Genomic DNA, 243,793 nt, shown 5'->3' on the forward strand with positions numbered 1-243,793 from the left:
TGGCAGGGAAAGCATACATTAAGAAAAATGTGTTAACACTGTATGTATTAGGACAAGTAATAGGACAGGATGTATGTGATATTCTTTAGAGAAAAAACAGAAGAGTCTTGCAACCCAGTACAGAACTCAGATGAAACAAAAATGCTGGTGGGATTCTGGGACCTTCAAGGAAAATAAAATCAAGGGTCTTACTTCTTACTCCGCATTTATGACTCAGCAAATGACTCTTTTGTTAGTCATTGGTGAATTTGGTATGAACCACAAATGAAAGTCCTTAATGTCTGAAGTCATTTCAAAAAGTGAGAGAGAATCATAGAATCATAGAATCATGGATTTGGAAGAGACCTCATGGGCCATCCAGTCCAACTCCTGCCAAAAAAGCCAGAAAATTGCATTGAAAGCACCCTGACAGATGGCCATCCAGCCTCTGTTTAAAAGCCCCCACAGAAGGAGCCTCCACCACACTCTGAGGCATAGAATTCCACTGCTGAACAGCTCTCACAGTGAGGAAGTTCTTCCTAATGTTCAGGTGGAATCTCCTTTCCTGTAGTTTGAAGCTGTTGTTCCGCATCCTAGTCTCCAGGGCAGTCTCCAGTGCTCCCTTCTCCCTATGATTTCCCCTCACATATTTATAAATGGCTATAATGGCTTCTCTCAGCCTTCTTTTCTGCAGGCTAAACATGCCGAGCTCTTTAAGCCTCTTCTCAAAGAGCTTGTTCTCCAGACCATTGATCATTTTACTTACCCTCCTCTGGACACTTTCCATCTTGTCAACATCTCCCTTCAATTGCGGTGCTCAGAATTGGACAAAGTATTCCAGGTGTAGTCTGACCAAGGCAGAATAAAGGGCTAGCATGACTTCCCTGGATCTAGACACTAGACTCCTATTTATGCAGGCCAAAATCCCATTGGCTTTTTTAGCCACGGCATCACATTGTTGGCTCATGTTTAACTTGTTCATGAGGACTTCAAGATCTTTTTCACACTGCTGTCGAGCCAGGCATCCCCATTGTGTATTTTTGTATTTCATTTTTTCTGCTTAAGTACAGTATCTTGCAATCTCCTGACTTAATTAATCCAACTATTTCATTGCAACATGATTAGTATTGGATCATCTGATGGAACTTCAAATAAAAAAAATATTCATTTCATCCTCCCATTCTGAAAGAGAGCTAGTGTGTATAGTTGTTTCAGCATTATACAATGACACTGGAGATCAGGATTCAGATCACCACTTAGCCAAGGAAACCCACTGGGTGACCTTGGGCAAAACACTCTCTAACCTTCAGGACAAGGGCAAAACATCTCTCAACAAAACTTCCTGATGTGTTTGCCTCATAATTCACCATAAGTCAGTAAACAAGTTGAAGACAAACAATTACAACTACAACTCTAAAATTTGCTGAGTTTTAAATGAGAACACAGCCACTGTATTTTTTAAAAGCTAGACTCGTATGTCTTCAATTCTGCACAGAACATTCGACGAGTGATGTTTACCCAGTTTGAGATGTTGTGATATGTTTACGAAGAGCAGAGGAATCTCCACAGCCATAGACGTTACCATTAGCATATGCAATATAGGTGATACAATCAGCTTGATTATTCCCAAGGTGTCAGATTTCATGAGAAGCTGTGCTGTGCGTGAGAGCGCATGTGAAACTGTAGGTGATCACTGCAGTGAGCATTACAGCAATTGCTTGGATAAACAAAGGTGAAGAGTTATTACATGTTTCATTTGGTAGGAAAGAGGAGTTCCTAATACACTCACTGGGGCCTTGCCTAAGTGAATAAATCTGGGACCTGGGAGGACTATCTTTAGGTGAGCATCTTGTTATTCTGTTCCTTGTGCCAACAATTCTACATCAAGAGAGAGCAACATCTGATTTCTTCCAGGTGTGGTTTACATTGCAAGTGTTGCACAGGTTTTCTGGAAAATACTAAGCCAAGAAAGAAGTTAGAATGGAATGCAACAAAAGAAGGCAGCAGAAAGGGAGAGAGCTGCAATTTATAACCTGTGTATGTTTTTATTTTATTTGTTTTTCTGTTCAGTTTGCATCCCTCCTGCTTAGTATATTTTTGGGATGGGGTTTCAGATTCGCTGCTCATATAAATGGAGATACATTTGGAAAGGTTTTTTAAATTAAAAAAACATGGTATTTTTAGTTGCTTTTTTATATATCACCTTCATAGCAGGAGGCCCTGTTGGCGCAATGGGTTAAACCCTTGTGCTGGCAGGACTGCTGACCGAAAGGTCGGCGCTTCGAATCCGGGGAGCAGGGTGAGTTCCTGTCTGTCAGCTCCAGCTTCCCATGCGGGGACATGAGAGAAGCCTCCTATAGGATGGTAAAACATCAAACATCTGGGCATCCCCAGGGCAATGTCCTTGCAGAAAGCCAATTCTCTCATACCAGAAGCGACTTGCAGTTTCTAAAGTCGCTCCTGACATAAAAAAGTAAGAAAAAAACCTTCTTATTTATTTATTTATTTACAGCATTTATATTCCGCCCTTCTCACCCCAAAGGGGACTCAGGGCGGATCACATTACACATATAGGCAAACATTCAATGCCTTTTAACATAGAACAAAGACAAGACAAACATAGGCTCCGAGCGGGCCTCGAACTCATGACCTCCTGGTCAGAGTGATTCATTGCAGCTGGTTGCAGCTGGCTTGCTCTCCCGCCTGCGCCACAGCCCGGGCCTTATTAGTTAGTGAGGCATCCAAGTCATATGGTGCATCTTAACAGAGCAGTTACCCTGATGCTCATCTGGATTGGACTACTCCAGATTGGTCTCAGGGAGTAACTATACTGTCAGTTCCTGAGCGTGCTTCGGAGCTGCATGGCAGCAACATCAGCAGCCCCCAAACCGGCCTAGTGGCTTCATGGGTGAGCAGTGGCAATTTGCTGCTGTTTGCTCACCACTTAAACTCTGCCGCTGTGTAACTTACCTTAGCAGTGCCCATGGGTCTGATGCTCCTTGGCACCTGGACTGATTATACTGAGTGCTTTGAGGAAATGGACAAGAGCTGGGCAGGGGAGAAGAGAGTGGTCGAAACAATGTTATAGAATCAACTAGCACTAAGATGTACAAACATTTAACTAATTCAGCTCAACAGTACAATTTAGAAAGTAGACTGAGGTCAGGTGTGGTACAATGCACTTTGGTACCAGGGATGAAGGAATATATTTCTACCCCCCGTTCCATGCACAAAAAATGTGTTTGGCTCTGAAGCTGTCATCAGCATTGGGAATGGAACAGTTCTCTTTATCAGTTCATCAGAAGGCAGCAGGCTTGCAAGATATTGTCTTTTCTCCAGTATCTTTCTGCTACCTCCCAGCAACTAATTTCCATTGGAGACAACAACTTCACTTAGTCCAATAGTAGGGTTGGTTTTAATTAAATTCATGATAAAGACATACTGGGAGAAGGCAGCAATTGAGGATGCATTGCAGATTCTAAGCCAGCCTCACTGGCTTGCCTCAAATTGCACTAAGAAAATTGGGAAAGCAGCTAGACTTACATCAAAGGCTGCCTTTTTGATGCACTATGAAAAGTCTCCCATTGGTCAATGAGAAGGACCAGGAGCTATGCTTTTTGGCTTAAGCTGACTGCCAGTGGCCAACTCAACACAAATGTTTACCTGAAAGGTGGTGAGAATTGGGCAAGGAAGAAACTAATCTTCTCCTTCTAGACTGCTCTCTTTGTTTATTTTGGATTTAATCATATGAGGCAATTAAAGCAGCATTGCAGTTGGACTGTCACCATCCCATTGCTGGTTTGCCTCTCCTCCTTGATTCCTCCATGCCTAATTATTGATGGACAAAGCCTGTCAATAACTCCCAATCCTGCAATGTTCCCACGACCTACCTTGAAGCAATGGGTCCCTTCTACCTCTGTGCTGGCATATTGGCAGTGAAATGACATCAGGAGAGATTCTCCTCCTTTACCCAAGCTGCCTGTTTTATTTATTTTATACGTATCTTTGCCCTTAATTTGTTTATATTTATTTTGTTTGTTTACTGAAGGTGCACAATTGCATTAAAATTAAAAAAATAATAATTTAAAAATAAGGAGCCACAGTAGTGAAGGAAGGTGAGGTTATGAGAGTCTGTGAAAATATGATCATGGGATCATGGAATGGTGAATTGTCGCAATTGTGCTACTGAAGAGAGGTGCAGTATCAAGGTACTCGACATGGTATGTATGAACTATCAATGGTAATGTGAGTGGAATAGCAGGTTAATGTGATAAGGTCCTAACACCATGGTCCTGCTTTAACTACCAGGAATGCCAAGGCTTGTAGTTATGCAGGGCACTAGAGCTTTCTGGCTGAAAATGGTAAATACACCTTCATAAATTACAATTACCAGGGTTGCATAGGAGATTGCAATGGTAATTAACTTGGAGCCATAGCGTTGTAACTGTGGAGCTGGAAAGTGGGGAAAGAAGAAAACATCTTTGATTAACAGTGGCTGGGTGTCTTTGTTATCTTCTGCAGTGCTGCTTTACAAATCCATTTCAATAAAACTGTTTCTCTGAACCAACTTGGCCTCATGATTTGTTCTCGAGGCGTGTGTTCTTGAACTAGTAATGTATAAAGACAGGGAGGGGAGAAGGGCCTCAGCAGACACAGGCAGAAATCTGAGAATTGGGAGGGTGTGGTAGGGCAGAAGAAAACATTATACAGAACTACGTATAATGTTCTGCAGTCAGTTACTGTGTTGAAACAAACTGGAAAGTTGGGTTGAAATGCTACAGATATTTACATGGAGGATTTACTTGCAAGTGGCCATTTTAATGGGACTGTGGCTGATTTGGTAATCAATCAACAGGACAAATGAAATGTGTTAAAGAATGTTATAGTTGTGGAAAGAAATAAAGACATCACCCAATCATAACAAACTCTGACATGCTGAGCTGCAATGCAAATATGAAGGACAGGCTGGCAGCTTTTTGAGTTTCAGAAAAGAGCTTTCATTTTAATTGCACAAATATTTGAAATATTTTCTTGTTCAAAGCCACAAATCTTTTTTTTAAAAGACAATGCTTATAAATGGGACACATGGTTTCAGTCAAAGACATGTTAATTCCAGAAGAATATTAGAGATCTATATTAGAGACTTGAGAGAAGAACCAGTGGTATTTTCAGTCACGTATGCGATTTGTGCTATTTAAGTTTCACAAGGCTTCTTGGCCAAGCAAAGGGAGGTATTTGTTTGAACACAATTATTGCTTGTAATGTAATATGTCCTTTGAACTTTAATACAAATATGAATTTTAAATCTGCGTGTACATGCAATCCATTTTGAGCAGTGAATACAATTTTCACAGCATTAAAGTAGAACTATAAACTTTGGACAGAGTTCCATGTTTCAGATTCAAAAATTGGTTTGATCACCTGTTGATATCTTAGGGTGACAGATTGTCTGAAACCGTGACCCAGTTGAAGGCATTCTGTTGCTTGAAAGAGAACAGTAAATCACACTCAGGTGAAGATGCACAGAAGCCAAGGTCAGAGAGGTTATTTCTTCATTTCAGACAGAAATCCCACAAAGGTCTTGCTTCATCTTTGGCAATAAATTATAAATAAATATTCTTCTGTCTTTCAGGATACTCCAAAATTGGTTGTCTGAAATGGTGGCATTACCCTGTTCGATGGTAGGGCTGGCCCTATGACATTTGAAAACAGACTGCTATAAAGTCTTTGATTGTCTCTTTGAATTCCTCAAAAAAGAATTTGGATTCAAATGCAGTGGCTTTGTGACCCAGTTTGTTCTGGCCATTTCAACACGACAAAAGCCCAGAACTTGGAAATATTTTGATATGGGGCTACAATTTCTAAAATCCTCCAGTCAGCATTACCATTCTGAGAGTCGTAGTTTGAAAAAGTCACATTTCTAAGTTTTTCAAAAATCAGAGTGCCTTAGGAAAGATTATCAAAGCAAAAACCACACGGGATACCCAGATAATGAATTAGGGATATATGTAGAGTGGATTTTGCTCCCTACCAAATCAAGATGATCTTTCATTTCCTGACTTTTTTTTTCATGTCAGGAGTGACTTGAGAAACTGCAAGTCGCTCCTGGTGTGAAAGAATTGGCCGTCTGCAAGGACGTTGTCCAGGAGACGCCCGAATGTTTGATGTTTTACTATCCTGTGGAAGGCCTCTCTCATGTTCCTGCATGGGAAGCTGGAGCTGACAGATGGGAGCTCACCCCACTGCCTGGATTCAACCTGCCAATCTTTCAGTCAGCAGTCCTGCCGGCACAAGGGTTTAACACATTTACTGACTGATCAATGGGTTGAAAGTGAAGAAAAAATTAAAAATCTACTGGGCTCCATGAAGCTTCACAGACAGTAGCTTCTAGTCATAACAAGGCAATGTTACTAAATCCTCCAAATGTCCCAATTTGGCAAAGACAAACCTAGTTAATCCTCTGCCAATCAAATGTTGAACTGCTTTTAAAATGCCTCAGTGTCTCTCTTCCTTTTCTTCCCTCTTATTTCTGTTACTGCAAAATGAATTCAAAGTTCAAAGGCATTCAGTTAATTCAACAAGGGGGTGAGGAAAAAAGTGACAGACTCTTGCCCTGCCAGTAGGCTCAGGCAAAAGCAAACTGTTGCAGCTTCTCTTTGTTTCTGCATTTCCCCTCATTACTAACTTCTGCCACTTTAACTGCACATTCACGTTGCTTGGCCACATGAATCCTGTTTTTCATGTGTGAAATGTATGTGTAACACAAAATCTACAAATTCTGCTTTTAGTTGAAAACAGCCATCTTTCTAAGGCAGCAGCACCCCGAGGCAGCTTTTAACTAAAAATATAAATTCAGGGAGAGAGTGTTTAACACAAAATACAAACCATGAAAAAAAATATACAACACAGATCTTTTTGCAGTTTTCTTTCAACCTACTCAGTGCTATGGTTATTACATGAAAGTGAAGGCAGGGCTCATGTGTCTTAAATATGAATAGAAAATATATAAATGATAAATTACAGATCTCAGCAAGAAGAATGGATGAGGAGCATAAAGGACTCTGGAAAGGCAAGGCAGAGGAAGTAGGCTGGAAATAAAAAGGGGTCAAATAGGGAGACTGCAAAGAAATTATTTCAGGGCTGAAAAGAAGAAGTGCTGTCAATGACAAAGAAGTAGAAATGGGGCAAGTATTCAGTGTGTTTGCACATATGTGTCTCTCTGCTCACAGCTCAACTAAAATGACATACAGCAGAATCAAGGCAGGCACAGCTTTCATTTTTTGTTCATATCCGCGCCACTGGTCTGCTTTCCCATTCCTACCTCCTTCCCCAATCCTTCTCCCAAGGAAGCGAAAAATATAAGCTCAGGAAAGGGGGTGGGAAGAGGACGGGGCTTTGAGGCTCCTCCAGCACCACAAAAAAGCAGGTGGGAGGAAGGAGGAATGCGTTGGACAAGCAGTCGCTGTACTCTTGCACACAAGAAGTCTGATCAACGACCTGCCTCCATTTTATTCTGAAGCAGGGCTTGGAATTTAAACGTCCAAGTAAATGAATCCTTTTATGAAATCCAATGTTTTAAACAAGTCCAAGGTTAGTCACCATCTACGTGGATTCACTTACTTGGACGTTTAAATTTGGACTCACAATTAGTGACTTATACAGTCCTCCATGTGGAACATGAACTCTGGTGGGCATTGGACTCACAAACTCTGAATATAGAGTTTTACTTTCTATGAATGTATGTGTGTTGGTAACACATGGATTATATTTTGGTTTAATTACTGTTTTATAGTTCATATTATTGGATTACATTTCTAGCTATAGTGGCCTCTTGCCTGTGCATTTCAGGGAATCCTTTCTTTGTATTGGTCACCATGAGGTGCCATGAGCGCCTCCCATTTCGCCCGTGACTGTTGGCAAAATGGAACAAAACAGAGGGGGATGGATATCAATATGATGCGGTCCCTAGATAGACCCGTAAACATTTCTGGGGAGGATGTTTCTTGAAGTGTAGGGGAAACTGGCTATCAAGTACATGAATAAGTGACGTCATACTAGATGTGGCCCTGACTTACTACAGGCACCTGTATCCCCATTTCTTTGCAGACATTAAAGGCTGCCCTGAGTATCACAGCTATAAAGTTGGGGAAATTGTGACCTAAAAATCATGAAACGTTTAAGAAGTGGTTTAGAAATTATTGTTATTATCATTAGCAGCGGTACTGGTGTGTTATTTAGACAATCAGGCTCTCGCTTCATACGCTGTATAAGTCCACTTGGGAACAATTAGAGCATGCTATTTCCTCTTAGGCAGTTGGTCAAATGCTTTGCCACTGGTGAATGATTTAAATTTCTATCTAGAGAACATGATTTCATCTCTTTCCTGATTCTAGCCAGCTCTTTTGTCATGTTTGGAAGCTTCAGAGTGTTTTAAAACATCAGCTTCACATCAGAAAATCATTTTTGTGACTTCCGTAATAGATTCTGTAACTCTTATTAGGGCGTGGGCTGACATGCTTTGCAGAAGATGGGTCTCCCAGGGCTTCTGTTTTTAGGTATAAAGAGAGGATTGGATCCTTGGAGACTATTTTTGGAAATTGCAGAGCTTTGAAAAGTTTGCTTCTCGGACTATAATTCCTAGAATCTCCCAGGCCATCCTGACTAATGGTGGGGGGATCCTGGGATCTGTAGCCCCCAGAGTAACATTTAAAGCTCTGTTTGAGAGCCATTTTGTACATAAAGCCCATGAATCCTGGTAACAGCCCTCAACGAGAGTGAAAATTTGTATCAATCACTGATTTCATGAGTCCAATACTCTGGTCTTGATTTGCAAACTCATGAAGTGCAACCAGTGATTTTAGCTGCAATCTGGATGAGATGCTCTCTGATGTCTCTTCGCCACACCATGCGATAATTGCCCACTTCAGATCAAGGGCTCTCTTTGCCTCTTGCCTTGAAATAATGTGTTCATTTGAAGAGACCTCATGTGCACAGCAGCAAAGCATCTCTCTCTCCCTTGTGTCTCTTTCTGGATCAGGCTTTGCCATATAACATAGCATTCCTGATGTAATCTTTTTTTCCATTTCCCTAAGCAATTTTTTCCAAAAGGAAATTCCTCCTTCCCATACTGTTTCAGTCCCAAGTCTGATCCAAATTCCCTTAGTTTTAAGAGTCTGTGGAAAAGTAAATGAAGAGTTCTAGGAATGTTTGTTTATTGCTATCATTTGCTCAGCAAGGAATTGTCATTAGACCCAACTGCTTTCTACTATATTCACTTCAGCACTGAGATTATGGACTCGCATATGGAGTAGTCATTCTCATACCTCGAAATATTTGCTTTGATTTTCCCCATGCAAACAGAATAGACACTAGAGAGCTAAATGTTCCCCACTTCTCATCTACCATAACACAGGACCCCTAGAAACAATGCAGTCATTGCTAATAGTCAACACGGATTTACCAAAAACAAGTCATGCCAGACTAATCTGATCTATTTTTTTGATAGAGTTACGAGTTGGGTCGATACAGCGAATGCCGTGGATGTAGCGTACCTGGATTTCAGTAAGGCCTTCGACAAAGTCCCTCACGACCTTCTGGCAAACAAACTAGTAAAATGTGGGCTAGACAAAACTACGGTTAGGTGGATCTGTAATTGGCTAAGCAAACGAACCCAAAGGGTGTTCACCAATGCGTCATCTTCATCTTGGAAAGAAGTCACGAGTGGAGTGCCGCAGGGTTCCGTCCTGGGCCCAGTTCTGTTCAACATCTTTATTAACGACTTAGACGAAGGGTTAGAAGGCACGATCATCAAGTTTGCAGATGACACCAAACTGGGAGGGATAGCTAACACTCCAGAAGACAGGAGCAGAATTCAAAACGATCTTGACAGACTAGAGAGATGGGCCGAAACTAACAAAATGAAGTTCAACAGGGATAAAGGCAAGATACTTCATTTCGGCAGAAAAAATGGAATGCAAAGATACAGAATGGGGGACGCCTGGCTAGACAGCAGTACATGGGAAAAAGATCTTGGAGTCCTCGTAGACAACAAGTTAAACATGAGCCAGCAATGTGATGCGGCTGCTAAGAAAGCCAATGGGATTCTGGCCTGCATCAATAGGGGTATAGCGTCTAGATCCAGGGAAGTCATGCTCCCCCTCTATTCTGCCTTGGTCAGACCACACCTGGAATACTGTGTCCAATTCTGGGCACCACAGTTGAAGGGAGATGTTGACAAGCTGGAAAGCGTCCAGAGGAGGGCAACTAAAACGATCAAAGGTCTGGAGAACAAGCCCTATGAGGAGCGGCTTAAAGAACTGGGCATGTTTAGCCTGCAGAAGAGAAGGCTAAGAGGAGACATGATACCCATGTACAAATATGTGAGGGGAAGTCATAGGGAGGAGGGAGCAAGCTTGTTTTCTGCTGCCCTGCAGACTAGGACACGGAACAATGGCTTCAAACTACAGGAAAGGAGATTCCACCTGAACATCAGGAAGAACTTCCTCACTGTGAGGGCTGTTTGGCAGTGGAACTCTCTCCCCCGGACTGTGGTGGAGGCTCCTTCTTTGGAGGCTTTTAAGCAGAGGTTGGATGGCCATCTGTCGGGGTGCTTTGAATGCGATTTCCTGCTTCTTGGCAGGGGGTTGGACTAGATGGCCCATGAGGTCTCTTCCAACTCTACTATTCTATGATTCTATGATTCTAGAGTAGAAACAGCCAGCATGGTGTATGGTGTGAGTGTTGAACTAGACTTTGGGAGAACTGGATTGGAATACCTTTCGGGTTTTATTTTTCCGTGTCAGGAGTGACTTGAGAAACTGCAAGTCGCTTCTGGTGTCAGAATTGGCCGTCTGCAAGGATGTTGCCCAGGGGACATCCAGATTTTTTTTTGATATTTTTGCCATTCTTGTGGGAGGCTTCTCTCATGTCCCTGCATGGAGCTGGAGCGGACAGAGGGAGCTCATCCATGCTCTCTCAGGGTTGGATTTGAACCGACAACCTTCAGGTCTGCCACCCAACCTTCAGGTCAGCAGTCCTGCTGGCACAAGGGTTTACCCCATTGCGCCACCAAGGGCTCCACCTTCTGGATGATTTTAGGTTACATTCTCTCAGCCTCAGAGGAATACAATGGCAAATGCTCTCTGAAGGAATATTGGCAATAAACCCCTAAGATAAGATTGCCTCAAGTTGAAGTCACGTAACAACAACCCAGAGTTGTATGCATGAAAAAATATGTGCCTGAGTTACTGTATATATACAACTGAAATTCAGCTTTATATCTGAACAGCAGAGGAGAACACAAATCAGAGCAAAGGCAATTACATTACAAATTAGGAGCACTGAGGCTGACAGAAAAGTGATTAAAAGAACGATGGCAAGGAATTATTTTTATTTTTGTTTGTTTTTGAATGTTATCATTCAGTTCTTGTGAGTTGGATGAATTCTTGCCAGTTTTGCTCCAACAAAGCCGGCAATCCTGCTGGAAGTGGTCCAGAAAAGTAAATCTTCACAGCTCTGCTTTCTCTAGACACCCTTCTTAGCATCTCTCTTTCTCCCTTTCTCCATCTTGCATTTTCTTCTTTGCACACAAAGCTTGGTGAAATTGTCCCTGGTTAAGGGATATGGAATGAGGGGAAAGAAAAACATTATTTTCTTTAGAAGTACCTCTTTCTGTGTGCACTTACCCAAGGATTGAGGTCTACTGGAAGCCCCCTTATTTACGAGGGGGAAAAATTGTACACATCTCATCGGGGCTGGGATCCTGACACACAACATTCTAGATGATTCGCTTGCAATGAGATTCTTTGAGCTTTAATCCAGTTAAAAATGCCTTGCCTTTTGCCCTTCAATTTTCAAGAAAATCCAGATTTTTGGGTGTGTAGTGCCATTGCAATGCTGTGGAGGTAATTGTGTGTTTGTGTGTGTGTGTGTGTGTGGGGGGGGGGATTTGGATGGTGGAATTTTGGTGGGTGGAACAGGTTGGTAGGATGTGGCTATTCGGGCCAGGAAATGGTTCTTCCCCAGATAGAATTTTAAATGTTATGTCAACAAGTTTTTTTAAAAAAAGATATGACTACATGGATACTTGCATACGGTATCAGTATAAGCACAACTCTGCTTAACAGAAATAATATATATATTGCATATGAAGTGGCCAGGACTGTATGGTAGAAAATAATGCAAAGGATTCAAAATGTGGCCTGCATGCAAATAGCAAGGTAAATTCACCAAGGGGCAATGTGTGGCTGCTTAGATCAATTATACTACAATGTGTGTGGAATTAACAAGGTCAATGCAGACTGAGAAAAGGTGGTGCCAAACATTTTTTTGATGGTGTAGATCAGTGGTTCTCAACCTGTGGCTCCTCAGATGTTTTGGCCTTCAACCCCCAGAAACCCTAAAAGCAGGTAAACTGGCTGGGATTTCTGGGAGTTGTAGGCCAAAACACCTGGGGACCCACAGATTGAGAACCACTTATGTAGATATTTGCTTCTTAAACTGTGGGTCCTGACCCCAAATTGCCCCCCCCCCCAGCTCAATGTTGCGATCACGAAAAAATTGGCAACAGTAAAAGGTTTCTGAATGTCACTCATTTAGATAAATCTGCCAGCAACAATATGGATGATTCAGAAGATGCTTCAGCTGTACTCCACAGAAAGGGAAACCAACCTGTTTAGCAAGCCTTGCAAATGCTGATTTATTACCAACATATCTATTTTATATACCTACTAGCTTTGCCCAGCCATGCATTGCTGTGGCTTATGGGAATCATTTGTTGGCCAGGTGGAATAGCAGTGAATAACCTTGTAGCCTCAAAGCCTAGCCGTTTTCTGGAGTAGCACCCTCAATCAAAGAGCCGCTTTGAAGCCTGGCTACTTCCTTTGTAAGGGAATCATTGTTTGGCCAGATTGAATTGCACTGAATAGTATTGCAGCTTAAAAGCCTGCTGCTTTCTATATAGGGCATCCTTGCTAGGCCAGGTTGAATGGGATGGAGTAGCCTTGTGGCTTCAAAGCCTGGGGGTTTTCTATCAAGGGGAAATCTTGGTTGGCTAGGTTGAAAAGTGCAGAATAGCCTTGCTGCTTGCAAGCCTGGCCGCTTTCTACCTTTTGGAATCCTTGGTTGGCCAGTTTGAATAGCAATTAATAGTCTCAGTGTGGCAGGAATGAATGCAGCAATTAGGCACCTTGATTAGCATTTAATGACCTTGCAGCTTCAAAGACTGGCTGCTTCCTGCCTGGGGAATCCTTTGTTGGGAAGTGTTAGCTGGCCCTGATTGTTTCCTTTCTGGAATGCCCAATTTCCCTGCTTTCAGAGTGTTGCTCTTTATTTACTGTCCTGGTTTTAGAGATTATATTGTTCTGTATTATTATACCACAGTAATTATTTTGAATGACTATGTCTTTTGTGGCCAAATTTGGTGTGATTTGGTTCAGTGGTTTTGTTGATTACTCCATAGTAAAATGAACATTACATTTATAGATAGATAGATATATGTATACCTGAACTCATGTAAAGATTTCTCGAGAGGAAAGAGGTTGCAAATGAAAAACAATTACAGTAGAGTCTCACTTATCCAACATAAACGGGCCGGCAGAACGTTGGATAAGCGAATATGTTGGATGATAAGGAGAGATTAAGGAAAAGCCTATTAAACATCAAATTAGGTTATGATTTTACCAATTAAGCACCAAAACATCATGTTATACAACAAATTTGACAGAAAAAGTAGTTCAATACGCAGTAATGTTATGTTGTGATTACTGTATTTACAAATTTAGCACCAAAATATCACAATATATTGAAAACATTGACTACAAAAATGCGTTGGATAATCCAGAAGGTTGGATAAGCGAGTGTTGGATAAGTGAGACTCTACTGTACCGATAAGAACCTTTAGTGCAGACAAGGTCTATGGCCCCAACTTCTAGTTAAATTAATAGAGGTGAAGGGAAGATGTGGGAGAGGGACTTCATTGTTGTTTCACCTCTTCAGTGTAACACCCTCACTTAGAAGCCTGATTAGAAACAATACTAGAGCCATTCTAGTGCTTAGTAAAAACATACTTTTGTATTAAAGTTTTTTTGGGCCAAGTTATTTCATCCAAATCTGTGCATGGACATAGTTATAAATTATGTTAAACTGCTGCAGTTTGCCAACTTATCTTAAATGTTACTGCTTAATTTTAGCATGCCATTTACAATATGTTTTTAATCTCTTGACATTATTAATGTTTTACTCCATTTTAAATTGGTTAAATTGTCTTTACTCCATGCCATCCTAAGATCTCATGATGTATTAAAAATATAATTATTTTTACATATGTACATAAGAGTGGCTCACTCTTTCTATATCTAGCGGTGGTGTCCAGACACACTACATATATTATAAAACTAGTTAACACCCCAGCTTCCTCAGGGCTTTCTTAGCCAGTTTATCGCATCTGTTTTCTGGCATAGCACTATAGTCCAATAACACCCTTCACCATTCATATATTATCTCCTCATCTTGGCTTTAGGCAATATCTTCCCTTCTGTTCTTTTCCTACTCACAACCTCCATCATTATTCCTATAGGCTTTGTATTTCTATAGCTATTCATGCATACAATCTACCTATAAAGATTTGTTCGTAGGCATTTCATTCCATGCAACTGAGAAGGATTTAGGTAACATTTACATCAAGCAGGTTAGTCGCATGTATGAGATCTGTGTTGGAGCAGTGAATATAGAGTTCTTTGTCCTCGGAAAACATCTGCTCACATCCCATTTCCTTTGTATCACTGCCACTGCCACCAAAAGGGTGATGGCACTACAGTCGAGTTTGGACAGCGAATCAGTTGAAATCAGTCCCAATCCTACTGTTCAGGATGCCCTGAAATCCTGGGATATTCCAATGTTTCCAGCAAACTCTGGAGTATTGTTAGGGATTCCTTTTCTTCTGAAGAGGAAGTGGAGCAGGAAAGTGCTCATGAATCTGAGGGTGAGTTGGAATCGGAGGAGGAAACTTTGCAAGTACCCTCATTCCAGGAGAGGCGAAAGGAAACAGAGCAGAGACATTGTTCAGCTAGATTAGCTGCCAGAAATGCAGCTGAGTAATTAGGAACTGGCCTAGCAGCTGTGTGTGTGTGTGAAGAGGGGGGGATCAGAACTATAAAGCAGAAGCAGGTGCAGCCTTCTCTTGCTGGTAACAAACTGACTCTAATGCCTTCACTCTCTGTGTGCCTGCTCCAAGTCTGCATCTGGATTTATGCCTGTTTCTTTGTCTGAAGTAAGACTTCCTGGCTTTCTTTTGCATTATTTCACTGAGTGTACTGTACTTTATGTTTTGCTGAAATAAAGCAGTTTTCATTTACTTACCACAGTGTCTTAAGGCTGTTCTTGAAAGACAAAACAGGACAAGTATCCTCCAATTTTTCTAAAATAAGGCAAAGTTGATTTAAACTGAAAAACGCCACAGCAATTGCTGTATGTTGTGAAAACAGCCAGCAGTCAATTCAGGGGGAGTCTGGGGTTTTGAGCACATGTAAACAAAACCTCAATCTGGTAAAGCTTATTCTCCCAACATCTCTCTCTCAATTATGACCTCATCAGATGGGGTATGGTACTTTTTGGCAGCATACGCCGGTTCACCTTATCTTTTGCAATGGAGTCCGCTGACTCTCATCCCACAGCCTACAGCTACTTCTGGTGGGGCTCCATCACAAAAGGGAAGGTGAACCTACATTTGCCACAGCGGTGGCAACACAGGAGGCTTCTCATGTTACATAGGGGTCAATGAGTGGAAGCCGGGCAGCGGATGCTTCCCCCCATGGGATGAGGTAGGGGGAAGCCTGGTGATGCGGGGCATGGGGTGACTGGTTCCCCATGCCCCCCACTCTGCACAGCCAGATGCACCATAATGTGTGACAATTCCGTCGGCCAGTATGATGAGTTCCTTAGTCTCTAATTCAATACAATATAACTTTGCTTAATTCTCCTGGGCCTATTGTAATCCCTAGAGTACTCACTATCACTAGTTTGCAATTTCCATAACAAAGGAACTTACTGATAGGACTAACTGCTGGTTTGGTCAGCTTAGTTGACCCTGGAGTTTATGATAATTGAATCCGAAATGCCCTTTAGGATAAGATTATGGGATCTTCAAATACTAACAATTGTTTTATCCTATAACAATATGTTTGACATTGAGATTTCCTGTTTATCCAAGGAGAAACGAGTTCCAGGACAGCGTGACAGCATTTCATTTTTTCAAGAACATGACAGCATTGGAGATTGAAGTTTTTTTCCTCCTGTCATATTTAAAACCATAAATACAAAGCACAGAAGAGCAAATAACAAAAACACAATGTTTCATTAGATATTTATCTGTCTTAAACAGATTTATTAAAAGCATAGGCTAGTTGACATCCTTTCATTTTGCTCCTCATGATTTGGATTCTGGCAGTTGTAATCCAAAAAGTAACTTTTCCAAAAGTACACAAGCAAACTTTTGCACATGCATATGCCTAGAGGGATATAGTAAAACAGACAATTTAAGACTCAGGCCTTAATTGTCTTAACCTCCTGCCTCCACTTTCCCAAACAGTCCCTCTTCCATATGATATCCTGCCTGGTCCAGCAATCAGGACTACTCAGCAGATGACTGAAGATACCACCTAGTAGTAGCAAAGCCTGTAGCAAAGACTGAACTGATACCACCTCTTCCTAAGCAGCTTAGCAACACAATATTTTGTTTATCAGTGAAGGCTACGTGGACATATCCTTGAACTCTTGAAAGGATGAAAGTGGAAGGCAATATTTTGTAATATCTCCTATATTTTCCAAAGGGAGACTTTTTAGAACTAAATTAAAAAGAATAATAAGAAGGCAAGGATGGGACTGGGTTGCTCTTTTTGTCTCAGGTCCATTGCCCCTTTTCAGCCTTCCATGTTGGTTTACAGTGTGATTCAGTGGAAGCACAACTGGAAAAAGATTTATCCATGAGGCTGTACCCTTTTTTCCAGGAGACTTCCACAATGCAATTGTGCAGCCCAAGTGGTAGTTGTGCACACAGCTACATGGGCAAAGGAGCAAGAAGATAAGCTAAAAGTGATATTACTCAAAGAAGTGGGCCACGAATACTCAGCTGTTGATCTGCAATGAGTTTCCAGGAAACTGAAAATGATAGTAATGTGGCAGAAATAGGGTACTAATCCTTGGTACATAGAAGGAAAAATGGTAGTGCATCATATCAAAAAGCTTGAGAAAGACTAAGCTACAACATCATATTCCAAATCATAATCAGAGCTGATTGTGTTGAAGGATCTTTGCTTGAGCACCATGTATGAACACATACAAGAGAATGAATGAATATGTACCAAAATGACACACCTACAAAGGTTGCTCACAAAACCTAAATGGAAGATTAAAAAGGTGCAAAGCCTGCCCAAGCTATTTTGCTCAAGAAGACTCAATAAGCACTTCTTATCATTGGCAATAAAAGCATCATGCTAATAAAATTAAATTGTTTGCTGTCCTTTCCTGACAGACAAGATCAGCTGTTTGAGGCAGCTTCCTCACCCTGGGGCTGCAAAAGTTTAAAAAGAATTTTGGTTTGAGAGGAAATTTTTGCACATGTGAAGTGAAATGTCAAAATGCCTCATTCCTTGCTTTAACATAGATTGTGATCTCTCTTTCGCATGTGTGTAGAATAACAGAAAAAATGTTGCAGTCCTTCTGGAATCTGTTACCTAAGATGGCAGATCCACACAAGCACATGCTGAGCCATCTCTCAATTTGTAGCCTAATATTCTGTTGGTTTTCTTCCGGTTCCAGTGCCCTTTTCCTTGAAATCCTGGCTGTACCTGCTCATTGAAGGATTTCTTTCCATTGGCAAGCACCAAGCTCAAACTGTGCCAGCGATGAGTCTTGGAAGTTCAAATCAAGCATGGAAAGCCTGGGGATTTATTGTACCAGGTCTTATCTGTGGGAGGACCTTTGACTGTTTGTTCTGTCAGTGTGATGATTACCTAGGCAGGGAGATCCGGAGAGGGTTACTGTTGCTGAAATACATTCTTCTGTTGTGCAAGCAGCCCAGGTATTTGCCTGCGCCACGCCCTCCCTTCTCTCTTCACCAGTCCCAGCAGAACACACCCTGGTGACCCCGGGAGCAAGTGCGGAATACCAGAGTGGATTAACAGCTACAGTGGCAAATGATGCATTTAATCCCCCAAGGAACACACAGCCTTTTCTTTACTATATACAATCTGAAAGTCTGCGAGAAAATAAATTTTGAAATGCCTCTTGCCTCCTTGCTCATTGGCTGTTTAAAAAGTTGTTGAAAACAGGAGTGGAGGAGGGACTTGGGATAAGTAGGGCTGAGCAGCATAAGAACAGAAATGTTTAAAAGACCAAAAGTTGCACATTTCCCAAGCACTGTTCATTGTGGTTCCTCTACAGCACCACAGGAATCAATATCTCTGCCATGTGTGCTGGGGTTGCAGGCTAGCAGAAATGTTTTTGGCGCATGAGACTGACAAGGTTGGAAAAGGAAGAAAGGACAGAGAGAAAAATGACAGCTTCATTTCTAACCTTATGAAACCTTACTGTCAATTAAACCTTACTGTCAATTAAAGGCCCTTTCATATTATAAATGATAATACTATGAATCCACTTTAGCTGCATCCTGCTGCTGGAATTTGCAACTAGTGAGACACATTTAGAATTCTCAGACCAATCCCAGAAATCGATGTCCTCACGGAAAAACAACATATGGATCCAGAATAGGTCTTTACAGTCACCTATGGACCCACCTCCTAAAACTCTTTACTTGGAAGGCAATCATACTCTGCCATGAGTGATAGCCTTGCTGGTTTTGGGGCACATGGACAAGGAAACAGGGCAAGAAATGTCACGTGCAGCCTTTTATCCTTTGAGTTCACAAACATTCAAGCAAATATTGGAAGAACATCATTCTTATTGCATATTAGACTTGGATTAAAATTTTCTTTTCTTTTAGCCAAACAAAATGAGACACCAGTCATGCAACTGGCATCTGTGTCAGGCACTTTAAAAAACAAATGGTAGGCTTTAGGCCTTGAACTGGAGCAAGATCCTGATATGGTTGCACTTATTGCTTGCATCAGATGGAATGTGCATTTTCAGTAGTTATTGATAGTAATTGGGTGGTTTATCTGCTCTGACTCTTAGTTTGAATGGAATGAAGCTATCCAAGGTGTTGAACCACCTTTAACTTTTGAAATTCAGAACAAAGCCAAGGGCAGATTCACCACTTGACTGACCGGGAAACTGCCAGCTACATGTTCCTTTCAAACAGCAGATGCTTGGTCCGAGTCCAGATGGAGACCATTGTAGGAGCAAAAAGCCTACCAACCCCTCACCAGGCTCCCTAAACTGGATTGGGGCCATATGTTCATTTTTCAAGGAAAAAATGTTCTAAGTTGTGTGCAATGTTGTCCACGAGGTATCATTCTCCTGAGTTTACTCATCTTTACAAAAATGTCCTTGCATATGAAAAATGAGTTGCAACCCTGGAAAACAGACTAATGTTACAACAGAAAAATGTTTCTCACTTTGTTTCATGAGAAAACAAAACATAAAACATGAGTAAGTGACCATAGATGGTTTCTTCCTTCCTTGTATTCCTTGTGTTGCCTTTTCTCTGATGAACTCAAGGTGGCATATATGGCTCTCAAAGTACCCTGAAATCATCTGATTAGGAGGTTAAACAGAGTGAGACCTGGTTAGTACTTGAATTAGGCATCACCAAGGAATACCAGGTGCTATGGGCTATATTGCAGAGGAAAGCATTAACAAATCACCTCTACATATTCCTTGCCAATGAAAAAGGATTGTCATAAGATGACAGGCAGCTTGAAAGTACAATCACCACCAAGTTCTCATGACACGGTCAGGCTAGAAGAGAGTCATGAGCCTAATGATTAAGACAGACTACACAACAGTAACAAGAAGGGAGATAAAAGTGCAGTTAAACCATTCTTTGCCTATAATGTTTTTTTAAAAAGAAAAGGTAGTGGGAATCAAAACGTCTTTGCCTAGTAACAAAAGATATCATCACAATCATTGTCAGGTGAATCTCTGATGGGGAATCTCTGATGCTCCTGATACTCTAAAAAAATGGTAGAGAATGAGAAAATAGAAGGCCCCATGAAGTCTTTTTGAAGGTTGAGATGTAGACTCAGACATCACCATGTACAATTCAGCCAGTATTGAGAACTTAATGGTAAAGTTAACAAAACATCAATGTAAGTCATCAAGATTTTGACTTTAGATACCTAAACATTTGTAATGACAAGCAAATAACTTATGCACAAAGAGGAATGATGTAGACCTTCACCTCAAGGCACCACCCAGCTGGGTAATAGCAAAAACAGGCATGTGATGGAGTAGGACAAATGAAAGAGGATGAAGGGCCCAGTGGCAGAACTGATAGCTGTTAGATATGATGGCTGTTACCCAGATGTTGTTGGATTGCAACTCCCAGCAGCCCTTGTCAGTACAGTCAAGATGAGGAGTGCTAGGAGTTAAAGTTCCATGGCACCTGAAGTGCCATACCTTGCCCCGTTCTGCTGCTCTGGCAATGTTTGTCTCTCCTTCAACATGTCTTGGAGATATTATCTTTGAACTACAATTGCTAGAATCCCTTAGCAAGTGTGAGTGGTGGAGGATTATGGGACTTATAGTCAAAGTAATAATTTTCCTGAGTATCACATGACCTTGGAGGTATCTACAGACAACGCTGGCTCTTCAACTTAGAAATGGAGATTACCACCTTCCAGAGTTGGACACAACTAAACCTAATGTCAAGGGGAAACCTTTACCTTTTATGGTACTGAATATACCTACTGCAAGTGTTCTTGGCACCCACATCATGATTGATCATAGAGTCATATAATTGGAAGTATCTCCTGGAACATCAAGTTGAAACTTTTCCTAATGCTGGATCTCCAGCTGAAGCATCCAGCAGGCAGCTGTCCAGCTTGTTTTTGAAGATGTCCAGAGAAGGAGAACTCACTACCTCTAAGTAGTTGGTTCCATTGTCAAAACAGTCTGTCAAGAAGCTCCTTCTAACTATTCAAAATCTACTCTTATATAACTTAAAACCATTAGACCTGGTCCAGCAGCAAATAGGCCTACCCCATCATCTTTGCAATTGCTTTTGGAGTTTTTAAAGAGTGCAGTCATGTCACTCTTCAGTCTTGTCTTCACTAACATGTCCAGTTGCTTCAGACTTTCCTCATATGTTTTGTTCTCCATACCTTTCGCCATCCTTGCTGCCCTACTTTAAATCTGCTCTAACTTGTCAATATCCCTCTTAAAAGGAGACACACAGAACTGAATGCAACACCCCAGATGAGGCCTGACTAGAGCAGATGTCCCATATCACGTTTAAAGCAAACACTGGCTCTCTGAAATTGAGTATCCACCCTGCTTGAAAACTACACCCACAGGCTATAGTTCATCTTGCTAACTTGGCTCTCATAGCAATGTAAAACAGTCCTTTACATTCTTGTCCTTAAGTTGCAATTGCAAATTGTTTGAGCTTTGTGTAGCAGGAAAAATACTTCTTAACTGATTACTTCCCTTGAAAGCAAGAAGGAAAGATTCCCCCACTCTTTGCCCTTGGTGGAGTGGAGTGTTGCTTCATGTTTTCAGAGCACTTTTAAGAAGAATGAATATAATTCTATATGTTGAAGCCATCCACAACCGAGCAGTGGTAGAGATCATGTTTGGTCTCTAACTTTCCAGGTTCATCTGTAGGCCAAACTATGCATCTCCAACATCCGAAGCATACCCTAGAGATCATGAATGGCTTCTTAAGGCCCATAGTACATATAATTATCCAAAGGAATGTCCTCAAGAGACACAACAATATTAAAAGGGGAAAGGACGAAGAAAAGGAGGAGGGAAATTCTAGCATTAGAGACTTAGAGATTTCAAGAAATGAATTGTGTGTGTATATACCTTCAAGTCACCTGCTGACTTATGGCAACACCATGGGCTTCATAGGGCTTTGTTAGGCAAGAATCCTCAGAATTGGCTCTGGCAATTCCTTCTTCTGAAATGTAACCTACAGCACCTCGTATCCATTAGTGATCTCCCATCCAAGTACTAGCCAGGGCTGACCTTGCTTAGCTTCCAAGATCAGACAGGATCTGGTGCCTTTAGGGAAATGGATTGATAGCTACAAAAACCTATGCTAAAATAAATGAGTTATTCTCAAAGACACTGCTAGATTCTCCTCTCTCTCGTTCTTCCTCTTCATGCTGAAACAAACATGTCTAGTCCTACATCTTTGAAAACAACATGAAGGAACACTGAGTACAGTGGAAATTTTGCTGTAGAAGACCACTCCTGAGACTGGAGAAGTTACATTTTCCAACCATGACTTTCAGAATCCTCCCAGCTAGCATATCCACTTCTTTAAAAATGTAACTTTTTCAAACTGTGCCCTGCCTTGCTGCTTGTGCAACATTTGGATTCAATTCTTCTTTTTCAGTTCTCTGACTGGCAATACTTAGCAACACCTCCTTCACAAAGCATTATCTTTGCACACACCCAGTGTTCAAAAGCCATATTCACATGGCTGTTCTATGGACTGGGTTTCAAAGCGAGGAATGTCAGAAGAGATCCTCCAATTGTAAATGACCTCCAGATGTGGACATTTTCTGCTCCCGATCTAGGCTTATTATGGGTAAGGAGCCAAGAACGCCTCGCCTACTTGTCTATAGTGAAAGGGGAGGGAAAGAGTCTCTACTACAATAGGATGGGGATGGGCAGAGAGGAAGAGACAAAAAACCAGCAACAAGCAGCCAAGGGAAAAACTGAACCACTGTTTGAAGCCATTCAGGGCGTGAGCTGTGTTTAAAATAATATTCCCCCTGTGTACATGGTAGTGTTTTAAATAACACATCAGCTTTCAGAATTTCAGCCTCGAGCAATTTAGCCCGGGATGGGTCCTATCAAGTAGTGAATAAAAAGAAAGGGATTTCACTTGCAGGAAGTTCAGCCTCCTCTTAATCAGGGCTTTTGATTCTGTCTTACATCCTGATATTCCTCCTGAGATGCCTGACGGAGAAACACAAAGGTTCATCACTCGATACAGCTGAAATGAAGTTTGGCACCAACAGCTGTGTTCTGCATGTACTTCCCTTTTAAATATAATTCCATGCATAACTTATGGCAAACTGATCTCTAGGACTGGCAGTATCTCAAGATGAGGGCACCATTGAAAAATAAATACGACGACAGATTGGTATTTCACTTATAGGACAATTTTCACTTATGGGCCATGAAAAGCCATTCCCCACCCACTTTTGAAAACATACTCTATGCAGTTAACCAATCACAGTACGGCTTTCTCTTTTCATTTTTTAAAGTCTTCCTCTCCTCTCAAAAATAATACCGTGTTTTCCCGAAAATAAGACAGTGTCTTATATTAATTTTTGCTCCCAAAGATGCTCTAGGTCTTATTTTCAGGGGATGTCTTATTTGTCCATGAAGAAGAATTCACATTTATTGTTGAACAAAAAAATGAACATTTATTATATACTCTACATCATCACAAACCAACATAATCATCAAATATCATAGATATTTTCATCACAAACCAACATAATCAAACCAGACAAACTGTGACTCCTGTCAAGAATTTCTTATTATTACCATTATTTCCATGTACAACTCGTATGTACATTTACCAATCCTGCATGCTCTGGTCTTTTGTTTGGCGGGCGCCGGGCATGCTTCCAAACACAAACTTTGCTAGGTCTTACTTTTGGGGGAGGCCTTATATTTAGCAATTCAGCAAAAACTCTGCTAGGTCTTATTTTCTGGGGATGTCTTATTTTCAGGGAAACAGGGTAAAACATTTTAGGGACTTATATAAAGATGCATCACTGATTTTCAGGACTGTGCCAAGACATTTTGCTGCCTGCAAGCCATAAATGGTGGTCATACCATTTAGGACTTTGCGGGTCCAACAGCAGGCTACATTATGGAGCAGGGATGGGAATTATGCTGCCCTGCAGGTATTATAGGCTGTATCTCCACTGTTTCTTACCCTTGACTATGTTCAATCAACCGGATGGGAGTTGCAGTCCAACACCATTTAGAGAGCTGAATGAGTCTCAGCTCTGGTGTAAGTGGTGGTTGTGAAGGTCCCCTAAAACTTCTTTTGCTGTGTAGGTATATATTTCATGGGTGAACCCCAGAACTTCCAAAAGAACCACTGCCTTTGTTGATTGGGAGATTTCAGGAGTTTTAAGACCTGAAATGCTTTTTTTGGTACAATTTTCATCTAAGTCCCCTTTTCTTCTGAGTAGTATTTTCATGGGATCGGGAGAGGATGATGGGAGGAAGAATGGGCAGTGAAATGTGCTTCTACCATCCCAGTTGCGAGTACCTATATTTAAGTAAAAACTGAGAAAACAGATATTGTTAAACTGCTATTCCTACTGTTTCTCACCATCTGTGATTCTGGCTAGGGTTGCTTGTACTTACAGCTTGTACTGGCAATATCTGGACTCCCACCTCAATCTAGATCAGTGGTTCTCAACCTGTGGGTCCCTGGGTTTTTTGGCCTACAACTCCCAGAAATCCCAGCCAGTTTTCCAGGTGTTAGGATTTCTGGGAGTTGAAGGCCAAAACATCTAGGGACCAAAAGGTTGAGAACTACTATTCTAGATCAAAACCATAATTTTGTACATAGGATTTTAATACTTAGATGTATAGCTGTATCAAACATGGTTTTGTTTTAATAGATTGTTTGTTTTTATGTCTGTTTGGACTTTCTGTCCCATATGTAAGCCATCCTGAGTCCCTTTGGGGAGATGGTGGCAGGGTAAAAGAATAAAGTTATTATTATTATTATTATTATTATTATTATTATTATTATTATTGTTATGGTTCAACTTGATTCTCAATGTATGTGAGTAGTATTGGGCTATGTGTGTGCTATACAATTCCTATCTCTTCGTTGTCAGCTGCCCCGAGTCCTTGTGGAGAGGGGGCAGGATATAAATAAAGCATAATAATAATAATAATAATAATAATAATAATAATAATAATAATAATAATTTTATTATGACATAGCAAACTAGATAGATATGCTGGATTTCATATCACAAAATCACAAGTCAAACACTTCCTGAGTGTCTAGGACTGTGTGTGTGATGATGCGTGCAGATCCCAGTAGGGTGGCCTTTTGCAGTTGGCAAATCGTAATTTTGTCAATGTCTATTGTTTCCAAATGCCGGCTGAGATCTTTTGGCACGGCACCCAATGTGCCCATCACCACCGAGACCACCTGCACTGGTTTCTGCCAGAGTCTTTGAAGTTCAATCTTGAGGTCCTGATAGCGGCTGAGTTTTTCCTGTTGTTTTTCGTCAATGCGACTGTCACCTGGGATGGCAACATCAATGATCCAAACCTTTTTCTTTTCCACAACTGTGATGTCTGGTGTGTTGTGTTCCACAGTATTATTATTATTATTATTATTATTATTATTATTATTATTATTATATTCCTGAATAAATGCTGTGATTGGCATTATTCCTCTTTAAGCTATTTTAATAAGAATTTTCTCAAGGCTGTTGTGGTATCTCCATGGTTGCATTTGGATACAAACCAATAGGCAAGTGTATATGATTCCTAAAGCAGCACAGATTTCTGTAACTTAAATAATTTCCATTTCTCAATGTTGCAGAGTTGCCATATTAGAATTGGTGTTGGGGAGGGTGAGTTGCAAGTCTATGCTTAGAAGAACTGTGCAGAGATTCTCAAGAGGAGGAATCCTTAGGAATATCCTTTTCCTCATAGCATAGCTGTGAATGATCAAGGCAAGGGAGTGGGTTAGTAGAGAAGTTGTGCTACCTGAAAAGTCAGGATGACTCCTCACAGGTGAGAGGAAAAACATCTCAGGTATGTAGCTACCTTAGGTGTTCCCAGTCTAGGCATCTCTCTCCCATACCCTGCCCTTCTCTCTTAGTCCTCCCAGGCTCCACAAGGCTTCAGTCAACAAAAAATTAGTCATCCAGCTGATGGACTACCTGTTATATTTAAAGCTGGAAGCCACAAGCAAAGGCAAACAGATTAAGCAACAAATGGACACCACCCACCACAGGCATATCACACTCCACCCCCTTGTTTCTAGGATTTCCTTCACCTTTTGAGGGTTTTGAAGTGTCACAATTCAGCACTGGCAATGGAAACCACAACTGACACTGTACCCTTTCTGTGCATTTTTTAAAGGAACAGCTGCACTATTATCAACATTATCTCAGGCCAGCATCAGTTACCCCCTTCTTTTTTTTTTTTTTTGGTGGGTAAACAGTTTATTAATGATACGTTACATAACAAAACAGCAAATTATCGCAAATATAGTCAGATAACAATCATTTTGAAATGTACATGCATATCTACATTAGTCAACCAGCCTGCCAATTCTAACACAGTACATATTATTATCTGTTACTCAAAACATATAGAACTGCTCTTTCCACATGTCATCCACCACTCTCAATCCAGGTTTCTACTCATTTTTTCTTAGAAATTAAATATAAAAGTTTACCCTAACATTCAAGCAAAACAAAAGAATACAACGTATTACACACAACAAACCCTGCACGCACCCAAAACCCCTATCCCACATAAAATAAAACCCCTTCCCCACACCCGTGCACCCTTCACCATGACTTCCAACCCTGAAGCACTATGAAGCCTTTAAGCCAATTTATCTATCCTTGTTAATAGTAACCCTAAATTCCTAATGGAACTCCTCTATGTTACTGACTCCTTATTCAGATATGCTATGGCCACTGGCCAGCTTCCATGTTTCTAAAAAGTCCTCATTACTTTTGTTCTTCCTATTGTTGGTAAGTTTGGCCATTAGCATATATTCCCGCATTCTGATCCCCCTTTTATCCACCAACCTTTTGCTGATAGTATGCTATCACTCTTCCTTGGTCTCCTGCCATCTATCTATCTATCTCTCTCTCTCTCTCTCTCTCTCTCTCTCTCTCTCTCTCTCTCTCTCTCTCTCTCTCTCTATATATATATATATATATATATATATATATATATATATATATATATATCCCTCCCTCCCTCCCTCCCTCCTTGTCTTGCTTTTTCTTTTCTTCTAAGTACATTTAAAAACATGAAATTCTGCAACTCCTGCCTCAAATTCAGTAGTTCAAATAAATCTAGGACATGGTTTCCCCGCCCAAAATATGTATTTAAATATTAATCCATCTCCCCCAAGTAGGTCCAAAACTTAGAATGCTTCCTATAATGTTCAGACTAAAACCCAAAGTGGATTCTCCATTCTGTTGATATTACAGATACCATCTCTAAGGATAAAGCCAACCCTGAGTCAAGACGATTAAAATCTGTAGCCGTTGAGATTACCCTGTGATCATTCATGCTGCTGCCTTGTTACTATCGCAACACATTTCTGGGGCATGCTTTCTGAGAATGAGAGTTTCCAGTTTGCCAAACTTTAGAAAAATTAGGAACTTGCAGGCTGTGTGTCATCTAAAAGCAGAGAAACTAATGGAGATCTGTCTTCAGTGGTAGCAGCCAATGGCGTCTCTTCCACTAGGGTGGTGAATTTGTTCTGAGTTTTGTCTGAACTTTAAAGCAGCTATCGAAGATATTAAGCCTGTTTGGGGTTAAGAGTGTTGTATGGCTCATTTCAAGGGAGCGATTCAACTCCTCAGTGACATGGAATTGGGAATTCAATAGCAGGTGAGGTCAAATAAGCGCCTCCATTTCTTTGTCACTGTTGTAAGAATCTAGTCTTCTCCATCTCATTCTCACAGCTGCCCTGTGTCCTTTTCTCCTAGATTCTGTTAAATGTGCAAAATTCTGACATTCGAATATACCTGGAATGTGGATGCTCCATAAATGTGCCATATTTGTTCTGATCAAAGAATGGTATGGGCAATGGAGCAAGCATGGAGATTTAAATATCAACACAGCAACATAGGAAACACACTGTTGAACATTTTTGAGTTAACAGCTGCTTTTACAATAGGTCTCTCCTTTTTACAGTTCCAAATTTTCCCTCCTACTGAAATATCTGTTTCCCATTATTTTCCCCAAGATAAATGGTATGCATAGTTCTAAGCTGAATCTCACACTATTATTTCCTGCCCATATGGTGTCTCGAAAACCAAGGAGTCATAAAATAGTCTGATGATGCATTGCATGAGAAGTAATGCTTTTATTTATTTTTAAAGAAAAAAGTAAATTGTTATATTGTGCTTTGTTTATGAATGGAGTAAAAGTGAAGGAGACGCCCTAATCCTAAACATGCTGGACTTGATTCTAAAGTGCCTATGAACAACTTCATATGCACTTTTAAACTATTGGAAGATCATAGGGAGATAGAAACGTGAAGCATATGTTCTCTGGCAGAAGATTTGAGTACACGTTTACAGATGGACCCAGCTAATGCTCCCTTTGACTCAAGTCTCACTTACCTAGTAGTATCTGCAGACATTATTTTCTACATTGTAGAATTACAATGCCATAGAAATCATATGAGTTGTAGGCAGAGGTGGTCCAACAATGAGGCGAATTAGGCAGTTGCCTGTGGTGCAAAACATACGGGGGCGCAGTCGAGACTGCTTTTTCTGTTGATTTGTTGTAAAACATGATGTTTTGGTGCTTAGTTTGTAAAATCTTAATGTAATTTGATGTTTAATAGGCTTTCCCTTAATCCCTCCTTATTATCCAACATTTTCACTTATCCAATGCTTTTAGTTTTCAGTGATTGGTTTTGGGGAGGGGGGCAAAATTCTGTTTGCCTACACTTGAAAAATACCTAGGGCCGGCTCTGGTTGTAGGTTTACAAGATCTTTAGCTTCTTTGTCAATCATTACTGCGACCTCATAACACTGGGGATTTTGGGGTTCTTGCTCCTCTTTGGCCACAGGTCCTGCCGATTGCCATCTCATGATGCAGTCTGTGGCCCCACCCCATGGCCAAAATGGCAAGGAAAATGGCAAGATGCTTCCTTGCCAACAATGAAAGGTAAGGTGTCTTTTGGGTAGCTACCTGCAGTTTTGGCCTTTTCCCTCTGTCTGATGGTGGAAAGGGCAATGCGGCAATGCATGTTGCCACCTCTTCCCCTGTCTGATGGGGGCAGGGACAGGATGCCAATGTGCTTTGCCTTGGTGCCCCCATGTGATGGGAGAAGCAGGGGGGATCAATATGATGAGGTCCCTGGTGTCTCACCAAACTACAAATCCCAGAATTCTAGAATATGAACTCATGGCAGTTAAAGCTGTGTCAAACTGTATTAATACTAGAGTGTATGTGAACTCTTAGTTGTGAAGAAGAAAGACACAACAGTATATCAACTGAACTCTGCAGCATTACTGCTATGGACCAGAATTCTACTTACCACATTGACTAATGGATTCCGGGAGTTGTTATCCATAAATGTATCTTTTCCAAGCTCTAGTTCAGAACATGAGCTAGTGCTAATTTTGCCAGTAGTCCTGAACTCTCTGTTGCCAGATACATATTTCAGAAACCTTGTCTGCTCACTCAGGTCTTTGACTGTTAACTGTCTGATGCAGAAGTTCATTTACTTGGGGTGTTGTATTTTAATGTTATAATTGTGTTTTATACATCCATTTTTAACATGTACATATCCATCATTTTAACTGTATTTTGTTTTAACTCATATTGGCTGATATTCTGTTAGTGACTTATGCACTACACACTATGGAGGGAACACGGAAACATTACTTCTTCTGGACTACAGTTTCTGTCATCCTCCAATCAACACGACCACAAATCATGCGGCAAGAGGAGTCTAAGTATTCTAATTAAAAGGTAATGTTACCAAGCTCTGTTTTTCAATTGCAAGTACACAGTGACAATTCCATTAATTTACAACTATCTGTAGCCACTCAGTGTCAGTTCCAGACTTTGCTCATGACTTCTTTATCTGGATCTTTGAAAGGGGACCCACAAGAAAAAGGATGCTGCCTTCTGCCAGAGGACATGATAAGCTGGCCATAGAGAGAAGCTCTGTGGTTTGTTTAGCCACTCCTTCTGCAAGTGGAGGGATCAAACGGATCGTGCTGTCATGCTGTTTGTTCACAAAATGCAAAAGTTCCAGTGGATTCCCAGTTTGTTGTGTTATCAGAACACACCCACTGAGTCATCTACCTTTAGTGAAGAGCCTTCATGAAGCTATGAAGGACTGTGTGGATCAGAGCAGAAACCTTTTTCATCCAGCATTCAATTTCCCACAAAGCAACATCCTACTCATGTACCCCAGCAAGTGGTGTTTATTCAGAAGCATATCTCATAACTTGAAATGAACTGTATCTTGTGGCCTATTGCTCTGAAGTCTTTTTGATGCAGATATGCTAATGAACAATGGCTCTACCAAGTTTCAAGTAAGCGTTTGATTCTGGAAGTGTCAGGGGATGAACCTGTGACTGTCTGGATATAGACCACATGATCTCTTTCTTTAAGGATAAATAAAAAACATGACCATTTTATTTCGCTGTGCTCACTTTATTCTGTCCTCAGCTGCCTGTGGAGAAAGTAGAAAGCCTTACACTTCAACTAGCATGGAAACACCAACAATTTCCATGGCATGTGTTTCGCTTAGTGAAACCTCATACAGACTTATGAACTATAGACAAATAAGCCAAAATTCTGAACTTAAACCATTAATATATCATCATTTTGTCTTCCATATTCCAAAAGTGGTTTTAATAATTGGAAAGGTTATGTGATGATTTACAGCCTGCTCTTTTTTCAAACATATAAGCTCATGAGAGGACAGAATCAGCGATGTCCTAGATTCATATTTTCTGACCATTTTCTACTCGTGTGACCTAGAACATTTTCTTCAGAAAAAATGGAAAACTGATCACAACCTTAAAACTGCCTCAGCTCAAAACATCAAGATTCTTGAATTATTGCATGAACTGCTTAATGTTTCAAGCTATAAACTCACTTGACATGATGATGCATCTGAAGTTGAGCAACTATGGGTTCCCTGGGTTAGTGAAAAAGGGAAGTCCATGGGACAGAACTGCATGTTAGTTACATTTAATTAGTGTTTGGACAGCTCTTTGCAAGGGATTACTATTGTTATGCTTTTAAGAAATAATGCTAGGAAAATACTGTGTTATGCTATATCTGTTTTGTTCCCTGCATGGGAGGGAGGGTACCCTTGAAAAACTGCCAAAAACATGGGAGAGTTTGAATACAACTGGAACTGTCCAATAGTGCACCTGCAGGAAGGGGTTTGGCAAGCACTTCTAAAAGAAAACATTGAGCACATCTCTAGTAGCAGCAGAACCAACAGAAGCAATGTGCCATTGGAAACAAGACTGGAAGGCTGGTTTCTAGGCAGGTCTTGTCTTGCAGAATCACCTTGCTCAAGAGGCATTCCAATCCCCTGAAAAACATAAGAAATCCAGGTGCCACCTGTCCAGATGTCTCCAAGAGTTTAAAGAGAGACTTAGTCCTGTTTTCTTTTGCCATTTATATCCCTACACCTTTCCAAGCTTCAAGGTGATGGCAGACTACAAAGCCAGTTATAATGCAAACAAAATTGTATTCAGGTCAGAATTTGGAAAAGTTATTTCTCTGGACTATAACAGCTAGCATTGGGAGATTCTGGGATGTGTAGGTAACTCCCACAAGCTTTGATTCAGGTCCAAGTTTCTGGAAACAGAAATCAAATCAAAATAAATTGACCATATGTAAGTATTGCTATCTTTGTTTTAATGTTTTGAAATTATTTTACACTTTTTTAAAATTAATTGTGTTTTAATACAGCAAAGTGTGCTGCGCTTTGTTTTGAGCTTTGGACCAACTCTGGAGAACAGAGTTTGAATTTTTGCTTGGCCATGTAATCCATTGAGTGACTTCAGGCAAATTACTCTCTTTCAACTTCAGAGGAAGGCAAAGGTAAACCCCTCTGAACAACCCTTGCCAGGAAAACCTGATAGGTTTGCCTCAGTGTCACCATAAGCTGAAACAACTTGAAGGCATAACAACAAATATGACAGATTGTCCATGTTACCTTTTATCATTGGATTTTTGAATCCATTTTTAAGTGGCTTTGTGTTACATTCAGAAGAAAGATAGGAGATAAACACCATACAACCCCACAAATAAGTAAAAAAAAAATCATTACTTCAATCCAAGCTGTCAATTATGGGCACCCAGTTTTCCTTTCCACAAAAATGCTGACTGTTCATTAGTGATCCCCATCCAAGTACAAAAATCAACAAAAACAAGAATGGAGATAAGTGCTGGAAATGTAAGAAAGAGAAGGGAGACTTCTTTCACATGTGGTGGGGATGTAAGAAGGTAAAAAGGTTTTGGAAAATAGTACAGAAGGAAATGGAGATTATACTACAAACAAAATTAGTCCTAAAACCGGAATACTTTCTACTAGGGCTAACAGACTTTTTCAAGGACACAAATAATGAAAAATTGTTTATATACATGACAAGTGCAGCCAGAATCTCGATTGCGAAACTCTGGAAAACAGCAGAAACGCCGTCATTAGAACAATGGCTTTTGAAGCTGATGGATATAAAAAATATGGACACATTAACACAGATAATTTCAGTAAAAACAAACATAAAAACAGATTGGGATAAATTAAATAAATATATCAAGGAAAAAGAAAAGAAAACTGGAAATGTAGAAACAGAAACTGTTATGACACTCTCGGGTTCTTAGAAAAGGGTTCGGGAAAGAATTTGGGAAAGTAAGAATAAAAATGTTGAGCAGGGGAGCTGGAAGGGAATCCAGAGAGAGGAGGGAGGGTCGAGGGAAATCAGGGTCCTATATACTCTCCTTATTCTTTTTTTTTGTTTTGTTTTTTTTGTTGTTTTTTTTGTTTTTGTTTTTTCTTTCCAATTATTGTTTATCCGTTAATATTTTGTAATCACATGCGACTCTCGTTTTTTATTGTATCACTATAACCATAAATAAAATCAGTAAAAAAAACAAAAAAAACAAGTACAACTTATTGTTCAAGATCAGATTGGATCAGGTGTCCTATTTGCTATCAAGTTAGCTTTGACCTACGTTGAGACTATGAATGAAAGACCCTCAAGAGCCTGGGTCCTCAACTGCCTGGTTCAGTTCAATAATAATAATAATAATAATAATAATAATAATAATAATAATAATAATAATAATAATTTTATTTTTATACCCTGCCCCATCTCCCCGAAGGGACTTGGGGCGGCTTACATGGGGCCAAGCCCAGGTCACAAACAATATAAAAACATAACAATAAAACAATCAACAATAAAACAAGTCATGGGTCAACATACAATAAATACACTATGATAAAATCCTATCTTAAGTACAGTACTACCTTCTACTTCTGCCAACATTATTGTCCTTTCAAGTGAGCCATGTTGGCAGCCACTCTGTTACTGAGTTACAATGGCCTAAGTAATAATAATGTCTTCAGGGACCTCTTGAAGCCCTTGGGGATGACTGTCACAGTGCATCAGGCTAATGGAAAATAGCTGGGTGATTCTCTGGTGCTTCCCTTTCTCTCCATTGATATGGCAGAGTGTGTGTGTGTGTGTGTGTGTGTGTGAGAGAGAGAGAGAGAGAGTAATGAAAATTTGGGTGGCGACTACATTTGGATATGATTTATCATACCTAAATGCCAGAGATTTGTCTTATGATGCAAGATCTCAGCTATCATTTGTCCAAAGTATGACATGTCCATAGTGCAAAAACATTTTCACTTATAGCCACACTGAGTCCCCATAGAGAGAGGGGGTGGGATACAAATAAAGTTTTGATTGATTGATATAGTGAGGCTTCAGACTTTCACTACCATGGCTGTGAGACTGTGTTGATCCCATGAGGCAAGAGTGGCTGTAGCATTGCTACCGGCAGTATCTCCCAAATCAGGACTGTTGATCAGCATCAAACACATTAACGTGCTGAGGGTAAGGTACTGGTCAGCAACAATAGTGAGAGATAAGACTGGCAAAGGATGTCTTAGAGACAAGGACAGTGGTGGCCCTCAAACTAATTGTTGTTGATACTGGAGATAATGGTCAATTCCTTTTACCTTGAAAACCCTATGATGAGAGAATCGAAAATGAAGTGAAGGGTAGTCCCAGAAGATACTCACAAGTAGGAAGGGATTTAATCAGCTACTGTGGAAGTGCAAAGGATTTTTTTGCCTTGAAAGCCCTATGCTGAGTAAATCCAAAAATGAAGCATCCCACATTACTAAATGAGAAGACTGTTGCCTTCTTTCATCCTGTGGCATCAATGGAAGTGCCTATCTCTAGCCCTGAAGGGTCATGCATGACAAATTCAATTCATCACAATGTTCCAAAGGATATCACATGTTTGTATAACATATCAGATCACATGGGTATCTTCAGACCTTGTGCACACTTTGTGCACAGTAATAAAACAGTTTCTTCACTGTTTCTGTAATGCACATTCTTTCAAGACTTCTGGTAAACTATAGAAAATTGTTTTCAACAGTTCAGCAGAATTACTCTGCTCACTCAGATAGAACAACATTTTCTGTCATTTTCTTTCCTCTTCAGTTGCTACTTCTCTTCAAGAAGTGGCCCCTGAAGTGGGGAGCAAGGAGGCAAGATATCCACCAGAGAAATATGGAAACGGGAAAGAAAATGTAACTTTTCTTTTGACTTTTGTTTTTCCCTAAATACCCCACCCCAAGCTTGTTTTTCCTCCAGTCCAAATTCACAAGCCTTTGTTTATGACTGAGTGGCTAGTCTGCGATTTCTCAATGGAGTAAAAAAGATGCTGAAGAAGCAGATGGTGGCATGATGGGGGTAGGGACAAATAAGGGAATAAATAAGGACCCCCTGATTCTCTGAAAACCTGCTTTAGAAAAAGAAATGGTACGAGTCTTTGAAGACACACTGGAGCAGAACTTGTAGTTTTGCCTTGAGAGTGAACTGGAGTTTTCCTCCCACCAACCACCCCTATTTGTCTAGCCAAGAGAAGAGGAGGTGTAATGCACCAAAGAGAGCATATTCAATCAAATAAATGTTAAAGTAACAAACAGTTGTCCATGTGGCTAGTTTAACTCTAGTCTTAACAGCAACAATTTGTACTTTCAACTAATTTACTGACCTTCCTGGGCTTTTCCGCTTAAAAAACATGCATTCCTCTATCCATGCTACTATTCATTGCATCTTGTGTCTCAGAGTCAAATAAGGGCAAACTTCATTAATCAGGCATTCACATGATCTAGTGAGTGTATTTACTCTGCCAATGAGAGAAGAGAGAGTTGTAAAGCTAACTTCATCAAACTCTGCTGTTGCAACATACGTAAATGCATTTTTGTAGGTTTATATGCAAATTTAAAGCTTAGTTCCGCAGAAAATGGTTGGCATTTACACAGATGGTTCTAGTATTATATGATGAAGTGGTTCTCAACCTGGGGTCCCCAGATGTTTTTGGCCTTCAACTTCCAGAAATCCTAACAGCTGGTAAACTGGCTGGGATTGCTGGGAGTTGTAGGCCAAAAACATCTGGGGACCCCCAGTTGAGAACCACTGGGTTACAGAAACATCTATGGCCCTTTCCCTACTGCTCCTATATCCCAGGATCTGATCCTCTTATCCCAGATTATCTGGCAGTGGAGACTCATATAATCCAGTTTAAATCAGATAATCCAGTTTAAAGCAGATCCCAGGATCTGGGATCAGATCCTGAGATATATAGCTGTGTAGAAGGGGCCTAGGAGTGAACATATTACACCTATATTAACATCACTCTACTGGTTTCTGGGCAAAGTACAAAGTGTTGGTTTTGACCTTTAAAGCATGGTTTGGGTCCAGGTTATCTATAGGATCACCTTCTCCCATACAATCCACCACAGACACTAATGTCTTCTGAAGGGTGATGTTGGGTTCTCTTCTCCCAGTTGTGCTGTGGGTAAGTCTTCCACCAGAGAAAGCACCAAGACACATGCTAGTAGATTCCAAAAGGGTTTATTGTACAGAATACTAGAACTTTCTATTTAGCCCCTCTATATAGGGGCTCTCACATACCAGAGAGTAATTGAGGTTTTATGGCTGGCCCGTTTTATGGCTGGCATCTGTTCTTTGTCAGCCGACCCGAGATGTCAAGGATTGGAGATCATGACAGGCGACTACTCTAGTGAGCCAGAACCGTCACCCAGAGGACCTTTTCATCAGCCATCCCAAGACTCTGGGGTGACCCTATGTCCCGGCAGGACTGCTGACTGGCAGGTCAGCGGTTCGAGTCCGGGGAGAGTGGGTGAGCTCCCTCTGTCAGCTTTAGCTCCCCATGCGGGGAGATGAGAGAAGCCGCCCACAAGGATGGTAAAACATCAAACATCCGGGCGTCTCCTGGATAACGTCCTTGCAGACAGACAATTCTCTCACATCAGGAGAGACTTGCAGTTTCTCAAGTTGCTCCTGACATTTTTAAAAAAGCATCACAAGGCAGCTGCAGTAATTCTCCATGATCACCATGGAAAACTCAGAAATAATTTTTTATTCACATGACAAAATGGATTTCTGGTGGTTTGAATAATGTACCTCATCCTCTTTTCAAACAAGTATTATTGAGCACTGGAAAGTGAACAAGACAGGCTGCATTTCCATGGATGTCTTTTTCATAGTTGGAGTCAAGGACTGGGCAACTTCTGGGTGATGGGTCACATGTGGCTCTCAGGTTTTGCAACCTTCCGAGATCCTCAACAGCAGCAGCAAAAAGATGACATAAAAACCCAACATAGCAATGCATCAGCAGAGACATGACTAGGGATAAGATTCATATTAGACAGTCTTTTGCTGAGGATACAGGATTTCAGGGAAGGTCTGACAAAAGAGTGGTCTTACTACTTTTCTAGAGTTTCTGTCTATGTTGCCTAGAATTGCATTGGCCTTTCTGCCCACATCATACTATTGATTCATGTTTAGCTTGTGATCTCTCAAGATTCAGAGATCCCTTTCACATGTACTTGTCAAACCAGGTGTCACTCATCCTATATCTATGCATTCATTTTTTTTCTACTTAAGTATAGTGCCCCTGCTAATCTCTACCTTCCTGACGGTTGCCTATATTCCTGATCGGTTTGAGAATACAAGCAGATACAATAGGGAGAAAATGAAGCACACTCCTCTCCAAGCAGTTCTATGGATTGGGTCCAGAGGAAGGTGGCAAACAAATTGACAGTTGGTAACAAGAAGAAACAGGGTTTTTAAGGGGCCAAGTGAGAAACTATGTTGGGGGTTGTGTTGGCATGACACACGAAGATATTCAACTCACTGCATAAATTATTTCTGTGCCTATGTATCTTCAGGAGGTGAACATGTGAACTGGTCTCCCAGTGTGTCATGCAGACTTTCCTGACAGACACACCCTGCCACTGGGAAACCTGACATTCCAGTGACCCAAAGTTCACTGTTTCCCCAAATTTGTTTCTTTGTGAAGGGCACACATTCTTTTCTCCACATTGTGGCCGAGAAGGGCGGTGTTGGATAAATGACTCATGTGAAGAAATTCATCACCAACTTCTGTACCCAAGCAGTTGTTCATCTGTTTGTGTGCACTGTATCCTTTTTGCATTGTTACCACATTTGTAACTGCATTTTTTTCTTTTTTTATGGTTGGCAACCAGAACTCTAGTTTGTCTAAACAGACCCAGCCTGGATCTCATCCCTCTCTCTCTTGTCTTCTTACTCACCACCTCTTCTTAAACAGGCTCCTGTGGCGGCTGCTCTCCTTGCACTGAGTCACGGAGAAAAGGAGACTGTGCAATTGCTGGTTCCCACCCAGCCACTTCTGGCTCGCAGCCAAGGAAGCTGGGCGTAGCGTATTATTTTTTTCCCCCTTTAAAGCCAGACTGATTCATAGAAACTTTTTTTTAAACACAGTCAAAAGACACCACCCCGTTGGACATCCCAATACACCAGCAGGGGAAAACTTATAACCCTGCCAGCCTGGGTGTTGCCTTCACTGAACCTCTGGGTTTCAAGGCAGCCGGAGTGAGTACAAGAAAGCTCCTTCCACAAAAGACCTCTTTCGCCAAGGTAAGGCTGCTTTTTTTAAACATATGTGCCTGCACATGTCTATGAACTTGTGATTTTTTTTTTTACTTTTAAGCTAGAAACAGATGCTTTCCCCATCAAACTTTCTTAAAAAATCTCCATTTTAACCTATTCAGGCAATGCAGCTCTCTCCATAATTACCTGGGAATACGTCCCACTGAACTCAATAGTTCTTAGTTGGCTTCCTTGAGCTTGTGTTGTGTGATTTGACTGAAGAGGTCCCTTCAGTCACATTTCTTGCAGGAGCCAGAGACAGAAGTGTCACTACTTAAGAGCTTCTTTGCTGAGTGGTGACAAATAAGGCATGAATGTTTACTCCGTAGGGCGAAAGGGATGGCAGAGCCCCACGTGTGTCTGCTAGAACAGGAGAGAGGAATTGCCACATTCCTTTATGGTGACATGCTAACATTTTCTGGTGGCTAAAACTTTTTTTAGACTAATGAAACTTCAGCCAAAGTTTCTGAAGCTGTTTCAAACTGCCAAAAGTAAGATCACAGTGCACATGTACACCATCTGGAGCAGCCTCGCTTCATTTCAGCACAGAAAATCTGGAAGAATCAGGTTGTGAGTTTGCACCACAAATTTGTACTGGACTGAGATATTGTCCTTGTACTGATCTATGTGCCCTATTTGCTAAGCAGGTCTGGTCTACCACTGCATTTCATCCCAACCACTATAAATAATAAGAAGCTGAGTTGCAAACAGAGAGCAAAAATGATGCCAACACTGTTCTTGCAGCAAAAGTGGTAACAATGATAAGTTTTCACTTTTTAAAAGGAGGCGAATGAAGATATTTTAGGTGGGATGGATCCACCTAGATTTACGAGACTTATCTGGCTGCAAAATAGATTTAGGAAAGATGTCCCAGCCCAAGGACTCTTATTTCAGAGATAATCTTAACAGAATGTACCACTGCACTTGCAGAAAAATTAACCAATGATTTTCACATGGTGAAAGGGAAAAATACAGGAGGACAGTTTGTAAAAACTTTTTTACTAATTTTTAATAGTGTGTTCAAGAACTGAATAAGGAAAATGTACTTCCAACTAATCAACTGGATTTTTGGTAGAGCACATATTAATACATTACAGGAATGTAGCAACTGATAATAGCTACTACACACAGAGGGGATATATAGCTTGATATATTTGAGTTGTTAATGGATGACTGCGTTTGGCATATTTTTGTAATTATATTCTTAATTTTAGGATTAAAAATTAAAATATATAGAAACAATCTATCTTGGCATATTTACCTCTCCCATGCCCTCTGCAATTTTTGTTGTATCTTCAAACAGTGATTAATGAATGTGTGTTGTGTTTATACTACTGGAGGTATTAATTAGTTAATGGATACATTAGTATCTGATTTGAATATAGATTGTATAAAGCTCATGGTGGCATTTCACATTGTAACTGGCATTATTGCTGTAAGTAACTGATATGAACCTTTCAATACATCTACCAAGAATCATGTATATAAAGTGCATTTAATTAGTTAATATTATTAACTGGATGGCATCCAAGCAGTTGAGTAACTATACAGGGGATAATGTCTACTTGGACTAGGCTGCTACTTTGACTATTGCTTTTCTTTCCAGCCTGGAGGCTGCCATATTCCAAAACAAAAAATATCATTTTATTACTGCAAGATTTTTCAGAAACAGATTTCTTATTCCTATGAGGACTTTTCCAGAGTTTGAAAAAGTTATTCTTTTGGAGCAAAACTCCTAGAATCTTACAATCAACATGGCCAGTACACATATTGGTAGAGAAACCTGGGGAGTTGTAGTCCAAAAAAGTAACTTTTCCAGGCTTTGAACATTTGCATTAGAAGTATGCATAGGTTCGCAATGAAACCTGCTTTCAATAAGCTTCAATGAGCTGATTGCCTGAAAGTTTCTTGATTAATGACAACATTATTGCTCTTTAAATAGGAAGCCTGTTAATATGTTATCAGCACCACTTGTAATTGAAGTGGTAAGAATTTGTTTGAATAGATCTGCATGATGCCAAAAGGAATGTTGCTTTTCCTAGGTATGGGCCATTTCAATGTTTCCATTAAGTGGGGAGTTCTTTCATTGCACACACAATGAAGAGAATGAAATGTTCACTTGATGTAATTTCATTGCTTCTATGCAGTCACTTTGGCAATCCCTTCCAGGTGGGCTGGACTACAATTCACCAGGAAGCTGGCTGGGGATGACAGGAATCATAGTTCAACATTCCAAGAGGAAGGATGATCTAGATTTCGTAGTTGGATTCTAACCCTATTGTAGGAAAAGATGCCAGGCAAGAAGTGAAATTGATATGATCTAGTATTATAGAGTTTGGCCTTAAATGCAAATGACTCAGATGACATGGCAGAGCAGAACTTTTAAGCTATATAGGCAATGATTTAAGACCCTCTAACAATGGTCCCCAACCTTCATCCTTGGGAATATCATTAATACATAATTATTGATAAGAGCAATATGAATAATACATACTAAAGCTTGGGGTCCTACTCTGTTGGTTATGGCATGCCTGTATTGAAAGGATTAGGACATTTTAGAAAGAAACATGAAGGTGCAATCCAGTGATTTTTTTTCGGGGGGGGGGGGGGATAATTTCCAAATGTCTGTATAACAGTAGTTGTATGCATGATTCCCTTGATACTTATTAGTATATGTTGTAATGGATTTGAGCTAAAAAAGAAGCAAGAAGACATGTTGTTAAAATGAATGCGCATTACAGTTGATGTAGTTAATATGCCTGTTTTATTGATGTGGTGAACCTAAAATACACTTTTCAGCAAAGGTTGGAAAAGTTTGGTGGCTGCTATCCTTTTTTGAAAGTCCTGCAATATCACTTTGGTTTGCACCCCCATCAAGGAGTGGGAATTAAGCCACCCTCCAGATTTTGTTGGGCTGCAAGTTATGATCCACAATGCCTGAACGATTGCATTCTTATCATCTCTGTCCTAATCTCTTATTAATTCAATTTGGTACTAAGAGACAGTAAGGAAACTTCTTTCTGGCTTCTAATATCACCTTCCCTTTCATGTTTTAAAAGTGAAGCAAGGCTAGATGGCTGCTGGATGGATTTCATGGGCAGTAAGAGTAACTCTTTAGCACAGGGATGGTTTCTCCCCTAACATTTGCATCATGTTGTTGTGCCTCCCATCATGTAGAGTTCAGCCATGATGACTAAGTGGTGGTTCTTCACACATGCAGTGGCGCATGACAGAGGGATTCCTATATGAATGCAAAGATGATGGTGTGCCAGAATATTTCAGATGATTCTAGCATGTAGGAGGAGGAAGGGAAATTCAATCTTCCTCAAGCAACATCACATGGCTGCGAGCAGAGCCAACCTATTTGCTGCCTTTATCTGCTATTTAACAACTGCCATACTGGATATGCAAAGGGACCTTTCACTTCAGGCCATGAGATGGTATTTAGAACTATAACTTCTAGAATCCTTCATACAATAGTCACTGGCTTGTAAAGCCTGGTAATAAGGTTTGGTTTGGAAGTTGTAGTCCAAGAACGTAGTTTCATAGAATTGTAGAGATAGAAGAGACCACAATGACCACACCTGCCATTCAGGAATACACAATTAAAGTATTCCTGACAAATAGCCATCCTGTCTCTGTTTTAAAAACCTGCAAAGCCGCAGATTTCTCCATACTCCAAGACAGTGTATTCCAGAGCTAAACAACTTTTACCATCATAATGTATTTTTCTTAATGTTTAAGTGCAATCTCTTTTTCTGTACTAGATTAGAGTTTTTCAAGCAAGCTGTTTCCAACTGTGATCAGTTAGACTCTTTAGGGAAGCTACATTTTTTCTCCTACAGTTCATCCCAGCATCTGGTTTTCAGAAATGAAATCCTTCTGAACTTTATCTGTCATGGTTGAAAGCCATAGATGTGAACCAGTAATCGCTAGCATCCATTTCCACAAGCTTTCTTGAGATGTCATTACTTAATTTGGCCTATGTTCTGTTATCGTTCTTTAAATGACAGATGACTTAACACACTAACTTGTCCCACACAACTTCATCTCCTCATTAGCCTTTCTCTGGATATCTTCTTTTCAAAAAGAAGCAGGTGATAGCTGGGAAACGTGTCTCCTCCATAGTAGTTCTACAGTTTTGAAACCCTGTACCTGGGCTGCTCACCCATTGCCCTCATCACATGGGTTTCAGATACTACTTGAGAACAAATGTGGGGGTTTTTTCACTAAAAAGGCTAATATTTTCATAATTCCCCTGTCAAACAAATGCATTAACATGGTTGTTAGTATTTTGTGGTTGATATTTTTTTATTGTGAGTCTGCTTTCTTTCCATTTATACAGCTAACATTGCCTTTATTGACATTTTAATTGATTCTTTATATAAGCCACCTTGACTTTACACGAATATTACACAAATATTAATGTAAAGGTGGGATGTAACTGTTGAAACACATAAAGCGTACACCCATATGTATTGTAATATATTATAGTTTTAGAAATGGGTTTTTCTTGTTTCCACTCCTGACTTTTGAAAAATGTAAGGATGGGTTTTCAACAAGGTTGGAAACATAAATGAATAATTGAGACCTGATTGCATCTAGCATACATGAAAAGTGGATGCTTTTATCAAATGGGACATAGACTGCTTTCTGATGAGGCTTAGCAGGCTCAAGCTTTTGTCAATTCTTACCTTTGCACCTCTCTAGAACAATAGTGAGATCGATCACAGCTATTCTGTAAGCCTCTCAAAGCCTCTTGGAAATATCTCTTGATTCCTGTGCTAAGGTGAAGTATTTTGCCATATTGGCTTGCAGAAGTACGAGAAACTAATGGAGCTAGATTACATATATCTGTAGATCTACAACTGCAGCTTTCTTCTAAAATGAACTGCTATCTAGATTTTCATTCTGGCACCACTATCTGACCATTAGCAGTTCAAAAGGAAAATTACAACAAATTGCATTCCATGTAGAGCAACACTAACTCATACATGTGTGTGTGTGTGCGTGTGTGTGAGGGGAGGAAATGATGAATGAAGGGAAGAAGAACAGCCTCCCTAGGCTGCAACAACTCCCATCCACCATGCTAGCATAGTCATGTAGAGGTGATGGGAACTATAATCTCGCACATCTAGAGAGCACTAGGTTGCTGAACAAGCAGGCAAAGTTACTAATGGAATGCAAAATCAGCCAATATGAGAGTTCTAGCATTAACAGTTATCCGTGTCTTATTTTCTGGTATGCCAAAATTTGAGGAATATGGAGATGACCAGGGAGAGTAAATGAGGGCCTCCACATGCAATCATTTCCCCCCATCTTGTTGTGCTGATTGTGCCAAGTCTGGACCAAAATTTTACTATTCACCAAATTTTCCATCTATTAAAGAGAGAGAAAGAAGAGAAGAACATTTATTCTGCTTGAAAGGAGGATATCTAGAAATCTGTAAGGAGTCTTGTAGGTTGCTTGAAGGACAGGCACGTAAAGCTTAACATTTCAGACTTTTATAAAAATCTGTACATTTGCTCAATACATTTCTCTCTCTCTCTCTCCCTCCTTCCTCCCAATTATGTTGTGCATCACATGTCAGGAAAGAGGACTGCAAAAAAAAAAATCTTCCAAGTTCAGTTTAGTTTCCATCATAGCTTCATGCTGGGGGAAAAGATTTCCCACAAATCAAAAACATTTCCATCATGGCCACATTTTGTTCTGAGGAAACAGAAATCATCTGACAGCTGACATTTGGGATAAAGCCTCTGCTTTTTAATAGCCAGGAGCTTTCGCATTAGTGAAAATGAAAAAGGGGAGGACTATTCTATCCTTTGATGTGTAGAGCCACAAGTAGGTACTTTGGGAATCCAGCATCTTCATCTGACCATTCCTAATTTTCCCCATCTCACTCTTGGGAATACTCACTGGTGGTAACAAGGGTTTTGCAGACACATCCCTTGAAAGAAGAGTGCAAAGAGCATGTACATTCCTTCTTGCAGTTTCAGCTCAGAGTCTGAGAATTGTTGGAAAAGTCCAATGTCCACATATATGATGTCAGTAGGCTGATGTCAGTAGAAGGAACCTAATCAGAGTGGGACAGAATAACAAACAATTGGAAATGAGAGCAAAGAGCAAAAGGAGAAATCCAGAGAATCTCTGGATCTCCAGAAACAGAATTGGATCATTGCAATTATACACAGATAAGAGAGATCACCTCATGTGCATTAACCAATTCTGTACCAATGCCTGGATATAGTTACCTTTAAAAATAATGTATTATGCATTTTACTACAACTTGAAGAATTTCTGACATCTTAAAAATAGCTCATTATAGTACTTGATGTTTTTGTCTTATTTTTTATTATTTTTTAAAGAGGAAAAAGTCAATTTGAAGACATCTCAGAATTCCCACCAGAGGAATTTTTACTTCTCAAACAGGCACATATAATCAGCTAGTAAATATACTATTTGTTACACAAATAATATCACAGTATTAAGAATCCTTATTTGATTTGGCAAAAAGAACTCTACTGCTTGTGAAATCCTGAACACTCTGGCAGAATTTCCTACTCAGAAGCCAGTCTCTTACGGTCTCAGTTTAGCCCCTGTTATCACTACAGGTTAAGGGTAAAATCAGGAGTATAAACATTTTTTGAAAATGGAAGCTAGAGGTGATAGCAGTGCACAGTTAGCTCAGTGTTACACTGTCGAGCAGCGATTCTCTAGGATTTTCAACAGGAATCTTCCTTGTTTTTTCTAAATATGTCAAGAACTGAATCTTGAATGTTCTGCATCCAAAAGCACATGTTCTGCACCACCGAACTATAGCTCCTCCACAAGGTTGTAGGGTAAATGTTTGCAGAGCACGTTCTTGTCAAATTTTGTACACATTGTTAACTGAAATGCCCCAGAGAAAAATACTTAGGCAATCCAGACTGGGACAACTCTCACTCCAGTTTGATCTTTCAAATCACATGGTTCCTAACTTTTCAACCAGCATCTTCAGCTGTGCTTTATTTATTTTTTTGACCTCATCAGATGAGCCTTCAGCAGTGTAATAGGACACTTTAACCCCAGTTGGGCCATGGAACCCCACACCACCCATCAGATGACACAGGCTCACTTCCAGCAGGGTTCCATGGCTCTACTGTGGCACAAGCTTTCTATGACGCTGCCCTCAGAACACAGGATCCTTCCCATGTTCCATTTAACTCAACGGGGCCAGTGCGGGTGGAAGCTCCACTGCAAAGTTTCCCCATATGTGATGGGGAAGTGTCTCTATGGATGAGGCAGGGCGCTGGGACTGTCGCGTTGCCCCTCATCTATGTGATCATGACCTCAGCAACTGCCCAGGGAAGTTTTTTCATGCAAGGCTAGAAAGACTGTCAACACCTGTTAATTGCTCTAGATAAAATAACTGTTAAAGTAGCCATGGATGCAGGCAGTGAGGAGGATTTACTTTAAGGCAAGATATGTGTCTTTCAGTCTAATTTTTCTATATGGAAGTAGGCTATATATTAGGGGGAAATTGCTTTCAACCTGTAACTTCTGAAGGCCTGTTTGCAAGCCTCTCTTAAAACCAGCATTGCAAGGCCTGGCTAGAAATCGGCAAACCTGAGAAGTAGCACGATATGTGGTATTTTTGATGAACCTTGAGGGCAGTTTCTTGCCCTTTTTCCAAAACTGTTTATATTTCATAGCATGCAATATGTTTTTTTCTTGCTTAAATGTTTTTACTAGTCTGGTTGAGAAAAAAAAACAACAATCCAGCCCCAGTTATGAAAACATATATGTTTTTATTGCCATACCCAAGCCAGAGGTGGGGCATGTACGTGTAACTACTTGTAGTGGGGCTACAGCCAAAAGCTACATTGCCTGTTTTCAGAACTATTTTTACAGTGAGAGACTGGTTGCACCAGTCAGTTCTAATCGGAACAGATCAAATTTTACTCCCCACCTATTACTATTTTGACATCATAAAAATCATGTAAGAGAAGTAAGAAGCAGGGGGAAATCCTTGCTCTATGGAAGCACTCGATAATCAGAAGACAAACTCCTGTGCTTTGTTTAGGTTATTTCACCAACAATGACAATAGTTCTATATTGCAGACTAAGCTCATAATTGTACTAGACACATGGACAGGGAAGGCACTCAAACTGAGAGTATATATTGCCAAAGACCACCCTGCTGAGCTGATGGTTGAAATTTGAAACCATAACCTCCAGTTCAAATAAATGTACTGGTTTCCCTCTTAAATCAGTTCTGCTCTTGCTTCATTTCTATTATCCCAAAGAAAAGTAAAGGTTTCAATTCTTTTTTACACAACGGCTATTCTGAACATTACTTTCAATTACATGTTGGCCCTGTTGTTACATAGCCTGAGGTTGCCACTTCTGGCAGCAGATGTTGAGAGAAGGAGAGCAGCAGTAGTGTCCCTGGAAGTTCTAGCACATAGCTTTCCATGTGCTCCACAGATAGCCCATTGCCCTATTCATGGTTGTCACCTATTCTAAAATAAAGTTGAACTGCCAATCCAGTTGGCTTTTGTTCCTGGAGAAACTTGGCTTGTGTTCTTTCCCCATAAGAATGGAGATGGTCAACTTATATTGATAGGATGAAATGAAAAAGCCCATTCTATAAAGGATTCCATTGGACCAACAATAGTTACTGTTGAACGCTGAACCTTTGACATCCTGGCCTCTGAAATCAGTTCCTCTCTGTTTTCTCTATAAAGGACACAAGAGACAGGGTAGGGCCATAGGCTGTAAGGTAAAGATAAAGGTTTCCCCCTGACATTAAGTCCAGTCGTGTCCAACTCTGGGGGTTGGTGCTCATCTCCATTTCTAAGCTGAAGAGCCGCCATTGTCCGTAAAGACCTCTAAGATTATGTAGCCGGCATGACTGCATGGAGTGCTGTTACCTTCCCACCAGAGAGGTACCTATTGATCTACTCACATTTGCATGTTTTCAAACTGCTAGGTTGGCAGAAGCTGGGGCTAACAGTGGGAGCTCACTCCGCTCCCCAGATTCAAACCACTGACCTTTTGGTCAGCAAGTTCAGCTGCGCCACCGGGGGCTGTAGTCATGTGCTAAAGAGATGGTGCATTTTCAGGCTACGAAAACACAGCTTCCTGTGTTTTACTTCTATATCTCTGAAAACTCCAGCAACATGGGAAACAATGGCTGCAGTATCACTATTTCTGTCCTCCAGAGATGGCCGTGGGATATGGATTAAAATGGTATGATCAGAATTTCCATATCAGATGAGTCTGCAAGAAAGATGAAATTATTAATGAGTGTATGCTTATCCCACTTTCTGTTGGATTTCCTTTTGGAGAAGTATTGTTTTGGTATCTCTGTGCTGAAGCACAAATAAGGTCTCTGAGTCCTTTTCTGAAAGATGTGGGTGTGACTTGTGACAATCCCAATCAATCCTGTGTTATCCCATTTTTTTTAGCAGATTTTCAGATGTCCCAATTATTCTCGCCTCCTGGATTTCTCTTTTTTGTCTTCAGCTTAAACCAATGGCTATAAACTGAGCTTAAAGTGTAAAACTAATTTGCACCCAATTAACTCAGTGGTAGAAAGAGGAGAAGAGGGAGCAGAGGTTTGCCCTTCCCTGTAAACTTGGGCAAAAGCAAAGTACTTGTGCCCCTTCTAGTTTGTCTTTTCTCCCTCACTGATCTTTTGTCATCTTGGCGACACTCCAGTGTGGCTTGGCCACACTGGCTGTTTTCACCTGTGAAATGTTGAAGCATATGCACAAGCCAGAACAGAAAATGAAACAAAAAAGGGATAACTCAGAAGAGAGCTCCATGTGAGAGACCTTTGTCTCTGATCTTTTTCAGACAATTGTAAGGAAATATGGGAGTAATAGTTTTAGTTTCCCCTGGTAATACATGGGAACATGTGGTCATATTTCATAAGGGACAGTCCAGTGCTGAAAATGTGGTACTCTCCTGGGCCCATTAGTTCATACGCTAATATGCTTTTCTCCTTCTCCTTGTGTTTTCTCTGTCATTGTACTGAGGACAAAACAAGGGCCTTTTAATATATAATGCAGCTTATGGTTACCAGGTCAAAGCTATCCCAGGACCTAAGATTTCTGGTCCAAAACCTGAAACTTAGAGATGACCCTTTTGTGCCTCCACAGAGAATGTGTCTTGGTGAAGTCATGAAATGCGACAACTTACAGAGCAACCACAGCGGCAGAGAGGATGCCATTCAAGTAAAATGCCAAAAAACTTAAGAAATGAGGAATGGATATATATGTGTGTGTGTGTGTGTGTCTGTGTGTGTGTGTGCACTTTTCAAGGCAATACTCACGATCCTCAATTTTCTGGCCCCCATAAACTGCAAAAACGAGGTCCAGCTCTGAGATCTTGCAACCCTAAGTGCAACCAATAGGTGTGACATATAAACCTAAACTTTCCTGAGTTACACAGGTTTTTGCAGGAAGACAAGTCTAATTTTTAAATCAGAGCTTGAGAAGCAGTTGTTTTGCATTACAACTCTGTGCTGGCAGGGGGACTCTGGGTAAATCGTGCCCAAAACAGCCACTACGTAGCACACTATCTGAATTTAAGAAAGTGCTCTGGGTGGCCTTCATTCACCCCAGCTCCCCGCTTCTTTTGTTCCTACTTTCTGTTCCTTCCCTCTCTCTTCTTTGCACTTCTGGGGATACAGGCGGGTGCAAAGAAGTACAGTGTTTTCCTCCCGTGGTTGCTCTTGGCTGGCTTCCAGGCCCTAGGCTGTAGCTTGCCTCTGCCCCTCCCTTCTGCCAAGAGAGAGAGAATGAGAAAGAGAGCCGATCTCTGCCCGTGAGAGAGAAAGAGAGCGCTTTGGAGTTTCTGTTGAACCTCTCACATGGCTCAGTGCTTCAGGGCTGCCTCTGTCTTTTTCTTTTTCTTTTTGAGAAAATGCCAGCTGCTTGGCACATCTTGCCTTTGCAATCGAGAGTCACCCATTCTCTGGATGAATCACAGTAATCACTGGAGCTGGGAACCCGAGACATATCTCATGTTTTCCATTCCCCACTTACTGCAAGCTAGAGCAAAGCTCTTCCCTCCAGCCGGCTTTTTAGAAGAGTTGCTCATATTCCCCTCAGACATGAGGGTTGGCAAGCGAAAGGGGGGTTTTCCACTTTTTCCCTCAGGAGACTGTGCCATTTCTTTATGGGTTTCCCTTCGAGGAAACTGCTTTTGCTAACCAGCCCTGAACTTGTTCAGTCAACTTAGGGACCCATCCAGTTCCTGTTTGCCTTGAGCCCCCTCTAAATGGTGGATGTTTGCATACTCCTGGGCAGTTCAGCATACTTTGCCCCAAGCCATTGTATGTACACAGAGAGTGCATACTTGGATCCTTCTAATTACTCCTCATAAATCAAAAAGCCCTAAAGCTCCCAGGGGTTCTATCTTGCTCTTGAACGAACTTGCTTGCCAAGTCATGTTAAAGTATCAAGGACAGAGTGTACAAGCTGCCTGTAGTAGCACATCTGTGCCATTCCTGAAGGTGGGAACAGACAATAAGAGACTGGAGGAGAAAATCTCATGCTGTTGGCCTTCATTGTACTCTATTTTTGTACTAAATGGGCTTGATTGTACTTTGTCTTTTGGATTTTGGAATCATAGAATAATAGAGTTGGAAGAGACCACATGGACCATTCATTCCAACCCCTGCCATGAAGGAAAAGCACAAAGTACCCCTGATAGATGGCCATCTAGCCTCTGTTTAAAAGAGCCCAAAGAAGGAGCTTCCACCTCTTTCAGCCTCTTCCAACTGTCAACTCGAAGGTAAAGGGTTCGTCCTCAAAGCCATCACCATCTCTGTAACTTTTATGATAAATGAGTCAGTAGACAGCAAGATCCTTCTCTCAGATCAGCTGTTTTGTAGTCATACATCCTAAACAAGACTCACAACGAAACTCAGTTACTTCCTGTGAAAAGAAGGAAATCCAGAATGGGACTTCATTCACAAGTCATAGGAAGTTGCCTAGTATTAGGTCTTGCCTCAGGATGAAGACCTCCATATATTTTGGACCACAACTAATGTCATTCCCAGTTATCCCAACCAGCATGATGGAAGTTGCACTCCTTTTTGGGAAGAACTCTTCTCTTCCCTTCTTTGTCCATTTGGCTCAGGGTGGTTTGTTCTAACTGGTTGTGTTTCTTCTGGTCTGAGGGAAAAACAGAAACTACTTACTGATAAAGTTGGTAGAGATTGGATTGGAATCTTTAGCCACCATTTTCTACTCTTTTATGACATCCAGCACATTTATTAATGTGGAAGTTTCCCCTCTGGACCTTCATAACTCCAATATTGACGTATTGGAAACTGGTGTAACACCAAAGGAAAACATGTTCAAAATCTTGTTTCCCCAGGAGATAGAGAGAATAAGGAGATAAAGGCATACATTTGACTTTTTCTTCCTTTCAGCAGATGGCTGGTGGCAGTGTGGGCATAAATGATCCAAGAATCCCAAATGCAACTATACTGATTTTGAGATTAATGGCATATTTTACTGGGGGAGGCATGCGGTACTTGCCATGTCACAAATCTTTCCATGTATTTGCTCTTGGTTTTGATTCATCTCTTTAATTTCCAAATGTCCTCGTCTTTGATTTAAGCTACTCTTTGCTCTATTACTCATTCTTTTGAATCGGAGCTAGTCCCTCCCCCCCCCCCCCCCCCCCCCGCTAGTCAGTTTTGTGAGAGAGGCACAGAAGAAAGCTACTCTCTGGTCCTTTATATCTATGTGCAGGACTGAGGAGGAAGGAAACACTATGGCCCTGTGGGTAATAGCATGTCTTTTGTAATGAATGACTTCTGACAGAATATACCACAAAGTCACTCTGGAAAACCTAGAACATACCTAAACAAGTATCATCTCTAGGAAATTGCTAAGTTTTCCAGGGTAACTTCTAGAGGAAGCATATGATAGAATTGCCTGAATGACCTAGAACATTCCTAGAAAGAATATATTTTGTCAGATGCAGGTAGATAAAACTATGGACAATGGTGCTATGTACGTGTCTTCAAGTCACCTATTGATTTTGGGAAATCTCACAGGTTTTGCTCAGATAAGTACTCAGAAGTGGTTTGCTGTTGCCTTCTTCTGAAACATAACTCACAACATCTAATATTCTTTGGTGGTCTTGCATAAAAAATCTAACCCATGTTTACCCTACTTAACTTCTGGTGCTTTCAGGGTATTTAGGTGGAAAGAGAGGAAGGAGATAGTGGGGTAAAATCCCTGACACTTTGAGCCTTTGTTGGCTAGGATAGTGCAAAAGCAAACAGCCTCTTACAAAGTAAATGTTGGTATTTCAGCAGACCAGAGGGTGGCTATTATGTCTATGGCTAAATCTCAGCATGTTGGTATTTCAGCAGACCAAAGAGTGGCTATCATGTCTATGGCTAAATCTCAGCATATCAAAGTCTTCGATAAGTGCCAAATACATATTAACTATCTCATACAGATAGTTGTGTATAAATCCCCCACCCCAATGCAAATTAAAACATAAAGCCATGTAACATTTTCAGAACAAGTGATTGCATTTGGTTTGTAAGATGATTAAGGGAGAGGATGGTCTTGCCTTGGGCTCAGCGCCAGCTCTCAGCAGCTGAATCAGTGTGTGTGCCCATTACCCATGATATCTAACCTACATATGAGAACAAATCTAGGGCTGTGCAGCAGCTAACACACATACACACCTCCTCTCCTCCCCTCCCCACCTCTCCCCTCCATCACTTCATTCTCTTGGTCCCTGGTAGATGTTCATCTTTCTCATTCTTTCTTGTCTTTCTAACCAATTATCTTCTCCTTCCACTGCCCACCTCTCTTTCTGTTACTCTGCCTTCTACAGAGTCTTTCATCTCTGTGACCATTCTCTTCTCTCTATTTCCCTCTCTCCCATTTCCCATTTCTTTCTCTATCAAGCTACTGCAGCAGTAAGGGGAGTATAGACAGAAACTGGCTGACAGGTGGCACTGTGACCAAGGCTGGATTAAGATGCATCAAGGCCCTATACCCAGCCTGTGTCTCTAGATATTGTTGGATTGCAAACCCCAGCAGCGCTTATCCAACATGGCCAATGGTGAAGATAGTTGAGAGCTAAAGTTCAACAACATTGAAAGGGTCATATAATTTCCACCATGGCCATATGGCATATTTATGATGTTCCCCAGGATTACTTCCAATTCCCCCCAAAACATGAAAAGATTAAGGCATCTATCTCTCACAGTCTAGTTTCATAGCATTCTCTGGTCTCGCGTGTGTCCTGCTCAAACAGGGTGACCAATATAAGATGATCAAATCATGGCTTAAGAAGATTTTAGATATTTTTCTTGTTACAGGGATGTAATAATGGAGGAGAAAAATCATAAGGTTCAAAAGCTAATTGCTTTGTCACATGCCATTGTCTCATATTCTATTATCAGTTTTGAGACAATAAGAAGGTAAATGGGAGGAAAGTCTCACAGATCAACTTGCAGCATGCACAGTTTTAATGCAACTAGTTTCTTTTGAGAAATGGGAAAATAGAGTTAATTTTTGTCAGTCATGACAAAATGTCTTCATGCAAGTGTTTTCCCTTGACTCATCAGACTAAATGCAATCCTGCTTAACATGAAATATTTCATTGTCTTGGGTGAAACTGACAGTGTCTCACTTTTTCTGAATACCAGATCTGTGGGTTGGACTCTGATCTTGTCACTGAACACTACAGATGTAGTCAAGGTTTTCTTTTAGTTGTTTTCTGTTCCAGGCGGTGAGATTTATCTGTATCTTACAGTGGGGTGAGACCACATGAAAACCCTCAAGGCATGGGTCAGGTAGAAGGTGTGCATACTTTTCATACTCTTGTGCTGGTGCAGGTGGAGTTGTAAATTGCTTTTATTAGACTGCAACATTCTCCTGGCATTTCTGGGATCCTTCCCTCCCACCCCCATGCCCTTTATATCATAACAGCACAAGTGAACTCAGACATTTATATGTTAGTAAGCAGGACCAATTTTAATGATTTGGGTCTGAGACATTATGCTAAGAAAATATTGAGGTATCTTTCATTCAGAAACATCTGACAGAGCCTTAGAGATGTTGATAGGAAGAGTATTAACAAAGCACAGAAGCACATAAATGGAGACATGTGCACAGCAGTATTAGTGCAACTGCCATTGTCATTCTGGAAGTTGTAGACCAAAAACCACAACATTTTCGGGCACTGGTTTCAGTGTGTTTGTGTGATAGAACTGGATACATGTGGAACCAGAGTAATCTCACCAGAAAAGATTAAGGCATCCTAGCTTACTCAGCATGCCAATGTCCACAGTATATCTGCGGGAAAGATTTCTTCACAGAATAAGATGCTACTAGGCATCAGAATATAAAATAAGCACAAGACACTAAGCAATTGGTTTAATGGCAGTTGGGACCCAAGCTTATGGGTGTCCAACTGGAAAATCAACACACTGTTACAATACAAATGTATAGGTAGAAAGGCTCATGCTGCTCTCATTATAAGCCTCTGTCTTTCTCCAGTGAACAAAGTCATGTAGATAGTGTAGAGATTTTGTTTGGAGCACTTTCCAATAGAAGGAAGAAGCCAAATTGGACCACAAAAGTCCCTATGTAGTTGACCCCCCCCCCCCCCCCCCCAGGAATTATCAGTCAGAAGTATGCTAGGTCATCATCATTGCTTAGCTTTTATGGTACTCAGATTGTTACCCTCTTCAGTTGGATGATGCCTTGTGACTTTACGAAGCGCTCAGAGTAGAAAAAGCATAGCCCTGCCTAGTCCTAAGTATGACCAAGCAAGCAAGCTGTTTTCTTCTCTAAATTGTGTAACTCTGATCATTCTTGCTAGTTATTGGCTGATCCTGATAGAAGTTATGTGGTAAGGGAGTATTAATGTTTGGCAAATCTAGTAAAAATGGGGGAAAGTTTTGTCATCCTGTTCCAAAAAAGACATAATAATTTTTAAAAGAGTCTCTCTCATACATGCAGGGTGCAATTAGATGAAATGGAGTGAGGAGGGAAAGGTAGAATAAATGAATAACATATGTGAGTCTGCAAAGCCCGGTGGTTAAAGATTTCCATGGCATGCATAATTAAAGAAGCTTGTGTGTTATTATATGTTTCATCATTACTATGCTTCTATTTCTAATTTTTTATTGTATTTCCTTCTGATCACTGTCATGCTGATTTCTGGATAGTGTCTTTTTAACAAACTATTGTGTGACCTTCATCCATGTTAACCCAAATCAGTTTCATGTATCATATCAACATAGAACTGATTTGCCTCCCCCTTCAGGGTTAAATGTCTGTATAGATGTGCCTTTTTTTTTTTTACTGTTCTATTGTTCATGGTTGGATTATGAAAGTTGTAGTCCATAAAACCTAACTTTTCCAAGCTCTGGAAATAAACACCTATGGTGATACTCTACCTGCAATGTGATGTCAACAGGAGAGCCAACATTGTCCTAGATGTGATCAACATGATATGCTTATTAGCAGACAGGAGGACTCTTCACTTCTTTTTTTCAATTGAATACTAATATTGTGTTCCAGGAACAGGCAGCAAAGCAAGTAGGACAGCCACACCCCTTGTTAAAAAGGAATTTTGAGAATGCAGATGTAAGATTCCCCATACTGCCACAAACACAGCAATGGATCTATTTCATAACCGCAGCAAGACTGACCAAATGTAGCAAAGCTAATTAGAACTTGTTGCATTGATGGGAAAGAATGGGGAAACGAATCAACTTGATTGCAAGTAAATGCGGGTTTTTTCTGGAAATGCACTGAGGCAAGCTCATTGTATTAAAAATCATGGGATGGGTCCCTTATTTCAAAGCCTGGTTTGTTCGTGTGCACAAACTGTTGCAATAACATCATTGATTCCTCTCCTCCAACAATGGATCTTCAAAACAATTTTTTTTGGTCAAAAGCCTCATAGTAAAGTAGCATATAGCCCATGAGAAAGCCAGCCAAGCAACACAATCAAGTGGTATGGCTTGTCTCAAATTGTATCAATTTAGGTAAGTAGGGAGAATGTATATTAGGATGCCCCAAACCAGAATGTCAATTGTTTTAATTAACTGTAACTCCCAGAATTTCTATGCCACCCAGGATGGTTCTGGAAGTTATAGTTCTTGAAGTAATTTTTCCAAAAGATCTTAATGGCTTTAGGTAAGGATATATAAAGGGACGATTTTGTGCCACATTAGCTTGCTTGCTCATTAAAACAAGTGGAGTGGCTCTTCTCTGCATTCCTTTGATGATGGAGGGACATCAATAGGATCTTCTTTTGGGAAGATGGCTTCTCCCTGGTTTTTTGAGCTTGCTTTCATTAACTGACTGATACTGAGAAGCTGAGCCATGGCACTTGTTGGTCCTGAAGAAGTGGTGTGTAGAGCCATCCAGCAAGTGAAATTGCCCTCTGCTGGGTGGGGTTGACTCTTTTGGAAGAAGATTTATGTTCATGGTTTGGATGTAAGTTCAAGTTCAGCCCTGAACTTGAGTGGCCAGCTTTCAAAAGTGGTCACAAATGGTTTCATTTTTTTTTATTTTATGAATCGCCTTGCAGGCCCTTTTTATTATTATTTTATTTTATTTTAGCCCTAAAAGCTGACTAGCCATTGTTAATTTGCTGCAGTTGCTGAAACTTAGATTTTAATTATGTATGTTGCCTGCCTTGTTTTGAACTGTTGAATGTTGCTTCCCATTTTTATTTGTAAGTGATGTTAATTTAAATAAAAAAAGTCTAAATGAAATCTTACTTGTATGTTTTTTTCTTCCATGGAGATAGGGGCTGAAAAGGCTAGATATCGACCATGCTGCAGTCTAGATTCAAAGAGGCCATTGCACATTCTTCTTATACTTTCAGAATAAGAAATGAATATCTCAAGGGCAGGTCACAAATTTCCAAGATAACATCTAGTTACTGGTAGGTCCTTAGCTTAAGATTGAGGGATAGGGAAATCAAAATTTCTCTTTTGGTTCTGACATATTAACAGTAGCATAGTAGTATGAATGGTAGAGCAGGGGTGCATCTGCACTGTAGAATTAATGCCGTTTGACACCACTTTAACTCCCATGGCTCAACGCTATGGAATTACCGGGTGTTGTAGTTTTACAAAGTCTTAACCATCTCTGCCAAAAAGTGTTGGCACTTCATAAAACTACAGCTTCCAGGAATTCACAGCATTGAGCCATGGCAATTAAAGTGGTATCAAATTGCATTAATTCTAAAGTACAGATACACCCTACCATAGAACGCCGAGTGACTGGATTTGAATCCTTATTCAGCCATTGAATCCCATAGAGTGACATATGACAAGTCACACTCTTTTAGAATGGGAGGAAGGCAATTTCACACCTCCTCTGACTAAATCTTGCCTAGAAAACCACATGATAGGGACACCTTAATTTGAAGGCATGTAACAACAAGAAATAGAGTTTGATAGGATATATATCCAGAATTGTTCATCCTGTTCCTGTGATTTCACTTGTAATTTGAATGATAAATGCTCTTTCAAACTCAAGCCAAGGTTCTCACAAAATTAGGCTCTTCTGCACATATAGTCATCATGCCATAGGATTATTACCCCTGCTCTAGAGACATGGCAGGCCAGAATGAAATAAATATGATCTCTCTCCCTCTCTCCATCCCTTTCTCTCTCTCCATCCCTCTCTCTCTCTGATACACACACACATGCACACACACAAAAACATACCTACACATTTAGATTACAACCATATTTTATTTGATTTTAATTTCTAACACATTTTTTCAAATTCTTGGAAAATTAGTTGTGGGACCTGCTTAACTTCTCTGAGTAATTGTACTGAGGATCCGCTAGGATTTGCAGACCCAACTTATAGCAATGTCTCTATTAAGCCATTTGTACAAGTTGAAGTCGTGTTTCATTTCTTGGATGTAGTCAGTTATACTTACATAACGTTTCTAGATGTGACACCACTTTTTATATTCTTCTATATGTGTTCCTTTCCTACAGACTTCTCTTCCTTTGAGGTACCCCTGCAGTGAAGAGCCAAGATGTTGGTGCTACTGGCTGGTATTTTTGTGATCCATATCGCCACCACGATCATGCTGTTTGTCTCCACCATTGCCAATGTGAGTAACAAAGCCTTTCTTGAGTATTTTATTGACATAGTCAACATGAAGTAAAGCTACCCCTCGTCTCTCTGCTCCCCCCCCTCCAATGTGCCCTCCTTTTTTTTACTCAGTGGGATGTTGGAAAGGAACAGTTCACACTTCCAAAGCCCTAAAAAGCTTGCTCCTGAAATTGGCTCAACATCATTTTTAGCTTGGACATCAAAATATCTTTTTTAAACTCACTTACAAGGATCAATATCAATGACACTTTGATATTGGCCTAGTCCAGACAACAACTTATCCTCAGGGAGATAAAAAAGAAAGACAGAAAACTTTTCAGGTTCATATACGTTGCTTAAGGTGGCTGTTGCTTTGCATAGCTGGTGGCTCCTGAAACCTATAAGAGCAGCCACACCCTGAGGAACTGGAACACTCCCTATTTATTAACTGAAACAAGGCAGCAATTCAACACAACCTAAAGGTTTGAAATGGTAGCATATGCACTCTCCTATCTTGGAAAAGTAACACCCAGGCACACCTCACTCGGAAACCAGTTGAGTGAGTGGAATTAGTACATCATCAGTTGGAAGTACTCTATCATTATACCTGCCAGGCAGTCTGCTACATAATTATGAGTTTTTCCTTTTTTCATCTTTTTCTAGTCATAAAATTTCGTCTGATCAAAGCCAAGTAGAATAAGAGGCATTATTTAACCAGGAGGGCATCTATATCATAGTTATAGCAATCCAAGCTCACTTTTACGATCATGGTATTATCCTATGGAATTCTAGGATTTGTAGTTTGGAGAGGGGATGGGAATCTTCTGTGAGAATGTCTTGGTTCCTTAGATCAGGGGACTACACTTCAGAAAGCTACCAGGAAATTCTGCCAAGACTACAAATCCCATAATTTCATAGAATGAAACAATGAGAATTCATGGCAAACTACTGCAACTGTGGTTAACTCCTTCAGACTCTACTACCTCCTGGCATTCTCTTTCTGGATCAAGGCCACTGGGAATTCAGGATCACCTTAAAAATTCTGCTAGCATTGAAGACCCTTTATTGCCTGTTCTTCGGGATCTTCTAACTACTTGTCTTGCTTACTCTCCCAGCCTCTGACCTTAATTGTTTCCAACCACTTCTTTCCCCCATTTAAACATTTCAGGACAGGAATCATTCCAGAGATCTTTCGTCTCAAGTGCTTTCTTAGCAGCCCATCACTACACTGCTCCCTAGTGGACACCAATATGCAGACCCACAGACCTCATCACACTAGAGCATGGATCCACTTTAAATCCAGTTTCTGCCTCCTACAGAAGTCTGGGGCTTGCAGTTTAGGGAGGGGCCTTTAAACTGCTCAGCCAGGCATGTCCTGGGTCTCACTAAGCTACAAAACCCAGAATTTTGCAGGAGGCAGAAACCAGATTTAGAGTGGATCCATGCTCTAGTGTGATGAGGAGGAATCAGTACTTTAAGTGTGGGCAAAGTGTGGCCAGTGTAGCCTCAAAGATTTTTTTGGCCTCTGACCATTTAGAATTTTTCTTCTTAAGGTCTTCATAATAAAAAAAAGTTTAGACTCTAGGAGCAATGACTTAGCACAAAGTATCCCTCAAGCCCTCTTAAATCTTCTACCAAACCTTGAATTGTATCTGGGAATAGACTTCTAGTGATTTTGGTGGTGCTTCTTAAGTGATCTACTGCACATTTATGTCTAGTGTAGCGTCTGGCAGGTTCTCAGGGGTGAAATTGGCCTCCAATCCACATCAAACCCTTATCAATCTTTGGGGAATGCTTTTGGGACTGAGCATCCCACAGACTCTCCATCAGACTCTAAGAACAATAGCTGGAACCCTGTTGGAGTGTTACATTTGTGGAAGTTTGATTTGTGCAGTTGTGTGATGCCCACATCCAGTAAACAGCTTGTGTTACCTTACTATTCAGGGCAGCCATTAAAGGGATTGAGGTGCAATGCAACTGATGTTCATTGCATAGGTTCCAATGTGTATCAGACACCAATATTTATTGGGCATTTTTGCTTGTGTCCCAATATACATTTTCAGAATTCATTAACTGAATCAATTAGTGCATTTGCTACTTAACTAGATACAGTGCAGCCCACATATCCATGGGGATTACATCTCCAAACTTTGCATAGATACACGAAACCATGGATAATAATGAAAACCATTGAAATGAAGGATAGCATAGAAATAGCATAGAATTTTGCTGGAAGATCTACGAAACGCCTACAGAGGGCATATTGGATTAGACATGGGTAGCTGAAACTGCGGATATCAGTTCTGCAGATACTAAGATCATACTGCAAATGCAAATTTATTTACATAAAAGAATCATATAAGATTCTTGCCAACGTAATTGCATCCATACCAGAAATTGCTAGAGAACAGAATACATAATTTTTATTTATTTATTTAAAACAGAAGTATGGCCAGGTAATTGATTAAGCTGATGAACTGAACTGCTTTAGATGCTTCAGTTTGTGATTGATTAGCCCTTGCCTACATCCAAGGCATACACACAGTTCACATCATATGTCACATATTATCCATTTGATTGTTATGTTCCAGCTTCTGTTGGTCTATGTGATGATTAAAACAAATAAGCGTAGAGAGAATGGCTGGTGCCTATGTCTGTGCCTGCTTGCTGCAACCAGCCAGTGATGTTTTAAGATTAAGACCTTGCTGTGTCACAGCTGGGAATTGCCTGCAAATCCAGCAGTACATATTGTAAAACACATCCATAGGTCTATTACCTGCACGCAGTCAGGCATCAAAGACTTTCAAAGAAGTTTGCAGGCAAAGCTTTGTTTGATACCAATTTTCATGGGCTTTTGGCTGCTCAAAGTCCAACATTAAATGCAATATGACAGACAGTATTTCAGAGAAACTTCTTGGCAGAAAACCACAACAACCCTAAGCAACCTGGTACCCTTTGGGTGTGTTACACTATGACAGTGGTTATCAACCTGTGGGTCCCCAGGTGTTTTCACCTACAACTCCCAGAAACCCTAGCCAGTTTACCAGCTGTTAGGATTTCTGGTAGTTGAAGGTCAAAACAACTGGGGACCCACTTGAGGTTGAGAACCATTGAACTACGATTCTCTTCACTCACAAGCAGCATAGCCATTGATAGAGAGATGATGGAAGTTTTAGTGTATCATGCCCAGAGAGCTCAGAGTTGGGAAAAGAAGCATTAAGAACATTCATGTTCATAGAATTAGAAGTTTTCTGGGTGCCATCTTGACCCTCTGGGCTTTTGGAAGCCTAAAAAAGCGAGATGGCTGTGGGGGCTCACTCCTGAGTAGCCCCACACGTTTAATACCCCATTAGACCTGGGCCTTTCTGGAAGACCCAGATCTAATGGGTATCTAATTAATTTGGGACAAAGCAGGGTTTACCTGCTTTGCCCTGAATTAATTCACTTTTACCTGAGACGTCATTTGGATGCCTCATGTAAAAGCCCCATAGGCCCCGCATTTTTGGGCCTGTCTGGAAGGTCCTTAAGTGTGAACAATTTTCAGTGTCTTACACTTGGCAATGTTAGAAATATGGGGACTAACTGATAAATTCAGTGCAGGGCTGTAGCCAAGGGGGGGGGGTTAGGGGTTCATTCCACTCCCCCTCCCCCAATTTTTTTCAGGTTTTTAAAAACACCTGGTTTACTCATGAATTTTAACTGATTAACCAGATTCCCATGAGTGTCCACTGAAGTGTATCGATGGAGCTTGATTTCTAAATTATTTTTCATTATGGAACTACTCTTCATGATTTGCTAAAAAATAGTTTCAACCCCCACCCCCAATTTTTTTCCGGCTTTGGCCCTGATTCAGTGGGATGACACAACTTTTATTTTGGAGTGGAGTGGCACGGCCTCATTTCGTCACCCCCTTAACTACATCTCTGAACACAGGAACACGCTGATTTGTTGAGTCCTAATGTTCTTTGTGCCAAGAGATTATTCTCCAGTATTATGTACTATCTGATTCAGTAACTTATCAGTTACTGAAAGAGTATTAGATAATATGTGAAGCTGCTTAAACAGTTGCTCTGGCTTAATAGCCCCTTAAGAAGAGATTCTTCACTTGGAAAGTGTTGGGCCTTATGCATATTGATTATCAACAAATTCTGAGTACATTTAAGATTCTCTTTTTGTTACATTTCCTTTCCTGAAATCGTCTCCCTCCTTCGCCTTTTCCACTATGACATGCAGAATTTGACTTTCAAGATACTATTAAAAGTATATTGGAAAATTTTGTTTTTTAATAAACTGATACAAATTTACCTGTTCTCTATCTTCCAGATAATAATGCTAATGGGACTTAGGACCTTTTCACATGGGGCATTTTTGCTCCATTTTGCCGCTTTTATGCAAGGCAAAGATGGAGTCTGCTGTGCGCCATCACATGATGCATGCCAAAGCACCCTCTCCCATCCTCACCATGTGCCCTGAGCAGTCCCAACTGCCTTCCCTTTCACTGGTGATTGTCAGCACAACGGCATGGCCCAAAAGAGCTGTGTGAAGAGATCCATAGCTACTCATCAGCTTTTGGGCACCCTGAACAGCACTGAGCTCAAAAAGCATATGACACACACACACACACACACACACACACACACACACACACACACACACACATAGGGAGTGGGGTATGAGAGAAAATATTATTCAAAGTCTGTTGAATAGTTGAATAATGAAGAAGCAAGATGAAATTAGACTTACACATGGACATGTGCATAAGTAACACTCAATGAGAGTAAAACAGGGGTGGGGCAAATACTTAGAAAATACCCCTACTCTATTTTTGACCAAAAATCCTGTAATTTTTTTGGAAAAAGGGTCCTGAAATAAGAAAAATAATGGAAAAAATGTGCAAAATCTCTTGGATTTTTGAAAACTTTCAAATGTTTGTTACTCACATGGAAAGATGCAACAAGCGTAGATGTCTAAGGATATAACAAATTGATTTGCCTATCTCTCATTGAGCATCTGCTTTATGAGGGCATAGATACAAAAAACACATAGGTTGGAAGCCAAGATGTGCAAATTTTGCCTCAAACTATATATAAAACTTTATTTTTAACCTGTCCTCTCTCCCTGCGGGGACTACCATGTAACTATGATTTTCAATAGAGTGACTGTGGTGCTAGCTCTGTGTACTGGAAATTAGCTCTCTATTATAGGCCTAAATGCCCCAAAGACACAGATCCCATCTGATCTTGGAAGCTAAGCATAAGCATGGTCAGCACTGGTTAGTACTTGGATGAGAAACCATCAGTGAATACTAGGCACTCTAGGTTATATTTCAGAAGAAGAAACTGAATATTTCTGAGTATTTCTTGGAAGAGAGAACTATATGAAAAATATCATGAGGTCTCCATAAATTGTCAGGTGACTGACTTGAATCCATACACACACGCATAGTCACTAGTTTGGCTTCTGCCTATATTAGTTCTAAGTTACCTGTATCAAATTATTCCAGAGTCAGTGTGATATAGCAGTTTGAGAGTTAAACTAGGATTCTGGAAACCCTATGTTCAAATCCCTGATGGTCCATGGAAACCAACTGGGTGGAAGAGGAAGGCAATGGCAAGCCTTCTCTGAAGAGATCTTACCAAGAATATACTAAAATAGGAGTGTCATAAACTGGAGGGGTTGAGTCAAAGCAGCTTTTGGTTTAAGAGACAGCTCATAATCCCAATTAGTCATATGTCATTAAGCATCAAATTGTCAAGAAGTTTTTTCCAAGATAAGCAATAAAGAGCAGAAGAGCTTCTCCACTATTTCCTTTGGAGTGGTCTCATGGCATGGCCAAACATTTTGGGAGGTGGGGTTGGGGAGGATTGCCTATGGCTTTTAAGAAATATCCGCTGAAAGATTCATAATGGTTGCTTTCCTTCTAGCACTTTCTGTGGAATAAAAAGTAGATATACAAAATAGATCTTCCCCTGTCCCTAAGACCATTCTACTGAAAACAAAGTGAGGGCTGGTGCTTGAATGATTTATTTAAATCCAATCTGCGTTAAGGAGAACACTTGCTTAGGAAAAGTCCCATTGGATTTACTGGGAATCGTTTCAGAATCCGTTTAGTTAGGGTTAAATGAATAACAGAACTGAAAAAGCAGGGAGGGGCAGGAAAATTTGACTAAACCAAGCATGTGTTTGCATAATCCCAGAAGCACAATCATGTGTTTGCATAATCCCAGAAAGGTTCCTTTGCTTTAGTTTCTGATGACCCCTGCTGGAGGCTCCTGTCTGGAAAGAACCAATCATTTAAGGCATTATTGCTTCTTCTTTTTTAAAGCAAGCCAGCATATTATTGAGCAACAACAGGAAGGACAATTTGAAGCCAAAAGGCTCAGGAAACCACAGGGAGTTCTTTTTATTTTATCAGCACTCTGTTGTTCCAGGATGCCTGAGTAGACATCCAAGGGAACAGCCTCTGTGGTCTGCAGGGAGAAGCTTGAGGAGATCATAGTCATTCCTTCTAGTCCAAAAGCAGCTTCCCGTCCTAAGTACTGAATGAACAATTCAGGAAATATGCTGGAAACCGACCAATGGGGCTGTGTTTTCCCGTGTGGGTTTCCCTCTTGATCTGTCTATTTATTTATTTACTTAATAACATGTCCTTCTCCTACATTGGGCCAAAGATGGCTCACACCTTGCATGAAAACAAGACACATAAAATAAAAATAAATAATAAAAACATTTTAAAAAATTAAATAAGTTATGGTAGTATAAGATCAATAACTTAAAACAATATACATTTGTTGAAATCCATATACATCCCATGTAACCATCAGGGATAGCATAAATCATGCTTTATCAAATTACCAACATTCTAGCTCCCACAAAATTAACCCTCCCCCAAAGTATGTTCTAAGAGGGATTTTAAAAACTCTTATTTATTGGTTTGTTTATTTTATTAAGAGGTTTCTCAGAATCTGAAAGGTAGTTTACTTAATTTGAGTGTACATGTGCATGGTGGTAATTCTTGAAACACAGTTCTGAGGAAGGGTCTCAGAAATAAATGACTGTCTTGTTGCAAATGGCAACAAGCCAATAAACCCTTTCATATTACTCCAACAAAGGTATGTTTTACTGTGCAAGAACCAGAGTATATCAGGCATACTGATGCTGAGCAATTTTAAAAAAAGAAATCAGATACTTTATTTAATAGATGAGAGCTTCATGGATTGTCCATTAGATTTCGACTCTTCAGAAAAAGTCAAGTCAGATCTACTCCATTTACACATATCATCTGATGAAATATGTCCACATCAGATAATCTGGTTTTCTTTTGAAATTGAATCCAGACAAGACAGAGATACTCCTGGTCAATCAAAAGGCTGAACCAGGTATAGAGTTACAGCCTGTGCTGGATGGGGTTACACTCCCCCTGAAGACATAGGTTCGCAGCTTGGATTTGTAGCTGAGCTTGGAATGCCAGGTTTCGATGGTGGCCAGGGGAGCTTTTGCACAATTAAAACTTGTGTGCCAGTTGTGCTCATACCTTGAGAAGCCAGACTTGGCCTTGCTGTCCATGCTGTCGTTACATCCCGAATAGTCTACTGCAACGTGCTGTACATGTTCAACAGCCTTTGAAAACTGTTCAGAAGCTTCAAGTGGTCCAACGGGCAGCAGAGAGATTCCTCACTGGAGCGGGGTATAGGGAGCATACAACCCCCTGTTGCGCCAGCTCCACTGGCTACCAGTCTGCTACCGAGCCCAAGTCAAATTACTGGCTTTAGCCTATAGAGCCCTGAACGGTTCTGGCCTAGCCTACCTATCTGAACGTATCTCCCTCTATGAATCATCTTGGAGGTTAAGATTGAGGCCCTGCTCTCAATCCTGCCTCCTTCGCAGGAGCGACTGATGGGGATGAGAGACAAAGCCTTTTCAGTGGTGGAACTCCTGCCCCAGTGAAATTTGATTAGCTCCCTCCCTTCTGTCCTTCAGGAGGAAAGAGAAGACATGGATGTGGGACCAAGCCTTTGGACAATAATCTGCAATGCAAGAAGTAACTATGGGATCAGGCTCGTAGCCAGGATTTTGATTTGGGGGGGGGGGGGGGGGTGAGTCTTAGTGAGAGAGGATCTACCCTAGCAAACCTTTTGTATTGTTATCCCAATACCCCCATGCATGAGATATATTGAGCATGGTGATCAGATCCTGATAGGAATGAACGTAACAGTTTAAATAATAAATGTAAGGCCTTCTTGTGAAGCCCCTCAAGCCCCCCCCCCCCCCCCCCCCCCCCCCCCGGCTACATGCCTGTATGGGATAGTGCAATTTATGATTGGAATGGCTCCTGGAATATGCTTTTGGACTGCGTGGTTTTTAAGGAATTGGTTTTAAGATCATGATGTTTTGATTATTGATTATAATTTATATATGTTGTTTTACCCTATGTATCTATATGTTGCATTGATTATGCCTTTTTTGTGAGCTGCCCTGAGTCCCTTTTGGGGTGAGAAGGATGGGCTATAAATGCAGTAAATAAATAAAATAAATACATTTTATTTTTTGACACACACACAGAACACTTCCAAAGTTGTGAAAAAAAAGCTTGAAAATTTGCAGAGAAAGCAGAAACAGAAACACTCAAGGACTATACATATTAGCTTAATGGAAAAGAATTTAAGAATGTAGGGAAGAGAGCTTGGCTTATATGCACATACTTTGCAATCAGAAATACCCATGGGCAATCACTTTTGTCTAGGTATGATAGCCTTCCAGAGGTAGATCACCCAGTTACAACATTCGAGTGCAAGGGCCTCCCAGTTCTTGGTATTTATACTACATTTGACTAGGTTACCTTTAAGCTCATCTTTAAATTTCTTTTGTTGTACACCGACATTTTGTTAACACCCAGATCTAATCTCCACTTAAAAGGATCAGGAAATTGATGATGGGAAAACACTATCTGAGGTCCTTGGGAATTGTTGCCAGTCAGAATATACAACAACAGACTAGCAAAGCAAATAGTTCAGGGAATCTTTAATGGCCTCTGCAAGAAAAGAACCGCTACTGCTCTTCTCAGGGCTCTTGGCTCTTTCTACATTCCACTAACAATTCTTGCTTCAAACTGCCTCATCCCCCAGCATTCCATTCTATGTTCCAAGCAGTTAGAAATTTGGCACTACAGTAAGAAACACCATGGTGTGAATGGCTTCATCATTATAAGGTTTCTTAGAGCACAGTACAATTATGGACAATTTAACATTGTATGTTTCAGCTGCTGACTATTGGAATTCAGCTTCCCTTTTGCATGAGTCAAAGATATCCCAAAGGGGTTCTGACCTGACCTCTAGTTGGAAGATTATAGCATTTTCTAAACCTCTTTTAGGACCTCATCACAGGGAGGCCGAGAAGTCAGGGGACAGCGGGGGGAAACAGTGAGGCAGCGTACCGTTTGTGCTCTTATCATTGTTAGTGTGGGATCTCTTCCTACAATGTTTCCCTATGGTCCCCGGCTTCTTCCCGCATTCTCCCCAGCTTCTTCTATGTACCCGACTCCTTGGGGCTCCATGCTCTCTGTGCTGCTTACATGAAGCCCAGCGGAGCCTCACCGGAAGTTGCTCTGCATCATCTAATGGGCTCTGGTGGACTCCGTGCTGGCAGCATGCCAGCAGCGCCGAGAAGCAGAAAGAACACGCTTCTCAGCCTTCATGTCATTAGACTCTTTCACCAATCAGTTGAATGCTACAGGTCCCTCTTCTTTTTGAACTATGGCAATAGCATGGATTCAGCTGGAGGCCCAATGAGGCCCCTTGACAGAGAGACTTTACACTCCTGCTTTAAATCATATTATGTGTTTCTGCATGCATTTATTTGTGTAACATCAATAATTCTGTAATGAACTTCACCATGTGAATTTACTTTTTATTTGAGTTTATGCTGTCCCAAGTTTGCAAATAGGAGTGAAGAAAAGCAAATACAGATACATAGATTCTGCAGATTGCACACTGATATTCAGTTTCTGGTAACATCATTTGTACCATATATACTCAAGTATAAGCCAACCTTTTCAGCCCTGTTTAGGGTTGAAAAAGCCCCCCTTGGCTTTTACTCACCTGAGGGTCCTGGCCAGCTTATATTCAGGTCAGTTTATACTCAAATATATAGGTAACCAGAGTTAGCCAGTCTAATCTTATTAAAGTCTTATTATTAATTTAAATTACAGTTTTATGTAAATATTCAAAAACATTTAACCTACTGATGCCTCAATTAATGAAAATGGTATTTTTTATTTTTGAAATTTACCAGTAGCTGTTGCATTTCCCACCCTCATCTTATACTCAAGTCAATACGTTTTCCCAGTTTTTTGTGGTAAAATTAGGCGCCTCGGCTTATATTTGAGTCAGCTTATACTTGAGTATATACAGGTAAGTCTTTTTTATGTAATAGTGTCAACCTCTCCAAGATACAGCCATCAGAAATCCAGTAATAGTCGACTTCATTTCTGAATATGTCTGAAGCTTAGGTACTTCATGCTGTTCTAGCATAAGCCTGGTTAATTCATTTTTTTTAAGGCTGAGCAAAAAATACATTTATATCTGTTCTGTTTTGTTTTAGGTTTGGATGGCAGGCAAGAATAACACGGTAACAAACTCATCTGGTCTCTGGCTTCAATGTGCAAATGACCAGTGCAGAGAGCTTACCTTTCCCGAGAGTGAGCAATGTAAGAGACTATTTACTGCTACTTAATGTACTATTAAAGTACCGTTGTACATTTTGGCATTAGGAGGAAACTCCAGATTGATACCTTTTTTCCTTTTCTCTCTCCCATGTGTTATTAGCGGCCCTCAAGGCTGTACAGGCTTTCATGATTCTTGCCATCATCTTCTCCTTTGTCTCTCTGGTCATGTTTGTGGTCCAGCTCTTCACTATGGAGAAAGGAAAACGCTTCTATATCACTGGAGGGATAAAGCTAATTTGTTGTAAGTAAAATACAAACACAACATGTAGACCTATAGCATCAAGCTCCATATGGACTAAATTTCAAATTGTAGAACTTAATGTGTCCCATTTTCCACCTGTTTTCTCATTTACTTTAGACCTGAAATCATCTGGATAGGCCAAAGGTTGATGTATTGACTTTCCTGATTTCTCTCTCTCTCTCCCTTCACAGGGCTCTTCATTCTGATTGCCGTCTCAATTTACACTGCCCGATTCCCACAGTATTTTAAAGGAGAGCAAGACCACCACGGCTACTCCTTCATCCTTGCTTGGATCTGCTTTTGCTTTAGCTTCATCACCGGGGTTCTGTATCTTGTACTTAGAAAGAAATGAGGGCCATAGGGGTAGCTTGGGAGGGAGGACTGGAAAATTGGGAGGGCTTGTGGGAGGGATATGAAGGTCACTTTTTCTATGAGAACTATTTGCCAAAAGAATTGAATCCACATGCTGCTCACCTAACATTCCCAGCCATAGAACAGAATCCACCACAGAGAGAAAGAGAAGCTGCTGAAAATATCATCATGGATCTCTGAGACAATGAAAATGCTTGAAGAACAATTCTAAACATCCAAAGACCATCTCTTTTTTATACTGTGATACGAGTCTTCCATCTTAAAGGACTTTGAACCTCTGCCTCCCTGTTTGCAAAAAAGCTAGAAATGACATCAGAGTTCTTGGCTTTCCTTCCCTAAACCTTCTGCAGTGATGATACATCTGCTGCTCCTGTGCTTTGCTGCTCATTCCCACTCATTTACGGAAGGTGTTGTGAGAGGATACATGAGAATGCCAGATACTCTAATTAAATGACAGCACAGAGCCTTAGTTACATGTTCTTGAAAAATGGAAGTCATGAAATGTGAAAGCAGACTGACTGAAGTGAGGCCAAATTCCAACATTAAAGCACAACTACAAGCTTTTATAGTTCCATCACTGTCTTAAGTGCTTTTAAAAATATACAAAAAAAGAGGTAGTCCTCCTCCTGTGGAAGACTTTAGAAGGAAAATAGCCATTGGGAAGTAATGAGGGAAGGTGAACAGGGGTGGCAGATGATGGAAGTTGTGGGGGGAACAGTCCAGCTATGAAGAAGAGAGCCCTTAGTGGTTGGAAAAATGCCATCAAGGTGTGTGTCATTCATTACAGCTTATTGTACCAATTTGACACAACTGCACTACAAAGAACATATGGAGTCCTCCATGATAGCATTGGATTGTTAGGTCTGTAATGTCTGCATTCTACAAACCATCAGACTGAAAAGGATATTTCTAATCAGATCAGCTTTGGCTCATGGGACCTTCCTTCTCACTACCAAATTAGATTTCCCTTGCTAATATCGCTGGAAAATACCAAGTCAGAATCATCCAAACCATAGTCTTTCTATGTATGGTTGTGAGGCTTGGACAATGAAAAATATTACAAGAAAAAAATAATTAAGTCATTGAAATGTGGTGCTGGAGAAGAGATCTTTGGATACCAAAGACCATTAAATATACAAATAAATAGGTCCTAGAGCAAAATAAACCTGAACTTTTGCCACAAGCCAAGATGACTAAATTCAGGCTGTCCTAGTCTAGATGTATCATAATTCATTGGAAAAAAGTAGAATGCTTGCTAAAATGGAAGGCAATAAGAAAAAAGACAAAGGTAGCAGTTCATGTGCACTGATTCAATATAGGAAGCCACGGCTCTGGTTTGCAAGACCTGAGCAGGCCAGTTGGTGAATGGAGCTCCTGAAGGTGTCTCATTCATAGGTTTGCCATCAATCTAAGTTGACTTGATGGCAAATAAAAACAAATATATGAGTAATAGACAATATATAATTGTTGAAAAAGATGAGTTGGGTTTTTTGGATGGGTGGGGTGTTGTAAAATACCAGATCTTGCATTGACTGTAGTATCACTTTTATATTTCCCTCCCAAATGTCCTAAAATTTTAGAAACTGTAGCTGGACCAGAGCTCCTGGGACAGGATTTTGCTTGGCTAGGTTTTCTTCCATAGGAGCTGTCTGCTTTTAGTGCCTTTTCTTAACCACCTTCTCCACATGCTTTCATTTCATATATTACATCTCTCATGGGTCTAGAAGCCCAACTAATTAAATTTTACAGACAGTAGGCCAAGCAGGAAGTGACTGTATGGAGATGGAAAGAATTACTATGTCATAGTTATTGTTTGCACTGGGATTTTCAGCCCATGTATTTCTGCCATTTAGATCAGTTACAATAATGAGTGGAAACAATGAATGGCAAGAGGCAAATGCTTTCTCTGCTCTGCTCTACTCATGCAAAAGGGGAGACAAATTCAGGACTGCAAGTTTAGTATAAACAGTATTCTCTTTCTTTGTCTTCTTGTTACATTCTTTTTCCATGTATACTTTTGTAATTGGGTGGATATGTTCTGCTATTATACTTGCCGTTTCTCTACGTTTATTTCATGTGCAGTCATTGTAAATATTTTGATACAAGTGTGCCTATAAGTAGGGATATCAAAATAAAATCCAGTTCCCTTTATCATACACCAAGAGTCTTGCTTGAATTTATGGTTTTTGGCATGAATCAGGGGTGCTTCTTTTCTCCCTCTGAAGTATGCTCCCTAACACAGTGTAAAACCTACCAAGTGATGTCAGGATAGTTTAGCCTGTAAGGTGGCTTAAACAATAAACATAATTGAACATATTGAGTTAAAAACATGATTCATTAAAGAACCCTAAAATAAATTCTGTATATTATATAAGGCATATTTCCTCTAAATTTCTTTCTTTACAACCTGCTGGAATCAAAAGATCTTAATTTTTTGTGGAAAGATAGTAAGGAGAGTGCCAGTCTCAGCTCTCAAGGAGAAAAGATCTAGAGCAGTGGTTCCCAACCTTTTTTTTTTTTTTTGACCAGGAACCACTTGACCAGGGACCACTTTCCAACATTAGTACCAAAAAGTTACAAATCAGTGTTTGGTCACCTTTAGATTCAGTTTGGTTATTTGGGGTGCTGATTCAGGAAATTACATTGGATAGACTACATCAACTCTAGTTTCTGATATAGAACATATACCATCAATTAGTCGCCATCTTCTCGCCCATAGAAAATCATATATAATAAGCCTCGGCACTATAAGAGGGTTTTGCGAGAACAGTCACTCTTGTTGCAACAGTGTAGTAACAAGTGAGGCCACGGACCATATTTTAATTCTTGCAGACCACTGGTGGTCCATGAACCACAGGTTGGGAACCACTGATCTAGAGCCTGGGATAGCCACCAGGACAAACCAAAATTTCTCTCAAAATTACAAATCCCAGAATTCCATAGTATTGACTGATGCTTTATTTTACATTGCAGAGTTATAGCAGTTAATGTAGTGTCAAAAAACTTCAGTCAATTTAGGGGATTGGATTAGAAAAACCGCTTCACTTTGAGAGGGCATGATATAATTCATGCCTGTCTGGGAACTAAGGATCACAATCCAGTACCAAACTGATGCAAACTTTGTAAAGCATCCCTGTTTAATTTCATGTAAGCCAAGGTGTAACTAGCTGGCCATTGCCAATGTACACTCCGCCATAATTTCACATACAATTGCACCACAGAAAAAGGATGTGAAATGCCTCATCTGTGGTCTGGCAACTAACTGTGCAATTATTGGATGATGCTAACGTTAATTATATATACGCAATTAAAAGTGCTATAATTATATGCTAAATACTTTGGCAAAACGGACCGCATGTCTCCATGGTAATTAATCACAGAAAGGAAGGTTGAAAAATGCATATATGTATCCGGAAGCATTTCAAAATCTCAGCAACCAGATTCAGGGCCAGTTGTTGACAAGAGCATGACAAAGATGCCAGTTTGAAGGTCAAAAATATAAAGAATAGAAGCATACATCCTGTGAAAGAAGAAACTGACAAAGCTGTAGTAAAAGTGATGATGGCTTGTCTTCAAAATTCATTTTACTGCTGGAATGTTAAAACGAGTGCAACCCAGACATTTCAGAAGTCACAGGAAACAGCTTTGTGATGCTGAACTTCAAAGGCACTATTAGCAGCAGATCTGCCTGCCTGCCTGCCTGATGGCGCTACAGATGGTAGCAGCAGACTTCCTCTCTCAGCAGCCCTACTGCCACTGTGTTTCTCCCATAATGCCTTGGATGCCCGAATCCAGCATCATTTCAGAGCATTCTGGGTCACAAATGACATAAATGACATTCATCACAAGTGACCACCATTAACGCTATCACACACCCATGTCCTGGAATGAAGATATGGCTAGGCTTTTATGGCCAGGAACAAAATAATCACCATACTCTGTGAGCTGTGATCTAACAGAGGGGAAAAGAAAAATACATAAAAAGAAATACACAATTGACGCTTAATTTGAGGGAATTTTTTTTGCCGTACATCCAATGAGTTTCAAAATGCCCTTCCTATTTTGGAAAGCCAAACTTTGTGTGCTTTCTTCCCATTCAAGCACACAATTTGATCCAGTCAAGATAATGGAGCTATGGCGTCATTAAATAAACAGCTTGTTTAAATAGCATACTGCCTAGATTATGCTCATTTAGGAGTTGATTAGGTGGAATCAACAAGGGCTGTGCAAGGCTCCCTGATTCCATTTAAATCCTGATTGGATGGTTTGAATTGGGCCATGATTTCATCTGGCCTTATCTAGCTGCAGTAGAGAATTCCACATGTACTATTCAGTGACAGCTATCAATCAATAATAATAATAACTTTATTCTTATACTCCGCCACCATCTCCCCAAAGGGTCTCGGGGTGACTTACATATGGGCAAAATGCCCACAAAACATTAAAAATAATGCAAGCAATCCATTAAAACAAAAACAGAATTAAAATAAGAACATGATATCATATAACAAGCTATATAAAACACAACTAGATAAAACAGCAGAATATAAAACAGCAACAAAAGCTCAATCAAAACAATACTCAACCAACCAAATGCCAGTAGTACAATGGGCGTGACCAGGCTATAAAAAGGGCTGGGCATGGGATAGTTCAAATAGCGCTCCACTCTTTGCTTTCCACCTCACATCTACTGTGACTGGAGATTGTTAGTAAGGTTTTCACCCCACACTAGAGGCAGAACTATCACTGAGCAACTAATTTCCTTCCCATTGCGGCATTTGCCCTGTGTGGTATTATGATGTAGTTGGATGAGATGTATGCTCCCCCAGACACTCTGGATTAATTAAATTTGGATCAGGACTGTGTGCCACTGATTCAGATTGGTCTCATCCAATTTGGAACTTGCCCAAATGGATCCAAATCAACCTGATGAAGTTCAGAAATGTGGGGGGGTTTCTGCAGTGGTCATACAGCACTGGAATCAATCTAAATCTACACCCATGGTACCCTCTGCATATTTGGACTACAATTTCCTTAGCCCCTATCATGTGCCATGTTGGTTGGGGCTTATGGAAGTTGTAGTACAAAACAATCCAGATGGCTCCATGGTGAGGAAAACTGTTAATAATTCAATGTTATTGTTTGGGTAATGATAAAAAAGAGTGAAAAGGGTGGGGATGAATCAGGTCATGACGATCTGTGAGACCCCATTCCACAATTGAACATCATCTGAAGCAACTGAAATAGAATATGATCTTACTTCATTTTTCAATGATGAGGGGAAAGAAAGACAAACATGGAAAATGGCTACTTTTCCAGCATACCCAAATTATGGGATTGGTAGGCAATAGGGAGGTATGACGTTTGGTATAATTTCCACAAAATAGAAAGTGAGAGGGAAAATGCAAGCCCCAAATTCCCAAATAATCTCTAATATTTTTCTGCAAAAAGCAGTAGAATTCACATCCTTACAGTAGCTATTGTTGCGGGTACTTTGATTATGCTTTATTGCATAGCATGGGGTTAGACTGGATGGCCCATGTGGCCACTTCCAACTCTGTGATTCTATACAATTTTATGATTCTAGACAATTGTTCTTCCACTAAAAGCCCTTTATTCCAGCATCTGATCCCAGATTATCTGTTTATCCCAGGTTATCTGGCAGTGGGGACCCATATATTCCACTTTAAAGTAGATAATCTGGGATCAGATTTTGGGATAAAGGGCAGTGTGGAAGGGCCAGAAGAAAGACCAGCATCGTTCTAGTCCTAAGTCTGAAGCTGTTCTAATGAAATGGTAGTCACTTGCTTGACAAAGAGCACCCTAAATCCAAATCTTTCCCATGTGTGGATCTTCACATTATGACAGTCCTTCCAGTTCCTGGCCTTAGAGTCTACAGCTTAGGTAATCATAGCATGGATTACTTGAGACATCTTGCTGTCTGAGGCACAGCCACAAAAACCATCTCACAATTACCATGATTAAATGCATACTAACCAAATGCAGCTGAGTGATTTTAACACATGAGGCATCAAACACTACGAGCATCCTTCCAATTCCCTGTCGCTAGCAAACTGAATGACTAATTATTCATTGTCCTTGGATGCCAGCTTAAATTTGCTGCCTGGGAGGGGTCTGCCTGCTATTTCCTTATGGTAAATCCAAACATATGCATAGCTCCAATTCTTGAAACTCCATTCGCTTGCCCTGGCCCCAATTTCACTCAATGATCTCTTCGCAAAAACATCTGGCAAGAATGTTACCTTCTGTATCTTTTGGACTTCTCCCAAGAACAATGGAAAAATCAAGGCATCGTTCCACCCATGTACCTGCATTTTCTTATCCTCTAGGAGACAGCAAACAACAACAAATTCTGAGATAGGGGAACTATGTGGAACCCACTGCTATTGACATTATTTTCAAAACAACAGTGTGGTTTCTAGTTTCCTCCTTAGCAAGGAGCTCAATGACACGAGGTGAAATTGATATGCAGTGAGGAAGAATAGCAGAATATGGGATGGTTTGATGGTGAACACATTCTGATGCTATCTTAGCAAGATAGAGAATACATTTGGCTGCAAAAGACCCTCCGAGAATAATGATGAAAGTTTGCTAGATGAAAAGATCAAGAGAGATGGCACTGAAAATAATTATTTCAGAGGAAGAAACTGGCCGAATCACTTTTGTGTATTACTTGCCTAAATAAACCCTATGGAATTCATGGAGGGTTTCCATAAATCAAAATGTGATCTGATGATCATTACAGAACTCAGAGTAACAAGCTGAAGGGTGTGGAGGCCTAAGCTGGAGTGAAAGGGAAAATAATTATTTGTCATTGTATAACACTGTTAAGGCTTTTAGACTTTCAAACTGTTTTTAGTTTTGAACCTTGTTCTTAGACTTTCATTAATGTGACTAATAGCCATGATGGATGGGAATGATTGGAAATGTAGTCCAATATATCTGGAGGAAGCCATACTGGAAAAGCTGTTTTAAATTTCTACCACAGTTTTGATCTTTAAACATCTGTGATGGTTCAGTCACTACAACAATGTTATGGTAGGACAGGAATACAAGTGATCTAACATTGTTCTGATTTCTTATCTTGGATATAAGCAGCATACCTCTTTGGGTTGTTGTGTGTTTTCCGGGCAGTATGGCCATGTTCCAGAAGTACTGCCCGGAAAACACACAACAACCCTTTGATCCTGGCCATGAAAGCCTCCGACAACAGCATACCTCTTTTCTGCACATCCAGGAAGGATTTGTGCTCTGTTGTTTTTACACAATGCCACTAGAGGTCAGGGAAAGATTAACAATAGTTTCACCACTGATCAGTAACATTCTGGGTTGGAATTGGCTTGTGGAAGCCGATGAGCTCTTATCTTTGATTGCCAATTATTGCAGAAACTGGCAATCTGTATTCCCAGCTGTAGTCATGTCCAATATTACACAGCCTTTTTTCTAGTGACCTTGAAAATTAAGGAACCTGTGGTTGATGCACCTGACACCTGCAATGTTACTGCTTTCTGGGGAAGAAAATACAGTTGGCATCTGTCCTAAGAATTTCCAGCAGGGCAACCAAAGCCCACCAGAAATCTTCAAATCAACCTCCTAGCTTTTGCAGACAAACACTAGAGCATGACATTTTCAGATGAAGAACAAGCACATCAAAGAACACAAAACAACACAACACAGGAGTGAGGGAAGATGGCCAAAGAGGTCACCTCTCTCCTCAGTGTGCATGGCTCTGCCTGATATTAGGCAGAGCACCAGGAACAAGATAGGTGCCATGTGGTGGCAGGGAAGACTGTGGCACCGGGGGGGGGGGGGGCAGAAGACTGGGCAACCAGAGCCTGGAGAACACAGGATGGCAGTCAGGACACTTGCATCTGGTTCTGTTTTGAAACCAGCTCAACTGTCCTGACTGCCATAAATCAAGGGAAATCCCAAAAACTGGGATAAGGCCAAATTAACCTGGACCAACAACGCCGCTGTGGAGCTGATCCATTTTTAAACTGATATAAGCGGTCGGTGTAGAAATGCCTCATGAGGAGAAACTACCCACAAGAAATGGAAATGAAGCCAGCTCAACATCCTAAGGCAAGGAATTCTTCAGATGATAAAGTGTCATGACGGAAAGAAACTAGCCTAGCTTTGTGAAGAGTTGAGCCCCGAGTCCCTTTGGGGGGATAGGGCGGAATAAAAATAAAGTTTTATTGTTTTATTGTATCATATGCAACAGGGTTTTGACTGAGAATTTCAAGTATTGGGCAGGCTTATATGGGGGAGCTCCGGGTGGCGCAAACTGCTGAGCGCTTGAACTTGCTGACCGAAAAGTCGGCAGTTCGAACCCGGAGAGCAGTGGTGAGCTCCTGCTGTTAGTCCCAGCTTCTGCCAATCTAGCAGTTCGAAAAACATGCAAATGTGAGGAGATCAATAGGTACTGTTCTGGCAGGAAGATAATGGCGCTCCATGTACTCATGCTGGCCACATAACCTTGGAGGTGTCTAGGGACAACAGCAGCTCTTCGGCCTAGAAATGGAGATGAGCACCAACCCCCAGAGTCAGACACGACTAGACTTAATGTCAGGGGAAAACCTTTACCTTTACCTATATGGGAGGAGGTGGTCATATAAAGACTTACCACTCTGTTCTTTCTATCGTATTTATTCTGTCTGGGGGAAATGCCCCCTTTTGCATTTCCTTTTTGCTTGTGTGTGTGCGCGGGTGTTAAAATTAGCAAATTCCTGCCCCCTCTCATCTGATAGAAAGAAAGGGTGAATGTTAGGAAGCATTCTTTGAATGGTGTTCCAACCACTGGGGAAAGAAATATGACTCACCTAGTCCTGTAACCAGTTACATTATTTTCTATGCATACACCCCACGGCTGTCCCCTACTGCCGTCTCTTTCATTCTTTCAAACAAACTCCTCAGCACATTCTGCTGTTGATTACAAAAGCCTGCACCTATGATTAAACTATCTAAATAAGCCACTCTGGCTGTAGTCCATTCAGCCGACAATTACATGCACTTAAACCCCACTCGTTCCAATGGGAGTTGTTGGAATGTGAATAGCTGTGGGCTGGATTACAGGCGTCCTTTTCATAAACACGATGAGCAATTCTTGAAGCCAATAGCAGTTATGGGTATATGCTGGATCCAACTATCCAGACAGATGGTTGAAGTGCTGCAACTGAAGTACCCACAGATAGAAGTATCCCAAAATGAACCCCTTTAAGGAACACAGTATCCCACTCAAGTACCCATAGTGGTGAAAAAAAATGTGTTTTTGTAGTCATACATGTAGGATATTTACAGTGAATGACAGTTGTACAGAAAAAAACAGCATTTGAAATCTCTAATGGAAAACAGCAGCATTTTGAAGTATTCATTACTTCTTCGTGACCCATTTGGAAACAAAGCACCCAAAATGTTGTTATTTTTAGTGTTCCTTAAGGGTCTAAATGAATGTTTCACAGAGAGCCGATTCATGTGAGCAACTGAATTGGCAGCACACTAGTTGCCAATGGAAACCTTTGATATAGCTATAGTACCTAGAACCTTTTTTCTAAGGTTAGGAAAGTGGGTTTTTTCTTGTTAAAGTGTAAATTGTGCTTCTGCAATTTCATTTTAAAAGCTTGTAACACAGCAGGGGGGATTAAAATTGTATGCATGATGTCAACAGCACCAACAAAGTGCCCATTTGTGACCTTCTCAGAGCGACATCTGTTTTTGCAGTCCCTAAGTATCCCTGGTGAGTAATCGCTGCTAACCAAATAGGTTGGAGGGAACCTCCTCCTCGTTTCTTGTGAAATCTTCACTCTCTTATCTTCTGCTTTTAAAGTCATCTTCGTGGCTTGGATTTATCCTCACATCTTCACACATCAATTGGATTTATCTTCATCACTGGGAAGCTGGGAGATCACTATTGTGGTTTGACAGATTAAGAACTGCCGCCCAAAGAGATTAAAGACTTATTAAAGTTTATACCTGACTCTGTCTCTATCAGCCATTGTCCAGGAGAAAAAAAAAGCACAATGTTTGTTACCCCCTCGCCAATCAGGCTGAAATCCCAGTTGGGCTTACATCAGCAAAAGAACATACTGATGCAAAGCTAGATGTTGGAAAAGTTACTTTTAGGACTAGTTTTTGAAGCTGCTTGCCAGTATGGGTGTTGGGAATTCATATGTAAAAAACAATTCCCCCCACCCCACCCCCACCCCCAAATTCTGGGCCCTCCCTCCCTCATTGATAATGAAAATAATGAAAAACAAGTGAACTTTGATCAAGACCCTGGTACGTAAAGGATCAATATTGACTTGGAATATAATACTTCACTAATTTATTCTCAAAGGAAGCTATGGGTAATTTTGGATTTTTTTTCCAACTGCAAGGAAGTCTTCAAAACTGTATTGTTGTCAGCAACCACTTGTAGTTTGGAACATATTGTCAGTATGTAATGTTATCTAGTGTGAAAATTGCTTATTGTTTAAACAGTATGGTTTCAGTAATGCAAGGGTTAAAACAATAGAGATGTGCAGAATGGGTAGAATGCCCCTTTTAGAGTTTCCTGTTCCTACTGGAGAAGAAGCTTCTAGGATTGCAATATGGCTTCTGTAGAATGCAATGTGGCTTCTGTGCAAGCGATGTGCTTCTGTGCGGTGTGCTGAGATGTAAGCAGATATTACCTGAGAATGCTGTGTATACATATTTTGTAAATATAGATAAGGAGCCTCTTTTGTTTAAAAGCTGAATTGGAGAGTCTGGTGTCTTTACCACTTTGTGCCTTCAGGTAGAACTTGCAAGGTCAAAGCAGCTGAGATAAGAAAGGTGATTTATCTCAACTCTTTTTCCTGACACATATTTTGTGAAAAATTCACACATGGCATTTTTGTACAGAAAACTTATTCTTTTCCATGTAGAAAATGATGCCCTCGTCATAAAAACCCACGTGCAGGTTTTGTCCAGAATAAGTTCCAAAATGTGAAGATTCTCATCAGTTCTGCCTCTCTTCAACAGGGTTCCCTGACCATGCAAACGATTTTTTCAAATATTTCTGAATGTTCTTTCCATCCCTAGCAAGGACGTACCTTGAACAGACAGTGAGGCCATTAAAAAGTAATGCTGCCCATTTGGGTCTGGGCCTAGGCAGGATGCCACTGTACCTGCTTCTGTTCTCTCCCTCTGAGCACAGGGCAGTGGCAGTTGGGTGAAAATACACTATTTCCAGATGGTATAAATACACTTTTAGTGACTTCAGGCTGATATACATGCTTTATAATTGTTGTTGTTGTTTATTCGTTCATTCACTTTCGACTCTTCAGGACGCATGGACCAGCCCATGCTAGAGCTCCCTGTTGGCTGTTGCCAGTCCCAGCTCCTTCAAGGTCAAACCGGTCACTTCAAGGAAAACATCCATCCATCTTGACCTTGGTTGGCCCCTCTTCCTTTTTCCTTCCTTTCCCCCAGCATGCTTTATAATAGCATTCCATTATTAATCTGTTTTCAGCTACAGTCCATTTCTTCAACTTTTCAGTAGCTTCACAGTACGTTGCTCTGGTTGTTAAGCAAAAGATACTAAGTTCTGTCACTCATTGTTTGGGAACTCTGGCATTTGACATGCTCCTTATTGAGCTGGGCTACAAATAACCTAGTACAGGATTTGGTTTTGATTTTGATCCCTTTACTCTGGACTCTCAGAAAAAAATCTGTTTGCTGGGAGATCCTTCCAGTATCAATGCTATGTCTGTTTACCATCTGGCAGAAACCAAAAACTAGATTCCATACTAGATTAGTCATTTCCCAAAACAATCCTATGCTAGATTGGTTGTTGTTGAGGTCATGAGGCAATGCTCTCGGCTGTCAGGAGGAAATAATAACACCATTGTGGAGAGATGGTGGCAATAGGTGGGCATGGCACCTCACTCATTCCTTGATTCTTGACTAGAATCCAAATCACTGATAGTGCAGAATTCCAATCAGTAACACTGGTAGACTGTAAAACCAATCAAAATATCCAATAATAACAATAATAATAGATCTAAAGATCTACCAGTAAAGACCAAGTGCAAAAATGAAGACATGAGTTTGTTTGGAGGTGCTTGGCTAGAAAGAAGGACTGCTTGAGAGTAAAGACTTCTATTTGGGAATGTGAAGAAATGTTACGTGGAGAACTGTCTGTTCATGTTGTGTGTTTTTATCACATTGCAAAGCTGTGATATTTTCATGGTGACAGATTCAGGAAGGAGCGGGGGGGGGGGGGGGGAGAAAGCAAGCAAGAGATAGAGATGATAACTTTTAATATTTATAGGCAGTACATGCATTCGATAAATTCATGTTCATTGGTCAAAGAGGCATAAAAACTGCCTATCTGATCTGACAATTGACAATTGGAGAGTTCGTTTGAGGAGATAGAACAGGGTGGGTTGTAAATGGATGTGTGAGCAAGGATAGATGAAAAGCTGTGGGAGGAAACATACATGTGATAATTAAAATCTACTGAGAGTTGCACGCAAATCTGAATTTGGCTGGAGTGAATTTGGCTGAAAGAAAATGTCTTCCAGAGCTGCAACTATCTCAAAATCTTTAGAAACTGTCACTATTTCCGAAAGAAATACACAGACTGTTAACAATATTTCCTTCAGTAAAATAGAATCCATTTAATGAATACTTGCACTTAGTTTACTTCGGTGATTGTATTTTATCAAATAGCTAAGTTTAGAAGCTATCAGGAATCTTTTAAACTTAGTGGCAGCAGGAATGAGTCAAGAGAGAGAATTCCACAAAATTGGCAGGGGTGGGGATGGTGGTGGTAGCAAAGAAGAAAAATATATAAAGATGGAGCTGAGGAAGGCTATTATATGAGAAATACATATACATACAGGTGGATACTTCCTAGGCATTACTTTCCTAAGCATTGCTTTCCTAGGAATTGCTTCCATAACAGAAAAATTAAGTCCCAGAGGCTGAAATACCATGGAAATAATAGGGATAGGATCCTATACCACACACACACACATTCAAAACAAGCAGATCAACATGTCTCAGCAAACTTTTAATTCAAAACTAACAATATGTATGTGTGATATGAAACTATCACATCAGATAAGCTTTGCATAAGTTAAATAAAACAACATGAACCATCAAGAGATCACTGTGGTGGAGGCTTCTTCTTTGGAGGATTTTAAGCAGAGGCTGGATGGCCATCTATCGGGGATGCTTTGAATGCAGCTTTCCTGCTTCTTGGAAGGGGGTTGGACTGGATAGCCCATGAGGTCTCTTCCAGCTCTATGATTCTATGAATGCCTTTTCCACAATGCATTCAAAAGTAAAAAAAAAGCCTTTGTAAAAATGAGCTTTACTGTCATAGGCTTTTGTTAACTGAGGCATGCCTATATTTTACACAAGTAAGTGTGTATATAAATGGGAAGCTACTAGTCTTGTGCATTTGTATGGAATCACTATCAATTTTGTTTTGTTTCATTTGTTTCACCCCGTTTTTGTTTTTGTTTCCTGCTTCTGAAAAAAAGGCTTCTATCCGAATGGGAGTTTTGTCCCACATCCAAAAGGACAAATTTTTTTTTGGACCACTGGCAGCACTGGGAAGGCTCCCAAGGCTCGCCCTCCCCTCAGTTTTAGGGCTAGAGGGGTGAAAATCGCCATACATGGAGGGCAAATCAACTTTTTAAAAAAAATTAACAGAGAAGGTAGAATCCCAACAATTTCTTTTCTTTGAAAAATATTTGTATTGGTTTTTTTTTTAAAAAATAAATCCAATACTACCCGGGGGAGGAAAAAAGGGGGGTTAAACAAAGAATTAAGATAAAAGATGTAAAGCTTTAAAATATTACAGTACAGCAAATAGAAGCTACAGAGATCCCCTTCTTTCCCCCACCCCCAAAGCCCCGCCCCACCCTCACCTCTTCAAAAATCCCAGCCCCCTTCCCTTCAAAAAGAATCAAAAATAGAAGCCAAGCAGCCAAGCTCGGGGAAAAATTAAATGCAAACAAATCTCTTTCCCCTGGCAGCAAGACAAGGAAGGAAGGCAGGGCAAGAGGCAAGGCAACAAGGCAGCAAGCAAGCAAGCACACTAGCACAGAGACTGAGTGAGCTGAGTAAGCAGGAGCAAACCAGGCAGCCAGCCAGCACCAGCAAAGGTCGTGCCCACAGTGGGTGCTTTGGGGGCAGTTGCCCCATTAAATACCCTGGTAACATCACAGTTTCCTTGGGCTCTGATCAGCCAAAAGCCCCAAACATCATCTCCTCCTTCTCTGACACACACGGAAGAAAGCCATGTGGCCCGAAAACCAAACAAAAAAAACGGAAACTGTGCAACTTTATCTTTTGTTTCACCTTTTGTTTCATCCAAAAATTGGCTCTTTCGTTTCATGCCATCCAAATGGATGGTACGAAACAAATACCCGAATGACACAAATGGAACAAATACCGCACACAACTCTAGCAGCTACACTTCTTAGCATTTTAAAACTTCTGGAATTGTACTCTACATAACTGTTATGTAATATATTAAATACAAAGAAAGAAGGGAGGGGGAAAGGGTAGATTCTACATAACTGTTCAACCAGCAATTTAAATATGCACACACACATGCACAAATTTGCCCTTTAAAAGCGTAAATTAATTATTTCTAACCTCAAGTGTCTTAAATCATAATTTGTTCCACAAATGATAGCCTAATTCCTAATTAAGATATGCTAATGAGACTGACCATATACCATCCCAAACCACAATAAGAAGCTTACTTGCTGTTTCCTGATTATCTTATTCCTCCATTCTTACGATTTGCACTGCAATCCTTTCCCCTCCACCCAACCAGCATTCAATACCACTGCTATGTGGTGACTAATAATGAATTTAATACAGAAACGTTTTATTGAAAGTTCTAGAATCTGGTTTCATAAATCTCTAGTATCAACCTGTAAAAGAAGGGTGGGCAGGCTTAGGCAACTGAGATGTTTGTTTCACCCATTGCAGCGGCGCAATGGGTTAAACCTTTGTGTTGGCTGAACTGCTGATCTGAAGGTTGGCGGTTTAACAAAATCCACGAGACAGGGTGAGCTGCTGTCTGTCAACCCTAGCTTCCCTGCCAACCTAGCAGTTTGAAAACATGCAAATGTGAGTAGATAAATAGATACTGCTTCAGGCAGGAAAAGGGCAAGAGGCACTCCAACCAATCTTGCCAGTCACATGATCAAGAAGTAACAACGTTTGTGTGTCTCACTGTATCTGTGATTATAAGGGCATTAAATGTTTGCCTATGTATATAACTACTGTAATCCGCTCTGAGTCCCCTAGGGGAGAAGGCCGGAATATAAATAAAGTGTGTTGTTGTTGTTGTTGTTGTTGTTGTTCTCTGAATAATATGATCTTCCTGTGACTACAGTGTCATTTCATATCAAAAATACCTGAAACAAGCCCTTGAAGAAAAGTGACTTCTACTTACTGTTTAATTCTTAAATGCAGAGGTTACCTTTTCTATTCAAGAATGACAATCCTGCTCACAAAAATCATTCCTAGGTTCTGAAGCAGATGAAATGCTACTTCCCTGGCTGTGAAGGCAGAGAAGAACCATGAGTATCTGCTGGACCTAATCCCCTTCCCACTGTCATTCCCCTTTCATTGTGTGCCATGCCTTGTTTAGATCATTTAGGCAGTGAAATGTCAAATTAACAATGTATAAGCTGCTCCAAGAGACATTGTGGCTGAAGAATGGGGTATAAACTCTCTAAATAAATAAATATGAAATGCAAATGGGTTGCAGTTAAACGTCAAGAAAACCAAGATCATGGCAACTACACCTATTGATAACTGGCAAATAGAGGGAGAAAACGTGGAGGCAGTGACAGACTTTATATTTCTAGGCACGAAGATCACTGCAGATGCAGACTGCAGCCAGGAAATCAAAAGACATTTAATTCCTGGGAGGAGAGCAATGGCTAACCTTGACAAAATAGTGAAGAGCAGAGACATCACACTGGCAACGAAGGTTCGCATAGTCAAAGCAATGGTATTCCCTGTAGTAACCTATGGATGCAAGAGCTGGACCATAAGGAAGGCTGAGCGAAGGAAGATAGATGCTTTTGAACTCTGGTGCTGGAGGAAAATCCTGAGAGTGCCTTGGACCGCAAGAAGATCCAACCAGTCCATCCTCCAGGAAATAATGCCCGGCTGCTCACTGGAGGGAAGGATATTAGAGGCAAAGCTGAAGTATTTTGGCCACATCATGAGGAGACAGGAAAGCTTGGAAAAGATCACAATGCTGGGGGAAATGGAAGGAAAAAGGAAGAGAGGCCGACCAAGGGCAAGATGGATGGACGGTATCCTTGAAGTGACTGGCTTGACCTTGAAGGACGGTGACCTTGGGGGCGGTGACGGCCGACAGGGAGCTCTGGCGTGGACTGGTCCATGAGATCACGAAGAGTTGGAGACAACTAAACAACTGAGCAGCAGCAGCAATTATATTACTTTTTTAAAATCATAAAATATGTTTTCTATACTACTTGTCTCTGCTACGATTTCTGATTCTTGAGAAAATGAAAGAATTTTTCACCTTTCAGAGGGAGAGATCGCTTTTCACCCACACCTTGCTTTGGCAAGTACTACATCCATGTTGGTGAGGAATATGTTCAGAGGGTCTATTTGAAGACTGGGAATAAAGGGGCTTTAGGAGGATTCTTTTCATTGGGATTTTCAGAAAGTTCAAAAGCTGTAAGCATTTAACTATTCTTTCCATCCCTCCTCCAGAGCCAGATGCTAGGACAGGCCTTCCTCCAAAGCCATAGGAAGTTTCAACAGGATGGTCATACTTACCTCTCCCCGCCCATAAGCCCAAAGACCTCCAAAACACACTCATTTTGCCTAATTTGGCCTCCTCACTGCCCTACCCACCCACTGTCCTCAAAATAGTGTAGAAATTGAAGTGTAAGTGCCTTTTTAGTACAATTAGTGCCTTTTTTCCCATCCCTACTGTAATGAGAGAATGAAGAGAGGACACCTAAATGTCTCAAAGACAATGTTTCATTACTTTCTTCCTTCTCCTGTGCAGGATGCTAGCAGTGACAGCTTCTTCTCACCCTAGTGAGTCATATACTTAGACTTGTTGTAAATCTCCCAGCACAGAAATAAACCTTCAAGTGTTTCCTTTTTCTTGATTAAATGCCAAACCGATTGGATACTGATTTTTTTAAGGCCAACCTAGACATGATATCAGCAGTTCCCTGTGCTTAAATCTATGTTGGGCCATTAATGTTGTAGAAAATACTGTTCAATTTTTAAAAGGGAAGCACATCTGAGAGAAATCCAACCATCCTCTGTTTCATAGCCTATTTCCCAAAGGATTTTTTCTCCCACTTGGCCTTGCTTTGGGTATTAGAGCCTGGTGGGAGGAAAAAAGACTTGAGGCATAGAGTGATCCAAAGATAAACTTGCAGGAATTGTGGCGAGGCCATAATCTAATACCTACATCTACAATTGTGCACCAGACTGAAAAATCACAGAAACTTGGCTGGCCTGGTAATTACATAATCAGGTGCAGAGGAAGCTGATTTATACTACGTACAATTATTTCTCTATCTAACCCAGGACCACCTAGTCTGATTGGCAGCAGGTATCTATTATCTTAGATTTTGAGTGCATCTATACTGTAGAATTAATGCAAAATGACACTACTTTAACTGCCATGGCCCAATGCTATTTTTTTCATGTCAGGAGCGACTTGAGAAACTGCAAGTCACTTCTGGTGTGTGAGAATTGGCCATCTGCAAGGACTTTGCCTGGGGATGCCTGGATGTTTTTACCATCCTTGTGGGAGGCTTCTCTCATGTCCCCGCATGGAGCTGGAGCTGATAGAGGGAGCTCATCTACACTCTCCCTGGGTTGGATTTGAACCGGCAACCTTCAGGTCAGCAACCCAACCTTCAAGTCATCAGTCCAGCACAAGGGTTTGACCTGCTGCGCCATTGGAGGCTCCTGCCCAATGCTATGAAAGATAGGAGTTGTAGTTTGATGAAGTACCAGCAGAAGGCTAAGGACCTTGTAAAGCATAAGATGCTACTCTATGGAAGAAAGGCAAAATACCCACAAATAGCAAGATAGAGGAAAATTGTATCTGTATTGTGGGTAACTTCAAGATTCAGAGGTGGAAGTGGCTGTTGCTCCCAGTGCTTTTGCTTGTACACAGCTTTTTTCAGGATCTTGTAAATACAGAGCTTAGAAATGTCACCCTTTTTTGTTGATGACACCTGGAATACCCAGCAAGCATTTCTATTGACCTTATTGCTGGGGGATTCTGGTACCTATAAGCCAAACTAATACCTTTCTGAAGCTTTCTCTGTGGCTAAGGTATTTCAATCAATGCTTGTTAATTTCCCACCATGCTTCTGACTGGGTGGTATAAGTTATTTGATGTCAGCACACATACATGACTGATGGTGCTGTCTACAGCAGCACAGCTGAAAGTCAGCAGAGGATGAATGACAAGTCAGCTACCCTTGGCTGGCACACAGGGATATGAATCAGCTATGAGGATCTTATCTTTTGAAAACTTCAACCAATATTTACAGACTCATTAACTTCACCTAAGGTTGTGTTGTCAAGAGTCCAGTTATCAAACGGATTTGCAGATCATATTTATGAACAGACAGCTGTAGATATTGTCTGGAATTCACTAAGGCAGTTACAAATGAATAACCTAGAGTGATGCATTTGTGACTGGTTTGTATTAATGATCTTTATGCATTGCCTAGTTTAGAGGATACACTGAGGCAGTGAAAGCTCCCTGATCCCCACCACAGCACCACTGCGATCTGTTACTTTGATAATTGGAAAACTGTTAATTGACATTCCGATTCCCTCTTCACACAAGTAATATCTTGTACGAGGGGAAATTGTGACAGGAACTCTGCTTTTTTGTGTCATACCAGAGATGGCCCAAAAAGAGGTTGGGAATCTCAGTTAGTTTATTCTCATTCAAGAAAGGAACAAGCCCTTTCCACTAAAGTGGCTGCTGCAAGAAGGTGGGGATTGGAGGGGTTGAACTGGGAGATACTATGTAGTGATATCACTAGGGGCACATCCAGACATTTAAAAAGATCAGAAAGTCCCAGATCTTCCTATTTTGATTTGGAGATCTATATGTGTCTTCTTCACCCTGTCATAGAATCATAGATTTGGAAGAGACCTCATGGGCCATCCAGTCTAATCCCCTGCCAGGAAGCAGGAAAATCACATTCAAAGCACCCCTGACAGTTGGCCATCCAGCTTCTGCTTAAAAGCCTTAAAGAAGGAGCCTCCACCATACTCTGTAGTAGAAAGTTCCACTGCTGAACAGCTCTCACAGTTAGGAAGGTCTTCCTAATTTCAGGTGAAATCTCCTTTCTGGTCAATTCCAGGAAAGGAATCTTTTTATACCCTTTCTTCCGGTTATTTTATTTTAGCCAAGTATAAAATAAAAACAAGACCAATATCTGGGACTTTTCAATCAATTTGGATGTGTCCTAAGGTGATGATTTGTACCTCATCAGATGGGTGGTTTTCCCCATCTCTATGTACTGCTGACATGCTGCCGGGATGGAGCCCATCAAATTACGTGAGCTACTTCCGGTGGGGCTGCGTGCTGGCAGCAAGCCAGTAGCGCACAGAGACTGAGTCCTGACTCCTCATAGAAGAAGCCGGGACAACACAGAAAGAAGCCAAGGACAATGGGGAAACATTGTGGGATGCCAGCCTACGGCCCATGGTGGTAAGGAGACAAAGCAGAAAGCTGCCCCAAGGTTTCCCCTCACTGTCCCCAGCTTCTGGACCTCCATGTGAATTCGTCATACCTAGTGAATTCCAGCTATCATTCCGTTGATCATTGGCTTAACTGATACAGAAATGCACTTACAGTGAAGAGTATTAAAATCTGTCTCTGTTTCCTAGCTCGTCTAGGTGAAGAAAACTATGACTCTCCAGATGTTTTTGCTCCAGCCAACTTGGCTGCTTGGGGTCATGAGAGCAGTCAGCCCTCAAATTTCTGAACTGCCACAGCTTCCTCTGTTTCAATATGTTCTAGGCCCCTTCCAAACAGTTGTGTAAAATCCACATTGAACTGGATTCTATGGCAGTGTAGACTCAGATAACCCAATTCAAAGCAGATATCTGGATTATCTGCCTTGATATTCTGGGTTATATGGCTGTGTGGAAGGTTCCCTAGTTGAAGGTTTTGGCATTATGTCTGGTATTTTATGTTTTACTGCTGATACTTTAGTATTAATCTCTTTGTGCTGTTGCTCTCTTTCAATGATGTATATTTTTATATTATGTTTTCTTTTCATTTTAAGTTAGTGACAGATACTTGTTTTAACAGGCATGGGGATAATATGAATAATAAACAAAATGAACAGCACTTTGTCAAAATAATATTACAAATGGCAGAAAAGCAACTTCCTTACAAAGAAGAGAAAATAACAACAAGGGGAAAGAGAAGAAAACACCATTCAGCATGCGACCTCTATATACACTGAGGCTTCTTCTAGATTATCATATAATCCAGATTATCAAATCAGATAGTCCACATTGTCTGCTTTGAATCGAATTAAATGAGTTTACACTGCCATATAATCCAGTTCAAAGCAGATAATCTGGATTTTATATTGCAGTGTAGAAGGGGCCACAGAGAGATAAAAAAGGGAGAGAGATTCAGAATTAAACACTAGCATATTAAGGAGAAGCATTAAATAAAATTGACTAAATTGTATTGCATGATGGAGTATTTCTTCACATCTTTTTAAAAATTACTTTCCAGACTGTTTTTAAAGAGTCAGTATAAAAATTACTTTCTTGAAGGGACGATTAAGCAAGTTAAAATGAAAACCTTTCAGTTGTCTGTTTCACTTTGCTCCCTGAATCTCCTGAGAACACTAGATCCTTTGTATTATAGTGACACTGTTTTTGCTGTCTTAGAAACATACATGACTGTTGTTTTATAACGATGATGGATTACAGAGATATGAATTTCTGGATTGTTTGCAAACAATGGAAGGATTCATTCAAATGATCTCGTGAAACTGCAGACACCAGTGGTCAGCAAGGGTTCTTTGTTGATTGGGGGTCGGGATCACTTTTGTGTATCGAAAGTAAGGAGGTTGGAAGGAAAATTAGTTGAATGGATTTGGTTCCATAAAATGTGGCCATAGCTTTTGGCTTAGAGCAGAGGTCTCCAAACTAAGGTTTGTGGGCTGAACCTTGTTGATAGGAAGCTTCCCACCAGCGTGGAAATCATCTATTGGACAGGTGGCAAGTTATTTAAACTCAGCAGACTGAAAGCCAAAACCAAGTTAACAACATCTGGAGTTATAGAACTCCAGTATGCTGATGACAATGTAGTCTTTGCTCATTCAGAAGATCTACAAGCTGCTCTAAACATCTTTGCTGTAGCATACAAGAAGCTTAGCCTTTCACTGAACATTGAGAAGATCAAAGTGCTCTTTCAGCAGGCTCCAGCCTATCTTATACAGCTTAATGATGTGACATTCGAAAATGTTGACTTTTTCCACTACCTTGGCAGCCACCTCTCCACAAAAATCAGCATCAACACTGAAATACAACAACACCATCTGAGCTCTGTGAGTGCCAACTCTTGTCGGGAGCACCTTCCATCCAGAAATCAATGTCCTCACAGTGAAAGAACATGCAGATCAATAATAGGCCTCTACAGCCACCTACGGACCCACCACGAAGACCCTACACTTGGAAGGCAATCATATTTGGCCATGAGTGATAGCCGATGATGATGATGATGATGAGGACGACGATGATTTTTGTGATCATTCCCATAAGGAGTGGTAAGATGCTTCCTTGGTCAATAACTGACAAGTTCTAGTTGCTGAACTGAAGATTCTTCAATAGTGGGCACTGCTACAAGGAGATTAAATAGTACTCCTCTCCTTCTTGTGTGAAATGTACCCATACACTGAATGGATGAAGAGAGTCATTCTGCATGTTTTGCTTAGTGTTGTACTGTAGCTTTGCCACCAAACTCATCAACCAAACATTAGAAGATATATGTGGGTTGTGAAAGTTCACATGGCTAGAACATTCCATGTACATTTCAGGAACTCTGTGTGATCAGCATGTCATAACATGGGAAAGCCTTCTACAAAGTGGCTTTCCTGCTACACATGTCTACCGATATTGGCTGGCATTTTGTTAATGGCATTTACTGAGATAGGTTTACCTTATGCCCACCTATGCCACCTCAACTCACCATTGTGCCTCAATAGTTCCTTCTCTCATGACCATTTTACTGGGATTTCCCCAAAACTTTAGCAAATCCCAAAGGAATCATCATATCTGAATCCTGCATGCAGGACTCTTACTTTACACTCAGCTAGGTGGGATCGTGCCCATTACGTGGATTTGGTGAAGAAGAGGAAAGAAAACCAACTTGACATTAGAAGCAGGGTCAACATTGTTGCGCCACTCTTCCTTTCAGTGTGTGAAGTAAAGCATGCAGGAGCCAGGAAAAGACCTATTCGTCCTTTGCATTCTGATTCACAAGACATCCAGATTCTCCTCTAGACTCATACTTTGAGAAATGTCACATTATTCCAATGCGTGAGCATAATTAAAATTAAATAGAACAATCTGTTTTGTATTTATAAAATATGCAGTGTGAGTATGGCCTGCACAAGTAGTTAGCAAATTTGCACAACTAATGAGGTCCAAGCCAGTTGAAAGATTCACTGATCTGGGCTTGCTAAAACTTTTGGAAAGACTGGAGTGGGCTGAGGAGGTTAGTGGGCTCCTTCACCTTTTATTGGCATTGCTGTCTTGGTCACAAGAAATGTGTGTGGCTTACACTTCCTATGTCTGAAACCCATGTAAAGCAAGAACATGCCTCAGAATTTTCTGCAAGAATCCAGAACACATATAGTAGGTTAGAGATAGCTTAGAGAGCATGAGTTTTCTCCCACATAAAAGCAATCCTACCCTGTTTCCCCGAAAATAAGACAGGGTCTTATATTAATTTTTGCTCCCAAAGATGCACTAGGTCTTATTTTCAGGGGATGTCTTATTTTTCCATGAAGAAGAATTCACATTTATTGTTGAACAACAAAATGAACATTTATTATATACTGTAAAGTAGTTGTCATCACAAACCAGCATAACCAGACAAACTGTGAATCCTATCAAGAATTTCTTGTTACTACCATTATTTACATGTGCAACAATCTATGGTACCTCTTGCAGTTTAGGTTTCACAAGGTTTCCACGCTGATTTCTCTCTATTCTAGTTTCAATGTAGTCATGAATGATGAATAATATAATATACTATAATAATAATATGATAATATAATAATAATATAATGATATACAATATATAAATTAGATAATATAATAACAGGATATAATAATAACAGATTATGATAATAATATGGTATTAATAGGATAATATAATAATGGGATATAATAACAGAATAGCATAATAATATAATAATAATAGGATAATATAATAAAATAATAGAATGGAACAGAATGATATAAAATATATTAATAGGATAATATAAAATGGAATATAATAATAACAGAATAATAATATAATAATATGAAAATATAATAGAATAATAATATAATAATAATATAATGATATAATAATAATAATAGAAAAATATAATATAATGATATGAAATATATTAATAGGATAATATAATAATGGGATATAATAATAGTAACAGAATATGATGATAATAATATGGCAATAGAATAATAGTATAAAATAATGTTTCAGGGCATAGGATAGGAATAAGGATGAGAGGAGAATCCCAATGCGTCCTGTACCTTTAAGGAGCAGAAGCAGCAGGACGAGTGGAAAGCCCTCTTCCTTCCCTCCCACCCTCCCTTGCCCTGGCTCCAGGAGCCAATCGGAAGCCTTGGGTGCGAAGGCAGCATGGCCAGGATGGAGAGAAGGAAGAAACGGCAGCGCAGCAGCAGCCACAGAAGGTTTTTCAAGCTGCGGCTGGGGGACAGGCAAGGCAAGGCAAGGCAGGGAGGGAGGCACAGAAAGCAAGCACTTTCCCTCCCTCCCTCCGGTGTGTGTATGAGTGCTGCTTTAGCCCTGCAGCCATGCTTCCCAATGGAACTCTGCTGCAGCCTTAGTTGCTAGGTCTTACTTTCAGGGGAGGCCTTATATTTGGCAATCCCCCCAAACCCCTGCTAGGTCTTATTCTTTGGGGAGGTCTTATTTTCGGGGAAACACGGTAGGTAAACTTGCATCCCATTCCAATTACCAGCTGATCTTTCCCTTGATATTAAAAATAAGCCATATGGCTACACTAAAGGGCTGGATCACAGGATGTTATAAGATGTTGAGCAGAGAGATGGATGCAATTGGAACCGATCAAATCCTGGAGCCAATCCAATGTGGAATCCAACTGTACATTAGCTCTAATTCTTCTGTATGGAACATAGCTATGGCCAGCTCTAGGTCACCATTTCAGGAGGACGGTCATCTATGGAGACAAATCATCCCAACACACGCTTCTGTTATATGTATGCAGCCTGTGATTCAGCTCCCATAGAAGTTTGCAGATGTTCATCCTTTTTAATATTCATAAAGCTGGCCAAAGCATTTGTTTAAAATTCCTCTTATTCCTAATCAATTACCGTTGGCTAAATCACTTTTATGTTGATATCAGACTCGTTAACTTTGTATGCTGAACAATTTCAATGTGAATATGCATTGGATTTTATTCTCATTAACAGCTTTAATGGATAAATAATCAAATCTGTGGGTGCCATTGGAACGTATTGGCTAGCATGTGAATGATGATGAACAGCATAATTCTACTGATCCACAAAAATTGGGGTTGTGTTATGTTAGTTATATTAAAAAGGAATTTATGGGATCGCCTTAAGTCGACAGCCCACTTGAAGGCATAAACATACATGAGAAAGGAGTGCTTTTCGTACACTTACAACAGCCCCTTACAATTTGCCTTTTATTATCATTTACTTATTTTATTGGCACATTACTATATTGCCTTCTAAGAGGAAGCCCTCTCTCCCAAGTGGTTCACAATATACAAATGTATTACATTTAGCTGGGAGTATTGCTAATGGTTTGTGTGTGAGGAAACACACCTCTCCTGAGTAAGAATTCTTCTCCTGGAATTTTTTTTCTTTTATAGTTCCCAAATTCATAGCTTTGCAATAACATAAAACTTCAGGTAAGCATCTAGAAATACCATTTAGACAACCAAATAAAAGGGTCGGGAAAAGGTACCAAGGATGTGCAAGCATAGCAAATTTCTCGTTGTGAACATTTTTCAGAGCCCCATTCTGTGCAATGCTAGAATTTGGAGACTGAGAAAAATTTCATTGTAGGGGTATAGACGTCTTATGGGGGGAGGAATTAAGTTTGCCCCCCTGTAGTCTTAACTGAGGTCCCATCTACACTGCCATATAAAACCCAGATTATCTGCTTTGAACTTGATTATATGACAGTGTAGACTCATATAATCCAGTTCAAAGCAAATCATGTGGATTATCTGCTTTGATAATCTGGATTATATGGCAGTGTAGATCCAGCCTGAGGAAATCCTATACTTGAGGGAGTGGGTTTTGTGTCATTGGGGGAGTTTTCCTCCCTTTGGTTCCACTTGGCTTGCTTTGCCTGTTCCAAAGCCGAAATATGTTTCCAATCTTGATAGTACATAGACTTTCCCAAAAGACTGCCTGTACTCTTCAGTCATAGCAGCTAATACCTCCCACTGGAAGGGACAAATCCTCTTCTGAGAGGAAAATGCTTTGTAGCTTCAAATGGAGAAACAAAACATTACTGCTTCAGTTTTACTACCTTTAGTCCCAATCAGTTTGGCAAGCATGTTGTGTTGTCCAAGGCTTTCATGGCTGGAATCACTGGGTTGCTGTGAGTTTTCCAGGCTGTATGGCCATGTTCCAGAAGCATTCTCTCCTGACATTTTGCTCACATCTATGGCAGGCATCCTCAGAGTTTGTGAGGTATATTGGGAATAAACCAAGGAAGTTTATATATCTGTTGAAGGTCCGGGATGGGAGAAAGAACTCTTGTCTGTTGGAGGCAAGTGTGAATGTTGTAATCAATCACCTTGATTAGCATTTAACGGCCTTGCAGCCACGAGGTACCACAAGCAAATGCCGGCAAGACACAACGGCCCCTGGGGCCGTGCGAGGAGGTCCTTAGGATAAATATAACAACAGAAATCATTAAAAAATGGGCTGATATTCAGTTAAAATCAGCCTGGAATGACCTGGGTCCAATCACATAGCACTGTTATTCTACTTTAACCACTATGGCTCCTGTGATTGGCAGTTTGGGGAGAAGTACAGTTAAGCATAGCAGGCTAAACCACTGTGCTGCAGAAAATCCTGCCGATCAAAAGGTCAGCAGTTTGAGCAGGATCGGGGTTGAGCAGCCGCCATTAGCCCCAGCTCATTTGCTCACCTAGCAGGTTGAAAGCAGAAATGCCAGTAGATAAATAGGTACCACTTTTAAGTGGGGAGGTAATAAAGGTGCCCTTAAAAGGACATTGATCGGAGGAAGATGGAGCAACATCATCCTTCTGTGGCCAGAGTCGAGCACAGCCTCCATTATGCCAGAAATAAGATGGGAAAAACTGCCTTTACTTCTGTTGTGATATCTGTCCTTGTTAATTGTATAATTGATAATTGGCATTGAATGTTTGCTGTATGTGTGTTCTGTGAGCTGCTCTGAGTAAGAAGGGCAAGGTATAAAAGCTATAAATAAATAAATAAATAAATAAATAAATAAGCATTTAACATTTTCAGTCAGATTGCTCCGCTCAGTCTTACTGTTAGTTAGTGTGATACATCTTGAGATCATTTTCAGCTTATGGCTACCCTAAGGCAAACTTATCACAAGTTTTTTTTCAGCAGGATTTGTTCAGAGGTGGTTTGTTGCGACAGAGAGTGACTTGTCCAAGGTCACCCAGTGGTTTCCATGATCGAGTGAGGATTCGAACCTTGGTATCCTCAAGGGTTGGTCCAGCACTAAAGCTACTATATCACCCCCTGGCCCACAAAACTGCTAAACTCAGGATCCCAAAGGACAGAATCATGGCATTTAAAGTGGTATTTAAATTGTGTAGTGTGAATGGGGCTGGTGTAATTAAGACCTAAACTTACCCAAGAATTGGAGAAAGAAGCTGGGTGCATATCCATAAAAATGGGGTCACTGTAGAAAGAGCTGTAGGGTGCATCTACACGGTAGAATTAATGCAGTTTGGCATCACTTTAATTGCCATGGCTCAATGCTATAGAATTCTGGGATTTGTAGTTCAGTGAGTTACCAGCACTCTGAGAAAGAAGGTTAAAGATCCTGCAAAATTATAGCTTCCATAATTCCATAGCATTGAGCCATGGCAGTTTAAATGACGTCAAACTGCATTAATCCTACAGTACAGACATACGACTAACTCTCCTACCTACCAAGTTATATATAGTTTTTAAATGGCTTTTTAGAATTCTGCATTTATTTTTTTGGCTTTGGGGAAGTTAATAATCAAATGAACATTAATAGGTGGAAAGTAATTTGACCTATGTGCAAAACAACAAGTCCCAAGGCAAAGTCAAATGCATGGGCAGCTCTCAAGCAATGAACAACTTGTTCTTCCTCTGCTCTGCAGGTGAGCTTCAAAGTATTTAAAGAGGTGGTGCTATGGCTTACAGCTGTGATTTCAGCTACAGCTAATGGATATTGAGACATAATTTATAAGCAGCAAAGGTTTTTAGCAAAGTTATACAATGGTCAACAAGTCAAATCAGGTTAATTAAAAAACAACAACCCTATCCCTTGCACAGGAAAGCTTTGTTTGCCTTCTTTTTAGTAAAAATGACTTAACTGACCAATATTTTTGCCACCACTTCAGTGCCAGAAATCGGGCTTTCTAATGGCAGCAATTTTCTTCAAACTTAAGAAAACTGTTTTAAGCTAATTATGTTATGATTGAGCCTCGTGGCTCTGTTACTGACAGGCGTGGGCGTAAGACTCCTCGAGAGTCAGATACTCTCGAGGAGCGAGAGAGAAAAAGACTGCGAGACATATTTGCAGCACCATCTGATGAAGAGTCTTTCGAGGGGTTTACGGAGAGAATGGAGGAGGGGCAGGTTAGCTCGGAGGAGGATGAGATGGATTGGACTCGGGTAAGGGAGGAATTGGGTGCCACTGGCCATGATGGGGCAGAAGATGAATGGGGACCTTCAGGATCAGATCCATGGCTTAGCTGGAGGGATGGGACGGGATCCACAGCTGGAGATGCTGTTGGGCGTAGTCAGAGGTGTTCCAGCTCTGACGAGGAAAGTGATGAGGAAACGCCCGGGTTAAGGAGGACAGCTGACAGTGATGAAGATTTGTAACTGGCATAAAATGGGGCTTGGGAGCAATTGCAAATTGCGTTGGGCAAGGTAATCTGGGCAAACGCTTGGGATCCGTGTGTGTGTGGGACGCTTCCCTGAAGACTTGTGTGCTTTCCTGTGCTGAGACGTAAGTTGATTGGAATCCAGGGTCAGACGGCGGGAGGGATTGTGTGGGCATTTGTTTGTGCAAACCTGTGCTTACTCTTATTAGCTTGACCTTCCGTCGTCTTCCTGACGGACGCCATCTCCTGCTTTGAATACCCGGACTGAACTGACCACGGCTTGGCTTCATCCCCTTCTTGGACTTGGGAAAACTACAAACGTCTGCTTCTGGCTTTGAACTACGGAACGGAACTGGTCTACTCTACTGTTGCATTCCCTGGCTGATTTGTTCGTGCTGGAAGATCCTGTCTGCTGTGTGTGTGTGGGAGCGACGCAAGTTACTGTAAACACTGTGTTGGCAGCAGAGAGGAATCTGCTGCCAATTAGTTGCATTCTTTGTATCTTTTGTTCTTGGCTCTCGTTTTGTTTATATTCAGGCTGAAGCAAGCAGTTTGTTTTTTACCCGGATTAAACTCCGGTTTAATCCGGTTTATCTTTTGAACATTTATTTTGCCCCTTTTTGCTCCTAAAGGCAAATACTGCCTGGCCCTTGTGTTTTACGGGCTTGTTTTGAGTTCTGTAACCTAATAAACTCTGTTACTTTGAATCTCGTGGCGTTCTGTCCTTGACAAATTATACTAGCAGACCTCTATCTAATGTTTAAAAGATTAATCCTCCTGAATGCTATAATTCAATTTCAGTTTTATAAATTGAAAATTTGCTACCATTATCCTGGGCACCTGTGGGTCAGATTTACATTGTTTACAGTCATGCTCAAATGAAGTGTTTGCCTTGATTCACAGCCAGACCTCTTAGCATGTTAGTCGGGATTCCATGACTATGAGCTTTCCCTTCTGCCATAAATAACCTTTTCTTCAAAGGCCTGCAATAAATTGGTCAGCCTCTAATGTGGCTATTATGTGCACTATTAATTTATTTAGAGGGCAGTATAGAAATGCCTGACACTTGGCAAAATAATTCTATAATGAGGAATGGCAAAGTGAAAATTATGAAAGACAGCAAAGAACAACAGAAACTATAGAAAATTACAGAAGTAGGTGAGCCTACTTGGGCATGGTGGAGATGAACATTTATAGTAACTCTGGTTTTCTGGTCTATAAGTGGGCATATTTAATAGAATCATAGAATCATGGAGTTGTAAGAGACCTCATGAGCCATCCAGATGAGCCTCCTGCCAAGAAGCAGGAAAATCTCATTCAAAGCACCCCCGACAGATGGCCATCCAGCCTTTGCTTAAAGGCCTCCAAAGAAGGAGCCTCCACCACACTCAGAGGCAGAGAATTCCACTGTTGAATGGCTCTCACAGTGAAGAAGTTCTTCCTAATGTTCAGGTGAAATCTCTTTTCCTGTAGTTTGAAGCCATTGTTCCTCGTCCTAGTCTCCAGGGCAGTAGAAAACAAGCTTGCTCCCTCCTCCCTCACATCATGTCTCCTCTCAGCCTTCTCTTCTGCATGCGAAACATGCCCAGTTCTTTAAGCCTCTCCTCATAGGGCTTGTTCTCCAGACCCTTGATCATTTTAGTCACCCTCCTTTGAACACGTTCCAGCTTGTCAACATCTCTATTAAATTGCAGTGCCCAGAATTGGTCACATTATTCCAGGTGTGGTCAGACCAAGGCTGAATAGAGGGGTAGCATGACTTCTCTGGATCTAGACACTATACTCCTATTTATGCAGGCCAAAATCCCATTGGCTTTTTTAGCCGCAGCATCACATTGTTGGCTCATGTTCAACTTGTTGTCCACAAGGACTCCAAGATCTTTTTCACACGTGCTGCTGTCGAGGCAGATGTCCCCTATTCTGTACCTCTGCATTTCATTTTTTCTGCCTAAGTGGAATATCTTTCATTTGTCCCTGTTGAACTTAATTTTGTTAATTTCAGCCCATCTCTCTAATCTGGTAACATTGTTTTGAATTCTGCTCCTGTCTTCTGAAGTAATGGCTATCCCTCCCAATTTGGTGTCGTCTGCAAATTTGATGATCATGCCTTCTAACTCTTCATCTAAGTCATTAATAAAGATGTTAAACAGAACCGGGCCCAGGAAGGAACCCTGCTTATGGCACTCCACTCGACAATTCTTTTCAGGATGAAGAAGACGCTTTGGGTTCGTTCACTTAACCAATTACAGATCCACCTGACCGTAGTTTTGCCTAGCCCACATTTGACTAGTTTGTTTGCCAGAAGGTCATGGGAGACCTTGTCAAAGGCCTTACTAAAATCTAGATATGCTACATTCACAGCATTCCCTGCATTGACCCAGCTTGTAACTTTATAAAAAAAACTATTTATCCATAATCACACAGTCTTATATGCTAAAACAATATGTGGACATGAGGAAGGCACATCCTAAAGATTCAACTGAATTGTACATGTGGATGAAATATTATTGAATGGTCTATTTTATGCAAACAATGATTTATTTAGTTGTGTTTGTGTTTTTGTTGAAGTTTTTGGGAGGCAGTGACACAGTGAATGTTTGGATATGGAAGGCCTTTCTTAACTTCTGGAGGCTTATATCAAGTAGAATGCATACTGACTACAACAATTTCAAACACTTTAAAAAAATATATAAATCCCCTCCCCCCCCCTCCCCCCAAAATTGGTAAGCTGGAATGGGAGGACAACTCAGCAGAAGAACAACTGACAGCCTTACAAGCCAGTGTTGAAAATAACTTGCTAGATTGATTGGTCCATTTATTTCATTCATAAAAGGACTTCTACTTATAACAGGAAAAAAAATCTGCTGCTAATTTATGTATATTATAAATATTCCCATTCATTTTTTTCCTTTTCTCCCATTCACTTTGTTTTGGGGGGCAAGCTTTTATAGCTAGATACAATATTATGTGCTAGTTAAGACAACTCTCTCTCTCTCTGTATGTGTATTAATGAGTGCACATATACAAGTCTGTTTGTCTTTAAGCAGGTTGGAGTGTGGTGAAAATCCTTGAAAGAAGGTCTTAATGCAATGCTTCCATTTTCTTTCTCAAATCAAGCAATTGTAGCTTCTCCTGTAAGTATGAAATAACCTCTTTCTTTCAAGGTCAGTAAAGCATTAATCACAATTTTTCTGAACATGCTTCAAATATAGCAGGTGGGAACACTTCCTGGAGCTGCCACTCTAATTTGAGAAAGACGAGCTGGCTGCAAGTAAAGTCAAATCACCGCAAAATGCCCTATGTTGTGGACTATTTCCCTGGTCTATAATAGAGATAGGTAGTATTTTCCCTAAAAATGATTAGGGGTTTCATCAGATGGGCAGGGAGAAAGCAGGGGAAACTGGGGGACAGTGGAGGGAACCATCTTGCTCTGTTCCCTCTCCTAGAGGTCCAACTTCTGCCACCCCATGTCCTTTCCCATTTCAGATCCATCTTTCCCCCGGTTTTGTGCCATTAGGAGATGGGTGCCCCACAGAGCCCTCCAGAAGTTGTCCTGTGTCTAGTGATGGACTCCGTGGGACTCCATTACGGCAGAGTGTAGAAACAACGCAATGATACAAGGAAGATTGTGTTTGAAGAGGTTGTAGCTTAGGCTGACAAGAATGGCCAGAAACAGAACTGGATTTTGACATGGCAGAAATTTTTAACACAGTTCTTGGAGTATTCTTCAACCCAGGATTTTTTTTGTGTGTCAAGAGCGACTTGAGAAACTGCAAGTTGCTTCTGGTGTGAGAGAATTGGCCGTCTGCAAGGACGTTGCCCAGGGAATGCCCAGATGTTTTGATGTTTCTACCATCCTCATGGGAGGCTTCTCTCATGTCCCTGCATGGGCAGCTGGAGCTGACAGAGAGAGCTCATCCACGCTTTGCCCAAATAGGATTTGAACTGGCAACCTTCAGGTCAGCAACCCAGCCTTCAAGTCAGCAGTCCTGCTGGCACAAGGGTTTAACCCACTGCGCCACCAAAATTTAATCTTAATGAAACCTAGCATGAGACCTGGGATGAAACCTAGAGTAAACTCTAGTGAGACCTGTTGTGGAAGTTTGCATAAGATCATTTAAAGAGAGGCTAAGCTGTTTGCTTTTCCTTTGTTTGATTTCCTCTTCTTTTAAAGGTTGCAATGGATTCCCAATAGCCATCACAAAGAGCAGAAAATGATTAGTTTTTAGGAGTGGAAAGGTGCTTCCATAGCCATTCTAATGCAAAGCTTTCCAAGTACAGTAGTCTCACTTATCCAAGCTAAACAGGCCGGCAGAAGCTTGGATAAGCGAATATCTTGGATAATAAGGAGGGATTAAGGAAAAGCCTATTAAACATCAAATTAGGTTATGATTTTACAAATTAAGCACCAAAACATCATGTTTTGCAACAAATTTGACAGAAAAAGCAGTTCAATACGCAGTAATGTTATGTTGTAATTACTGTATTTACGAATTTAGTACCAAAATATCATGATATATTGAAAACATTGACTACAAAAATGACTTGGATAATCCAGAAACTTGGATAAGCGAGGCTTGGATAAGTGAGACTCTACTGTACTTAGCTTCCAGGGTCCATTCAGTTCTACCCACTTCTATGTACTTGGTTCTGAAATTAACCTACCCAGTTTTAAAATTGAAAACCTTATACTTTAGATATATTTCCCAGCAAAATATATTTCCTCTAGTTGTTCACAAGGAGTTTTTCATCCACATATATCAATCTGCTGATTACAATGGCTTATTTGGGCTAGCAACAGACTGACACAGTGAAAACATCAACTCACAAATATTTCTCTCTCTCTAAAAAAAATTGTTTGCATTCTAAGTAAGCCCAAAATTTGAAACTTGCAGAATAAAAGTCTGTGTCACTTAAATGACATTTTAGAAAGCTTTTCTAAATGAGAGCACCTAATAGGAAGCTTGTTACAAATAAGGCACACAATGTTACATGCATTGCCAGTTGAACAGAAGCAGATTGAGCGAGAGCCATATGTCCGCACTGGTACTGGCCTAGAACAGCCAAGTATACTCCTCCACAGAGTACCCAGCATTTTATGCAATACTTTGAAATATGACAGCCATGCTTCACATTTATTGAGATGAAGCAAGGCCCACAGGGAGAGAACAGTCATCGGATCCTGTTGCAGACTTGATGAAAGAGAAATCTGCCAGGTTGTTAGAAAATATCAAAATATTAATTTTTCACAGAGAAAAAGGCACTTTCATTTTTAAAAAAGGTTTTACCTTTCATAGAGGGGAATTATTTTTAATTTGTTTCATGAGCAAGCCAGACCTTTCATTTTCTTGCTCTGCATGTTTTGCCATGAACAGGGAAACGTTTGGATTACATGCCATGTGTTTGAATCCTTTTCCTCTCCCTCCCTTTCTTCCCAAAAGAGAAATAAAAGTCAAAACTAAGAAAAGGGAGAGATGAAAAAGGAAACATCTTGTCTGGAAACCACTGTCAAAATGAGGATCTGCTTATAAAATCAAATAACACAGAGAAAAAATGCTACTTTCTGCAATCGTTTTTGAAACCAATTTTAATTAGAACCCAAAATAAGTCAAACGTTGATGAGAATAAAAACATATTCAGCCACAAAGTTAAAAAAAATAGCATAAAAAGAAAAATCTTGCATGGAGTTAGTTTCACAGATATATAAACCCCACTTGCCTAGTTTCCCACAGACCTCACAGCCTCTGAGGATGCCTGTCATAGATGTGGGTGAAACATCAGGAGAGAATGCTTCTAGAACATGGCCATTAGAGGTGTGCATGAAAAATTTCCCTTCGTTTCCTCTGTGCTATCGTTTTGTTTTGACAGTTAGTCTACACAAAACAAAGAATGACATTTTCATAGGAAACGAGAGGCGACATGAAAATAAAAGCTGCACAATCATTGTGCTTGCTTTCGTTTCCTTTCCTTTCGGCCCTGTAACAATAAGCAGGTACTGACAGAGGGCTGCTTTCCCATTACAACTGATGTGTACCAATGGGTGTTAATAATAATATTAATATAAATAACGATGGTTACTCTGCTACCCTAAGCTGAGTCTGGGTCCGGGAGAGCAGTGCCTCCCAATTACATCCAATATGGATCAATGGGTCTTTATGGTCATATTTATATTAATATTAAGAACAGCAGTTACTCTGCTACCCTAAGCCAAGTCTGAGTCCGGGAAAGCAGTGCCTCCCAATTACATCTGATGTGGATCAATGGGTCTTAATGATCATATTTATATTAATATTAAGAACAACAGTTATTCTGGCACCCTAAGCTGAGTCTGGATCCGGGAGAGAGTCTTGGAAGCCCTCCCATTGCAGCTAATGGTCCAAAAATTTTAGGTTTTTTTATAAGCCAGGAGAAAATTTGTGTCGTATAGGCAGCCAATTTTCATTAGTGGGACACGAATATGAAAATGAGATGACATTAATGAAACCACTCAAAACAAACAGCAATTCTATAATAATGCACACCTCTAATGGCCATACAGCCCAGAAAACTCACAACAACCTAGTAATTCCGGCCATGAAAGCCTTTGACAACATCATGCATGCTTGTTTGCTTTTTTATTCTTTTAGTCTTTCTTTTCTGAGCAGTCTCAAAGAATTTCCTACAGCTCACACTGCGTTTCTTGAACTATGGCCTCATGTCTCAAGTTAATAATAATAGCAGGATAAGTAGAGACACATCCTCAGTGTACTTGAACCCAGCACCCACTGTGCATTTTCCCTGTGCATGCAATTAAAACCAACAGAAAGGCAAAGCGGAATGTCGGCATTGTTCTCTCCTGTTAGATTATGTTTCAATTGTACATGTTCCCATCAGAGAGAGGAGAGATTTCCTACAGGGAAATAAGATCCCAGCTTACAAGGCTGATGAGTCTCACCTCGGCAAGAGACACAAAATCAAACATAGTGTCTTATGAAAGAAACAGGAGGATTATACTTCACAAAACAAATTTATCAAACAATAGAAAAGCTAGGTGATTGCCACTGAGAAAACTAAAGGCACACAGGCAATAGCCCATGGACTCCATTGGAGCTCCCTTATAGTCAGTTTCATAGCGTGTAAGTCTTGGCATGACACAAAAATGAAACCCTCATCTATGAAATCAATCATTATAGGCCATGAGGGAAGAGAGAACAGGGAAATTGCATGCTGGAATTCCTTAAAGTTAATGTAAACCATATTTCCTAGAGGCAACAGCATTGTTGTATATGAGGATTGGATGTCAACATTTAGCAGCTTCTGGCATACCTTTCTGTAAGTATTAGACTGCATTGGTACTGTTGAGCCAAAGATAGCTCATCAGGCTTAAAAATAATCTAAACCACCCTTTCCCAACAGGTGTCCCATAGTTGGTAGACTATAATTCCCTCCCTTTTTGTCCATTAGTGATGCTGGGCAGAGGGGCACCACATATAGATTAACAACTGATGGTGCCCCTAGATGAAATGGGAGAGGAGGCAATAGGAACCCTCTCTATCTCTTGAGAACCCACCCAGTTCACTTACAGTCCAAGCTTTAGCACATAAACTTGTTCTGCTCCTGTTAAGTCAGCACACTACCCTAACTGGTAGTGGTGGTAAAACAAGGGTGGCGAGATTGTCAGCTTCTAGGAATCAGTTTTTCATTAGGATCTTAAGGTTCATCAACTGCACCCCAGTATCAAAATGGTGATTCAAGAAGGCATATAGAGAACTGCAAAACAAGTTGCTTCTAAGTCAGTGGTTCTCAACTTGTGGGTCCCTCGATGTTTGGGCCTTCAACTCCCAGAAATCCTAACTGCTGGTAAACTGGCTGGGATTTCTGGGAGTTGTAGGCAAAAACACCTGGGGAACTGTCCTGCTCACTTCTAAGGATCAGTCTGAACGCAGATCAGAGATGGCTGCTCTCAAATCCAATCTTTATTGAAGAACACATGACTTTGGAAAAGTCAGGAATGACCCAATGTTTACATACAACTATTTTTATAACTTTTGATGCTACGTAACACCACACGTAAATATCATCATCAAGTCCCACCCCCAATATCACATTACTACCATTTTCACACACTAAACCAATTATAATTGTTTATACTTTCGGCCCCAAGTTCCCAGGCATATTCTATCTTCTTCTGCCAGGTGCTCCTGGGATTGTTTATGTTATGACTCCCAGTTACAGGGCTGAATTACCAAAGCCCTGTAACTGGGTTCCATGACATGGTGCCCTCCTTTTCTTCGTCCTCCTCTTCGGTTCTTCTTTCATCACAAGCCTGAAACAAAACAATAATTCTATGTGTCCATTTTGTCCAAAGTACCCATATATTTTTTCAGTAAGCTACGATGGAATACAGGGTGTATTTTCCCTAAACTTTTTGGCAATGCCAACTGGAAAGTCACCTCGTTGATAACACCCTGTATTCTAAATGGTCCAATATATTTAGGGCCCAATTTTTTCGAAGGTAGCCCCAGTTTGATGTTTTGGGTACTTAGCCACACTAAATCTCCTTTCTCCAATTTATCACCTTCCACCCTCTTTCTGTCTGCGAATACTTTATACTTTTTATGTGCTTCTTTTAAGGATGCAGTCACTTGACTCCAGCATTCCATCATTTGCGCTTTCCATTTCCCTGCCTCTGTTCCCTCATTCTCTGTCCATCTTGGCAGCTGGGGCAGAGGCTGTATTTCATACCCGTAAACTACTTCAAAGGGGGTTTTATTTGTTGCTGAATGTATAGTCGAATTAAAAGCTAGTTCTGCAAAAGCCAACCACCGAGACCAGTCATTTTGTCTCATGTTAGAGTACATTCGAAGGAACTGCCCAAGTGTCTGCTGAGTACGTTCTACCGCCCCATTTGTCATGGGGTGAAAAGCAGAACTTAAACTCCTTTCTGCTCCTAGCATTTCCAGGAATTTTTCCCAAAATTTTGCTGTGAATTGTACTCCTCTGTCACTGACCACTCTACTGGGACATCCATGCAGTTTGTAAATGTGGTTTATGTACAATTCAGCTAGTTTCTCGGCTGATGGTAGTTTCGTCAGTGCTATAAAGTGGGCCTGTTTAGAAAACAGGTCCAATACTGTCCAAATATAACGATGTCCTTTGCTAACCGGCAGTTCCCCCACAAAGTCCATAGCTACACATTCCCAAGGTCTGGTAGGTTCTGCTACTGTTTGTAATAATCCCATTGGCTTCCCTCCTCTCGATTTATTTCTGGCACAATCATCACATTGAACAACATAATTTTTTATGTCCTTCCTCATCCCTGGCCACCAGCAATGTTTTGCTATTGCTTTTGTTGTTTTTGTAATTCCTGTATGACCAGCGCTCTGGTTGTTGTGAAAACGATGCAAAATCTTGATCCTTAATGTTGCTGGGATATACAGTTTCTTGTTCACAAACCAAAATCCCCCCTTCTGCTCCCCCTGTTCTGCATTGGATGCGATCCACTGGTCTCCTTCATAAGACTGTTTCAGCTCGTTTCCCCAATTATCTTTTCCGTCGAGTTCAACCATAGCAGTGTTCTCCTTTTGGGTTTGTGCTCTTGTTCTGACAGCTAAGCCCCATTGTTTGTTAGAGAATATTGTTCCCTCTTTTGCTGTGGGTATTCCTTCGTGTTGAGGCATGCGTGAAAGAGCATCTGCCAAGACATTCTGCTTCCCTTGAAAAAACTTTAATTGGAAATCGAACCTGCTGAAGTATTGTGCCCATCTAATCTGTTTGGGGGACAATTTTCGAGGGGACTTTAAATACTGGAGGTTCTTATGGTCAGACCAAATTTCAAATGGGATTCCGCTTCCTTCGAGAAAGTGTCGCCAGCATTCTAAGGCTTTTAATATGGCTAGTGCCTCTTTTTCCCATATCGGCCAACATTTTTCAGTTTCGCTGAACTTCCGGGACAAATATCCACAGGGTTTTAAGTTCCCATTTTGATCCTTTTGCAATAGTACTGCCCCATACGCACAGTCTGAGGCATCGCAATGGATTATGAAAGGGCTCCTGATATCGGGGTGTTTTAGAATGGGTCCTTCTGTGAAGCATTCTTTTAGGGTTTCAAATGCCTTTTGGCATTCTGGCGTCCAACTTAGTTTGGCGCCAGGAGCTTTTACTTTTGCTGTCTCTCCTTTCCCTTTTGTTTTTAAAAGTTCAGTAAGGGGTGCGGTTATTTGCGCGAAGCCTTTTATGAAGGATCTATAAAAATTTGCAAACCCCAGAAACGATTGCAATTGCCTCCTTGTTTGAGGCACTCCCCATTCTTTTACATCTGATACTTTAGCTGGATCCATAGCTAACCCTTCTGGAGATATCCGATACCCCAGAAAGTCAATTTGAGTTTTATTAAATTCACATTTGGACAGTTTTGCGTACAGCTTTGCTTCTCTTAGTCTCTGCAAAACTTCCCGGACCAATTTCACGTGCTTTTCCTTATCTTCAGTCACAATCAAGATATCATCAAGAAATATGAATACCCCTCTGTACAACAATGGGTGCAGTATTTCATTTATAAGCTGCATAAAGCACCCGCCTCCATTTTTTAATCCGAAAGGTAAAATTTTATATTCAAAATGGCCGAATGCGCAGGAAAATGCAGTTTTCCAAGTATCCTCCGGTTTGATCCTTAATTTATGATATGCTTCAATTAAATCAAGTTTAGTAAATATGCTCCCTTTTTTCAATACGGTAATTAAATCCTTTACTAAGGGCATAGGGTATTTATTGTCCTTAGTAATTGCATTTAAATTTCGATAATCAATGCACAATCTTAGGGAGTTGTCTTTCTTTCTCCTGAATAACACTGGGGCCCCGAGAGGAGAATTGGATGGCTTAATGAAGCCCCGCGCCAGGTTTTTATCAATGTATTTCCTCAATTCCTCCTTCTCCTGCACAGACATGGGATACACTTTTGGTTTTGGTAAGTTTGCTCCGGGGGTTATTTCAATTTCTACTTCTATATTCCTTTTGGGAGGTAATTTACTTGCCTCTTTCTGATTGAACACATCCACAAAGTCTCTGTATTCAGGTGGCAATAGCAGTGGGTCTATTTCACCTTCTTCATCTCCCTCGTCCTCCTCTTCTGCAATCTTGCTTATCTCCCATTGCGTCTGCTGTTCTTTAAATGCTAGGCTCTTTCCTCTCCAATCTACTTCGGGATTTGCCTGTTCGAGCCATGGTATCCCTAATATTACGTGGTTTGTGGCAATAGGGGCTATCACAAAGGATATTCTTCCTTCCCATTTGCCTATTTTACATGGGACCTCCCGTATTTCCTTTGTAGATACTTCCCCAGTAGCAACTGATCCGTCTAGCTGCGAAAACGCAATTGGGGAGTCAAGCGCCATCTGCTGGCATTTCAACGCTCCTGCTAACTCTGGAGTTATAATATTCCTGGAACAACCACAATCCACAAATGCCTTGCAGGTGGCCCGATTCTCTAGCCCCGAGAGGCAGATTGGCACTACTATCATGCGTTTGTCCCGACTCACCAATTTTTCTGAAGATTCTGGGGCTCGCACCTCCTCCTCCGCACGCCTCCCGGTTGCTGGCTTGGGCTTTGAGGGTTTTGGCGGCTCCCCCTTCCGTGCCCAGCATTCTGCTGCTCGATGGCCCGTCTTCCCACATACAAAGCATCCCGGTTTAGGTTTGTTGTCGTCTCCTCTGGAGGGAATCCCCGGCCTCCCTCCGGGTCTTTCCTGCTTCCTCGTTTCTCCTCGACCTCTCGCCACCGGTCTTTGCTGGCCGCCGCTGCTCCTGAAGCGCTTTACTTGGGCCAGGGTGGATTCAACGCGCCCCGCTAGTTGAATCCATCCCTGGAGCGTTTCGGGGTCATCTCTGTGCGCTGCCCAGCTGAAAATCTCGGGGCGTAGTCCCTCTTTAAATAATTCCACTTTGGTCACTTCAGACCACTCTGGTACCCTTTCCGCGAGGTGGAGGAATTCCTCTGCGTACTCGGGCACCGTTTTGTCCCTCTGCTTTATTCCTCTAAGCTGGTCTCGAGCTCTCAATTGCTCTAGCCGGTCTCTGAACCGGTTTTCCAGTGCGGCTAGGAAGCGGGGCACTGACCTCAGGCATGGGTCCTGTCTGGCATGTAGTTGCACATACCAGCTGGCCGCTCCTCTCTTTAGTGTGTTGCCGATGGCCCGAACCCTGCTTGCTTCGGAGGGGAATGTGTGTGCATTGTCTTCCATGTATCCCCTGATGCTAATTAGAAAAAAGTTCAGTTCGGCTGATTCCCCTCCGTATTCTAGCTTGAGATCTTCCCTTCTTGGCATCCATTCAGCGGCCCGTTGATGCTGTCTGGGAGGCATGGGGAAGGGTTGCATCGGGTTTCCTTGGATCACGCCGCGCCCCACTCCGGTGGTCATTCTGCGCGGCTCCCGAAATCCTGCCGCTGCTGTCGGCCCTTCCCCCCATCCGCATACTGGCCTCGCTGTAGCCCCCGCATCTCGCCTTTCCCCGTCGTACTGCACATCCTCCTCCTCTTCCTGGATCTCCTGCTCCTCTCCGCCTTCGTCTGCTAATCCACTGGACCCGATCCCTGGCCCCAGTGGTCTTTCCACCCCGACGCCCATCCGGGGGGTTGGGAGCTCTGTTGGAGATGGCGGCCTCAGAGTTCCCAGAGCTCGCTGGCGCTCCACTTCGCGTGCCATTCTGTCTCTGAACTCCAGCTCCTGCCAATATTCCTCGTCTCCCTCGTCCCTTGCCGCCGCGGGACTCTGCGTTGAAGCTCGCTGTCCCCTCTGGCTCCAATCGCCTCCTTTGCTTGGCTCTCTCTCGGCGCCATATCGGATGTGCTCTTTTTGGAGATTCTCTTCCAATATTGGCACTATTCTCCCCACGGTATCCGACAGCCTGGATAAATGAGTTTCCAGGATGGATAACCGCAGGGCCACGGTCTCCGGCATGCTTCCTCCAGATCCCCAACTGGTTTCTGCCGCCGCCGGAACGCCTCTTCCCCCTCTGGGAATCCTCTGGGTCACGCCGTCCGGCTTGGGGTACCCCGTAGAGGAAGCTATGGCTTGCAATGTCTCTTCTGCCAACGGCAGAGCTCCCAGCGGAGGCCCCTTTGCTCCGTCATGGCTTTGATCTCCTTCCCTGCTCATTATCACTTCACTGCAAATTTGCAGGAGGGTGAGAACTGGAATTCCTGACTTAATTGTCCTGCTCACTTCAAAGGATCAGTCTGAACGCAGATCAGAGATGGCTGCTCTCAAATCCAATCTTTATTGAAGAACACATGACTTTGGAAAAGTCAGGAATGACCCAATGTTTACATACAACTATTTTTATAACTTTTGATGCTACGTAACACCACACGTAAATATCATCATCAAGTCCCACCCCCAATATCACATTACTACCATTTTCACACACTAAACCAATTATAATTGTTTATACTTTCGGCCCCAAGTTCCCAGGCATATTCTATCTTCTTCTGCCAGGTGCTCCTGGGATTGTTTATGTTATGACTCCCAGTTACAGGGCTGAATTACCAAAGCCCTGTAACTGGGTTCCATGACAGGGAACCACAGGCTGAGAATGACTGCTCTAAGTACATGAAATTTGTTATCAGTGTAGTACAGTGGTGGACAATAACTCTGGAGACCAGGGTTCAATTCCCACTTGACTTTAGAAACTTACTGGGTGACTTCAGGCAAGTCATGCACACTCAGCCCCAGAAAACCCCATGATGGGTTAGACTTAGGGTTACCATGAAATGACTTGAATACACACAACAGCAGCAGCAGAAGGCCTGGAAAGCAGCAGAAGAAGCCAACATGCTGTAGTGGTTGAAAGTTGGACTAGGACTCTGGAGGTCAGGATTCAAATCCCTCGTGGAAATGTACTGGATGGCCTTGAGCAATTTGGAGGTAATTTTTAAAATTTAGATTGCCACATTTTGATAAAGCCAACATATATGTGTGTGTTACGATTCTTAATTTTGCAGCCCTGTGATCAGTGCAATCTGTTTTATCTGTTTTCTAGTGCTCAGTGAAGCATGATGCAGAAGAGGCTGAAAACTAAGAATATTGAACAGCTTTAGAGTATTTTTCCATTGAATTTTCTTTTAACTTGTTTCTTTCTGAGAATTAGTGTAATTCCATTTCTCTGAGCAAGAATCAACTGTCTATAGTTCAATTACCATGATGGCTTCACAAATGACCTTTATGTTGGTTTTTGGATTTCCTAGACCTTCAATTTGAAAGGGTAAAAATATCACTGAGTAGAAGGTTGACTTTCTACCTTTTATTCACAGGCGAAGTGAGATGGTGAAGCATTCTGGGGGTCAGATAATAAATCATGAGGAAATTCACTTTGTAATTTGTGAGACCTATACTAATTCTGGAGTCCAGAAATTGTGCCTTTTTGGGCTAAGACCTCATTGTCTTAGACACTGAACAAACGTATACATCCAGAAGCCCCCCATGTTATCCAATTTTACCTGACCTATGCTTCCATAAGATAAAAACTCCCTTCACTGGACCCTAGAAAATAGGAAGAAAGATTCTACCATGGCAACATTCTTGTTGTTGAAGAAGAGGAAAACAGGAACTAAAGGGAAGGAAATTGAGGAAAGGAAAAAATGGTTGAGATAATTTAACATGAGTGTGTAAACAGTATATAAGACAGAGGTAGGAACGGCATAGTTCTCCAGATATTGCTTAATTGCAACTCCTAACATTCTTCTCCATTGATTATGTTATCTAAGACTTATGGGAATTATAGTTCAGTAACATCTGGAGGGTTGCACAATTCCCACCCCTGATGTAGGCCATGAGAGGGCAATTGGTGATCCAGCTGCTGTTGGATTGCAACTCCCATTAATCCTAACAGAGCTAATGGGATCATAGGAGATGCATTCTAACAAAAGTTGGAGGAGTACAACTTGCCCATTTCAGATACAGGCAATTACCTACTCTCTTGAATCACTCCCCACATCTATGAAAACATCTTGTATAGAAATATGAAGCATTTGAATCAAGAGAAGGTCTTTTGTGATCAGTAAATTATAGTGGATTAGCACCGTTTTAAAATAAAATATACCTGGGTAGCCTGAATAGGGTGGTCCATTTTAAAATATGGCTGTCCTGAATAGTTATTCAGAACCTCTAGTTGTATGTAGCTATTTTTGCTGAATGGAATCTGTATTCTTTGATTAGTTTGCTGCTAGCGTGGCACAAATGAACACATTTTAAAAATGCAAAGGCAGTCTTTTAAAACCTAACCAATTTCTTGCCATTTTCTCTTGTGAAAGTAGCATTTGTAAATTTGAATTTCTCCCATGAAGTAAGCATACTCATGCTAATTTTAAAAAGAGATCATTATGCAAGGCTCTCTACATTATGACATTTTCTACGGTTACTTCTTCCGAGCTTTCTACTGGGCCTGCCCGCATTCTTTCTGTGAACAGAAGGAGCACCAGTAGGTGGAGCTCAAGAACATCGTAACTCTTGCATTTTGTATGATGACAGACCTGTTGGTAATGACTTTAATGCATTGCTGTATTTAATGATTCCCATCAATGGTGAACCAGCATAAAGCCAACTGGAATTGCATACCCATGCATACTTGGCTATATATACTTTTTATTTCTTTTCCTTCATAGATTTTGCAGAGACCTCCATGTCATAAGAATTTTTTTCCATGGTGGGTATCACATTAATTCTCCAAACTTTGATAAGTTACTTTTGACTATAATGCCTAGCATTCTCCACCACCTCCATGGCCTTATTCTGGAAACGTAATCCAAAAATGTAGCTTTTGCAAATTCTATTAAAGTTCTGTTCCAAAGACTGATAATGCCCTCTGGCAGAATGTAATTCAGACAGCCTTAAATCAGCAAAATGATAAAAATAGTGGAGACCTGCAAGAAAAAAAAATGCCTTCAGGGATATCTGGCACTTTAGAAGTATGAACCTTTTATTTCCCGCACATATGTTTCAATCTTACACTTAGAGACCACAGTGAACGTGTTAATACACTTTCCTTTACCTATCGGTAGACTCTATTCTATCTGATGCAGGGACATTTCATAGTGAAAGAGGTAAGATCATCTACAGAACCACACATAGTGGACATGATAACCAGAACACCATTGTGTTCTAATGTAAAATTTTCTTTTTGTGTTCTTGAATGTGTGACTAGACTAGGACACTAGATCCGTCCTTGTCATCTCTTCTTGGCTGACATGCCAGAAATCATGAGAAGCAGCATACGTCCCATGTAGTCCTCTGAAAACAGACCTGGGACATCCTAGGGGAAGCTCCATCTGCTCCCAATTCTGGACCATGTCATGTCATAATTATTCCTAAGTATGCCTCATTTAATTTGATACATACCAGATTGAGAAAGATCCCTTGGTGATAGCAAACATCTTGGACTGCTGGAACGTACGGGCAAGGCGAGCGGATGTGTGAAATGTACGTTAATAGGGACAACACACCGGGTTGCCAGACAGGTGTGCTGCAGGATTGGCATGACTTAGTGTCAGATGAAGCTGCAGCTAAAAAAACTAGGAGGCACTGGCTGATTCAAAGCAGTACAGTTTTATTTGGCCCAGATGCCTGACAGCTCTGAAAAGAAACTCAAGTTGTTTGGGCTTTTGGGTGCCAGAAAGCTGTGTGCTCATTCAGCAATGCTCACAAGGTCTGCAGTATTTGAAGAAGGACTGCAAAGTGGCCGATACAGCTGCTGTGGTTTTCACAGTAAATGCTGACACAGTTGCTCTTAACAGGGGCTGTTTCTCTCCATAGGCAAAATAAGTATTGCACAAAACTTAACAGCTGATGATGATAATGGTGGTGATGATGTTAACAGCAATAAAATATTTGGTTGCGAAATGAAAAAAGATGGAATCAGGGATGTGTATAGGGAGAGAATGCTAAGTGAGATGCATATTGCAAGGAAACAGCAGAAGGAGAAAACACATCTTGTTGCTTCATGAATCAAAAAGTCATCTGTGTCTTACGGAGTGATGGGTGGGTACCAGTGGCAGAATAGGAAGATCAAGCAGAATGGACACATAGAGGAAGTATCTTGCAGGTTTGTTTTGGGAGAAATGGAAGAAAAGATCAGCATTGGAGGTGGCCATAGAACATATATGGTGGTGGGGGATAAGAAGTCCAAACCTTATCTGAAGCTAGAGTAAACTGAAGGAGCATACCTAGGCAGCTGCTACCACCAACTGTAGGACCCATCTCGAGGAACTGGCCCAGCAGAGTAGAGTGAAGCTGCAGCCCTGCATTTTCTTGCCCTTTGGCTCTGCGCAGCTGGCCCAGCAGTTTCCAGCTCAGCTCACTCTCTGGCATCAGTTACTAATCTGTGACATGTTCAGTATGTGCCCAGTGCTACAGGGTGAAGGAACTGACATTGACTCACCCAGGGCAGCTAGCGCTTTCCACCAGGTCTATACTTCTACAGCTAAACAGTAGATGGCTCTCTAGACAACTCAATGAAACTGGGTTGCACAGATTTTCATATTCTTCAGCAGCAGCTTTCCTGGCATTGCGATTCCCATCCCCCTGCTTTCTTTCTCGATCACCCTCTTCACCCTTTGGATCTACAATTACACCCCCTGCCCATACACACACACACACACATACACACGGTCTTCTATTCCCTGTTCCTATCTTTCCTCCTGTTCATTACAATTTGACCTCGTTTCCTTTCTGTCTCATAAGCCCCCTTCACTACTTACCATTTTCTGTCCCTTGATTTATCTCTCCTCTCACCAGTCCTGCCTTTCCATACCGTCTTCGTGCCATCTTCCGTTTCTCTCTTGTTGCTTTTGAAAAGCATTTGAAGACACATGCTTCTAGAGAAAGATAAGAAGAATTCATTCGTAGGTGGCAGAATCCTTCTGGTTGCAAGCTTGAAAGTAAGAAAACCTTCAAAAATCTCCCTGTCCATTCTTATACGTACTCACATACTTCCTCACCACGAGTGAACCCTGGTGTTTAATGCCACATTCTGCTTTCAAATCTGTTTCCTTCTCTTCAGCATCCTGCGTCTTTCAGTGACCACCTTATACTCGCACTCTTTCACACACTCAGAGGTGTTAAGCTGCACTGTATTGACTGTTTGCAAACCATTCAGACCTCCAATTACAATAGTGGGAAACAAAAAGCAGCAGTTTCTTAGGTGTTTGTAGAGAGTCATTTAATTCTCCAGTAAAAACAGACACAGGAATTCTTATATTATGGAAGAATTGGCATGGACAGCCTGACATCCTCAGCTGGAATGGCTCATTTTCAGTGCTAAAACGAGAATCTAAAATAAAAGAGCTTTGGATTCTTTTGAAAAAAACATCATCCTTCATTTCCCATGGATGTCAATTGACTTATCAAAGCATCCAATCAGGAATTGGTCAGTGCCAGCTTGGCAAGGGTTATGCAATGCTCACAATGTGATCAAGGTTCTAGTTGAGTGGATGTCAGATGCGGGCATTTCTTAACAGTCATCTGTCAGGGAAGCAGGAAGGAGACAAGACAGGAGCATTGTGGGACTGAGATGCCCAGTCTATGTGCTGATGGCACCATTTGTACATAAAGCTACCCTATATTCTTCACCTTTATATACACATATGGAGGAGTTGTGCTCCATAATGACAGACATTGGAAACAGATAGAGGACTGCTCTATACGGGGCAAATGTACTGAGAGGTTCTGGTGTCTTTTGCTGTAGTTCTTGTTTTGCTTTTAAATATATATATATATATTCATATATTTCTGTTGCCCTGGTGTATTTTTCTGGTAATTCTTAGCATTAGCTGCAACATTTTTTTCAGCCTCCAGTAAATTTATTTTTCATTCTAATATGTACCAGTCATGCTTGAATTAAAAAAACCCTCAAAGAACTCCCAATTCATGTGGCAGAAAGGGCTCTAAAGACCCAATCAGATGGGCAAAATTGCCTGTTGTACACCGGTTCCTCTTCACTTTTGCACGGAGCCTGCTGGCTCCCATCTCACAATGCACATCTTCTTCTGATGGGTCTCCATGGCAAAAGTGAAGAGGAACCAATGCACACCACCACCGCAGCAACACAGGAGGTTTCCCATGTTGCATTAGGATCAATAAGGGAAGCTGGGTGGCAGACATTTTCCCCTGTGGGATGGGGTGAGCAGGAAGCTGAGTGATGCAGGGCAGTGGGTTTTCCATGCCCCCCAACAGATTTGCCACAATCCATGGTGAATCCTTTACTTAATGCAGTGGTTATGAACCTGTGGGTCCCCAGGTGTTTTGGCCTACAACTCCCAGAAATCCCAACTGGTTTACCAGCTGTTAGGATTTCTGGGAGTTGAAGGCCAAAACATCTGGGGACCCACAGGCTGAGAACCACTGACTTAATGTGATGAGATCCATAATGTGGGTGTGCAGTTATCTGTTCTACTACGTTTCAGTGATGCCTCATAGTGTTTTAACTTTGCACTTTTACCAAATATTTTTTTAAATTTTTTAGCCATTTTTAGCTGTATCCTGTTTTTCATTCATTGTAAGATGGGATATAAATTAAACAAAGGAGTGCTCAGTATAGGAACATTATTATCTTCTATTATAGATGGAGAAATTAAGCACAGCAATAAAGTTGTTTTCCCAAGATTGCACAGGAAGTATGTGGCACATCAAATGTTATTAAGGAATACTCTTACTCTAGAACCAGTTACTCAGTTTCAATTACACTTCTATCCCACCAGTACTACCAAAATGCTATAACTGTTACACTAATAAACAGTTGAAATAGTTTTTTATTTTGAACTAATCCCTTTTCCACACCTCCTCTTCCTCTTGCCAAGAGGCTATTTTCACGTTCCAAGAGACCACCATGTCTCTTAAACAACAAACTCCTGATCTGAAGGAGGTTTATCTGAAGGAGGTTTACCTTCTGCTTGGCTGAAAAACGAATCTTTCAAGTACAAAATACTCCCCACCATAAAATCCTCTTGTCTTCACTGTGAGACCAGTTCTGGGAATGCAGTGGGGGTAACAGCATTTCAGCTATACTTGTATTTCGTGGTTATATGCTTAATTAGTAGCTGTCTCAGTTTTCTGGAACTTGGGGCTCATTCACACTACATCATTATAGTCCTTTTATTCCACTTTAATTCCCATAGTTCCATCCTATGGAATTCTAAGGTTGCAGTCTGGTGAGACACTACAGTGATTTGGCTGAGAATTTTAAATGGCTCCCTAAACTGCCAATCCTGATGTAACCATAGTAGTGAAAGAGGAAAAATAAGACTTTAACTATGTAGTGTGAATAAATCTTGTTCTTATCTTGCCCTTAAGAATAATTTCCACCTTGTTGTTTCTGTTGTCCATTTTGGAGATTGCCTTTTTTTTTTTAATGTAACTGCTTCAAGCTCCTGGAGCAAGGACAAGCTCTTGAAAGTTATAAATGGGTAATAAATTAATTTGACAAGATCTTCAGTGGGCATCATAAATATAGCAGTAGAAAAAATCTCCAGTGGAGGTGACACTGGGGTGACGCCCAAGGCACAGGTGATTCTGAGCTATGGTTCAGTCTGATAACTGGTTTGCGCTTTATTTATGTATTTATTTACAACATTTATACCCCGCCCTTCTCACCCGAGGGGACTCAGGGTGGCTTACAGAAATTGGCAAAATTTAATGACCATTTATTTGTCTTCCAAATCTTAAAAATCCTATGCTAACAAGGCTGGACTTCATGAGTACGGTAGCACTCACCTTCTACAGCAACTTTCTCCATTTAGCTCTGAAGAGTTGGTTGGACAAGCACTTCTTCACCATGAAAGAAAAGTTTAAATTTTAAGTTGCTAAGAGGAATCATTCCTCAGGAGTAAGCTGCTTCCCCAGGGTCAATAGAAGTGCAGTCCCTGAAAGGAGACCAGATGTTTGTTTCTAAGGTGAATGCCAGTCTGCTCCCACACACGAACCCAAGAAGCTTTGAAGGCTGACCTTGCTGTCTGGCTGACAGTGATAGCTATCTGGTAGTGGACAATGGTATGCATGGAAGAGAAGCAGTTGTAAGAAAGTAGTGCATTACACACACACAACTGTTTTTGTATTTCTAAGGGATTTTTTTTGGTTCTCATATCTTGTGAAAGATTCTGTCCTGATACTAAAATTGAAATGAAATTGATCTACAGATCTAGCTGGTACACAGAAGGGAAGGGCACTATCCTACCATTTGCTTTAGGTAATAAAAGGTCTTGGGGCAACCCTGCTTAGGAAACACAAACATCAAATATTAATAAAATGGGAATAAATGAATTATGGCAAAGGAATAATTATTGTTGTTTATTCGTTCAGTCGCTTCAAACTTTTCATGACCTCATGGACCAGCCCATACCAGAGCTCCCTGTCGGCCGTCTGCACGCCCAGCTCCTTCAAGGTCAAGCCAGTCACTTCAAGGATACCATCCATCCCTCTTGCACTTGATTGGCCCCTCTTCCTTTTTCCTTCTATGTTCCCCAGCATCATTCTCTTCTCCAAGCTTTCCTGTCTTCTCATTGTGTGGCCAAAGTATTTCATCTTTACCTCTAGTATCCTTCCCTCCAGTGAACAGTCGGCCATTTCCTGAAGTATGGACTGGTTGGATCTTCTCGCGGTCCAAGGCACTCTCAGGATTTTCCTCCAACACCACAGTTAAAAAGCGTCTATCTTCTTTCGTTCAGCCTTCCTTATGGTCCAACTCTCGCATCCATAGGTTACTATGGGGAATACCCTTGCTTTAACTATGTGGACATTCATTGCCAGTGTGATGCCTCTACTCTTCACTATTTTATCAAGATTGGTCATTGCTCTCCTCCCAAGAAGTAAACGTCTTCTGATTTCCTGGCTGAAGTCTGTGTCTGCAGTAATCTTTGCACCTAGAAATACAAAGTCTGTCACTGCCTCCACGTTTTCTCCCTCTATTTGCCAGTTATCTGGTTGCCATATTCTTGGTTTTCTTGATGTTTAACTGCAATCCAGCTTTTGCACTTTCTTATTTCACCTTGGTGATAAGGCTCCTCAGCTCCTCCTCTCTTTCAGCCATCAAAGTAGTATCATCTGCATATCTGAGGTTGTTTCTTCCAGCAATTTTAACTCCAGCCTTGGAATAATCAAGCCCCGCACGGTGCATGATGCATTCTGCATACAAGTTGAATACGTAGGGTGAGATTATACAGCCTTGCCGTACTCCTTTCCCAATCTTGAACCAGTCTGTTGTTCCGTGGTCTGTTCTTACTGTTGCTACTTGGTTGTTATACAGATTTCTCAGGAGACAGACAAGGTAACTTGATATTCCCATACCACCAAGAACTTCCCACAATTTATTATGATCCATACAGTCAAAGGCTTTAGAATCATACAGCCTTCAAAATATCACTGAGCAGTAGCTCCCAGCATGCTTCACTATTGGCTACACGAACTAGGTTTCTTGCTGGGACCTGCCATTGAACTACATCTGAAGGACCATATAATTCCCACTCTTGGCACTAAATACGAACAGCAGCTTAAGGTAGGAGCGGAACAAAATGGGTGCTTTATCTCCTAAGAATACATGCTATCCATTTGAAGCTTTTCAAAAATACATGACCCCTTCCCAAATGAACAAGGATGAATGACTTTCAACTACTCTGATCTTGCTGAAAGAATGAGGGAAATCAGCAGTGGTGATAATGACTTGCCCCCATTTTATGTAGTATGATCACCAGCTCCCCTGGTGTTAACTGAAAAAGAGTGTTTTAAAATCTTTCTGACAATGTATTTGATTGACACTAAAAATATTCTGTCCTTTTCTGTGTGGACATTATATCACTCTTGAGGTGTAGAATTTAGCATTCATTTTGTGTTTGAATAAGCTGTGCAGCATCTATTGCCAAAGTCACTTGGACACAATGTCTCTTGCAATATGAGATAATAGCAGCAAGATCACCAAAAGAAAAACCTTATCATATTTTTTTTTAAAATAAACTTTTAAAGGAAAAGGCATGGAAAGCTACCAAAATCAAAATCAGATGAATAAATAAATTAATATTGTGAAATTATGAAACAGCAGTTGCAAACAAAGCAAAGATCAGCTCCAGTTTTTGGGGCTCTTTGAATGGACATCAGAATTACTTAAATGTTTTTTACAATCCCCACAAATCAGAAATAATGGTATAAATGTTGGTACAGTTTCTTCAAGAATATTTCCTCCTCATCCATAGCTTGAAAATATCACGTACACACATCAATAATCCCAAAAGTAAACTTCAGTTTTACCATTTTATGTAAGGGACACCATTTTACTACACTATTGTATATAATAGAACTTCAGCTATCATGGATTTCAGTATTCATGGAGGGCTAAATGAATTATGGCAGAGGAATCATTAAAAAAGGTAAAGATTTCTCCTGACGTTAAGTCCAGTCGTGACCGACGCTGGAGGTTGGTGCTCATCTCCATTTCTAAGCCGAAGAGCCGCCGTTGTCTGTAGACCCCTCCAAGGTCATGTGGCCGGCATGACTACATGGAGCGCTGTTACCTTCCTGCCAGACCGGTACCTATTGATCTACTCACATTGGCATGTTTTCGAACTGCTAGGTTGGCAGGAGCAGGAGCTAACAGCGGGTGCTCACGCCGCTCCCAGGGTTTGAACCTGGGACCTTTCAGTCTCCAGCTCAGTGCTTTAATGCACTTTGCCACCGGGGCTCCTTATAGAGGAATCATACAGCCTTCAAAATATCACTAAACAGCAGCTCCCAGCATTCTTCACTATTGACCATACGAACTAGGCTTCAGCAGATACCAAGTACCCACTGTATCTCACTTTTAAGCCTTTTAATCTGGCAGTCCTAAAGAAATGCAAATAATCAAGTTAACATAAATCAGCATTATGATACACAGAAATTCTGACAAAAGATTAAAATTGTTGTGAAGTCCATAATGGCCATCAACAGGATTAAAATACAGATCATCATTAACCTGCAGTGGCAGTTGTCATCTGCTTTTTAAAAAATACAGAACCTCTTTCCTTTTAATGATCTACTGCTCAGCACTAGTGCAAATGCTTTTCAGTATGCGCATTTAATATCTAATTGCCATCCTCTCTGTTCTTCTGTCATGCACACAAATTAGTTTCAATGAGTTCTATGATTCCACACTTGGACACCTGCAAAAGCTATTTTCCACTACTGTATTCCAAGAGCCTAATTGTTGTTATTGGTTTTGTGTACGAAGAGAGCTTTGCACTGTACAAAGTCTTCTTCTTAGAAGAGTGGAAAAAACAAAAACCACACACACACACACTCACACACACACAACTTAGCATCATCAGATGGGAACTGTGATGAGGAGGTGGCAGCTTTCAGACTACAGGGTAAGAAGAGTTTCATTCCCTTCACAAACACACACTCTCTAAGAATAAAATGCTCTGTTTCGAGCACTGACGTAGGGTGAATGCTGAAAGAGTCCAGCAGAAGCAAAAGGGTGGGATCAAACCTTAAAATCGTCAGCGTACCATTAGAGGGAGGGGGAAACGAGTTGGTTTCCCTGGAAACTGATACCTTGGTTAGAAAAATCTACAAGAAGAGGAGGTTTTTTTTTTTTTTTACTGTTAGGAAAACCAATGAATTGGAAAATAATTATTCAGCCTTCTGCCCTTCCTCCCATCAGTTGGGTGCATTCATAAATATATGCAAGAGTTTCTTTTCTCACATTTCATAAAGGCTCCCTAAGAGAAGTGCTCCAAAACAAAGCAGGAGTGGCAGTCCTGAGTTGTCACCAACTTCACCTGGATATCAGGCAGCACCTCCAAAAGTCAATGACTCCATGGGGAGGCATCAATCAGTTGGGAGGTTTTCCGGCAAGAATGAAGGCGCAATGTGACTTTCAACCAGCCAACCTCCTGGGCAAAATAACCAACTGGGGGAAAATTGAAATACCCCTGCTGAACATCAAATTCATGAGACTTATGTACCCACGGATTTCAAGGAGGCCGCAAGTGGGGAGGAAGGGAAAGAACAGCAAAACCATTAGAAGAAAAATGAACTGCAACTATTGACTGCCACGTGTAGTCCCAATTCTTTTTATTTCAACAGCTACTTATACCTTGGTGTTCACAGACTACCTACCATTATTTTCACAGTAAATTATCACATGGTTATAGGTTTATGGTCAAATACACAATATTAATGGTTGCAAAATTTTTCAAAAATACTTTTTCCTTAAGATAATCTATAATGCCATCCAAAGAGCCCACCAGAAATGCCCCCAAATATAATAGGAATGCCTCCATGTCACCTCAGGGACATTTCTGGACAAAACAGGAACTGGCATAGTAGTAGTTGTAGCCCTCAAGGCTCTCTGAGTGTCTATTGTAAGCAGCTAGCCTTCTGCACTTTCCCTCTCCTGCTGTATAGTATTATCCCTGTAACTGAATGTACACAAGTAATGTGAAGGAATTATTCCATGTATTTTGTTCAGAAAGTTTTTCCCGAAGTATTTCTGTGCAATAAATAAGGTTTCAGGCCCCAACTCTCATGTTTTTTCTATGGAATAATTCTTGTGCATCATTTTGTGATGTTTGGATATCAGAGAAAATTGTACAAGAATCTTGATGGTCTATAATTCTTCTAGATGGATATCCACACTATCAAAAAGTCAGTTTTTCAACATAGGAAATAAATAAGAATGAATATTTTTTCCATTCCTGGTTTAAAATATATCCCTCATGTATACCTGAGAATGCAGTGTGTGAAATGTCCTTTTGGTGTCCTCTGCCAAAAGCATCTTCTTGGATTGATTAGATATTTGTACCTTCATTTCTCTGGGGCAAGCCTCCCACTGTTTGTGTGGCCAGTTTTAAGAACTAATTTGCAACTTATTTATTTTCAGCTGCAAAAATGTACTACCATTGGACATTATTATATTAGCTATGCTCTAATGCAGAAACTACTGTTACAAAAGAAATCCAACACTACGAGTGTTGACCTGGAACTCCGAGACTAGCATTCAAATCCTCACTTAGGGAAACTCACTGTGTGAACTGGCCAAGTCACACTGTCACCTTTAGAGGAAGGCAATAATGAAACTCTTCCCCAGAAAACCCTGGGATAAGGTCACAATCAGTCAAAGGATTTTAAATTTCATTTCACACTAATCTGACAAACAATATCTCTATCTATCTATCTATCTATCTATCTATCTATCAAAGTGGATTTTTGTATGTGTGCACGTATGTTTCTGAAACTTCCTATTGCTTCCCACTTCCAGAGACCACTGCGACCCACACCAATGACAGACTTTGAACAAACTTGGGACACAGATGTCTCCCCATGACCCACTTTACATCCTGTGAGGTTTGCATTATCTCCCCTCCCGCCTTTCCAGAGGCTACTGTGACCTCCACAGTAGCGCATTATAACACAAGAAAGTTACTCAGGGTGTTAATCTAATTTAGCTTATTCTAAAGAACTTCTGGGTGAGGACGAGAGGGGAACAAAGAAGGGGAAAAACATTGCTAAGAGCATCAGTTTAAATCACAGGGGGGTCAGGATAGATAGACAAGAAGGCACAACACTTCGGGTGACTCAAGGCACCTAATCCTATTACTGCTGGCTGTTCTGAAGCATTGATAATTCTTTAGTAATAAATGTTGCTGCACTTCTAACACACATTACAACCTTTCCAATACAATGATGCCACATTAGAATAAATATACTTTTGCTTGTTGGGGTGCAATGCCATATAAATGCAGTAGAGTCTTACTTATCCAACATTCGCTTATCCAACATTCTGGATTATCCAACTCATTTGTAGTCAATGTTTTCAATATATCGTGATATTTTGGTGCTAAATTCATAAATACAGTAATTACTACATAGCATTACTGCGTATTGAACTACTTTTTCTGCCAAATTTGTTGTCTAACATGATGTTTTGGTGCTTCATTTGTAAAATCATAACCTAATTTGACATTTAATAGGCTTTTCCTTAATGCCTCCTAATTATCCAACATATTCGCTTATCCAACATTCTGCCGGCCCATTTATGTTGGATAAGTGAGACTCTACTGTATAATTATTTACAAATATTATGAAACCCCTAGAATATAGCAGCAAATGAGGTGTGTGTGTGTGTGTGGGGGGGGGGGGGGGTTGGTATTGGGTGTATTGAAAGGTCTTGGTTGCCAAGGAAAGTACTTTGTTGTGATACATGCATCTTATAGGTCACATGTTGACCATCCTATGATAAAACCATTAAAATCCCTTTTAATGTAGCTAGAAGCTTTCTCATCTATGAATTAAAATTAATTGTAAGGATGGAGTGTTGACACCTGAATGATACCTACAGGCATTGATAAACATCACCAGCTTAATGAAAGTATATTCATATTGATGTATGTTCATCGTACATGGCAGTAGCAGAAGGAACTGCTGCCTTGCATATGTGAAAGAGCCAAGCATGTTATCAGCGTCAGACAAAACGCTTTTCAATGGAAGTGGCCCCTACATTCAGCAAGAGATAATTACATGGCATTAGTATGGCCATGGGCCCTCCTTTACGAAGAACAGTCCTCAATTTGAAGGTTTGTCCCGTCTGCATCTGATAACCTCTGTGTTACCCAAATAGGATGAGTAACTTTCACCTCATTGGGAGGTGGCTGTTCTCTGGATTAGTCTAACTTTAAAGGAATTATCCAGGAGCCCTATCCTCCCTTTCCTTAAATTAGGATGATCAACATGGATGGCTCTTTCAAAATACAGACTAAAACCCAGAACAGAAACACTGCCTTGTTGACATGAAGCAGCAAGTTGCCATGATCGCCTGGCACCATAAAAACCCATTCTTTTCTCCGGCCTGCATATTTTCTCCACAATGTAAGCCAAGCAGCAGAGAGCCACCACAGCCTGCTATCACTGCCACCCATATATAGAAGCAGAAATCAGGGAGAGAACCAGTGTTGAATAATGATTTTCTGGAAGAGCTCTCTATCCTTTCTTTTATGAAAGGAGAGAGGCCTACACCCCACACAGTATGCCAAGATAAAGAGCCAACAAATTATTGAGGTGATGCATGGAATTGTTCCCACAGTTCCTTTTGCAGTATATAATTTACAACATCTGCTTCTCTGTTCGAACAAAAGCAAAGCTTTCAAGCATTCATCTCACTGCTACAATACAGAAATGTAACTAGTCTCTCATTTAAGAGGCTCATAAGCTGAAGGAGGAAGAGAGGGTGGAGAGGGTATAGAACTTTACTCCACTGCCATTATATTAGCATAAATATCTGCCTCCACAAAAGACCAAATGCCCCAGCAAATGTCTCAGACCCATTCGTCAGCATGGCCATGGGCTTGGGAGATCTCTGGTTCCCATTTAGCTTTAAAGCTCACTGGGTAACCTTGAGCCACCTCCTGCCTTTCAGCCTGACTGGCTCCATAGGGTTATTGTGTGAACAGTTGCAGGAAATAACGACAAATGTGACCCAAAAAGTCCCTAAAGGATTGGTGGGACATAGACGTAATAAAAACCAAACTCATATTACTTACTAAGCGATCCCTCGTTGTCTGAATATTATGGCCTTCCAAGTGTAGTGACTTGGTGGCGGGTGCATAGGTGACTGTGGAGTCCTATTCTTGGCCCGCATGTTCTTCCACAGTGAGGACATCGGATTCCAGATGGAAGGTGGTCCCGATCAAGGTTGGCTTGACATGCCTTCCTCTTGGCACATTTCTCCCTTTTGCCCTCCATTCGTGCCTCTTTGAATTCCACAGCACTGCTGGTCAAAGCTGACCTCCAGTTAGAGCGCTCAAGGGCAGGGCTTCCCAGTTCTCAGCATCTATGCCACAGTTTTTGAGGTTAGCTTTAAGCCCATCTTTAAATCTCTTTTCCTGTCCACCAAAATTCAATTTTCCATTATTGAGCTGGGAGTATAGTAACTGCTTTGGGAGATGGTGACAGGGCATTCGGACAATGTGGCCAGTCCAGCGGAGTTGATGACGTAAGAGCATCTCTTCAATGTTGATGGTCTTTGCTTCTTTCAGCATGCTGACATTTGCTCACCTGTCTTCCCAAGAGATTTCCAGGATTTTTTAGAGGCAACGCCAATGGAATCGTTCTAGAAGTTGAGTGTGACGTCTGTAGACAGTCCACATATCGCAGGCATATAACAGGGTTGGGAGGACTATAGCTTTAGAAACAAGCACCTTGGTATTCCTATGGATCTCCTGATTCATATTCTCTGCTTCATTCAGAGCTCAGGCGGTGTTGCATTCCAGTGTCAATGTTGACCTTTGTGGAGAGGTGGCTGCAAATGTAGCGGAAATGGTCAACATTTTCTAATGTTACACCATTAAGCTGTATTTCTGGCATTAGACCAAACTCACATTAGAATGGTATGATCACAGTGGAAACATAGTGTGTTAGGCGAGTAGCTAACTAATGGCGCTGGGACGTTCTTCACATCTGTCCACACCACAGCCTTCTGCACAAGTCAAAAGCTTGTTCCAGAGGGTTCTCCCCCAGGCTTTTTAGGGGACATATGTGGAACTGCACAGGGTAGTAGAAAATCAGTTCTTTCTTGTTTCTGCTGATGGAAGCAGTTCCGTCGAAGGAGCAGCAACATTAGATACTCGTCAGTATATTTTACATGCCAATGCTTCCACGTCATTGTGGTTAAAAGACAAAGCTACAGTGGCCAACTGAAAAATTGGCAGAACTAGACAGAAGATTTCCATTAAATATGGCATTGTTAAGCAGAGCACATCAATGAGAACATGTGGTATTGAATAACAACCTTCAGCTCTGTGGAAAATGTTATTCCAAAGCTATAAATCAAAGACAATGGTTTTTTCAATAAAAAGCGAATATGAGCATTTTCATTAGCAAATATGCCTCCTATATTTAGCAAATATTTCATGGTCTAAAAAACAGCACTTTGACACCAGGAAATGAATCCATGAGAATTTGGCTCACTCTAAATATCCAGTTATTTCCTAGTAGCCATGAAATATGTCAGTAGATCCTGCTGCATTCCTCTGACAGGTGCAAAGATCTTTTTACCAGAGCCCATTTCAAGAAGAACCCAGTAGTGAAAAATGCAATGGGAAATGTCTGATCTCAATTCCCATTTTCAAAAAAACTTCCTAAAATATGCAGCGGTAAAACAGTGTCCATTTTCATATGAAGAACAAAGTAATGGGGCTTCAGGTTCCTGGTAAGATTCTTCTCCTTAGATAGAAAAGGAGAAAAAAAATCCAGCTATTGAAATGGGAACAAATTTATATCTATATGACATTCTTAGACTGAGTTGTTCTTGAAATGTAAAAGGAAGACTTGGAATAATTCCATGCCTTATTTCTTAATCACACCAACAAGTTAACATATTAAATATGCCAGCAATAAAATAAAATAAAATAACTTTATAAATACCAGATGCTTTTTTTCAAGACACCTTGCCCCCTTTCCTTATTGCATTTTATATAGCATGCAAGCACAGAATAGTTATTAATATCAGAGAATCTCTCTCTCCCATCCACATGTGTTTATGTCTTTGTGAATGATTGATTGATATCAGAATATTTAGCAATCTGTGCAGTCTTTACATCTCATACCACCACCCTTACCCTCCTTAGGGTGCTTTTGATAGCAACACCCATGAACCACAGGATGATTGACTTGGCCTCATGAGTATCAACTTCTGCTGCACTTTCAGAAAGAGACATTATCTGGAAGGACCCTCAAAGACACTAGTGTCTCCCACTTCTAACATCAGATGATGTGAGTATGCATGTTAATGAATGTGTTCAAATGCATATCCTAAAATCATGGCAGCATTGCTTTTCACCTTGTCTTCTTCCTCAATTACAAAATTAATCATGGTTGGAAAATACTATAGAATAGTTATGAATCCTGCACCTGAGATGCTGGAGAATAGAGGGCAGTCAATGCATGGCATACATGTGTCCTACAACATATCGGATGAGCATGCTGCCATACAGGTTTTCAGTAGCAAACTGACAATTTCTCTGTCATGTCCCTCTTATTTGCCAAATGCACCTAGTAGTTATGAGATCAATATGCCACAGTAGAGGCTCTGGAGAAACCAGATGGCTTGTTTTTTAAGAGATCCAAATAAAGACAAATGGGGGATCATCACACAGAGAGACAGAATTTAACAGAAAGGAAAACTTGATTGTAGAATCCATCTACAATTCCATCTGAAAGATTCCTGCTTACCCCCCTCCAACAAATTGGATTAGTTTTTTTCCCCCTCCATGTTCTGTAACCATCTTTAGGATTAATTAAGAGAATAATAAAAAGATTGTTAGGTTCACAACCCTTCAATATGTGTGTACTTAGGGATTTAAAACCTCTTCAGTTCCTGTGGAGGCCAAGAGTGGTAGTGTGCCGTCGCGCCTGGGGCTGTAAACTCTTAGTGAAAGAGGCATGGACGTGACATCTTTCCCCAGGGGATTGCTTCTTGCCCTCCTTTAGGGAAACTGGAACTCCCAAGGACCAAAACACTGTAGTTAACTCAAAAACTGGGTTTATTCTTCACAAAGGGGGTAAAAGAAAATATACATTACAGTCTTTGGTTGTTTAAGTCCATGAAGCGTGTCCAGATCCCTCTCTCTCTGGCTGTGAATGCCGGAGCAAACTCAGCCTCAGTCCAATGACCTATATCTGAAGACAAGAGTCTTCCTCTGTTGCCAAAGGACTGATGTGAAGGCGCTTGAGACTCCTCAACGTTGTTCAGGTTGGCCCTGAACATGAAGTGTGAGTCCCAAGGGTAAGAACCTCAGAATTGGTGCTGAGAGGTAACTTTTGAAGGGCTTTTTGAGCCAAGCCTCTCTTTCACGTCCATCCGATAGAGAACTTGCTGATGGAATGAAAAGAGGAAACACTGTCCTACTTCAGGAAGAGGTGGAGCCAAACAGTTTTGCTGAGTGAGCAATGTAACAGGTACAAACAACATTGATTGACAGATATAAATAACCAATCCAACTACATTTACAGGGTAAGGGCAAAATCAGGCATGATACAGCAATTCAAATCTTGAAACTTATAGTTTGACATATAGATGGCGCCACTCGCGCCGTCACAGGTAGTTATTCCGATCTAGTTAATGCAGTGCTGTAAAATCATTGTGCATCATAGGTGTGTGGATTGAGAATCCTAATCTGTGATGAGATGTTCCTGTTATTCTAGTTACGTTTGTGTGTATAGCACATTAGATATTCCTTCTAGGAGTTGCTTGCTTCCTGCTCTCCAGCCTGCTTCCCTATCATTTGCCCCAGCCACATTCATGCAAAGTATCTCAGTAGTCCCATTACAGTTGTGCTGCTGCTTCTGATTGTTCATCAGTGATTCTCCCTACCACTGTCCATCAGACATTAGTGATCTTCGGGGGGGTTGGGGGGCTGGAAATATACTTGACAAGCAGAGACTCTTACATGATATTTATAAAATTGAGGGTTTATGTTCGTCCAGGGCTGGCCCCACTATAGAGGCACCTGACGCTGCCGCCTCGGGCGCAGGCCCGGGGGGGCGCCGTCAGGCTGGGCGGGAGGCGGGGCACCGCCCTGACAGTGCCCCGCCTCCCGCCCAGTGCGCCCTGGCCCGTCTGGCCTTTTCTAGCTGGCCAGACTGCAGCGGAGGTCCCTCCAGGCCGCAATCGCGGCCTGCAGGGACCTCCGCTGCAGTCTGGCCAGCTAGAAAAGGCCAGACGGGCGAGCGGGAGTAGCGCAGGAGGCGGGGCCAACTCTGGCCCCGCCCCCACCCAGCGTGCCCTGGCTGCGTGGGAGGCGGGGCCAGGGCACGCTGGGCGGGGGGGCCAGAGCTGGCCCCGCCTCCCATGCTACTCCCGCTCGCCCGTCTGGCCTTTTCTAGCTGGCCAGACTGCAGCGGAGGTCCCTCCAGGCCGCGATCGCGGCCTGGAGGGACCTCCGCTGCAGTCTGACCAGTTAGAAAAGGCCAGACGGGCGAGCGGGAGTAGCGTGGGAGGCGGAGCCAGACTCTGGCGCCGCCCCCCCGCCCAGCGTGCCCTGGCCCCGCCTCCCATGCTGCGTGGGAGGCGGGGCCAGGGCACGCTGGGCGGGGGGCGGGGCCAACTCTGGCCCCGCCTCCCTCACTATTCGCCCTGGCCCCGCCTCCCACGCAGCGTGGGAGGCGGGGCCAGGGCACGCTGGGCGGGGCCAGGGCGCGGGAGGCGGGGCCGGTGGCGGGGGCGCTTTTCAGCACCCCCGCTTCACATTCAAAAATATCTCCGGCCGGCCCTGTGTTCGTCTTTATCTTTGGCACTTTCAAACTCCCACTGCCTCTTTCAAAAGCTTGTTAATTTCAGCCAGGTTATTAGAAAAGTTGGTAGAGAACCACAGATAAATAAATTAGGTCACATAAAATTAAGACTGTCTTGACACATTGGTTTCTATCAGAGCCTGGCAGGAAGTTACTTTTTGGACTATTGTCCCCAAGCAACCATTGTCCCCAAATGTCATCAGCTAAAAAAGTAACTATTCCAAGCTCTGGCTCATATCTCAGAGGGATGTCTTTGGGTGAAATACTGCTGCTTACTGCTGGCCATATGCACAGCTTGTTTCTAAAAGACATTTTATTGAAAAAAACATGTCAACGTGATCATACTGTGCATGATTCCTAAAAGACCTTTGTATCCAGCTATGCTCTGACTAGAACATATGCATACCAACATCGGGAGCTGCTGCTGTGGATTTCCAAAAGAATCTTACTCTGATTGCACACAGCTGCATTTGCATGTTACAACAGTTTCATGCAATGTGTGTCTGGATGATGCATCTATACTAGACCAGTGCTTTCTGTGTGTGTTCATGTGTGTGCATGCAGGTGCATGCTTGCTATTTCAAACAGGAAAGCACAATTTTGAAGTAACCCTGTAGCTGTATTGCACCCACTGTATACATTGTGCATCTTCTTAGAACAGAATGGCTGTGTGACTATGGGCATACATGTAAATCTCTGTGCAATAATGGAATTCTGTCATCTGTCTTCATTCCCAGCCCCCGCCCCATCTTCAAATGGTGCACCAGGATTGGCTGGCTTAAGGGCTTGGGAATAGAACACAACATTTTTCCTCTAGGACATTGCTTTTCATTTTACCCGAAGTCAGAGAAAAAGGCTAGTTTAGAAGAAATCAAAATCAGATTTGATCTTTCTAGCATTTCATTGGCCGTATGGAGTATACACCACTAGACCAGCAGGCTGAACCTCAGCAATACCTCTAGCCAGCCTGGGAGATAGGTACGTCAGAGGTCATGTACAAGAACATTACTTCATGCACTGTTTCACTATTGAAAGTACTAGATGACATTTAAGCAATAGTCCTCATAATAAAGCTTGGTCTCTTATGCAAACAGCAGATATCTTTGAGGGATTAAAAAAATCCTTGTGGCAGTGTTTGTGTGTCTGTACGATGTGTACAGGGAATGAAGTAGAAATGAAAGGTTACTGGAGAAGAAGAGGGGAGAAATCCTCCCAACAGAATCCTGTTTAGGCATAATGCATATAAAATGCTTGTTCCACACTGCAGTTTCTTTCTGCATAACAGCTTCAGAAGGATTCCATTCATCTTGCAACAAGCACAACTCCCTAATTCTAGTAATGTTCACAAAGAACATTTTTCATATAAGTGCCTTTCTTTTTCTGGAGCCAAAACATTAGCAGTAGTAGCTCTAAAGTAATATCATGCCAATGTGATTAAACAGACAGAAGGAGAAAGAAATGTACATGTTGGTGGCACAATGGTCTTTTATTCAGGAGAACTTCAGGAAGGGAAAAGCTACCTCAGAGGGTACAACTAGGTTGAACGGTTGTAAGTTACACGAGGGTAGATTTGGATTTACCATTACAATAAGCATTTTGATAGTGAGAATAGTTCAGCAATGGAACAAACTGCCTAGAGAGGTGGAAGGGTCTCTTTCTTTGGATGTCTTCAAAAATAGGCTGGATAGCAACCTTATGGAGATGTTCTGCACAACCTGCAGCCATCCGCGTATTTTGGACCTCAGCTCTCAGAATTCCTGACCATTGACCTGGGCTTTAGCACAGCTGGTAAATCACCAGCAGTAATAAGATCTAACAACTGAAAGGTGGCTAGTTCGAAGCTTGGTCGGGGTGAGCATCTGACTGTAAAGCCCAGCTCACTGTTTACTTAAGCAGTTTGAAAACAGCTTAGAGCTGTAATTAGAGAAATTAGATACTGCTAATCAGTGGGGGAGGTATTTTATGACACCATAAAAGGAATGAAAATGCTGGTGACCAAAAGGAAGGAGGAAGTCCTGATGGCTCTTCATCATAGAGAATGGAGCAACATCATCCCCCCATGACTGAATCCAAGCACAACCTCCAAGCTCCAAGGCACACAAAATACCTCCTTTCTGTTTGTTCTGTCCTGTTTGTCCAAAACAACATTGAATGTTTGCCATATATGTGTACTGTGATCTGCCCTGAGTCCCCTTGAGGAGATAGTGTGGAATATAAATAAAATGTTGTTGTTGTTGTTGTTGTTGTTGTTGTTGTTGTTGTTGTTGTTGTTGTTGTTGTTATTGGACAAGCTGATCAAGACTTCTGGGAGCTGGAGGCCCAAACATCTGGAGGGTCACAGATTGTGCAGTCCTGTTTTAGAAGATCATGCATTGTGTTCTGTTGGCCCATAGGGACACCTCCAACTTTTTTATTCTCTGATAGTTCTTGATCATGTGTTTGTGCATGCGTGTATACATGTATGTGTGTGCCAGAGATGTGGCTATTTAAACAAGATATTACCATACCCCATATAGTGTGCCTAACAATTTCTTAAACCAAAGTCATGCTTAGGGAATCAGTTGCTCCACGTTAGCATTAGAAAAGCCCTGTTTTAACCCTTCAAATGTATTTCTGAAGTTACTAAAAGCTTTTCATTTCAATCTTGCACATTTTGGAACTGAACTGGATAGATTGTATGACAAGAAATTGCAAATTGCAGCAGCAGTTTAATGTGAATAAACCAAGTAAAAATGAGAATACATATTGACAGAGAGCGCTGCAGAATAACAGTACTGTTGAAAGTCTAGTCAGCAAAATTGGTTCTGTCACCCATTATTGTGAGTAAACAAAAATCTGTGTCTATTTGGGGGGGGGGTGGGGTGGCGGCGAAGTAAATGTTAATTATCTATCCTAAATATGTTTTCTTGATTTTATTATCCTCCTTATTTCAGTAAGACTTTACTTCCAGGTCAGTGTGCATTGGATCCCAGCCTCAGTCTCATTTTTCCCTGCTTAGCCTTTTGCAGGGACAAAACAATGTGCAGTCAAATGTCAGAAATATGTATTGACTTTTTTTTTTAGCATCCTCTTTCGGAATGTGAAACCGCTGATGTCGCTTGTGGCATATGGCGATCGCTGCTAACTGACAGCAAACGTCATTCTGTCTCAGCCAAAGTTCTCTTTTAAATAAACTGAAGTCGCAATTGCTGCCATTTTGTGTTAAACATCAGGTGCACTGTTTTGTACAGGGTGAATCATTACTGTGTCCTCCAGTTATGGAAAAAAGCAAGATGTTCTCTAGTTCTCTGTTATCTTCTTTATTCTCAAATGGTGATGGAACAAATCAGGGATGGAGAAATTTTTTTCCCAATGGGGGGCACATGTCCCCAGACAAAAATGGACAGGCATGGCTATTTTCAAATTTTAGCCCCATGTCCCCTTTTGACAATCTGTTTTCTTTTCATTTATCTGTCGCTGCTGCTACTTATGCTATTATGGAAAGAGATAGGTTACTATTACAGTAGAGTCTCACTTATCCAACATAAATAGGCCAGCAGAACGTTGGATAAGCGAATATGTCAGATAATAAGGAGGGATTAAGGAAAATCCTATTAAACATCAAATTAGGTTATAATTTTACAAATTAAGCACCAAAACATTGTGTTATACAACAAATTTGACAGAAAAAGTAGTTCAGTAGGCAGTAATGCTAAATAGTAATTACTAGGCTTGCTCAAATAATTCGTTTTCCCCGTTTACCGTTATTGATTCGTTATTTTCGATTGTTTTGAAGCAATAGCGAACCTTGGTTGTCCACACGTCTGGATATCGCGGTTTCGAATCGCGAGAGGCCGTTTTTTCTAATTTCTTCGTTTTTTTCGTTAAGAAAAAAAAGCTTTTGCAAAGCACCCAAACTCCTTTCCTTTTGCCCCTCAGCCAATGGGAGGCTCAGCCAATGGGAGGGGGCGAGGGGGAAGGAGGCCGAGGAGGAGGAGGAAGACGGAGGGGGGAAATGGCCGCCGCCGCCGCCTCGCCTCAGCTCAGTGCATTAATTAATTGGGCCTTAATGAGCCCCCTTCCAAGCCAAACCCACCAGAGAAACACCCTCAATGCAAACCTTGCAACGTCCTTCTCTCCTTCTTGGACACAAAGGCAAAGGGAGGAGGCACTTCGGGTTCCCAAGCGACCTGAAAAGAGCCATAGAGAAAGGGAGAGCCAGTGCGCATGCTCCACCCTCCAAGGCACACAAGGGGGGAGTTCGCATGGGAGCCGGAAGTGTTGGGGCCTCCGTCCCTCCCTTGCTTTTCCTCTTTGGTCTCCCTATCTTGAACACAGAACACGCATGAAAAAAAACACACCATAATTTCACAATATATAGTTTAAATAACAAAAGGAAGAGGAAGGAAGAGGCCCGGGATGCGAGGGGGTGTGGGCCAGGCCCGTCCTCGGCTGCTCCCAGGGGCCCAGATTCGCACCCTCCCTCCCCCCAATACAGGTCTCCAGTCCATACCACGCTACATGAACTTGAATGGATACTGTGGTTGTGTTGTCGAAAGCTTTCATGGCCGGGATCACACTGTTGTGGTATGTATTCCGGGCTCTATGGCCATGTGCCAGAAGCATTCTCTCCTGACGTTTCACCCACATCTGTGGCAGACATAGAGGTTTTGACGTCTGTGCGAAGCTAGGCAAGTGGGGTTTATATATCTGTGGAAGGTCCAGGGTGGGAGAAAGAACTCTTGTCTGTGGGAGGCAAGTGTGAATGTTGCAATTGGTCACCTTGATTAGCATTGAATAGCCTTGCAGCTTCAAAGCCTGGCTGCTTCCTACCTGGGGGAATCCTTTGTTGGGAGGTATTAGCTGGCCCTGATTGTTTCCTGTCTGGAATTCCCATTTTCTGGGTGTTTCTGGGAAGGTAATGGCACTCCATGTAGTCATGCCGGCCACATGACCTTGGAGGTGTCTATGGACAACACTGGCTCTTGGGCTTAGAAATGGAGATGAGCACCAACCCCCAGAGTCAGACATGACTGAACTTAACGTCAAGGGATACCTTTACCTACACACACACACACACACACACACACACACACACACACAAGCAGGGACTATATATATATATATATACACAATATATATCACACACACACCAATTTAACAAAGTTTCAGCCACAAAAACAAAGTTTCTGAAGTAGAACAATGACTTTCACAGTAAAGACAACCCAATTTAACAGGAAATAAGACTTTCAAACCAGGAACAGATTACTGCAATTATTAAAAAAAGGTTTATTATAAAAGCTATGAAAATTTGCCAAAAATCAGAGGATAAGGGAAACGTTCCACATTTTGGTGAGCTATCAGTGTTAAATGTGTTCTACCACTGTACCAAGTTTGAAGAAGATCACTCAAAAAATGAGGGCGGGAGAGCCCCCTAAGTCCCCCCCCTTCGGGCTGTTTTTGGGCCACCGCGCATGCGCGTCCGCCATTAACGAATTAATTTTGAAAATAACGAATTTTCGTTAATTTCGAAAAATTTTGGGGGCCAAATTCGTTATTAGCAACAAAAACGAAAAACTGCCCCCTCTAGTTTTGAAACGAGTTTAGAATCAAATTTTTCATGGATCGATCAAGCCTAGTAATTACTGTATTTACAAATTTAGCACCAAAATATCACTATGTATTGAAAACATTGACTACAAAAATGCGTTGGATAATCCAGAATGTTGGATAAGCGAGTGTTGGATAAGTGAGACTCTACTGTACTTGAAGTTTGGGCTGATGCCTATTAGAGGATTCTTGAAAATAGGCCGAGGACCACTTGCAGGTTGCTTACTTCTGGTATAAGGAGCCCCTGGTGGCGCAATGGGTTAAACCCTTGTGCCAGCAGGACTGCTGATTTGAATGTTGGATTGCTGACCTGAAGGTTGCCGGTTTGAATCTGGGGAAAGCACGGATGAGCTCCCTCTGTCAGCTCCAGCTCTCCATGAAGAAACATGAGAGAAGCTTTCCACTTGGATGGTAGAACATCAAAACATCCGGGTGTTCCCTGGGCAACGTCCTTGCAGACAGTCAATTCTCTCACACCAGAAACGACTTGCAGTTTCTCAAGTTGCTCCTGACATTTTTTTAAAAAAACCTCTGGTGTAGGCTGAAGATCTTTGCCATTTGTGTATGTCAAAGCATATTATCTCTTTTCAACCATATCTCTTAGCATGATGGGGATCTTCCACATAGGACTGGGTGTTACTTATATGCTATTACTGTCTTCCTTTCTCAGGTATTTCTTTCTTGTCTTTTAAAATTCAGCTCCTCTTTGTATGATTTATCTCAGCATTGGAATGTCTGACTTAACATATATATTCACAGGATGAATCAGCTCTTATTAAGAACTGTATGGGGGTAGGGTCAAAACTTCATGGCATGAGCAGAGTTTCCTGTCTCTTTCAAATCTGGATTAAGTGATCACGTGAATAAAAATGAAAGGTGCTACTGATGATGATATAGTTGTAAAACAAAATACCACAGTAAGGACACATTTATCCAGCATGTATGTTCTGCATATGAAAAGGCGTGCTTAGTAAGTAAGTAAGTAAGTAAGTAAAAGTTTATTTGTATACCGCCCTCTCTCCCGAAAGGGACTCAGGGCGGTTTCCAATATAAAATCAGCATAAAACATTGTACAATAAAACACTGAAAACACTATAAAATGCTATAAGAATTAAAAACAAAAACAAAACATAACAATTGACTAAAACAATCACATAAACAGAAGAAATATATATTAGTGCCATAGACTTGCTAACATTCCAATTCACTGAGAAATAAAGTCAATTACTATGTGGTTTATTTGATCCTGACAAAGATCCTTGGATTGGCTGCCCAGCATAAAAATACAAGTCCTGTCAATGAAGCAAAGGTCCATTGAGCTCAATATTCAGCCTCCAATAGTAGAAAAGCAGGACATTAAAAACTTTATGTTTATCAAGAGCCTCTGCATTCAGAGAATTTTTAAAAAGTATCAGTTCCAGAGCTTTGAAAGAGCTTCTGTAGTGCAGAGCTTCTGTAGTGCAGCTCATAAAATCCTCTAACAAGCCTGGGCATTGTTGTTTGAAAAGCAACGTTTCTATGCTATGACTAAATCAGGTAGGTAGGTAGGTAAAGGTTTTCCCTTGACTTAAGGTCCAGTCGTGTCCGACTCTGGGGGTTGGTACTCATCTCCGTTTCTAAGCCGAAGAGCTGGTGTTGCCCGTAGACATGCCATGCATGTGGCTGGCATGACTGTATGGAGCACCGTTACTTTCCTGCAGAAGCAGTACCTATTGATCTACTCACATTTGAATGTTTTCGAACTGCTAGGTTGGCAGAAACTGGGGCTAACAGTGCGTGCTCACTCCACTCCCTGGATCCGAACCTACGACTTTTCGGTCCGCAAGTTCAGCAGCTCAGCACTTTAACACGATGCACCATCAGGGGCTTCTAATTCAGGTGGCTATGATTTTAAAAATATTCAGGTATTCTATTTAAACTTAAATTTTGATGACTTAAAATGTAACTCATTACATGACTTAAAATGCAACTCATTACATAACATAGAAACGTTGGATTTTTACTTTTGCTAAGGACATAATCCTGTTAAGTCTAGAGATTGAAACCAACTTCTAACTGAAGCCTACTTCTTTTTCATAGTTAATTTCTATGTCTATGGTAATATAAGATCTGTTTGCATAGTTAGTCACATGAATATACTTACATCTCTACTTCACACCTCCCATATCAACTGGGGATGTTGACATGGAACAAGGGGAGTGGGCTTGATCTCATGACCCTCAATCAGCTGCATGTGCTGACAGTGTGCACAGAATGCAGCTATGTTAAACGGCTAATTACAGCATTCTCATTTACTCCATTCCCCTGGTATTGATCACATATCCATGTTTACATACAACTATGGTCAGGAAAAACTACACCTAAGAAATTAGGGTAGCCTTCAGTAGATCAGAGTAGTGGCATGATGTAATATCCCAAGCACAGGGAAGTACCTATATAGAGCTCTGTTCATGCATAGACCTTTTTCTATAGACAACATCTGCCAAGGAAGTCTGTTAAGTGCTGGAGCAGTCTGTTTTCCCCCATAATGGTGCAATGCCCAATTCAAGTAAATAACAACTCCCAAAGCTTCCAAAAGAGACACAAGAAAACATGTGATACATGACTTGAACAACCTACTGCACATTTATCAGAGCAAATATACATCATAAACTCAGCTAGGGTTATCAGCATTTAAATTTGATTTTATTATGTGTCTTTTAGGCATATGAGAAAAATGAATTGACTTAGAGTATGATTAGACTCAAATTAGGGATAGACTGAACCATGACCAGAGGTTTGGCTTCTAATCTCTATCAGAGACTGGAAGTGTTATTTTGTGGAGTGTCACTCTCAATATCTGCTAGCCAGCACAGCTGCAGTCAGAAACAGTGACATTTCCAAACTATGGCCTCTATCTTAAAACTGAGACCAATGAATTGCAATCTTCATTTAACTTCCAGCATTTTCACATAGTGTAATGTTGCCAGTTTAGCAAATCTGGGGTTGGGTCTACACCTGCCCTATATCTCAGGATCTGATCCCCGATTATCTGGCAGTGTACTCATACAATCCAATTCAAATCAGATCATCTGGAATTAGATCCTGGGATATAGAGCAGTGTAGATCCAGCCTGGGTCTCTTGTTTGCTTGTTTTGCCCACCACCACCACCACCACCTCACCCCTCCTCCCCATACACACGCCGAGAGAAAAAGAGAGAGACCACCCTACAAGATTCCTTGTTCAAAGTGTTGTTGACAAGGAGAGGAAAGGCAACAAAAATTTCAGAGTAAATGGCAGCAGAAAAGGCTTTGTTAAACACCAGTATGAAAATGGGAGGGGAGAAGATGATATTTGACATCTGTTTCCAAGACAATTACCCTTTTTTCTTTGTTTCCCAAGTTGTATTTCCTTCTACTTTGTTCTGCATTAGTAGCAAGCCATGGGAGGGTGAGGTTGTGCTGATGGAGGTTGTCGTGCAGGTACCACTCAGAAATACCGTCAATCCTGTTTTTATCAAGCACCACACAGTGTGCATAAATCGTTTTCCGGTCTGAGATAGACAAGCCCAGCAGGCAGCTCATTTGGGTGTTTAGGGGAAGAAGCACTGCTAGGCCAAGGCATGCTCTTTGCCCCTCTATTCCTCTTGGCTTGAGATTATACCTGCTGTGTTCTATGTGTCTATCTCATTGATCAGGCATTTTGAAGAATATAATCTGCATTTAAAACAAAACAAAAGTAAAGGAACTAGTAGCATAGTTACATTAAGAGTAGTATACCTAACATTTTATTTGTACAAATGCCTTGAATGAGGTAGAGAGTGTTCAAGGATCAGGACATTCGTAGGGATAACAAAATGCTTGTTTGTAAAGTTATTATGCTTCCAACTCTGTTGTATGCTTGTGAAACTTGGACCATCTACAAATATCACTTTCAACTTCTGGAAAGATTCAATCAGCGTTGTCTCCAAAATATCCTGCAAATCTCTTGGGAAGACAGGCAGACAAACATCAGCATAATGGAAGAAGCAAAGACCATCAGTATTGAAGTGACTATTCTCTGCCATCACTTTTGCTGGACTGGCTACATTGTCTGAATGCCCAATCACCATCTCCCAAAGCAGGTACTTTACTCTCAGCTCAAAAATGGAAAACAGAATGTCAGTGGACAGCAAAAGAGATTTAAAAATGGATTTAAGACTAACCTAAAAACACATGGAATAAACACAGATAACTGGGAAGCCCTGGCCCTTGAGTGTTCTGACTGGAGGTCAGTTGTTACGAGTCACACTATGGATTTTGAAGAGGCATGAATGGAGGGTGAAAGGGAGAAACACACTAAGAGGAAAGAACATCAAGATACCCCTTGTTGTGACCACCTTCCATCCAGAAACCTATGTCATAATGGTGAAAGACCATCTAGATCCAGAACAGGTCTCTATAGTCACTTATGGACCCACTGCCAAGACTCTACCCTTGGAAGACAATAATACTCAGCCACGAGTGATCGCCTACAATGAATAATACCACTGCTGCAATGTGTAATGCAAAGAGGCTCATGGCTGGATTCCTGTGAATCGTGTGATGGGTTTCCACATCAGAAGCAGGAGGAAGGGTTGTCAACAGGACACATTCAGTTTAGTGATCAGGAGAAACTACATAAACTCAGGCCCCTTCTACACTGCTATATCTGTGTTCCACACTACAAAGAATGTCACTTCTTTCCAACATTTTCTTTATAGTGAAGGTAATGTGTAGTCTCACTCTCAGATGAATATGAGTTGCAACAGGGGCTTTCTTTAGCCAGGAAATCTGTATCTCCAACATTGAAATTGATATCTAACTTGGAGATTGGATGCAAGGAAACCAAAAACAACATGAATCAAAGTCCTCTTCAGTCTTCTCATGCAGCTACTGCAGACTCTTGTCTATTAGTTAAGGGTTTATTCCACCTCTCATATCTGTTGAGAAGCAGACGATAGTATCGAGGTCAAGGAGTTGTTTCTACCACTCCAATAATCAAATCCTCAAGTCCTCCAGGCTATTTACTTAATATGGAGGATTCATTTTGATGCTAACACTTAATAGACTGGTTGCACATGGGTTGCAAGAGAATTAAAACACACACACACATACACAATACACCATAAAAAGAGTATATTCAGCAAAACAGGGCAATTATTTGTATTTGTATCCCATGCACATTAGTATTTCTCCTACCTAAGTACATGACTAAAAGGGAACACAGCATATAAATATATTCTGCAAGAAAATTGGGAAAAAATATTTGTAAAAAAGTGTTTTTACTACAATCTACAAATTTATATTTTTATTTCGAAGAAATTTATTACCTGTTTATAAAGACTTAGACACACACATCAGCATGCAAAAATCACCAAATGAATGTCAATGTATTTTTAAAAATCCAGTTACATATTATATCCATGATGTTTGGAATCTAATCTTATTTTTTCTTTTTAGCAATAAGGTATCCAAAGGAGTTTTCACATTGTGATTTGTTTTTTCCCCAATAATATTTTTATTTATTTTTCATTGCTACATTCTTCCCAACCACACCACCCAACCCAGACCATATATTTCCTCTATATCTTTAACCATAAATAGTTTCCTTCGTTTTTGTACATTACTTACATTGGCATCACCACCTTTTATCCATTCCATATCAATTTATCAATTAATCTTTAATTTATTTTATTTTATCTTCCTGCATATTGTCCTGGATTAAACATGTCAGATTAATGTCAGATTGAACCTGATCATAAAGCTAATTATTCCAGTTTTCCATAGTCCCTTTTTTCATCATTCCAGCCCCATGCTATCACTCCCTGTCCAGCTAAAATCATGGTCTTAAACTATTATTATTCTTTTACATTAATGTTGTTGTCTAATCAATTAGCATAAAATCTATATTCATTTGAAGAAACATTTTAAATAGTTTTTCCATTTTCTTTGCTATTTTTCCCAAAAGGCTGCGCCCTTTGAACATTCCCACTACATATGGGTGAACCACTCTTTATTTAATCTGCAGTGCCGATATATTGAGCTTATCTCTGTTATCATATATGAAAGTTGGCCTGAGGTCCTATAACTATTTCAGTATGACTTTCCTTTCCAGTTCTTTCTATTTCTCGATTTTAATTTTCTTAATCTCCTTCATTAATCTCTCTGTTATTTGACTTGTGGGCCTTATTTCTGCCATTTAGTAAAGGTAAAGGTTTCCCCTGACATTAAGTCCAGTTGTGTCCAACTCTTGGAGTTGGTGCTCATCTCCATTTCTAAGCCGAAGAACCGGCATTGTTCATAGGCACCGTCTAGGTCATATGGCCAGCATGACTACATGGAGCGCCATTACCTTCCCACAGAAGCAGTACCTATTGATCTACTCACATTTGCATGTTTTCGAACTGCTAGGTTGTCAGAAGCTGGGGCTAACACCAGAACTCACTCTGCTTCCCGGATTTGAACCGCCCACCTTTCGGTCAGCAAGTTCTTTCTCTGATGTCTCTATTTTTCTAAATATTTTCTCCACCTTATCTTCTTTCTCTATTTTTCACAATATTGCCCTTATTTAAGCTTATTGTATAAACCTAGAAATTTTAACTAATTTTTATTTCCTTCCTTTTCTATTATCTTACCCATGGGAATTAACTGACCATTTAAATCAGACATATCTTTAATTTTATAGTAGCTTTTACTCTTCATTTCCTTCTACCAATTAGAATCAAATTATTAATCCCCATTTGCTTAATTTTAGTATTTTATTTTGGTTTGTGTCCATGTTAGTCTCCTGTTACAATGGTTTCTCCCACAAAAAAAGCCCGAAGCTTCTTAAAAACTCTCCTCAAAAATCTTATCTGACCATGGTTTGGATTGTATAGTGAAACCTTGACTTAAGTACAACTCAACTTTTGAGATTTTGAGATACAAGCCATCACTCAGCTTGCTTTTCGTTCTGAGCTAGCTCCCAGGAGGGAGGACATGGGAGGTCCAGGGCAGCAGTAGCACCGCAACCATGTCGTTTGCCTGTGAAGCAACAGGGCATCCAATGGCCTTTGCAACCATGGTGCCCAAAGGAGTTTGAGGGAGAAAGAAAAAAAAAACAGCTGGAGCATGGCCAGCGGGGACAGAACCAGAGCACCTGCCTGCCTATCATGTTGAGCTATAAGCAATTGTGCTTGGCAGTAATGCATGACACTTTATTACATCCCAAGAGAGTGTTCTGTTTCTAGATCTCAGGAGCAATCCTGAACTGACTGTCTTAATTCTATCCCTCTCTTTCCCTTTTCCCATTTACTAGCAACAGGTTTCAGTGGCTATGAGATGTCTTCTACTTTTTGGGGTAATGAGACTTCAACACATGCATGAAAGAGAATCATCCCTACCGCATCCTAATCTCTCTCTGACAAGCATGAAGGACTGAATTGCCCTGACCAGCATTTTATTTTCATTTCATTTTTTAAAGGCTGCACTCAAATAAGAAGGGGATACCTAATAGTTTGAAGGCAATAATTATTCTTTTTCTTTTAAAGCGGGTGCTTTTTATGAAAAACATGGCTGATTGGCAAATTGTGAAACTGCTGAAACATTGCTTTACTCTCAAGAAACAAGACAAGGTTTATACGCTTTCAAGTTATAAAAGCACTACTTTCGACTTACATCTGCGTGCACAGTGAAAAGGGAGAAAAATATTAGTTATGAGCAAAATTAGTTATGTTCATTCATGGGGCAACCATTTTAAAACTACAACCCCAAATAATCATTACATTCTAAAAGTTGTTGTTATTATTATTATTATTAGTAGTAGTAGTAGTAGTATTACAGTAGAGTCTCACTTATCCAAGCTAAACGGGCCGGCAGAACCTTGGATAAGCGAATATCTTGGATAATAAGGAGAGATTAAGGAAAAGCCTATTAAACATCAAATTAAGTTACGATTTTACAAATTAAGCACCAAAACATCATGTTATACAACAAATTTGACAGAAAAAGTAGTTCAGTAGGCAGTAATGTTACGTTGTAATTACTGTATTTACGAATTTAGCACCAAAATATCATGATATATTGAAAACATTGACTGCAAAAATGGCTTGGATAATCCAGAAACTTGGATAAGCGAGGCTTGGATAAGTGAGACTCTACTGTATTATGTTTATTTATATCCTGCCTTCTCTCTCCATACAGAGATTCCAAGTGGTTCACAACTAAAAGCATTTCAGTACAACTTAAAATATACAAATATACAAATATTAAAACAGTATTAAACAATATTAATATTAAAACAATGCAAATTAAACCTATAAAACCATATAAAATCACATCGCAAAAGCTCAGCAGCCCTTGATGATGTTAAACACTTTAATCTTTAAAAGTCTGTTGAATAGAAAGGTTTTAAGCTGCCATCAGAAGGACAGCAGGGAGGGGGCCATTCTGGCTTCCCTGGGCAGGGAGTCAAGGGGCAACCACCAAGAAGGCCTGCTCTCTCATTCCTGTCAACCGAGCTTGAGGTGGAGGTGGGACCGAGAGAAGGGCATCTCCTGAAGATCTCAGGACCTGGGCCGGTTCATACAATGGGATGCAGTCGACTAAATAGCTTGACCTGAACCATCTATGGCTGTAAAAGTCAAAATCAGCACTTTAAATTGCAACAGAGGGGTTGTTTGCTCCCTGACTGAACTCTTTGGACGAGCTAAAGTTTCCAAGCACTCTTCAGAGGTAGCCCCACATAGATTACAGTAATCCAGATGGGATGTAACTAAGTCATGTACGACCATGGCCAGATCTGGCTTCACAAGGAACGGACACAGTTGGCGCACAAGTTTTAGTTGTGCAAAGGCCCTCCCAGCCACTCCCAATACCTGGGCCATCAGGTTCAATGCCAAGTCCAGGAGGACCCCAACAAGTTGACCAAAGCTGTCTCTGTTCCATAGCCAAGCCTGAAACCAGATTGTAATGGATCTAGATAATAATAATAATAATAATAATAATAATAATAATAATAATAATAATAATAATACCTGTCATAAGATATACTGCTGGCATTATAAATTGGACACAGGCAGAACTGGACAACTTGGACAGAAAAACAAGAAAACTCATGACCATTCATCATTCATTGCACCATCGCAGTGATGTTGACCGGCTATATCTGCCTAGAAGATCAGGGGGCAGAGGACTCTTACAAGTAAAACAAGTAGTCAAAGAAGAAGAACATGCCCTGGCAGAATATGTAAAGCAAAGTGAAGAACCTGCTTTGATTCAAAAGTCAAAAATCAGAAACTCCTCAAAGCACAGCAGACAAAAAACCAGTACAAGAAAACTGCACTACAAACTAGAGCTGACAACTGGCACAACAAAACATTGCATAGAAAGTTCCTTGACAAAATTGAAGGAAAAGCTGATAAGGAGAAGACCTGGCTATGGCTCACAAATGGGACCCTGAAGAAGGAGACAGAAGGCCTGATCCTTGCAGCCCAGGAGCAAGACATCAGGACAAATGCAATCAAGGCCAAGATCGAAAAATCAGCTGATGACCCAAAATGCAGACTCTGCAAGGAAACCGACAAAACCATTGATCATATCCTCAGCTGCTGTAAGAAAATCGCACAGACAGACTACAAACAGAGGCACAACTATGTGGCCCAAATGATTCATTGGAACGTATGCTTCAAGTACCACTTCCCAGCAGCAAAGAACTGGTGGGATCACAAACCTGCAAAGGTATTGGAAAATGAGCACGCAAAGATACTGTGGGACTTCCGAATCCAGACTGACAAAGTTCTGGAACACAACACACCAGACATCACAGTTGTGGAAAAGAAAAAGGTTTGGATCATTGATGTTGCCATCCCAGGTGACAGTCGCACTGACAAAAAACAACAGGAAAAACTTAGCCGCTATCAGGACCTCAAGATTGAACTTCAAAGACTCTGGCAGAAACCAGTACAGGTGGTCCCGGTGGTGATGGGCACACTGGGTGCCGTGCCAAAAGATCTCAGCCGGCATTTGGAAACAATAGACATTGACAAAATTACGATATGTCAATTGCAAAAGGCCACCCTACTGGGATCTGCACGCATCATCCAAAAATACATCACACAGTCCTAGACACTTGGGAAGTGTTCTACAGAGTCTGCATTTTTGGTGATTTTGTGAAACGAAATCCAGCATACCTATCTTGTTTGCTGTGTCATACAATAATAATAATAATAATAATAATAATAATAATAATAATAATAATAATAATATATTTATATCCCACCCTATCCCCCGTAGGGACTCAGGGCAGTTTACAACAAATAGGCCAACATTCAATGCCATAAGGTGCTGGACAAAGAACAAAATAGCCAAAACCACCCAAGTCCCACAAAACAAATTGACTTTAAAATAATAAAAACATTACCAAAATTGAGATTTAACAACAAAATTATGAATTCACACCTAACTTAAGGAAAACAAACAAAGAACAAGGCAATCTATCTCATCCAGAAATCCCTGAAGTTGGGAGGTTATGTTTTAAATTAAATAGCTAAACTGGGGAATCCAAAACAAATATAGTCAAAATAGCCTTACATTGGCAATCTACAATAGGTAAATCACGGTAAATCATGGATTCGTTATTTCTGCATACAACAAATACCCAGCCATATATAATGTTAAACTGTTTAAGCTGCATACGTCTTGCCAAGCATCTAGGCAGCAAGGGACATTTTAAACACTTTATATTTTGGCATTTTGCCTGAAGCTGCAGGCATCTTAAATCATATCTACTAAGCTTTACAAAGCAGAGAATATGCAGCCAGACTCTCAAAGATATACCGCCTTGAAGATGCTGGATGTTGCCAGAAGCAGAGCCAGTTTTTATCCTAAAGTGCATTGCAAATGATGCATATGGCATTGCAAAGGGACTGCAGCCTCCAGAGAAAAGCTATGAGACGGGAAGCTAACTGGACTGCATACAGCACTTAACAACAGGCTCAGACAAAGAGGACACCTTGTCCTGTAAAAAGGAAAACTGTTCAGTTTTTTCTCCCCTTCCAGCTCTGCTGCCTCCTTTTCTAGAGGAAGGTGGCCAATAGTTTGGTTTAACCAAATAATTTTTACAAAGCTCAAAAGAACTGGGGCTTGCAGAATTTGTATCACTGTCTGCAAATTCATATCAACTCATGTCAGTATGGCATTTAGTTGATACACAGCACATTAAATAATCCATCTTGGAAAGTTTCATCTCATTGATCATGATTTACCATGGGAAGCTGCATTTAAATAAAAGAGTGGTAGAATCATAGAATCATAGAATAGTAGAGTTGGAAGAGACCACATGGGCCATCCAGTCCAACCCCCTGCTAAGAAGCAGGAAATCGCATTCAAAGCACCCCCGACAGATGGCCATCCAGCCTCTGCTTAAAAGCCTCCAAAGAAGGAGCCTCCACCACGGCCCCGGGGAGAGAGTTCCACTGTCGAACAGCCCTCACAGTGAGGAAGTTCTTCCTGATGTTCAGGTGGAATCTCCTTTCCTGTAGTTTGAAGCCATTGTTCCGTGTCCTAGTCTGCAGGGCAGCAGAAAACAAGCTTGCTCCCTTGCTTGGTAGTGGTGGTTTTGGTGGTCATGACAATATTTCAAACTGAATATGCCACAAAGTGTCCTGTGTTCTCATGGGCAAAGATCCAACTGGGTTCTTGCTTGGATGGAAGTAGTTTATCAGTAAAGCTTGGAGGAAACCAGTGCCCCCTCCGTACATGGCCTGTATGAGCTTTTGATGTCTGCTCCAGAAGGCTAAGAAACCTGCAGGCCATGAGCAGGATATTGCCTCTTCCAAGATCTTATGACACGTCTCTTAAATCAATGTAAGGATCTAACTCATCCTTGCTCAGCCAGGCCCCTGGTGGCGCAATGGATTAAACTTTTGTGCTGGCAGGACTGCTGAACTACAGGTCAGTGGTTTGAATCCAGGGAGAGTGGGTGAACTCCTTCTGTCAGCTCCAGCTCCCTTGTGGGGACATGGGAGGAGCCTCCCAAAAAAGATGGGAAAACATCAAAACATCCAACAAGGATGTTGTCCCCAGGGCAACATCCTTGCAGACAGCCTATTCTCTCACAGTTTCTCAAGTCGCTCCTGACAGGAAAAAAAAATATTTGCAAAAAACAACAACAAAAAAACAAAACAAAACAGGACACTGTATGTATACCATGGTCAATGCCAAAGAAAGAGCTCTGGGTGTGTTGCACTGAAAGAGTCCCGGGGAAGCCCTTCCAAAAACTCCTACAGGTTTCACCAAACAAGTGAGGCCCCTTCCACACAGCTGTATAAAATACCATATTATCTGCTTTGAACTGGATTATATTGCAGTGTGGACTCAGATAACCCAGTTCCAAGCAGATATTGTGGATTATCCACCTAAATATTCTTGGTTATATGGCTGTGTGGAAGGGCCTTGAGATTGTAGTTTTCCTTTGTCTCAGAGCAAAATAGCTCTGTTTTGCCCCTTTTAGTTGCGGCCTGAACAGGGCCTGCTCAGTGCCATCAGACAATGCACGGCAGGCCCCTTCCATATTCCTCCAAAAGTAGAAGGGAAGCGCCAGAAGGAGCGTCCTCCTCCACAATGGGAAGAAAAGTGTTTTTCAGGTAGCTCCGACTTTCCAAAAGGAGAGCACTTTCCCCTTCTTTTACCCATATGATGGGGAAAAGGGTGGTGGGACAACTTGCATTGCTGCCCTTTCTCCCATCTGATAGGGACAATGTGCCACCTTGTGGGTCATCCAGTCCAACCCCATAGGTAACAACACTCCATGCAGTCATGCTGGCCACATGACCTTGGAGGCATCTACGGACAACGCCAGCTTTTTGGCTTAGAAATGGAGATGAGCACCAACCTCCAGAGTCGGACTCGACTAGGCTTAATGTCAAGAGGAAACCTTAACAGTCTTCTCTTTGCAAAGGAGTCCATTAAGAAAACCTGCCAAACTTGAGCAACAAGACAGTTCATTAAGATTTTAAAAGGCCTGCTTGCAGAATTTTAGATCTGAGCTCTCCACCCTCAGCTCAAATGCAATGTAGTTCAAAGATCTTCAAAACTGAAAATGAGCTGCTTGTAAGCTTGTACAGTTTTATATAGTTCATAGAAGAGCTGAGTTTACATTTTCCTGAGATTGACAGGGATTGGTGTTCAGACAAAGAAGGAAGATAGAAGGATGCAGAAGAAGACAGAAATGGATGTTTGCAAGCCAGTAGCACGCTCTAAAAGTGATAGCAAAACAAGGCTAAGAGCAATTTTGGGTGAACAATTTTCGGTGAGCCACTTCATGTGGATTTCAGTGTTGTGAAATAAACAGGAGGTGAAAATTGCGGTACTGGTTATAGCTCAGAAACTTTAATATTGACTTGCATTGAATGATGTTTTATATCCTCTCCTCCCTCTTTTTTCTTTTTTGCTGTGCGCCTCTAGGAGTAGCCTTGCATACTCTGAGATAGGCTTTGCTTTGTGTATATGTGATTTGCATAACAAACTATGAGCTTAGTAACCTTTCAAAGAGAGTTTGAACAGTTATGTTTTATATAATGTTCACATCAGACAAACATATCCTTTAAAATGTATTTTTTAAAAAAAAGAAAATGAAGCACAAATATAAACAGCCTATGAAGGGATGCATTTGAAAACAGTATTTCCAGGAAATTGCTGAATTAGCATGAAGAATTAAAGATAATATTTTTATGGGGAGGAATTACTGAAGAATTACAATTACAATAGACCATCCAAATGTATGGGGATTTTCACGACCTCTATGAATGCCAAAAAAAGCAGATCACATCCCACATATATCAAATGATGTTGATGTACACATTGATTTTTCAGTGCATCTGCATTCACATCACTAAAATCCTATGCATAGGACATGACAACCTGCGGTTAGTGGGAATCACAGATCAGGAAAGCCCACTGTATATTAGAATCTAAACATGAATGGAGCCCCCGGTGGCACAGCGGATTAAACCACTGAGCTGCTGAGCGAAGAATAAACCAATGAGAGGGACATACTGTATACTCCAATCAAAATTCTGTTATTTGATCCACTGTAAATAATAAAAGACCTTGGCCCCATCTTGGGGTGCAGCAGTCCTTTAGGCTTCGAGCCACTGTATGTCATTTGCTGGGCCAGCAAATTACGCTGTCTTCACAGGATTCAACTCATTTGTGTGTGTCCATCCGTGCGCTGCCCCCTTGAGGGCAGAAGTGAAGGGAACCTCTGAGAGCGTGCAGAGTTCCCCCTTCAGTATGAAGAAAATAATGCTTCTGCCTCTTTACTTTGTGCTTTGTGCTTCCTTGCCACAACTTTGTGCTTCTACCATTTTAAAACTGATCTTTGTTTTTTATTGTTCCATGAGAATGTGCAGGTTTTGCCTTGCTATTACACTGGCCAGCACACATTTTGTTGCCTCGAGGGAAGGGAGGGGATAGCCTGACTTTCTTGAGTCCCCATAGGGAGAATAATAGGATTTCAATTTCAATCCCTCCCCAGCCCTATCTATCTTCTTGCGTCTGTACTCTGTCCTGCACCTTCCTTCCCCCCCAAAATATTTTATTTTTTCCCTTTTCTTTTTGTTGTTCACTTCTTTGATTGACTCTACCTTCTGGCTTGTGTGTACTCCTGCCCCAGTTCATTTGGCTTGACAACAGTGTAGAAATACAAACGCTTAGGGACAGTATTTGTTTTTATTAATAACAAACTTTTTAAAATTCCTACAAATTGTGGGATGCCTGGATCTTTATGAAAGTTGGCAGGAACAATGCCCTTCTACTGCTCCTATACTGTTGCTGTGGATAAATTCCAGGGGATACCTCTTTGTTTATTTTTAAAGGACAATTTATTTCTACAAACCTTAAGAATTTCCTAAAAATCAGTGGATGACCCAAACACTCTGAAACTTGGGGGCCTGTAGCCGTAAATAGAAGTTTGGAAGTTTCTGAAAAATGGAATGGAGGCCAACTGAAAATTGGCACTGAAAATGCTCCATGTTTTTTTCTGAATTGCATGCCCCTATTAAGAGCTCGGTCATGAAATGAATAAAACTCTTAAATCAAGGTATATGGCTTTATCATAGAATCATAAAGCTGGAAGAGAGCACAAGGGCTATTCAGTTTAACCCCATCATGCAGGAATGCAATTTCTGTGCAGAAAATAAATATTTCCTGCCAGAAAATACCATGTTTGGCACAATAAACACATTTTCTGATCAGAAAAGTGCAATTTTCTGCTAAAAAAACACCTATGTGCATTTTTATCCAGAAGTTCTGAACTGTAAGGGCTGTCACTCATTTAGGATTCTCCTCCTCAAGGCTTCCTGATACTCAAACCAATTTATTTTGAATATCCTTTCCATTCTATCTATTTATCTATTTGTCTCTAAACAACAAATAGAAATGGAGTCCAGTGATCATTAAGTGAAACAGAGGTGAAAGATTAGTTCTGAAAAGTTATATATGGCCATAAAGTCCTGATTGTAGACAGTTCTAATATATTTGCAAGTCTGATTCCTAAAGCAAATATCTCTAAAGAAATCCCATGGTGGGAAGAAAAGCAGGTTAAGTGTGGGAAATGAACCTTCCCCTTGATGTGTATTTCTGGGAAAGTTCGTTATCCGTTATTAAAAATCATATTTCCATCAATTTCCAAATACACAAGACTTAAAATAATATATAAAACAGATATTCAAATTTAAATGCTTGGAGAAATATCTAGGACACAGTTCACAGTTGATTTACACAATTTAGTAGAGAACAATTTTCTACCATTATGAATGAGACTTAAAAGAGATCTGATAAAATGGAACAGATTGTGTTTACCATTTATAATTATTTCAAGTATATATTTTATGGGATGCCGCATATTTTATGGGATGCCGCATAAACCCCCAGAAGATAGCTTAGAGCAATTAATGAATACAATATATTAAACAAAAAATAAAATAAAAAAACAAATCACTAAACTGACAATTAGAACATCAGCAACTAAACACACAAAGCCAAACAAATCTATCAACAAAGAGAAGAGTGAATACAAATATTTTTCATGATCCACTTAAAATCCACCAATGAGTTTGGGGAGGAGACTGTTATACTTCCTAGGAGTGGGAATTGCAGAGATACAGTGAAAAAGTCAGTCCCTGGCACGCACCACTGTGATAATGTGGGTGTGCAGTCATCGTTATTTTAATGGGAAATAATACCACGTGGCGTGAACTAGAGCAGCAAAATGCCATTGTACTGACTTGGGGTGTATCTATACTGTAGAATTAATGCAATTTGACACCACTGTAACTGCCATGCTTCATTGCTATGAAATCCTGGGAGTTGTCATTTGGTGAAACACCAGCATATTTTGGCAGGGAAGGCTAAAGACTTTGTAAAACTACAGCTCCCATGATGCCATAACACTAAGCCAGGGCAGTTAAAGTAGTGTCAAACTGCATTAATTCTACAATGCAGATGCACCCTTAAGTCTTCCTCCAGGACAAGAGACAGAGCTGACATTGTGATAGTTACACTGTAAAGGAGGTCAAGATACTGGGAAATGGGTTTACATAGTAAAGATTGGGGAAAGTTGATTTTTCTTTTTACATTAGAGGAGGCTGTATAGGGCAACTGATACCTAGGCTATAGTCAAATGTGCTTAATAGATTTTTATAGCACATGGGCTTTGCAGTTTAACTTGGTAACCTTGAGTAATGATCAAGGCTCAGGACTCCCATGTTTTGGTCTGTAAGGGTGGAAGACAGAAGTATATTTCTTTCCCCAAATGAATGCTTGATTTACCAGGGTTAGACTTCTAATTTCTCATGATGCCCAGAATATTTTCAGTTGATAGGCGTTCATACATTTCTACAGCTTAATTCTATGGCTCACTTTTGTACAATGTGAATTTTCAGTGCTATTAGTTGTATCTTTATCTTTAGTCTCAGAGTGGAGAAAAGTCAAGATCATAAATAAACAAATAAATAAACTAGCCATGGTCATACAATTCCTTCTCCCTAGTAAGTGGCTAAGCTTTGCGAATGATCCTCCCTCAAATTGCAGACCTCCTTCCACAAAAACTCACATGCTTATCCTTCTGAAATTCTGCAGATTTCTCAACTAGTACAACTTCTATACTATCCATCATTCTGATCCAATTATATGCACGCACACGCACACACACACACACACTCCCACACATGTGGTGGGCACCTATAGAGAAATAAATAAATCCCTGCTGAAAACTGCAGAACAGTCCCATAAAGCTTCCTTCACCTATGAATGGCAAAGCAGTGTTTGTTTGTTTATTTAAATGGCAGTTATTGCTAGAAATGTTGTCCAGATCTACCAAGGGATATAAATGTTATGGGCAGGTCCTTTGAACAATAACGGCAACAAAATATAAAGGCTCCAGAGGCATATTTTGGAGACTTCCAGCCCAGGAACTAGAAATAAAAATGCCTGCAAAAGAACTTCACCAGCTGCCATGACAGAAAATCCCATTCTTTTAACAAAGAGCACCCACTGTAACGGCCTATCGATGTTAGTGTGGCATCCTATAAATGCACACACATACTTTGAGTTATGTCTGGAAATGAGCTGGCAGCTGGTACAACAAGGCTCAGAGCTGAAACTAGTACTAACCCCAAACTGTGAACCTGCATTTTCAGGAGGAGTGAATTCCCATCTAACACATGCTGAATCTCTGTTCCCAGAGGTGTCTTTAGATTGAACAAGAGCACCTCTACACTTTAGCACTCTGGCTATAACATCTGAAAAATAATAATAAGGCCTCTGTGAAAACAGCTGAAAATCACTTTCTGAAACATTACCTGAGTCCAGATGTGACGTGTGATTAGTGGTGGAAGATCCCAAAGGAGAGGAGGGGGAGAGAAACCTTGGATATTTTAGTAAAAAATTTGGATGCAGCCCAGGTAATATGCAGGCAAAATCTAGTTATGCGTGGGCATGGGAAAATGCTGTTGTTCAGCTTCTGCCTGTCTAATTTGATTACTCAGCTTGAGAATTTCACTACTATTTCTCACTCAACACAGAGTATTGGTGAGACGCTTGTACATGGATTCAGTTTGGTCGGTTCCCTTCAGCCAATTCACTTGTTTGGCTTGTTTGGCTGGCTGTAACAGTAAGGGTCAAAACAGGCCATATGGCAGCCAGTCATGGTTACTCCTCTCCTATTTGGCATCATGTGGCGTGCAAAGAGGCTGCTGCATGCTCACACGGGGTTTCCCTGTGAGCCGTGCCTGTTGGGACAATCAGAGTAGAAGAATGCCATGATGTGTTTTATGGAAGCTGTGTCTATTTAATGGGGGCAAGCGACTCTATTGCTCTCAGTTGCATCCTGGCTCTAGAAAGGTGCTTCAGTCCAATTAACTTACTGCTCGCTCTCAGCTTATTTTTTTGGCTTAACTTGGCTTAGCCTCTCTCTAGCATTGAATATTTTTTATTTTCCTTTATTTCCCTTTATTTCCTTTATTCTTTTTATTTAGTGAGACTGGGAGTTGGGAAAGTGTGGGACGGGTGAGGCGTGTACGCATGTTTGGGGAATTGGGACTAAAAAAGAGCATCTCTTTGCTCTTGGTGTGCTTTTATTTAAAAATATTTGGGTGGCTCTGAGAGCCTTTAGCTTCTTTTTGTCCTCTCCTCTTCTTCAGAAAATACTTTGAAAAGATAATAATAATAATAAATAATCCCACCAAACAAATGGAAAAGCCTCATTCTCAGAAAACTACTACCTAGTTACCTACCTACCTATGATTTCACTCCTTTGCAAAGAAATTGTGTATATTTCTCTCTGTGCCCTCTGCCTTGTGAATTTCAAGTAGTAATAATCATCATCATCATCATCATCATCATCATCATCATCATCATCATCATCATCCTTTGACTGTTATCAGTAGTGGGGCACTGGGCTGTGTGATGTGAAAGTGCATCTTTGACATTTGGTAGGAAGGAATGGTGCCCTGCTGTTGCTCCTGGAAAAGTTACAGGGTGGGGCCAGTGCATCCCAATATCATTAAACATGACAGGAGGGGCAGCCTGGGACCATCCCCCAATTGCTGCTAATGGGCTGGATCTAGCCACATTTTTTGGTTTCAGACCGGAAATGGCTATTCGGCTACCCTCCCGTTTTTGGGAGGCATGCGAAAATGGATCCAGGAGTCTCCCAAAATTCAGCCAGTACAAACGGATCGAGGTTCAGCCAAAATGTACAAGTCTAGTAGGTATGCTTCTGTGTGGTACAGAAACACCACAGACAATACAAGACCAAGACGTGTATTCAGTGTAGAAAATTCTAATAACATATACATAGAGGAGTAAAAAGGTGGGCAGTAAAAACAAAAAAGAAACAGGTGGCATGATGGAAAACAACTAAAATAAGCATTGGTATAAATAATCCAATCAGAGTTAAATAAAAGAAGAAGCCAAAGCATGAGCAAAATCTTCAGAAAGAACAGAATGCATTTTAGCAATATTTCACAACTGAAAATGACAGGATTTAACTAATGATGAACTTCAGAAGGGAAAAAAGAGAGTGAAGGATAAAAAACGACACCAAATTCTGTAGCTCCAGGAGAAGGGAAAAAAATTGCTTGCATCAGCAAAAGTAAAAGAAACAGGAGGAACAAGAAAGAAAATAAAATAAATTCTGTCTTTGAAGGATTTAACTTCAAAGAATGAGCAAAATAGCAAGCAGACAAGATGAAAGAGTAGCAAATGAAGGAAAAGACAGATTGGAGAAACAAAAATAATAGAATCCATGCAGTATAGACTTGATAACTGATATTAAAAGAAACTAAAGAAAAACCAAACATAGGGCACTTGAATTTTGTGGCCTTATTATTTATTAATTTGCAGGATGCAAGACTAAAAGCAATTGAAGGGTTGGAGTAGGGGCTTGGCAACCACATATTTTGACTTGGCTAGAAAAGTTAGTCAATGGGACTCCTCCAGCTTGCAAATGCTCAGCACCAAAAACGTGAGCCTGAATTTTTAATCTCACTTCCCAGCATAGCACCACCACATATCCGGGGGGGGGGGGGGACGGGGGACGACAAGATCTTTTGAAAACTGCTGATGCATAGTCATTATCCCTGCCAAATTAGACAACTGACATTTAGTCTGGCTTCTCTCTAAAATAATAAGACATGGGATTTTATCACATGAGGCTGCAAAAGCACAATTATGGCAGGATAAAAGCACCTGTTGATGGGGCTTACTACGTGATGTCATGGCTATGCTGTAATCACATTGTGCTTGAAATGTGATTGGATAATCTCTATTCATTGAGTGGAAAAACCTGTCAATGAATCTAATATCACTGTAGTCTTCCTTGTGAAATTTTTTTTTCCCACTGCAGTCCCAGTATTGCGAAGTAGAGGAAAGTCTCCCGATAATGTCAAAACTGCATGACAACTCAGTTGCAGCAAAGTAGAAGGGAAATGGGGAGAGAGAAAAAATCAATGTGCATGCACTGGGTAAGGCAAACACAGCTAGAAAGCAAGACTGTACAGAAGATTGATCATAGAAATATGCATTGATAAGTAGCAGCATCATGCAACTTCGCCGAGGTATGAAAAAGATCATTTCATTAACGGTATGTTTTCATTTGCTTAAATTATGGAGCAATACGCTGGTGTGATAAAGTCCTTGGCTTCATAAGTCAAACCTCCATTTTTTAATAATTGCTTGCAGTGGCACAGTTTCCACTCCAGAAAGCTTAAACTACTATAGACCTCCTCCCCTCAAATGGCCTGACTGTGAAGAATTGCTTATTTCTGCAAAGCTACAAGAAATCCACATGGAGCTTGGAGAGGTTCAGGTTAGTTTTCTTACTTATTCTATTGGGGGGAAATGACTCTGCCTTAATATTTACCAAGAAGAATGATAAGAATGGTTATGGGAAGCTTTTGGCAAAGTTTAATGAGTAATTTATCACCAAATGTAGTGTAGTCTATGTGTCAGGGATTCCTCTTATTCAGAAGAGGAAGGGGAGCAGGAAAGTGTTCATGAATCTGAGGGTGAGTTGGAGTCTGAGGAGAAGACTTTGCTAGTACCCTCATTCTAGGAGAGGCGAAAGGAAACAGAGCAGAGATGTCGTTCCGCTAGATTAGCTGTCAGAAATGCAGTAGAGTAATTAGGAACTGCCCTAGCAGCTGTGTGGGGACCCAGGGCTATAAAAGCCAAAGCAGGTACAGCCAGCTCTTGCTGGTAACAAACTGACTCTAATGTCTTCACTCTGTGTGTGCCTGCCTCTGGATTTATGTCTGTTTCTTTGTCAGAAGTAAGATTTCCTGGCTTTCTTTTGCATTATTTCACTGAGTGTACTGTACTTTGTTTTGCTGAAGTAACACAGTTTTCATTTACTTACCACAGTGTCTTAAGGCTGTTCTTGAAAGACAAAACGGGACACTATGACAAGGTCTGTTTCAACCAGAGTTCAAAGACGGGAGGAGTTGGGACTAGGCAACAGCATTCCGCGCATGGAGTTTCAGATAAAGGTGCGTTGGATTCTGACTTTGAAATGGGCATCTTGGAGGGGGAATAGCTGCAATTTCTCCTGCCTATTCCTTACCTGGGGCCTTTTCAATAGGAAGAAGAGAAGGGGGCAGAATCTTGTCTTTGGTAAAAGCAAACTGATGCAGGCTCTCCTTGGTTGTGTGTTCTTCCTAATTCATAACCTTTGCTCTCTTGACCATACTCTGATATTGCCACAGGTGTCTTGGTTTTTATCTGTAAAATGGTAGAGGATGTGTGAAATGTACTCTTCTGCCCTGCATTTGGGTATCCACAGACTGCAGCCACTGCCCCTCCCCTCATATCTTTTATTTGAAGCATCTGCCTTTCTCTACCTCATGGGAGGACCAGCTATGATATGTCCAGCTTCTCTTATCTTGCCTTAAAGTAAAAGCACAACCACCAAGTTGCATTCCAACTATTACCGAGAGTATAACCAAAACAGGAAGAGGAACAGTCAATGCCCAGTAAGAACTGCATTAATGCTGGTGCCAAAAGATTTAGAATGAACACTGCTGGGGTTTTGTACAGTGATGTTTTCTGCTTCCTCATGCAGATTTTGCGAGTACAAAAGTGCTTGCAGCAGGCAGACAACAACTAGCAGAGTTGATGCCTGGCTTGGGGATGTCCGGCAAATTGAATCAATGTGCCAATCACCTGCAAAGTGTCACAATACCCACAAAAAGCTGACATGTGGAAGCACCTTAATCTGATGTTTTAATGCCCCACTGGCTCAGGAAATGAGTTTGATTGCCAGTATCTTTCATTTCCCCATCACCACCCCACCTCAGCCTTGCTACCTCCCCACACATGCTGCCTTGTGTTATCATACTGAGATTTTATCGTGACTACAAACCATCCTTGTTATTTCAGAAGTGGGTGAATGTGCTGTGAAATTGAAAAAATGCACAGTAGGAATCAAAAAGCAAGCCACAAAAGCAGAGACATTATTGAGAGGAAACACAGGAGTAGTACAACAGATTATGTTATTTCAGTTTTTTATTCTTCGCCTATCAAAATTAAGAACAAGATATAGATCTACTCCACTTTGCAGTTTAATGTCAGATATATCCAAGAGCAGGCCTCTCTACCTTATTGTGAATTTAGCTCTGTTGTCTCTATTGATGACCAAAACATAAAGAAAAACATGATTTTCTGTTTTACAGACAAGAAGAGGTAACCTCATCCCCAGCCTAAAAAATCAATCTCATGTGTGTGTAAACATATTGTGTGCATTCAAGTCATTTCTGATTTATTGCAACCATAAAGTGAATGCATCACAAGGTTTTCTTGACAAGATTTGAGGCTGACCAAATATGACTGGCCCAAGTTCACCAAGCTAATTTTCGTGGCCAAGCAGTTTAAACCCTGGTCTCCAGAATCATAATCCAGCTTCCAAACCACTATACCACACAGGTTCTTATACACATACATACATACACTATCATTTACCCTTTGGCATGCTGTGTGTGTTTATGGGTCTTGGAACTAACCTGGATTTTTTTTTTTGACAGGTTGAGGTGGTGATTCATCTATCACTCATTCTAACTCTGAATATAGGTGAAATGTGCTGCAAAATGCTGTTCCTAGGAACATGAGGGACACATCTAGATGCTCATGTCAATTCACAGAAATAAAAAAGCTTTAAAATGTTCAAAATTAGGGGGTTGGGGAGGGAAGAGAGGGAGGCAAGGGCCCATCCATTAGGTAGATCAAAGTGCTTACCTCATACTTTCAAACTGTAACATCTGACAGGAACAGTCAATCCTTTGCCCACTTTTCCAGATGATTTTAAAACATCCTGATCTCTTCTTCTTCCTACCACTGCAAACATGAGTTCAAATTTGAGTCACTGCAAAATAATTTAGCTGTTTAGCAGGATGGGGCAGAATTTTGCCCTTCCCTGTAGATATAGGCAGAAGCAAACTCCTGATTAATGACTTAAGCCCAACATCCATCAGTTTGCTCTTTAAGAGTAGGCAGTAGTGATGGGGTATGCAAGGTGACAATGAGAGGCATTTGGGGGCACTGCTTAAACCAATTCTGAAAAGCAGGAACTAGATAGAGAATCCAGGGAGTGGGAGGCCAAGCTATCCCTTGTTCATGAGCTACATTTATACTTCTGCTAGTAAACAGTTATTCTTGGGGATGTATGTAGGAGGAAGGAGAAATTAAACAGGTAGTAGCATGTAGAAATAAGAAAGAAGTAGGAAGGAGCTTGTGGTAGGGAGAGGTAGGTAATAAGATGGACACAGAGAAAGGATTAACGCAGGGGGCAGAAAACTTGACAGATCAGTATGAAGGACAGATATATAGAGGTGAGTCCATCAGAGAAAAGCACAGGAAAAAATGGAAAGTGCAGTAACATAAAAAGTGTGCAAAATGGCTGAAATCTGATTAATATTCATTTTGGAGATTCAGATGGCACCCACTTCATTTTGTAAAGATTCAGAGAGATCCCGTTCCAATTTGTAATTCGAAGCTTTATAATGTGGCATTGAGTTTTTGCCTAAATATATGTTGTACGCCGCTCTGAGTCCCCTGCGGGGTGAGAAGAGAGGGATAGAAATGAAGTAAATAATAATAATAATAATAATAATAATAATAATAATAATTGCTTCGTTAAGATTTGTTCCATTAGCTACAATGGCGAAATTGTGAGGTTCATTTCACCATCATTTTAATGATGTAGGATTGAGATACTGCACATTTTCTAGAAACAAACAGAATTATCAAAAAGCTACTATAAGTTGAAGTTTTAAGAAACACATAGAAACAGAGCGGACCTTCAAAACACACATCTTTATTTCTCTCCTGCAAACAACACAAATACACAGACGGACACTGAAGGAAGGAGACTGGCTTTGCAGAAAGCCGCGCAATTGCCTTTTTTCTTCTAATTGGCTGACAAGGAAAAAACAGCATGCAGCTGCCCTTGTCAATCACATCAGCCCCTCCACCCCCCCTCCAGGCAATTACTGATGACGGGATATGTTACATTGAAAAAAAAGCTCAGAAACAACAAATCTTTACAAATCTCTCTGAAAGTTTCAGAGGCTTATGTTTTGATTCGTAATGTTTCAGAGAAGTCCAATTAGTAATTCAGAGATTCATATTAATGAATCATACGAATCTCCAAATTACAAAATGGCACTCTAAAGCTTTACACACCCCTACATACTAAGGACAAAGCATTCTGTATATGAAAGTATTTCGTTCAAAATGAAACATTGGAACCAATCTGGAAAGGAGACTTGACTTCACACATAATCTCGGATTTCACTACTTCATTACTGGACCACAGTGCCTTCCTTTCATCTTCTGGCATTGGAATTACAAAGTTTCACCTGCTCACTTTTTCAGTATGTAAACCTTTACTTCAGTTATCTTATACCTGGAGGGAGCAATGAGTAAGAATTTGTTACTATTTATGAAGCACCTCGAATTCTAGGCACTGTGTGGACATTAGGTTAAAAAGAACAAACTCTACCCAGAAGCTTAGAATCTGAAGTACATTCTTTATTTATACTGGTTTCCTTGCAGTTTATATAGCACAGAGCTTAGACTTTTATCTCTCCTTTTTTACATCTCCCAAATCCACTGGACAACCTCCAGTTCCTTGGAGCTGGGGCTGTTTTCCAAAAAGGTAACATTTCAATGCTCTGGTTAGATAAAAGGCCTTGAAGGCTGTTCCTAATAATTTCCAGCCCCTAATCCAGTTGTCGTGTGATAAGACAAGCCCCATCAAGGTGTACAGATCAGAGCTTAATTAATTAGTACTCAAGGAAAAAATTATGTAAATGTTATTTAAATCTCAATCAGCACTTTCATTTCCGTGCACAGTTATTTATATCCTGGCTCTCAGGTGAGGAAGGGCCAGAGCCATCTAAGGAATTGCAGATTGATAGGTGCAGCTTGGGAAGACTGACAAGTGGCACCAGGCATGTCAACAATTCTCCAGAAGGAATAGAGGAAGCAATATTAGTCAGTCAATCCAAGGACAAGTAGAAAAAAGAGAAACTTTTTTGTGAAGGTTGGCTTGATGTAAATCTGTGGCTTTGATAGATCTGACATGACTGAGTCTGCCTTAGTTCTAGAATAAGGAGATTGCTTTCTCATTAACTAATGTTGGAGACAGAATTATGGACACTAGAAGCTGACCGGTGCGAAATCAGATTATTGATCCATCTAGCACAGTATTGTTTAAACTTGTTGACCCATGGCTCTCAAGTAGAGACGTCTTGTCAGACCTGTAGCTGGCAGAAAAAGGAATACTGTAAGCACAAATACACATCAGCCTTTATGACAGGTTCTGGAAGGCAAGGGACCCTCCAAAACAATAAGAAAATTTTATAGCAAATTTTTCAGAAACTGTTTCCACAGATTCAAAAGGAACTGGATCCAGCCTTGGCAGCTGGAAGCTTCCATGCTAGTAGGGCAGTGAATCTGCTTGAATCAGAACTTTAAAGGATGTTTCCGATATGCTGAACCCTATCTTCCAAAGAGGTCCAGTGCTTGGACTGATCCTTTAGAATTCAGACTAATATCCAAAGTGGATTCATTCTCCAACTATCATGGAAGCCATTAGCTTCCACTCAGGCCTGTAGCGAGGGGGTGGTTTTAGGGGTTCAACCCCCCCCCCCCCCCGAAATTTTTCAAGTTATAAAAAAAGCCTCGTTTACTCATGAATTTTAATTGGTTAACCAAATCCCCATGCTAAGTCTATGAGATGCAAAATATTAAGAGTCCCTCCAGGCACTATCTCAAGCAGATATTGACAGGTTTGTAGCGGGGAGGGGTATGTGCTAGGGGTTCAACCCCCTCCCCCCCCCCCCGAAATTTTCAAAACCCCTCCCGGAATTTTTTTCCTGGCTACGGCCCTGCTTCCACTGAATCCAACACAATAAAATGGATGGTCTCTGGCCAGGAAAATGGTTTGGAATTACCTGCTTTAGTACCACTTTGAACATTTTGCAGGCTCGAGTTGAAATGAGCCCCTTGAATGCCACAATGCTGGAAGGCTACAACAGAAGCACAGAAAATGAGAGTTTGCTCTCCCCTTCCTTTTTAAAAATAAAAATGAAATGTTAGCATAGCAATCAATCCTGTTACCAAGGGGTGGAGGCGTCTAGAGGAAGATATTTTTAAGAACAGATAAGATTGTAGAGTATAAAGCTCATCACTATACAAAAATCTATGGACAGATATGAATGTGGTTCTATTAATTTTTAATAAGAATTACAAATTTCATCTTAAATGCAATTGAAAAAGCATAAGATTTAAAAAGAGTGAATGTTGAAGAAAGCAAAAAGAACAAATTAGCCGATTCAAGAAGACGACTTTGAATGCTCAATATAACAAGTCTGGCTTCAAATCTCTATATACAAGTATTCAGTTATATTTATAATACTGGATTAGTATTTCTACTATATTTTCCCCAATAGGTTCCTTGATTATAACAATTACAGTAGTCTCTCACTTATCCAACATAAACGGGCCGGCAGAACGTTGGATAAGCGAATATGTTGGATAATAAGGAGGGATTAAGGTAAAGCCTATTAAACATCAAATTAGGTTATGATTTTACAAATGAAGCACCAAAACATCATGTTATACAACAAATTTGACAGAAAAAGTAGTTCAATACGCAGTAATGTTGTGTTGTAATTACTGTATTTACGAATTTAGCACCAAAATATCATGATATATTGAAAACATTGGCTACAAAAATGCGTTGGATAATCCAGAACGTTGGATAAGTGAGACTCTACTGTACATAGTAGACAGGTGCAACATGGACCATATTTCTACATAGAAAACATGACACCCCCCTCCCCCACCAAATCAAATATAAGTGAAAGCAAACTGACAAATTAGTCAATCTGTAGCATTGATGGATTAGGTTATTGGTGTCCACCAAGATCCATTTGGCAATATCAGTGTCCCCTTCCTAGAACTGCCATTTTCCCAATTCTAGCCTCCATAGTTAGAGAACTGTGAACATTAGCTGTGGGTTATTGCAATAATTTGAACTTAAAATCAACAGTGGAGGTGTTGAGAATCAATTAACAAAAATAACAATAGCAAACCAGTTAGAATGCTAACTAAGTAACCATCAAGGTTTCCTAGCAACTGCTTCTTAGGAACTACTACATATGGCCTCACTTCCTACTGTGAAGCTTCCAGAGCTGCTCGAAGGTTGCTTAGCTACTATGCAAAATGTTTTCTACCCAATGTTTCCCCCCTGTTTATGTGGGATTCGTTCACCAACAAGTTCCCTTTCTTGGGATGGTGCATCATGGAGATAAGAGGTCTCTTCAAGTTGATCATAGATATTTTATTATTATTTTATTTACAGTATTTATATTCCGCCCTTCTCACCCCGAAGGGGACTCAGGGCGGATCACATTATAACACACATAGGGCAAACATTCAATGCCCATAAACACATCAAACAGAGACTGAGAGACACACGCAGAGGCAAGTTAACCTTCTTCTGAGGGGATGTTCGATTCTGGCCACAGGGGGGAGCAGCTGCTTCATCATCCACACTGACGGCACTTCCTCATTCCTGGTCGTAAATTAGTTAATCTTGCCTCCCCACTTTATAAGTGGTACCTTATTTCCTACTTGATAGATGCAACTATCTTTCGGGTTGCTAGGTCAGCAACGAGCAGGGGCTATTTTTTATTTTTAATTGACGGGTGCTCACCCCGCCACGGGCTGGCCTCGAACTCATGAACTCATGGTCAGAGTGATTTAAGGCAGCTGCTCAACAGCTGCGCCACAGCCCGGCCCCTATCTTGACACCGCTTTTACGTCAAGAGGGATGTCTAGGAACAGCAGCTCTCCAGTCCCTAAATTACGATGACTGTGCTTAGATCTACAGAACTGTCTTCCAGAGTTTATTAATTATGTGTTTGAAACAATATTCTATCCTATCCAAAATCATTTTGAGGATGTTCATCAGCCATTCATAAATGAGCAGCAGCCAGAACAGATCCACATGTTGCTAGTAGTCACTGCCTTCCTCACCTAGATGAGATGTTTGTGTCTGTATTTAAATTACAGCAATTTTGTCAAAATACACAACCATAGCTATAAATAAATGTATACAATGTTTATGAAAAGCTCTATCTTCTTTTGTACTGCTTATTGATGACTTATTTCCTCTGTTGCCAGTGTGTTGGGACTGTGTGACTTCAGCTACCACAAGAATCATAGGTTCGTGCTTTCCCAAAGGTCAAATTAGACACAGGTGGGTAGTATTATTTTCAGTGGCCAAAGAGGATGTCCGTGGAGAAACCACCTCAAAGTACTGATAACACAGAGCATTTTTATTTCATTTGACAGCTATCCAAGAAACCCACACCAGCTCCTGATTGGTTCAGAAACTGTCCATCTAGGATCTGCCTCCTGAGTGGCTCAGAACTCAATCAGACATCATCATTGGTTCACTCTTCATGGTGGCAGGAAATTCAATAAACTCTCATTGGACCATTTGAAATGTCTGTCCATTTATTGATCCACCTCCGGGGGGGGGGGGGGGTGCGATCAGAAAGGAGTATGGTGTGACATTGGGTAATAAGTCCATGATTACCTTAATGGGCTGACTTGGTGGAAACAATAGGATAAATCCAAAGTGCACAGTTGGTGCTTGAAAATGATGACCATTTCAATAGGTGAGGCTGGTGTGAGGAAGACAAGCCATTCCCACTGATATCTTAGATAATATCAAGGCAACCAGAAAAATAAATCTAGAAACTCTGATGCAAATTTGTACGTTTTCATATATCTCAGTTTTTTGTGAGGGTTATGGAAATTAAAGGAAAGGTTCTGGGTGTGTTCAGAACAATCCAAATGTAATTCATCCAAAAAATACACTGTAAGACAAAGGCACATGTGTTCTCTATATGTCCTAGAGAAGCTGGACCTCTTAGCACGAGGCTAAAACAGTCCCGTTTTGCTGCTTTTTGTCAGGCCTAGATGGGGACTGCCTAGTGTCATCAAATGCTTGGCAGACCCCACCCACATTCCTCCCAAAGTGGGGGGGAAGCTCCAGAAGGCACTTCTTCCACTACCACAGTGAGTAAAGTGTGTCTTGGGTAACTCCGGTGGAGCTACATGCACTTTCCTCCCCCTTTCCCCATATAATGGGGGAAAGGGTGATGGGGCAATGCGTGTTTCCACTTGTTTCCGCCATTTCCGCCATGGGGACAGACAGGGTGCCATTTCCGCCATGGGGACAGAGACAGGGTTTCCGCCATTTCCGCCATGGGGACAGAGACAGGGTGCTAATACACCTGTATGATGGGGGAAGGAGGAAGGGCACATGAACAAACCTGCGCTCCTTCCCTTTCACTTGCAATGTGAAGTGTTCCTTAGAGATTCCTGGCAAGGATATTCTTATTCAAATCTGTGAATAATCAAATCCACAAATGCCAAAACTACATATGTCGAAGGACAACTGTACTCCCATTTTAGAAAGGGCTGAAATGGCGCTGTCTTGATTCAATCTGTTGTGTTATCCCAACTTCTTGTGATAAAATAAAATGGCAGACAGCAACGTCCACCTCAAAGAACACCCTCAAGCATGTCCTTTTCATGTAAAAAAAAAGAGAAGCTAAGAAAGGAAGAAAGAAAGCAAATGAAGTAAAAAGTGTCTTGCTGAAATTGTTTGATCTACTCTCCTTTTCAAAAATAATAAACAGTGTTACTGCATTTCTTTGACCCCCCCCCCCCCCCCCAAAAAAAAAAGGAAAAGGTGATTTCAAAACATCTTTGGAATATCAATTCTTTTAAAAAGATGTTGCTATAAAAGATAGAAAAAAGATCAGAATAACACATCATTATACCATATACCATTCTCCAATATCCCTACAATTCCAAATAAAACTCTTCAAGCCTGTTTTCATTCCCAAGGACAGAGATATTCTAAACAGCACCTTGGGACTGAATTTTGAGGGCTGCAAGAATAGTGTGGTTGGAGATCTAATAAAACAGAATAACTAGTTATGTTTTTTTGACTTCCATGCCACTTCCCACCACCCCAGAGCTTTTTACATGACGGAAGCAGATGTTGCCCAGATGTTGCCAGTCCAGATCAGCTAATAATGGCAAATTTGCCAGAGGAGAAGTATTGAGAAATTCTGACATGGTACCATTAATCCTGTAACAAATGGTATTGAAAGGGAATGAGGAGGAGGAGGAGAAAGGGGAGAGGCTAGACTGCATTAATGTTTCTGAAAGAAAGACCAAAAAAAGAGATAGAAGAGGAAGAAGAAGAAATGTGTGTTATCTTTCCCCAATGGAACATGCCGTCCAGACTTGAGCAGACGGTACTTCCCATCTGTTCTATTCTATGGACAGGAGGGCGGTTCTTGTTCCTGTAGCCAGACTAATCATGCCAAAGAACCCTCCCTCCCACTTTGCTCTGAAGAATGCTTGCATATATTCCATCTGGCAAGGAAATGTGTGAAGAATTTCATACACATGAAGCTCATCCACCACACAGTTCATGGAAGCAATGAAAGAACTACAATCAACTACAGTGAAGAAAGAGTGTGTGTGTGTGTACACACACACACACACACACAACCATTGCTGGAGGTAATTAAATCAAACTTAGAAGTGTGATAATGTCAATAACACATTTTCAGTTTAGGATTCCTTTGGGGATAGAGGTATGTCAAGCATGACTCTTGGAATAAGAGGCACAAAACTAGGGAAATTGAGTGCCTCCTTTACTCCTGAAATGGATCAAGCATCAACAAGACTCCAATGTGGATTGTCTTAGTTTATAGCTGTCTTTTCATTCACGTAATGGAGTCTACTTTCCCCCTTTCCTAATGCCTTAGACAATTTTATAACCTTTCATTTATTATTGTGTCAGCTTCATGTTAGTCAGTAGAGGTGTGCATTTGTTCGTTAGTCCTCGTAAGTTGTATCAAATTCATTAAATTCATACGAGGTGATATCTGACACATGAGCATTGCCTGTGCCAAAAACTTAAGAATTAAAACTTACCCAAGCCTCCCAAAGTCAGGGGTTTTTTTCAGCGCAAGGAAACAAAGCAGCCAAAAAGCTGCCTTTCCTCTTTAAATTAATGACCTCTCACCATGAGGAGAGGGAAATCAGTGATAAAGCAGAGTTCTCTGGCAAAGAAACACAGAACTCTGGGAAATGTAGTTTGGGAAGGCAAGGAGTTCTATGGCAGAGATTGCAAAAGGCCCTGCCCTAATCTACATCTCCCAGAATTCTGCTTGCATCAGACAGCCCCAATCAGGAGAGGGAAGAGATTAGTCCCTCTGTAGCAGTAGCCAGCCAGAGTTCCCATAAATTGTTGAATCTGCAAAGAGAAGGACTGACTGATACTTCTATTAAGTAAATCAGTGCTGCACAGGGAAGAAATCCCTAAATGGATGGTCTTTAGGGGTTCCTTCCAACTAAATAGAGGAAGCATATTAATTAGTGTAGAGGCTGGATGGCCATCTGTCAGAAGGGTTTTGATTATGCCCTTCTGCCTGGAAGAAGGGCATTGGATTAGATGGCCCTTGGGGGTTTCCTCCAACACTAGGATTCTATGAAAATGTAGAATTGGTTACTATTGGTTAATATACGAGAGACATTCAATAAGATAGCTGTTGAGGCTTTTTTAAAAAATTGTCAAAAAATTAAAAAAATCCCTAAAATCAGTAGTTGTATGAGTATTCCTGAAAGTTAGGGGAGAATAATCCCCTGTTATCTTGCGTCATTTTATAGAAAATTCAAAGAGATCATTTTTAATGTTGTTTATAAACACTTTAAAAATTCTCCAAAGCTCTGTGGATAAGTGAAACATTCTGAAACTTGATGGGATAACAGTGATAAATGTGTTCTACCACTGTAGCAAGTTTCACCCCAATAGCAGTTAAAATGAGGAAGAAAGGAGCCCCTGAAGTTTCCCCAATTATAGTAATTATGTGCAATTACTATAACAAAAAGTTACAAAATTTCATTACTATTTTTCACTAACTATACTTTAGAAACTCTTTAAAAACAAAACACCAGTGCCCCCTAATTTTGTAATGACTTTTTGAAACTTTTTTTTATCTCTCACACATACCTAGTCACATTATTAACCATTATAATATTAACCATTATTCAGCTGATGTTGTTATTCACATCCAGCTGAGTTTTAATATTTACATGCAAGCATGCAAAATTCATAATGATCTTCTAGTCAGCCTTGACCCTCAACTCATGAGCAAATCAGTTCCAGGATCCCTGGTGAGAAGAAGTGCCTAAAGGTTAGAGAAGGTGGAACTGCGCACATATCTAGTTGTTCAACTTGAATCTAGATCTTTGCCTAATAGGTGAGACAAGAATTTACAGTAGAACTTTGACTTAAGAGTGTTCCAACTTAAGAACAATTTGAGTTATAAGCCATTTCCTGGATCTGGTTTTGCTTTGACATTCGAGCAGCATTTTGAGTTAAGAGTTAGTGCCAGAGGGAGCGCTAGCGTGAGGGCTTTAGGGCTTCAAGGGAGCAGCCTCAGTGCTTTGTGCCTCTATGCTTTGTGCTCTTGTCTGCTTTGAGAGATTGCTGTCCACTTTGAGGAAGTTTGGGTTAGTTGATTTTGTGTGGTTTTTATTCCTGGCTTCATGAAGAGAGAGAGTGAGGAGAGCAAGGGAGGGAGGGAGGCTGGAATAAAGTACAGTACGAAGAAAACGATGGTTCTGCCTCTTCACTTTGTGCTTTGTGCTTCCTTGCCACAACTTTGTGCTTCTATAATAATAATAATAATAATAATGATAATAATAATAATAATAATAACAACAACAACAACAACAACTTTTTTCTATGCCGCCTCCATCTCCCCAAAGGGACTCAGGGCAGCTAACACAGGGCAAAAGCTTATCTTTTTCTGTTTTATTGTTCCATGTGAATGTGCAGGTTTTGCCTTGCTCTTACACTGGCCAACACATTTTTGTTGCCTCAAATATGTTTCCCTGCCACAACTCTGTGCTTCTACTATTTTAAAGTTGATCTTTTTAAAATTGCGCCATATGAATGTGCATTTATACAGCATTTGTGATTTATAAAGTACATTTTCTTATTTTAAAACATATAACAAAAAACGGGGGTGTGGTCGGAAGGCCAGAACTGATTAATAGCATTTCAGTGGGAAATTTACTTTGAGATAAGAGTGATTTGAGTTAAGAGCTCAGCCACAGAATGAATTAAATTCTTAACTCAAGGTATCGCTGTACTATGAAAATCTTATTTCATTTTCACCTTTCTCCCAATCCCCACGGCTGAAATGTTGTCTTTCTTACTATTTATTCTTTTCTCCAGTCTACGTTCTTCTCTTACTTCAAAACTCCTTTGCTGGGCTTCTTTTATCTGGCCTGTTATTTCCAAATTCCTGTTCATGTCCAATTAATTCATTCAGATTTCTCCAGCAACACTTGAAAAAAGATGAGTATAAAGACTTAGTTATTGCAGCTTCTCAAGCTCGCACTGGACAAACTGGTTCATGTATTATAGGATCTATAGTTCAAAAATATTTCCCTAGACTATGGGAGAGAGAGAAACACTTGCCATTTCAAATCAGTGGAGAACTTCAGACAGCTGCTACAGTGTCTCCTTCTCCAGCATCGTCAAACAACACATTAGTAGCCAGTCGTGACAGCATCAGGAAAAAATAAATAAAATAAAAGCTCAGTCAGAGAAATTCAAATCACAAATTGAGATATGTGGTCTGGGTCTATATTACTCTGCCACTGAATACAAATAACCATCTGTATAAAAGTAGGAGCTTGGGTGACTGATGATATTGGTGAAATCGCTTTTGCACAACAAATCTCTTTTGCACAAAGAATGAGCATTTGACGCCAGCAACCAAGAACTCTACTTTCCTAGCCATGACAGGCAGTCAATCGGCCCATTCCTTTTCCTGTTTCAGACATAGTTGCTCTGATCAAGAATAGTAGAACAAATTTAGCTAATGAAGGGGAAATCAACACTAAGGGCAGGTGAGGTCAAATAATCGTACATTTGTCCTTCGACTCCTCTCTTGCAATGACATTGTAGTAGAAATGCTTAACATTTAACTGAACCGAAGAACCATTGCTTATAGTGGTTTGATTTTTTTTTTTCTTGTCAGGAGCAACCGGAGTTGCTTCTGGAGTGAGAGAATTGGCCATCTGCAAGGACGTTGCCCAGGGGACGCCCGGATGTTTTTTTTTTTTTGGATGTTTTACCATCCTTGTGGGAGGCTTCTCTCATGTCCCCGCATGGAGCTGGAGCTGATAGAGGGAGCTCATCCGCGCTCTCCCCGGGTGGGATTTGAACCTGGCAGCTTTCAGGTCAGCAACCCAACCTTCAAGTCATGAGGCTTTTATCCCCTAGGCCACCGGGGATAAGCTTCCTTCTTCTTCTTAGGTGATCCCTTGTCAGGACCCAGGCTGCAGAACACCAATAACCATGCGCAGAGACCAGAATCTATCTAATATCTTTATTAAGGAAATATATAAAGTCAATAAAAACAAGTGAAGAATATAGTTCAGAAGTAGACCTTTCAGGAAAGGTCAAATATAGTCCAGGAAAACAATGTCCAATATGTGATATTAGAGTCCAAAGTTATAATCCACTTGACCGAAACACACACTATTTGGCAAGCAATAGTGTGGGGAACTGTCCATAGTCTTTCGAGGCTTAAGGTAAATCCGAAGGAAACTGGAAAACAAGGCTTGAATCTAGGAAGCAAGGTCCGTGGTTTAAAACGCAAGGCAAGGCAAGACTTGAAACTTGGCAAGATCAAACTTGAAACAAGGCAAACATGAAACAAGAACTGAGTCCATAGAAGTCCGTGGAACAAGGCAAGGCTGGAAACAGGGAACTGGAGTACGAAGTCTACACACGATCTCACTCCTCAAGCTGACGAATTGACTCCGCAAGGTTTCCTTCGCGGCAAAACACCTAAATAGGGTCTCGTTTCCCGCCAGAAGAACACTTTCCCTGGAGAACTAGAAGTGAAACTCATCTCTGTCCAGATGCAAGACTCCTTAGAATTTCCCAAGGGAAGCAGACTTAATCAGCTAATTGTTTGGCTGCGATTCTGGCGCTTCGGCGATTCGCCTCCCTAGCGCCTCTATCTTTATTATAATTGTCCTTTCGAGAAAACGGGGGAGAATTCTGCCCAAGGCTTGTTTGGGTAACTTCTTGAGGGCAAACATCCTGCAGGTGCAGAGGCTCCGTTTCTGGCTGAAACGGTGTAAATCCCATGTTTTCCTCTTCGTCTGCCACAATAGTACTAGGAACGGGACTACAAGGCCCATGAGACATCACACTATCCCCCTCCTCAAGGCCCCTCTCCAAAATGGGCCCTCTTCCCGAGGTGCGGGGCCGCGGCTTGGCAGGGTAGGCCTGATGGAAGCGGCGGACTAAATCAGGGGCATGGACTGTGGAAGCGTCTTCCCAAGAGCGTTCTTCGGGCCCAAAACCCACCCAGTCAAAGAGATACTGAAGGCGGCGGCGATGAAAGCGAGAATCCAAAATGTCCTGAACCTCGAATTCCTCCTCCCCGTCCACCAAAACAGGGGCGGGGGCCGGCTGGTCCACATCGGGGCGTACCCCATCCGCCGGAAGGAGCAGGGAACGATGAAACACCAGATGAATGTGCATGGAGCGCGGAAGTTGGAGTTTGAAAGTCACGGGGTTAAGTTGCGTCACCACTGGGTAGGGACCAATGAAACGGGCATCTACCTTCCGGCAAGGACGGTGGGAGGGCAAAAAGCGAGTGGACAATAGGACCCGGTCTCCTACCTTGAACTCGGGGCCCGGCTGGCGATGGCCGTCAGCGTGACGTTTATAGTCCTCCTTGGCTTGATCCAGTTGTTGGTGCAAGAGTTGTTGCACAGCTGTAAGTTCTTGTAACCAGTCCTCCGCTGCAGGGACTTCTGAGGTTTCAATGACGGAAGGGAAGAAACGTGGGTGGAAAACGTAGTTTGCAAAGAACAGGGTTTCTTTAGTTGAAGCCTGGGACACCATTGTTGTAAGCAAACTCCGATAGAGGTAACAGGGAAGCCCAATTGTCCTGCTGGTAGTTTACATAACAGCGAAGGTATTGTTCCAAAGTGGCATTGGTGCGCTCAGTTTGCCCATCCGTTTGGGGATGGTGAGCTGAAGATAAACGAGAGTCTATGCCCAATAGTTTTTGTAGTGCCTTCCAGAAACGAGAGGTGAATTGAGATCCACGGTCCGTGACTAAACTCTTGGGCAATCCATGTAGTCTGAAAACATGCTGAAGGAATAAATCTGCAGTCTCTTTGGCCGTGGGGAGGCCATCGCAGGGAATGAAATGGGCCAACTTGGTGAAAAGGTCCACCACCACTAGGATCGTGGTGAATCCAAGGGAAGGTGGTAGGTCAGTGATAAAATCCGCGGAAATTATCTCCCATGGGCGAGAAGGAGTGGGGAGAGGATGTAGTAGCCCCGAGGGCTTCTCCCTTCGTGTCTTGGAGCGCTGACATACAGGACAGGTATTGACATATTTCTCCACATCCTTGCGGATCTTGGGCCACCAGAAATCTCGTAGAATCAAGTGCATGGTTTTAAAGAGTCCAAAATGCCCTGCTGGCTTGCTGTCATGACACAGACGAAGTGCCTTTTCTCTGCCGGGGCCTGGAGGGATGTAAACATGATTCCTGTAGCACAATAGCCCATCCTTAAGTGAGAAAGGGAAACGTAGTCCTTGGCGAATCTGTTCTTGAGCCCAGGCATCTGCCTGCTGGCTGGCTCTAATTTCTTGAGCGCAAAGGGGTTCTGGGTTGGAAGGAGTTGGTTCAATTGGAGTGGATTTGGTGTTTCCCACTGTGAGCGTGGCAAAGTTTTCGGGTTGCAGCAATCGAGATTCTGAGGTCTCTCTGCGTCCTGCAGCATACTCTGGTTTCCGTGATAGAGCATCTGCTTGCTTGGTCTGAGCCGGGGTCACATAATGGATCTGGAAGTCAAAACGTTCAAAGAACAAAGCCCAGCGCTGCTGCCTTTGATTTAACTTTCGTGCGGTCCGTAGGTGCTCTAAATTTCGATGATCAGTATGAACCTCAATGGGAAATTTGGCCCCTTCCAACCAATGTCTCCAATTTTCAAAGGCTGCCTTTATGGCCAAGAGTTCTTTCTCCCAAATAGTGTAATTCCTCTCTGGGGCTGTTAGTTGACGGGAGTAATAGGCACAAGGATGAAGATGCTCTCCCACTGGTTGCATGAGTATAGCCCCAATTGCCACATCAGAGGCGTCAGCCTGCACAACAAAAGGGGTTTTAGGATCAGGGTGCTGTAGAATTGGCTGGGTCGTGAATAACTTCTTTAATTGTTGGAACCCTTTCTCTGCTTGCTCCGTCCAGCGGAAAGGCTGTTTTCCACGGATGCAGCTGGTGATTGGTTCAGACCAGCGGGCAAAGTCTGGGATGAATTTGCGGTAGTAGTTCGCGAACCCCAAGAAATGTTGCACTTCCTTCTTGTTGGTTGGCGCCCGCCATTCCAATACTGCTGAAACCTTTGCCGGGTCCATGGAGAGCCCTTGTGGCGAGACGCGGTACCCCAGGAAGTCTACTTCTTGCAGATCAAAGGCGCATTTTTCTAACTTGGCATATAGTCCATGATCCCGCAATCGTTGTAGCACCATCCTGACGTGTTTCTCGTGCTCCGATTGTGATCTAGAAAACACCAAAAAATCATCCAAGTATATGATCAAGAACCGATCTAGATAATCCTGAAATATATCGTTGACAAAATGCTGGAATGTTGCGGGAGCTCCGGATAATCCGTAATTCATGACCAGGGACTCGAATAATCCAAATTTGGTCTGGAAGGCGGTTTTCCATTCGTCCCCCTCCCTGATGCGAACTAGATTGTAAGCCCCCCGGAGATCCAGCTTGGTGTAAACCTTGGCCCCTCGAAGCCGGTCTAATAGGTCCGAGATCAAAGGCAGGGGGTAGCGGTTCTGCTTCGTGATATTATTCAATGCTCTATAGTCCACAACCAAGCGTAGGTCCCCTGACTTCTTTTTCACAAACATCACCGGGGAAGCAGCTGGGGATTGAGAGGGTCTGATGAATCCCTTGCGAAGATTTGACTCTATGAACTCCCTGAGAGCTTCTTGCTCTGGTTCAGTCAGGGAGTAGAGGTGTCCTCGCGGGATCGGGGCCCCCTCCACCAAGTCAATGGCACAGTCATAGGGTCTATGTGGGGGTAGTTTCTCGGCTTCTTTTTCATTGAAAACGTCCCAGAAGTCTGAATATTTCTTGGGCAAGGTGATGATGGGCTCAGCGTCTGTGGCATGGCAGACCTTGGCTACTAGACAATGGTTTTGGCAATACTTTGAAGCAAACTGTAGTTCTCTGTTGGTCCAGGAGATGTTTGGGTCGTGGAGTGTCAGCCATGGAATTCCCAAAATCACAGGGAAGTGGGGCACCTCGGTAACAAAGAAGGAAATCTCTTCCATGTGTTCCCTTATCCACATTCTGGTGGGTTCAGTCCATTGGCTTACTGGACCCGTCTTTAGGGGACGACCATCTATAGCCTGCACCACCCGGGCATTCTTGAAATCATGATATTGTAATCCCAGAGAGTCGGCATACTCTCTATCGATGAAATTGTTTGTTGCTCCTGAGTCTATCATGGCATGGATCATGACGGGTCTCTTTTTCGCTGACCACAACGTGACCACTAGGAGAAATAGGACCCCCGTCTCCGGCTCTTGAGTGGGCTTTTTGACCGGGTTGGCGAGCCTCTCTACGCCCGGTCGCTGGCTTCCCCCGCCGGCTTGGCTCCAGCCGCCTCGGCCGTCTCCGGCTCCACGGAGGACGCTGCTGCCAGGCGGGCGGCGGGCTTTCTTTTGGCTGGACATTCTCTGGCGAGGTGGCCCCCATTCCCGCAGTACCAACACAAATTCAAACGTTGGCGGCGGGCCTTTTCGGCAACATCCAGTCTGGGGCGCACATTGCCCAACTGCATCGGTTCTTCCTCGCTTCCCATGGGGTTTGGGGCTGGCGGTGGGGATTTCCATACTGGTCGTGGCTGAATACTGGTAGAAGCGGGGGGTCTCACCCCGGCTCTTCCACTCTGACCTCGGAGCCACTGTTTTTTGTTGGCAAGCAGGACTTCGGCTCGTAGACAATGATTAATGAGTCTCTCAAGAGTCTCTGGAGGATCCACCTTAGAGATTTCTTCCTGCATCTCGAAGTTAAGGCCCTCACGAAACTGCCCTCTGAGGGCGATATCGTTCCAACCGGTGTTCTGAGCCAGCACCCGGAACTCGGCTATGTACCAGGACAACGGCCTGTCCCCTTGAAGGAGTCGCCGGAGTTTATGGCCGGCCGCCTCCTCGTTGTCCTCGATCCCCCAGGTCTTCCTAAGGTGGTTCAAGAAACTTTGCGCGGAGCTTAGGTGTGTGGAACCCGCATCAAACAGCGCCGTCGCCCAATTGGCCGCAGGCCCATCTAGGAGACTGTAAATCCACGCCACTTTGACATCCTCGTGGGGAAATTCGGCTTGGCGGGCTTCTATGTACGCCTGGCACTGGCGACGGAAAACATGAACCTTGGAGGCTTCTCCAGAAAACTTGGTTGGAAGCGCTAGGGCAGGGAGGCGCGCTCCGCGTTCCTTCAGGCCCAGAATTTCACCCTCCTGGGTTCGGAGAGTATCTCGGATCCTGTCGAATTCTTCCTTGGAAATGGTGTAGCTGAGTGGTTGGGCTTCCGCCCCGGTTCCTGTAGACGTTCTGGCCTTAGGTTAATTGGTGCTTAGGGTGGCGGAGTCAAACTGTCAGGACCCAGGCTGCAGAACACCAATAACCATGCGCAGAGACCAGAATCTATCTAATATCTTTATTAAGGAAATATATAAAGTCAATAAAAACAAGTGAAGAATATAGTTCAGAAGTAGACCTTTCAGGAAAGGTCAAATATAGTCCAGGAAAACAATGTCCAATATGTGATATTAGAGTCCAAAGTTATAATCCACTTGACCGAAACACACACTATTTGGCAAGCAATAGTGTGGGGAACTGTCCATAGTCTTTCGAGGCTTAAGGTAAATCCGAAGGAAACTGGAAAACAAGGCTTGAATCTAGGAAGCAAGGTCCGTGGTTTAAAATGCAAGGCAAGGCAAGACTTGAAACTTGGCAAGATCAAACTTGAAACAAGGCAAACATGAAACAAGAACTGAGTCCATAGAAGTCCGTGGAACAAGGCAAGGCTGGAAATTGATCCGGGAAACAGGGAACTGGAGTACGAAGTCTACACACGATCTCACTCCTCAAGCTGACGAATTGACTCCGCAAGGTTTCCTTCGCGGCAAAACACCTAAATAGGGTCTCGTTTCCCGCCAGAAGAACACTTTCCCTGGAGAACTAGAAGTGAAACTCATCTCTGTCCAGATGCAAGACTCCTTAGAATTTCCCAAGGGAAGCAGACTTAATCAGCTAATTGTTTGGCTGCGATTCTGGCGCTTCGGCGCTTCGCCTCCCTAGTGCCTCTGTCTTTATTATAATTGTCCTTTCGAGAAAACGGGGGAGAATTCTGCCCAAGGCTTGTTTGGGTAACTTCTTGAGGGCAAACATCCTGCAGGTGCAGAGGCTCCGTTTCTGGCTGAAACGGTGTAAATCCCATGTTTTCCTCTTCGTCTGCCACAATAGTACTAGGAACGGGACTACAAGGCCCATGAGACATCACATCCCTCGTAGTTCGAGGATGATGGTCCTCCATTTCTTGGAAGACGCCTGTGCGTGATTTTTTTTTAATGTGTGGAGGTCGGTGCATGGCTGGTCAACACACAGTCTTCACAGATTGAGGTCCCAGTAGTGGTGTGATTAACACAACGAGAGTGGCTTCTCAGTCTGTTGCAGCCTTCTTCCGCCTTCACAGCCATTGTAACATGTACCATGTTATCCTCCCGCCTGCTCTGCCGTTGAGGTCTTTGGGTCTTCGGATTGTTCTTGGTCTGGATCCTCCCCTGTGGCCACTCCTGGGAATGTGTGACTCCCGTGGTTGTGCCTGCAGGTTCATTGGAACACGCAAGCCCCCTCACCATGTCAAGGTGACAATCCATCGAGGGGGATAAGCTTCCAAACTATGGTGCAAACTATGGTACTTGACTATCCTCAGCCTTGGGAAAAGTGAGATTTCTACCACATTTTCTAGACAACACTGCCCTAGTTTTTCAAGTGGACCAGCCTCCACTGCCTTGTCTCCACATGTTATGTGTCATTGAGGGAGCTTTCAGTGAAGATTGGAAATGTCACCAGACTGTGCAAGAATCTTACTTGCTTTGTTGTGCAAACAGCGTTGCCAGTTGTGTACCTTTCATTCCTAATCAAGCCTTGGCACTGAGCAGTGACTCATCATCAACCTCAGCTCAGCATTTCTTCCTGATGCTTTCTTTACTAAATTCTGCAAAGGTTTGTGCGGTTATTAACTAGTTCCCGATTACATCTGGAAAAGAAGCTACAATTTGGAAGCTTGTTTTTCATATGCTTTTTGTTTTCAGAGCATCTTATTGCAAACTGCTCATAGTTGTTCAGCAAGTAGGAGAGCATCCTTTACACGCTTCAATGCTCTCTGTTACTTCATGTTCATGGTATGAGCCCTAGCAGTGACAACGGGGTTTGGTGCCATCTTTAATGGCTAATTAAAGTATAACAACACAAGGTTCCCATGCAAGTGTCTGTATTTTTCCCTTTCTTTTGTGAAGAAGTAAAGCAGAATGAACCTAATGACACACACAAGCCAAAAGGTAGGGCCAGGGAAGGGAATAAATGAGTCAAAGAGGTGACCAAGAAGAAGAAAAGGCCGTGTGTGTGTGTGTGTGTACACACAAACACACACACACACACACACACACACACACATATATATATATGGGAAAAGTACAGGACACAGTATAAAGGCAAGAAGATAGATAAGGCTGGGGAGGGACTGAATTCTCCCCATGGGAATTCAAGGAAGTCAAGCTATCCCGTCTCTTCCCTAAACCACCCATCCTCACAAAAATAAAAAAATATTTAAGCAAACACCCCCCAAAAATGCCCACCCTCACTTCCCTAGCAAAATAGTTTCTAAAAGGACTGAAAGATATTAAAGTTAGAAAATTTAATTAAATTGTCAAAGAGAAACATTGTAATTGAATCCAAAAGCAAGCGATCTGGAGGAGATCACCTTGGTATTTATAGACCAGCCTGGAAAAAAGACATGTGATCCGTTTCTTTCTCTGATTGGCTAAGGCAAAGCTAAAGGGGAAAATCCCTTTGTGTACACACCTGCTGCCAAGTGCAACCAAAAGCAACCATTTTTGGTGGTCATATGGTCCAGTCAATTCAAGCCCCATCACCCACCCCATTTCTAGACATTCAGTTACTGGATCTGCCAGATTTCCTGGATCCCGTTTAGAAAAACAGCACAATGCACACCCCTACACAGTTCTCACTTTAATAGCCAAAATGGCAATGGGAACTGCATGCAGCCTACAAGACATGCCATTGCTTACCCCTTTCTCAAAAACATACCTTTTATTTGCTTTCTCTTTTTTTGAATCAAGAACTGCCTCACAATGGAAATGCAAAATAGAAAGAATTCTTTTCAAATTGACATGTTATTTGAGGTGGTTCTCATCAATTTTACTTCTTTGGAAGGCAGATTCGAGAAAATTCTTGAGGATCTTCTTAAATCCCATGACCCCAATGGAACACATAGGAATCCCTTCTGCTCGATTCTCCAGCTTTTAATTTTTGAGTTATTGACTCTCAGTCCACAAAGAACTACAATTAACATTTTTGAGTTATGGACTCTCAGCCCCCAAAGAACTACAATTAACATACTATCTATCATCTGTCTTATATACTACTTATTATAGTAAAATCTCCAAACAACGTACTATATAATCATAATATGCATTTGCAAGGAGGAGGAAGAGGAGGAAATGAAGGAGAAGGAGGTACAGGAACACATCATGAGCAATCCTCACAATTTTCACAATGATGGAGGATGACATGGGTTGGAATGTGCTCAATCATATGAATGCCATGTCATATTGATTTATAGGAATATATGCATATAGTTGGGAGGGGGGTTAGAATTGCAAACAGTGAGGTCAGCAGGGTACAAAAGGCAAAAAACACTGACTGTAATAAGGATTTACTTCTTATTAATAGCTATTCGCCAAAAATGTTGGGAGATAATAATACATGAATCCTTTTATGATTAATAGATTAACATATGTAGCGTGATAAAAATACTTTTGTCTCTTTTTAGCCACAGGAGATAAAGTTGATGAATTGAAGATCATTAGTTTGTCTTAAGTCTGGGATTGGCGTTCCTATGCTCCAAAATGGTCAGTCAAAAGACAGGTTCAGAATTTTCTGGGAGACTGAAATGTTCCCTCGGGGTTTTTTAAATCTTGCCATGTTTGATGTCAACAGCTGTGTTTTTTTTCTTCTAAGAGATATTTGCCTTCCTGTTTTTTCTAGGCAATGGTGACATATATTATAATGGAAGATGAGCAGGTGTATGTACCTGCAATATAATGGATGGCATTATTTAATCATGTAAAATGTTTCCAGAATTGAAATAGAAGTAGATGTGGGTATCTGTTTTATCACTGGTGTGTGTCCTATATCTGTTTCTTTATCACATTCTCAGTTGATGCTGGTAAGAAATTGTTATAAATTAGGGCCCTTCTACACAGTCCCTAAAATGCAGAAGGAACTGGGATAAAGGGGGGGAGGGTGTTGCTAAATGACGTTTGCCATAAATGTGTGCTAGATCACATTAACGACCAAAAACATGTGTTAAAAGGTGCGCTTAAAATACAATTTTGGATAGAAAATGTGCATTTTCGCGGGACTGTATATCCCTGGATTCATGAAAAACATGTGACTTTGTTCCTATACGCTGGTGTGGACTGTTCCAACACATGTCTGCATTTTAAAATCTGTATTTTAAAATCCCAAAACAGCTGATGAGGACTGTAAACAAATGGAGCCACAGACACACAGGTGGCTAAATGAAAGCACAATTGGAAAGCAATTCCCATGAGAATTAGATGTAACAATTCCTTTTTGTTTGTTAAAATAAAGAGAGCTTGAATTTATACAGTGGGAAATAGGGTTCACAAGCAAAAAAGTAAAGGCAACAGGAGGCTGAGGAGAGATAATTACAAGAAATCTGCTTGTGTGCACATTCCAATATTCACATCAATGGTTATGATGCCCAGCACATCTCGGAATCAATTAAAAAACTTCTGCCAGATGTCCCCCGTCCATCTTGCAGATTTCTAAAATCCACTACAAATGAGCGGACACTGGGGGGACATTTACTGGGACTGACATCTCTGTGTCTGGACTTGCTGTCAGGTACCACTATTTTTTGCCCCACTTATTTGTCCCAGATAATGAGGCTTTCTGGAAGCATCCTTAGAAAGGCAGAAAATGAGCTGAGGTTTACAACTGTAGGATTGGTTTGTGGTTTGAGCATCTAATGGGTGAGCTTCAGCAAATCACATATTCTCAGTCCCAGAAAATGATAAATTGGAAATGACTAGAAAGCACAGAGCAACAACAAAAGTATCATTTTTCCTTCTGGCTGTGCCTTTTTTGATCTGCTTTTTCCTACCATACTTGGGTGGATATATAGATGGATGCTATAGCCAGTGGATTTTGTGATGTATTTTAGGTAGACACTGGAGGCATGCCAAGTGTAGGTTGAGTATTCCTTAATACACATGCTTGGGATTTGGAATTTTTTTTAAAAAAATGAAATACCGGTATTTACATATATGTGCATAATGGAATATTTTAGAAATGAGATCCCAGTCTAAACATAAAATTCATTTATGTTTCATACACACTTTATACACATAGCCTGAAGGTAATTTATACATTTTTAAAATAATGTTATTCATGAAACACAGTTTATGTATATTCAACCATCAGAAACCAAAGGTGATACTATCTCAGCCACCTACATGGACAATTTCAGATTTTGGAGTATTTTGGATTTAAGTATTCAGGATAAGGAATGCTCAATCTGTATGTAAAAATTAAATGAAATACAACTATCTCTTTATATGTAATTATTTCTTTTATGTGCACACTTATTTTGCTATGAGCCATACTTTTCTTTTTCTAATGGTAGATTTTGATGAAGAGTTTTTGTCTGAGATTGATCTAGATGGTGCTCTCGATTCCTTTTTCCCTCCCGACTTGAATACAGGCAGGTGCAAATTCAAGTGAATTAAATGTGCCTATTTTCAGAAACATATCTCCGGATATCACTGCATCATTACAAGCAGAAAGCCAAGTGGGAGTAAAGCAAAGAGAAAGAAAAAAGAACCACTCATCCATCTTTCCAGCAAAAATTTGCTCCTGTCACATGTATCTGACAGAAGGGCGGCAGACAGTTTCACAGTTCTAAAGACTTCTGCTCCACAGAATTATAGCATTATTCAAAGAACATTGTCCATATAAGATCTATTTGCTTGTTTTAGTTCATGAATACACATGTGATTGGGTACATATACAATACACACACATACACAATATAGCCTATTACATGCCAGTCTTTATCATCAGATGGCAAATTAAGGATCTTATACATTCCAGTGAAATTGATGCAACTATAATGATATTAGTCTTGATTCAACTTTATCTTAGTGTAGCACAAACACCTATGTGCAAACCTATGTCACAACAGCTCGACACGATCCCATACAGAATAGCAACATTGGAGAATACATCAATTACTTTTTGCCATTGTGCAATACACGATGTACAACCCCATGCTTTAGAATGTATAACTGCAATGTGCAATCACAATGCAAAATACAGAATATACAATCAAAATGCAAAATTTAAGATGTATTTTCCAAATGGAAAATAAAATATGCATAGTCACAATATACAATGCAAAGACATGGCACAGGTGAACATGCTGTTTGCACTTCTACCCACAGTATATATCCATTGTGCAATGCCGAAGTTTCGGCCCCAAATATGTAGTGTAACTTACATATATGCCTGTGTGCTTAAAGAAATTCTGGCCAAGGTCTCTAAAATGACTCCCTCTGAAGAATTTCACAAGTTGGAAACAACACAGCTTCACTAGTGACGTTTACTTAGTTCAAAGGGTTTAGACTGTATTAGAGATTCCAGACAAAAGTCACACATCATTCCTTTGAGTCCCATCCAAATCAATGTTAGCTATTTTCATTAATGGAAAAGAATGGACCTTTATACTGTGTATATAAAACTGTCCGTGAGGGCAGAGCAACATTTGAAGGGAACATTATGAAAAACAAACAAATGGTTAGCCCTTTATTCTATAATAAGTCTAGCACAGTGGACATTTTATAAAGATCTACTTTAACTGGAAATGTTTTAAACATACCATGTCATCAGTTGAATAGAAACCATTTCCTATTTTAAAGGACAGTTCTTTAAAAATAAACTCATTTAACTGTCAAAATAACTCTATTCACTCTGAACATATATGATGGAGATTTTAAGAACTAAATCTTTTTCATTCAAACAATTGTTTCACCAGTCCACCTCTCCTATCCAAGGGACAAAAGTGAGCACGCCCTCCCCTCTCCCAAACTACCAAAAGAAGTGCTGCATCTCCACAAACAATGTCCCCATGGCCATTGTTTCGGACCAGAAAGTGTTATCATTTCAGCCCCACTAAGGCATTAAAGTACTGGCATAGCCATAGAAGGAGCGATGAGCTTTGTTGGGAAGGGAGTGTAAAGATTCTAGGGGACAGGGCTGAAGACTGGATAATGTTGCAAATTGTCATAACTCTTCCTCTAGAGCAGGGATGGGAAAACTTAGGCCCTCCAAGTGTTTTGAACTTCAACTCCCACAATTCCTAACAGCCTACCCATACCTGCTTTAGAGTCAGAAGATTCAGACACGCAAGAGAAAGCAGAGTGCCAGAAATCTTCATCCATTGATAACAATGGCCTTTCAGAGGGCATGTCTTAATGCACCATTTAATCTGGATTTGGATCAGCTCTGTGGTCGATATATGACACATGAAGTTGATCTGGCAGGCCTTGGCCCATGTTACTTGAAGTTGCTGGATAATCCAGAGCTTCCCCCAAAGATCTGGATTATCCAGTAATTTTGAGCCCATCTAATCAACTGTGCTGCTTCCCATTCAAAAAGTGGCATAGTTGATTGTTATGACTCCCAGTTCAGGGCTTGGTAATTCAGCCCTGTAACTGGATTCCATGATAAAAATGATTGTATGTAAACATTAGGTCATTCTTGACTTTTCCAAAGTCATGTATTCTTCAATAAAGATTGGATTTGAGAGCAGCTATCTCTGATCTGCGTTCAGACTGATCCTTTGAAGTGAGCAGGACAATTGATTAGACACCATTTTCCCTGGATTCAGGCAACTTGAGCAAAAGGAATGCACTTGCCTTGCCCCCCCCTCCCCCCCTTTAAACTTATCTTAACAGGCATCAAAATGGAAGGATACTCTCCTTGGTGCCTAGAATGACACTATCCAATGTTCTGGGGAGATCAGAGGAGGAGCAAGAGGAGGGGGTTTCTCCTTTCCCCCTTCCCATCTCTTTGTCTCCCTGACTGATCTATAGAAATGGAGAGCAAGTCCTTTAATAGGGGAGTTCACATGTGCGCACAAAGGATGTCTTCATTTTGGAACTGCTTTATGACCCAAGCACCTTAGGCCACACTTCATAACAATATAATACAGTGACCAGCTCTTTAGCTGTGGATGCAAATGAGTGGAGTGAAGGGGGCATGTTGATGGTCTGAGTATTTGTGATCAGCGATCACTGTAGTATATACGTAGTGCATGTATGTAAGTGATAGAGATGAGTCAAAAGACAGGTATAGACATAGAAAGAATATTACAAGGAACATATAATTCATGCATTTTCATGAATACTTGGGTATGTGTGTACCTGAGACAGATGTGACCAAGTCATTCCCAGTCTACTCTGTGGGGTTCTATATTGGCTCACTTTGCATGTGCTAATTCTATGTGAGTGGGGAAAATGTGGTCAGGGTTGGCAGCATTTCCAGCAAATTTATTTCCTAGCAGAAATGCAAATAAACACGAGAAACCTGGATAGAGGGAGTTTGTCTTCCAACAGGGCATGAATCCAATGTTTAGTGCTCTCTTTGCTATCCCAGCACAATTTATCTCAAAGCATTAGCATAGAACATAAGAGTAATTTAGTGGAATAGAGAGCTGGTTAGAAAGACATGGTTGAATGGAAAATGAAACCATGAAATTCAGTGCATGTTCAAAATGAAGTCAGTACTTCCTTCTACTTCTTACTCACAGAATGCAGAACCCTTAAATGCATTGTTGGACTTTTGCTGTTTTGTGATCCCCATTGTTGCAATGTTGTGTTTCCACGATGGGTCAGACTGGTTAGGAGATGCGGGAGAGCTGTGCAACTCTTTTTGAACAGTGAGTCGTATAATTACAATACAGAAAGGAGGTTGTCTTCAGGGCTGCCCATGATTTATTACAGCACTGTGGCCTGTCTGGCCCAATTCAGAAATCCACTTTCTTGTTTACAGGCTATGGCTTGGATTCAAGAGTCCTACGGCATAAACAAAAAGCATTTCCAATCATTCAACAAGACTGTCAATTTTTGCCCTGAACTGTAGCTTTCTGTGGCCCCCCAATAGACTCCAGAAGTCACTTGATCCTTTGGAGCTGGGGGTGGGAATGGGAGAATCAGCAAACCCTCACTTTCACGAACAGAAATGCTTGCTATTTGTGGAGAATGAACTTTGGATGAAAGCCCTTGTTTTGTTTTTCTTCCATTCTGCATTTGTGTTTGTGACTTTGGTCCTTATAGCCGCAGTGCAAGAGAGAGATGATGTTTCTTATCATTGGAGGTGAGCTGATGTCTGAAAAACTGTCATTGGAAATGAATAAGTGGGTGCTTGGAAACTCATTATTAGAAACTTGGCTATGAAGACTTGAGTTGAGGGCCTATTTGTCATTTCAGCAAAAAGAGGATTCTAGCTCACATTGTACCAGCGTAAAATTTAAAAACACAATCGCAGTAGATAACAGTATGGTGAACACTGTCAAATGGTTACCAGGCAACTAGCAAGGGAGTCTTAGCAACTGTTCTCCCAGGATCATATTGTGTGATATGATGCAGGAGATCCAGGATCAGGTTTTCTTGCAATCGGTTCCAACCACTCAGTCTGGTTGTTTTGGAGACTATGAACTGATGCTGTAGGGAGAGGGAGGTCTTTGATCATTTCCTTTTGCACCATTTACCTCACCTTCCAACACCACCAAGGATAATACACAACTTTAGTATCCCTTATCAGAAAGACAAGAAATTTTTGGATTTCAGATTATTTTGGATTGTGAAATATTTGTAATTACATATACAGTAGAGTCTCACTTATCCAACACTCGCTTATCCAACATTCTGGATTATCCAACACATTTTTGTAGTCAATGTTTTCCATACATCGTGATATTTTGGTGATAAATTCATAAATACAGTAATTACTACATAGCATTATTGCTATTGAACTACCTTTTCTGTCAAATGTGTTGTCTAACATGATGTTTGATGATTAATTTGTAAAATCATGTCCTAATTGGATGTTTAATAGGCTTTTCCTTAATCCCTCCTTATTATCCAACAGATTCACTTATCCAACATTCTGCCGGCCTGTTTACGTTGGATAAGTGAGACTCTACTGTACATACATATCTCATAATTATATATGAGATACTTTAGGGATGGGATCCAATTATTGTAAATGAAATTCATTTATGTTTCATATACACCATATACACATAGCCCTACAGTAATGTATACAATATTTTAAATAATGTTGTGCATTAAACAAAGTTTGTGTACATTGAACCATCATTAAGCAAAGGTGTCACTATCTCATCTACCCACTTTGACAATTTTGGATTGCATCATGTTTCAGACTTCGCAGTGCAAAGATTAGACTGATTAGCAGTTTAGTGTTAAGGATCTTTTCATACCACAGGGTTACAGAAATTTGATACCACTTCAATTGCTACAGCAGCATTCTGTGGAATCCCAGGGTTTGTAGTTTGGTGAGGTACTAGAACTTTCTGCCTGAAAGTTCTGAGTATCCCTTCCTAACCTGCAAATCCCAGGATGCCACAGAATGGAACTATGGCAGCTAAAGTGCTAAGTGGAAAGCACCAGTACAAGTCCCATTGAGAAGCCTCAGTGTGCTCTTTGCATAATGGAAATACACTCAGTATTTAAAAAGTGAAATGTGTCTTTAAAAAAGTAGCAGCAATTAAAACAGTTAAACAGATTAGCAATATACAATAAATAAATTTAAAACAATACAATGCAAATTACTTAAACCATTCATCCACAAAACCTTGTACGTGAACCTTAATCCAGACCGCGTCGAAGCCAACAGAACTCATTCATTAAACGCTTGCACACAAAGCCAGGTTTTCACTTTTTTCCTAAAACTCAAAAGGGATGGAGCCTGCCGGATATCACTAGGGAGGGAATTCCACAGCTGAGGAGCCACCACTGAGAAGGACCTGTCTCTCATCCACACCAGCCGCACTTGTGAGGCAGGTGGGACTGAGAGCAGGGCCTCCCCAGATGATCTTAGGATTCTCATAGGCTCATAGGAGGAGATACATTCGGACAGGTAAGTTGGACCGGAACCGTTTAGGGCTTTGTGGGCCAAGACCAGCACTTTGAATTGGGCTCGGTAGCATATTGGCAGCCAGTGGAGCTGATGCAACAGAGGAGTGGTATGCTCCCTGGACTCTGCTCCGGTTATAAGCCTGGCTGCCACCCGTTGTACTAATTGAAGCTTCCGGGCCGTCCTCAAAGGCAGCCCCACGTCGAGCGCATTGATGACCTTCAGCTGAGACCTCTACATAAAGAAGTTTCTGTGGGGTATCTCTCTAGGGAAGTAGACAATTTCATATCCTTGTCTTGGACCTTGGCACTGCTACCCCTTGATTGAATTTTTGGACTCTAACCTTGACTTCCTTGTACTCTTTTTTCAGATCCTGTTTGTATTTCTAAATGCCTGGCTTTGACTTTTGGACTGTGACAGCTGAATTTCTGGCTTTGGATTTGTGGATTTTGACCCTGAATTTCTGGCCTTTGACTTATGGATCCTGACAATTGAACTCCTAGTATTTGGTTACTGGTCTGTGACCTTGACTATTGTTTATTGTTGTTCTGGATCTGAATCTGTACTCTTCAGCTTATCTTCACTCATTGGACTTTTGAATTTGTCCTCAACACATTGTTATTGGTTTGTGTACTGCAATTCCATTATCTTTGCCAAACTTAGGATTTTTGTTTGCTTTATAAATGAAATATGGTATTTGGCTTAGCTTGATTTTGTTTATGTAAACCTCAGCTCTGATATAGGACCCTTACACACAACAGAAAAATTGTGTCCGCGTAGCTGACATTGCTGATCCCATTAGGCCACAAAACCCCATGAAAGCTCATAGCCATTGCAAGTGCCCTCTTCTGACATCAACAGTCACATGACCAAGGAGAAGATGTCACATGCCCCTGCCTTTTCTTGCTGGTTGCAGAAACACCCTTGTTGATGTCAGAAGAGGGCACCCACAATGGTTTGGAAGCTCACATGGAGTTATGTGGCTGGCTGGGAGCAGAGATGGTGATACGAATAGTAAAATGATGGTTCAATGGCACAGGTGTGATCATAGCCCAAATGGATCATGCGGACACCAATGTGCACCACAGAAGATTCAATAGGGTGCATGTGGTTGCCTCCAGGGCCAGTCTGGAGCAGTCCTAAATTGGAACATAATTAGAACTATGAGAGAGTCATGCTTCGAACTGGCCACAGATTTACCTGCCACTGTAGACTCCCCCATAGTCCTTTTCCTATTCTACCTTAGTTTTCCTATCTCTAATGGAGTTCTTGTAATAAAAGTTTAGTTTATTTTCTGTAGCCATTGCTATTAATGCTCCTTAATCGTAGTTGCTAGCTGCTCCAGGCATACAATCTCTATCAACAACTGCATAGCATGAAAGGGACCTGAATTTTAATTGTGAATGAATTAGCTACAAGAAAGTATTATAAGTATCCAGTTATACCTAGCAACACATTATGAGATGTGGAGAGGGAGGGAAATGACTATGCCTCATTTCTGAGACTATGTTATACTTGTAACACTTACTACCAATGATTCTACAGTATCTTCTGGCCTAATTTTTGGACTTTTCTACTTTTGCTTTTAACTTACTCAGCCTAATGAAAAATTTCTTTAAAATGTTTAAAACCTTTTTAAAGTACATCCTGATAGCATTTTCATTTCATCCTAACATTTATTGACTAATTGTAGATTTTGGAATTGTCCTTCATTACCCAGCATTGTTATCACTGATTTTAATAACATTTTCTGTATATCTATAGGGGCTCTCAAGCATTTTAAAAAACATATCTGGTCTGAGTGTGGATCTGTTTTGCTGGTCTTTATATAAGCATTGACTCAATGAGAGAAACACCCTATACGAGTGTGTTAAGCCTACCTAAGAGTCTTTGACCTTGATAATCATACAAGGTCAACTGGACCACTCTGGAAGGTCATTTTATTGCACACCATGCTGTCATTCAAATACATTATTAGGGCAGTTCAAAAATTCATATGATACTAGAGGTAAGTGATGTGACCTCGGACCTGTGAATCATGACTTTAGTAAAGAAATGATCATAGAGTGAAATACTTTAAGAGGCTGGATTCACAAGTACCAATGCACTCATGCATAGAAAAGCCTCAGTGTGTTCTTTGCAGCAGAGTTCTTAATACTGGGAGTACCATGATAGAAGTGAGAAAGGGCTTCTTCTTGTGTGGCAGAGTGACATGCACCCTTTGCGGCTATGAGATGCCAGTTGCAGAAAGCCTGAGACACAGCAAATTAAATTGACATTTTCAACAAAGGGATGTTAAAATTGCAGCTGAACATACTGAGCTCTTTTAAAAGAAGCACATTCTGAAATTTTCTTGTGTGGATTCAGCTGGACATTTTGGTCAGACAAAAACATTGCTTACTGTATTTCTGGTTATAAGAAGCCCCCTAAAAATTGGAGATCTCATTAAACCATTTCTAGTAACAAAACCATGACTTGGGAGTTAACATAAAAGGAAATCAGGTTTGAGTCATGGTGCCATTTTGGATTACATCATTTCAGAAATGTATTAATTATGATTTTGATGACCAGCTCACGTGTTTTAAAGTGCTCAAAATGTGACGCTCCATAGGTCCAGTTAAAACAAAAAAGAGTGTAGGCTGCATTCTGCAGGCCTTGTCACACTCTGTTTAAGTCCTCTAGTGTGTTCCCCACCTCACCTTGTTAATTTTTAAAATATCATTCATTCCAGAGAAAATTGTGTTAAAAATCATGGATAACACTCTTTTGCTGTCAAATGTCTAAGTCTCAGCCACACTGTATTGGCTTTATGGAATGTAATTCTAAGCAACAAAGCATGTATACATGCATGAGGAAAGCAACCATGTGTGTTAAAGCAGTGTGTACTATGTGCACTGGTTAGTTGTATATTTTCCTTTTATACATCACTGCTTTATTGTTCAGATTCCTACATAGTCTTTCCTTTACAGCAGTATTTCTCAAACTCTGCTCCTCCAGGTGTTTTGAAGTTCAACTCTCAGAAATCCCAGCCAGCCTATCAGCTGTTAGGAATTGTGGGAGCAGAAATCCAAAAACATCTGGAGGAGCAGAGTTTGGAAAAACGCTGCTTTAGAGGATTTGAATTTTTTATTTGGGAACACACTGGTCTTCAAGAAGCACTGGTTGGGTTTTTTTTTTTAAGTGTCTCTAGATCTTTAAAAAGGTAGCTTCACTTGTGCATTGACCATGGGTGCTGATTAGTTATTTATTGTTGAGAAAAAAACAAGTCACAACAGAAGCCAAAGGAAAGTTATTGACTTTTCTGTATGCAAATAGCATAGCTTGTGTAATCGAAGCAAGTGAAGCAGCTGCAATCTGTCTTTCTCTGAACATGATATCAGTCCAGGCTTTTTTGCTTTATCAGTGCTAGAAAAAAAAAAGCACCCTGTTTAAGGATGCTGCCAACACTTTGCTTTCCCTACCGTGTAATAACTCTATCAGATACCGTTTAAGAATTTTGCAGCCTGAGGCTGCCTCATAGTTGGGGACAGCCAATCCACCTTTTAGTTTTCCCTTTTTTAATGGGGGTGAGCAGATTTCTAACCATCTGATATACACTTGTTCTCTGTGTGGCCTGTTCTTTGACATGCATTGCTACTTATTGAACAGTTATTGAACATATTACACTTGTAGCATTTTTGGATTATAAAACCAGAAGGTATACCATTGAAAACTGTTCCAGATATGTGTTCTTCTTGCTCATAATCCATTTTGATAAAGTTTTCATAATCCATCTCATGGAAAAACAATAGGCAGACAAATCAAAGGGCAAATTCTTTGTTACTGAATTCCAAGTCACACTTTCGTCTTCCTCTCCAGTTTTCTCCCTCACATCCTCTGTGTTCCACAAGATAAGAAGATAATGCCTCTGGTAATTCCCCTTGGCCTCTCAGCCATTTTTACTAACTTCAGTCCTGGTGTCTGCCTCAATAGGCCTTCTGATTGCCAGATTGGAGAACTTGACCAAGATCTTCCATCAAGCATTCCAAGTGCATTTGCTGCATGATTCTATATCCTTCTTGGTGGCACAGTGGGTTAAACCCTTGTGCTGGTAGGACTGATGACTTCAAGGTTGAATTGCTAACCTGAAGGTTGCCAGTTCAAATCCAACCCGGGGAAAGCACGGATGAGCTCCCTCTATCAGCTCCAGCTCCATGCGGGGACATGAGAAAAGCCTCCCACAAGGATGGTAAAAACATCAAAACATCCAGGCGTTCCCTGGGCAGGTGGCCAGTTCGCTCACACCTGACACACACACACACACACAAAACCCCCATCAATATCTGTGAGCCAGTGGGTCAAATGATACAAGGAGGATTTCCATCCATAAGATGCCACTACAAAAGAGACCTCTTCTTGGTCACCAATTGCCTAACCTTCAAAGGCAGGAGAAACCCAGCTGGAGTCACCTTGAGGTAATCTTTAGGAATTGATGCTTTCATATTGTTTGGCTCAAGGGCATTTATTTTCCAGTAAGCATACTTAGAACAGCACTGTTATTTTCTCATGTATCAGGCAGTTGATCTGATGAAATTATTCTTTTAATGTAACTATTTCAGTTGCTCTCTTTTTAATGCACAAGATTTCGAAAAATACTATTGTACTGTATTGTCTGTTTTAATTAGTTTGTTAGCTACCTTAGAGGTTTATAACAGAAAACCTCTAACAGAAAATCTTTATTCCATCAGCTTCTGAGAATCAGCTTTTTCTGATATGTGCCAGGAAAGGAGTGTATATTCCCCTTGCAAAACTTAGGGATGGCTTTACAATCTAGCATTACCATGCTTCATATGTTCCCCATAAATTTCAATTCTGTGATCTCATCTTGCTATGAAAGTGGCTATGGGATCCCAAGACTCTATCAGTAAAGCATAAGCGCTGCAAGGATCTCCCAAGCAGTTAAGGAATCAAGCGTCATTTGGGTGAAAGGCTGGGTTTTTTTCTGCTGAGAACCACCCAGCTAAACATTAGGAAAGGTGGCAACCAGGTGATGAATTGGTCACATTAAATATGGGCACAATGATGGAATGGAGGACAAAATGTAACCTACATTAGTGGAAAGTCTATTGAAATTGATAAAATCATAGAACTTCACAATAATGCCTTTCTTTAATCTATACCAGGGGTCTTTAAACTATGGCCTGTGGGCTGGATCTGGCATTTCAAGGTCTTTTGTCCGGCCCCCACTGCTGCCACTATGGCTGCCATTGTCACCACCACCATCCCACATGCTCCCATGGTGCCCCCACAAGCTTCCATACCACCCCTCAAGCACCTACACTGCAACCACACACTTGCACACCATTCCACAAGCACCAGCACTACTCCCACACACTCCCACTCACCACCCAACAAGCACCCGCCACAGTGGAAGGAAGGAAAAAGAAGGGAGGGAGGGAGGGAAGGAATGTAGGAAGAGGAGAGAAAAGGAAAAAAGGGAATGAGAGGGGAGAACAGGAAAGGAGGCAGGCAGGTGGAGGAGAGAAAGAAAGGAAGGAAGGAAAAAGAGAGGGAAGGAGGGAGAGAGAAAAAGAAGAAAGAATGGTAAGTAGAAAACAGAGGGAAGGAATTCAGCATTCAGAAAATGTAGTTTAGTGGTTTGAACCTTGGGCTACGGCTCTGAATCCACTGAGTGACTTTAGACAAGTCACACTCTCTCAGCCTCAAATGAAGACAAGGGCAAATCCCATTTGAAAAATCTTGACAAGACAACTCTGTGCCTGAAAAGACTTAAAGACACACAACAATGACAATCCTAATTAACTTGAGTATCTCATCAGCTAAAATCAGGCCTATACTCCCCATTAAAATACTGGTAAGTTTATATTGATTAAAATTGTTCTTAATTTTAAATATTGTATTATTTCATGATTTTTTTTGCAATTCAAATAAGATGTGTGTATAGGAACAATCCAGTTCCCACCACCACCACCACCAACAGTCAGAGGGACCGTGAACTGGTTCTTGGCTTTAAAAAATTGGGGAACCCTCTAGAGCAGTGAAATCTCATCATGGGGATTCAGGGACCCTGGGGCAAGAGGTTTACAATGTAGTCACAGGGGGTCCATGAAGGATTGAAGAAATGTTATGATTGTGGGCATAAAAGTGCTTTTTGGAAGAAAAGTTAGGGAGAATTGTAATTACCAATTTATTAAAAAATTGAATACTTTGAAAACCCAGTGTGTTTACAGCAAACGTGATGGTCTGGGTGACTAAAAAATAATAGATTTTGGGTACATGGACTAAGCCACAATATTCAGTTGATCTGGAAGAATATTGAAGTGTAATTGAGCCCCAATATTCAGCTTGTGTTCCAAGATGCCATTTGTCCCCCACCCGGTAACATCTTCCTCAGTTTTGGAGTTAAATCTATGAGATAAAGTTCCACTTTTTTTCTTTTTGCAATTGTGCACCCAGAGAGAACTTGAATGCAAAGATGCCTGTGATAATCAGGCTTTTTTTTCAGATTTGATAAAAACTTAAAAGCAATTTGCACTGATGTTATGGCTGCTGCCCTTCAGCTCCTGTTGACTGAGAACATCTGAGTGGCTCAGCTTTACATGCACTGACGGTAAAGAAAGCACATTGCCTATTTATCAATGCAGCCCATTTCCTAGGAGATTGAAAGACTGCTGGTTGGCACAGCAGGGCACTCCGCCTGCAGGACCCCTTGCCTGGGCCCTTGAACAGAGGCTATTAGGCAAGGCAGACAATATTGAACATATCCCTTGCAATGATGGATCTGCAAGCAGCTGTGATGAGTACCTGGTTGGTTGTAGGTAAAGAATGTTAAATATGTAGACATCCATTAGAGCAGAGTCTTGTTCCCTTCCCACTATTCCCCCTCCCTCCCTCTCTTCCCGTCTCTTAAATAGATGTCTTTCTTTCCTCTCTTGACTCCGATAAGCCCAAACCCCAGCACTTGCTAAAGCACAGCTCTCATTTCATTTATCACCAGAGTTGCCATCTCTCCCCAAACACCACTTTAATTGCCATGGCTCAATGTTATGGAATCCTGGGAGTTGTAGTTTTAGAAGAACTTTAGTATTTTCTGGTGAAGACTGCTGCTGGTGCCTTGCAAACTACAAATCTGAGGATTCCTTAGCATTCAGCTATGGTGGTTAACGTTGTGTTGAACTACGTGAATTCTACAATGTAGATGCACCTGAAGAGCACAAAGAAGCAGGAGAGCAGTTTCTGGATCAATTCAAAGTGTTGCTTGTGGCTCAGGTCCAGGTAATTTGAAGGGCCTTACCTTCCTAAGCTGTAAGATCTTCAGGAAAGACCCTTCCTGATATTCCACTATCTTTTCAGGCCCATTTGGTGGGGCCAAGGGCCTTGTCAGTGATTGCTCCCAGGACTTTGGAGCTCCCTCCCAAGGAAACTAGGGTAACTCCCTTCTTGCTTTTCTTTTGAAAATAAATGGAATAATTCCTATTCAATCAGGCTTTTAGGAGTTATCTTTGAAGATTTTTTAATGTTGTACTCCTTTGTCAAAATTATTATACTGCGTCCTTTAATTTGAAAGTATTCAAAACTGTAGATTATTTGTTTCTTTTTAGTGTCATAATGCTTTATCTGTTTTTAATCTCTACTGCTTTTGGTAATTTGTAACCTGTCTTCAGCCAGTACTGAGGAAAGGGTGGAAAATAAATGAATAAAGTCATTGTTGTCAGCAGCAGCAGCAGAATCAGAAAGTATAACATTAGCAAACTTCTCACAATCAAGTTGTCAGATGACTGCTCACAAAATTAAATTTAAAGGATTACTATCTTGAGATAATACCTATGGACTCCAGAATCAAAATATTAAATCGTATATGCTCAGGTGCCAATGTGAGGTACTGGTTACACATTCAAATCCAGTAAGTTAACTTGAGTCACTCTCACAGAAGTTTGGTGTGAAGATAAAAATGGAAAAAAGGACTACATAAGTCACTTTGAACTCCTTGCAGCAAAACTACCTGGTTAGTCACAGGTAGTTTTCTGTAGGAAATTCTAACTACTAATGTGTCACTTATGCTTAATCAAAGCTAAGCTACGTGTTCAAGATAATCACATTGAATAGTACTGTTTGGATTGTTTCACTTCCAAGTGCTGCTGGGGCATGTGTGTTTAAGGAACTTATCCCATTTTGGGGGGGGGGGGTCATGTAATGCTGCAAAGCACATAGTTCTGTTTGTCATTCCTGAACACATGTTGTTCTTTCTTGCCCTTTCTTTTAAAATAATCCACTTTCAGATTTAGCATACCAGCGAATGTACTTCCTGCCTACTCCCATTTTTTAAAAGAAACCCTTGGGGCAGGGGAACTCTGGGGGCTTTTCCCTCCCTCCCGTCCTGCTGCTCTGAGGGAGAAGGAAGGCACTGATTTATTGGAATTCCTCTTGGAATTCAGATCTCTGAATGAGAGAAAGAGATGGAGGGAGGGAGCCAAGTAAGGAAAGCAGGAGGCTCCTTTGGAGTGTTTCTTGTGCTGTGTTTGCAGCAACCCAATGGAATTCACCCATTACAGTTGTGCCCTTGTATGGCTCAGAGGTGGGAGACCAGGCTTTGCTGGGGTGTCTCTTGCATCATAAAGCATTTCTTTAGGTAGAAAAATTGATCAAACCTCATTGCTCCCTCTTTCGTTTTATTTTTCAATTACGCCTCCCAACTCCTCAGACAAAAGGACTGTGATGTGGGGAACTTATTTGTGAAGCTTAAAGAACTCAGAAAAAGATGGCCAGTTACTGCATCTCCGACCTGCATTTACATGGGGGAAGAGATGAGAAAAAGCAGTGTGAAGGAACAACTAAAGAGACAGCACTCTGGGGATTGAAATAAGAGAATGCACAAAAAAGTATAGGCTTACTACAAAAGAGACAAAACTTCAGTTCCTGAGTATAGTAAAGCTATCTAATATTAGAAGAATTATGGAAAGCAAACTCTTGCAGTACAGGATTTATAGGAATTTTCTTTCCACACATTGTGTTGTCAAAGGCTTTCATGGTCAGGATCACAGGGTTGTTGTATGTTTTCCGGGCTGTATGGCCATGTTCTAGAAGTATTCTCTCCTGACGTTTTGCCCACATCTATGGCACACACATTGCTTGCCTCCTTTCTCTGATCTCAGTATTCTCCATTGCAGAAGTCCGAGATTTAAAAAGTGAGCAGTACAGACAGAAAAGACACAGATATTTTGAAATTTTGGTATTTTGAATGATTACACTTATTTTAAAAAATTAATATGCCAGGCTCATGAAGCTGGATTTTGGGAGAGAAATGGCAATGCTTGGTAGAGGAGCGTCTACAGGAACACCTATTACTCCCCATCACTGAAACAATTCAACCCAGGCAAATTTGACAGCTCCTATCCCATGTGTTTTTGGGTGTTTTCTCAGTTCCTGAGTCCAGAAGATGATATTCAGCCATCTTCTCCCTCTTCCCTTTTTATGACTGTTTATGATGTTTTCCTAACAAATCCTGAGGGAGCTGATAGAAAGTTCCCCTGCATTGTGGGAAGAGCTCTGTCATAAATAGTACCCTCAAAGAATTGGAAATGTTTTAAAACGGGGTGGGGTGGGAGACGGTCCTAAGTATCCTCCCTCTAAAAAGAAAACTATTCTTTGCACTTAAAAATGTAGCAGGTCACAGAGAAGTGTTTTTCCATTGTATCAATTTCCATCTCCTAATTCTGAACATAGAGGAAGAATGTGTGTTGACACAGGAAATGTTCAAGTACTTAATTCCCTTCTTTGAGTCTGAAGTGGCACATACCACTTCAGGATTCTCAACAGGGCTATCATGTGAGATTATTCTATACACAGATTGGCTTTAAAGGATTGTTCTTCAGATGCAGACTAAATGATTGTGTAAATAAGTCTGTTGTTAGCAACAGTGGATGAATAACTAAAACCAAATCCCTATGAAAGCAACTGTTACTTGGTCAGAAGATACAAAATACTCTCATAATATAACAAAATTCACTTTTTTAATGGAGAAGATCCAGGTTAGAAAGAAAAAAATCTTGCCTCTACCAAGCTGCTACATGAAATTCCACCCCGACACTCCTATTCACACTCACAGCTGTTGATTAATCTGTACTCCAGACCGTTTATGTCAGCATATGTTCTAACTGCTCCAAAATGGTGAGGACAATTTAAGGACAGACACCCTTTTTTACAATAACTGTAAAATTAATGCAAGGAGAAAACTATCAAAGTTAGAATCCTGTTGGTATACACCAGAAACATTGCCATCCATTATATATAGGCAGTAGGGCTGTGCAAAATTCTGCTTGTGCCTCGTTTGTTGTATATATTTTGTAAGATTAATACATATGACTAGATATTAAGAAACATGGGTGGCTGCCACACCAAAAAACTAAGATTCAAAACACTGACCTATAACTTTCAGAAGAGTTATGTAAGTCTTGTAAATGGCTCCAGGTCTCAGTTGCGGGTACTGCTTCTTCCCCAAAAGGGCTCTGAGGATGATGGTGAGGCTGGAATGGAGAGAGAAGCCCCATTCTTTCCCCAAAAAGAGGTGGCAAGGGGGCCCCGGGGCAGGCGGTGGGAGGGTTGCCTGGCTGGGCAAGGAAGAACCCCTTCTGGCACATGTCTGACTCAGAGAGAAAGAGACAGAGACCACAGTCATATTGAGGCTTTAATGTAGGAAACAAGCAGAATTCTAGGAATGTAGTTTCGGGCGGAGCCTTTTGAATTCTTTGCCACATTTGCCTTCCTAAATTACATTTCCCAGATTCCGCTTACTGCCTTGTGGTCTCCATTTACACTGACCATTTAATGCAATTCAAAGCTAGCTTCATAACATGCTGGCCAAAAAACAAGCTCCCCCAAAAGCACACAAAGGATAACCCTTAATATGCATCAATGCTCTGCAGTTTGTGCAAACACCATCTGGGCCTCAAACTGTTTCAAGATTTAGAATTCAATCATCTGCAAAACCACTTTCTTCAAAAGTAGTTTAAAACTGCATTAAATGAGCAGTATAGACTCATATAATCAAGTTCAATGCAGTTAAACCACATTCTGAAACTGTATTATATGGCAGTGTAGATGGGGCCTCAGTGAAAGTTGTTTTCCTTCCACCAGTACAATTACACCAACAATACTCTGGTCCAAAATTTTCTCTTTTCGTATATAGTTGAATTTTGTGTGCTATCCGAAGACTTCAATAACTTAATAAAATTGTAATTGATATTTTGTCTTACTAAGACCATACTAAGGGAGCCAAGAGCCAGCTGCTACTGCATTGGAGCTGCTGTGAGTTGCACCCATTGCATATTGCATATTTCTGAAATTTGGTTAAAGAAGTAAGCAAATCACACTCTGAATGTATCTAAATCTCTTTTACCCCCTTTTAAACAAGATGTAAATCATTTGCCTTGGTCTTAAAAGAGAAGTAGGCATCTTGGATGTTTCTAGGAGCACTATCCTCTAGGTTGTTGGCACTAAATTCAGTGGCAGTGCAGGTGTCAAAACTGATTAGAAGGACACCATTTCTGGGAATGACAAAGTAGACATCAGCTCTTCCTTGAATTTCAGAATATCTCAAATGGGTATTTCTGAGCATGACAACAGAGTAAATTGGCTTGATGGAAAAAGAAATTACTACTAAGTGAAAATCTAGGATTTTCTTCTCAACTTTAAGCTTCCAATACTCCCTATGTGTCTCCTGGCTGTGCCATGAGAGCAAACACAGCCTGGCATGTACATCCCCTGCTTCGCTGCTCTGTACCTGTGGGTGTTAAGAAGGCACTAGGAAGCCATTTGCCATTAACACAGCAATGAACCTATTTGATTCTATTGATGGGGACCCAGATTCTGTCTGTGTACTTTCTTCAGTTCTGTGGTCCTGTGATTGTAAGATACTTGGGTCAAAAAGATCTCTTATACATCTATTTTCATTTTAAATTAGACTATCTAAATGTCACTATCTATGACAAACACATATTATTACATTTTTAGAAACTACATAAAATACCTATAATGTGGTACCTAGTTATTCAAAAATACTTGATGGTTTAGGGTAAATTAAAGTATTAACTTCTAAAACAAGCACAAATTATCATAGTTGTTATATACCTTTAAACATCATACATTGTATTTAAACGTAAGGTTTTTTTATGGAGTTTAACCTAGGGAGTCCGATTATGATGTCAGTTTTGGTGGTTACATCATCTTCACGTCAGAAATGTTGATTAAACATGAAGTGGCTATTCCCACTTCGTCTGCTATTGCAATGTAATTTGGCAGAAAGGTAGGCAATGAAAGTGTGAATATATTATTGAAGTTTGATTGAGATAGTGCAGTGATAGTGAACCTTTTAAAGACAGAATGTCCAAACCAGGGGGAGGGGGTTAGGTGGTGAGCGGGGTGGTGTTGGTGTTGGGGAGGTTTGCAAGCAAAGGGGACAGGCAAATGAGTGAACGAGCAGCTGGTAGGAGGACAAGTGGGGACAACCGAGTGAGCAAGCGGGTGAGCAAGCAAGAACTAGGGCAAATGGGCAAGCAAGCATATGGAGGGGGGGTACAAGCAAGCAGGCAAGCAAGGGCAGGTGATGGCTCATGTGCCCCAAGAGAGGGCTCAGCATAGGTTCATCACCACTGAGATAGTGCTTGCAGTTCTGGAGAAACTATAATTTTTGCTTCTCATAGACTTAGTATGGAGATTTGGTTAAGCAGTTGAAATTAATGAGTAAACCAGGTCTTTTTTAACCTGATTTTTTTCAGGGATTTGGGGTTGAACTTGTATCCCATCCCATACACACCCTGGCTATGGGCTTGAATGCCTACAACAAAAGTGAGACTTACATTCAGTTTTTCCAGGGACAAGTCCAACACAGAGGTACAGTCTGCCCTATGCAAAGAGCAACCGTTCACTGTTTTGCTTGCTTGTTGTGCACTGGAGAATCAAAGATGTGATTTCTTACCTGAAAAAGGTATGTTTTGAGGGCTTAGATGTGTGATTTTGCTGAACATGTAGATCAGCCCATCAGCCAGTTCAGAATCCATTTACACCTTGCACTGAAAGTCAATTGGCACTTGTCTGAAATAATTAAAACTCCCTCCTCTTATCCTGCCTACAGAGTAGAAACAAATCAATCCCATTTGCCAGGCTTCCAAGGCACAGAGCTGGAGAAGAGAAGAGACAATAGGGATTTGTTTCACCTGTAAATCAGACTTGTCATTTGTAACCTAAGAAGTTTTAAGCAATCACATGGTTGAGGTGATGTGAGCTGGAGGGAGAAATATCATTACAAGTTGTTGTTGTGATGCCAGAGATCACAGAAGGTTGGTCTGTGTGTGTGCAATTGTCACTGCTTTTCTATGGTTTGCGCAGTCTGTGTTGAAAAGTTAACAGCATTAAATGTGATGGATAATTTGAGTATGAAATGTTCTTAGTCATAGGAAGAAGAGAGCTGACAAAACAGATGGTTGAGGATGAATAAGAAAGTGACAGAACATACAAGACGCAATGTCATCCCCTTAAATAAGCCAGTGGCATGATCATGGGGGCTGCAAATGATGCCCATGGCAATTGAGTGGGGAAAGGGGGGCTTAGTTGGAGGCCAACACATCTGGAGAACACGCAAATGGAGAAAGCTGTATTAGAACTACCAAGGAAACCAAACAAAAGAAACCAGAATATTTCTTTTTCACAGAGATCCCTGAAAGAATTCTGAACTAGCTCAAAATGCAATTACAGTGATCTCTCACTACTTTGCGGTTCGCTTTTTGCGGATTCACTGTTTTGCGTTTTTTCAATAAATTCTAAAAGACTTATTATAAATAATAAAAAAATACAATTTACAGCCTAAGGAAGGAGACGCTAAAGGGAGATAAAAGGAGCCCAAGCGGCAAGGGGAGGATAAGGAGGCGATTTATCAACACACGATTGGTTGATAAGGACTTAAAACAGTGTATAACAACTAAAATAATGTATAAATATTAAAATAAATATAGTGCCCCTACTTCGTGAATTTTCACTTATTGCGGGTAGTGAGGGAACACTGTAAACATTGAGGGAGATAATCAAACAGGATTAAATATTTCCACTTTGTGTTAATTTTCTGTTATTTTATTTATAAATTCATAATGATCCCTTTTTTGCATTAAAAATAATGTGAATTCATAGTCTTGAACACTTTTTGTTCAAAATGGGCATCCCAAAAAGTATTGTATCTAAATTATGCATTTTCAAGCATATTGTTAAAAAATAAAACCCAGATTTTCAAACATATTTTGACTGACGTTTGCAAGATAATTACATTCCAAGCAACAGTTTGGTTAAGAGGGTGCAGATCAGGTCACGTTGACATCCAAATTCACAGAGACAATTGATCTCTACAATTGAGATCAATAAAGTAACAGACAAATAGATGTAGGATACACAAAAACATTTAACTGTTTTACCATGCTCATGCATCCATGCTCATTCTTGCAGAATTCTTTAATCTAGAATTTCCTATGTGATCCTGTGTCCTTGTGAAATTAGCCCAGATGAGACACTAGGGGCAACTTTTCTATTTGCATTGGCACAATGCATGTCTTTATTTTTACTTTGCCAGCACTTGCTATCTTCCCTTATGCAGTTCATCTTGACGGGCCCTTTATTTGGTGAATCCTTTATCTTCCATTGGCCTGTGCTATTAGTTCTGACTAGTTCATCATTAAATGTGGCATCTTTACTTGTTGTGATACAAGCTGCTCTGCACATGAGATTCCAATTAGAACAAGATTAGGCAACTATGGCTAGTTTTGAGGCTAACATTCTGGCTCTAGGGCCCTGAAGTCACACTGACTACCAAAAATTCAAGAGGCCATCCACAAAAAATCTGGAAGTGAGTGAAGTCCACTTCTATTATGAAAACAGTGATTTGTTTATGTTTAACAGTACCAGGGAAGAAATTTGGTTTAAAGGGAGATTGCTCCTCCAGTAGGTTCCTAGGAGAGAAAATTCATATCCTCCCCCCCCCCCCCCGACTTATCTTGGCTAGAAAGGCCCTGTCCTGGCAGTTCAGAAGGATCAAGCTTGTCAAACAGCTAGGGAAGGGGAAAATTCAGGCCATTATCACATGTGTACCTAATTTAATATAAGGCAGCATGTACTAGAATTGGGACTCTCAGTGTTAGAACACTGGGACTTTTTCATTAGCGGGGATGATGACCCTTTCTGCCACCCACCTGAGATCCCTTGTTCCCTCTGAGCTTAGCTAAAATTTTCACAGTTGCTGGGAGAGAGGGAATTGGTAGATTTTCTCCACTATAACATATTGTTCTGAAAGCTCTCTATGCACACACACATGTACAGAGAAAAACAGACAACTACCACTACCTGGATATTTGAATTGTCCTCAGCATGTGGTTATGAAGACTGTCATCAGAATCCATTTACTATTTTAACTGCAATGGTCCCATCCTATCTTGGAGTCTGTATTTAGAGCTTTCTGGCTGAAATTTCTACATATCTCCCTAGATTACAAATCTCTGGATTTCAATGGAGAGAACCTTAATGGTTAAAGTGAAATCATAATGCTACAATTCTGGGGTATGAAAGGGCCCCAGGAGGGACTTCAACTCAAAATGTACTATCAGTGAGAGCAAAAATGAGTAGTGCGTCATTCACACAAAATCCCTGGGGTGGGAACAGCCTGTCTCTTATCACATGGATACACACACACACACACACACTACAGCCTAGCACAATAAGTCTTGAGTCTTACCAGAAACCCTTGGGTCCTTCTGTCATAAAAAAATTAATTAGTTATATCTCCAAACTTACATGCAAGAACAGCAAATGTAACCACACAGTTGTAGTCTGGGGATTATAACATTCAAATAAGATCAGTGGCAGAACCAGGATGAAGACAAACCGGGAGTCTCACCCACTCTACAGCCAGGAAGGAAGTGTGGCCCTCCAGATGTTGTTGAATTGAAATATAGCCCTTCTATAGCATTGTCATCTGAACAATTAATAAGTTTCCCCAGATTTTAACCCTATGTGTTGCAAATTTGTTTCTTCCCTGGGAAGCGGGAGGGACCAGCCAGGATTCTTTAAAAATGTAATAATAAGTCTATTACTTTTGCCATTGAGATACTGGTTCCAGCTTATGTTAACAAACAAGGCAAAACAATATGCCGTGTTTTTTAGTAACTTGTGATGCAGTGAAGCAGATGTGATGTGCTCTGGTTGGTCCCATTCAAGGGAAATCAACATTTCTTCCATGAAGAGATTTTTTGACTCAGGAAATACAAGAATTCTACATTAAAGGTTAATGTATGCATTAAACTTTAATGATTTAACCCTAATGACAATGCTAAAAATGACCCCAACCCCCAACATATTCAGGGGTAGCTCTACAAGCCATGCAGCAAAATAAATGAAGCATATTGAAATTCTTATGAGGACAGAATATACACCACAAGTCAATTAATGTAAGGTTGCTGTACCATCTACCTTAATTCCAGTGCTCAGGGTGCCACAAGGCTTTCTGTAGAATACATGTCACTCTGCTTGCATCTTCTGGGGTTTTAAAAAAAAGTATTTTATTTTAATAGATTTCTTCTCATATTTTTGGTTCACCTGCTTCACAATTGCATATAACTCAACTGGATAGCTTCCCTGTAGCATTAAAACCCTTCCACTGCAAGGCTAAGGACTTTTCATCTCTCCTTGTCCACCACCTGCCCCAAACAAAGTCATTGAGAATGAATCCAGATCTTAGTGAATATTTTTTTCAATCCCTGGAAAATCACTTAGTCCCTCAAATCTTTGTGTGGAGAGGATAAGAACAGATATTCACTGATACTTACAGCCAGCTTCTGCCTCCATTGAGTTACTGGTTAAACATCAATTTTGACCAGGCATGGGCAAATTGTGGGAGTTGAAGTCCAAAACATCTGGAAGGCCGAAGTTTGCCCATTCCGCTTTTGACCCATACATATCACATAACTCTCAATCTAGGTTAATCAGTAAATGTTTGGGAGCTGCTCTCAAAGGCAAAGGAGTTGCCCAAGGATTGGGAGAACTACTCATCTAGGCCATGAAGATGGAGCTACTGCTCCTCATCCTCTTTCTGTTCTAGGCATTGATCACTTCAGGTCTCTATTTCCAGTCACTTTTGCCATGGCTGATCTTATAATTGACCTGTAATTTCATCTGACACTGCCTGTCCACTTGCTCTTCTCATTCTCTTTGCTCCCCGGCACTATTCCATGGCTATGCTCATATGCGGTTTCCTTTCCCTCACTTGGCCTGCTGTCTCTTGCAACCAGGAAAGACCAGCTACAAATCTTTAGTATTTTATAATTTACTTTTTCTACATGAAGTATTATTTGTGCCATGTTCACTCATCTATACCAGCTCTTTCTGTGAGACAGAAGATGACCTTCAGTGGTGCTTCTCTCTTATATCCAAATGTTAAATAATTACTAGATGGTGAAGCATGTATATCAACAATTCAGAATCAAACCTACTTATTTAAGATAGCAGTAGCTTGGCATCCATTTAGTGACATAGGCAGGTGAGTCCAGCTTACACCTGCATATGTTTGTTGTTGTTTAGTATTCTTTTCTACTCTTCACAATAACCAAAGACTCTTTCCAGATTAAACAATTTATTTATTTACAGAATTTATTTGCAGTATTTATATTCTGCCCTTCTCACCTCGGAGGGGATTCAGAGCAGATCACAATGCACACATAGACGGCAAACATTCAATACTGTTTTTAGACATACAAAACAGACAGAGACAAACAGGTATTTTGGTATTTTCCAACTTCGCCGCCTGGAGGTTATGCTCAGTTCCGGCTGTTGCTTCATCCACTATGATGCCAAGCTCTTCTTGGTTGTAGTATTTCCTCGTTCTTTGATTGCCAGCATTTTTATGGTGTCGTAAAATACCTCCCCACTTTTTAAGTGGTGCCAAATTTCTCTACTCACAGCTCAGCTGTTTTTGAACTGCTAAGTTGGAAAGTAAGCTAGGCTTAAGAGTCAGGTGCTCAATCCAACTTGGGCTTTAAACTTACCACTTTCCGATCTATTGCAGCTGACAATTAACCAGCTGTGCTATAGCCTGGCCTCTTGGCTATGATAGCACCTCCCACCCCCATGGCAATTCTGTGGCTGTTAGAGAGCACAGAAGATTAGAAAAGTAGCTGACAATGCTCCAGATGCAGACCTGGAGCATTATCTGATAAGACATTGGGCCTCTATTTTTTATTATTATTTTTTTACCATTGTGACCCTCCTTGTATCTACATAGATGTCAGGAACCCCCTCCCCCCACAAGTAGTTACATCATAATATATGAACAAAAATATTTCATTTCTTTATTGTGTGTATTTTTGTTCATACATTAAACAATGCAGAGATGAGATGCTATTGGCTGCCAGTGCCCGAGAGCAATCGGCAATGATGTGACAACTTTTATTGGCAGTTGTGTAGCATTAAATGATATCACAATGAATGATATGGCAAGGCCTCAGCAAATGAATTTCTTGAGAAATTGCTTTCAAAAAGTGGTAAATAATAATTTACGATTTGAAAACTTTCGTAGATCCACCACCTCTCTTGAACAACTATGGCATCCCCCAAATGATCATGGCTCACAATTTGAGAACTACAGTGAGAACACAGCAGATCCCAGCACAAGATGTCATTGATTTGTGTTTCCCTATAGGTCCTAGCCTAATATTTCTCTGGCCTCCTTGTTCTTTACCATCCTCAGATTCTGGGGACTGTTTCAACAAAATTGTAGGTCCTTGGAGTGGTGAGAGGGGAGTCATTGCTTTTATACTGTGCAGGCAATGTGTGCTTTCAGCCAGTGTGTGTGTGTGTGTGTGTATTCTATTTATAAATGTTACGGGTGCTAAAAAGATTCTGTGGACAACCTAATGGAATTGATCCCATTGCAGTGTTCCTCTAATATTTTAAATTTGCTTTCCTATTTGCGTGAATATCCTTTTATCCCATGAGTCTACACTAAATGTTCACCCACATCAATTTTCATATTTGTATTTATCCTGAGAAGAGGGATAAACATTTCCTTTATAAACCCTTTAAACGTGAAAATATTATTTTTTATTCCAAAGGCAGCCAGAGGTTAAAGAGGGTGGATATATCCACCCTCTAATAGGGAGGACAGTATAGTAATAAAATAAAACTAATACAAGAGTGAACAAAGCACTTTCTGAATACGTAAGCATTTCTGATTGAAACAATTCCTACTCCAAATCTTCTAATGATTCATTTTTGCAAAAACCACTCATGCTTTCTACTCAGCCATATTCTTAAAGTCATTTGCATGCTTATCTCATTTTTTCAATGGGTATTTTAAGATTCTTATATGGAAACCTTGTATTCTATCATTAATATTTGCCAGATGTCTCCACTATAACATCAATATTGAAAAAGAAGAGCAAGGAAACCTTGATAATTGGAAACCACATGCAGGCTAAGGTCAGCCAGCTAGGATATGTTCGAGGGCAAGAGGTGAAACAAGTTTGTAAAGTCAGCTACACTGAAAGCATATTCCTATAGCCTGCGGGAAAATCTCAGTGTCACTTCAAAGGCCTTCTTAGCTACATCTTAGGTCCTGACAGAGTGACAGACTGACAGCTCTGCCTGTGCAGATAGAGAACAGTCACAAGACCCTCACTGGTGATCTTAGAAATCACCCAGGAACGTGGCACGAAAATACTCTCTAGCTATTCAACTGAGATTACTACAAGCAATAAACAGGTCTTATTTTGAGAAGGTTTGGAGTGGGAAGGAAAGCTCTATCTGGGAAAAAGGAGAACCTAAGGGAAATGACTGGTGGTGCCATGTCAGTGGGGCAAGGAAGCCTATTGGCTTTTAGTCCAGTTTTTGAAGAAGTGGTCCAAAGTGCTTGATCTGTTTAAAAAATAGAGTTCAGTACCTTGGATGGCTCCTTTGAAGTTGAGATTTTAGGGTGCCTCTAAAGCTGGGCCTACACTGCCAAATAATGCAGTTTGAACTGTATTCTATGGTCAGTGTAAAACCCTATAAAGCAGTTTGAACTGCATTCAGCTACATTCTATGGCCCCAAAGAGAGAGGAATGAACCCCCTTTTCCAATTTGTGTCACTTTTGCATGTGTTATTTCCGAAATACATCCCATTGCCTTTTTATTTTTAAAAAATATGTACTGATTTAAATATGTAACATATATTGTTATGAGGTGGTCCAAGGACTGCCATTAAAAGTTCCTTGCTTTCTTTGTTGATTGACTGCATGTGCTGCAAGAAGATACAAAGCCCTATTGTTTCTCCAACCCCTCCCCATTTACATGCACACACTCAAAATGGAATTGATTTTGAGGGTGGGTAGATCTTCCATCATTCCCCATAATATTTTTAAAAGGAGCAATGTGAACATCAAAAATCAATTCTTGTCCCACTTCTTCCCACTGGAAGCATTTAAGAACAACATGGAAAAAATCCAGTTTGTAATGGCATTCTGACATGCACATTAACCCATGGAATGTGGATGAGATGAATTTGTTCTGAAACATGGATCTCAAGCTTTCCTGAAAAGACCCTCAATGTTCCACTTGTGTCCCTTTTCTTCCCACCAAAAAGGTCTGGTTGATTCATAATTCTGCATCCATCACTCAGTACTTTATCAGAGATGATCATGTGAACTGTTTCCATTGAAATGTCACAAATTGGGAAAGTTATGTAATCTTTGAGCTATGAGATCATTTTCCCCTCTAAAGGCATCTCAGACATGTCAACACATTGCCTCTTTGAATGGACATGTCACTAGCTCTCAAGGGGAGTTGATTGGCAAATAAATTACGGCTGCAGAAAATCCTGTCTTATATTAAGTAAATATACACAATTGAACCACACTGTTTAACCAGAGCATCCTAAAGAAACATCATAATATTCAAATAAACCAGACATTTCTGAATCAAGTCATCAAGTTGTTATTTTTCTGTGTATCCAGTGAACATTTTGGTGAGAAAAGTGTTGTTACAACAAGTGAAGCAGCCTCTTACAGGCTTGTGTTTAATGGGTGTATTTCTTTATGGTTCTAAAAACTGAAATTATGGGAGAGAGTGTATGTCTGAATGTTCTTCTGATAAATTTTAAATAGCAGAATAAGGGAATGCATGCCAATTCATTCTATTTCATGTGCTTTATATTTTGTGCATATCCACTTATACATTATAATAAAGTGTTCTGTATTTAAAATCCTCCCTAACAGAGGTGATGATCTTGTGTAAATTTTCCTCTTTAAATTGTTGGTGCTTCCAGTTAATAGTGTGTCTCTCCATTAGCAGAATACTAGGGCTGTGCATGTATTCGTTTTCTAAAACAGGATTAGTCTGATTTGTTGTTTTCATTTACCGTTTTAGATGTAATGACATGGGTGGCATGAGTGGGGGTTTTTTTCAGCCACAAATAATGTGGTGCTGGACTTCGGATAATTTCACTTGTATTCGAATTTCCAAAGGCAACCACATAGTGTGCAGAGCAGCAGCCCTCGTGCACGGGGTTTCCTGTGGCCCCTACTGTCTGAGCCAATTGCAAGAAGGAACTGTCTCATGTGTCTTCTTTCCAAGCTAGGTTTATAAATACCAGGGAGCGCTCCACCATTTTCCAGTCGCATCCTGGCTGTGTAAGAAGAGAGATGGCTTGGTCCAGTGCTCTTCTGCTCTCTCTGCTTTGCTGCTATTTGCTAAGCTTGCACTCATTTTCATTGCCTTAGCTGCTTTGGATTGCTCTTTGCCATTATTTCAGTCTTCCTTTCCCTCCCTATTTCACTAAGGTGTTCAGTGTGGGCGCGTTGTTGGGGGAGGGGTGTGTTTTAAAAGGGCTTTTTTTGGTTGTATCTTTGAAGGCTTAACTTTGCATTTGGGAGTGGTAAAGCCCAACTCCCTTGAATCTTCATGGGATAATTTCTTTCAATTTCTTTTCCATCCTTCCCCAGCCCTATCTATCTTGCTGCTTGTACTCTGCTGTGCTCAATCTGTATCTTCCTTTGCCCTAATTTTTTTTAAATTACCCAAAAACCCTCTTTTCCCCTTCAATTCTTTGACTTTCTTTCCCTGCTCTACCTGTACCTTCCTCCTCCCAATTTAAATATTACAAAAACAACCCCTTTGTTCTTCTTCAGCTCTTTGACTCTTGTTCCCTGCTCTACCTGCACCTTCCTTTTCCCAATTCTTTTTTAGGTAAAGGAAAAGGTTTTTCCCTGACATTAAGTCCAGTCGTGACCAGTCCAGTCATCTCCATTTCTAAGCCGAAGAGCCAGCATTGTCCGTAGACACCTCCAAGGTCATGTGGCCGGCATGACTGCATGGAGCGCTGTTATCTTCCCGCTGGAGCGATACCTATTTATCTACTAACATTTGCATGTTTTCAAACTGCTAGGTTGGCAGGAAATTCTTTTTAAAAGATTACCCAAAAAAACCCCCCTTTCTTTTGCCTTTACCTCTTTGACTATCATTCCCTGCTCTACCTGTTCTGTTCCATTGTGTATTCCTGCTGCTGCCCCAGTTCATTTGGCTTGTGTGTGTGAGAGAGAGAGACACACAGTGTGAGCACTGTGGGTGGCTTGGCTTCTCTACCTGGCCCACTGCACCAGTCCAGCAGCCTTCCCCACCCCAAACACTTATTTTTTAAAGGTCCTTGGAAGTTGTTTGTTGTTCATCCAATTCACCTCTTTGACTCACTCTCTCTCACACACACTCTGCCTTGCTGCTCTTCCTCCCTGTGGAATCATTCCAGGGGATAGGAGGAGGAACTTTGTGGTTTTTGTAAGGACATTTTATTTCATGAAATCTTAAAAAATCACTAAAAATGGCAGGATGATTCAACATTATGAATCTTGAGGGGCTTGCAGTGGTAAATGTGTCCTCCTAGTGTAGCCACTTTTATCCCCATAGCCTTAAAAATTACAAAAAGGGGTGCCCATGAAGCCTCCCCATGGCTGCCTATGGCCGGATTGGTGATAAAACTCCTGCTGCCATCCCGGAAAATAGCATATATATCCTTCCAAAAAATGGAAGGTCCCAGAAAATTAGATCAAGACCCTGGATCAAAACACACCACTTGGAAAATGGGGACAAGGGTGGTCTTCTTATGTGTCATAACCCTTCTGCCTTGTAATCCTAATAGTTATCTGTTAATTGATTGGTATTAAAGTGTTTTCTGCCTGATATGTAAAGACTCTAGTTTTGTTATAGTGAAAAATTAATCTAACAGCACATTTAAGGAGCAGAACTTGGGGATGTTTTTCAGCTAAGATCCCAGAATTGCCCAGATAATAAGTGTAATTATACTGGATGGGGATATTCTGTGAATTCTAGCCATAAACCAAGGCCACAATCCCATTAGGGGTCTTACATCTTTGTCAGTGATGTCTGGGAAAGGTAGAACCGGCCAGTTTAGAGGGCTGCTGATACACGGCTACATAGCTATGTAACGTCAGATGAAGAAGCTCCATATCTTCCCATCTCTTTCTCCCTAGGCATAATTCACCTTATTAGCCTGGGTTCTGGCTTTAAATTAATGTCATGAGTCTGGAATTCAGTATATTCTGACTAAAGGTAGCAAGCAAAGGTGTGTGAGAACAAAAAAAAGTCATGCTATTGTTAGGTCTCATACTTTGGCTTTTATTTGCTTTTATTTAATTAGTATGGAGACAGAACAGTACTGAGAGCAGGATACTGGCAAAGAAGTTTGTAAGCTTTGAGACAAGCTAGACAGACACTTCTACTTTCTTTCTTCAGCTTATCTTTCACATAACATTTTTTAAATATAGAGAAGTGCATTAATTTTAAACTCATGTCCTGTGTTTAAATCTCTGCCCTGTGTATTTATGTAATATGTATTTTACAGTAATATGTTTTAATATTTATCTTTTATAGAACTACATTTTAATATGTGTGATTACAAACTATTTGGAATGTTTGTGTGTTCTGACTGTGCTGTGACCCGCCTCAAGCCATGAGGAGAGGCAGGTAGAAAATAAAATTATTATTATTAATAATAATTAATTAAATGGGAAACTGAAACAAGTGACTGCTATTTCGGCTCAGTATCCAGTTATCCTGAACTGACTACTGAAACCAGGCACAAATGGGTTAATTATTCCATGAGGAAGTTTCCTCTCAAACTTCCTTTCCTTTCCCCACTAGTTTAATTGGTTTCTTTGCACACCTTTGAAATGGAATTGTGTTAAAATAATGTGTATCCACTAGGCTTGATCGATCCATGAAAAATTTGATTCTAAACTCGTTTCAAAACTAGAGGGGGCAGTTTTTCGTTTTTGTTGCTAATAACGAATTTGGCCCCCAAAATTTTTTGAAATTAACGAAAATTCGTTATTTTCGAAATTAATTCGTTAATGGCGGACGCGCATGCGCGGTGGCCCAAAAACAGCCCGAAGGGGGGGGGACTTAGGGGGCTCTCCCGCCCTCATTTTTTGAGTGATCTTCTTCAAACTTGGTACAGTGGTAGAACACATTTAACTCTGATAGCTCACCAAAATGTGGAACGTTTCCCTTATCCTCTGATTTTTGGCAAATTTTCATAGCTTTTATAATAAACCATTTTTTAATAATTGCAGAAATCTGTTCCTGGTTTGAAAGTCTTATTTCCTGTTAAATTGGGTTGTCTTTACTGTGAAAGTCATTGCTCTACTTCAGAAACTTTGTTTTTGTGGCTGAAACTTTGTTAAATTGGTGTAGTCCCTGCATATGTGTGTGTGTAAAGGTATCCCTTGACGTTAAGTTCAGTCATGTCTGACTCTGGGGGTTGTGCTCACCTCCATTTCTAAGCCCAAGAGCCAGTGTTGTCCATAGACACCTCCAAGGTCATGTGGCCGGCATGACTACATGGAGTGCCATTACCTTCCCGCCACAGCGGTACCTATTCATCTACTCACATTGGCATGTTTTCAAGCTGCTAGGTTGGCAGAAGCTGGAGCTAACAGCGGGCGCTCACTCTGCTCCCGGGATTTGAACCTGGGACTTTTCGGTCTGCAAGTTCAGCAGCTCAATGCTTTAACACACTTCGCCATTGGGGCTCATACACATACAATGTGGAGAATATGTGGAAAGGCTACAGACTTGCGGGCCAAGAACCTCCACAAAGGGTGACGGCGCATTCCACAAGAGCCGTAGCGGCATCCCAAGCCTTTCTCAAAGGTGTCCCCCTTGAGGATATTTGTAGGCCGGCGACGTGGTCATCATCATTCACCTTCGCCTCACACTACAAACTTGACATCATGACGCGGCGTTTGGGAGAGCAGTTCTCTTCTCGTGCGTGGCATGACCCACCACCTCCGGTGAGTAGCTTGCTAATCCCCCATATGTGCGATTTCCACAGAAGCACCATGAAGGAGAAAATGCGGTTGCTTAGTACGCTAGATAAAGGAGTAAAAATAACATACACAATAGATATTTCAATGACTTTTGAGACCATTCATGGGCCATCTGGCTAGTATTCCGGGACGGTAAATGATATATCGGTTACAGCATCAGATATTTCTGGATACAGTAGAGTCTCACTTATCCAACATAAACGGGCCAGCAGAACGTTGGATAAGCAAATATGTTGGATGATAAGGAGACATTAAGGAAAAGCCTATTGAACATCAAATTAGGTTATTTTACAAATTAAGCACCAAAACATCATGTTTAACAGCAAATTTGACAGAAAAGGTAGTTCAATACGCAGTAATATTACGTAGTAATTACTGTATTTACAAATTAACCCCCAAATATCATGATGTATTGAAAACATTGACTACAAAAATGCGTTGGATAATCCAGAACATTGGATAAGCGAGTGTTGGATAAGTGAGACTCTACTGTATATTGTTTTTGCATGGCAGAATGGCGTTGGACTGGATGGTCTCTACTAGCTTTATGATTCTATGATGTTTGGTGCCATGTTTCTATGATTCTATCATTTTGTTGTCGAGCAATTTAGAACAGTATTGGATACCTGTAACTGTTTCTTTGAGTGGTGTTCTGTGGAAACACAACCCGCCCATCCTCCCCGCTGATTTCATGAAAAGAAAAGAAAAGAAAGAAAAAGCCACATCCGGCAAGGCCCACACACTGAAATACTAGGCCGGCCACCGTTGGCCGGCACGCTTCCCTGACAGGAAGAAAGAGGGGCCGCCGCCCCAAAGAAGGCTTCTGTGCAAGATTGCACAAAGGGGTAAAGAACGACAGCCGCGAGAGAAGAGAGAGGCGGTGCATCGTGGGAAACACGTCGACCACGTAGGCCGACAAGGCCCACACGTTGAAATACTAGGCCGGCCATCGTTGGCCGGCACGCTTCCCTGTGAGGAAGAAAGAGGGGCCGCCGCCCCAAAGGAGGCTTCTGTGCAAAATCGCATAAAGGGGTAAAGAACGACAGCCGCGAGAGAAGAGAGATGCGGTGCATCGGGGGAAACACGTCGACCACGTAGGCCGACAAGGCCCATACTTTGAAATACTAGGCCGGCCACCGTTGGCCGGCACGCTTCCCAGACAGGAAGTAAGAGGGGCCACCGCCCCAAAGGAGGCTTCGGTGCAAACTCGCTCAAAGGGCTAAAGAACGACAGCCGCGAGAGAAGAGAGAGGCGGTGCATCGGGGGAAACACGTCGACCACGTAGGCCGACAAGGCCCATACTTTGAAATACTAGGCCAGCCACCGTTGGCCGGCACGCTTCCCAGACAGGAAGTAAGAGGGGCCGCCGCCCCAAAGGAGGCTTCGGTGCAAACTCGCTCAAAGGGCTAAAGAACGACAGCCGCGAGAGAAGAGGAAAGGGAAGCGGTGAGTAGTGGGAAACACGTCGACCACGTAGGCCGAGAGGCAGCAAAAACAAAAGAAAAGAAATAAAAAGCCACAGGCGACAAGGCCCATACTTTAAGCCGGGCCGGCCACAGTTTGCCGGCACGCATCCCCGGGAGAGAGAAAAAAACAGAGGACACCGCCCCAAAGGAGACTTCTGTGCAAAATCGCATAAAGGGCTAAAGAACGACAGCCGGCGAGAGAAGAGAGATGCGGTGCATCGGGGGAAACTCGGCCACGTAGGCCGAGAGGCAGCAAAGACCAAAGAAAAGACAGAAAAAGCCACGGCCAAAAAGGCCCACACTTTAAAATACTAGGCCGGCCACCGTTGGCCGGCACGCTTCCCAGACAGGAAGAAAGAGGGGCCGCCGCCCCAAAGGAGGCTTCGGTGCAAACTCGCATAAAGGGGTAAAGAACGACAGCCGGCGAGAGAAGAGAGATGCGGTGCATCGGGGGAAACTCGGCCACGTAGGCCGAGAGGCAGCAAAGACCAAAGAAAAGACAGAAGAAGCCACGGCCGAAAAGGCCCACACTTTAAAATACTAGGCCGGCCACCGTTGGCCGGCACGCTACCCAGACAGGAAGAAAGAGGGGCCGCCGCCCCAAAGGAGGCTTCGGTGCAAACTCGCATAAAGGGGTAAAGAACGACAGCCGGCGAGAGAAGAGAGATGCGGTGCATCGGGGGAAACTCGGCCACGTAGGCCGAGAGGCAGCAAAGACCAAAGAAAAGACAGAAGAAGCCACGGCCGAAAAGGCCCACACTTTAAAATACTAGGCCGGCCACCGTTGGCCGGCACGCTTCCCAGACAGGAAGAAAGAGGGGCCGCCGCCCCAAAGGAGGCTTCGGTGCAAACTCGCATAAAGGGGTAAAGAACGACAGCCGGCGAGAGAAGAGAGATGCGGTGCATCGGGGGAAACTCGGCCACGTAGGCCGAGAGGCAGCAAAGACCAAAGAAAAGACAGAAGAAGCCACGGCCGAAAAGGCCCACACTTTAAAATACTAGGCCGGCCACCGTTGGCCGGCACGCTTCCCAGACAGGAAGAAAGAGGGGCCGCCGCCCCAAAGGAGGCTTCGGTGCAAACTCGCATAAAGGGGTAAAGAACGACAGCCGGCGAGAGAAGAGAGATGCGGTGCATCGGGGGAAACTCGGCCACGTAGGCCGAGAGGCAGCAAAGACCAAAGAAAAGACAGAAGAAGCCACGGCCAAAAAGGCCCACACCCTGAAATACTAGGCCGGCCACAGTGGGCCGGCACGCTTCCCAGAGACAGAGAGAGAAGAAAAAAACCAGGAAATGTGGGCCCAAGCCCCTCAGACCCGGGGGGCCGGCCACCGTTGGCCGGCCCCACGCCCACACACCACAACCCACGGGGAAGGGCATGCTTTCTTAACGTCTGCTTTCGAAATGTGGGCCCAAGCCCCTCAGACCCGGGGGGCCGGCCACCGTTGGCCGGCACCACGCCCACACCGCTGAACCCACAGGGGGAAGGGCATGCTTTCTTAACGTCTGCTTTCGAAATGTGGGCCCAAGCCCCTCAGACCCGGGGGGCCGGCCACCGTTGGCCGGCACCACGCCCACACCGCTGAACCCACAGGGGGAAGGGCATGCTTTCTTTACGTCTGCTTTCGAAATGTGGGACCACTCCCCTTAGACCAGGGCAGCCAGCCACTGTTGGCCGGCCCCACGCCCACCCCCCACAACCCATGACACAAAGATACACTCCATAACAGCAAACCGTCAAGCCTCTGGAAAAATCTAGCCATTTCTGTAGTCAATGATTCCATTATATTGTGATATTTTGCAGCCAAATTCATAAAGTAAGCAATAGCAACATATCATTACAGCATATAGAACGACTTCTTATGTCTCCTTGGTTGTATAACATGAATTTATGGTGCTTTATTAGGAAAATCATAACCTCATATGATGTGTTATATGCTTTTCTTCAACAAGTCCAAACCAAGAAATTTCCTTATTTCAGCTCAGGTAGGCCCGTTCAGCTTTGATCAGTGAGACTCTTCTGTGTTCATGTTGGGTCAATAAGACATAAGATAAAACTGAAGTCACAGTCAGCATACAGCATTACCAGCTTAAAAAACAGTGGTGTAAAAACACGGCTCTAGTCCGAGGACTGAAGAGGAGGTAGTTTGACAGTTAAAAAACAATACAGTGCGAAATACTATTGGCCTGGCAACCAATTCTTAAATAGGCTACAAACGACCACACAGACCTCTAAGGCTTTTTGGAAGAGGAAGGTTTTAAGGCTCTGATGTTAGGTTCATGTTTCCATGGAGTTGCACTTCAGGGAAGACTAGTGTGTTTTTCAGGGGTTATTAAAGTTCTCCTGCAGATGAGCTGGATAGAGGGAAATGACTTCTGTTGGTATACAGTTAAAGTAAACTTGAGGAAGTACAATTATGAAAGATATTGTGTGTAATGGAGTAGAAATGAATTCAAAGTAGAAACAAAGCACAAATGTTGATTCCAAAGGAAACATGAAGACATAATTAAGTAATTGTTTTTAATAGCAAAAGAGTTTCTGAGTGGATTGATTCTCTACTTCTTACTCTGCGTAAGATTATCATCACATGCTGTCGACTACACCCGCTCAAGGCAATGGTACAGTAAAAGAAGACAATTTTGAGAAGTGGTAAAGGCCAAGGTGTCCCACTTCTTTCAGTGATTCCGCGTGCGCGGCCAGAGGGCAAGGGGAACCAAAGGCGGCCGTTCTGCGGCCACAACGTTGAGTACACTGCCTTTCAAGGTGAATGGGACACTGTCCCACAGTCTGTGATCACTCCACCCTCGTTATTACCAACAGACCAGCAAGAAACAGTTCCCACGAGACGGAACTTGCGCCCACTCCTCGAAAGCAGCCGCAAAGGCACACGCCCTGACGGGCAAACGTCACCGTCCGCGTGCGCGGCCAGAGGGCAAGGGGAACCAAAGGCGGCCGTTCTGCGGCCACAACGTTGAGTACACTGCCTTTCAAGGTGAATGGGACACTGTCCCACAGTCTGTGATCACTCCACCCTCGTTATTACCAACAGACCAGCAAGAAACAGTTCCCACGAGACGGAACTTGCGCCCACTCCTCGAAAGCAGCCGCAAAGGCACACGCCCTGACGGGCAAACGTCACCATCCGCGTGCGCGGCCAGAGGGCGAGGGGAACCAAAGGCGGCCGTTCTGCGGCCACAACGTAGAGTACACTGCCTTTCAAGGTGAATGGGACACTGTCCCACTGTCTTTGATCGTTCCACCCTCTTCTATCGTTTTACCAACAGGCCAGCAAAAAGCAGTTCCCACTCGGCGAAACCTGCGCCCACACCTCGAAAGCAGCCGCAAAGGCACACGCCCTGATGGGCAAACGGCACCGTGCGTGTGCGCGGCCAGAGGGCAAGGGGAACCAAAGGCGGCCGTTCCGCAGCAACAGCGTCAATCACAGCCTTTCAGGGTGATGGGAGACTGTCCCACTGTCTTTGATCATTCCACCCTCTTCTATTGTTTTACCAACAGGCCAGCAAAAAACAGTTCCCACTCGGCGAAACGTTCCGCCAACACCTCGAAAGCAGCCGCAAAGGCACACGCCCTGACGGGCAATCGGCACCGTCCGCGTGCGCGGCCAGTGGGCAAGGGGAACCAAAGGCGGCCGTTCCGCAGCAACAGCGTCAATAACAGCCTTTCAGGGTGATGGGAGACTGTCCCACTGTCTTTGATCGTTCCACCCTCTTCTATCGTTTTACCAAAAGGCCAGCAAAAGGCAGTTCCCACTCGGCGTAACCTGCGCCCACACATCGAAAGCAGCCGCAAAGGCACACGCCCTGAAGGGGGAACGGCATATACCTCTGTACAGTTAGAGTCTGGCGTCACGTAGTCCGAGAGGCAGCAAAAAGAAAAGAAAAGTAAGAAAAAAAAACAAAGGGCAGCAAAGACCCCACCCTGAGCCGGCCACAGTTGGCCGGCATGCATCCCTGAGAGTTCGGCCCGGCCCTCCCACAAAGTTTTTTGTTTTTGCGACCTTAGCCTCTACCCACACCAACACCCCACCACCCAAGGGGAAGGGCGTGTACCTCTTCTATCGTTTTACCAACAAGCCAGCAAAAGGCTATTCCCACTCGGCGTAACCTGCGCCCACACATCGAAAGCAGCCGCAAGGCACACGTCCTGAAGGGGGAACGGCACCCTCTGCGTGCCAGGTCAAAGGGGGAGGGGACCCAAAAGCGGCCGTTCAACGACCACAGCGTAGACCACGGCATATAAAGGAGAAGGGACACTAGACAACCATTTGGAGAAATGCTGGCAAAGGCGGAGGTGTCCCACTGTCTTTGATGATTCCCCCCTCCGAGTTATAAAGGCACCCTCCGCGTAAGCGGGCAGAGGGCTAGGGGACCCAAAGGCGGCCGTCCCATGGCCACTGCGGCGACCACACCCGCTCAAGCCGATGGGACAGTGAAAGATGAAAATTTAGAGAAGTTCTGGCCAAGGTCGAGGTGTAGTAATCCCAGCGGATAAAGACATCCTCAAAGGTTCAGATGGACAGATACCTCTGTAAAGTGAGAGTCTGGCGTATTCCTACACCTAAAATGATTATCTGAAGTATCCACATCAAATATAACAGTGCTCTTTCTGTACAGGAACTGCGAGGATCTGGAGAAGACCTAACAGTCATGGCTCATGATGGAAATATTTTTTGCCCCCCCCCCCCCCCCAAAAAAAGGGAATTGAATGAAATCCGAACAGAACACAAAGAGGAAGCATTTCCTACCTTGGCTTTTATGGACTAATTTTCCACAGAATATCATTCTACCTATACAGAGTCAGTATAACAGGAGAGAAAACGTTTTGTAACTTCCGAATACAGAGATGGGCCAAAAGTATATTAAGTTCAACAGGGACAAATGAAAGATACTTCTCTCTGCGATGGCTGTTCGGCAGTGGAACTGTCTCCCCCGGACTGTGTTGGAGGCCCCTTCTTTTGAAGCTTTTAAGCATAGGCTCGATGGCCATCTGTCGGGGATGCTTTGAATGAAACTTCCTGCGTCTGTCTTGGGGGAGAACTCGATGGCCCATGAGTTCTATTCCAACTCTACTTTTCTATGATTCCATGATTCAATGATTCGGGAAACGGCCCCTTGAGATGGATGAACCCAAAAACGACAGTGGGCAACGTTGAGTGATGAAAAAGAGGAGAAAGAAAGGGAAAAGAGAGAGGAAAGCATTGTAGGATAGAGGAGAGAGTTGTTGGACAGAGTCCAAAAGGGCCACCCCCCCGCCCGGCCGCCCAAAAAATTGGCCAAACTTACTCTGAAGCAGAGTTGCTTAAAGGAGGAGAACTGTTGCTCTAGGAGCAGTCGGTCTCAAAATCCAAATCTGGGAAATTCAACACAGGAAGGTTGGCCTTCAGGAAAACAAGTTTCTCAACTGTTTGAGGGTCCAGCAAGCTGCGGTGGGGCGTGACTACATCTCCCGCTAGGCTGAAGACCCTTTCGCTCTGGACGCTGGTGGGAGGACAGCTGAGGAACTGGCGGGCTACGTGCGACAGATCCGGCCACATGTGTTCACGTGAAGCCCAATAGGACAATGGATCACAAGAAATTATCTCAGGAGGCTCCTCAAAGTATTGTTGACCGAGCATTCGGCCGAGTCTACCTTTTGAGCAGAAGCCAGCAAAGAGGATTCTTCAGAGCAGGCAAGTATGGCCACCGTCTCTGCAAAGAAAACGTTTCCTGTTCGCGGCTGGAGATCCGTATCCCTACGGCAACCCCCTACCGGCTCCCCGGGACTTTCAGTCTCGCCACTAGCGCTAGTGCTGGGGGTGACAGGCATTTCTGGAAGAGGGGCCGCTGTGCCCGTTTCCTCCACCCTGGCAGCAAAGACCTCCCTCACAAGGTCAACAAGTTGGGCCTTCCACACGGTAAAGTCTTTTGGGCAGACGTTGTACTTTAGCCGTGGATCACACAAGGCCGCCAGCATATGGACCTTGCTGGAAAGAAGTGGCTCTAGGCGTTTCCGTACAGCAAAGGACAACCTCCTCACCACCTCCTGGACCGGCGGTGTCAGCGGTCCAGCCAGGGAGTCCAGTGTTCGACCGGCCCCAAGCCTTTCTAGGTGCCTCCTTAGCCTCAAGACCATGGGCACTGCCTGGCTCAGAAGGGCTTTTGATTCCGAAAGGGTCTCAGTGGCATGTTTGAATGGCTTTAGTACGTCTACTAGCTGGGAGATGGTGTCCCACTCTTGCTTAGTTGGAACAAGCTTGCTAACAGGCGCAACCAAAGTGAGGGAGATGCCGTGTACCGCCTTCTGCTGCTCGACCATGCGTTCCAGCATTTTTAAGGTTGAATTCCACCGAGTCGAGACGTCCTGGAGCAGCTTGTGCTGCGGGAGGCCTTCAAGGCTCTGCCTGTCTCTCAGCTGCCGGGCTGCCTTGATGCTCCGGTGGAAGTAGCCCGCGATCTTTCTACAGCGCTCGATCAGCAGGGAGATGTTTGTGTTGCTGGCCGACTGCTCTTCCTGGCTCTTTAAACCTTCCTTGACGGTATTGTGAAGCAAGTGGGCCATGCAGGACACATTCTGAAACCCGGCACTTTCAACCGCTTTGATCATATTTTTACCAGCGTCCGTCACCATAAAGCCCCTCCTCATTTCTTCCGGCCTACACTGCATCCATTCCCCCATCATGTTTTCCAGATAGTTGCAGATGGTCTCTGCCTTGTGATCACGATCAACTACCTCCAATGCGAGGAGTGCCCAACGATGGGATGTATCCATAGTGCCTTCCTTCTCCCACCAATGTGCCGTGAGAGAGAGGTAGGAGTGGCCTCCTCCCAAGCTTGACCAAATATCAGAGGTAAAATGGATGTGTCCTCCCATGGCGGTACGCAACATCTGGATAATGCGTTCCTTACAGCCCTCGTACAAGCCGGGGATTACTTTTCTGGAAAAGGTGTGACGGGAGGGGATTTTGTAGCGGGGGCACAGTCGTTTCATAAGGCGTACGAAGCCTTCTTGTTCTACCAGGCGGAAGGGATGGTGATCTAGGGCAATCATCTCTCCCACAGTTTGGGTTATCTGCTGGGGTGTGAGTAATGTTTCCCCCGTTTTCTTTCTGGGTAATGGAATGGCCCAATCCTCCAAGGTGGACTGTGTCCGCCTTCCACCATCTTCACCAGGAGAACTTTGCGTGCTAAGGCTGCCACTGGAAGGGCTTGCAGTTCCCCCTCCTAGCGAAATGGAGGGATGGTGTCGCTTCATGTGAGAGCTCAACCCCGAGGTCGCAAGATGTCTCTTGTCTCTGCCTCTGCTGATATTTGCCCCACAGTGTCTACAAACTGCCAAAGTAGCACTCTGAGAGTGGACATGGAAATGGTCCCAAATAAATGACCTTGGCCTCCCCACAGCCACTGTGGCGACGCCCTCAGAGATGGGAGTCGTGGGCACCCTTTCAGCAGCATGAGAAAGTCTACGGTTTGATGGTAGTACCTCCTCTACCTCCTCCTCACTGTCAGTAGCGGGTGGAGGGGTGGGGTTATCTATATCCTCACTATCCACCACCTGTAGTTCCATGACGGCAACACCTGTATGTTCCATTGATCGTCCAGTTGTCTCAGCTCCATACGACAACCGGCTCCGAGTGGATGCCTGTGAACTTTCTGCATTCGAACAGCCAGCTTCTTCATCAAGTCCACCCACTCCCATAGTTCGGCGTTCCAGACGGATGGGACCCACCTTAACTTTTTTGGCCCCCCACAGTGTCCTGGCTGTGGCTTGACCACTAGCAGGACTTGCTCCCCCAGACCCGCGTACAGCTGAGCGCTTCATGACAAGGGGAGTGTTTTCAGGTAACAGAAGGGATGATGGTAAGGTGTTGTGTTACTGGTGGGAAATATTTGTTGAATCTTGATTGGCAACGTGTTATATTCTGGCCAATTAACTGTCGCAAAAGCGCAGTCTATAACATTTAGTTAGTTTTATTTGTTTACAAGGGGATACCTGTACTTTCCAGTTCTACAGGGAAGTATGGGATATGCAACTCTTTCCCAAACTTGGCTTAGGATTATCAGGAAGCGTCCCCTGCTGAGACACAAGCAGCCCCGCTTGTGTTTGAGAATGGGGAAGGGACAAAGGCACCCCCCCTTCTTTCCCCAAAAGGAGTTGTATTTTGTACAGGGAAGTATGGGCTATGCAACTCTTTCCCAAACTCGGGCTTAGGATTATCAGGAAGCGTCCCCGGCTGAGACACAAGCAGCCCCGCTTGTGTTTGAGACTGGGGAAGGGACAAAGGCACCCCCCTTCTTTCCCCAAAAGGAGTTGTATTTTGTACAGGGAAGTATGGGATATGCAACTCTTTCCCAAACTCGGGCTTAGGATTATCAGGAAGCATCCCCGGCTGAGACACAAGCAGCCCCGCTTGTGTTTGAGAGCGGTGAAGGGATAAAGGCACCCCCCCTTCTTTCCCCAAAAGGAGTTGTATTTTGTACAGGGAAGTATGGGATATGCAACTCTTTCCCAAACTTGGCTTAGGATTATCAGGAAGCGTCCCCGGCTGAGACACAAGCAGCCCTGCTTGTGTTTGAGAGCGGTGAAGGGACAAAGGCACCCCCCCTTCTTTCCCCAAAAGGAGTTGTATTTTGTACAGGGAAGTATGGGATATGCAACTCTTTCCCAAACTTGGCTTAGGATTATCAGGAAGCGTCCCCGGCTGAGACACAAGCAGCCCCGCTTGTGTTTGAGAGCGGTGAAGTGACAAAGGCACCCCCTTCTTTCCCCAAAAGGAGTTGTATTTTGTACAGGGAAGTATGGGATATGCAACTCTTTCCCAAACTTGGCTTAGGATTATCAGGAAGCGTCCCCGGCTGAGACACAAGCAGCCCCGCTTCTGTTTGAGAGCGGTGAAGGGACAAAGGCACCCCCCTTCTTTCCCCAAAAGGAGTTGTATTTTGTACAGGGAAGTATGGGATATGCAACTCTTTCCCAAACTTGGCTTAGGATTATCAGGAAGCGTCCCCGGCTGAGACACAAGCAGCCCCGCTTGTGTTTGAGAGCGGTGAAGGGACAAAGGCACCCCCCCTTCTTTTCCCAAAAGGAGTTGTATTTTGTACAGGGAAGTATGGGATATGCAACTCTTTCCCAAACTTGGCTTAGGATTATCAGAAAGCGTCCCCGGCTGAGACACAAGCAGCCCCGCTTGTGTTTGAGAGCGGTGAAGGGACAAAGGCACCCCCCCTTCTTTTCCCAAAAGGAGTTGTATTTTGTACAGGGAAGTATGGGATATGCAACTCTTTCCCAAACTTGGCTTAGGATTATCAGAAAGCGTCCCCGGCTGAGACACAAGCAGCCCCGCTTGTGTTTGAGAGTGGTGAAGGGACAAAGGCACCCCCTCTTCTTTCCCCAAAAGGAGTTGTATTTTGTACAGGGAAGTATGGGATATGCAACTCTTTCCCAAACTTGGCTTAGGATTATCAGGAAGCGTCCCCGGCTGAGACACAAGCAGCCCCGCTTGTGTTTGAGAGCGGTGAAGGGACAAAGGCACCCCCTTCTTTCCCCAAAAGGAGTTGTATTTTGTACAGGGAAGTATGGGATATGCAACTCTTTCCCAAACTTGGCTTAGGATTATCAGGAAGCGTCCCCGGCTGAGACACAAGCAGCCCCGCTTGTGTTTGAGAGCGGTGAAGGGACAAAGGCACCCCCCCCCTTCTTTCCCCAAAAGGAATTGTATTTTGTACAGGGAAGTATGGGATATGCAACTCTTTCCCAAACTTGGTTTAGGATTATCAGGAAGCGTCCCCGGCTGAGACACAAGCAGCCCCGCTTGTGTTTGAGAGCGGTGAAGGGACAAAGGCACCCCCCCCTTCTTTCCCCAAAAGGAGTTGTATTTTGTACAGGGAAGTATGGGATATGCAACTCTTTCCCAAACTCAGGCTTAGGATTATCAGGAAGCGTCCCCGGCTGAGACACAAGCAGCCCTGCTTGTGTTTGAGAGCGGTGAAGGGACAAAGGCACCCCCCCTTCTTTCCCCAAAAGGAGTTGTATTTTGTACAGGGAAGTATGGGATATGCAACTCTTTCCCAAACTTGGCTTAGGATTATCAGGAAGCGTCCCCGGCTGAGACACAAGCAGCCCCGCTTGTGTTTGAGAGCGGTGAAGGGACAAAGGCACCCCCCTTCTTTCCCCAAAAGGAGTTGTATTTTGTACAGGGAAGTATGGGATATGCAACTCTTTCCCAAACTTGGCTTAGGATTATCAGGAAGCGTCCCCGGCTGAGACACAAGCAGCCCCGCTTGTGTTTGAGACTGGGGAAGGGACAAAGGCACCCCCCTTCTTTCCCCAAAAGGAGTTGTATTTTGTACAGGGAAGTATGGGATATGCAACTCTTTCCCAAACTTGGCTTAGGATTATCAGGAAGCGTCCCCGGCTGAGACACAAGCAGCCCCGCTTGTGTTTGAGAGCGGTGAAGGGACAAAGGCACCCCCCCTTCTTTCCCCAAAAGGAGTTGTATTTTGTACAGGGATGTATGGGATATGCAACTCTTTCCCAAACTTGGCTTAGGATTATCAGGAAGCGTCCCCGGCTGAGACACAAGCAGCCCCGCTTGTGTTTGAGAGCGGTGAAGGGACAAAGGCACCCCCCCCCTTCTTTCCCCAAAAGGAGTTGTATTTTGTACAGGGAAGTATGGGATATGCAACTCTTTCCCAAACTTGGCTTAGGATTATCAGGAAGCGTCCCCGGCTGAGACACAAGCAGCCCCGCTTGTGTTTGAGAGCGGTGAAGGGACAAAGGCACCCCCCCTTCTTTCCCCAAAAGGAGTTGTATTTTGTACAGGGAAGTATGGGATATGCAACTCTTTCCCAAACTTGGCTTAGGATTATCAGGAAGCGTCCCCGGCTGAGACACAAGCAGCCCCGCTTGTGTTTGAGAGCGGTGAAGGGACAAAGGCACCCCCCCCTCTTTCCCCAAAAGGAGTTGTATTTTGTACAGGGAAGTATGGGATATGCAACTCTTTCCCAAACTTGGCTTAGGATTATCAGGAAGCGTCCCCGGCTGAGACACAAGCAGCCCCGCTTGTGTTTGAGAGCGGTGAAGGGACAAAGGCACCCCCCCCTTCTTTCCCCAAAAGGAGTTGTATTTTGTACAGGGAAGTATGGGATATGCAACTCTTTCCCAAACTTGGCTTAGGATTATCAGGAAGCGTCCCTGGCTCGGATCCCTTGTTTCCAAAAACACTCTTGCGTGGAAAAAAGAAAGGAGAAAGCCCACCCCGCCCGCAAGAGGAAAAATGGCGCAGCAGAAAAATTGCTGCGCCAGGAAAAAAACACCCACAGGACAGCCCTTTGCAAAAACAAAAGAAAAAGAAAGACCCAACTAACACACACCACCCAAACTCAGCCAGCCACCCCACCTTTTCTCCCGGTCTTCACACAGCCATGCTGTGATGCAGCAATCTTTCCTGCCTGCCAGTGCCTGCACCAAAATCTCCCTTCCACCCTCTCCAAAATTCCCAGTGCGACTGAGCCACGAGGCGTGTGCACGCTGTTTTCATTCAGGACGTCCTACCAGCCCCTCCCCCTGGTTAAACGTGCTCTCTGATTGGCTACAAGGTGCAAACAACACGCTAGATTGCCCCAGTGGACTTAAACAAGTTTGGATGATTTGCCAAAGCATTTTTTAAAAACGAAAAAAAAGGCGCCATAACGGAAAACGGCCAATCGCGGTTCGAAACCGCGATATCCAGGCGTGTGGACAACCAAGGTTCAATATTGCTTCAAAACAAACGAAAATAACGAATCAATAACGGTAAACGGGGAAAACGAATTATTTGAGCAAGCCTAGTATCCATTTGTCTTCTTGATCCCATTATCCTTTCCAGCATGGCTTATGAGGACTAGAGAACGATTTCTGCAAATTTGGGAGAAACAAGAAGAAAGTGACTAACAATGGACATGTCTGAAAGCGTGAACTCTTTCTAATCTACTAACTAGACATTGCTCCAAAACAATGCCTCTCTCTCTCTCTCTCTCTCTCTCTCTCTCTCTCTATATATATATATATATATATATATATATATATCCCTTCCTTGTTCTGCAGAATCAGATTTTGGAGTAAATCTGGAAAGGAAGAAGGAGGATGTTAACATATTCCTCCTCAAGAGTCCTCCCCTCCCCCTCTAGTGCTCTGTTATTTGCATTTGAATGCCCTTGTGTTCTTTATTATAAGCAAGAATTAAATGAACAAAGGAGATGGGAAGTGGGGAGAAGCAAGAAGAGACAGAAAGTGGAGGTGGTGACTGGCATCAAGAAGGAGAACTGGTGCTCCGAGTCCTTGGTTGTCTGGATTCCAACTGACAGGCTCCAGAGGTGTAATTTAGTAGAAACACTTTCTTGCACTGCTTTTTTTCCTCTCTCTCTCTTGCCATTTCCTTTAAAGCCAATTAATAGCAAGACCAAGAACATTTATTCCTATACTGTTGCTTTGGGGAATAGGATTAAAAGCTCTTTCTCTGCCATTCGTGTATAAGTATCTCTATCGCTCTGTCTACCTGTCTATCTCTTCTTCTGCATCGCAAGGCACACTTGACATACCTTTGAAACACATCAGTTGATCTGTGGAAAACAAAAGGACTATACTTACCTTTGAGTTTCATTGTTTTCACCAGCATCAAAATGTACAAGCCATGAGTTTTATATAGTATTGCTCAAACATGGCACGTCTTTTCAGAACCAATATAGGGCAATCAAAAGACCCATCTTTGCTTTTTTCTCCACGCCCTGTTCACCAAGTGGGAGCTTCATGAAAAGTAACCTTTTTCCCCCTCAACCTGGGCTTCTTCCATATGTAACTGATATCACTAAATTCATAACACCAAAAGAAAATAGTACAGAATGTGAGCAACCTTTTTTCATAGTACAATTCTCTTCTCTGAATGAAGAAATATTTTGTGACCTTTCAAACCCAACTAAAAGTTCCTTTCTTTGGTGAAAAATGATAGCTAAAAGAATTCTCCGACTTCTGCTTAATGTCAAGTTTATGAGAGTTTTCTCACACCTTTCATAATCCCCTCTTTTCCTTTTCCTTGCATATCTGTCTCCTTGGTTTCTGTTTTCCCCTCAGCTTCAGTTTCTATGGAGAAGCCCCTGATGGTGCAGTGGGTTAAACCGCTGAGCTGCTAAACTTGCTGACCTTGCAGAGGTTCAAATCTGGGGAGAAGGGTGAGATCCCGCTGTTAGCCACAGCTTCTGCCAACCTAGCAGTCTGAAAACATGCAATAGGTACCACTCTGGCGGGAAGGTAATGGGGCTCCATGGAGTCATGCCGGACCTTGGAGGTGTCTATCTACGGACAACACCAACTCTTTGGCTTAGAAACGAAGATGAACAACAACCCCCAGAGTCAGACATGACAAGGCTTAAACCTTTACCTTTGCCTTTTCAGTTTCTGTCTTTACCATTTGACTTCTTTACCATTTGACTTCTAAACACTGCTACTTTTGGCCAACTGGCCTCTGTCTGGATTCACTTTTCCTTTAATTTTTCTATCATCCACAACCTCTTTTCTTTCATTTTTCCTTTAATTTTTCTATCATCGACAACCTCTTTCTGGCAACTTTGCAGTTCTGAGCTTATCCCACAGAGCTCCTAGTATAACTGGGGGCCTGTGAAACATTCATTCCACTGCCAAATGCTAACCTCTTCTATTGTCACAGAAGTTGGACTGCAAGCATACTTTTTTTGACAGCTTCATGCCCTGGACACACGAATGGATGTGAACATTCGGCAATAACACAGCAGCTGATCCAATTGCTTCTAGAGAAACAGCACCAACAAATACCTTTCCTGAATTATAGCATAGACTAAAATGGTGCAATTATGAAGCTTCCATGCGAGAGTCCCAACCTCATCAGCCTTTCTTGACACACATGCTGAGGAAATTACTCTACCAGACAACCAGTGACAGGATTTCCAGGCAAGTCATTCAGCCCCATAGCATTCAATTACCAGGAAAAAGAGGGATGGCCCTGCTGCTGTCACAAACCATTGCGAACAGTTTCCGTAATCCCTGCTTTGAACTCCATCATTACTGTAGTTTACAATAGCTTTATTAGAGGCTTAATTGAATTGGTCCTGCTCCGGGTGTTCCTTGCTAACACACCAGCCATTAGCTGCTACTAATGAGGGAATCCAGAGGATTACCACATCAATTATCAGGTTTGGTTAGGACAGTGGGGGCAGCTAACAGCAGGCTCTTGTGAATTCAGCTGAGAACTGTGACATAGAGAGCTCAGTGGTAGACAGGCATACACAGCATTCACACCCATCCACTCAGAAACATCCACATCAGCACACAGAGAGAAGACAGCCAAAACAGCCTAACATCATCCAGCCACCAGAAGGTAGTGGACTAGAGAAGACATCCTTCACATTGCTTCTCCTGTGTATATCCATGTCTAAAAATTCATGTCAAACATTGATATATATATATATGTGTGTGTGTGTATGTATATATATACACACACACACATACAGAACCACCCATTTTTCTGAGTGAAATGATGAAAAACACAAGAGCTCATACCATCCTGGGAGAACCTAAAAGAACCCCTCTACTCTCTCCATCACCCCACCACTGTTGGACTTTTTGAATGCTTGGGTGAGAAAATAGCTACAGCATTGCTGCCACTTTCCACTCTCTGCAGAATGAACCTCAACATCTATTCGTGTGATATCAAAATCTATTCGTTTGGACCCATAACCCGCTCTTGACTTATACCAAAGGTCACCTATGCTGGGGATTGTAGTCTAAAACACTGGAAAGACCACAGGCTGGGGGAGGCGGAGGTAAATTCTCAAGTATAGATTGTATATGGCATTTGTATACATCTTTCCCACCTCAGCACTCCACTGTGTTGTGTCCTCTATTTTATATTCTTTACACATATGATTGCACTCTCATTCACCATATTAATATCATTGTCAAATCTGCAGATTCAACAGTGCTGGGGCTCTGAAGGAGATGAGTCTGTCTACTAGAATGAGGTGGATCGGCTACTTTCGTGGTGCAGGGATAATAATTTGGTTCTTAAGATCAATAAAACTAAGGAACTTATAGTAGATTACAGAAAGAATAGATCAGAAATCCAGCCTTTGGTTATAAATGGAAATCGACTGGAGCAGGTGGCCAGTTTTAAGTTCCTGGATGTTACTATTTAGGAAGACCTGACCTGGGGTGTTCATACTGTGGCATTGGTTAAGAGGTCCCAGCAGAGATTGTATTATATGAGACTTTTAAGGCACCAACAATTGAATGACAGACTGCTGGTGACTTTCTGCTACTGTGCTATAGAGAGGGCTTCTGTGAAAGCATGACACTAGAGCTGTGACTATGTGGTTTCACACTGATGTGGCATTAGAGGTTGTGCATTAGTGATTAGAATGTGGAAGGATAAGTGCTTTGTTTTGTTGGGGTTGCATTTGATTATGTTGTACGGTGTACAATGATAATAAAGTTATTCTATTCTATTCATTCAAAGTCAAGAGCACGACTGAAAAAAGCTGTTACTAAATACAACCAGGGATCTGGACAATGACCTATGAAAGGCAAATAAAAATCCTTCTCTTTGCTGAGACAACATCATTCCCAGCTCTATGCTCTTGGTGTATTTACCTTGTTCTTGACAGATCGATGACTCCAAGATTACCTAATTACTTGGTTATGAATAACTCCTGATGATCTGGCTCTACTCCCTGGCTTTTTTGACTTTGGACGTATATCACCAGCTTTCTGTCTTGCTACTGACAATAGATTTTTCTGGTACTCAAACTTGATTCCTTCCGACCACAGCTCACAGACTTTGAATAGCACTTGATTTTTAATCATTCAGAACTATTTGTCTTAAAAATCACATATTTAGCATTACTTCAGGTGATTAGAACCAACTCATTTAGAAATGCAACAATTCACCATTTTATGTTGTAGTTTTGAGACTGTGAGGATTGTTTGTCAGCGTTTTATCTTTGTCTTAGTCCCAAAATGTCAAATTTTATGAACATAGTTGCTTCCAGCTGACAAATTCCATGTCAAACAAGAAATGAATGTGGATTATCTCTGAAGCTATTATAGTAGAATACATAGGAACTCACTTCAATAACTCAATGGTAACTAACTAAATGTGTGTGTGCTGCATTTGAGACAATAAAAGGACCAGAATGCAAACGGTAGAAAACAGAACATTAAAAGAGATAGTGAAGGTCAATGCGGAATAGGAAAGAAAATGAGGCATGAATACAGTTACATTTAGGTCCTTTATGTCCACTTTTCATTAGTGTTATAATGTCTGGCATAGCTAATAACATTTCTCCTCAGATCATCCAATCTTGATTCAAAAGAGGACTAATTGAAACTCAGAGACCATCGTCTGTATACTACATACTTCAGAGGGTCTCCATAAATTTGCTTCAAATGAAGTGTTTAGCTGACTTCATCTAGAAAGATTTGAGCAAAGACCATACAGATGCCTCTATTGCAAAGCATTAATATTTCTTTTTTCTTCTGATTACACTATTTGCAATCCCATCCTTACTATGTTTATTATTGGTATGTATATGCATAAAGGTAGTTTTAAAACAAGCAAATTACACGCCTGACAAGTTTGTTGTGAATTCCAGAAGAATGCAATTCATTTCTAAAATATATCTTTATTAGTGTGATTCATGAATAGAACTCAATAAATAAGAAAAATGTTTTTGGTTTCTGCCTTCTTCAGTTTTGTTGTTGTGTGCCATCAAGTCATTTCTGGGTCATGGTGACGTCATGGGGTTTTCTTGGAAAGATTTATTGAGTTGCAGAAAAGAAAGAAGCTGCATCCAAAGTGGTAGTTTAGAAAACTCTGTTGCCAACATTCTTAAATGGGTAATGATGTTATGTATTATTGACAGTACACAACTGAAGATGAAATGTTTTGTTAATTTTAAAGTTCTCTTTGTAAACCACTCTTCTGAACAATAGGTCATGAATCTTATTAGTTAGTCTCAGCTTAGTGGATTCATTGAAGCACTTGTTGAATGGTGAGACAAAACATAATTAAATCCAGTTGATTCAATGGGCCTTCTCTCTTTGGTACGAATAATTTTTTTCATATCAGGAGCGACTTGAGAAACCGCAAGTCACTTCTGCTGTGAGAGAATTGGCCTTCTGCAAGGATGTTGCCCAGGGGATGCCCAGATGTTTTGATGTTTTTACTATCCTTGTGGGAGGCACATGGAGCTGGAGCTGATAGAGGGAACTCATCCGTGCTCTCCTCGGGTTGAATTCAAACTGGCAACCCAACCTTCAAGTCAGCAGTCCTGCCGGCACAAGGATTTAAACCACTGTGCCACCGGAGGCTCCATAAATATTGAATACATGTATAGGATGAAGTGGACTGTAATTCTTCTAAATCTTTGCTATTTTTGTGATGGAATATTTGATTTCTGTATCTAACTTACTCATATCTCTTCCTCACTCCCCCCACCCCTCCAATTGCTCAGTTCTCTTTTTCAATACATTGTCTTTAGATGGTTTACAATGTGCTAGCCCCTTGCATCACTGATAGTGACATTAGGCCATCTCAAAGGTAAATCCTATTGAATTCAATGGGACTTATTCTCAAGTAATATACATAGGATGTCAGCATAAGACATTCCGATTGTGGAAATACGTTACTCTAGAACAGGAGTTCTCAAGCTACCTGATATTGGGGTTGGCATTTCCCCTCAAACAATGCCATAGCTGTGCTACATTATTACCATATGCTTGCTTCTTTCCTGGAAACTCACTAGGGACCAGCATTTGATGCTGCATGGTTCTGCATTGGTCCTCAGGCCACCGCTTTCATTAGCACTGCTCTAGAAGGACCTAACTATAAGAATAAAATGGATGGGGTTGGGGCAAAGGAAAACCATGTATGATCCCTACCCTATTAAATCAATTTTTAACTACTGAATGAACGTAGTATGAAGGTTGAATGAAAAGTAATGCCTCCACCTTCGTAACTCCTCAACAGGCGGCAGTACTGGTATGCGGCAGGTATTTATTTATTTATTTATTTACATCACTTTTACCCCGCCTTTCTCTCCAAGGAGACTCAAAGCGGCTTACAGTAAATAGGCAAAAATTCAATGCCTAAAAATAATGTAAAAACAACAATTCATATAAAACAATCTACAAAACAACAGTTCATATAAAACAGATACCATTACAAAATAAAATCACATTATATACAATTTTAAGAATGTCCAAGATTAAAATCCATTCATCCAGAATCCTCAAGTCTTCGTACAGGTCATGTAAAGGTACTGACTTGTTCAGGAGACTCTCCTCTACAGTTCCATTTGGTGGGAAGCCTTAGCATTGAATGGTTGTGTTGTTGAAGTGCAAAGTATGGAACCCTGCGCAGACGGTCGGTCAATGCGACTTAAGCAACGTGCAGTCATTGAATTCTTGACAGCAGAAGGTGTCACCCTAAAGGAGATTCATCAAAGAATGCAACCTGTTTATGATGATTGTGTTGATGTGAGTACTGTTCATCGTTGGGCGAGTACGTTTAAAGATATTGAGGTGGGAACATCTGACTTGAAAAACAAAGAGTTGGATGTCCTGTGACAGTAACCACCGAGTTTCACAAGCAAAAGTTTGACAGATTGATTCAGGACAATCGTCGTATCACTCAGAGAGAAATTTCAAGCATAATCGGCATTTCACAAGGACTTGTGGGTCACATTATTGCTTTGCTTGGCTATCGGAAGATCTGTGCACGATGAGTACTGTGAGAGGCTGGTTGTGGAAACAGAGTGTCGACTTCTTCCGTAACAGCTTCAGAAAACTTGTTCATTGTTGGCAGAAATGTATCCAATTGTCTCGTGATTATGTGGAAAAGTGAATAGTGGTAGTTAAAGAGCACATTCTAAGGATTATTTCTGCATTTGATTTATTAAAATATTCCCATCCACACCCAAGTAACAAAGGTGGAGGAATTACTTTTCATTCAACCCTCATAGATAATGATATGCTTAGTGCAGTGCTTCTCAGCCTGAGGTCCCCAGGTGTTTTTGACCTACAACTCCCAGAAATCTCAGCCAGTTTACCAGCTGTTAGGATTCCTGGGAGTTGAAGGCCAAAACATCTGGGGACCCACAGGTTGAGAACCACTGGCTTAGTTAATTCAGGTCTTTGCTGCTGTGATATAAAATGATCTAATTTGAACCTCCCACCAAAATATATAGAACAGAAATCCATGGTTTGTGTTGCATGTTCCAATGCAGTTCTTGTTCATGTTAGTGAATTGTAAGCTCAAATATGTTTAGAGTTAGCTATTTTATATTGAGATAATTTATTTAAAATTACATCTATAAATGAAAGATTACATGCGCGGTTCCTACAAGCCAGTGTATTTTAACAGCCAGAAGTTTTGATTGAGGTTATTCCTACTGAGCCATGAAAAACACTGGATGAACTTTGATCTGCCACTTCCTCTCAGCCTGGGTTACCTCACAAGATTGTGAGGACAACTTAGGAAAAAAGACTTCCTTGTATGTTACCCAGGCTTCTTGCAGAAAAAGTAGGGTATAAATGTAAATTATAACAACATTGATTAGCAGGTTGTTATTATTAACTTTGCCTACCTGGAGAAAGTTGCAAATTGCTTTCCCCATCCAATATCATGCAAATAATTATAAAGACTTGTGGGAGTACAAGTATTCCCCATGGATACAGTGAAGTTTACTCATGAGGAAATCTGTATAGGATAGACTGCAGGTGGTCTGAGAATACTCAGCAACAGCAGCCTTCTTAATATTTCTTTGTGCTTGCCTCATCATTTAGTACACTGATATGTCCGGATGGGGCTCAGTTATGTAGGAATCTTTTCAGCCCAGCTTTGTCCCATCATTTCCCAAAGATGAGTTCACCCTCTTCAGTTCAGTCTTAAGGAGTAAGCATGACTATCACTACTATGCACCCATGGTAGGATTCAATCACAGGTCACTGTATTTCCGCTGACAGCTCAGTGGAGAAAAGACAGGATATAAAAGTAACTAATCAATAAATAACATACTCATTTTAAATAATCCCTGCTGACCGTGATAATAGGACAGAACAAATTGACAAATCCATGTACAAATGATGCAAGCTGGAAATAACAGATTCACACCACCACAGACAGAGCTAGGGGAAACTTACTGTTTTATCTTGGTAGTTATTTACTTCATTTATAGCTGACCTTTATCCCAACATGTCATGCGGGGACATGAGACAAGCCTCCCACAGCATGGTAAAACATCAAACATCCTGGAGTCCCCTGGGCAACATCCTTGCAGATGGCCAATTCTCTCACACCAGAAGCGACTTGCAGTTTCTCACACACAAAATCCCAATATGTGATCCCAGGCAACTTATGACACCGGTTAAAACAAAATAGCTAAAATAACATGGAATACAAAAATTTAAAAAGCATTAAATCATCAATCTGATTAAAACATAAATTCAAAACAATTAAAATGCATTAAGCATATTACTATGTACTGGAAAACAACATGCCTTTTTTTACAACTTTCTGTCCCAACCAGTTCGCTGAAGACTTGTTTGAATAGGAAGGACCTGTGGGTAAAAAGAGCAAAGAGGGGGCCAACAGAGGCCCCTTCTACACAGCTGTATAAAATCCACATTGAACTGGATTATATGGCAGTGTGGACTGTTGGGGAGGAGGTGGACTGTAGTTTGAAAAAACATGAACAAATTCCTATACACAATTCACAATGCACACATCTTATTTGTAGTATAAAAAAATGAAAGAACAATTTTAACTAACATAAACTTAACAGTATTTCAATGGGATGTGTGGGCCTGCTTTTGGCTGATGAGATAGTCAAATTAATTAGAATTGTTGTTGTTGTGTACCTTCAAGTCATTTCAGACTCAGGGTGACCCTAAGTCTAAAGTTTAACTTAAGGCCAGGTAAATTACCTTGGTGGGCCACATCCACCCCACAGGCCATAGTTTGGGTACCCTGATCTAGAGCACCAAAGGTTGAAAAACACTGATTTAGATTATAATCCAGGTTCCTGAAGCCTACCAAAACAAGTGAAATAGACATGCTTAACTGATGTATTGGCATGAATCATCCTCTTCCTAACTTTATTCGATCTGTTGCAGACAGAGGTGCATGTTTTAATCTAGAACCGCTGGTTGCACTAATGAAATCAATTCATGCTGGTATGGTGACCCTAGGCTATGAACATGGGAATATTACTTTTCTGAACGACAACTGACAGAATCCACTAACCAATACAACTAGTTGCTCTCCCAGGGGGTTCTAGCAGCTGAATGTCAAAATAGTAATCTTTCTTAGCTTTGCCCAGGTGCTTCTTGATGAAATGATCACTACTGCAGATTTGAGTCCCACATATCAAAAGGTATCTTCCCCAAACAATGAAAAATTTATTGGGCAGCTTCACTTAGTTGAGATAGCCATTCAAATTTAATAACCTTTGAAAAATATGCTTTTTATTTTTTTAAATGGTAACGGAATGTAAGTGGAAACAAAAAGCAGCCCTACATGCCACCAGATCCACTACTCTGCATTCAGTGCACTGTGTCCCATTGTGCTTTGTTTTCCTTTTATCTCTTTCTAAATCTGTCTTCAAGTTCAAAATTCAAAATGAATTTTCTGCTCTCTCCCTACTGCTTTTCATCCTCCTTAACTGAAGGTACATTTCTACAAGTGAAAATATGTGTTTTCAGTGGCTAGCAATTCTGACTAAGGAGCAAAGACAACAACATTTTCAACATAAAAACATTTTCTGTGCAGAAAAAAATCTGCACAAAAACCCTAGAAGCAAAGTTTGCAAAGGTTCTTGTCAGTCTGGGATTTTTCCTCGTAGGCTTTCCCAAGACTTGAAAAATATATTTAATTAATTCTAAAAATACTTTTGAATATTCCTTCCACATTACAACTCAGAGAAGTTAGGAGCAGTGGATGAAAGATAAAGAAACTTTGGATCTTAACCCTATCACTGCTCCCTTCTTTAAGACATCTTGAACTAAGTGTTGCTACATTTGCAGCAGCTATAAATAATCTGTTTCAAAATCACAGGGGATATCTTACATAATGTGTGTTAACAGAATAGAGATGAACATTTTGTTGTAACAATAATAATTTTGTATAAGAACCCCTCCCTATCCCAACAACCCTCACTTTTTGCGATCTTTCTTTGCGACATATCAGACATCTCTAAAAGTGTAACTAAGAATAACTCTATTATCCCTATATTCTTTTTTATTCCCTGTGTTTTTCTTTCCTCTCGCCCCTCAATCCCTTAGTGTGAAATGTTTTAATTTTATTTGGAAATGCTTAATAAAAACTATTGAGAAAATAATCACAGGGGTTTACTTCATTTAAAATCATTCGATCCCATTTTAGAAATATATACTGTTTACGAAGAATTGGACTAAGAAAAACACATCAACTAATAGCCCGAGCAGTCTTGTGTGCTGCTCAAAAGAGAGAACTGTACTTCCATGCATAGCCCTGTGCATTCAAACCCTAAAAGTTGTAAAACAAATATAGAAATGATTGAGTTTTTTCTCCAGGAGCCTACAAGGTGCTAGACAAAAATGCCTGTGAGGGAATAGGCATTTGAGAAAGCAGCCAATAGAAAGAACAAGAGGTGTGTGTGTGTGTGTGTGTGTGTGTGTATGCCCAGCTGGCAAGAGTGATATAAAATAAATCAGAGAAGAGTAGAAATCTGCAGTCTGAATGGGGAGACCAGATAAAGTCAAGGTCCTTTTCACATTAAACATGTTCAATTTTTATTGTAATTAAAGTATTTTTAAAATGCTAATGGAATAAATTGAACTCTCCTTTCCCATTCTCTTCATATTGTGCAATTACTGTATGGGACTATCTTGAAAGCTTACCAAAGGGTAATAGATTAACTCTAAAATGAATCAAATTCCCCCTGCTCCAGAGATAGTGAAATACAATAACTGGCCCATCCTATCCCCTGTAATTTCTGGATGGCAGGCGTCTTAATATTCAGCCTCCAGTCAGCAACAGTTAGAGCAGCGCAGGAATCTCAGCTGCAAAGGGTGACCTCTGAAGCTACATAGAGAAGAATTAGAAGGATTATCACAAAGAGAAGGAAAGATCTAGTTAAAAGGACAGAGTAAAATAATATAAAATAAAATACAAAAAAAGGGGAGCCTTACTCAAAAACAGTGGATTAAACTCATTTTATACAGGCAAGATACCTACAGCCTCACCCATTTGCTGGACAATGTTTTCAGAAATGACTAGGCAATGCCGTCTGGTTTAGGGCCCACTTTGGATGTTTGGGAACTACAGAATGGTACATTTCCAGCATGGGGAGGCAGAAAAAATGGGGTGTGTCAGTTTCATTAAAATTTTGTAATATACTTGGCCAGGCATGTAGCTGGGGGGGGGGGGCTTGAGGGGCTTCAGCCCCCTCGAAATTCTCAGGGTGGTCCGCGAGAAGGCCTTACATTTATGATTTAGACTGTTATGTTTATTCATATCATGATCTGATCACCATGCTCAATATATTCCATATGCATGATGGGGGGTATTGGGATAACAATACAAAAAGTTTGCTAGGGTAGATCCTCTCCCGCTCAGACTCAGCCCCCCCCCCCCCCGAACCAAACCAAGATCCTAGCCCCTCCCGAAACAAAATCCTGGCTACAGGCCTGTACTTGGCCATTCCTTTTCATTTCCTTGATGCATCAAACTCTCATATTGTCAAACAATTCATGTTTCACTAGTGTGTTTTTACTTTATTTCCCATGCATCATGGTAAATATTTTTTCAGAAATTGGTTAGGTACTTATGTGCATTACTTAACACGTTTCTGTGGATTCCTCCCCCCCCCCCTTTTTTTTTTTTTTTTTACCGAGAACATAAATGCCTAAAGTTTGGATGGAGAAAATCTTCCCAAATCATTGTTTCTTGTTAATTCAGAAGTGCAAAGAATTTCAGTGTAACTCTGTTTCTCTCACTGGAGTCTCCCATACATTGAAAAATAGTCTAGGTGTGTGCGGATAGATAAAAAAATGTTTCAAAAGTCATTACAAAATTAGGGGGCACTGGCGATTTGTTTCTAAAGTATAGTTAGTAAAACTTTTGTTACTATAACAAGAGTAATAAAATTTTGTTTCTTTTCGTTATAGTAATTGCGTAAGTGGGAAAACTTCAGGGGCACCTTTCATTTTTACAGCTATTGGGGTAAAACTTGCTACAATGGTAGAATACATTTACTACTGTTAGCCCATCAAGTTTCAGAATGTTTCACTTATCCATGAAGTTTTGGGGAATTTTCAAAGTAATAAACAACATTTTTAAAAAGGAAAACTACAAGAGCTATCTCCTTGAATTTTCTAAACAATGACACAAGATAACAGGGGATCATTCTCCCCAACTTTCAGAAATATTCATACATCTACTGATTTTAAGGAATTTTCTTAAATTTTGACAAAATCATTTTTTTCAAAAAGCCACAACAGCTATCTCATTGAATATTTCTCATATTAACAACTATAACTTCCAATTAGGGATTTCTTCCCAGCCCAGCACAGATAATTACTTACTAGAAATATCAGTCAGTCCTGCTCTTTGCAGATTCAACAATTTATTAGAACACTGACTGGCTGCTGCTATGGAAGGAAAATATCTCTCCCCTATCCCTGATTGGGGCATTCTGATGCTGAGCAGAATTCTGGGAAATGTAGTTTAGGGCAGGGCCTTTGGAATTCTCTGGCATAGGGCTCCTCGCCTTCCCAAATTACATTTCCCAGAATTCTGTGCTTTTTCAGTATCTTTCTCCCTGCTGCTTCCCTCTCCTCATGGCGAGAGGCCATTAATTTAAAGAGGAAAGGCAGCCTTTTTGGCTTTGCATTGCTTCCTTGTGCAGAAAATGAAACTGACCTTGGGAAGCTTCAGAGATTTACAAAATGCAAACAAAAAAGTATTGTGTAAGTTTTGATTCTTACGTTTTTGGCTCAGGCCACGCCCGCCCGTCAGATATTATGACATAAGTACAAAGTTAACAAATTTGATACGACTTACAACGAATAACAAAAAATGGCACACCCCTAGGAAATATTCTAAAGGTGATTGTACCTTCAAGTTTCCTATCAAGTTATGCTGTTCCCATGAGTTTCATAGTGTTTTCTTAGACAAGGAATACACAGAGACAGTTTTGCCAGCTCTTGCCTCTGAAATATACCCTACATTGGTGATCTCCAACCCAATTACAGTAGAATCTTGACTTAAGAGCATCCCAACTTAATAACATTTTCAGTTAAGAACCATTGCTTGGCCTGGGTTTCATTTTGACATACCAGCAGCATTTTGCGTGCCTTAGTGCTCTTATCTGCTTTGGGAGATGGCTGTCTCTTTGCTCTTGTCCACTATGAGGAACTTTGAGTTAGCTGATTTTGTGTGGCTTTATTCCTGGTATGTTTGGCTTCATAAAGAGAGATAGGGAGAGAGAGAGTAAGAGAGGGAGGGAGGCTGGAATGAGTATAGTATGAAGAAAATTGTGCTTCTGCCTTTTTGCTTTGTGCTTCCTTGCTACAGCTTTGTGCTTCTACCATTTTAAAGGTGATCTTTCTTTTTATTGTTCCATGTGAGTGTACATTTATACATTATATGTTATTTATAAAGTACATTTTTCTATTTAAAACATGTAAAAAAAATGGGGGGGGGCAGAATGGATTAATAGCATTTCAATATACTTAATGGGAAATTTTGCTTTAAGGTAAGAGCACTTTGAGTTAAAATCTCAGTCACTGAACAAATTAAACTCTTAAGTCAAAGTATCATTGTGCTAGCCAGGCCTGATCCTGCTTAGTTTCCAAGATCAGATGGTTTTTGATGCCTTTAGGATATATTTAGTTCACACCATGTTGCCACAAAATGAATAGAAATGCATGCTCTTCCTGTCCATACCTCAGAATGGACAACATTGAATACTAGGACTCCACTTATAGCAACAAAACAAATGGAAGGAAGAAAGATTCAAGACACTAAATATTCTTATCTGAAAACTTGTTATCTTACTTGGCTTCTTATTGTTTTGTTGTAAGCCACCTTGAGTCCCCCAAGGCAGGGTATAAATAAAGAAAAGGTGGCCTATAAATGAAGCAAATAATAATAATTGTCTTCACCCACACCATAACATTCACTTTCTGCTTGTTTACTCATTCTGAGCCCTTTCTCCTGTCAGCAGAAAGAAGACCCAGGTCAAATCTCGAAACTGTTTTTCTATGTCCTTAGTAACCAAGCTGTTCTTACTCTATCACCTCTGGAGCTAGAATGTGCATGTTCAAGCCACCTGCAGATTTATGGTGAGCCCCATGAATTTCACAGGGTTTTCTTAGGCAGGAATACACAGAGTTCCTTCTTCTGTAGCCCGAGGATGTGTAATCATACAGGGGAGGAAGGGTGTGCATGATTTGTGGAGAGTACCAAAGCTACAAGGCTACAGGATTAAAGGGGGGGGGGGCGGAGACATAGAAAGAATAAAAACCTGGATGTGATCAGAATACAGAAGTCATTGTTGTCAAAAGGAATAGAAAGTGATACTCTTTAGAGCAATATCACCCAAGGGGAGTGAAATGCTGTGTTAGGTTGAGGGAACGTAGTGTGGGCTGGGTATTAGCTTTCCAGAGCTGTGGCAGAGGAGGAAGGATGCCTGTTGGGTAATGCTGGTGGGATGATTACTTGGGGACCTGACAAACTGACAAATGCAGCTATTTCCATTTCAAATAGGAAGCTGAGATGAGATCAAATGCATTTCGCAGTAATGAATCGGAGCCTCTCCCTGCACACTGAGTCTCACAAACACTCAGCATAATTGAAGTCTCACAGAGCCAAGGCAGAGAACATGAAATTTGCTCAAGGGGGTTGAAAAAAAGCCAAACAAATAAACAAGCACAGCTAAAGATCAAATCATTAATGCACCCCTTGGGGGGGGGGGGGAATCCATCCCACTGCTGGTCTAGAGGCTTTGCTCACTGGAAGGACCCTGGCCAATCTTGATTCCATCGTGGCTTTTATGATTCCAAAGAGGTCTGCCTCTGCTCACCTTGGAAACTGGCCAGAAGTCACTATTACAATATGAACCACTCAGAGCCGCATCTTGTCAATGGTCCAACCTGCATTTGGTACTCTGCCTGTGAACCTGCTGGCAGTCAAGGATCTTTGGCCTTTATCTACACATAGAGATTTTTTTAACAAATAGCAAATGATTATTGATGCCTGTAAAGCTTTAAAACAACTGCCACCAACAGGATTTATGTATATGTGCTGAGAAGCCCAAAGAATAAGACTCACTCTGACCAGGAACGAAGTGGGGGGAAAACCCTTGATGGTAGGAGGAGGGGGAAAACATGTTAAATGGTCTTGCCTTGATCACTGCATTTCTGTAATGTGTTAATTCATTCCTTCATTCATTTAGTTACATATATCTGATCTAGTGACCTTATCAGAAAGGCTCATGGATTCACCCCACATCAGGGCAAATGCATAGGATCCCGATGGGGGGGCTCCACGCTTTACATCACCCGCCTTACCTTCTTACTCATCCCATGGGGGTAGCATCGCCGTCTGACTTCCTCCACTGAAGGTCAGGCAACACAGAAAGGCTTCCATGTTGCCACAGCGGCAGCATGCACTGCTTCACATTCCTTTTCAGCCTGAAGTCCCTTTACATCATGTGAAGGGCTCTATGCCAAAAAGGGAGGTGAAGCAGCATACAACAGGCAAATCAGCCCATCTAATTGTTTGTATTATGTCAGAAGCAAATTCGGAATATACTGTAAGTCGCTTCTGGTGTGAAAGAATCAGCCCAGGGGATGCCCGGATGTGTTACCATCCTGTGGGAGGCTTCTCTCATGTCCCCACATGGAAGCTGGAGCTGACAGACGGGAGCTCACCCCATCTCACGGATTCAAACCTGTTTGATGAGGTAGTAGGTAATGAGTCAGCCAGAGATATTTGATGTGAGGGATCTATAACTTCACATGAGGTGTTTTTCATCGCTACAACTGTTATTGAGAAAAAATATCTTGTATCCAAAGTTTTGTAAAGTTACTGTATTGTGGAGTTGAAGTCCAAAAAGCTGTTCCACATCTAATTCTTTGGGACAGATTACATCACAATGGCATCTAATTTAATGCCAGCAGAAGCACTTACTTGTAAATTGGTGAATTCAGAGTTGCAGACATCTAGGAATGGGAGGCTTGAGCTGAAATGACTTCACTAAATTAAATGACTATAGATTGACTGTAGATATGTGCATGTAGAGCTACACAGTTTCTAAGGAAACTGGAGTTCAAACCTTTTTGGATTTCATATCGCAAAATCTGAATAGAGCTATGCTGAACATAACTATACTGCAATTAATTACTGAATCCCGAAATGGGAATGTGCAGAGGACAACTCTTTAAGGTAGCATGTGAAGCATTATCTAAACTATCTCATTAAAGGTATAATAAAGGACATTATTCCTCCAGCGTATTACCAGCAACTGTGCTTTTCTATTAAATGTGGAGATTCTCTAACCAATTAACATAAGAATGCAAGAAAAAGACTGTGCTGTAGGCTGAAGGATAACATTTTAATATGATGTAAGTGCCGTTTGGTCAGGCTTTTTCAGCTTGTGGCCCAATGGTCAGGGGGTTGAACAGGAATCTCCCAGAATCACACTTAGGGTTTGCTCCTCCTGGAAGAAAGGAACCTACCATAAAACTGCCTCTAAATCCTATCCCCATGAGGCAACCATTGGATACCATGGTGGATGGTATCAAAAACTGCTGGAAGCCTTGGTTATCTAATTCAACTTTGGTTTCTCATCTGTTATACTCAGATAATAACACTGGTGTATTGAAAGTGTATGGAGACTAAAATAATGCACGCACGCATGCATGAATACCTTTTGATGTGTGGTATTTAAATGCTAAACTTTGTCTTGTTTCTTAACAGTTTTTATTGATATTTTCCACAATTTACCTTAGGGCGTGGGAGGGAAGGGTAAGACTTACTCAAATTTTTGTTAGTTACTTAATGAATTTTAGGACATATCTAATGAATTATCATGGAAAGGAAAAGTATTGTGGAGGGCAAGTAAACAAAAAAATTTCATAACATTGCATTATGTTACATCCAAGTTTTTAATCTCTATTATATTATGTTATTTTATGTGATGTGTTTAATAAAGTTTAATGTTTTAGGAGAGGGTCAACTTTGGTGTTTTATGCTTTTTTATTGAGGGCATTGAATTGTTGTCAACACTGTGAACCACCCTGAGTCTCCTTCAGGGTTGAGAAGGGTGGTATATAAATGTTGTTGTTTATTTGTTCAGTCACTTCCGACTCTTCGTGACCTCATGGACCAACCCATGCCAGAGCTTCCTTTCGGCTGTCACCAACATATATAAATACCACAAATAAATATATAAACACCGCAAATAAACAAATAAAAATATTATCTTGACATCCTTTGTTTAAACTACTAAAGGTTTTGAAAAGTCAATGTTTCCAAAAAATCTATTATCTCTACTATATATCTTTATCATTCATCCAATTTTTCCATTACACAATATTTCTACTATCCAGTTTTTCTTCTATGAGAGGTTCAACCTTATTAACCACCTTAGCCACATTATTTAACATATATGTATATCAATTTTCAAATTCTTAGTCACCAAGTTTGAAATAACATTCTGAGTCTGTTTAACCACCTTAACCACATCATTTAACACACGTGTGTCAATTTTCAATGCTAAACGTTGTTGTAAATCTCATCTGGCAAAAC

General features: G+C 41.4%; 1 protein-coding gene and 4 long non-coding RNA genes across 16 annotated transcripts; 4 read left to right on the forward strand and 1 right to left on the reverse strand.

Moving 5' to 3' along the window:
* The first annotated feature begins 27,113 nt into the window (after nt 1-27,113).
* On the forward strand, nt 27,114-30,524 carry LOC103280449 (uncharacterized). The gene is made up of 2 exons (XR_010006814.1): nt 27,114-29,847; nt 29,978-30,524. It is a non-coding gene; the product is annotated as an uncharacterized LOC103280449 (long non-coding RNA).
* A 7,421-nt stretch (nt 30,525-37,945) lies between these two features.
* Nucleotides 37,946-70,691, forward strand: emp1 (epithelial membrane protein 1). The gene is made up of 5 exons (XM_003226635.4): nt 37,946-38,078; nt 57,100-57,218; nt 67,799-67,904; nt 68,023-68,163; nt 68,355-70,691. Exons 2-5 carry the CDS (start codon nt 57,141-57,143, stop codon nt 68,513-68,515), a joined length of 486 nt encoding a protein of 161 aa, XP_003226683.1. The 5' UTR covers nt 37,946-38,078; nt 57,100-57,140; the 3' UTR covers nt 68,516-70,691.
* On the reverse strand, nt 40,836-241,689 carry LOC103280448 (uncharacterized). Of its 12 annotated transcripts, XR_010006819.1 has the most exons (4): nt 114,906-115,140; nt 114,682-114,798; nt 67,989-68,109; nt 40,836-44,163 (listed from the first exon to the last, which is right to left on the reverse strand). It is a non-coding gene; the product is annotated as an uncharacterized LOC103280448 (long non-coding RNA). The 12 variants fall into 12 exon arrangements; XR_010006823.1 differs by lacking the exon at nt 67,989-68,109 and having other exon boundaries at nt 114,906-115,204; XR_010006825.1 differs by lacking the exon at nt 67,989-68,109 and having other exon boundaries at nt 114,910-115,201.
* Nucleotides 96,526-97,660, forward strand: LOC134299601 (uncharacterized). The gene is made up of 2 exons (XR_010006815.1): nt 96,526-97,078; nt 97,163-97,660. It is a non-coding gene; the product is annotated as an uncharacterized LOC134299601 (long non-coding RNA).
* On the forward strand, nt 127,555-164,866 carry LOC134299602 (uncharacterized). The gene is made up of 5 exons (XR_010006828.1): nt 127,555-127,714; nt 156,545-156,671; nt 157,226-157,350; nt 164,549-164,624; nt 164,720-164,866. It is a non-coding gene; the product is annotated as an uncharacterized LOC134299602 (long non-coding RNA).
* Nucleotides 241,690-243,793: the final 2,104 nt, after the last annotated feature.

Source organism: Anolis carolinensis, chromosome 5 (genome assembly GCF_035594765.1).
Source record: "Anolis carolinensis isolate JA03-04 chromosome 5, rAnoCar3.1.pri, whole genome shotgun sequence".
Classification (NCBI taxonomy): Eukaryota; Metazoa; Chordata; class Lepidosauria; order Squamata; family Dactyloidae; genus Anolis; species Anolis carolinensis.

Coding starts and splice junctions, on each gene's coding strand:
- emp1 (XM_003226635.4), top strand. CDS start 57,141: ATGTTGGTGCTACTGGCTGGTATTTTTGTGATCCATATCGCCACCACG. Junction 57,219..67,798: donor TTGTCTCCACCATTGCCAAT/GTGAGTAACAAA, acceptor GTTTTGTTTTAG/GTTTGGATGGCAGGCAAGAA. Junction 68,164..68,354: donor AGGGATAAAGCTAATTTGTT/GTAAGTAAAATA, acceptor CTCCCTTCACAG/GGCTCTTCATTCTGATTGCC.